This window comes from Myiozetetes cayanensis, unplaced genomic scaffold, assembly GCF_022539395.1.
Source record: "Myiozetetes cayanensis isolate MyiCay16 unplaced genomic scaffold, myiCay2020 scf10, whole genome shotgun sequence".
Taxonomy (NCBI): Eukaryota; Metazoa; Chordata; class Aves; order Passeriformes; family Tyrannidae; genus Myiozetetes; species Myiozetetes cayanensis.
In genome coordinates this window covers 20577648-20793899 of record NW_026086605.1, presented here as the reverse complement: position 1 = coordinate 20793899, position 216252 = coordinate 20577648, and the positions used below count along the sequence as shown (strand labels likewise).

The following is a 216252-nucleotide window of genomic DNA, read 5'->3' as shown; positions in this document are numbered from 1 at the left end:
TGCAATTGAGGGTGAATGAGACAGAGTCCCCTCTCCTCTATTTGATCTCTCTCTTTTTTTTTTTTTTTTTCCCCAGATGAAGCATTCAGTGATTTAGCAGTCCTCTTCCCTCTTCTTCCATATTTTCATCCCCATTCTTCAGGGAGAAGATACATACATATAAAATGACACACAATCGGCACACCGATGGCTGCACTGAAAGTCCTTTGCTCAGCCGTGTACCCATCTCCTCGGTGCACGGCTTTCCCAGCCCTCAATCCTCAGCACATTTCACCACCCCGGGAACCAGCAGCGACCGACACACGCAACAGGTCGGGCAGGGGCCGCCGCGCCCCCCGTTCCTGGGCTGCCAGCCGGGCAGCCGCCGCGCTGCTCCCGCCTTCCTCGGGGTCGGCTGGGCTGGGGTTCGCTCTCCCTGCTGGAAAGCGCAGGCCCTCTCTCCTCCTTTCGGCTGGCAGGGGCTCTGTCCGTGCCGGCGCCGAGCGGGTGGTTCCCGCGCCGCTGCCGGGGGGCGGTGCCCGTGGGCGGCCGCCGCCTGCCGGGGAGCCGCGGCGGCGCGGGCAGCGCGCATCGCATCGGCACGGCTCGGCACGGCTCGGCTCGGCACGGCGGAGCTCCGGCCAGCGCGGCTGCGGCGTCCCGTCCGGGCGGGCACGGAGCCTGCCGCTGCCGCTCCGAGGTAAGCTCGTCTGCGCGTTTAACTTTGCCAGGGCTTTTGCAGCCGGGGCTGTGGCAGCTGGTCATTTCTGCCCTCTGCAGTGGAAGTCGCCTTGGGTCCATTTTATTTTTGAGATTATTTATACCCATAAGGACTAGTCGCTCTTTAAAGGGCCATTATGCTGTGAGGTATTCACGCCTCTCTCTTCCCTAATATCCGGAGGCACTGTCGCTGTTACACCACAATTTTTGTAAGTCTTTATTCAAGCCTTGTTATTTGCAGGTAGAATAGATTGCAGATGCAGAGAAGTAGGTTTGGGAATGAGCTTCTGGTGCTTGTAAATAGAAGTGCTGTATTTCTGTCAGTGGAAAGGGGGAGCAGATTACAACATTGCTTTTAAAATGAGAGGGAATTCACACGGGTATTTTCTGTGTGTGTACCTTCGGACTCAGCAAACTGAGTGAATCTGGTGTGGGGAGTCTGTGTCTACTTGTCCCGAGAGAGCTAAACCCAGGATGTATGCATTACGGTTGTTCATTCATCAGCGGCTGCACATAATGCAATTACCAAGTCAGCGGCGCATGGATGCTGCCCTGCGTGTGACATACAGAATACTGTACTTTAGGAAGCCAACACTTAATGTAGTTTGGATAAAACAGAAACTGGGAATGGCAGGGTATGAAACCGTTGTGTCTTTAAGTGGAAAGCAGGGTTCTGGTTAGTCTAACTCTATTGTTTCTAAAAATTTGTATTTTGTGTGCTTCTCTGCAGAGGTGTAAATACCTTTTGCAATCAGCGCATAAGAAATTCAGGAGTGAAAAACAATTGGCAGCACCTTCAGGTACCACCAGTGCCTGGTGAATGGTAGGTGATTTAAATGTCTGAGAATATTCAGTAGTTTTAGTTAAATCCTATCATAGAAAGGGCTCCATTTAGGTCTCAGTTTTTTATTTACAGATCAGATTCTGCAGCCAGGGTATGGCTACCTCTCTCCTGAGGTATCTTGGAACAGAAAGGAAAAAAAAATCACTAGCATGATTACCATGGACACAACTATTCCTTATTTATTTATTAGGCTATTAGGGTAATGAAGAAAAGCCATGCCTGCCCTGCTGTGCAGATCTCATTTCAGCAAAACTGCCTGGGCTCCTGCTGTTACCCTTGTTTGATTTTTAACCAGTAAGTGCCCTGTGCTTGTGTCAGTGCTGTGGTTGTTACACCTCTATGTATGGGCTCAATAAAGGAGCCCCCAAATCAAGGGCACCAGAGTGAAACCCGGGTGGTTGATAGTGGGATTGTGTTGAGCAGAATATGTTCTTCACTCTCCTGCCCAAAGATCAGTGTTTCCTTACTTGTAGTTGCTGGTTCTTTATTCTGCTTGGTATGGCTCTTACTGCTGCTGTTTTGGGGAAATAATTGGTATATTAGGATTTCATTTTTATAGATTATGCTACTTGAAGATTGTTCTCTCTTGTATTTGTTCCTACCTTGTCATAAAAAGAAACTGTATCTGTCCCAGACTCTTTTCTACCTAGAACATATGGCAAGGCAAGGGGAGGTTTAGCTTGCTCAAGGTTACTTGCAGATATATCTCTTGACATCTAGAAACAGGACCACGTTGGTTCTGCTGCAGGGATACACATACAGAAAACATGTACGTATCACATTGATGTCCCTAGTGAATCCCATTTCTCTTTCACTCCCTTTTTCTTGTTCACTGGGTATACTTATTATCTTTAAATAGTAGCTATTTTTCAAGATAATCTTGTTTTGTAAAGCCAATATGGATTCGTAATACCATAAAAGTATATAAGTAGTGATATTTATAGAGTCAAAACACAGCAAGTGTGCCTTTTTTGGAATTCATCAGATTTTTTGTAAACATAAACAGAAGCACACAAGCTCACACCTAAGCTGTCTAGAACAAGAAAGAAACAGTGCCTAATAAATTTCACATGCCCAGGAGGCTAATCTAAAAGTCAGAAAGGTAAGAATTATGTGCTCCATGTGAATATTATTTGAAGCTTCCTTTTTCTTTGATACGTAAATGATTTAAAGAGTACAAATGTAAGGATTCCTCCAAAGGAAGGTCATGTGATAAACAGGTCTCTTCTTGTGTTTTCTGTTCGTAGGGGAGGGAAAATATTTGGAGTAGGGGGAAAGGAGAATTCAGAGAAACTTTGAAGCATTCTGCAAATGTTGAATTACAAGTTCACTGTTTTTTGCAAAGGTTCAATCTGGGGAAAAAACAGGAATGTTAAACCTTTGTGAAAATTACATGTCATATTTTGAAGAATGTGCTCTGTGTACATGGGTGCATGCGTGTGTGTGCACACACTGGGGTCACTATTAGGACATGGCAGCAGATACTGGTCACAGAACTTATTTATACTGATATGTTACTGTATACAATGTGCTAATTAATTGATGAAACTACTACAGAATACTTTGTCTCAATGGTATCCTGCAGCAGAGAACTACACTGGTTAATTCTCTGTCTCTCTCTGTTTCTCTGGTGTTATTTTTCAGTTTTCTGCACTTGACTTCACTGAATGCCTCTTTGGTTTTATGACAGCACAGGGCAGATGGGAGACCAAAACAGTGCCTATGCTGGTATTGTTTGTTTTGAGCAAAATCTGTAGTATATATCTCCTAAGATGGATGAACAATCATGGTGTTTTCTCTCCCTGCTGAGTCCTTTGCAATGAGCCAGAGAGGTTCTGATGGTCTGATCCTGAAGTCTTCAATCCTTTTCATAATCCCATTAACTTCTGTGGAGCTATATATGTGAATGAGCATTATGGAATTAGGTTGTGCAGTGTATGTTGTTTGTGGTTCAAGTGTTAAGACAGGCTCAGCACTTTCATTGCTTAGTGTAATTTGTATCAGTGAGAGGCTACCTGCAGGATTATGCCAACTGCTGCACCTTTAAGAGGCGGACAAGAAGTTTTCAGCAGAGAAGCTTTTTTTTTTTTTTCGTGAGATTTTTGATTTGGATTTATTCAGTGCTGGGAAATGCATTGGCAGCATGGATAAAGTTCACTGTTCTTTGAAAATTGTTTTTACTTCAGGCCTTTGAAGTTCTCAGTCATGGGTAGGTTGTTTTAGTCTTTGCTCTTATTGTGTAAAAGAATATGCTAGGGCTTTTACTTGCTACTTAACATTTCTGAAGTAGGAGCCTAACCAAAGCCTGGGTTTTCAACAGTGCTGGATACCCAGATGTTTTTCTTCTCTTTGCCTTTTCCTTGGGTGATTGGTACTTAGTCTGTATATCTAAATAGGAATTTATGAACGTGACCTTTGACATTAGTATGATTTCAGCCTCTGCTCCTTTGCAGACTATACTGTGACCCTTCTGCATGCCACAATATAAGCAGGTTTTGGACTGACTTAGTATTTGGATCAGTTGGGGGAGAGGGTTTGGGAAGTGATGTTGTCATGTCTTCACATTCAGCCAAGAGAGTGCTTATCCAAGCATGGCGGTAGAGTCAAATGTGCTGCTGGAGGTGTCTTTCAAAGAAGGTGTCACACTGATGCCGTACATGCTTTGGTTCTTCAGCACTTCGCAGTTCTTTTTGCATGAAAATTGATCCATGCCAAACTGCTTGGACAGTGGGTCAGCCACTCTCTGATAACTCTGCCAACTAAATACAGTCATGCCTCATTCTCCTTTCTGCGTGTGGTTGCTGAGTGTTGCTAAAACAGACACTACATGCCATCCCAGACAGAAATGCTATTTAAATACTGGAAGAAATAATAACGTCATATATGCCTTTTTGTGATCTCACTAAGATATAATAAGGCATGATTAAGTAATTTTGGACTCCTGCATCATGGATGCTGTTCATTGGAATGTGTTTAGGAAAACAAATAGATGAGAATAATGGGGTAGAAAAACTGGTTTGTGATGTGCTTCTTAGATCAGACACTTCATATCAGAATTTGGGTGTGTGAATGCCTATGTGTCAGTCAGTATTTTATTCTCTCTCTCTCATCCTTTATATCTAGACATCTGTCTAATGCATATGATATAAACCTGGGTGTTTGGGTTTCTTACCCATTCACAGTAAGAGGAGATGATATAGATTGGTTTTTAGGTGAGTTTTTTCTATATCCTGTGTGAAGTCTCTCTAGCTGCAGAATTACAGTGTAGCACTAAATCTGTTTCTTATCTACAGATGTCAGCATAGGCAGGCAGCTCTGCTATCACTTTCCAACTGAAGGAAATGAGATGTGGAAAGGTAAAGCAATTTCTACAAGAAATTATCTTTTATATCCATAGCCAGTCTTGTAACAGTTTATTGATGTTTGCCCTCTTCATAAACAATAAAAACTTTGAAGTGAGTGGCCTTATCTTAGAAAGCAAACTGTAGCTAAAATTTTTTCTTTGTTAGGAAGACTTCTGAAATAATTCCACTTCCTCTTATCCTGAGAACTAAGAGAAGATTATTCGGTACTGTGGCAGCTGGGGTTTTTCAGTGCCTCCATCAAAATGGGAAAACAGGAAACTGCAGCATGCATGAAAATGTAGTTTGTCTACAGATTTGATTTATAGCTATAATGGTCTTTCAAAGAATCAATTATTTACGTAATATAAATGAAATACACCCCAAGACCAGAAGGCCATTCTGGTTTTGAATAAACACTGCAACACTCATTCAGATAAGGACCAGCTTTTCTAGAGCAGAATGAATGTAATTAGGATGAAGATGACTGTTTGGAAAGGAAGGCTGATACCAGCATTTGAATTAATTTTCCTTTGTTTCCATGTCTATATTGATCCTAGCTTTTGAGAGTCAAAAGTAGCGGTTAGTCAGTTATTATTATGAGTTTTGTGAGTTTCCCTTTCCAGTGTCTGCAGCGTTACCATTACAAGAGACACCACCGGTGGTGCCCTTGCAGGAAAGCCAAGTCTAATGGTCCTCACACTCAAGTGCCCTTTTATAATCATAGGCATGGTTCTTCCGAATGAAGCAGGGCAAGTTAGTTGTGTGAGGCCCTAAGAGAGAAAGGCCAGATTTAGGGACTGTGCACTTGGAGTTTTGCCCAGCTACGTCAGTAGCAGTAATGTCATGTAAGGTAGTCTTAGCTCTCACTTAGCTCAAGCCCACAGTTTAGAAGAGCTGAGAAAAAGCAATGAGCACAGAATCTTATTTGATGTAATGTGGAATGATAGCTGTCATTATCTCAAAAATACTCAATTCAGCTGAGAGTTTGTATAGCATTGATGGTAGATAGTAATATATTTACAAAAACATTCTAGGTGAATTTATAGATATTTATCCTTTAATCATTGGTGTTAATTAAGCAAGGGAGTGAACTCGGTCTGCTTCCTCCTCTCCATATTCTTCATTGTGATGTGCTCTGTCTGATATCTTTAAATACTGTGGAAAACTGTTTGCAAGCAGTTGCTCAAATAAGGCATGTCTTTGAAGTGGTGGTACTTGTAACTTCTTTTGTAACTTCCCTTTTTTGACTAATTTTGTAGAATTTTATGGAATGAAGTGTTGGTTTTACCCATGGTTATTTTTCTGAAAACTTGGCTGAAATCTGTTTGCACCTCTACTCCTCATGGAAAGCTATTCTTGTGTTTTGGGGACAAGCCAGTCACAAAACATTAACTGTACTGAGAGAATAGCCAGTCATGCAGCACTGAGCTCCCCAAACACTTGTTGGATATTTAAATGTGGTTGGCACAGAAGTTTAGTCTTCTGCTAAACTTCGAGCTGAATTTTGTATGGTCATGACAGGAGGCATCAGAGCCAATGCTTGGCAGGGGAGAAAACCCCAGGAAGATTAATGTGACCTGTTGGTGTCTACATTGTGTGTTAGAGGATGACCCAAGTCCTAGATGCTGGGTAATGCACTGGCTCCTGGGGTCTGACATCCTGCTGTCCCTAGCAGAGTCTGAACTGAGCGTGAGCTTAGGCTGCCTAAAATGTTACAAGTCTTTGCAGCAGGTAACACGAGACTGTGCAATTCCCACCTCATCTTGCACCTCTGAAATCATCACTGTGAGGCTGGATGAGCTGACTAGAGGCTGTATTGTGTAGGGTCTCCTCACAGTGTTTTCTGTGTCTAAGATTTTCTGTGTCACTGAATGCTCATCCTGAGGTTCCTTCCAGGAAGTGAATTCAGTGCTCTAGACAGTTATGAGGATTCGTCCGCTGTCTCCAAAAGCCTTAGAGAAGATCTTTGTGTGGAGTCCCCTCCATCATGTATTGTGAGAGACACAGCATGTAGCATTCAGTATATCAACTTAGAATTGCTAGTCAAGTCTTGTGTTGCAAAGAAAATTGCAAAGAATTTCTGCTTAGTGGCCTGTGCCAGTACAATGTGTTTTGAGAAGATATCTTCTCAGAAACCTCTCGGGCACAAGTCTGCAAAATGGAGAAAGAATATATCACACATAGAAACATGTTGAGGGACAGTTAAAAGCAATACGTGCCCCAGAGTTACAGCTTCCAGAGAAAAATCATTAGGTATCGCAGTTTCTCCTGATGCAGTGTGACAGAAATAGTACTCTAATAACACATTTTAATAGTTGACTAGATATTTAGTTTTGTTTCTTCTCTTGAAAAGTCTGGCTGTGCTGTCAGTACAACTAGACTGAAAGCTCTTAGGCTGATTAATTATTAAAAGAACACACTAAATATTTTACACCTTTTTATTTTATTTTTTTTTTATCTTATCTATTGGTACTTATCACAATAAGAACTTGTATCACTTCCAGTAGAAGATTAAAAAGAATGAAGGTTGTGTTAATATTTGTTTCCTCCCTTTATCTTTGCTTCAGTGTCTTCTCTCTTCAGTACCTCTCTGAATCTTTTTTGTTCTGTAAGTAACCAAATAATAATTTTTTTGAGAACTTATATGTCCAGCAGATTTGTGCTTCCCTTATGTAAGATGTTATATGAATGTACAATAAATGTGAATCCATTTGGCAGAAAATTTGCTTTTGAGAAGATAAGATGTACCAAGCAACAGTAGTGTGGTGCTGTAAGGCTGGGGTAGACAAACATTCATGAAGAACACATGGTTTGTGTCCTACCTTGCTGTATTATGAGGCACCATCTCTTGGCATATCTGCAAGTTAGGAGTCTTTCCAGCCAACTATACAAACGTACAAAAAAATCATAGAATCAGAGACTCCAAACCTGGAAATCACATATCCTTGGACACTGAAGAGGCTTGGATATGCATTTAACATCTTGAGCATGTCAACAAAATATTTTGCTTGCTATTGTACCATCTAGATTTTTCAAAGACCTGTAAAAATTGTGTTGTGGTTCTCCTAAAAGTGGTGCTTAGTTACACATATGGCAGTTGCACATATGTGTACACCAACAATGTATTATTATTATTGACCTTTTTCCTGTTTTATTGCCTGGATTCAAAGAACCCTGGCACCAACTAAGATCAAAGTCCTCATAAGAATAAGCCTTGTACAAATACACCAGAGGCAGCATCAACCCAGAATGCTGTTGGGCTGAGTGAGAAGGTTGGGCTGGGGGACTAGGAGGAGGATGAAAAGACCATGGGGAATTGTGCTGTTGACATGGACTCTTGCTGAGGAATGACATGGGGTCTGATGGTCTGCCACCTTTTCCTTTCCTTTGTAGCTTGGCTTTGGTCTGTAATCTGACTTTAATGGGCAGTTTGCATTTGGTAGTGAGTCTTCTTTTGTCTCAGACAGATATGAGACCAAGCTATCAGAAAAAAAACCTCACAGGCACTCTAAACTCTTTCTTAGCCCACATAGTTTTGTGAGACTTCCTTTGTGAAGACTTCCATAAACAATACGCTGCTTATCCAATCATGAGATATATTATCCATAGAAAAAATTCCTGAAAGTACTCAGAAAGAAAAGAAACTTCACAACATCTTCAGAGAAATATGGCTCTCTTACTGACTGTATGACTGATACTCGTGATAGAAGAGGTCTTCTAGCCTGGATATACCTATTAACAGTAAGCTTTTTATTAAATGTTCTTAAAATTTATATTATTTATTGGTTTAGTTTACTAGGTGGTCTCTGGAACACTGTTCTAAAAGCATTGTCAGTATTTTAATCAGAAGGCTGTGTTTGTTTTCTTTAAAATTATTTATAGTTAGAAAAAGGATACAAAGCCCTCAAAGAGTGTTTCCTGTTACAATTCCTGGGTCACTGTACCCCACTGTATAACAAATGGATATGAAGGGGACAGATGACTGGCCATCAGTCTTTGTGTTTATGGTACTGAATGAGTGATTGTTAGACTTAAATCATGTTGCTTATGTTTTATTTCTAATTAGCTGAGAAATTTATGTATTTTTACATGATTATTGTGATCTTCTAAAAAAAGGTGACTCTGTATTTTGGTGCTAAAACAAAACAGTAGTAAGAACTCCAAGAGGAGGGGTTTATCAAGCAGGTAAATTAGCTGGAGATTCTTGGGTTAGAAGCAATGGAGAGACAGAAGGGAATACTGTTGTTTAGCTCTGAAGGGTGGAAAGTGGAATAGACTTAGCAGTCAGACATTCCACATAAAATCACTCTGTTCTGTGCAGGAAATGAATGAGGCAGAGGTGTTCCTTCTCCCTGCAGCTGGCTTTAACTCATGGCACTCCTGCCAGTAAGTCGTTTTCCTCAATGTACATATTTTGTATGGCTGTTTCTCTTTGGGTGGAATTTTGATTAAAAAGGATCCAAGTCTCTTGTTTTGCAGTCAGATTGCTGGCAGGAGTAGAAGCACCTCAGTGGCTCATCGTCTCCTCCAACTTCTCGCTGGGAGAGTGTTTTATGGAGTTATGTCTTGATGTGTGCATTTGTAAGACTGGGAGATGGCATCTGGAGAATCACCTGCTATGTTGTGAGGCCTTATTAGAGAGAACAACAACCCTTTGCCATCTCACAGCCTTCACTTTTGTTCTTTCTGTCTTTCATTGTTTTTTACTAGAACAAACAAGCTATGAGCGCACTCAGATTTGCGTATTTGTGCCCAGTGAAAACCATCATGTCAGGCATGCGCTCATTGTGTTGATCTGAACAAACGTGCTGCTGCTGATACTGCACTCACTAGAGCTCAGGCACAGTGTGAGCTGTGGTATTTTGTGACTCATGCTTCATCAGACTATAACTGTTAGCTGTGTTCTAGCCTTTGCCAGCTCAAGAGACCCAGTATTTGATCCAAGCTTATTTGGGTTGATGGAAACAACCTCACTACCTTCAATCAGCTAGATTCATCCAGAAGGATTTTGAGCTGAGTTGTCAGGATAGGATGTTAAATAATTTCTCCTGTTTGATTTTTAAATTTAAATACTTTGGCCTGAAATTAATAGAGAGTGAGAGAGAATGCTGCAATGGCATTGTAGTTTCTTTTAAGCAACACTTGAGGCTCAGTGGATGAAATAGCCCATTACTGCCATAACACAGTTGCCATGTTTCACAGCAAATGGGAAAAACTCCTTTTGAACACCACAGTATTTGCCCTGTGATTTTCCCCACCACAGCAGAGATTCTCTGCTGTAAAGAGAGGATGTTTGCAATTTCCAGAGGCCAGCCCACAGGGAAGGTCCAGTCATGAGTGGTTCAGTGTTTCCTGGGGTTTTAGGGCTTGTACAGATTCCTCAAAAGAGAGTTGATGGAGGAGCTCTGGAGAGTGCCACATATATTGCTCGCTCTCCAGTAAGAAAAGACAATGTGGGCGTCTCTGTCTCTCCCTCCCAACATAGAGCTGTTGGAAATTTCCCCAATCTTAACATGTTTAAATGAACATTTTAGTTTACTTGTTGGCTGTCATTAGAACTGGAGTTTTCTTTTTTATTATGGGTGACATTTCTCCTCCCTTTTGTCAAACACTATCTCGCTACCTTCTTAGATGAATTATTGTGTTGTGTTGTTTGGTTTTTTGTTTTGTTTTGTTTTTAAAAACCATGTGATCTAATTTACAGAGTCTAGTCTTCATAAAGGTTTTAAGTTCAGCCCTGTGAAATCCTGTGACTAATTCATGATATGTCCTTGTTCTATTATTAAAGCTTACAAGCTGTTGACTAAGATATATGATGGATGTTTCATAGATAGTTTTATTTCTTTTACAGGAAGACTAAAATTTTATGACAAAGGATTTCATGCCTGTCTGTTGTTAGTTTTATGCCTCTACTAGTATTTTTCAGTACAGTTGCAGTACAGTAGCAGCAGAAGGCCATGAGGTACCTCACCCTTGCGATGAAGACTGAAGAAGTCTATAGGAATTTCAGGCCAATTACAGGCTTTAAGACCCAGGTGTTCTAATACGCTCCCTGCTGCATGAGCTAAAGCAAAGTCAGTGTTAGTGGATACTGGCTGAGTGCTCAGCAATTGGATCCCATATAACTTACATAAGTTGATTTGGTAAAGCTTTTTGAAGTGAAATCTAGTTGTTTAATTAAAAAAAAAAATCAACCATAATGATTTTATATAGACTTGTGACCTTCAAAAATATCATGCTGCTTCTCTGGCACATCAGCTAAGACAACAGTCACCTGGCAGCAAAAGTAATTTGTGAGTCCTGAGTACAAGGACACCTCAGAGCCTCTGTTTGTCTCCTAGCATTGAGTGACAAGAAATCCTCACTGCTTGAGCTGCTGGGTGTCACAGACCTCCTTATCTTGGGTGACTCGTTCATACTGAACTAGCCTTTGGTTGCCATTTTGCTTCTCAGACAAAGCTTAATCCTGTGAAAAGTCTGCTTTATATGGCATCTTGCCAAATCATGGTCTATCCTTCTATTAATTCAGATTTAATTGATTAATTCTGTTTGTAGTGGCTTAGTAAACTAAGGCCAAGTCTGAGAATGCAATTAATTTTGTATTTGGGAAGGCTACCACTGAAATGAAGAACATTTTGCTCAAATAAAGAGCATTGGGGATCACTGCCTTTCATTATTAAGGCTCTATTTGAAGCGAGTCACTGTCAAGTTCCTTCCTTTCGTCATCACGTAGGTGCAGACAGAATGATACAAATTCACCTCCTGCAAGCTGGTGACTGCATACAGGGTAGATGCAGGGGAAAGCATTCACCACCAAGCTTAGCTGTGCCTGTCTCAGCAGCCATCCCTGCCTCCCTGCGATGTTATGCCCACGTTCTAGTTGACACATGCCTTGGAACAGGGCTCTGCAAAGCACCTGTCACGCCTCTTGATGTGGTGTCTAATAGGGGAGGTTTCTATTTCCAGCGCTGTTACTGATGTAGTACAGAGTCAAGTGTAAATTACACAACGTTCTTTTATACTTCCACTCTCCTATCTCCAGCCTGCTACTGTACAGTAGGATTCTTGGTTTATTTGTGCTAGTGCTCAAGGTGATTTTAGGGCAGGAAAGGGGTGCTCTGTCCACAACTAATATGTAAATTAATATGAAAACATAAATTATGCAGTAAACAATATTGATGGCTCAGTGCAAGGCAGTCACTGATAGGTGCATGCTGATTGTGATACTATCCGTGGCCAAGTAGTTGTTGAGCTCCTAAGAGAAAATGTGAGCAAGAGATCTGGTTGTCTTTACATGGCATTTTGCAAATGTAGAGTGATATTAGCTCTGGCAATATCCCCTCATTTTGAGTATGCTGTAGAATCCCAGTTCCAAGAATCTGTTGTAATCTACCCCAGAAGCATCTGTGCTCCCTGTAGTGAGTACAGGAACTTTCACCACGTGTGGTTTATGGGAGTGACTTTTGAGTCATTGTGAGTGAAAAGTACAATAGAACTGTGAGACGCTATCTTTGTGGGAAAAAAAGTAATTGCTGGAGTTGATTTAATCATCTTCCCTACCATAAGCTTCCACTCTGAATACTGGAACTTTCTACATTTTCTTTTGTTTTGTCAGTGTTTTGTACAAGTCTGCTAGTCACGAGATTTTCAGAAGCAGTGTATGTTATCTTTCAATTCCCTCCATGAAATGTTGAGGTAAACACTTTTCTAGCCTCTGAGTGGTTGTGGACCATATGTTCCTGTAAAAGCTGTAATTTCCCACTGAGGGCTTCTGTTTCCATTAAGCCATTCTGGATGTGTGGTACGTGCTATATCACACAGACTTAAAGAGCTGCATTGTAACCCAGCTGGGTACAGTGCTGATGCCTGATGCTGAGACCTGAACCCAAAGCATAGCTGAACTATTTGGAGTCCAGCCTGATGCCAGATCTGAGTGTGAGTGAGAAAAAATTCTTTTTTAGTTGTATGCAACAGAGAACATGTGCAAAAACTGTCCTTGTGTGGTCAAGAGACTGTTGTTTATGCTCCCAGAACAATGCTAACACAGGGAGACTCTGAGGCAGATAGACAGTGTAACAGAGGAGCAGCCATTCAATCACTAATCACACATTAATTCAGTTCACTGGATACCGCAGGCATTAGAACAACTAAGATAAGACTGTCACTTTCTCCAAACCATTCTGTGCTCCAAACACTCACCTTACATGCGAAGGTGTAAGTTCTTCACCTTACACGTGAGGGTAAAGTTAACAAGTGCCTTGGATCTTCCCAAGGTCCCTACTGGTTCCTGTAGAAGAACCACTGTTTCCTGAATTTCAAACTGAATGATGCTGAACTCCCTCAGTATGCCACAGCACTCACATCCTGGGGTGTGAATTATATGCTCAGGCTCTCTTAAAGTGCTCATGTAAGTTTACTCCTGTTTTATTAGCATTGTTAAGGATGACTAGCTTAAAGGGTATTCGGGTTCATCAGTTTGCACCTGGCTCTTTTTTTTTGTTTTTAAGGGCCAACTCCAAATCAAGCAGGGATGTGGATGTGGCAGAATGAACTGTTAGTTTTTGTTGTGACAGCTGCTGGCCTAGTGTGTATCACAAGTGTGGACCTCTGTTGAGAGAAGGGCTCTGCACAGAGTGCACTGAGACTATGAAAAAGAGGTGGGTAGTCTCCCTGCTGGGAGTTGAGCTCTTGTGCCTGGGAGTCCCAAGTGTGGCCCAGGACACTCTTGCGCTCTGTGCTGTTCCAACCAGAATAAGAGGACAGTCTTAAGAACAGGCCTTGGACAAGGAACAGCAGAATGATAAATCGTGTGGGTTTCTTCATATTTCACTGTAGCTTTCTCTGGTTACTCCAAACAATTAGTTATCCCAACTCCATTTACTATAGAAAAGCATCTACATAACTAGTCCTTGGTCAGCTTTTGCATGTCCAAATTAGGAAAGCTGGAAGCACAAGAGCAGAGGAGCACAAGGAAACAGAAAACAAATACAGTTAGCCAAAGGAAGAAGAGATTCAGCACACATACTCCTGTCAGCTGGACTCATGAACAACTGTTTTCCTTCCCTAATCTAAAAAATCCTTTCTACATTTTAATTTTTTTAATCCAAAGAAACTCTACTTGTTATGCACATATTATTATAACTTCCTTTCCTGCCACTTTAATATTTCATAAGAAAATATAATTTTGAATCTAAAAATTGTTTATGATATGCTTGCAGAGCAGCTAACTACCTGGTAGATGGTTGTCCACAAGCAGAGGGTTGTTAATTTCTGTAAGCCCCTGGTATTTAGTGGATGCACTAAATGTATGAAATATTTAATGTCCTTCTGGGGACTTCTGCAAGCTATCATTAAGGAATCTATAAAAGATAAAAAAGTACGCTTATGATTTATTGTTGGGGTTTTTTTCCTGTTCTAATAAAAAAGGCCCAAAGGGTCCCTCTGCTTTGTACCTCTGGTTTTCTTCCATATAAGAAAAGCATGTCTTGTTTCCTGTTATTTTCCTTTTTTATTTAAAAATAATTTCTTCTGGAGTATATGCATAATTGATGACCTACTAGAATGAAAGCCAACTAACTGTCCAGGAAAGAAATATTTATATTTTGATGGCTTAAAAGTTTAAACCAAACAAAACCCTCAGGCTTTTGAACACCTGAACAACATTTGGGAGAAAAGGTTGTTGTTTGCCAGAATGTAACAGCTTGCTTAGGTAGATGACTGAAGCTTCAAGTCTATGTCTAAGACATCTAAGGACACCACAGAATAAGACAAGTGATATTTTAAATTAAAAGAACAAGTGGCCAGAAAAAAAAATCCCAATACCTTTCTTTCTTGTTTTAAACAGTTTTCAGGCCTTTAGGGATTAAAAAAAAAAAAAAAAAAGAGGGCAGAGTGGCACAGAATTGAAAAGGTCATCTTTATGTATGCCATGGAAGGCAATGTTATATATATTAAACTGATAAGCAAGATATAATTTATGGTAGTAAATATTGACTAATGTCTTGAACATATCTTTTTGTATGACATTAGCTAGGCAGCCACTGTTTGCTAGAAGTAAAAAATCTCCAACTTGCAACATTTTTTTCCCTCACCAGTTGAACAGATAGCCTCCATGCAGAACATGGAGGCATTTAGAAAACATCTTTTTTTGCTTCTGTGGATGATGATTAGTAATTACTCTGGCTTCAGGGAATGATTCCATTTCTTTGAGCAGGAAGATTTTGTTTTTCATTTTATCAGGCCCTAATCCTGCCACTGTGTCTTCTTGTATAAAAGCTGACTTTGTTAAAGGGTCAGCGTTAATGTGAGTGTATGACTGGGGGTGAGGGAGGTGCACAGAGCTGAAGTGGAAGGAAGGGCTGAGAATGCTGCTAGACAGAATCTGTCTGGCAGTTCGGACCAGGATTGTCCTCCCTTCATAGGAAACAAGGTAAGTCATAAAGTCACACCCTGTCCTTCAGTTTCAGACAGAAAACAAACTCTAGACTCCTGCTTCTTGCTTGTTTAACTCTGTGTATCTGGTTGACACTATGTCTGTCTGTATGTAATGTCTTCTGGGAAATGATTTTCAATTGCCTCAGCATGGCTAGCCAATGTAATTGATTTGATTCCCTGAGAAGCTTAAGAGAGGTATAAAAAGTTAGATTTTTTTTTCCCCTAAACTATTTCATAGCCCAGAAAGTGTTTTCCATTAGATGTTTTGGGGATTTCTGAGGTGTTCGACCTGTGCTGGTTTTTGGTTGATTTGTATGTCAAGTCAACTCAGTGCTCTGCAGAGTGAATGGTAACTGTTTTAACTGTGAGAATTATTCTAAGTCTTCTGCTGCCTTTGGAGAGTATTGGAAAGCATTCTCTCCTAGTTTAGGGATTTGTGGATTTGGAGCAAGAAAATGTGCCTGCTATCCTTGCTGAGGAACTACAAATTACATGAGTACTGTGTCATCAGTGAAACCACAGGTAACTCACATGTTGTTTCCATAGCTGAGAGGGTTGTACAGCCTTTCTGCAATAAGGTGCTCCTCTGCGAACTGGTAGTTTATAAATACCATGGGGAACATGTCTCTCAAGTGCTGCTTTATGAGAAAGAGAACAACCATGAGAAGACATTGAGGAGAATGCGAAATACAAGAGGAGAATCATGAGTCTTTACAGCCTCAGGTCTTCTTCATGTTGCTGCTGTCTTTAGGAAATGGATGAGGGAGTGATGCTTCTTTTCTGTACTGATTTACTTTATTCAGGCTTAAGTTCCAGGCAAGATTAGAAGTAGAGTTTTGATCTAGATTTGAGCAAACTGCTGTCACTAGAGCTGCATTTGATTACTCCAAGGCAACCTTTGAGATCTGTGGTTCTGATGGACTCTGACACTAAATTGGGAAAGATATCCTTACAAAGTTAATGTAAAAGAACAGTAATGCCTTCTCTGTGTGAAATTCATCATACCAGCATGCCCTGAAGCAAGCCCTGTGGTGTGTACCAAGTTGTTGGGGTGCTGTCAAAGCTGGTATCTAGAAAGCTGTCTTTGTAGGTACTTCAGGATAGGCCAGAATTCCAGATCCTCTTGTTAAGAAGTACAGGAACAGCAGAAGGATACTGTGAGTTTAGTTCAGTTGGCCCTTTTTGGCCTTAACAGCCATCGTCATAATGAATTTGGAATGATCACTAATGTGTATTTTCCATAGAGTACAGTGACTGTCCATTTTCTCTGAGGGAAAATGACTTCACTTATTTTTAGCTCCTGCCTCAAGGAACCTCAGTATTCTACACAGAAATCAAATTTTTTTCATCCTATTTCTGAGCCAACTCAGAGTGGCAAAAACCCTATCCTTATGTCTGGACAGAGTTCACATTCTGATTCTTGTCACTGATTTTCTAATGCAAGTTCAGGTGATGCTGCACGAAGCTCCCGAGAAAAGACCTGCATGGAGTATGGAGAGGCTCAGTCACAATAATTACATCCCAGTAGCTGTGCTGCTGTAATTGTAATTGCAGTATGTAATTAAGGTGATATGGAGCTACATTACTCACATGTGCCTTTTTTTTATTAGAAATGTATGATTGTATTTAAATTCTCAGGTGACCTAATCTGGTATAGTCACTAATGCCTGCAACTGAGGCAAAAGTGCCAATGTAATCATTAAAACCTTTACGCTTGGTTCACTGAACCTGACATCATTTCACTCTAACTTGTCTTTCAATCTAATCAGACTGTACTAGAATTTAAATTCAGCACTTTGTTTATATATTGTCGTGGTTTCTGTCTGGAACATTAGGCACTGGTCTTTTTATTTCCTCTCCTGAGAAGCATGATGGTGAGCAGTAAAGAGCTCAGTGGCAGTAAGAGATTGTTTAATGACAGACAAAAGCATCTACAAACATTTTGTGATTTTCACATGTGGATATCTCTACAGCTGATCCTCCCTCTCCCCTGAAACAGTATCTGAGCAACATGAGTGCTCTCAGAATTCCTTTTTGTCTTCCTCTTCTTTCACTAGTAAGGTCTGAACCAGAATCTCTCATCTGAGCATCCTTTAAGGTTATATATATTTGTGGTATCTTAAAACTGAGATACAATTTGGACATCTCAGACTAAAATTAGTTAGTTATTGATGGTTTTCAGGTACTTAATCATCTGAAGTACTTTATAAATAATTTTAAATATTATCTTGTTTCTCCTTTCTCTCCCTCTTAACTGTCTTTCAAAGGAAAAGTGAAGATTATTTTCATTACGATACCAAGGTGTCCTAGCCCTGAACGATGTGTGCCAAAAAAACGTTACTTCAGTGCAAATCCTACCACAAAGCAGTGCTCTGAATGGCTGTTTTGAGTTGCAAAATCATCCATTGAAGTTCTACCATAATGATAAAAATGTGTGTCAGACTCATGCTGGCCAGGACCCACGATTGCAATTCCTGCCTCCAAATGTTCTGTGTGAAATTTGTCCTTTAAATTATTACAGTTGTATTTCCTCACCCAGATTTAAAGTCGAATTTCCCTGCTTCTGTAATTCTTTGTTGGTGATGTTGCTGTTCTGAAATTTTATCTGAAGTAAAACTTAGCAACTGTTTCTTGCTGGGTTTTGCTGTTGTTCTGGCTAAACCTGGGCATTCCATTTTTCCTAAACACTTGTCTATCCTGGTCTAGTATATAACCATCTGCTTATTTTTCTCTTTCGTCACTACTGTTCTGATTTCTGTTTTCTGACAGGCTTTTCAGTCTCTTAGCAATTATTCTGCTGCATCTGAGATTCAGGTTATTGATGGACAGATCCTGCTAACCATTTCCATGCGTTCAGGTACTGGGTTTTGGCATAAAATGTCCCCATTCTGCCTATCAGGCACATTCTGGTGCACTGTGTGTGTTGTGTGGTGTAGTCTCATGTGCATTTCATAGGTGGCAATAGAGAGAGCATGTGGTCTGCTGCTGAAAGAAAGGAGCTCTGAATCAGTGTCTGATTCTGATACCAGCTCTGTCAGAGTCTGACTGCCATGTTGGGCAAATGTCTTCAATCTTCTACCTCACAGTTCAGGAACGAGAGCCGCCGTGACAGGCGGGTGATGCAATGACTATCAGAGTGAGGATTCTCAGTTCCACACCACTATTTCCCTGGCTTGCCTGGGCTGGCTGGCACCCCTTGCTTACCCTGTGCTCCTGTTGCTGTCTGCCCACCATTTTACACCTTCGTTAATTCATGTGTGAAATGGGAAGGAATGATTATCACATCAAATCCACCCCCGCACATGTAACCTGAGTTGAAACATGCTTTGGTCAATGCTTGTGATGTGCTGTGGAGTCTTCAGCTGCAAAAAATGCTGCACCAGGACACTATGAAGAGAGAAATGTGTCTGAGTTCTGGGAAGGCAGTCAGGTGTAGGGAACAGGCCCTGCCAAGCGCTGTGTTTCAGGTGGCTTTGCAACACTTTCCATTTGGTAACTTTTGTCCTTCAGTTTCTACATAAATCCACATTAGGCTTTATTTACAAGCTTTCAGAACTGCTTGTGAAGTGAGACTAGAAGATGGAAGTGTTATTTACAATTTGTTTGCTGTCTGCTGCTGATGAACCTTTTTCTCTTGCTTCTCCCCTCTGCTCCCAAATAACATGAGAATGGCTGTACACAGTGCACCAGGAAGTCGTGAGGGTTAATGACTCATCCCATTGTGCTCTGAATGTTACGGAACGTTGAAAGGGATTTTTGTCTCTAAATACAGATTGTGAATTTCTGATTTAAGTTGAAGGATTCGAGCAGGTTTTTTGAAAAGCATCCATTTGCATCTAAGTCATGCATTGCTAGAGCTTTATGTGACCATTGTTGCAAAATTTATTGAAGAAGCAGTGGGAGGACTCCTGCCACCAGTTAAGTTGTTTGAACAGTAGAAAGGGCAAAGCTTACACTGTTTTCAAATGAGTGGGGCCAAAAATCTGCCAGTTGACTTGGGCCTACTTTTGTTTGGTGAGATTGCAAATAGATTATGTAAGTGTTTGTTGTGAAAGATAAATTTGTAGGAATTGTTGCATTTGATACTTTTCCTTTTAAAGTAGAAACAATAATAAGAGCTTAATTCAGCACAGAATAAATCTCAGTTTTGTTGCACTGATTGTATAAAACTAGGCTGCTCTGCTCTACGTTTGCCTTTAAACTGTTTATATTACTTAAAATGTCATTCCAGAGAAGAGTTTGGCTTAGGACTGCAGCGAAAGCCATTTTATTCCATGTATGGACCTGGTCTCTCAAAGCTATTTTAGTGAGTAGCTAGAAAATATTTTTTAGTCAGGCATGATTTCATTTGTGCTTATGTGCATTGGCCAGTTTAATGAGGGAGCTACACTGTTTTGCAATTCTTCTCTGCATTGTTCTAGGGAAAAGACAGGAATTTTCAGGTGCAGGCTGGGTTTATGTTTTTTTAAACACTTTATTTAGAACCACATCTGGAAATCACTCAGTTTAGCTACTGAGGAATGAAACCCTTCTATGCCTAGAAGCGGCTCCATTAAAAAAATTACATCCCTTGTTGCTGTTAATCAACATTGCCTTTGACAGAACTCAGCCATTTTTAAACCATTGCAGCCACTGATTCCAGCTTTCACAACTCAGCCTTCAGGAAAGCATCGATTTCTCTTTTTAGAGCACAGTGAAGGTGGGTGCAGAAGATCGCTGGTTCTGCAGTGGAATCTAAAGTCTTTAAGCTTTCGTCCTTGGGCCTGTATTATGGCAGCTCTGTAGAAACCCAGTGTAAGGACAGGACATCTGCTGCCCTGGGCATGGCAGCTGGATATTTGCTCCCTGGACAGCTTCCCTTAGGGTGGATCCCCAAAGGGTGGAAAGCAAAGTATATATGTTTGAGAGTATTTTTATTTTGGCACTACTCCTTGCTAAGGAAATAATTTTGAGTCTTTTTATGTCTGAGGCACTATTTGGTGTTTGTTCAGAATCCTCCCTAGTAATAAATGAGATGATGTGGTTTTTTAACTTGGAAGAAAATGTTATAAAAATGGTGATTATATATACTTATGCTGGATATAATCAGAAATAATAGTCTTTCATGACACTGAATACTCCTTTGAAAGTGCAGAACCTCTAAGTTGCAAATGGTCATTCTAATATGGCTGCCCAGTTTCCTCCCTATATATTCTAGAAAGTCCTTTATTCCTCTTTCATGGGGTTTGTCTCTGGAATTAAAGGGCAAATTGCACTTCTGACAAGACGTGCAGCCTTTGTGTTGAGACTACTGACTGCTGACATCCATTGTTATAATCTTTATACTTTAAGTGACCTGGAGTCACATTTTGGAAGGTATTTATTTGCTTAAGAGCCATTAGACTAAATGGGATTTCAGAATTGCCTAAGTAAATTAGAGTCCTAATTCATACTGCAGATCTAATTAGGAGACTTCATGTATCTTTAGGTGCCTAAATATCTTTGTATAGCTGCTTGCTGGATACTAAGAACTAGCCTGAAAGCATCCCTGAAGACCACAAAACAAGAGTGAAATCACAACAGGTTTTTGTAGACTTTTGAAATTAGTAATTCAATTCAAATTACTGAAGAAGAGGTGAAAGGCTTTGAATTTGTTATTGGTCTTTGTTTTTCAAAGTATTATGAGTCACCAGCTTGAGTAAGACCATGTTATAGAGATGGGCTGGAGTGGATATGAGGCTGAGAGAACACATATATAGCCAGTGCCACTTATACACCTATATAGCCAGTGCCACTTATACACCAGCTGGGCTCAGTCTGGAGCCATTTTATGCTTCTTCTATTGATATGAATAAATACTTACAAGAGACATTAGCAATTGTGAGAGAAATCCATTGTTGATATCTCATCAGCTTGTATGCCTCAAAATACTGCCATTCCTTGGATTACTTTTGTACAGCTTGGAGTTCTTGCAAGTTTATCTTTCAGGCACATGTTCAGTAGACAGTCCTTTAAGACCTATTTGTTTCCAATGAAATATCTTGAAAATTTTTTAAGATTTTACTTTGATCTTACTACTTAGCTTCATCTTTCTCCTAGCAGAGAAATGAGAAAAGATCCAAAAACTTAAGAAGTTGCAGAATTGGGTAAGTCCTGAATAGGTCCTCTTAAAAAATTCAGCTGTGAAGCAGTGGGATTTTTTGATACTTTAATATTTAGATGTTTGGAGACCTTTAGATATATGATGATTATAGATTTTGTGTATCTCAGAAAATCGTCACTAAGCTCTTAATAGTCAATTGAGAAGGTTCTTGCACAAAGGAGAAGTTCCCTTTCAAGCTTATGGCTAAATTCAGCTAAACCATAAGTTCATCTGTTCTTGACTTTGCTGTTACATCCACGTATATCAGAATTAAAACTCAGATTATGCAGATTGAGAATCATATGACCTACTTGGGATATCACTTTGGGCTGTATTCAAATGCCAGTGATAAGTATGAAATATTGTTTATTCTCCTCCACTGGTGGTGTAAGAGCCAGGCTTTTCTTGAATTTTACTAGTGTAAAATGCTTATTGTGATCTTGAACTAGAATGGCATAGTAGTCATAGCACCAGTTGGGCATGTGTAAGAGGCAGTCTGAGTAATGCCGTTTGTCTCAAGGCTGCTGAACAACTTTGAGAGAGCTTGATCTCTCTCAGATTTGTGTGTTGACCCATTCAACAAGGCTGTTCAAACCAAGAAGTGAATTACAAGGGGAGAATTTTGAATGGTCTACCTGGGTCTTATATCTTCAAGCATCACACAGTGACCATGTTTTTTCATTCTCTGTTAAGACTTCTTTGAAGACAAATGCAAAACACTTCCTCAGAAACACTGTTTGGAGGTATTTTTCTTTATTTACTTTTAAATGTCAAATATTTTGTTTTCCCCGTAACCCTTGGAAATTATTACATTGTCAAATACACCTGGAATTTACTGGGTGCTGAAGAACACTTATCATTAAAAGTGTTAAAGGTAGAGAAGTCAGAGAAATCTTTACTAACATACAACAATGCCATGCTAGAGTAGCTCTCAGTAATAACGGGTGGCTCTGTATTCCCCAGGGCTTGACCACATGGTAGAGCTTTGTATATTTGTCTTTGAGCTGTTGGACAAAGTCTTTTAATCTGAAGCAGCAGAGATTTTTGTTTCTTAGTTAAAGTGCTTTGTATGGGAATGATATTTCTAGCACATTCTTTTATCGGGACAAAGGAGGATAATTGGTAGCAAAACACAAGGAAAAATCATTGGTTAGGACAGTGGTGTTGAGAGAAGCATACCACGTTATAAAATTTAAGCCCCAAATTCCAAAGAGCTATTTTGTCTCAAAAGCTACGTTTGAAATGTCAAATTCCCTTGTTTATTTTACTGGGAATGTCACAGGTGCTGAAAGGCATAGGATTCTTAATAACAGTTGGGTTCCCAAATACCTTGGACCTCTCTCTGAATATCATGAATAGAAAAAGTCAATAACACTGTTCTGAGAATGAACCGCATGGAGAGGACAAAACACCTGGTTTTGAGCAGTCGTTAGCAAAAGGCTGTAAAAACAGCTGGGAAAATATTACTGTATTCATAGTTATAATGGCACGCTGCTGTCACTTGAAAATGCTGAAACTCTGTAGTAAGCTGATAAATCGAAGTCCATTAATATCCCCTTTAAAGTTTTTCACTCCAGGTTCTTGAATATGTCTGCTTTCATTTTTTGCTACAATAGGCAAGTTTTGTTTTGTGCTGGCTTGCATACCAAGTACAGTTAGTTAATGAATATTTAATTTCTATTAATGCAGAGGCTCTTGTTATGTAGGAAAATATATTGTACAAGAAAAGCCTCAGACCCATTCTCACACTAGAAATGGAAGTCTGAATATTTATTGTAAGTCCTCTTCTGGAAAGTTTGCTGGTTTATTCTTGTTTAAGTAATCTTTGAAATGGCTTCATGTGGAAGCTCCATGTTTACTTGTTTTTTATTGTGACTGTTCCGAGGCAAAGGAGTGCTAGATTATTGAGCATGCTAATAGGGAAGGATCGAATATAATGGAAAGGATTGTGTGACTGATTCCTAGGCCTTAAGTCTTTGATACAGCGTTTTTAGGTTCTATGATACATTCCAGCCTTCTCTGCAGTCTAGATACATGTGGAGGCAGGAGAGGAACCAAATGTTAAAGGCTTAGAAATAAATACTAGCAGAAATTAGGATTGTGCAGTAGGTGCTGCAAGTACAGGTGGACGAAGGGTAAACAAACTCAAACCATCAGAAATAGAGAAGTATGTCTTTAATGCCTAAATCCTCAAATGAATGGGTCCTTCAAGGTGATTTCTCTTCTGTATGAACAAAAGGTTGTGCTGTGGTCTAAGTAGTCTGGTACACTGTGTAACAGGCATCAGGTTGCCTGTGGGTAGGGATCTTGAATTAGTCCAAAGTCCTCACAAATAAGATATTCAATGTTCAGACAAACAAGTATTTTGGTAAATGACATTGCAGCTTGAGAACAAAATAGCTAGTGTGTGTGTCTACTGGGTTAGGTGATATGGGCAGTGTAACAATCTCTCTATTTGATAGCATGCTTTGAGTGTTTTAAATATTATGTTTATTTGTTGGGTAGGTATTATGCTTTCTTATTGAGAGCTCAGATGATTCATTGACAGCAGAAATGCATCTATAATAATCTACCTTGAACTTTTTTTTCATTAAATATGAACTAAAATGATTTACTGGAGAATCAGAATGAAAAGCCATTTAGATTTAAAACATTTGAACCAAAATTACCTTTCACACAAGATCCTTTGCAATGCCTTTCTCTTTTCAGCACTGTTTGTAGCACTATTCCCAGAGAGATGAATTCACTAACAAAAGAGAGGGACTGTAAGATAAGAGTCTAAAACCTGATCAGATACCTCAGTGTGAGCTGTGGGAAATGTGTGTATCATGGAAAAAAACAGCTTTTAAAAAGAACACCACTACCAAAAAAAATCCCAAGCCCTTTTGTTGTGAAGATCTGTGGATATTATTCTTTGTGTAGTGCCAAGAACAAGATCCAGACTCAGGAAGTGGTATTTAACTTTATTTGTTATCTTAAAGTCCGTGATCTCTTCTCTGTAGAGACAAAGTCAAAGGAAAAGAGTCAGATTTTCTCAGTAGCTGACAGACTCCCCCAAGAACTGTTTTCCCCAGGTCACTTAATGTAACTGCTCTATGACTGCTAAAAGCAAAATGATAAACTGTTTTACTGCAGCCTGGGTGTCTGCAAAGGGTGGTGAGGAATGAAAGGATGTTGTATCTCCTATTTCCATACAGCTACATTTGATGGATGTAGCACCTCTTAGCTAGGAAGAAAGGAGACAATGTTTTATTACGCTGTTTGTGTTACAGTAGTGCTGGTAGGAAACAGGACCACAGCTCCATTTCTCAGGCTCTAAACAAAAGCAGATTTGGTTCTTGCTCCAAACAAATGCTATAGTGCAAAGCCATTTTATCCATGGTCAAATGAAAGCATATTTTTGTTTTATCTACCTAATTGAAGAATCATATAATGAAGTGTAAGCTTGAGAAGAAATGGAATGCAATTTTTATTTAGCCTAAAACAATACTGTGTAATTCTTCCTTATGACATTATTATTGAGTGGTTTCCCATACTCTCAGACTGTAGCAGTGGCTGCTATTGAATGTCAGTTTATCTGGTTATGCCTCAGACCTCTCCAATTCATTTATTCTCACTTCATTTGACATCTGCATCCTGTATCTTGGTTTATCTATATGTCAACCATTCACAGCAAAGTAGTTGTTAAAGTAAGATGAAAGTAAGATGTTGTATGAGTTCAGCAGTACTAATTCAGCAATGCAAGCTGGGTGTATTGTGGGTTTGCAAAAAACAAAAACAAACAAACAACAAAAAAAAACCCACAAAAAGATCCAAACCAAACAAACAAACAACAACAAAAAAAAACAACAAAAAAACAAAACAAAACAAAAAAAACCAAAAAAAACACCAAACCTCAACCCCAAACCCCCTCAAACAACTTGATTTGGGAGTCTTTCTTCACCTTGTTTTTGTGGTCCAAATGTGCAGTGTACATGAGCATACATGTTACAGTTTGTGCAGAGCCACAGGACAGATAAAATTGTGAGTTGAAATATGGTTGTGCTGTTAGTATCAATTTGGCACTGCATTTTTTGGTGTCTCATTATGGGAAGAGCATTTCATTACAGTCATTCATCAGATCTCTTTGACTTACACCTACCACGGAATATGCATAAGTAAAACAAAATGTCTTGAGGCATCAGAGCTCAGAGAACTTTTTCAGCAAATGTAACATCCCAGATACTTGGTGCAACAGTATACAATGAAAGAAATAGTCTCAGGGGATACACAGAGGAGGTATTTTTAGTATTTTAAGTTCGTGCAGCAAACCACATTGCCTTCAACAGGTTTCTTGGCAAATCACCAAACCTCTGTGACGATTTAAATAAAGATGAAAAATATTTTGTCAGAATGGCAGAATTGTAATGTCCTCAAGGGCCTGGAAAAGCACGTAAATGCTGTTTAATGTTGTGTTTTGTTGTACTGTTACAGTAGCTCCTTCGTTGTCATTAAAATCTGGTTTTATCTATTTGGCAAAATGCTAAACATGTTTCCATAGGGAATATGTTGTTCTTCTAACATCAAAAAAGCTTGTTTGGGATTTTTTTTCGTGTTGTTTCCTTTTTTTTTTAATGGCACAGACAAGTCAGTTGTGGTTTACATGCTGTGAAGGGCTGAAGCCTTTTAATTTGAAATATTGAACAGTAATGTCTTTTATTCAGATCATCCCAAAGCAAAATGTAGGAAATTCTAACTCTGATGGACTCCTGCCAAGCAAGACATAAAAGCCAAGCTTGAAATAACAAAAACCCCCAAATTACCCAAATTTTACCCCAGTTTGGATAAACCTTAAACATGACTTCCAAAAATGAACATTCTCAAGCAGTGCATTAAAACAAGAAATATTCTGATCATCAGAGCTCATTATTTTAAACCTATAGATACTGTGTGACATTAGACAATATTGATGCACATTAAAGTACATTACTCTTTGGTTCCAATGACTCTGAGGTGTGGGAAGAATTCCAGTGCATTATTTCTAGCAAGCCACATATTCTCTGAAATTGAAATGTGCTTCAGAGATAGCTCAATTTTGACAAAATGCTGATGGGATCCTATCTACCAAACACATTTCCTGTGTGCCTGTCTGGATCCTTGGTTGTTGATTTGCTGAAATACCTTGTCCCAAAGTCACTACCCTGGGGAGATGTTGAGTGAACTGCCTCTGGGCTGCAGGTTCCACACTTTCAGAATCCACAGCTTGCCCTAAACAAGTGCTCTGCACCCTTCTGTGAAGAGAGGACAAAGATTTGACACACCTTCATTCTAAGGAAGAAGAAAAAATAACTAAAGATGGGAAAATTCCCCACACTTAAAAATTAGCCTTTTGGTGTGCTGTTCTAGAGCATCATGTTGCCAAGTAGACCAGCTATAATAGAACTGATCATGTTGCAAAATGGAACCACCTTCTTTACACTTGAAGGCTGGCTCCAGGTGCCCATGTGGGTGTGATGATAAGGGTTTGGGTGGTGGTACGAAATGTAACTAAATTAGAAGCTCTCTTCCTGTGTTCCTCAGCTATAAAAATAGGGAACTTGTTATATGCCTTGGTTCAGTCATAAAATGGAGCATGTGGATGCAGTTGGGAAAGGCTTTTATTTTCTTCGCTTCTAAACTAAAAAATGGTAAACTTAACCCTTCTTTAATTATTGTATTTCTTATTTAGCTGTAACATAAGCATGGCAAAACCAGGAAGCATCCATAGTAACTGATGGCCTTATCTACAGTACTGTTTCCCTTCTTTCCCTAAGATGCACTAATGCACACAGTAGTGATAGCTACTGGTATTTGAATTGGTGCTCAGTGTCCTCTCACTGTCACCATGCCTGGATTATTTGGTAGTCCCAGCTGGTGGCCATGGGCCACTAGGGTTAATAGGAATGCAGGCACAGCTGGTCCGGGTCAAATCCCTGTGTGCTTCAGTTTGTTAAAATTTCCTATGGCCTCCAGTAGTGTGATAGAAAGGATATAGCAGTTAAAAGGTATCTTTCATTATCATAGACTAATTAGGGCTGTCCTAACTTCCTGAGGGAATATGTAGTGATACCCGGTAGTTACAGAGGATTTAAACCAGGCAGGAGTTTTTAGGCTGTGGAGGAGAAAATGTGCTTATTTCTGGTGCCGTGTTCTTTAGCTCCTTCTTCTATCTTAATGAACGGTAACCTGGATGAAAAACAACATGGGGGGGGGGCGGGAATTAAAAAACATTCTCCATTCTTTGGAGCCTGTACACTTAGCCCCTAAAGGAGACTAGCAGTATTTTCTTTCTCACTATGGAAATGTGATTACATTGTAGCTTTGCTTTTTCAAATTTGAAGATTTTTTTCCTCCTCCTCTCCATTTTTGTTTTATTTCTCATTTGCATGCTTGAGTCTGGTGCTATTTTGCCTGCATCTCTAGAGTGAAAACAGGCTTTGTGTTTGTGAGCTTCTAATCAGAAGTGATGACAAGTCCTTGATTGGGGCACCATTGCCCTTGTCCTCAGGAAAATATTTTATCCTTTCTGATATCATTGGACATGCAACTGTAATAAAGGCCAGTTTCTACCACTGAATATGTGCAGAAGTTGATGCCTGTTGTCTTTGTGCAGGAACACCTCACGGTGACATCTGTAGTTGTATGAACATGGTTTCTTCCATTTCATGGGAATAAAATGATGCTTGTACATTATTAAAAGGGCCTAACAAGTTTCCTGGGGAGAGACTGTGAAATGCAGTGTATAATAGTATTTATGTAATTAATGCCTTGGGATTTGAATGAAAAATACTGCTATTTTGCAACCATAATTTGCAGTTTCTGGGAGCCTCTGAGTAACAAGGAAAGTGTAAATTGCACTGTAAAGTCCCTAAGCTATTGTCTCTGATAGGAAGGGTGGACCATTCTGCTGTCTTGAAGTGATGATTAGCTGGGATCTAATTGTGATATTAGCATAGAATCACAAACATTCAAGTGTAATGTCATCAAAGTGTCCTTCCAAGGACGTGTGGCAAGAGACTTTCTTTTTCTCCCTTAAGTTTTTGTTTGAGAAAAAATGAAGGAAATTCAGAAAACAAGAAGCAAGAAGTGAAACAAAGCGTATGTGTTGCCTCTGACTTCCCACAGCCCCTCCTGTGACCCTGTCCAGGTCAGATACCGGGTCTGGAACTAGGTACACTAAAGGGACTAACTTCTTGAGCTGTCACTCTACTTTTCAGCCTGGACTGCCAGGTTTCTCTGAGCTGTCTGAGGCTGTGGCTGCACTGCAGTCTGTACCCGAGCTCACAAAGCCATCGGTGTCCTATGCTTGACAGTTGCAGAAATGACCACAGGGTATGTGTACCTACAACTCCCTCTTCTTTGGTCTTCAGAAATGTAATATACAGGCATGTTGAACCTCTATGCTGATGGAGTTGCAGCCCCTCCTGAATGTTCTATGCCTTTGCAGGGGACATCATTTGTCCTTTTCGTAACACTGCTGAGCTGAACGTAGTGCTCTTGATCTGACTTAGTTTACACTGTTGTAAAACAACTGAACAAAGGTCTGTCCATCTTCCTCTGTCCATCTGTCCTGCAGTGCTGTTCTCGTGACAGCAGGTTTTGTATGGGGAAATGAACACGAGCTGTAACAGTCTCTATGATAGCAGATAACAGAATTTTGCAGTTGTCTCTTAGGAGAGCCCTACCATTTGGCTTCAGTACAGAAGAGAATATGGGAAGATGAGGGGAAAAGCTAGCTGTTGGTGAGCTGGTGGATAGCCAGGGCTCTCTGGAAATGGGCTGTGTGGACCATGGGCTGATTGAGCCAGAGCAGCAAGCTTAGGAGAGTTGCTGTCAGGTAGGGTACAAATTGTGGGGGTTTGTTTCAGCAGAGGATGGTATGAAGTCCTGAGCAGTCTTGTCTAGAGAATCTTTGCTAGTCTGTACTCAGTGATTACTTTACCTCATACATTTTTGAAATGCTCTGTGCACTTCAGCTCAGGATTTTTTTCTCTCGGACCAAATTTTCAAGGGGATCACATACCATACAGTGACAGTGGACAGTCTAGGTGCTTTTGGTCCCAAGAGAATTTCTGGGAGAGTTTCTCAAGGGAATGATTCTCCAGCCAGAGCAGAAATATAGTGACCTCAAAGCTTATGCACTCCAGTGTCTCTGGATGGAGACAACATTTTTGCCAATGAAGTTTTGGAGCATTATACTCCCTTTAATTTCTAACATTTTTTGGGATGTTTCTAGCAGAAATCATGACCTTAGCGGCATCTGCTAGAAATTAATCATGCCACACACACTGGAGGGATGAATTTTGCTCTTCATGCAATAGTACCCTCCCTCAGACTACTGGAGTTCTTTTATTTATTAGCTGTCTCGTAGTCTGTGGCTACCGTTATATGTCAGAAGGTTTAGGAACAAGCTTCACATGTAATTTGATATCTAAAACTTTCAAAAAATTCTTGTATAGTGAAAAAACGTTTGACTTATTTCCTTGTATTACTGTAGTCTTTTCTTCATGAATCTCTCGCTTAGGAAAAAAAAACCCTTTCTCTTTTGAATATCCAAGTATTGTGAATATTAAGACTCTGCATCATTCTGGCATATAATTTATAGGATTTGTTCAAATGACAAATAATTGACTCTGCACTGAGGTGGACAAAACCCGATGTCAGTTCTTGGCGTTGGTGCATTTCCATTGCATGGGGTAAAGAGTCAAATCTAAGATCTGGATCATGTGGCTTGTACTCCTGAGGTACATTTGTACTGAAGATTGTTTTACTTGAAACAATTTAAGGAACTGGACTAATTACAACACTTCAGGTATTATTGGTATTGCTCTCATTCTAAAGTACACTACTGTAAGTTTAGAGTAATGCTGTTTAGAGGGAAGGTGTTGAATGCAGTGAAATGAAGATCAAAAGCTTGTGTGGAATCTATAGCTAAGAGATGTGTTTAAGGTTTGAAATTCTGGTGCTGGCAAATAAAAACAGAGGAGAAGTAAAATTCTGTGTTAGTGTTGGTAATATGATATTACACTGTAAACTGCCATTGACTTCAGAAAGTACTCTCCCTGTACTTATTGGGAATCTGGTCTTTTGAACATATATGTACTCCAGTTACTGCTGTTAATATAATAAAAAGTTATCTTAATTACTTCTAAAAATGTTCTCTTAGTTTCCCAGATGGTACCCCTGGATATGATGGGAAGTGGCCCAATCAATTTTGCCTTCCATGGGCTGATAACAATCTGTTTATTAAAGGTTTTTAATGCTTTCTGTATTCATGTTCTGCCTTGTTTATTCACAACTGAATGCCTCTGATTATTTTAGCTGTCATGTGCTCAGTATTTGATGCTTTGCGTAGTAGAACTGGAATAAACTGTCTGTGCTATGAGATATTCAGTGTATTCTTAAGACAATGACCATTTAGCTGTCTCATTTCCTTAGCAATATTTTAAAGATTAATCATAGAGAGCAGTGTAAGCCAAGAAAAAGATAGTTGGAATAGATTAGACATTAAGTGTTTTTCTTCATGGTGTTTTGCTTGGACTCAAGATTTTGATAACTTGCTGCAGAATTCACAACAATCATAATGACTTGTTCATGTGACTGAAATTTGGATGAGTGGAGATAGAGCAATTCTTAAATATGCAAGGCTAAATTTGCTGGGCCTGTTTCTTGGCCTTTGATGAGACTGAAGTAAATAGTCAGATGCTTAACACCAGTGGCAGAAGTGGATATGCTTCCCTTGGGGTTGGAGGGGTGGCCACTTGTTTGATAAACGCCAGACCGAGGCCAAGGTATAAACTTCCAAGCAGCTGGAGATTGCTCCTGGGGTTTACATGTGAGAAATAAACTCTTAAACTGTTTTTTTCAGTTTAACAGCATGGTGAAGAGAGGGATGGCTTTAAAACATCTAGGAGAAGTATTCTGTTTTTACTTACTTTACTCTTAAATACAAATGCATTCTTAGATATCTTTGCAATTGGAGTTTGGTTTTTAACAATTTTGGTTGTCATATTACTGATTTTATGAGAATAATTTTGTAGCCCAATTTTTTTAAAATAAGTAGTGGCCTCAATACCATGTGTAAAAAAACCAAACCAAATAGCCCCCTGCCAACACCTCACCAAAAAACCAAGTACCTCTACTCAAAGCAATCTTATCCCCCCGACGCACCCGTTAATACTTATATCAAAAAGACATTGTATGGTCTTGCTTTTTTTTCTTCAGAGTAACAGATATTGACACTGCTATGGGATGCCTCTTAATAGGTCATGATTCACTCTTGCAGGTGATTTACTAATTCCACTACAGGTATGAGAGTTGGGAATGGTCTCTGTTCTCTTTCTGAAATAATACATTGGTGTGTTTTGTTTTGTTTTGTTTTCTGACGGGCAATCAATCAGTTTTAATTAAGTAGCTTTGAATGAATGAATCATGGGATCAACTAAAGTTGAGGATTTACATTTAGACTGTAGTTTATACAGTTTGTTTAAGTGCTTAGTAATACAGCAAGAAAGGGCTGGGGGAATTTTGACCTTATCTAATGTGGATTTGACTGTGTTTTGGGGAGAGACAACATGTCACGTACGTGCTGGCTGATTATAATCTGGACACTATGCATTTAAACCCTGGGTGGAGATGTCCCCTGGGAGGGAGGACTCTCTGAAGCTCAGTGAGGCTGGATTGCCTGTATGCAGCTTAAGACAAATCCTTAGAAAGGCTACCTAGTCACTGCATGGACCTTTGCCAGGCCGTGTGTCTCAACAGTTATGCCTCGGCTGAGTAAATATGCCCTTTGAGCAAGGACCAGATTTGACAACAGAAGTAGTGTTTGTCATGCTTTCAGGCTCAAGCACAAACCAAAGCCCTCAAACTTGCAAAACTTGCATCTGAGAAGATGTCAGCAATCAGTCTTGTTTCCTAAAAAATGGGGTTTGTGTTCTGTGCTGTTGTAGCTCTTCAAGTACCCTCTATGCCTCCTTGGTTCCATATACATTTTTTGTTACCTTCTTAGACCTTTTTTTCTAGTTGCTTGGTCTTTCATACATCAAGATAATTCAAGAATATTCAATTCTGCCACTCTGATGTGTCATTTTCATATTTAATTACATAAACTCTTTTTATAAAATTATTCAATTATTTGTATTGTGATAAAGTCTTAGGCTTGTCTCAGTCATGAGTCAAGGCCTCCTAGAATTTTCGCAAATGTGAAACAGAGGGTGTATTGCTCATAAGAAAGATCTTAGACCTACTTTGGCCTATCCTGCTTTTCATGTAGATTGAATATGAAATTACTGTAAGATACAGTTCCATTGATTTTGAAAGCAGGTTATAGTCCTAACATCTGAGAGTCAGAGAAGGCATAGGGTCTGTCTGCTTCACCACTTAGTTATTCAGTATTGCCACACTGTGTACTGTCCCTGCACAATGCACAACACAAAAGATTTCATTTGGCTGGAGCTGCCTCAAGCTGTCACAGGTGTTCTCCTTTCATTTACAATAGCTCCCTTAAAATATAAATGACTGCATTTATTACATCAGCTCTTTTTCCTTCTTTGGAATACCCCAGCTAAAGTTACATTACATATAACAAATGTTCTTGCTCCCTGGAGAATTAGTTTAATTACTGATGTAGGTGGGTAAAAGATCTATTGCGTCTGAGATGTTAATTTTACCATGCTTTAATTAAGAGGTCAAGTGTGAAAGGCTAGAGAATACCTCCTGCTTAAAGATGCTGAATAGAATGGTGGGGGTAGAAGGCACTGATATGATGAGGTTTTTTCTGTCTGTAGGAGTATCGACTTTCCCTGTGCATCTCATTACAATGAGGCTGGCATCTGGAAATACACGCCAATTTCTATTCGCTCATTGTATTTTCTAAAATTAAAGGCTTTTTCTCTCCAGAGTCTTTGAAGCTCCAAAATGGCATGTCTCTCCTTTTAAAGCTGATGGTCACTCATAGGTGCCACCAGTTTCCATTGGAAATGTCAGGACTGCTCCTCCTGCCCAGAGTGTTTGAAGACTGGGGTGCAAGTATCCTGCACCCCTGTGCTCTGGCACAGGAGAGGATGTGGGTGTGCGTTCACCAGAGGACCACAGGTGCTACCATCTCTGAACACACAGTTGTTTCCTGCTTATGTCTCACTGTGAGTGTGGGCAGATTGCTTTCGGCGTTTAATTTGAAAGTCTTGTTTCTAGCTCACTCCAAAAACAAGGAAATGGACTTGGAAAGCATTTGGGGAAAAAATGGGTGTGCGGAAGGGAGTGGCTCATAACAAGATTAGAGAGAACTAGACAGTAAGAACTCCTTGCAGTAGGGTGTCGGGGACATCCCCCGCTGAGCTTGTTATGTTTACTCTGGCAGCTGGAGCAGCAATGGCAGAGATAAGAGCAGGTGTTCACTGGCTAATGTTTGAGGATTTTCTTGAGATTGACTTATTGCACTTTCAGAAAGACTAAGTGACCAACTGAAGCAGTAGTGTTGCTCTCCAAGCAGCCGTAAAGAGGACAGTTAATGATTTTTATTAATGCCTTTTTCATCACTTACTGTCTATGTGCATTGCTGATTCATGAAGATGTTCTTGTGATGTGTGATACAGAAAGTTTCTTTTCAGAAGCTTTTCTCCTTGTGCTTGTATTCTGTGCTGCTGCTGGGTTTTTGTTGGTTTGGTTTGGTTTGGTTTTTTTGTCTTCTGTGATGGTCACTTTCTCTTATTTTTAGAGGATACTAACAGTTCAGCTGTGCACTGCCTTCCTCTGCATTCCTGCAGGAAGATCAGTGTAATACTGGAAAAACACAGAGTTAAATATTAACATCTACTACTGAATGTTCCCACTGGAAAAGTCAGGAACATTTCCAAGCAGTGAAAGCAGACTTTCCTTTCCTGTGATTAAGTTTTGCTGCTTAACTTTTAAAACTACAGCTTTTCTGGTCATTTTAACATGGTTTAGAATTAGGAATTGGGAGTCCTTTATTTCTCTCCCAGTGCTCTCACCCAGCCTGCTTCTCCCTTCCAGATGATAGGGGAAGAATTTTATGTGGTGAATTAGTCCTGAAATATATAATGTTTTTTTCAAGATAAGAGGTTGTGTTTTGTTTTTTTTTCTCCCTCTGTACTTTTTCCTGGAAATAGAAGTTAAAATGCTTGCTCTTTTCATCATAAATGTGCTTTTAATAAATGTTGTGATTTGATATTGATGCTACTGTAACTCCTTAAGGCATACCCAGAATTTGGGTTCCTCTTGTTTTATGGAGGCACATAGCTGCCCCCATTTGTATTAGCTGAGGACCTAATCAACTAAGGCCACAAATGCAGCATTTTCTTCTACTGTCTTGAACTGTCACCATCCATCTCTGCTGAGATAAAAATGTGCACAAAGGAAATCAGTTTAGTGAAGAGGAGAATTCTTTCACCCTTAACAGTGTGATGTATTTAGAGCATGTATTTATTCGGTCTTGATGGTTGTCTCAGGTGTCAAGACTTCTGCCTCAGTGCACCAGGAATCCCTGCTCAAGGTGTTAAAGAGCAGCTCAGGTATCTATCAGCTGTGGTGAAGCAGAAGTAAAGCCTAGAAGGGGCTAGATTGGTTAATGTAATGTTTGTGGGGTGGTATTGCTGAAGCTTCTCTCTATGTGTGTAAAAACTATGCATGATTATATAGACTTAATCCTTTAGAAGTAAAGTGATGTTTATTTTAATTCCTATTCACTTGCATTTACGCAGTAGCATCCCAAAGCAACAGAGGTCTTGGCATTTGCATGAGGCACGTGCTCCTGCCCACAAACAGCCAGTAAGATAAGTCAATAAAAACAAGCCATGCAAGGCATGAATTGCTTAGAGATGGAAGAGACCTATTAGGCTATCTAGCCCTCCTATATGCCAGGGAATAATTGCTTCAGCTGAATTCGCTTTAAAGGGCAGATGAATAGCTGAGTAAAGCACAGGATCACATCTTCTGTAGGATATGGTGGAAGAGCTTCTATGCTTCTGTTTTTACATGGCTGTCTAGCTTCGAACCTCAGAAGCAGCAATATCCCAGAGAAATTTTTTCCAGGCTGTTTTATTTAAAGTGTAACGACGGTCTGAACAGAAACCGTTCTGATTGCACAGATGTGCAGTTTTTCTTTGTGGAGGGATCTTTATCTCATCAAAGGAGAACAAGAAGAAAAGCAACAATCTGTGAGTATGGCTGCCTAGGAGAGCGTGCACCCGTGTGTGTGTGTGTGTATTTGACAGAGCGAGGGGTCTGACTGTATTACATCAATTGTGAGAATAAAATTCTACTACTCTACCTGGCTGTAGGGAGGGAATTTTACAAAGGCAACACATTGGGCAGAGAACAAAGGCCTCACTGCGTTATGGCTGTGCGTGACACACCGGTAACACTAAAGCAAGCGACCATTTCCTATTAAAGTAGTGTCTCGCACGTTCATGAAACAGAGGCAGCGATGCAGTGATTCAGCTCCCTGGGAGCTGATGCATCTAGTTCTGGTACAGATATAGGAGGTCTCTGTGGTCAAAAAGACAGAAAACCATGTTGATGCTGGTGTTTTAAGCAGCTTCATCTGGTGACTGGACAGGGAATTGCAGGCACATTTGTTTCATTGCATTAATTTTTTGCATTATTTCCCCTTTGTCTGTTATTGTTTCCTTACCAGTGTTTGAATAGAAAAAGAGGTCTGTGGTAAATTATGTGCATGCCCAACTTCTTTCCAGACCTGACATGTTTATATATACAAAGAATTATGGAGGAATTAAAGAGAGGACCAAAGAAGCTCAGGAATTCTTTGGTAAAGCTTGTCACATTTTTAATAAATGGGCATATAGCAGAGGGAGTGAAATCTGTTGCTCAATACCATAATAGGCAGTGCAATGCTTTTGCTTCTCTCTGTCATCCCTAACAGACGAATTTATTTTTGGTAATGAGACATTTATCTCCTTTGCATCTATTAAAAGTCAGTTCCAGTGTCAAAAATCAGTTGGAAATAACATGAGGAAGTTAAATGGTGAAATGTGTTTCTTTTAAATGCTTGTCAAAGCTCCTTCAAACCCTGGGGATCTTTTTTTACTTTGTTTTGGTGTATTTTTACCTTGCTGCAACTTGCATTTCCAGATGATTTAGCTGTTTTTCTGAGATCACTGAATAATAGTATGAATATTTATTTCGTGTAAAGAGTCTTAATGAAATTATTTTCAGGGCAATAATTAACATACCCAAAGTTTAAATAATTATTTTTCAACAGGTTTCTGTATGTAGACCCTTTAGGATTTTTTGTTAGTGGCAGATCTTTGCCTATCTGACTTAAATCTATTTAAAGCAGACTTTCTTTTCTTTATGGTCATCCTTGAAGCAGTCCCCAGAAAACCATGTGTAAGTAGCAGCCTGATTGGACTCCCCTGGTGCCATAGAAGAGGAGTCCACATAGAAGTAATTGCGATGAAATGATGCTGTTAGTCAAAAAATATGGGCTCTGCTTGTATTTCTGGTCCTGACACAATTCAGTTAGGAGAGTATTTTCACAGTAGTGGACTGAGTAATTAATATCATGCAGGTCAACAAGCAGACCAGTTCACTTAATCTGTCCATACAGAAGCTTGTGTGGATGCTAAATGAATGCAATGGTTTTTTGGTAGGCATTTGTTTTAAATCCCATGGGATTTATTATATGCTTTTCAATGGGTTTTCAAACTGTTCTATAGCATTCTGCAGGTGGATTGTAATTTTCCTAGTGAGATCTGAAGTGCTTGACAACTGGTAAAAAAAAAAAACTGCCTCCTTTTAGATTTGTAAATAAGATTTCTTTTAAGAAGCTGTTTGGTGCCTCTGTGCACCTCCATTTTGTTTGCTATAAAAGAGGGGAAGTGGCCAGGATGTCAGAAAGGCTTATTGGTGTGAAGTGACCCCGAAGCTTATTCCAGGAAGTTTATTTTCAGAAAGTGTTGAGTATTCATACTTTGAGAACCCTTTAAGGTATTTATGATTCACACCAGACACTCCTATCGGTCTTAGTTGACACCCATCTCATAAAGGTGACACAAGACTAAATATTGATGCAAGGAATGTTTTGACTTTTTAGCTGATAAAGTGCTAATTATAAGAACCGCAGTGTGCTTAGTAACAGAACCACAGATAACAGACACTCACAGGTTACTATTCCAGAGGAGTTACATCATCTAGCTCCATGGATGAAACATCTTTTCCATGGAAGAAATTGCATCCTACGTGGAAGGGATTCTCTTCTGTACTGGACAAATCCTACAATTGTCTTTACCTACCCATTTCCTTTCAGTCTTCCGTTCTTGCACAGAAGTTATTTTCCTCATTTGGATCCTGCTGTACTATAAACAATGCTCCCCTTTATTCCCCCTATCCTCCTACACTTGCTTTTGAACAACTCCAGTTGCTAGGATTACAGTCCACATGTGGCTAGAGGTGGAAGAAAATGTGTCCCTTCAGCTTCCTTTAGTGATCTTCTCTTCTTCTTTGCATTACCTAAGTAATTTTTTCCAAAGGCATGTTCATGTTTGCTTTAAGACCTTTCAACAGAAGCACTGCTGGTGTGCTCCTTGATGCTCTTCCTGGCTTTTTGTTTAAAAAGGCATTTAAAGTCACTGATTGGGTTGGGGAAGATGATTTATTTTCATGTTAATGAAAATAAATAAGGGAGTTAAGTAAATAAGGGAGTTAAACCTTCAGTACCTTGCACACGGACTGCTTTGTGATGAAAACAAACAAGTGCTCCGAAATGGCAGAGGTGGTGACACTCCATTCTGTACCCTCTCCCTTCTCCCAGCACTCAGGTTTTACAGACACGGATGCTGACTCTGATGGGTCACGTACTCTGCAGAGCCAGGCATGTCTGTCTTTCACAGGCAGCGCGTGGAAAATGACAGCCATCACTTTATTTCAAGTGGCACAGCGATCATCCTTTGATGTGCCAGACTACTTCTTGCAGGCGAGAATTGGCACTGTGTTAGACTCTTGTGGGTAGAAGGATGGATATACATGCTCTTTGTTTTCTAATAAGCATGTGCTTCTGTATAGTGTGAACAGTGGTGGGGGGATGGGGAGTGTGTGTTTGGTTTTATGGGTTTCTTTTAAACGTGGATCCTATTTGTCAGCATGCTTGAGCTATGGAGATCAGCTCCAGAAAGTTTAGTGATTATTCCAGGGAGCTTACCATATCCTTTTCCTGTAAGGGTTAAAAAGCGAAGTCATTCTGGAATCTGTGTAAAACATTAAGCTTGAAATGCCTTCATAATGCTCAAAATAGTACAGGATAGTACCAAGTTCTCTGGAGCCCACTGGACCTGTTTCACAAGGCAGGAGCTCATTTTGGAAGAACCTGTGTTCCCATGCATGTTAACACTTTGCCTGAGATATTCAGGAGTGAGCTGTTAATTAATAATGCTGCAGTGGAATGATCCCTCTCAGTCAAAATGTCCTGCATGCAGCTATGATGAAGAGTGAAGTTTTGAACAGAATAGCACCAACCTCTGCATCTCACCAGCCTGGCTGATGCCCATATTGCCTTCAGCGCCCTGTGATAGTGGGCACTGTCTCTGTTTTGCTGAGCCTTGCTCTAGGGAAGCAAGGAACAAGGGGTAGGAAGACACATCCACCTGAAGATACGATGTGGTTAGAGAAGGGCAGACATTCAGCAGTTGACACTGGAAACAGTAAATTCAGGACAATATTCACTCCATCAAAATCAAAGAACATCAGAGAAATGTTCTTACCCTTTCTGTCACAGCACAGTTCATATTAGGATACAAAATATCTCTATTTAAGCTTCCCACTGGGCTTTGCATGCAGAAAACTATCCAGCTTTATCAGATACATTCTCTCTGCCAGGTCTTCTAAGTGGTTGCTGCTTGAATATTTAACAGGTGTGGCAGAAATATTGTCTGGGAGGCTGAACAGCGCACAAGGGAAAAGTGGAAAGTTCATGGTGAACAGTAGTTAGGAAGTACTGCAGAGGGGGGGTTGATAGTTAAGAATGAGATTTCTGCATGAGATGCAGGGAAGATTGCGCAGAAGGGGTTCCTCCTAACTCCAGGAACTTCTAGTACCACAGCATTTTTAATGATGGTATCTAGATTATGGATCTTTGCTACTTCTACCTGGATAGCCAGACATTTTGCTTTTGTAAGTAGTTTAAAAAATTTGCTTGAGCCCTATTTTGCATACTACTTCATCAAAAACTTCATAATTCAGATACTGTGTTCTCATCTGGCTCAAGCAGTTGAGAAGGTGCATGGCTGCCACCTAACCAAAAAGACTATTGCACTTGCCAGAAGGAAATCTCTGCATGTTTTGCCCTCACCAAACCATTTTGCAAGGAACAGGCAGCATCCTGGATACTGTTTCTTCAAGCTCTGAATCAAAAGTTTAAAAGTAGAATTTCATTTTTCTGTTTCTGCCTTTCAAGCTGTTTGGAATGTGATTGCAATGTGTGTCTGATCCTCAGGGATATCTGTAGGAAGCATGTGTTACTGATTGAACTTAATTGCACTTTCAAAGAATTTCTCCTCCATTGCAAACATATGAAAAGAACAACCCTTTGGCACTCTGAATTAACGCTAGATAAGAACAGTTCGTGTCAGAGTTACTTATCTAATGATAACACCTACTATTGCTGCTATTCATAATAATGTTTGTTCCATTATACTTAGTCTTTTGACTGTTTCGTGGTGTATGGAAAATCCAGGATTTTCCTTGAGGAATTCCTGCTGGAATTGGGGTATTTGTGTCTCACTTACTGTTCTTGGCCTTTGACTCTACATTCTAGCCAAAAACATCCAGGCATGTTTTATTTTTTGCAAAGAGGTCTGACTGTTTTTTCATGTTTTGTTTCTATTTCCAGAGGCATTTATTTGTGTGGCTGCGGGTAGGGCATGATTTGAGCTTAAAAGCTTTTGTGCAGGTAAACAATCCAAGTTTGTCACATTACAGGCAACCTGTACTCAGCATTTGCCCCTCATAAATTAGGACAGGGCGGAAAATAAACTGTACTTTCCATAACAGCATTGGCATTAGAGCATAAGGTAGGCATTGGATAGGCTGGATCCAGAGTAAGTATAGGACAGAAATGGAAGATCCAGCTGTGCCATTGCTAGTATGCATCTCTTTTTTCTTTATTAAAGTTCCTCTGTAGGGATGCCAGCACACCATAGTGCCCAAATTGAGTAGAATAGGGTCACTCTTCCCACTTCACAGACAATAAGTGAGAAATTAAGAACTGAATGACACAGGAACACAGCTAAGCTAGGCATGCAGCCGAAATGTATGCTGGTGAAGGGCCTTTAGGGTATCAGTGGTACCACATGATATCTGATTGTTATGCCCAGTGGTGTTACAGCATGGTTATGGGTGGTGGGCTTTATCTATTGACTCTTGAGGAAAATGAGGCTCAGAAACTGAGAAGATGGAGTGAAAAGGGATGAGATGTTCCTAGCCCCAGTCCTTACTTCTGAGTTCCAATAGTCAGTGAGACATGTTGCATTCTGAGAGGGAAAAAGAGGTAGGAAAGTTGATAGGCATTTTATTTCCCAGAGCAACAGGGGGGAAGTTACTCGTTGACTGGAGTACCAACAAGAGCATATCAACACATGCATAAATCTTGTGATTGAAAAAGGATCAGTAGGATAGAAAATCATAGAATCCTAGAATGGTTTGGGTTGGAAGGGACCTTGAAGACCATCTAATTCCAAACGCCCTACGATGGGCAGGAAAACCTCCCACTGGACCAGGTTGCTCAAAGCCCCATCCAGCCTGGTCTTGAACATGTCCAGGGATATGGCATCCACAACTTCTTCAAGCAACCAGTTCCAATGCCTCACCACCATCATAGTGAAGAAAAGCAGTGGTGTGCTGTGCACCTAGTGTAGACAGCTCCCCAGAGGGGCTTGTCTTGCACAGGGCAATGGACTGATCTTTGATGTGAGGGGTTACATGCCACTGTAGTCAGGATTCCTTTCTGGTGACAGAAGGTGTCTTAGAGGAGAGCTGCTGTTTTTTCCTTCTGCTTCAGGACTGCAGCTGTCCTGACTCACACATAAAACTTCCAGTATGAAAAAGGGAAGTTTTCATCCTATGCCCTTTCCACTGGGAAGAAGCTGGTGTCTTTTTCCCATCCAGAGATATCTACTGATCCACCATTTAAAAAGCAAAGAAGGACCTTCTTCTGTATTGAGGAGAGCTTTTCACTGGCAATATACAGAAAGTGTAAATGTTCCCTTCTCAGGATCTAAATACAATGATAATTCAAAACTTGGAGCTCTACCTGTCCTGAGGCTTTGTAGCATGAAGTGAAAGACAGCTTTGAGCATGGGCCCTGCTTGTATCATTCACACTAGACTTGAAGAGTACAAGTTTAATTCCACTGCTTGCTGGTATTTCTAATTGTTTGTCCTTGGTGGTAGCAGCAGAGTGTGAATTTTCCAGCTGCTGTTGCCTGCTCTTGAAAACATGTACAGAAATGCCTGTTGTGGGTGGGGGAGATTGTTGGGTGAGTTCCCACTATATGGCCTTAATGAGGTGAGAAAAAACAAGATTTAACCTTGAGCAGAGATCCTTAAACCAGATCTGCTACAGGGCTTAGATCAAGCTTCTGCAGATTTGTCTTTTTAGGCAGCTCTGCTTCCATTTGTTTCTTCTGGAGGAAGAGACAGGCAAAGGCCAGTGGCTTCAGGCAGGAGGATGGACTTTCCTGAGAGACTGCAAGATGGAGAAGCAGCAGCATAATGCCCACTGCAGGGACCTGGCTCTCTGGCACACCCACTGTATCCATACATATAGCTATCCACAGGCCGTGTCCTTGGCAAGGAAGAAGGCACCTGACTAAATCATAATGGCCAAAGCTCTCAAGCAGATTTCGTTGTATATAAGAATGTTTGTCCTAGTCCTGGCTCACATATAAGTTCATATTAAACACAACATAATTAAAGTAGTATTAGACCATTCATATCCGTCAGTCAAGCTGTCACATATGTGACAAGCTATGAGAATGTAGCTATTTACCAACTTCCGTGGTATTTTTAGAAAGTTTTGAACACGCTTGAAAAAATTCAAATACGATGAGTAGAAGTTATTCTGCATAAATTGCATACAGAGTGTTTTCATATTTGTCTCTATTTTAACCTGTTACAGAATCTAGTACTTTCTTGTCATCGAGTGAGTCTGTGTCTGATGTATTAGATCAAAACATATCCCTGACTCCAAATGCTAACAGCAGCACATTCAGTTCTCTGGATTTCACCAGCTAAAGTGGGTGCTGCAGAAGTTTGGCACTGTTTCTCTTTACAGAATGATAAACACACATGATATTGCCTTGGGTTTCATATAGACACAGAGGCTCTTGCCTCATAAAAGCTGATTCATATGCAAATGGTGACACTTAGCTTTACAGGATAACAAGTCTAGTTGAACTGGATGGGCTAGAAATAATTGTCAAATTTTCTTGCTTATCCCAAGGTGGTGGTTTCTTTTATTTTAGACTGAGAAAGCATTTTATTGTTCATTTTTTCTAACAGCTGCATTAGATTACTGTATTCTGTAACACTGTTTTTTTTTTTTCTTTTCCAGTAGGAGTCCAGAAAATACCTGTAGAGCTGTGACTTCTCTTTCTCTGAGCTCTGCCAAAGGTATGTATGCTAGACACTGTTACTCTCCTCTATATTCATCTAAATTGCACTATGGAAACTTCCAGGAAAGTGAATTTCAAAGTTATTGGCAGAAGAAGACTACTTCTTTGATTTTTGAATGCAGTCTTTCAAACACAGTACAAAGGTCTTCTCCACAGAGTTGCATCGAATCAGAACTAAGCTTGAGATTTCAGGTTAATTCACACAACAGTGACCATCTCGCTTGTACACTGTTGCAAGTGATGTTCAAGTTTGGGCTGCCTGATAGTAGATAATAGGTAAACACTTGTTTTCAGAGGCTCAAGAACAAAAATAGTTATTAATAGCAGGTATACACTGATTTCAGTGTGTCTGTTAATTAATGATTCCCCAAGGTTATGCTCTAACTCAGTTATCACTCCTGAGCAAGTAACGTGGCATAATGGAAGCACTCTCTCCTCCTCCTGCCAAGTCTGGGAGTCTTTCTCCTAGCTCTCTGTAAGAGTGTCTTGTTTTCTAGTTAGGCACTGAATCAAGATTATACAGCTCCTCCTCAGCAGCTTGGTACCTGAAGCAGTTTTACCAGAACTGCCTGATGTAGAGAAAGTGCTTTCAGCAGATGTGTACAATTTTGACCTAAAACCAGGCTAACATAGTAAACAAGAACCTGATGTTCAAAGGTTCAAAGCTGTCCTTGCTGTCTAGTTTGTTGTATAACTTGGAAGAATTGAAATAGCTTTTGTGGTGATAATTATTAACGTATGATTGCAGAGTTAAGAGTAAAGAATAGTGTTTTTCTATAAAGATTACTGTAAAAGCCCCTACTATAGCACGATAGTTCTTTTTTTAAACTAGTGCAGAAAACTACATAGTGTAGTGATTAGTTTATATATATATATAAAAATGCAAATTTTCTGAGTAAAATTCTGATTTCTAATGTACATGTCAGCTTGACAGTGTCTGCCTAATAACAGAAAGCAATGTATGATGAGGAACAGTGAGGCTCTTTTATTGGTTTGGTGGGTTTGGGGGTTTTTTTCTTTCTCTTGAGCAGAGGGTAGGATGTGGTTCTTTTGAACTATTGCACCACATAACCTTTGACAACTGCAATTTGCCTGGAGTACCTTCTAAGTGTGCATCCACCCCCTTGTAGCTGGAGCTGGTGATGGCCCGGAATCTCAGTGAGCCAAGGGCAGGGAATGTTCTGGGTTCTCTCTTTCAGTGTCCCAGGAACCACAAACATTTTCTAATTCTGCATTTGGAAAGCCAGATATTCCCTGACCCTGGGTGAACTCACCAGTGCTTTTCTGCCTCCACAGCCCCCTGTTTTCAGTGTGGAAGAAAGAACTGAGAATGAATCAGAATTAATTTCCGCAAAGTTTTCCCAAGTAATTCTCAACCACCCATGGGTTTTCCTGGAAGACTGGTATACAATAGGCCTTTGTCTCCAAGTGGATTTATTTATTATTTTTGAATCTAAATGCCTAGCTTGACCCCAGTTTTAAAGGGCTTTTTAGTCCCCAAGGCTTAGCAGTTCATCCTTGAAACCTTTTGAAGATGTGACTTTTCTGTGAATATACAAGGCACCATAAATCCGTTCAGTACCAGAATGAATGCAGATTAGTCTAATCATATCTGAATCTGAGCTTGTTACATTTTAAAGCAGTCAGAGACAAAGCAAAATGTCTCTGAAAGAACTTTTGTGGTTTCTACAGAAATATATTGTTGTGAATTAGGTTTGGATTCCTTGACAAAACGAATTCATGGTGGGGCATACTTTCAGCAGCAGGTTTGGAGTTGGTACAAGCTGTGAGCTCTGAATTGATTGTGAAGGTTAGTTGCTCAGTTTACTATTATTTTGATTATTTGTATAACTTGAAACTGTGTTATTTAGAGGCAAAATAAAACAATAAACAGACCTCTATCTTCTCCTCCTTGTTGCAAATTAGTTTGCATTAAGCACAAAGGCATTGTACCACTTGTCCAGCTTGTGATGCAACAGTTAATTTAATTTGAAAATAATGTTCCTCAAACAATGAGGACTTCACCAAGAAGTTTACATTCTCATCTGAAAATCCTCTCACATTTGAGGTCTGATATTTGATGAGCTAGAAAGCTCATGAAAATTACATCTTCAGGGGAAATGTTCCTGACACCAGTTGCAGTAGGTAGAGTTATGGACAGGTTTGGGTGCTTATTTTCCCCACAAGAGCTGAATGGGAATTTCTGTAAAAAGTTCAGCTTTGAGACATATAGGGGCATATTTTCTAAAGGGTTTCAGTTCTGTGCTTTCTGAAAGTTTCTGTCCCTAACTCATTTGCACTAAGCAGCCTTGCCCCTCCCTTCATCTCTCTTCAGATCTGTAATGCTTACCACTTGATAAATCATGTGCATCTTTCCTCCCAAACAGATAGGAATTTACACCAAATCTGAATTCTGAAAATTGCATTGGTTGCAGGCAAATAGATGTTGACTAGTAATGAAATCTTGTCATGCATAATCCTGAACATGAGAGAAAACAGAGTATTAGCTCTTTTGCTACTGTGTTGATATAGCTGTGGCCCTGCAGTATATTTTTGTACTTCTTGGTCCAATCTACTTTTAAATGACTGAAGTGTGTTTTATGCCATGGAAGAAACTGTATAAAGTCCAATAGATTTTACTGTTGCAGGATTTTTTCTATTACAGTTGACATTTGCTTAGACTTCCTTCCATGAGATACAGATTTTTCTTTCCTGATGCACGCTGCCCATTGTGAAAACCTTCTCAGTTCTTCACTTGGTCAAATCTCTTTCAAGGGTAAGACATTAGAAATACTGTTATTGAAACTGTATTAAAATTATTAAGAAAGAGAACCTGATCGTAGGAGGCAGTGTTGGAAAGTGGATGGCTGGATGGGCACCATCCAGCACTCATTGTTTCAGAGCCCCTATGAACATGCCATAACAGTGGTTCTTTCTAGCTTTGGATTTCGTGGCAACAGTGCACAAATTGTTGAGATTATGGGATAAGACTTACCTGTAGGCTCACCATTAGGAGCAACCTGGTACAGAGAGAACACACCCTGGATTATTTTTTTTTTCATACTAATTGTGGAAATTTGTGATGTGGTTTTTTGTCTCCATGAGCGTTAGCATGAGACTAGATGACATGAAATCCTGACACTCTTGCCACCCTTGTTGGATTTTCTTTGTTAGCATCAGCATATTTTATTCACTTGCCCTGAGGCCCAGACATCATGCATTCCCTGTTTGCTTGAGCAGTCGCTGCTTGTGTGGTGTCACTGGTGAATCACAGCTTCTATTTGGTCTGTGAAATAAAAACTCTGCATCTGGTCTGCTACTGGGGTTTCTGTTTTCCAGTTAATGCTACACAGGATTTGATACAGTCAAGCCCAGAGGGAAATCACACCAAGACCATTGTGAAAAGTGCACAGGACCATTCTAGACTCTTCAGCCAACATTAAGGAGAAACCAAAGATGTGAAATATTTTTTTTTTAATGTTGTGACCTTGAGGGCCTGGAGATAGATAACACAGAGGAGATAAAGTACAGTGGTTGTAGCTGAGTATGGCCTCACGTCCACAGTACTGAGCTTTCAAACTCTGTCCTGATTCAAACATGGGAAGAGTAAATAAGGCCATTTCCAGTGCTGGTTCCAATGATGGTTCATTAGACTATTTCAGCTGTTGGATCCTTTCACTTTGAAACTGCAGTGTCACCAAACAATTGCATTTTTTTTAATTCCAGAAGCTTCTGACAGTCAGCAAGGATTGTATCCAGACAGTACACTGAGTATTAACTTGTTCCAGCAAATGCATTAGTACCTATTAAACATTTATACAGCAGCATAAAGTCAGACAAGGATTCACAAACATAAATAAGGCCTGTTCTTTGCACTGTAGAGTCACCAGTCTAAATCCCACCTAGATGATGACATACAGCACAGCTGCTTATAGAAGGAAGGGTGAGAAACATTTGAAGGAAAAGTGATTTCTGAGAAGACAGTGACTGGAGAAGTGGATTTGCAGGTCTAGGAAGTAACAAATCAGGTGGTGTAAAAAGAGTGAAAATGGGAATTGAAGCAAGATAACAAGTCTAGGAAGTAGTAAAGAATGGAAGAGAAGTTCTTAGCTATGAGATAAGCTTGAATATGAAATGTCCAGGAACAGATAGAAGAATTTTCTCTTGCCACTTTTTAACATTCAGGCAATGTCTTCAATATGCAGACCTGATTGAAAGTGTCTTGCAGGTACTGAGGATGGGACAGAGTGGAATAAAGTCTGAGAAAGACTGTGTCTTTAAAGCAGTACATACAGTTACTTTGGTCTATCCTGATAAAACTGCAAGTGTTTTTTCATTACCTTTTGGTATTTGGAGCTCTGTACTATTTTTTCCGTTCTCAGTGCTCCACCTGGGAAGCTCTTTTTATTGATCTGAATTTCTTGTCCCTAGATTAATACTGAATTCTTGAGGCTTCTTGTAGTTTTTTCTTTTCTTGCCTTTTCTCCTTTTTTTTTTTTTTTTTTTTACAGCCATATCAAGGAATTGAAAAACGAAGGGTAGAACAGATATTTTTATCTGTTGCCTGGAATGTGTCCTATATGGGAGCTACAGGAAACACTGCATAATGAGCTTCCAGCCAAATGGAATCTCAGTAAATCTGTAAGTCTAGTAGACTGTCTAGGAAGAGAGAAATAGTGATATTATAACAGGGGCTGGCCCTGAGAAGAGCTGTCTAGGGTACTAGATAGCCCTAAAAAAAAAACTCAAACCAAAACACAACCACCACTCCCCCAACAAACAACAAAAAACCCTTAAACCAAAAACCCTTCATGTCCTCTCTAGCTGGTAAAACTAAAACTTTTAGTCAAAGTGAAAGCTTATGTGAAGCAGTGAGGTAGTTAGTGTTGAGAAAGAAGTGCCATCCATTACTACTATTCGTCCTTGTTGTCTGTTGGCAATATTGGGAGCAGCAGGGCTCCACAGCAGTTTTGACACATCCATTAAAATGCATTCAATCTTGCCCATACTGCTGGGGAGCTTTTCACCTGTTAAAACCAGTAAGTGCAAGTTCTTGGTAGTTGGTAAAAAAAATTTCATGTCAGTGCTACAAAATTATGGACGTTTCTGCTGATTTTGTTTGGTGGTGCCTTGAAGTTTCATCTCAGATCTGGGCATAATGAAAGACTCTTGAGTATACAACCTTAGTAATATGTAGCATTAATGTAAACTTTTGGTGTTTATGAAACACCAGAAAGTGAAGTGATACAGCTCAATTCCTGGAGAAGGACTCTGGGTGAGGCTGAAAATGAAATTAAGGTCTTTACCTACAGCTTTTCAGTGCCTACACGCCCATTTTGCCCCTGCAATAAATCTGTATGCGGCATTTAGAAAGCAAATTTTTTCTTTACCCAGCACTACACTTAATGTTTGTGGATCATTACACTTCTCTTTGCTCTCACTCACCCCCACAGTACTTTCTAATATACAGATATCAGGGGAGTTAGTAAATACTTGGCTGAATGCAACAATTTTTGTCGGAGCACTTGTGGAATGTGGGAAATCACATGCTGGAGAGCTACTTGCATGGAGACAGCAAATTCAGGACTAATGCTGTCAGAAAAGGGATGTCCTGCCACCAGCTTTGTTTTCCACCACAGTTGCCCGTGGAGCAAGGGGACTGATCACGCTGCCTGCCCTGCCTGCCAACTTGCCAGCTCAAGGCCCTCTGGGAGGGACAAGTGCCATGGCTGCAGGACACTGAGAACCAGCACAGCTACCAGCTACTCCCTGCTTGAGACTGAGATCAGATTCAGGACTTTAAAGAATTAAATCCCCACTGACTAGTATTTTGTGGACTGTCTGTGGTATGGACAAAATCTGCATGACTTAATTTTCAGGTTTCTAGGTGCTTGGGTTCTTCTGCTGATCTCTCTGTTGGCAGCTGCTGGTACTGCATACTCTGATGCTCTCCCCTTCCTTGGGGCAGGGCTGGCTGACCATACCATGCAGTTTTGTGCTGCAAACTGATGGTGGTGTTCAGGACTTGGCCTAAAGTGAGTAATCCTGCTCAGAGAAACACAGTATTGCACAGGAGGGGTTGGAAACGCTGCACCCATCCCTCTCCCACAAAACTTATCTCTACCTATGAGAGACTGGAAGTTCTGGTACCTTAAAATGGGTGTTACAGTACCAGTTCTGCTTGAGTGTATTGGTTTAGGACTGAGCTACAGTTAACATAAGCTTGTGAAACTAGATTGAATTGGTCTGATATTGAAACCAATTTCTGAGACATGAAGCAGAGTGAAGGTAATTTGTGTAAAAGTCTACTGCCACTGCAGGCACTGGTCCAAGGGAAGACAGATGGAGAGAGGGAAATGTCACAGAGAAGGGGGAGGGGACCTATGAAGTATGTATAAACTTAAGATTTGTACCTGTAAATAAGGCTTTAATGGCAGCTAGAAAACAGAAGGATGAGGAAGAAGGGAAGGTGGCAAATGATGCAGATATTAATCCTGTTTAACAAAATATTTCCAAGAAATAAAATTTAATCATGAAAGGAAACCAAAAAATACCAAAGCCAAAGCTGATCATCTCAATGTGAAATGGGAACCACAGGCATTGCCAACGTTAAAACTTATTTTTGTCTCCTGCCCATGTATTACCAGAGGAAAAGGTAGAGACTGTTGTTTTTTGCTTGCCCCAGAACCAAGCTGGGCAGACTGATTAAGGGATGCTTGCACTATTTTAGGATTGGATCTGGAAGATGAAGGAGATAGTCTGTTACTTGCATTGAAAAAGTTGGGGGTGAGTAAGAAAATAGAGGGTGAAACACATGGGAAACATCTGCTCCAAGGAGGCATTTTAGAAATAAGCTTAGACAGGAGGGAAGGAGAAGCAGCTGTGCTGCATGCAGGGACCACCAGGGCTGCAGTGAGAAACAGGAGAGAAGAGGAGGCAGTGTTAGGATAAGGCTTCAGCCAAATCAAAGAAATAGGCAGAGGGAGGACCCAGACTGCAACTTTATGGCCAAGACACCTCTCTAGTCTTAAAAGTGAAAATTTGGAGTATCTGTGGATAGTGCACTGCCTTTAACCTACACCCATCTCAGGGAAAGGAGCAGGGTGCTTTGGACTAGTGCTGAAAGCAGGGTAGGTGGTGAACACATAGAATGATTTATCAGAAATGGTGTGTCCTTTGTGGAGGGGGAGCTACCACCCTGTAATCAGGAGAGAAACAAGCTGTCTGGAGAACAGTAAGTCAGCCAAAGAGAAAAGGTGCTAGGTTAGGGCTTCCAGACTCTGCTTCTTACTCTACCACAGGTTCTTCACTTGGCCTCAAGCCGTTTATGAGTCAATTCAAATGTTTGTTTCTAGGTCTTCAGAAGTGCCAGGTAGATTGCTCTGGAAGCACAGATAATCTTACTTGTTCCCAAATAGCGGGTTTTCTGAACCTGAGTTGTTCTCTTGGCTTTTACTTTGTTGCACTGAGCTGTAGAAGATCTTTTAAGTTTTTCTGTGGATCTGTGGTTTCATGACTGGTGTAAACTGATCCAAACCTTGGCTGATACTGAAAGAATATGCTGCATGCTACCCCTACTCTAACTTCACCCTTATTAGTGTTGATGTGAAATGTGACATCAGGTGAACTGAGAATGAATCCAGCTAAAAACTTACCCAGAAAAGACAAAATGGTGCCTCACTGACATGGGGGAGCTGCTTTGTGCCAGCTGCAACTTCCCCAGAATTGCTGGTTGGTTTCTTGTATGTGACCCTGGGGCTTCTGGTACTGGTAAAGGCTTTTGTATTATGTAAATCAGTAATCTGATAATATGTGGTATCTCCCAGGTCCTTTTTTTCTGGAAAGTAATTTTTCTTCTTCCCCCTTCCCCCCACCCCCCCCGCCATTGCTGAAATTACACTGTCCTTGTTTCTCCAGTTGTCTGACTTCATATCCTTTACATGGTGCTCATGGGAGACTGATCCAAAGCCCATTGAAGGCAGAAACAGGATACATGTTACTGATAGCAGACTTTGGATCAGAAATAAATCCATTTATTATGCCTGGGGGTTGTACTGTTTATACTCCACAGATCAGTTTCTGTATCCCATGGTGTATCATTAAAAACAAGTTACATAAAATTCATCCTATGCATTTAGTTGCCTTTATTACCCTTTGAGTTTGTCGGTAGTTCCCCCTATACTTAGAGACTGCAGTTGACTTAGAGACTAGAATTGATCTAATCCCCGTTTCCATAAAGCCTTTTTTTGGACGAAAGCATCTCAAAGTGCTCTACGACAACTGTGCTCAAACAATCCCAGTACAGCTCTTCCTGTGGTCGTGCTGCACCACCATTCCCATAATCAGCCAGAAGAAATTGCAGTTGTGGGATTGCTTCCTTACAAATTGAAAAGAACTGTCCACAGATGGGCAGAGTTATTATACTGGATTTTGGTTGGGACTAATGTTTTCTTCCAGCCTAGCTGGGCTGGAGGAAGAAAACCAACTAAACTTTCTGTGAACCACATTAAAAGAAAGTTTCGCTTCCCTGGTGAGAAAAGCCACTCCCAAAGCGGAGTGCTTTCAGGGTGGGTGGGGAAGGGAGCTGGAAGGGAGAGGCTTCACAATCCAAAGAACAGACTGAGACTGTTGAGGTTCTGCTCAGCATCTAAGATGCTTGATCACAATTCCTCAGCCTTCCAGCTTTCCAAGTTGAGTCAATCTCAGTTTGGTTCCATAAAGCGTGTGCATTTTTTTTTAATGGATTCTGAGAAATGTGAACCTTCTGTGCTCAGAGTGGGTATTGAAATATCCCACAGGACTTCAGTTTAAGCACTGAAAAATTAAAAATGCTGAGCACTGAAGCTTGCTAAAAAGTGCTTATTTTTTTAAAAGGTAGCACTGCTGAGGAACTTACTAATGGTTGTTAGGCTGAAAGTGGGAATTGAGAGCTTATCCAAAGGAACTGCACTTGTAGTCTAGTGTTATGTCTGATTTCTGAGGCCCACTGATTTGGCTGCACATGCTAGTTAAGGAGCTGTAGCCCTTTACTACCTTATGGGGTTTTTTGCAGTCAGGTTAGATGTTGTCCGCTGGGAGCTTTTCTGTGATCTTTGTCTTTGTGGAAGCACAAAGCTGTTTTTCAATGTAGACTTTGGCCTGAAAAAGTCAAATGTGGCAGAAATTGGGAAGATTCCTGGGAACCCCCTGATTATGTCATAGAAACATTGGTCTAAAGCCAAAGTTAATAATCTTGTGTATCTTCATAATTATTAATTATATAAATAGGTAGTCATAAAATCACTGTGAATTTTCCAGAGACAATAGCATCACTAGTATTACAGTGCATGCCATTCCAGAAACAAAAGCCAAAAGGTTGTTGTTTTGATGCATTTGGCCATTCAGTCCATTTATATTACAACTCACCTCTCCCTCTCAGTATTTAATTTGAGATAATTGTGAATGTTTCCAGAGGGAGACAATTGGCAATGCAAACTTGATAACAAAATGTGGTGAAAGAATATCTTCAGTTTTAAGGTCAGGAATAAATGCATTGTTTTCAGAACAGGACAGAAAGTTTTCACTTTTCAGCTTCGAAATCCCTTCCTTTCCTTGAAAAATTGTTCTCCTTTCTGTTTCTTCTTCCTTAATCTAAATAGCTTTGCTCTCCTTTCCTTTTCATCTCTTTGCTCCACCCAATGGAAAAGAGGATAAGGAGGAAACAGAATTAGGAGAAACTCACTGATCCCAAACCTGATTTATTACTTTAAAAGAAGAATATATTTTGTAAATGAGACAAGGTGAAAACTCAGAGGAACTGCACTGAAAATATTCTTGTTGGATTGCAGTTGCTGCAATAATTTGTTAAGCAGTTTCAGCTCATAATGCAGGTGTAACTCTCATCAACTGGGCATGCTGAAGGCAATCCATTTGCACCTTCAAACGCTATAGCAACTTTCCTTATCTGTAAAAACACTTGTGTTTGAAGGCTTTGTGCTAAGGTACTTGTTCAGAGCAGAACAGCACTTATTGAATGACCATTTTCCTCCGTAACACCTAAGGGACTTGCTATCCAGCTATTGAATTGTCAGAAGTCTGCTAATTTCAGGGGATTTTTATGAAGTGACTTTATGAAGAGGAATGCCTGTGGACACAGAAGAATCCCAGAATATGTCCCATCAGTGTATTGAGCTTTCGTTCATCTACCAAACAGAGTATATGGTTGCTCCTTGGCTGTTGTTTCATTAACCAGCACTCCACTGAGCTGCACCTACTGCACTTACTCCATCAGCCATTTCCTTAATGTCTTCTTACATAACAGGTGTAGTTGCAACTAAAGGAAGATAATGAGATTTGCTGTAAGCCAATCTTGATTCCTCTTGATTTACCATGCAACTTTTAATTAAAAAGGGAAAGAAGGGGTGGGGAAGAGAGATCTCATCCGTTTTAATCAGGTCTTGAAGTAGAGAAGGTAAGACTGCATGTAGGAAAGGTAAATTGTCCCAAGTTAATTTTAGTTTTACTGGTTCTTTAGAAGTAGATACATTATAAAGTGAAAGGGAGAAAGGATGGACTTGTCAGGAAATAGGAAACTTGGAACCAAAGTTTGCTGCCACAAATGGATCAAATATCAGGACCTGAAGATTATTGACTAGGGCCTGTGCAGGAAGAAAGAATGCCTGTTCTTGGTCTGTCATCCTCTACCCTGCTGGGGAGGGGATGATACTTATTCTTCAGGTTGTGTGAAGCAAGAGAGGGGATAGGAATAAAAGCAAACCCTTCCTTACATTTGCGTCTCCACCATTTTTCAACCTGTTAACACTAAAACAATCAGAGTTTTTCCAAAAGGCTGATTCAGCATAGTGTGCAGCCTTACACAGGAAATATTCATTTTCTCAAGCAGATATAAAAGTCTGTGATTTGTTTCTTTCTGGTGACCACACATCTTGTACAAGCATGAAGTCTTCACCAGCCCAGGATTTAGAAACCAGCTTTCTCTTTGTGAGGCTCTTCTGCAGTTTGAAGGAACTATCTGGCAACGATGGCATCAGAGCTTTCTTTTTAATATGAAGACAAATGCTGACAAAGAGAACAGTATCAAACCTTAACCTGGATCACTTAGACAAGAAGTAACCAAAAATAGGCAGCATCTGTATTTTACAATGTGGATGGAAAGCAGTAAATATTTATCTGTCCTTTCCTTCCCTTTGAAATAAACACTTAAGACTCTGCTGTCATTCAGATAATCTGTTTCTATACTAACCCGTCTCTTTAAGGGAGACATCTATTTCCTATTACAACCGTATAGAGGCCCTGAACTAAAATATTTTGCATGCCTTTGCAGGCCTCCAGGAAACATTAAACACACAGAGACAGACAAACAGCTATGAAGCCCTGTTTAAAATTAGGAGCAGAGAAAGGAAGCAGAGTTTCTGTCTGCTTTTCTCAGACCTTATATGAAAAGGATCTCAACTCAGTTCGCTTATTTTGCATAGAATTATCTTGTTTCTCAGTATTAATTAAGACCAGCTGTTGAATCAGCAAGGTCAGTGGGAGGTTACACCTTTTACCACACAATGAATGATTGGCCACTACAAGGGTATTTTTAAAGTATGTCTCTTATTAAAAAAAAAAAAAAAACCACAAAAAAAAAAACTAACCACTCAGAACAACAACCTTGATTGCACAAACTATTTGCTAATTGCTGCTCTAAGAACAGCCAACTTGCTTTACACGGAAAATGCTATTTTATAATATCTAAAAAGCACATATATATTTAAAATAGCTTTTGCTACAGTTGGATTTCACTATCAGCATGCATTAGTAACTTTACTCCTGAAAGTTGTTGTACTGGAGTGAACAAGGAACAGTCACAAGTGCAGAGGTTTGAGAAGCAGGCCACCTCAGTTGCTGCCCTTTAGAAGTACAAAGTCACTTCAGGATGACATTTAGAAATAGCACTTAACTGTTGAATTGTGGTTACCAGTCAAAATTTCCAAAGAGTTGTGCTGCTTTGGGCCCTGATGTAAATAGTTAATTCCCTATCTGTGAAATGGATCTAATAATACAGATAGTTTCTCATTAAGGAGTGTTGTGAAAGCTAGACAAATATGAGTATGGGAATGGGCACAGTTGTGGCTCAGAGATCCTTCTAATGCAGTCTGCTGCTCTGGCAGTGGTCGGTGTCACCCGTTCAGGGGAAGGATTAATCTAGATGGCAAATTTAAATTGTGACCTCACATGAGATATCCATACCTTCTAGTAGCTTGTGGTTGATAATTTCCCAAGTCAAGAGTTTTAGCTTAGGTTTGTTCTTTCACTGGTTTTGAGTTTCATTTGTTGAGAACGGACCTCCACAAGATCCTGGGCAAAGAGCTCTGCAATTCAATTATGCATTATGTAAAAAATAGCTTCCTTTTGTTTGTTTTAAAACTTCTGCCTGAAGATTTCTTTTGGTGGCCCTTAGTTCTTGTGTTACCAGCCACCATTCCCAGATCAGTATTTTTGGTGCATTTCACTGATTTAATAGCATGCTCTCTTAGACTGAAGGATCCTTGTTTATTCAGTGTCTCCACGTCAAATAGTTGGGGAGCTTTCATTGTTCTTATCACCTTCCTCTGTTCCTTAACTAGTTTTAACGTTGAGGTGCTAATCTGTAAGAGGCATGCTGTCAATTCTAAATGCTGCTATCTGTGAGCTTGTATTTGTTGTTTGCTTGGGACTTACTGGTGGGAAGTCGCTGGAGATGAATTGAATATTACATTTTGTGAAGACTTAAGCACTATAAAGCACATGTGTGTTTGTATTAGTCCTTGCAGGGGGGGAGAGGGAGTGTCTGTGAGAGATCTGTTTTCCCCTAATGAGATGTAATGATTTCGAAAATGGAGTGGGACTATCCACTGTGCTATACTTACTGCTAAGTTGAGTTAGTGCCACTTTCCTTAAGAGCAATGCAGAGGAAGAGTGAAATTCAAAAGAAAAATTATTTTTCTTACTCATTTTCCAGAATGAAACGATTTTACACCTAAGAAAGTTAAAAAATAGCCTGGACATCCTCCTCCTTTCTGCGGCAGCTGTTTCCACTCTGTATTTTAATGAGTGGGCTGAACTAAAGTCTTTGGGGAAGGGCTTTTCCCTCCCTTTCCCCTCTTTGGCATCCCTATGTAAGAGGCTGCACTACAGTATCATGCTCTGTGCTTCTGTTGAATGAGTAAATGCCTATGGCTGGACAGTCCAGAGGAAAGGCTACATCATGTTCTCAACTAGTTATGCTCCTTAATGCAATCTTTTTAAAATTTTCCTGGATATTCCACTGATGTGATTTTGGCTGCAAGAAGTAAGTATTTAAAACCTCAGGAGGTTTAAGACCTTTCCAATCTCTTCTAAATTTTCTGCTACAAATAACTCGTGGAGTATCTGCTGGTTTTGGAGGTAGATTCTGTTTGAATTACTTAATTTTATACTTCCTGTTAACTGTTTTTATGTCTTCTGAATGATTTTTAATTTCCCTAAAGTTGCATATTGAGATTCTTGGAGGAAAGTAACTCAAATGGTGTTGCCTATAAAGTGTACTGGAAAGTATTGACTCCCTTTTACTTTATAACAAAATGAGACTGACTTACCACTGCAGATGTTATTTCCACACTGCTTTTTGTGTCCCCTGTTTCTTGATTCATCTCTGCCTGCTGAGTGACTTTATTTTTTTTCATTCTGGTTGTATGGTTTTATTCAATGTCCAGTCAGTCCTTCTTATGTGTGCTGAGAACATCTGCTTTGCAAGTTTCTGTGTGCTTTCACAGTAATACAGTCATTTCTCTGTCTTTTATATGATTTCTCATACGAAATAGAACTGAGAAAATGATGAAAGCAGCAGCACTTTCTGCCCTGCCCCCCCCCCCCAGTTTTTCCTTCTGCACTAGATTACATTCACTAAACTCAGCAAATAGCAGAATTCCCCCCGGAGTACTGGGAAACAGCCCAAACTCACTACAGTTGCATTTTGCTGGACTATTCTTGTACTAGGCTTTTCTTTTTTCCTGTCTTTCTCTTTTATGGTTTGCTGAAATTCTTTCTGTTGTAACTGCATTCCTGATTGATTCCATTCTCAGATAGGCATCTCTTGCCTGTTAAATTCCCCCAAATGAACATACTGAAACAAAAGTAAAAGAAATGCCATACATATAACTGCAAATTCAAGTTGAGAATTGGAAGATGGAACTGGAAGATGGGCTCAGCCTGAAGCCTACTTAGTAACTTAATTAATTTTGGGCTTAAATTATTGCCTTAATTTAACAGAAATGGGCTGACACTAAGCCTTTGAAACTTAAAGTTTGGGTTTAATTCTAGATTTCTCAGCTGCAGCTGGAACCATTTAGGACTAGTCTCAAACTTGGTGATTTGACTCAATAATTAGTAGCACATTTAGAACACTTTCAATGAGACCTAGAGTTAGGTCTTTATTAATTATGCTGGCATAAATATGGGAGAATTCGTTTCATTTCAAAAGTTTCAGTCTCTGAGTATGGAGATGCTTGGACTTTAGGACAAGCACTGTGGTTGATACCAGGGCAGGATCTTCAATCTCATTTTCCAGTTTTATTCTACTCCAGTCTCTCTCATTATTGACTTCAACTTTGATTCCTTTAGGTATTCATCAAATTGTTTAGTAATTTGTGGTCATTCTGAAAGGCTGGAGCTACATGATATATTGTTGCAAATAAAGGCTGCCTGCTGCTGCTCCTAAGTGGAGTCCTGCTCTGCAGGGCCTTCTCCAGCACTCGTAAGTGTCTTCCCTCTTCTCCCATCAGTGGCTTGAGATGGCTGCTAATGGTCTGAGCTCAGGAGGCTGAGCAGCACTGAACACCATGCCTCAGTTTTCTGTTAAGCTTTTCTAGAATATTTTCTTGAAAATTAAACGACCAAGTTTGTTATTTCACGACTTCCTAAGGCAAACAGTTCAACAGAGGCAGTCATTTAAAGGAAGAGCCAGAACCCAGAGTATGGGTAATAGCTTTTAAAGCACCTTGTAGACAGCTTCCTGCCTGTTCTACACCAGAGATTTCCCTTGAGACTCCTTTGAGGTGACTGAACTGTCTTCCCTTATTCAAAATATCCTCTCTATATGACCAGCATATGATAGTTTACTGTCTTCCACACCTATTGTCCACAGCCAACAAGTGAGAGTAATAACTAGATGCAGGCATAAATGGGCACAGCAAATTTCCAACCTCCCCTCCCAACTTTTCCAACCTCAGATGAAAATGAGCTTGGACAGTGAACTGGGTCTCACTAAGAGGAGCAAGTTTAATATTTAACTCTGTGGCATGCACTCCATATGATCTCAGGCATGTTATTTTATCTGTCTGCATTAAGTTTGCCTACCTCTGAATGTAATAATGCTTTGTCTTGAAACAGTCTGATAAGGAGTATAGTCCTATTCACACCTAGCACATGAGGGATTGGATTTGAACTGGACCTTTAGGTAATGCTGTGATAAAAATACTGAAATATGAAAACATTATTTCAGGTAAATGCTTCATCTATATTTATCCATACAAAAGTCTTATGCTGAATTCAAGAACCACTGAAAGCTTTAATAGAAATGAGTTGTATCTGTCACGTAGAGCATGTGTGTTTTTCTTCACTTTACTCCAGTTAATCCATAGAAGTGAGAGATTTGTCTCTTCTTGTAATTTCTGGTAATATCTGAAAGGAGGGAAGCAGAGATTTATGTGTTGATGTCTCCTGCTAGGCAAGCTACAGTAATCTTTAGCACATGACCATGTGTTAATGTAACTTTCTAAATTATTTTTAGATTCAATTAAAATCTGTTGGCTGTATATGTGGTAGGTTCCCCAGGGCCAAGAGCACATAACTCAGGGGTGTCCTATTGTACAAGAAACCCCATCCAGCCCCTGACTTGATTAGTTTCTGAATTTCCACAGTTGTATGTTCTGAGCAACGAAGACTTGTAGGACCCACTTAATTTTTATGGAGAATAAACTCTGAAGCTTATCTTCTTTTTTTTTTGTTCTATATCTTGTTGTTTTTCCAGGTAATGAGAAGCTTTTGGCACTCAAATCTTTGCTAACCTGTTTTACAGCTTGCTCCCAGATATTTCTTCAGAGTTTTCACCTTCACTCAGTGTTCTAATATGTTCTGTGTGACAAAATAATTTTCAACTCTGCTGATTCTGATGTTGGGGTAAAAAAGTCAAAGAAAAATATGTGAACAGCAAATTTGTGTTCTCATTAATGAGTAAGAGACAGAGGGTAAAATGGTAAAAGATTTATAGAGAGTATTATTTAAATGTATGATTTTCTGCTTGATGTGGGAGTGACATTTTAAATGAATTAATTTCATGAAGAATAGAGTACTAATTATCTGTAATGATATACTTTGATGTGGACACTATGCATAGAAAAACTGTCATCCATGAAGTAATTAAAAGGCATAGGTCCATTTTTCTTTCAATATATGCAGTATTCTCATTTTTCCCAATTTATTCCTGTTGTGAGTCAGAATGGCGGGGGTAGGAGAGAAGGTGGGATTCACAGAAGTAAAGGAATCACTAATGATGCTGTCAGAAATCAAATGGCACTGGGAATCACTTGGATCTGTATTTCTCTGTTACCCTTGCTAAATTATTTTGTAATCGGACAGATGAAGGCACGCTTTCTGGTTAGAATCTGTATGGCTGCAAGTACTGTCATGGATCAGATTCCATGATGAGGGGCACAACTTGGATTTACAGCAATAGAACTGGGACCTGGACTAACTGCATTTGAAATCAGTTATTCTGGATTGATGCAGCAGTAAGTGGAGTCTCTGCTCTTAAATAATCATGTTGTGGTTGAATTGGTGTAAATGTTGTCTGGAATATTCCAGGAGAGTATGAAAAATAAATGTCAAAATCTGATTGTTTTCAGGTGGAGGGACTGAGTACTTAACTTAAATACTTTTATGGTGATAAAAGAGAAAGCTTTTATTGATTATTAATCAAGTTTTTAAATGTTTGAAAAGGAGACTGGTGGGTTTAGTTCTGTTTTTTAATTGAGAAAATGAGACACTGTTCTCTAATGCAGTGATCGCAGAAGGCTGGGAATAAAGCTCAGATTTCCTGAATTCCAGTTTCTCAATGTGCTCTGTGAGAATCTGAGTCTGCTGAATTATCTTGAGGGAGGAAATATCATGCTGAGTTGTGATTACTTAGCAACACTCTGAATGGGAACATCCTAAAAATTGGAAAGTGAGCGTCATCAGAAAATCTGTTTTTCATAAAGGCAAATCTGGAAGATGTGTGGATAAATGTTTTCTAAAATATGGAGGGGTGGGGGAAACATATCCATTAGCTTTCTTTGCATCTTACAGTATTACCAGGAGCAGGATGTTGTCCATGGTAAATTCCACATGCTTCTGGGTAATGTCTTATCATTGTGTAAGCTTCTACACAATGTTTCCTGTATCCTGGATCTTTCCTCAGTGTTGTGTCGAATTTTTTTTTTTCTTCCTGAAACGTCTGTTTCTTATAGAAAAGAGGAAGACTGCTGTAATATTCTCCCCAATAGATCATGTGCTGTGAGAGGAGATGTGTTAGAGCTTTTCATGTGACCAGCGACTCTTAAAAAAGGCGTTTTTGTGCACATGAAAGGATTGTAAATAAGAAACTATCCAAAAATAAGCACAGGTTTTGGCATGGACAAGAATACTTGGCAGGAAGCTTGTCTGCAGATAACACACAAGACTACTACTTTAAATGTTGGCATGTGGGGGTTTTGTTGTTGTTTGTCGTTTTTAATAAGATCAAAAGGTTTCCTGCAGTTTTTGACATGATAATTTGTATTTGAACAGTTTAGGGGGCACATTTGTGTGTAATTAAGTTTATGGACTTGTCCAAAATCTCAGATCACCAGCTTCTACACCGAAATGGCAACACATGCATCACATCCTCAGTAGCAAGGGAGAGCAGGCTGTCTTAGAGCCATTTAAAATGCTTTTCTTTTATATTTGCCAAGTTCTTCTATTCTCTGTAGGTTTTAATGACTCAGACCTCTGAAATCTCTTCCATACATGGTTAAAGTGTAACTGCTGGTTGGGGGTGGAGTGGAAGGATGGAGGGAACAACCTACTGAACTGATAGAATTTTAAACAAACTTGGGTGGTTTTCTTGAGACAGCATTTCAGTCCGAAGTCATACATATATATTCACATGCAGGGCATTCCTCAGCCTTAATTGTGCTGACAGCTAGAGGAATTAAGTATCCATATAGAATGAGTACAGTGTGTAGCCTCTATGCTCCATCCAGGCCCATCTTCTTAACCGGGATCCTTTGAATCTTATTTCTACAATAATTCTTTAGCCTTTCTACCTTTGTCCATCTTTTACACGTGCTATTGAAATAACTTGTTTGATATCACCATATTTTAGTGGTGGGAACCCTGTGCATATCTATCTTGTTCTCCCTTTAAAGTAGCTTATCACAGACAGCATTTACTTTTTGAGCACCTTGGTAATGGATAATCAACAGAACTATTGGATCAAATGTTGTATACCATTTCTATTTTTAAGATATCCTTTAAAATAATTTAAAGATTTCTGTGTGACTGAGCCTTCTTCCAAGCTAGAAATATATTCAGAGGGACTCATTTGGTCTAGTGCTCCATGTCAGGCAGAGTTGCCATACTGCCTCTGCCATAAGCCTGTTGTGTCATCTTGGTCGAATCATCCAGTTGTGGGTAGAATTTTCAAAGCACACAGCAGTTATGTAAATCCATCCCTATTCAACCTGATGAAGGCCTAATTCTTACTTCCACTAAGACTCCATTACACTGCCTGGCAAGGTCAAGATACTTAAAACTTGGCTTTTTGCCCAACCAAAGGAGTATAAAGGGACCCCATGGAAATGCAGATCTGGCGCTGACAATTTTTCCATTGACTTCTGTGGAAGCAAGATTAAAAAAACACAGCAGCATTTTAGTAATTTCAACTTCAGCTTCCATGTTTTCCCAATGTAAAAATAAGCCTACTATCATGTACCTAATTCATAGAAATGCAGCAAAGCTAATTTAATGTTTGTCTGCTCTTTGAAGATGTCCAGTGCTGCCTAAAGTGTCAACTTGCAAAATTAACTTGAAGTAACTTACTGATCAGTGAAAATTTTTTATTGTATTTTATATCTCTCTGAGAAACATCCCCAAATCCAAGTAATTTAGTTTAGTGAGACAATGTGTTGGTCATGAATTTAAGAGCCTGGAGTGTGTTGAGGACTTCTGATGCTCAGGGTTGTGTCGTTGCAGGAGGGAGTTTGGTCCCGTGTTCACCACACTGTAGGTCACGAGACTGTTGATGGGAGCCAATTGCTTTCTCTTCCAAAGCTACAAGAATCTACCAGTTGCTCAGGGCATTTTGTAACAGATCCTTGCAAAAGTTCAAAAGGGTATGAGGATCACTGTCTTCTAAATGTCATGTATATTTTGCAGACTGATAATGGAGTGTTTTGTTACCCTGATAAACTGCCTTTTCTTCTCCTGTTGACGTTCTAGAGCTCAAATTAATGTCACACTGTAGCTTGGGGTCATATCACTCCCTTTGTATTAAAAGTACTAACACAGGTAAAAATAAAAATATATTTCAAGGGTGCTCACTACATGAGCTGAAATGGTTGTTGGATAAATTAAGAGACTACAATATTAATTTAATTGGAACACACATACTAACAGATGCCTACAAACCCTTCCCTGCGAGAAAAATCTCTGCCTACGTAAGTGACTGCCTCGCTGTCAGTGGACTTGCTTAGAAAAGGCTGTTTGTGTATGAAATTACAAAATCAAATCCTAAATAAAGAATACAGCATGGTTATTCTCTGCAAATTGGGGGAGGGGGGTTACCTTGAAGCACAGAGCTTTTGACATCCCTTTAAATAGATGAGTATGGTGCAAAAATGTTCATGGTCTAAAATGTTATTTCAGGAAACAGCTTGTTCAGTTTTCATTCTATAGTGTTGTCTCTGGATTTACATGATCAATAGTGTACATCTTTCATGGACTTAATATGTATTTCCTTGGTGTTGTAAATTTTGTCTCTGTCAACATTGGAATCTATCAACAGGATCTGCCAGAACACATTATTAAATACAGCTGATATTGACTATTCCTGGAATGCAACCTGACTTTACAATTAGAGAAGGCTAACTGGGGTTTGTTAACACAGGAGCAGTAAAGCAGGTTGGAAATGAGTAAATCAGCACTTTTCCAATAACTGTGTAGCCGTCTGATGAGAGAAGTCCTCACCATCTCTGGTGTCCAGTGCAGTGTATATTAAGCAGCTTATGTTTAAATGCATTATACTTTATTGGCTACACTGTATTACAATTGATACAGCTGGCCAGATGCCCCAGTACTCCAAAGATGATGTATTCAGAGAGACCAACAATGACTAATCACCATCCTTAGGACTGTGCTTTTAGCCAGGGTGCAAACTTTTTCATCTTAGGACTGTAGACCCTAATACAGCTTTTAGAAAATGGACCCTGACCTCACCTCTGTCAGTGCAGAGAGGGATGCCAGGATTTTAGTCTAATTTGAATGCTCAACCACACAGCCCCCACGGGAACTTTGGGGAGGTGAAAGTTTCATGTTATGAAACTGCTGTTTTAGCATTCCAATCCTGCTTTCACCAAGGAACTGTATGATATGGCATTTGGTTAGTTATCATAATGCCATGAGATCCCAAATGTTCCAGCATAGCCTGGTCTATATTTTAAGTACAACCACTTTTCCAGCCTGGGATTGACACCTTCAGCTGTGGTTTTTGCCCCAGTATGGTTGGCTTCAAACAATCTCTCTGCCAAAACACAACTTTAAAACTCACAGATTTGAGTCTGTTACAAGCTGATGCTACTTAAATACTGTATGTACTGTTCTGGTGGGAGAAGAAATCTGCATGGCTGTTGCTCCCTTTCCTTTTTTTTTTTTTTTTTTTTTTTAAGGATTAAGCATCTCCATGTAGCAGGGAATGAGAGCAGCCTGTCAAATGGGGACTGCTGCTTGTGTGCTATGATCCAACTCTACCTAGATGTCTTGATCTTGGCTATTGCCAGCTGAGGCTGTGACAGAGGTGTTACTGCTGTGTTTCCTGAGGGAAGCACCTCACATACCTCTGTACAAAAACTAGATGTCCAAGCTCTTTCCATAGCAAGTAGAGAAAGAAAAGCACTGCCACGTGGTGATTTGTTCCAGCTTATGTGCTTGTTGTAGGACAGGATTTCTTGTCCTCTCAAAGCCCTTGTCACTCATCATTGACTGCAGAGGTAACTGTCTAGATGCTTGACATTTTGCTAATTCCAGTTAGGTGAAGTGGATCCTGCCATTACTATTTATCTCTCATGTTTATTCACTTGGAAATGTTCATGTTTAGAATCATTGGCACCTTGAATGAGGATTATGTTTTTAAAAGTTCCTGTATGTGTATGTGCTGATTTGCAAGAGACACTGTGGCAATTTGTTTGTTTGTTTGTTTGTTGTGTTTAAGTTTTTTTACTGCTGGAAAGCATTTGGTGGCTGGTCATGTTGGGAAATAGAAAGTACTGGATCATGAAGAGATAATGAAAACTACAGCTCTCTGCAAGATCCAAAATTTCTGAGAACCTAAAAATACAAGATTTTTGTGCTACAAATGCTTCAGGTGCATGATGTCTTTAATGGTTACTTGGAGCTGAGTGGGATTTTACCGTTTTGCACATGCAAAGCTATTAACTAGGAATCGACAGTTCTACTCTGAACACATAATTGTTGCAAAACCTTACTGTTATGAATTTTCAAAGAATGTAAGTATCCGGAGGAAGCCAGAGGTGAAGTTAAATCTGTTTAGTGAAGTCCAGTGGCAGTTGCCTAAGTGGTGTGCCTCTTCAGTAGCCTTCTGCAATGCTGCTGACTACATCCTTAAAGTTACAGCACAGAGTTAAATAGTTACAGGGATAAATCCTTTGTTTGTAGCTTTTTGAAACCTGTACCTGCTGGTATCCAAGCTGTACTGGGCTTTCCTAAACATGTAGAATGCTGGGAGACTCAGTTTATCATCCCAGCAAGAGGGCCAATGTTGTGTTTGAATTTTGTTGAGGGTGGGAGGAAGGAGTAAAATACTGTGTCCCTGTCTAGTACCAGTGGTGGATTTCACTCTGTTGTCTGTAGTACTGCTTCACTGATGTGACCTAAGCTGTTTCCTGGTATGGAAGGTACCTTCATGCATGTGTGATGAGTTCCTCTTCGTGAGGCACTGGGCAGATAACTTGTTTCACACAGTCCAGTGAAGCTATAATATGGAGATGACTTCTGTTCGCTCCTGGACTGGTTTCAAGATCCTTTTGTCAGAGCAGTTATTATGTAGAGAGTGACTCTCTTCAGTCATCCACTTTCTTCATTATGTTGTTTACGTGCTTCTCTAGGCATTCTTGTGGAGTGTGTCTGTTGAAGGGAGTCAACACTTCACTGTATAAACATATTAATTAACTCCTATTATCTTTATTGTAGACATGAAACCCCAAATCACTTTGCTTATTTAGAGAAGCAGAGCCTGGAGAGGGCTTGCTGTATTATTAAGGATGCTCTTTGTCATTTCAGGAGTCTACTGACAACTGACTGCACTGTAGACTCAGTTCGTCAGGCCACTTGTGGCTTTCTTTGGGACTTTAGACAAAACATCCTGCTGGTGCTTCAAATTTCTCTCTTGACAGAGCAGGGATAAGTCTTGCTTAGTCATAGCAAGAGGGACTTCTCGGCTTAGAGTTGCTATGAAGTTGCTGAGATGACATATGTTACAGAAGTGTATCATTTTGTTGTGACTCAAATGCAGCATTGCTGTTCCCCTTGTAATTATCTTTCAGAAGAGAGTTCCAGGACTTCAGCTCTGATAGCAGTTCTCTTACTGCAATCTGGGCAACTTCTTGCTATTTGTAACAGCATAGTTTCCATTTGTCATGACAGACTATTTCTAAGCTTTGCTCATTAGTTAGGACTGGAATATATCACTTTATTTGTTTCTGTAGATGCTTTCATCAGAAACCAAGTCCAGATGTAGCGGGTTGGCAGTAGATCAGGTTGAACTACCCGAGGTTTTGCTGAGACTAAATAAGGCTTAAATATTTTCATTCTGTTTCCTCTTCACCTTACTTATCATGCTGGCACTGACAGAAGCAAGGCTGCTTTCCTGAGTGTTGATCACCCTTCTGCATCGTCAGTAAGTGCTGTTAGCAGTGTTTAAAATACAAGTGACTTGTTGATGCAAGAGAGAGACAGGGGTTTGAATAGCTAACTTTCCTTGTTTTGGCAAGCCTATTAAGATGTCAAGTGGCTCCCACAGTGGACAGGATTCTGAGACCTGCAGTAGCACAGTCCTGACATTTGGAACTGGCAGCCGGCCCTGAAGGTAACAGTGCACTCAGTCTGTTTTCACAGTGATTCTCCTCACAGGTCTATATCTGGTAATAGGCTGCCTGCCGCTGGCAATTTGCATGGAAATCCCGACTAATTGCCAACAGCGTTGTCACCTGTCACAAACAATTTCTAGTCAAATACTGCCACTCTGCTACTCTGGGCAATTACCACGTGTATTACAAGATGTATTATATTGTCATCAGTAAACAACAGCATTAACTTTTGACTGTAAACAACAGTACTGGCTTTTGCCTTCTGCTTCCTGACGAATGCTGGTGGAAGCCAACTTGCTGCAAGACATGGCTACCTCTGACCCACAGAAGGCATCCTTTGTTTTTTTGTGTGCAGGAGCCAAGAATGAGGAATGGTTTACACTTGGAGTGGGGGGTGTGACAAAATACTGCTTCGAGGGTGCTGATGTCCCCTGAAGGGCCTCATGGTGAGGCAACTGACTCTAAGTCGTCCCCTCAGAATAAAAGACAAAACCTCTCAACTAAGATCTTGGAGCAATGAGGGCTTTATGGAAAGTGCTGTTCTAACTTCTAGCAGTTGAGTTAGTAAAACAGCGTGACTTGGCATCTAGTTATAGAAGTGATTGGGGAAGGGTATCGCTTGCCAAATATGCAAAGCGTTTGTGTGATTTACTTCAGCAAAGTGTGAAGTACATCCTACTCAGTCTGAGCTAAGGAGGAACCCTGGGGCTAGGAAAGCGCAGAGTTCTGAATGACAAATGGAGAGTGGAAAAAGCTGTAAGCCCCTGAGGAGATGCCTTGTCTCCAGCCTGTGGGGTGGCAGACCTACCTCTGGAGTGAACCCCTAGAATAGTTCTCTATGCGATACAGTGGAATGATAAGATTTCATAGGAGCCGAAACTCACTTTCATCTTCTGTTTCAGAAGAGCTCCTACAGTGTTTTGTTGAACACAGAATGCAGTTGAAACTTCCAGATGTGGTTTGAGCCACTGCTGGTTTTCTGCTGATAGAGAGGTCTATGGTTTGTGATGCAATTTAGTTATGCATGAAGATAAAATGTCAGCTGTTTGTTTCTGTAAAGCTATCATAGGAAACATCTCAAACATTGCAAGCTAGTTAACTGCAGATACTACTTAGTTACCAGTATCAAATCTGTTGAATCATCTATGTGAGGACTTTTGACTGAAAGCTGTAAGTTAGAATTTGTCCTTTGCTTGTCTGGGGTTAGGCTTCCTGAATGCTTTCCCATGAATTATACAAATAAAAGTAGAACAAAACAGGCCGGAATACATCCAAATTTGGTTCACAGAAGTAACTGGAGTAGAAGTTCTTTGCATTGCAGAATTCTGTCTCTTTCTAGGAAACACATGTACTAGAGATCTCGGTGAATCAGTCTTCTCTGGAAGATCTCATTCTGTACAACTGAGATAACTCACTCTCAGATATGTAATCTAAACCACATTCAAACATTTAGTCACCCATCTCTTCACAAAGTACATGCAGCATTCCTCTTTCTTTGTTACTACATGACAATTTTCTGATAACAAAGCAAGAGAGGATTAGCTTCTACAAGAAGTCAGGTCCACGAGAACATTTAACTGGTACACTGTGACAGAAATGTGTGCATACTGTGAATGTAAGTTATGGAATAACTGCACCTTGTGGACACAGATCACTCCACTTCCCTCATTCTCTAAAAAGTAACAGCAGAATCCCAGTACATGGATATAACTGCACTGACACAAGCTTGGTAAAGTTAGTAATGGATCATGCTTCGTATGTCAGCAGATCAGTTTTCATTTCATCAGCTCCCTCCTTTAGCAAGGGTCCTGGTCTTATTCCTGTTAAACAAAGAGCTGCTACTTTATTGCTTTTGACATGGGGCTCAAGAATTCACTCACATAAAAATGCCTTGAAACCAATGAGTGCTTGTTATAGAGTATGCAACATTCATCTCCTGAACACAAAAGGTTTATTGTCACGACGTCATCAACCAGACAGAGAGGTGTGATAATTGCTGGATCCAGGAGCTGTGGAAAGCTGTAGGCCTGGTTAAGAAATTCTTCCAGTTTGGAGGTGACTTTGGGGTGAAGCTGAGGCTCAAGAGACAGAAACTGTTCATGTAGTTAGCTCCATGGCATGTATGTACCTGGATGGTCTAAGTAATGGAACTTCTATTACAGGACCTCCTTAGACTGTTCTGTTGATCCCCACTTCAAAAAACATGATGTGTCTGGCTCAATAAAATGTGGGAAATGGGGTAACATTTTTAATTATTGTGAAAGTTTATTCAGCTTCTTTTGGCATGTAATACAACTGGGACTATTGTAAAATATATGAACTCTGGAGGGTTTAGAATTAAACAGTTCTCCTTCTAAAGTTTGAACATGTTTTAGGAGCAGAATACATTGTCATGAGCACACATTGCGAATGACAGTATAACAGTTCATCACTTTCACTGGGTACAGGCCTCATAGATTTTAGCAGTCAAGAAACAAAGAACTGAGCCTGAATGCTTTGTGCCTCTTGATACTGATCTTTGGAATTGGGATATCTTCCTAAGTAATTCCAGTCCTGTCATGCTGGGAGCGTCTCTGTTTACTCCGGTTACAGGGAAATGTGGTGAAACAGTGCTGACTTACGCTTGCTGAAATCAGGAGCACAATGCAGTGGAAGTTCCCAAGATCCTGAGAGCTTAGCTATTGGACACTCCATGTCTTTGTTAGTGTTTGAACATCTGTTTAGTAAGTAATCCCCAAGACAAGGGAGTACCTTGCTCTTTTCAGGACAAGATTAATAATGTTTGAACAACTTGTTGAAAATGTTTTGGCCCAGCATCATTATAGCTAGCTGAGCTGTGTTACAATCAAGCCAAGCCCTTTATTATCTGAATGGATAGGAAAGAGTATTTATTGTATTGTAGATAAATACAAAGCAGATGAATTACTGATCTTCTGAAACGTGGGTCAAATTTACTATGAAGTCAGGTTCAACAGGTCTTCCCTACCCTTACCATCCAGAGGAAATTGTCTGCATGAGTCAAAGTATTTTCTGCTTCTGAATGCATGGTCAGGCTCTGTTTAGCAGCCCCTCTGCTAGGGCAGGTGAGCTGCTTACATAAGTGTCTGCTAAATTCCAAGCCTGTGTTAAAGAAGTGCAGGTGTGATAGATGATGGATGGATGAAAGGATACTTGTTTCTCCACAGCACTCATTTGGTCTAGCTGATGAATTTCCATGAAGTCAAGGTACAGATTTCAGTTCTAGGGTCTGAAGGGGAAGAGGCTCTGTGCAAGATCTGGCACAGGGTTAATAGAGAATTCATCTAACCAAGATGTGCTCTCATAAATGGCAGCACTATCTGAGGCTGAAGTTTTGACTTATTAAATGTATAAAGATTTGCAAAGACATCAGTAAGAGTAGCTGGAATCTTATACAGCACTGAATAAGAACAAGCCAAGTTTGGATGTCTGATGCCAAATAAGTTACTCGTGTACTTCTCTCAGGTTTTAATACTTTTTCTTATTTTTAAAAATGAAAATAATGGAGTAATGTCACCTCAGGACCATCGTAAATATCACAAGACCATTGGAGAATTTTGTCTTAACCTTACAAACAGTATCCTCCCTCCATTTCAAAATTCTGCTACCATATTTGACTGTCCTGTCTGTGCTATCCTAGACATCTTTGCTGTTCTCATCAAGCACACGGCTTAGTTGTGTCTTGGCGCCAGTTTGTAATCTGCCATATCTTTTGTCTCTGATTTTTTTTTTTAACGATAAGTCTGAAGAGTTTATAGTTCATTTGAGTTTTTGTGAGGTGTCCTCATCTCTCAGTTATTTAATGACCATATTAGGGAACCTCTGAAAGCCCAGAGAATCTAGTTTATAGGATTAGTTCTGAAAGTTTAGTGTGCTTACAGAATTTGAAAAACAACTTGACTTGATGGCCTGCATTTTATGCAAAGCTGTAAACAAGAGGAGAGTAATCAGAGCTTGACTGGTTCACAGATACAAACATTTTAATAATATCTCATGGGAAATACAAGAAAAGGCCAGTTATTCAGATCCATGGATAGCATCTATTTTGGCAAGTGAGCTCTTGGAGCAGGTACAAAGATATATAGGTCATACTGTTGTTGTACCCTTTCACCATCCTGAGTGACATGTTTAAAATGTGAAGGGCCAACATGCAAGTGCAGGACAAGGAAGCATTGATGTTCCTGTAGACAGAAATTCTGGGGGATGTTCTGTGCAAGCTGAGCAGATGTGCTCCATACTTAACTGGTTACCATTGTATCTCACATTCCATGTGATATTTAGCTATGAAGTGTATCTGTCTCTGCACTTTCATAGAATCCCAATGAATTGAAGGACTCTCAGTGCAATACAAGGTTGTTGTGGTTAATCTGTTAAGAGGTATGTGGATTTTTAAATATCACTGCAATCTTCCGGTGCCATTTTGTTTGCTGTTTTTTTCTGAGCTTTTGATAATATTTTTCAAACTTACTTTCTGTAGCCACAAAGACACCTGAGGTTCTTAAATATTTATATGGTGCATTAATTTAAAAAAAAAAAAAAAAAAAGGATTAGCCCTTTAACCTGATGGCTGTACCTGCTTTGCAAGACAATGGAGGCATTGCAGGTCTTCTGCAGTGGAAGTACAGTGCTCACTTTTGCAGAAAGTGCAGGTAGTTATTGGCTCTGAAAGATGATGCTGACAACCTGGGCCTTCAGAGGCAGAAAGGAGGGTCTTTAAGGGGAAGTCATGAATGTAAGAAGCAACCACTGCCTTGGCCTTGTGTAGACTTATACTAGAAATACCCACATGAAACACTTAATTGATCTCAACGGGGAGATCAGTTGAGATCAGCAGCCTTCCTTGTGCCCAGGAGAATGGTGCTGCCATAGCTAGGAAGCAGCTAGCTCAGAGCTTGCTTGTGTATCTCTCTGTAGCCCTGCGTTGTGCAGAGCAGGCATTCCCAGAACGTCATTTTTTTTGTTTACTTGAAACCTAAGATTCCTGGCTACTGCACGAGCTGCAGACTTTGCAGAAAAACCCAGCTACTGTGGGAATTGCAGTCAAAGCACAAGAGTTGGCATGATTGCACCTTCTGCATTCAGTTCACATTTGACGTGCTACCAGTTAGTGTCCTCTGACTTCACAGGGAGGGAAACCCTCCTGCGAGGCAGGATCGAGTTCTGTTTCATGCTGCCACAGAGTAAACTGTGAAAGGAACAGGAGTCAAGGAGAACTATTGCTTTGACACTTGTGCCTCTTTTCACTCTTCTCACATTTCTCTGGCTGACCAAGGCACATCCTCCTGTGTCAGGAGGACACAATTTCCCATCAAGTTCATGCAAGGTAGATGGGAAAGCAGTGTCCCCTGCGACATTCAACTCTTTCTTCTCTTGAGCTTCTGAAATTACTGGACACCATGTGCTTCAGTGCTATGAGGCTGAAGAAAACCCCTGATTTTGTTTAGGTTTGGCTTCTTCCTGCTATGCCAGACACCAGGCAGAATGTAGCAGCAGCCTGATGTGTTTGCTGCTCTGGGTCTCATTGTGCACAGGCAGACGTCACTGAACCCCGCTGTGGGATCCTCAGCTGAGCACAACATTGTCCTGCCCCAGCACCCACAGCGCTCATGTGATGGTCAAAGGGAGAAAATCATTCTGCTTGACAGCGGTTCAGCTTCTTACTTTTTGACTTTCCCCCCCTTTGTTTTGTAGGCCTCTGCATTAAAGTAGGATCAGTATTTCCCAAGAGTGAATGCCCAGAGAACAGCATGAACTCCTGTGTTGTATATTCATAGTATTGCAACTTCAGATGTTCTTGATTTAGCATGTGAGTCCCCCCATCTCAAATTAAGCAATCTCTGTCATGTAAGAATATACATTAGAATTACTTTCCTTTGCTTTCTGGTTCTGATCTTTTTGATTCTTCAAGTTTTTCTCTTCACCATGAGTGTCAGTAATTCCTCTTTTCCTTTTTTTTTTTTTTTTTTTATTTCTTTTATTTTGGGATTGCTTTTTTATTTATCTTGGATGAAAGCTGAAATTCTCATACAATCTCTCCTTTCCATCAGGTGTGAAAGCATCAGGCTTTATGAAAGCATCGCACATTGTAAGAGCTGAGAATACCATTCTAGGTATGCAGTGCCCAAGGGTGTATCAAACTGGGAGGTGACACTTTGTGCTGTGCCCATTCTTAACTGACTGGGAGATTTTATATGGTTTAGAGAAACTCTCATGTGGGCAATTCTGAATGGGTTCAAGCTTCGACAATCCCCCAGGAGATTTTTGGTAAAAGACTGAATGTTGTTACTTGACTAGAGCTACGTGTGAAGACTTCAGTATTTTTGCAATGATGTTTTGGAACTATTTCAGTTACTCTAACAGTGGAATTTAAAAATCTGGGCCGTTTTTTAGCATGGAGGCTTTGTTGAAGACAGGATGACTTTTAAAGCCATTATACGAGAAATTAATCTCAAATCTTGTGCACTTCAGGGAGGTCTGAGTATGAAGACCAAAGATGGAATTTTTTGGTGTTCATCTTCATTCACAGGAGCAGGCTGAGTCACAGCTGGGGCAGACTTTATGTGGAGGATGCTTGAGCTAAAGTAATCAAGTTGCTGCTGTGGTCCTTAGCTTCCCAGCTCACTAAAGGAGTAGAATTAGTGGTTGTTTCTATCAGACAAAACTCCAGCTTTGCTTACTGGCATTGGTGCAATCCAAAACCATTGAGACTCTGAACCATTTCTCCCCTGTGGTCTGAGCATCCATCACACACAAAACCATATAAGGGCCAAGTAGGAATTTTACAGCCTGTTTAGTTCTAACAATGACTTAGAAAGGGCAGGCCCTGCCTGAAGGCACAAATATGGGGCTGCAAATGAAAGAGAAAGGTACCTTTGGCTTGATTATTCTTGTAACTCTTCATGTAGCTTTCCCAGTTGTAGCTATTATTTATGTTAATATAATTGTCTAATCATTTTTAAAAGCCAGTAAAGCTACTTCCCTACAGTGTTCCCTCCTTGCCCTGTGGTAATGAATTCCTCAGGCTGATTTTATGCCACCTTTTAAAAATTATTTTTATAAAATAATCTCCATTACACTTAATGCCTTTTTATAGCAAGGAACAGGATAAATTGTGCATCCCAATCTTGCCTCACAATTATTCATTCATTACTTGACTTGCAGCCTGAAATTAATCAGCTTTTCTTCTTTGCTTCCATCTTTTCCAGCTAAATATTCCTCTAATCTTTCCTTGTAACCTCAATGTATATTTGTCATTTTTAGTCTCTTAGGCATTGATTTGATTCAGTTGTCTAATCTTACAAGGTTCCTCAGTATTATTTAATTTATACATTGGTTAATGAGTCAGATTTTCTGGTTAGCTGCTCCAAGAGTCTGCCTGATTGTTTTGTGGCTGTTGCCTGGATTGTTATGAATCCCAGCCCAGGTAATGATGTGGTCTCAGGACTTCCACAGTTTCCACATACCTGATTCAGGGCTGCTGCTTCTGTTATTCCCTTCCTGTGCTTAAGATATGAAGGAATTGTCTTAAATCATGTTTGTGAGGCCCTTCCACCATAGGCAGGGTGGTGTATAGTCCAGCAGCAATACCAGCCTTGAAATTGTCCCCTCTGTTCCCCCTTCAGCACCCTGTAGCTGTACCTTGCATTTAGAAGTAGTTGTAACTTGACGTCCTCTGGCCCAAACACTGATCTTCTGACAGCTGCTGTTAAATAAAGTTTAGACTCCTAGAAGGGCTGTCTGAGCAGAAGTTTCTTTGTAAGTTTTTTTTCACCCTTTTTAAGGATGCCTTACTGTTAGCATAACCACAATCACACACGATGTAACTTCGCCAGCTGTTTGATCACTTGCAGGGTTCAAGCCCAAGATACAGAGCTGGAAGGGAATCTAATGAGGATTTGTCTTATGTTGGTTACAGTCAATTTCCTTCCATTTTGTATAAAGACATCAAAACAACATGAGGTTGAAAGAAATACAAACCATGAATTAGTTATTTAGAACAGGAAGCATTCTGATTTTCATGTAGATCAAGAGCCTTAGCATTTGCCCTTTGTTTTGCCGAGAACAGACCATGTTTTCAGGGTCTGAGTCTAACTTCTGAATTACAAGAGCAACAAAAAGAATTCAATTTTTAAACTCTCGGTGGAAAAATAAAACAGGCATGTGTGCAAACAGGACAGGGCTGTGTAAGCCCATTGGCAGACAGGGATAGAAGCAAGCAATGTGACTTGCTTCCATAAGACACGCTTGCAGTTTCATTGCAAGATGGAGCTAATGTACAGAGAAAGCAGACGGGCATTTCACATCAATTACACAGCTCATGGACAGTGTGGCTTGTAGCTTTTCTGTGAGCTGATAGTGACCCCATGCAGTGCATTGTTCCTTTTCTCATTTCCATCTGTTCAGTGTTTCAGCTTCTCAAATCATTAGAAACCTGCTGTTGATTTTTAAGATGTGTCCCGTTTGCCATAAATTTTATATAGTGACCTCATACTGGCAGAAAAAAAAAAGATTTTGAGACACCTTCCGCCCAAAATCTACCCTTAAATAAACAGAAGATGTTCGCAAATCACAGCAATCTATTTATAGCCCTTTGGGAATGCCTGAGCTGAAAGATAATCACCCCCACCTTCGTGGCTGTTGATCTCTGCAAGGTAGATCTTTTTTTTCATGGGAGATTTCAGCCACTTTATTCTTTGTTCTCTATATTTTGATATATGTTCCTCTCCCTTTTGGTATATGCATGGCAGCACCAAATCTTAACAGTTGTGTCTATCTTTGCCCAGCATGTTGTGATTTCATTCTCAGGCAATGCAGTCTCTGTGTTAGATCAGACAGATTCTGCCCTGGCAATGGTAAATCTGCCTGACGTGCCCCATTGCTTCTGCAATCTATGGCTGAAGCTTCATTCCACTGTTCGTTTTCTCATTTCCATCTGTTTATCGTTCCAGAGTTTCCTGAATAATGGAGACACAGTGGTTGCTTTTGAGATGTGTCATAAGCTTGTTATAAGCATCTTTTTTTCTTTTAATAACCCCCTTTGCCGGACAGTGAAGCTGGAGGATATGGTAAGGGGAATTGACAACTTATTCCAGCTGTTCAGCTGAAGCAAATGCCAGTGGCTGTTCTGCGTGTTTCCCTGCGTGCTGTCCACATTGATTTTCTATTATTCTTGGCAAAAATACAGAGGCCTGTTACTTAAGCCACTGAAAATTAAGGGGACCTCATTGCTTGAAGTGTTAGAACAAGGGAGATTAGGGAGATGAGGCAAATAAGTGCTTTTACTTTAAAGGATTATTGATATAAAATCTAAGGCAAGAAACTTACTCCTGTTCTCAATTTTGCATGCTTCACCCTTTCTGCGTTCATTGAGGTAAAATTAATTACCATAGTTGTTAGCTGTGAAAAATTATATTCACTGTGGAGTTAACTCATGTGGCTGGATTTAAAGTCCCAGCTTTATTTGCAGCTACCCGATGTTTGCTTCAAGCTGTGATAAACATCTTATAACTTAGGACTCCAGGTGATTTGCAGAGAGGTCAGGTAGAAATAAAATGCTGTCTTCCTGGCATAGTGTTGTTGAGACACAGAGGGAGGATACACATGCCAAAGGCACCTGCCTTTCATGGGAGTGACAGGGGCTAGCTATGGCCCTACAGGGCCAGAGGACAGCAGTGCTGTGACCAGAGAATGTGGGATCCCTGCAGCCCCTGGAGCTGTGGCTACCATCCCCCTCCCAGTATAGAGTACCCCTCTCCTTCCTGCGACTCTGCCTCACAGTGGATGGAGATCTACAGCCTGACAGTAGCATTTTCATCCTTGTACAAAACCTTCAAGAGTGATACTGCACACAGTGGAGAAGACTTTCACTGTCTTCTCTTTCTCGACCTTTTTGAACCAAACATGGTTAGTGCGACGTCTCGGTGAGATTTTTGTTGCTTTACTTCTTTCTCTCCCTGGAACGAGGGGCTGTTGTTTCCTCTAGAGAAGTGTAGCCAATACGGTGCCCAGAGGCCAGGTCACTGTGTGTTTGACCCTTTGCCTTGGTCACTGACCCACATTTCATTCAAACACATTGGTAAATAGTGGCACTTCTTATGTCTTTAAGATTTATGTAACAGACAGGAGAAGATTAGAATTAGAGCTATCTCTTACTATTTTGGGGACTTGGGCTGCCAGCCAGTTTTACTTCTTAAGAAGCAAGTGTGTGGTTTTGTGAGTATGAAGTGTGTGACTCATTCTCCTTGACTTGCTTTAATATATGCACTGAGTAGTGATTTACATGAGGATGCATTGAGGCTCTGCTTGAGCTGAAAGCACTTGGTGCACTTTAATCTCACATGTGGATAGAGGAAATGAGTTAATCTGCAGTTAAATATAGAGGTGGTGAAAGAGGTGGTAAGGGGGAGGGGTTGACTCTAATCTCACTTAGGTTGGGGTCAGTTGAGAGTAACCTCTGTATCTGGATGGCATTACTCTGGGGTAAGTCGTATCTCACCTCTGTGGAGCTGACAATATTAGCTAATGGAAAATGGCGACAAAGTGAGAATGTGCCCTAAGCTCTGGCGTTGCTGCAGTGTTTTTCTTTCTGATCACCATCTACATGTTGGTGACATCTTTTTTTTTTTCCCTTTCAAAAGGCAACCAATGAATTGTAGGGGGAAGCAAATGCATATTGTTGAAATTACATCGTAAGGACCAAATCTGAGAGTGGATCAATGTTGATCTAGAAGCTTGGTTCTCTGTGATCGTTGTGAAGATGTATCATGACCTTGTTCGGTTGTATGTCTGTTTTCTGTTTATTCCTGGCCCCAGTTTTGAGTTGAGGATTTAAAAGAATTTAGAAACAGGATACTTGCTCTGTTTATCCACTTCTCCTTTGTATGTAGGTGTAAACTCGTGGGTATTTTGGGCGGGAAGTCTGCATTACTAGTTTTGATATATTAGCTGCTTCTGAGCAGTTTTTCTTCTGCAATATGCTGCCAGGTATGCTGCCTGCCGGTGTGCCCAACCAGAAAGACAGCCACACCTGAGCAAATAGGGGTGCTTTGCTGCCACACAGGGCACACTGCCTGTGCCATGAAGGTGTATGCTGCCTGCACTGCGTTTGGAGAAGAGGTGAAATCATTTGGGCAGGTAAAAACAGTCTTTTGGGCATGAATTGAACGAATTAGAAGGAGGAATTTCAGCAGCAGCCTCTCCTGAGGAGGCAGCTTGAGCTAATCTGGTATGTGCTGGCAGTGTTTTCTCAACAGAGTTGAGCCCAAGTAGTCCATGTAAGGAACTTGTGTTTGGAGATCACGTACTATATTGATGGTGTTTGTTGAGCAGTGGGTGAAGAAAGCCCCTCGTTTACATAAGCTCATTAAAATTAAAGGTCTGTCAGTCGGAAGAGTTCACTTTTATATTGGAGAAAATCGAAGCCCATTTTGAGAGATCAACATCCATCCTGGAATGTACTTGCACTTCTTTTGTTGACTTCACTGAGAATGACATGCTTTTGCGGGATTTGGCCTTGCATATAGGTTAGTAACAGCATCACTGTTGTCTGTAACATTCCTGTTGGCCCAAAGCAATATTCTGTGAGTCATTCTGTGAGCCATAGATAGAGGCTGAGATGGAATTTTTGTTGTATTTGATTTTTACTAAGCCAGAACTCTGATGGAGTGGCTCAGGGAAAAATTTTTAAACATCCACAAGTCTTAGGACTTCCAGAGTGGAAGGACATAACCATAAATTAGACTAAGGACAAGCATCAACTTAGGAAACAGTTGCTCAGGTTGAAAACAGGGCCCCTTGTCTTCTCTTCTACACTGCTGATGGTTGGCTTCACTTATAGCTTTGCCAGCTGAAGAGTGCATGTGTGCACGGTGTGATCAACACTGAGAAAGTAGATGAGCTTAATTTATCTTCAGAAGTTGTTCAGTTTAACTTGAATTCAGCCTTCTGTGGATTATGGAGTGCTCACATGGACACCTCTGCTACCAGCACCGTGGGGAGTTGTAATCTCCAGCAGGTGGGATGGTGAAAGCAGTTTTCATTGAAAATGCCTTCAGAAGGTCAGTGTTAATTTTCAGCCTTAGAGGCAGTATAGACCAGTGAAAGGAGCATTTTTTCCAGGAAAGCCGGAGTCATAGTTTGTTCCTGGCACTGATCCTGGTGTTAGATGATCACGACAAATCACTCCTCATCCATGCATCTGTTTTCCCTTCAAGTCTCTTGTCCATTTAAATTCCTTGAAAAGGGGCTGCCTGTTCTTATGTGGACAATGGCAAAATATAATATTTTTATCCTGCTAGTCTTACAGAGCTGCTTGAATTTGCTGAGGTTTTTTAAATGACTTTTAGATCTGAGTATTGTTTGTTGACTTTAGTTTCCAACCCTTTGCTTTTCCATTGGAAAGCTGGCCTCACACTGATGTGTTTGATTATGTTTTCATTGCCATTGTACTTGCTTTGATTTCTGCAGCTCCGTGCCCAAAGCACAGGGTGCTGTACAAACAACATGATGAAGTCAAGCAGGGTCAGCCCCTTTCTCTTTTTACCTCGAAAACAATGTGGAACTCCTATGTTTCTTTTACTTGGCGCCTCCAGTTCTTGAGCTCGAGGCTCTGTGTGTGTGTGTGCTGCCCTCCTGTTGTGTTCAGGTGTGAGATCACTTGGACAGTGTTTTTCCTCACTGCCGAAGGGGGTACTGGAAGTTGTGCTGTCTGCTTGGTTGTGTGTGAGCTCAGGCTGTGAAGGATGGAAAATTACTGCAAGAATAGCAGCGTGCTGAGCTGGTGTTCATGTCTACAGTGGGGTAGTTGTGTCTAGGTGTCATTGCTGGGGCTCACAAGTGTGCTCACAGATAGATGTGTCCTGCTGGATCGTGCCTGGCCACTGTCTGTGACAAAGGTTTCTCCTTGTTCTCACCCTCTCCTTTTCATTTTTGGCAGCGTTCCTTTCTCCATAGGTATGTGGCTTGACTGTGGCCTGTGTCCAACCCTTTTAAGAAGTGCCAGATTTCTGGTTATTGATCCAAAAAAGGGAGAAGGAGCTATATAGCTTGATTTTGCACTACCTAAGTATTGTCAGCCAGTGTATCAGTCCTTAGCATGAATAAAGCAGCCTCCAGAAACACATGTAAAATTGTGGACCTTCTACTTTTGTACTTTAGGCTTCTCCCCATCTTGTTCCTGCTATTCTCTTCCCATGTCACTCTGAAAAGCCTCTTATGGCAGCTTTGGGTACCAGGACATTCTGGTGCTGTAGCTCAATGTATCAGAACTACACAAGCTACTCTAAGTCACAGTGATTTATTTGTCTCTAAACTCTAGGAGTGTGTAGAATTAGGGAAATCCCTAGTTATAAAAATCAAAGGGGGGAAAAAAAAAAAAAAAAGGAAAATCCTGATAATCCTGCAGGGAAACCTCTTTATTAGCAGTGTGGTAAGGTTTTGGTTTGGTTTTGTGGTGGTTTATTGTTGCTTGATTTGCTCACCTACTGCATTCATTCAAAGTTTCCATGTGGAAGCTGCTTTTTGTCGCTTACCGAGCAGTTTGGTTTCCAGCAGTGCCAGCGTGCTGGCTGCTTGAGCAGGCAGAGTCCGAGTACCTTTTGTGTTATTCATAGGAAACTCTTTCAGCAGGCTTTTCTTTTACAGAAAGTTTTATTGGAAATCAAACTCTTAAAAACAGATAAAGCCATAACACAGCTGAATACCAACAAAATTAAAATTAAAATATGTTGAAAACTTTCTGGCAGTGTCCTTCCTTTCTGACACGGTCAGCTCCCTAATTTTGCTGCCACTGACAGAAAGGGAAGTTTTGCTCTAACAGCAGTGGGTATAAAGTTTGTCTAAACTGTATCCTTCTGTGAATCCTTCATTGATTTTTCAGAAAAAAATAGCTTCTTAGGGTCCTCCAGGAGCTAGTGTGGGGCATATTTCCAAAGGCAAAGTTTAAATGTTTAGGTGTTTCTTCTAGACCTGGGCACAGACCAGTCATAACCTGCCTCTGTATTCCTGTGTCTTGCTGTGCTCCCTGGCTATGTGCCAGGTTATAAACTTAGTTGTAACAATTCTCAGCACCAGAGAAGTTTCTATCCCTTGGTTTTTGTGCTATTTACTACTCTCTCCTCCCCCTCTCAACTTAGCTCTTAGTCCTTGTGATAACACTTCTCTGCTTTGGGCAGCTTTTGGTAGCTGGGACTCTGGCCAGCTTCAGCCTTTTGCCAACTCACAAGGACAAGGCAGGTTGGGAAAGCAAACAAACTGTAGTTAATGCCAGCAGGGCAGCTTCTTGTGTTGCGGGAAAACCAGGGCTTGACCTTGCCACTGGAGTATTAACTTTCTCATGGTGCATACTCTGGGCACCTTTATAGGAAATTTTCTTTCCAATGCTAGCAATAGGCTTTTCAAATGTGTGTCCTTTCATTGATCCCTTTCTACTTGTTGGAGATGGAGAAGCTGCTAGACTGTCCTGGACAGAAAACTCTAATTTTTTTCAACTTGTGTTTTCCTAGGACTGTTCTAGTTTTATTGAAAAACTAGCCTGGTTCTTCTAGGCTCATTTTTTGGGGTATTTGTGGGTTTTGAAAGAAGTCTTGGGGCTTGTAAAAACATCATCTTGAAGCTCTGTGAGCATGTTCTGAGATGGCTCCTAGACAAGGTCCTTGATATGTGCTTGATCGAGTGCTTTGATCTCTGAGCATCACCTTCTGTTTTCTCCATGTCACGTTTGTGCCCCACTGCACTGTCATAAGAATATTTAACTGGAGAGGCTTATTGGCTGACACGCTGGTTGTACAGGACCCTTGAAGGTTCTCGTCTTGCATTGCTTGTTGAAACTGCTACTCAGTAGAAGTGTGATTTCACTCTCCTCAGAGCTTGAATAAAACACTCATGACGATTTGTTCAATCATCCAGTGTAGGCATGAAACTTTGCTAGTTGATCTCCTCAAGTTCTTTTTAGAGTTGTTGAATACAGACAAGTATGAAGTCAGTGGGGAGAGAGGTTGCATTGTCCTCTGGAAGCAGCCCTCTGTCCACTCAGTACAGCAGAAGCTCAGGGTGACTGGCTGGTAGCTCAGCTGATAAATTACATGATTAAAGTTGAGGGATGTCAATACTTACCTCGTAAGTCAAACTGCAAAGACATCTCACTAAAGCAGACTTCTGTAAATATTTTGGAGTGAAACAATAAAACTGTACAGCCCTTTATTAAATCAATGTCAGATCTTACCATTTAGACTTAATATTGGACTGCAGTTAAATAGTCTCATTTACTAACTCTCAATGCATGCAAAAAAAAAATTAAATTTTTTGGTGTAAATTCTGCCTCTGTCTGTCTAGCTGTGTACCCTAACCAAGGAATTTGTCCTAAGACAACCTGATGTGTGTATGTTTCTTAATATGTGTCTACTACCTGCTCTTCTTTGAGGGTTTTTATTCCTGGCAGTGGGGAGTTATATTTCATGGCTTGTTACCACTAGCTCCCAAACTAGGCTCTGTACCAGATGAGCCTATTCACACATCAGAGGTAACTGCATAGATGTGTATTTACTTCTCCTTTTTTGCATTTTGCATAATAGTATACTAAGTTAAGCTGAAATCAGCAGCAATTTACATTAGTAAACAGGTTGTAGGGAGGCATGAATATTTGTGCTATTTGTGCTATTCAGCTGTCCTTGCTCCTTGAGGGGGAATCTCTAGCAGAAAGGCAGGAAAACGGATGTGGTTTCAGCCTTCCCTGGGGACAACTGTAAATATTGGTTCTCACACAGGGGATGCTCTGATGCAGATCTGGTCAGACTGCTGTTTATACTAACTATGCTATGCTTCCTGCATGGTAAGCAGAGGGAATTGCTTTATCTAAAAGTAGCATTATTTCTGTGAAGGCTGATTGCTTTAGTACAGCCCTCTGTGATTGTGTTGGACAGAGGGACTAGTGGTGCTAATAAGCATTTTCTTTCTCTTTGGCTTTTGTAGGTATGAGCTGTTACGTAGCAGTTGCATGTGAAGAGAAGACGGAGTGGAAGTCATTGTCAGAGGATCCTGCCCTAAGCTGGGCCTGAAGAGTTCATCCAGCTGACTGATGTGAGTACCCTGAAGGGAGGGGAGGGAGGACATCACTGGGAGACCTTATCCTGACTTGAGGCACCAAAATTGCATCCGTCTCTCATGACTTGCATGGGAGCAGTTTTCATCCTAGTAGCAGCCTACCTGGGTTGTGCAGCAGAAAGCTTTATGGTGGTGAGAGTATCACTGTATTATAGACATTATTTTGCTACGTGAGCCAGTCAAAAGTTCCAGTTCTTGAAAGAGGATAAAGCTCTGAGTGCTATTTTTATGGTGATTCACGGATGCATTAGATAAAACACAGTAGCCCAGCAAGGATTAAATTCACTTTTACCACCATTAGATGTGTTCCTTGTTTACTGTCTGTGTTTTTGACATCCTCCTTGTTTATTGTCTGCATTTGTGACATCTTTTTTTATTGATATTGATGTTAGTGCCAGTAAATAATTTGTGCCTCATTCTAGATCAGAAACACATGAAGATAGTGGGATTTTGGAATTGGAGTAGTAAAGTTTTAGGATAAGGATGAAAGTTTAACAGTTGGCCTTGAATAGGCTACAAATCCAGGTTTAGCACTGGTGCTTGCTTGCATGGCAATAGAGAGCTGGATTCATTGCCTCATCTGTAAGAGGCCATTAGGTTAGGTTTGAGTGGCTGTCAGCATGGGTGATGACTTGGTGTAGATTTAGAGCAGGCAGGAGCTCTTGAACTGGGATTTAACTGTTTTGGGGGGTGAATTACAGAGTTGATGATGATCAGACCCCAGTGGGCTACTGGGCTAGGTTTAGGATAGCTACAGACAAGACAACTACAAATACTGGTGAAGCTGATTTGTTTTCTTTAGAGGAGATGGTGTGAGGTCTTTGGTACTGTTTGGTCTAAGATTAAGTCCTGGGGTAAAAGAGACTTGACAGTTCTGAGATGAGGTTTGATTTTCTTACTTGCCTGAGGCAAAAGTGCCTCAGTTTTTGAGAACTCTGCATTGAAGCAGAAATCTGAGACATGATCAAGGCTGAGGCTCACATGTCAAGCTCTTGAGACCATTTTTCCCCCTTAGGATGACTGTTCTATAGAGCCTGCTGGTGATCAGGAAGGCAAAGGTCAAAGCAGCAGTTACCGAAGACTGAATCTCTGGCATCCTAGAAATGACAAAATTCTTTTTGGCTACTCCTTTCTTTTTTACTAAAAGGCTGAAAGCATCAATCTCTCTTGTCTCTCCCCTTCCCTTTTCTCTGCATAGATCCTCTAGTGGTCTCAAGTTTCAGCTCCATATGATAATCTCAAGTTCTTTCCCATATAACACCGTACCTGATGTTTGTCTCCATGCCAGGATCACATGCATACTCATACTGTGATTCTCAAGGGTTGCTTATGTCTTCCTCCTCTAAGGATATAGAACCCTTCCAGTAGGGCTACATCAGCCTCTTGCATGCTGAACATGCAGCAGCTGTTGTCAGCCTGATGGCGCTGTCTTTTATGAACTTGTTCTCTCTGAGGAATGAAAGCTCAGGATGTTGAAGAGGAAACTGGAGAAACTTTTGGGAGATATCAAGCCAAAGTTTACATCATTCTACTGCTGCCTTATAAGCAAAATCACATGCACCCCGCTATTGAACTGACACAATTACTTGGTCTCTTCTAGAGATGGGCTGTTTCACACCAGGCCTGAATATGATCCTGTACTTTGGCTGTAAAAAGAAGGGAAGCTCTGTCCCTCAGTTTGTCTGCTTTAGGGCAAAGAGATTGTGATACTTGGTTCTCCTCCAGCCAGAGAGACAGTCAGTCATTGCTCTGGAAAAAGAGCATCTCCAAGAAGCCTTGATTCTCAGAGACATGCCTCGGAGTCACAGTGCCTCATGTTTGTGCTGTGGCTGACCTATGTCATCAGCTAAGTGATGACATCTGCATTTCTTTCTTCCCTTATCTTTGATGCCTTCTGGCTGTCAAGTGACATCAAGGCATGGCACATCTGTTCTTCAAGGAGTGCACAGATTGAGTATCAGGGTCTGGATAGCCCATATAGGAGTTTGCAGGAGAATGACTTACTCTGCAGCCCCTATTCCAGGTTAGGTGAAGCCCTGAATGGCTCTTTTTACATTACCTTTTTATATGAGAGAAACTTATTTGCTTTTCTTTGTCTGATTCTTTTCCTTTAGTTGGAGGCTCATGGGAATACAGGGAAGTAGTTGTATACCATGCTATTTTGTTTTTATGTTTTTTAAGTTCAAATTAAGGTATTGTGTTGGTTTTTAATGTGACTTGTAATGCATGCTGCAGATCAGTTACTCACTTCACACCTTTAGTCCAGGCATCTATCACTTGAAGACAAAACAGTTCCAGGCCTGTCAAGCTGAACCAAAGGCACAGAAAGGCAGGGAAGAAAATATCTACCCAGTGCACCAGGAAGTTAAGTAAATGGATGAAAACACAGTGGGTATATCTTGACTGTATCTTTTGCTGTCATAGGTGAGGAGTCAAAGCGTGGAAAATGCTAGAGGAAGTCCAAAGCTCAGAAATTGTTTCTCCCACAAAGGAGAAAAAGTGCCCCTAGTGCACACACAGAACTGTTGCAGAGGTTGCTAAAGAGTTGCTGTTTTTACTGATGGCCAGATTTCCCAGGGCCAGCTGCTCAGTAGCTGCTGCATTATTCAGTTCTAGAATTCATTTCTTCAGGTGAATGCTGAAGGTTATTCAGACAGGCTGCTATAAGGTGCAATAAGTCTTTCACAACTTTCCCTTGAGACAGAGCAGAACGTCTTCTAGAGGAAGGTGTTGCCCACAATGTCATTTTGGCTCCAGCCAGTTTGTCACACCGGCTCCACGCTGGCTCTGCTCATCTTAGACTGTAAAGAGGTTTTAAGTGGTGCAGCACTGTGCCAAAAAAACAGAGCAGTAACAGTGAGAGTAAGTTTATAGAAAGCAGGAAAATGGAGTTTCCATTTTTTTCCATTGAACTTTTGGGAACAGATGGAGAGTCGATGAGGCAGAGATTCTGGAAGGGACAGTGTGTTTCAAACGTTTTCCTTAATGTCTTCCCAATCTGCTCATAGATTCATAGCTCCTTTTCTGTTTGGCACAAGGCAGTTAGTATAGGATGTGAAAATTTCAACGCCCCCAGGTCTTCAGAGGTGGATGTTTCCCAAGGCCTATTTAGCTGTGTTTTTTGAGCTAAGGAACTTGATGCAAAGGGTCGTGGGAGCAGCTCATGGCCTGATGGGCAATGTCTTTGTTTACTTCATTCCAGGTCACTAAAGTGAAGGATCTGGACAGAGACAATGACCCAGTAGCATCTTAACTGCACGCTGTACTGTTACTAATAGGCTAGTCCTGCCTCTTCTAAATGGCCAGTGTGTTTTCTTTGTTTTTTTTTTGTTGGTGGTTTTGTGTTTTGGTTGTTTGATTTGGTTTTTTTTTAAATCTGGTTAGAGGCCAAGAACAATCTAATCAGAGTCCAGCAGTGCACTGAGCAGCAGTCATTATCATTACTTAGTCATCCAGTTGCTGTTTCTTTGCTCTGACAAGAAATGTTGGTGTGATGGGAGGGAATGGGGGAAGATAGCTTTTGTCTTCATCTCCTTGAAGAGATTCAAGCACTTTTCCCCTCAATACACCTGCACCCAAGTATTGCCCTTAGAAGACAGATTTAAAGTCAGTAAGGCCTTCAAAACTCTTTGACAGCCACAGTTTGAGGGTGAGGAATCAACAAGAAGAGAGCACTTAAACTTTCATTAACTCCTAAAGGAAATGACTTTCAGCTGTGAACTGTGAAATATGATTAGTCTCTCATTAGCTTTCATAGTTACAAATGTAACTGGTTAATAATTCCATCCAGCTGGCCAAGTTAGAAGCAAATCCAAATTTCTCCTCAGCTTGGTGTTTTGGGCTGGATTTCTGCTTATTAATGACACACCTAGCAAATACATTGGGCAGAACTGCTGAGACTTAGCTTCCATGAATGTCCAGGCTTGTCTGCTGGAAGGCATGCTACCTCTTGGCTCTGTAGTTCTGTTTCTGGAGAACAGAAGCTGTGGATAGCCTGATTTGTGATATTCATTTGTTTTTAGCAATTAGGGTGCAGGAAAATACTGAGGTGAAGAGAGAGAGCACAGTCTGAATTTTCTTTGCTGCTTCTACAAGTTCCCTTCTATATTGCACTCTTACCTCTCCTTTTTTTACTCTGAACAATTTAGCAAATCACTTGCACTGGAAAAGGGAGTAAGATCAGTTGCTGGCACAGAGATTATGCTAAATATCTGAGTATTTTGAGTCTTAAGAAAAATGAGAGAGCTTTACAAAAATCAGTTTCCTTGTGTGGCATATAGAGGTGATTTTTGTCCTGACCATATGTTAAGGTTAATTTAAGCTCTACAGCACAAAAGTTAAGAGCACTGATAAACAAGTTGTGCCATTACAGAAGCTTTTAATATTGATTGGGGTGTATTCTGTTACCTGCACAGCCAGCAGTGCCTTTCATTGACTGAGGTGCTGGTTGGATCAGTAAGTATGGCTCTGGCCTAAACTAAACTTGCTGTGTGAACTGCCATTGATGGTTTTTTGTAGTAGAGGGACAGAGTCTGGGTTCTCCTGCCACATGCAATCCAGTGATCAATGAGTATAATTCTTGTGTCCCACACCTCAGTTTGGTACATATGCCACAGATTTCAGCATACCAGTTTTGCTTCCATTTTGCCTGAGTGTAAATGGCAATACAGGCTACAAGGGGCATCAGATGCTTATGTGTAGGTGAAGATGCATGTTTTGTTGATTGTATGCTGTAACTGTCATTAATTTCCTTAGGACTTGGGTAAACATAGCTGAGCCCTAAGTTTTTCCCCTTCACTGTTCAATTTAGCAAGTGCTAAATTTTCTCCTGGAGCATTGCATTTAGCAGGTCCTGAATTCTTTAAAATTGCTTGGACCAGGGTCAGCTGCTGTGCAAGGTAGAGGAGCAAGATAATACTTTCTTGTATATATGGGAGTTTAAATAGGTCAGCAGATCAGTGAGAGCTGGGAGAAACTGCTGCTCAGGTGACTGCTAAACAGCTGGTCACTCCCAGCTTGTGTTGGTGTGAGAGTGCTTTCCAGCTCCTGCCGAGTTCTGCAGTCAGAAGACAACAGCAGCAGATGCCACTCCTCTCACTGAAATTTCTCTCAAGATGCTGTAGATCCCAAATGCTGGTAAACTATGATCCTACCAGGTAGTGTTTCATTCTGTTAAATTTCATTCTGTCAAATGAGGAATCACCATTCTACAGCACAGCCCTTATCTCTAACAGCCAAAAGGACACTAGGACAGTTCTTCAGCAAGGAAGACGAATTATGCATTTGCTTTTCTCAGCCACCTGAGAAAATTTTGTAGCAGTTTGTCTTGTGGTCCGTGTTCTTCTTTCTGTACACTTAAAAGGTTGTGTGCTTTCACTGGATTAATGCATACCTTATTGTTACAAGGACCGTTTGCTAGCCCTTAACCTCTGCCCTGCAGACTTGGACTCCTACCGACAGATTAAGTTACTATCTAGAGCTCTTAAAAGTCCTGTGTACATCTTTATAAGGAGTTTCGCTCAGCCTTCGGTGACAGTCTGAACCCCTCCCGCCTTGCAGACTCAGCTGTAAGTGCTTCCTGAGTCCTTGTGCAGTTGCACTGAACGGCCTGGCATATTGTAGGGGCTGCTGACAGCAGTGTTTCATTTGGTGGTGGTGCTGGTTCCCATGGATTTCAGCTAGGGAGGACTGAGCTGCAGAGTTCAGGCTCAGGTCTGAGGCATCCATGGAGATCTGGGTGTTGGGAGCTTTGGGGCAAGGTAGGGCTCATCTTTTATGATGAGCCTCATCAGGGAGGTTGCTGTAAAACTATCCCAACCAGAACGTGGGTGGCTGTTTTGTAACAAAGCAGGAGCTCCAGCCCAGCAGGATGAGGATGTTGGGGGAATGAGTTTGTACGCATTGACAGGACTGGGTGGAACTCCAGCAGCAAGGTGTTATTTTGGCTGAGTTTTGTTTTGCAATTCAAACCCCAGAACTGAACTAAAAGCATGAGTGTGATGTAAGTTTGCTTTACCTTCCCTGTCCATCTGCAGAATGAAGTAACCTTAATCACTTTTGTTTCGCATCTCTCAGATCTATCAATTTCCATCCTTTTCTAAACTGCATGTCATAACACCCCTGACCCCTTCTGGTGGCTAGTCCCATGGCATATTGGGGTGGCATAAAAGAACTAGTATGGCTGTGGGACATTTATCAAAACGGAAAAACCATATGGATTGTGCAGCAAAACTTTCCAGGGTAGCTTGTAATTATGACAACTACTCCCTCCAGTGAAAGCAGGCTTCTTCAGTGGCTACTAGAGCAGTTGTCCAGAATACCCGAGAATTGGCATCTGCCTCTGTTGTGCCAAAGACTCCCTTTGTTGTTCAGATTGTTATGTCCCTCTTGCTATTTCCTTCAGGTGTTATGGTGAAGTTATCTTTCACAAAGACGTGAATATTATGGGGAAAAATACAGCAGTGATTGTGCAGCAGTAGGTGCCAGGAGAATTGTGGTGCACAGTACACTAGTTCTGTGGGTTGATGGTAAACCAGCAACATTTCATAAAGCTTTTTATCCCACACTCAAAGTTGACTTTGGAAACAACATGGTTTTGGTGGTTTTTTGTTTGGGGATTTTGTTGTTTGTTTGTTTGCTTGTTTCTCAGAGAGGAGAGTAGGGTCTGACCACTCAAAACATACCATTTTCCATCATCCTTTATTCTGACTGTTGATATGTCTGAAATAACCCTCTTCCTCCTCCACCCAAACCAAATATTCTTGACTTCTATAGGGACTAGAATCTAAATGTAGATTAAAACCTGAGTTTTGCTAGTAGCACCTGATATCTGCTGGGGTAAAAGAAATCAAAATCCCAGGAACAAGCTCCCCAACATTAGTCTTTGGGATGCAGTATTAAATGTGGGCTCTTGGACCCTTTGTTTACTCTAATTAGAACTACCAGTGGTATGTTTACACTGAGGTTTGGGGTTGGTCTTAAATGAAGTAAAACAGAGCAATTTTCCAGCTGCTTCTGGCCCCTTAGCCAATGTACCCAATCAGAATTGTGCCTAATCAGAATTTTGCTTAACAATTAAAAGCTTTATTTGACGGGAGGTAAATATTGGGATGCTAAAAGATGTAATGGTGGAGGAAAAGGGAGGACTTGTGTTGCTGACTGAACCTCAGTCAGCATTTCACAGTGCATCAGTTTATGTGTGTAGGTATTTGGAGACCTTTGTTCTGTGTCCTTTGCTAACATTTTAATGAGAGTCAGAAGTTAGAGTAAGCATTGACTCACAAAGTTTGCTCTGTGCCCTTCTGCAACCAGCAACTCTTGCCATCTCTGCTGCTTTCTAGGTCTTGTTTGAATGCTAATGTTCATCTTGCAGTAACTTTCAGTATATTTTACTAATCTGTGAGTGTGGCAGCAGATCAATGCCTGTACATGAGTATTTGAGGAACCAAAATCCAGAGACAGGCGGCAAATGGAGACACTCAGGAGTGTCAGTCATGAAAGCCAGCAGTGCTGGTGACAAGGAAAGTAGCAAAGGACTTGGGGGTTCTTTCAAATTACTTCCACTGTTAAGCTACCACTTGGTCTTGCATTAGCCAACTTCAAGGATTGAGTTGAAGAAGTCCTATTCCCAGTGGTTTGTTTAGTAGGCATTTGCTGTGGAAGGAAGGGTGATTCTGTGCTGCAACTCACCTTGCTCACCGACAGGCTGCCCAGGCCTGGGGATATATGAGTATACCCTCGCTCTCTTAAAAGCTGGCACTTCCTCCACTCCAGTGCAAGTCTTAGGTTGCCTAAAGGGAAGCTAAGCTGCTCTGTGGTGAGGACACTCCACTCTAGGGGCACCGTGATATAGCTTGTGGCTCAGAAGCTTCTTTGATGCCTGTTATGATGCCCATGGAGTGGGCATATAATATGTAAGCAGTTAGTTTCCCCTTGTGTCATGTCAGGTATTTATGTTACAAATCTCAGCTGCCAAATGCAGAAACTTTAGCTGCCCCTTCAGCTCCTACCCATTGAAACAGGATCTGTCATGTCCAATGCTAATGAAAATTTTCCTTCCTTGACAAGCAGATGCTGCCTGGTTTAAAAAAAAAAAAAAAAAGGTGCTTTTTCAAGTACTTTAATATGTCTTCAAAGTCTTTCTGCTCCTTCTTTTCTGAAATGCATCCCATACTAAAGCTACCATGGAGTGTCACCTCGAATCTTTTTCCCTTCCCCACCTCCAGAGCTGCAGGAAGAGTCAGTGTCCTTCGTGCTGAGAGGGGCAGGGGAGTGACAGGCAGGCTGGGTGGGGGTGGCTGTTGGTGAGCAAGCCTAGTGACAGGATGGAGTGACTAAGAACCAGCTGGCTAATTAAAGCACAGCAGTAGGAGGAGCAAAGTATTTAAGGGTGCCAGAGAGAGAGAGAGATGCCTCCACAAATTTCTTGTTACATCTCAGCAGCCAAGTGACTGGGCAACAAAGTGAAAGGTTTCCTTAACTCTTTCATACCTCTCATGGAATGAAATCAAGAGACTAAGAAAATGGCACCATTGATTGAAAAGCCTGAATCAAGGTAAGGACACTGGTAGGGTTTTTAGTCTCAGTCAAATCTAGCTCTCCTTGAGCTGCTGTGAGCTAAATTCTCAGGACTGTACTTGGCACTGGCATATGCTAATGTACACTGAGTGGGTGGGTCTGGTGGGGCAGTGCACACTGCTTTTCAGAATGCTGCTTTCATTTGGATAGGTATTTCCAGTTGCTGATTGGGAAAAGAGGCAATATCAAGGTAGTAATACATGGATTTGTGTTCTCACTAAGAGAAATGGGCATCTCCTTGCCTCCTAACCATTTGTGATTGGATCTTTCTCCTAAGTATGTTATGGGAAGGAGAGATTGAAAGCAGTTCCTGAATGCTGATTCTGAGGCTGTTACTAAAAGGAAAGTGAAGAGAGTGGATGTGGAGTTCTCAGCAATATGTGGATTTGGTCACTTGAGGCTGTAGGAGTCAGAGGGAAGTGAAAATGAGGACTGGCTTCTGGAATGTACCCTTCTTCTATTTCTGGAGACATTTGGAGTATCAGATTGTTGCTTGACCCATCGGTTTGGTTTCCTGCAAGTGTTTTCAGTAGTGAGTAGAGAGGCAGTTGCTGTGTTCTTCATTCTAGTGTGTAGGTGACTTTAGAAGCAGCACAGTCCAGCAAGGCTAGCAAGCCAGCACTCCAGCCTGAATTCCCTGACAGGCACAGGTTTGCTGTCTGGCCTTGGATGCCTGACAGTGACCACCAGCCTTTTGAGTTTTGCTGAGACCATATTGTGTCTGATACCCAGGTAGATGAATCAGTTCCATGGCAATTTTTCTAGAGTACCAATGCTTCCAGGCTGGCAAAGGCTAAGGAAAATGACCCTGTCTAATTTCAATTTGCTTGTCAGAGGTGTGTTGGAAGTATTGTGTGCCTGGTTGTCCATGTGCGTTGGTTTGACTTAGCTATATGTAGTTCCCTGGAGGTTGTTGCAGTTGTGTGTAAATGAGACCAACTCTCAAACTGATTTTGTTTATTCTGAAACTAAAAAAAAAAAACCAACCTGTAAGGCTGATATCTGTAAGACCCTGTTACACTGTGCCAGTCAGCTGATTTCAGATGTTGCGTAGAATAGAGGCCCAAGTCTTCCACCTCTGTGTAAAGTATCACCTATACACCTTGAAAGTGTTAGCTCTTGCTTAGTCAGTGTTTGTACAAAGCTTCCGAGCAGATAATGCTAGAAGAGGTCATAATTAAAAATTAATGTTTGGTGTGGTTGCCACAGTGAGCACTCATTAATGCCTGTGCAATTCCTCTGCCTTGCACAACTGGAAGTCTTAGGATGTCTGGGATGGTATAAGGTGGTCTGTAGCATTTAAGTATGTTTTATATGTCAGGGGTGCATCAGTACATTCTCTCTACCCCCATTTTTGTGAAATGTTTGTAAACTGGATTTGAACTTTGTAACACTTGTCAATCTCTAATTAGTATTTCTACTTAATGCAACTTCCTCTTATTTACTACTTCACTGTTTGATAGTGTGTGACAGAGGTGAAGACAGCCTTTGTAGTCTTTGTTATACAAAATCATGCAAGGGAAGCTGCTGGATGTTGTTTAGATGATCTAATTGATAGTATTTATAGAATGCCATTCACTATAGTAAATGCAATGCACTGTTTGTGTCCCCCAATCTCACAGTCAGCTGAATGGATCCATTGTTATACATAATGAGGGCTTCTGGAATTTGTGTCTGTTTATTTACAGCAGTTGTTCTGCAGAGACACAAGTGGCCCCATATCAGAGGTGTACAGAGTTAAGTGCAGTACCCAGAGCACCCCAGCTGCACTACTCTGACAAGTAGTTTCACAGGAGCTTGAACTCAATAAATCTTCCATTACTTCCAGCTGAAGAATGAAACCAGCATCCTCTTGGCTAGGTGTGGCCATTGCAGATTGTCTGAAAGATTTTGCTCTTACAATGAAGATAAATCAGGTGTCACTGAATTAGTTACCCCTTAAATATAACAAAATCCCAATTTCAGTAGTTACGTGCTCCCTGCACAATTCCTGTATGAATCTCAGTTAAGGGTCCTGAACAGTCCCAGGTTGTGGTGTGCTGTTAAGTCATTGACATCTCTCCCTCTGGAGCTGGCAGCCTGAGAGCTGAGCTCAGTGAGCTCACTTGTATAGGATGTACATTGGCTTGTTTATATAATGCTCCCATCTATGAGGTGTAAGCATACCTATCACAGGTAAATCTGAACAGAAATCTCAGCTTCTGCTGCTTTCAAATGCTGTGCTTTGTGTCTCCTCCTAAGATGAATGTGAGATTTGAAATAAAATAACCTAGAAAATTTTATTTTTCTTTCTGAAGTTTCAAAATGTTAATGTGAGCTGCTTGGGCATATGGGTGTGGCATAAAGGCATTTGTTTCTTCAGCAGACACCCAAGATACATGCGCCAAAGCTGCTGTCACCATGATCTCAGCCATCAAATACTAAAGACAAAGGGCAATCATGACAGACTCAGGAGGAAGTCAAAGCCCAGTTACAGTGCATTTAGAATCTCTTATCATGAGAAGAAATGTTTTTGACTGTGAGGTGATGGATGTGAGCAGTTAACTTACCCAGAGGGAACCGGTGATGCATTGTATGTCGAGTTTGCTCTGTGCCAAAAAAACCCTCTGGATGGCTGTTTTTCAAGCCCTGAGTCTGTAGCCGAGCAGGAGCTTGATGGCTCAAGCAGGAACCACTTTTCATCCCTACAACCCTCCAGGTGTAAGTCAATGTCACTTAGGGAAGGTTCAGTGGCTGGTGTGAAATTGTCTGTTTCTTTGCAGGGAGGTTCCCATAGACATGGTCATGGAATTCAATTTAGTAGACAGACTGGAATGAGAATGGACCAAAAAAGCTGATTTACCTTTACAGCTGTTGGGCATGTCGGCTGTAGGCTTTGTTCTCTGGTTCTGTGACGTTAAGTGGAGTTTAGACTTTGACCTGATGACCTATTACAGTCTTCTGCTATTTGCCAGATTTTAATGAGATGGGTGACAACATACCAACCAATTTAATTGGAAATGCTTGTTTACAGGCTTGTAAAAGGAAGACTCAGAGGTGCAACTGCTTTCTGAAAATGCACGGATGGGGGTAAGCGTAAGGAGGAACAGCTACTTAAACAAAAAGATTGTGTTGGTGCAAAACAATTTAGCTGTAGCTGTTCATGAATTTAATTAAGATTGCAAATTAGAAAAAACATTCAAGCCATAAGAGGAATGAGTTCTGGAGCAGGCTTCCAGGAGGAGTGGTGGAGGCGGGAAACCTTACCAGTTTTAAGCTGGAATGTGAAGTGTTCTTGCACAGTATTGTATGACACAGTTGCCTGCAATAGCATGGGAGTAGGCCTGATGACCCAGGAGATCCTTTTCTGCCCTCTGCTCCAAAAGTGGTGACCTTGAACTGAGTTAACTCAGGTTGCAGATAAACTTTGTTTACTCTGAAGTTGATGACTGTAAGATGACTTAGTTCAAAAGCATCTCTGAAGTCTTAAAGCCACATCTCCTAGTTTACATTTCCTTTTTGACTTTTATTATTGAGAGAGGCACATGCCTCTTACATTTCCCAAAACCTGGCACATATGCCCCACATAACTTAATTTTACCAATTAGGAAGAAAACAAACATACATTATATTAAAAGAAAAAAGAGAAGTAATAGTGCATATGAAATGTGCTGTGTTTGTTTATTGTAACAGCCGTAAGTTCATTTATTTATAAGAACATCTTACCCAAGCTGGTGTTTAATGCTGCCATTTGTTTCATTTAGTGATCTTTCAGTGCTCTCTCTTCGCTGTCTTAACATGTGCTGAAGAGCTTGGGGATGTTGTTGTTTTGTACAGAATTGGTATGATTCTTTGTGCATTGCTTACTTGCTCAGTCTTTTCATGACATTTATTCTTAGGAGCATAACGTATTCTGAAGGAATGACAAGATGTTCTTGAACCCTTAAAATAAAAATGACAGGCAATGTATTGCAGTACTTCAGAATAAAAGAATAATGATACTTGGAGAGAGCTGATTGCCTGGGTTAACCTGGCGCTGCCTACTGTATTCTAATTATTTTTTTTCTTGCCACGTTTTATGTGATGCAAAGTGAGAAGTACAGAGATGTGCTTTCCAGCAAGTTCCTTTAAGCAGAGGAACCTGCTGATAGGAGGCACTAACTGCAGTGGAGCTGTTTGCCATCTTTGCAGATATGGGACTCCACATTGCTGACATGGCTCATTGAGCAGAGCCTTTGGGTCAGGGAGACTGGGTGGCATTGTGAGAAAGGGTCTGAGCTGGGGGTGAAACAAATGAGTGGTACCAGTGATGTGTAAGACCTGATCAGGTAAAAAGTAAGTTTTGTGATTGTTAATAATCGTTTAAGTCTGAAAACTTACCATTCTTCTGAAAGCCTCAACTCCTAGATTATAATAATATAAATAAGAATTTGATATTTAATTTAAATGCAGCCACAAACCAATTAAAACTCGTGTATATATAGAGAAAACTTTGAAAATGGGAAAAACTCAGAACTGAGAAAATAAAGCAGGAGTCTAAATCTCAGGAACATAAAGGACCAGCCCAGTAAGTTTTGAATGCCCATCTCATGTCTAGCAATTGTTTTAAAATCCTATATGAGTCATCAGAGCTGTCAATAATAAGAGAAGAAACGAAAGGAAGTTGCTTCTCCCCACACTCGCATTAGACCACCAAAAATAACCACCGCCTGCGACTCCTAGCTGAGATACCAGTGACTTAAGAGCGTGTGTCCTTGCTCAGAACTATTAATGAGCTGTTTGTTACCCCCTGCCATTGCAGGGGGAGTGCTCAAACCTTTAGAACATGTGAGATAATCCAGACACACTGTACAGAAGTAGTTGCCACTTATCTGCATTCCTCCTAAATAGGCTTCTGAACATACTGCTCTCTTTTCCACACCAAGTAGGGAAGGAACTGCAGCCTTGGAAGAAATGTGCTGGGGGGTGAAAGGGAGGAAGGAAATGTTAAACATCCGCCTAGAGGTAGGACTGAACTGACAAGGAGTTGGTGGATGTTACATATGGACATTGGCACGCTCAGGGTTACAGCTGCTGGCTTATGCCCTGAGGAATTCATTACCTTTTATTGTGTTTAGAACGTTTGCAGCTTTGAAACCTTTGTTGCTATGTCTGTCACATTTCAGGAAAGGCACTAGTTCCAGACTGGCAAGGAGGTACTGGTTAGCTGGTTAGAGCAGGGAGCTGGAAGGAGACACTTGGGGGTTTTGTTTTGGAGTACTTTTTAAAATTCTTTTTATTTTCTTTGCCTGATCTGTCAGTATGGGTTCCTCTGTTTTTAATACTGACATGAGGGACCTCATTCTTGGTTCCCTTTGAAAGGATTCCTTCTGAAGTGCTGCTGTGCATAATTGCATCAATGTCTAAGGAATGGCTTGGCCATGTCTACACAAAGTTCTTGAGGTGAACTGGGAGCAGCAAATGTTTCCAGACCCACTTGCTCCCAGGGACAACCTGCCTGTCCAACCTGGCAGAGACTGCTCTGTCTAAGGATGTTACATCCAAACATTCATGGCACACTGGCTTACAGCGTGTACCTTCCCAGGTGTTAGAGCAGCCAACAGTTTGCTGTAGTGGGGCCATGGAGCCAGGTATGCAATCTGGCTGGTCTGTCTGGTCCCAAGAGCAGCTCAGGGCTGAGATAGGCCTAATAGGACATCAGTATGTGGTTTGGGTTAAGTACACAGGAGACAGCTAGAGTAACTGTAGCCCTGATGCAAAGAAGTGCCAAAGCATGTTCTCAACTCCAAACATGCAGATGTCAATCTAAACAAGAGTTAATTCTACCTGTATACAGCAAGTTTCTGTATGCAGATTCTCAACCGATCAAAATCAACTTTTAAATGGACTTTCTGGAGTGAGACTAACCCAGGAGCTCAGGGTTGGTTCCACTCATCCTCAATACGCTGAATCCATTCTGTGTATGTGAGCTTACATTAAGCATATGTTTGTGTGCGTGAATGATGTGGATTAGTTTCACAGTGAGTGAATACTGGATGTTTGTTATTTTAATTGAATTCTATAATTTCTAGGAAGTGTGGGGATATGTGGGAAAGTAATTTTTCTAGATCTAGTTCTGATCTTTCATTTTAGTGAGCTTCTTTAATTATCACTTTATTTTTAGCCTCAAATAACCTTTTTGTAAAAAATAATTTGTTCTATTAATGCTAAATGATTGTACCTTCTTTTTTTTTTTTTTCTAAATGCTTTTCTTAATGCAATGGAAGCCAGGACTTCACACTGTAAGCAATGTCAACACTCTTGAATCAAAAAGACATCACTGAAAACAGAGTTTTATGGCATTTGTGATGTCGCTGTTTCTAAAGAAATGGCTGTTTAAAAAGTATAAAGCATGTGGTCACGAGTTTAATTGCTCAGATACTGCCATTGTGGAAGGGAACATGTGTTGCTCTGGGATTGCAACAGTAGTAGACCCTGCCTTTGCCCAGACATGAGACCTAGTAAATCCGCTTTCTACCCTGAAAAGGTAACACACTAAATTATTTTTCCTCTCCTTTTTTATCTTCTATATCAGAGGAAAGCATTGCAACCTTTTGGGAATGTTTAAAGTGGAAGAAACTTTGTGTTGACTTGCATGAAGTCTATGGAAAGGGCCAGTGTTGAGTTAAAACTTCAGGGTACCAGCAACCTCCTCAGCTTCAGAGAGGGATTAATCCTACAGCTGGGTTGAGATTTTTTGCAGTACTGCCCTTTGTTGTGGTATTCTCCCTGCCCCATGGAAGGACTTGTATTTATCCCAGTCAGATTAGCATGTAACATTTCTCTATGTGTAGAAGAGTGTGATATTGCTACAAACCTCCTTAGGCTGGATAAGCTATCATTTTAGGCTATTTCTTTCTGGTTTACTTGAACTAAGGCACCTTTCTGTAGTGGAAACATTTGGAGATCAGAAAGGCCATTGTTATTTAGTACATTTGTCTGTATTTTCAGGCTGTGTCAACCATTACTATTTTAGGGTACTCACTCCTAATATGAAATGGTAGAAACAAAAAGCAGACACTGTATGGGCAGGCAAAATCAGGCAGCAGACCTTTAATTTGGACTCGGTTTTTGTTGACTGGTTTTAGACTGCACCCTTCACTTTACAGTGTATTTTACTGGGATCATCTTGGAGTTAGGCTGCATCCTGCTGAGCCTTCACCAGCCCGCAATATATATCCTGAATGGTTATTTCAGTGAACAAAAATATTTAAATAATTAAGTATGGGCAGCTGTTCCTAGGGTGGCATGCTGGGGAGCCCAGATATTGGCTGGTTTTATGGACTCATCTGTTACTATATTTGCTTGTTGAATTTTCTTTCCTTTTGAGTGACTGTTGAACATGCTCATTATATTCTGGCTGGTATGAAACAAATGCTAGTTAAGGATGGGGACACTTGAAGCAAGAGAGCAAATTCAATTCCCTGAAGAAAATTTCCACCTCTTACAATGTCCCACTGCTACCTCCAGTTCATGTAACAAGAAAACAAATATCTCCAACTCTCTTGTTTAGTTTCTTGTTTCTCTGAGCAATTTTCCTCTATACTTCACTGATTGCAGTCCTTGTTTGTGTGTGATTTCGTGGTTTCAGATACATAATTCTGTTTGTGTCATGGAAGCCATTAATTGTCTGAAGTTATGCTTGATCTCACTCTCTTTAGCACTAACTTTTTTTTTTTTTGGGGGGGGGAGGTGGAGATTGGAACACAAGATTTTAAAGAGGTTTTGATTCAACCTAGGACCTTTAGAGAGTTGAGAGATCTTGTCATGGACTTGTTTTGTAGAAAGGCTGCTCTTTGGCTATTCAAACTGGAATCTGTGACACTGAAACCTGTTTGTTTGCTGCAGGTATCAAGTCCCCACAGGAGTGAGTACAAATAAGCCTCACAGTTGTCCTCTGTAGACTGTCATAACCATGAAATTTAACTTTTTTCTCTTCTGATCCCCATCTGGTATTTTTTCCCTTGGGTTGGTAATTCCACTGCCTTTGGTCCCAGAAGGATTAAAACTTACAATTTTCAAGTTTCACTTACTGGAGTCTGATCCTGAAAATATCAGCAGCATCATAGAACTGGAAATGATTGGTGTAGAAGTTAATAGGCATTTTGACAAGTGCATCTCTTCTGTAATGTAATATCTTTCAAAGGAGAGACAAACTTTAGTCTGAGCAACAGATTGCCTTGAAATATGGAAATGCTCTAAGTTGAGGTTTTCAAAGCTTTTAGTGTCACTTTGATTTTTTAATTTTTTTTTTTTTTAAAGGTGATGCATGTTTTATGTATTAGAAACTAGGCAGACTTGTACTTTGCCCTGTATAGACTCAGGCTTTAATCAGTATAGTTTAATTTAATAGTAAAGATTAGTCTTAAATCTGGAAGTAGTACCTATATTGGGTGGAAATACTCTTTAATTTCTGATAATTATCAGCAAAAAATGTATCTGGTGCTCAACACAAATCCATTTGGCGTTTGAAACTAATTTTTTTAAAGAAACTGTCTTGACTCTTGTGAATGTTCAGGATCGTGTCCAGTGCTGTCTAGGCTGACATGAAACATAATGTAATCATTCTGCCTTTCCCTTTAAACAGACATAAACAAAATCCAGAAGTAAAAAAGGAAAGTCCCTCTGCCACAATGAGCTCTGGTAAGTCTCTGCTGTTTTCTACTTGCCGCCATTGGCCTTCCTTTTTATTACTCATAATATTCTTGCCGTTTCTGATGCAATTATTCACATTGGTTGTTTGAATTTGACCCATAATGCTAAAAAAATTACCAGAAACATCTTGAGCTGGAGTAGGCCACTTTGGCTTATTTCAGTTTGGAATACAAGAATTCAGAATTACTGATTACCTGAAAAAATTATCTGAATTTGGTATGTTTTTGTAGAGATGAATTCAGAGTTTGACATCTGGATAGGAAAAATCAGCTGTTCAAAGAAAAACAAGGGACCAGGAAATGAGGGCTGGCTGGGAAGAGGAAAACTTCTGGCCTTGCCCAGGGAACAGGATAAATCAGAATGAAAACCAAAGAAGATGCCATACTGAAGTGCCATATGTAGGATCTATGGAATAATATTGCCACTTGATTTTAGCATCTTAGCAAGCCTCAGCTGAAGTATCATGTCCTGATTTTGGCACCACATTTTGAGAAAAATGTGAACTGTTTGAAGAGAGTCCAGAAAACCATGACCTCAGAACTTGGTTTAAGCACTGATAAGCTCATGGGCTATGAAGCACTGGAACAGGTTGCTTTAGGTTGAAGCTGGAAGTTTGTAAGAACTCATTAGGAAAACATTTGTCAGCAGTGACAGAGGTAGATTTGTTTCTGTAATGGTTCAGGAATAGGGCTTTAGATGACCTTTGGTGGTCCTTTCAAGCACTGTCTCCTATGTTTCTCTGAATTCACAAGAGCCAGTTTTATTCAAGTCAGCTGAGGACGTTGCAGACTTTAAAAATCTGTCTTGAAAACCGCTTCTGCATTTGTCTTGCAGAACACGAAGAAATTGATGTTGCAAAAACTGTTGTCAATGGGCTGAGCAGCAATGGACAAGAAAAAGGTGGGTTAAGAGCTTCAGAGACACCTCTGCAGCTCCCCCTGCATGTCAGCTGCGTGATGTGGTTGATTTCCCCGGAAATTCACTGTAGCAGGGGTTTCCAAATTTAGTTTGCTTGGCAACTGATACAAGAAGAGCCTTGTGCTGCACCATGCTAATAGCAGCAGCGTTTCTTAGCTCAACAAGTGTTCTTTGTCTCTTAAAAGTGGCAGGCTGGACTTGCCTCGTTGTATATTTTTAGTGCTGTTTTGAGCAAAGCTGTACACTACTTGAGGTACTTGTGAGCACCTGTGAATCAGTATCTTAGTGTGCTGAGACAGCATGGGTTTATGGGTGCCTGTGTCAGTGAGAGGGGGAGGCTTAAGATCAGGATTAAAGGGCAGGAACTAACCATTTAAGTGATTTAAAAAACCTAAGCAAAGTAGTCTTCATATTAACATCAACGGGTTTGCAATGTGCTTTATAGCACTCTGGGTTTTATGGTGATAGTGTCTCTTTTGGCAGGGTGGAAGTATGTGGTTGTATGGGTTGCTTTTCTACTGGTTTAATTTCCTTTCTTTTCCTTTGATGTCTTTTTATAGTGGTTGGTATTTTGACTGCATTGTGGATGGATAAATTCAGTCAGTTTCAGAGCAGAACAGAATTAGGATTGTTTCCTAAACCACAGGCTGTTTGATTTGGGATCTGTTGTATTCACAGGGTCTCTAGTGCTCAGGGAGAAGCACGGAAAACAGGATTTTATTTGGGTTCTTCTTTTATGAAAAAAACTCAAAACAATCCTATCAAATTAAAAACTAATGATTTTCTGAAGTTTGAAGAAAATCTATTGAGCATTTCCCCCATCCTTTTGCTTGAGATCCTTTTTCTAGGTTGATGAAGTCTGTGCTTTCCAGTTTTGCCGGGAATCAGAAAGATCTGCCACAAGAGGGGGGTGTACACACTATCGTGATGTCAACGTCTCCCTCAAGCTAGCCCAGTGCTCAGTATTAGTGTGTAAAGTGCTGGGAATGGGGTTCCTCTTACTCCTGATTTTGCAGGCTTGAGAGAGATGCCGTGGAACGTGAGGAGGCATCTAGCATTTTGCAGCTAATACATGCAGAAAACAGGTTTTAAAGGAGAGAATCCTGGCCCTGCAGAAATCAAGAACACAAGTTATTCTGGTAGAGGGATGATACCCAGGATGTTTATCTTGGGACATTCTGTTGAGCTTCACCTCTGAGTAGTTTTGCCTTTTTTCACAATGATCCCTCTTTGTACCAGTTGATTTGAATGGTTTTGTAACAATTGCTAGGATTTTGCTTAGTGATATGTGTGATTTTCCTCAATGTTACTACCCCCAGCATAAATAGTGTGCTAGCTGATGGAGTCCAGTAGAAATCTCTTCAATTTACTGTTTATACAGATGGGGTTTTTTTCTGAAATAACTATGTGGATGCTACCCTTTGGTATGGGACTATTTTCAAGATGATTTCACATTTCACTTCCTTCTGTTGCACATATTGTTAAATATGTGCCATAAAATTCAGAATTTGTGCAATGTTTTTCTCTCAACATTTCAGTCCTTGTTTTTTCACTTTGTTTTAACTGAGCCATATTAATGTTTTACTTAACATCTTTATTTTTGCATGTAGTGTACCTCAGTTAAATGACTACACTAAAATTTTTTGATGGCTTCTAAAAACTAATGCTTCCAGATCCTTTTTGCCTGCAGCATCATGGCAGTCAGCAGTTAGTCCATTCAGTAAGCAGTTCTGTATGCTGCATAAAACAGACACATCCTGAATTAGGGTGAACTGAGGGATATTTTTAACGGTTGCATCATTGCTCTGTAGACTGCTTTTGTATTTGAAATTTCCTGCTATTGTGTCTCCAAGTACATTAGAAAATTTTGTGGCATGCTTCCCAAACTCTGTTCTTCCCTTTTTGGATGTGCCATTTACACTTTTGTGTTTGCAGCTGTTGGCGTCCCTTTATGTACACGCTCTATTTCTGCCGTTAAAATAATCCCTGTGAAGAAAGTGAAAAGTTCTCCTCACCTAGTGCTGCCTACAGGTATCTTCTTCCTTCCTCCCCTGCCACGCATTAGTTGGCCATCATTCTCTCTCTTCTCTCTCCCTTTCTGTCTCTCTGCTTCACCCACGCGCTTTGGCTAGTTCTCAGCTTCATCCTCTTCTCACTCCTCCCAGAGCTGTAGATTTCATCAGTAGGTAATGCAGTTAGCTCTTGATGGCACAATGCACTGTTCTCAATTATGCTGCTCCTCTGCAGACATAATTGTGTCTGCTTGAATCTGGGATCATTGTAAGCTCTTCTACTAATGCTTGATTATGAAAAATACTATTATTACAGACTCATTTTGAATCAAACTCCTGATGAACCAAAGGATGTTTCCTGCATATCTTTGGTCGTTATGAAAAGAGATGGTTCAAGCATAGTTCAGCGTTGGTGGGATGGTTTTTTTCTCTACACACACTGAATTTAATCTTTATATGAATAAGGAAGGATGTTAGGCTGCCTGTCACCCCTCCACAAGCACAACATGCTTGCGCACTAAAAGTACAAGATTATTCTTGTACTTTCCTGGATTTGGACAATCAGACTAGTCTAGCTGATACTGTTTGTCTCTCCTAATTTGTTACACATGTGCTTTGTTGGACTAGTACAGTGCTAATGTCCTGTTTATTATCATTTGCTGTATTTCTATGCTGAGAAACTCAGATTTCTGTTTCCTGTCATTTCACCTAAACTGTGAGGGAATTCAACATCTTAAGTATTTCTCTTCATCTCTCAAGATGAAATAGTCTGGCAAGATTTTATTTTCAAACATTTTCAAAATGCTTTTTTTTTTAGTTCAGACCATTTTTTTCTATTATTTTTTTGGTTTAGTATACAGGTTTAATATGTTGTATGAAAAATAAATGAAAAAAAGGCATTGATTCCCAAATTTGATTCTGCTCCAATATGATGAAGAAGATATTTAGTCATATATGACATGTTGAACTTTCAGTGTTTCCATTTCTCTTCAGTGCCTGTGAAGGGAATACAGGCATAGGGTTGTAGAACAGCTACCCTGCACTCTTTGTGGATGTCTAAATTAGGCCCAGTGACTCCCAGCAGTGTGTCCATACCTTAGAGTTCCAGCACTCTTATAACTGGAGTCTTGGAACTTAAACCTTTGTCCTGTGGTTAGAAAGTGAGTCCATAGAGTCCTTGGGCTGCATGTTGTGCAGCATAGATGGAAGTGATAGCCAGAACTGCACTCTTGGGCAAAAGGAATCCTGACCCTTTCTGAATCAAATGAAAATCAATTGGAGAAGTCAACTTCTATTTCACGAGGCATTTGGGTGATCTTAGGTTGTGATCAGGTGTGTGGTGTGAGTGCAAATGTGTCATATTTTAGAATTAAACAGCTTTTTATATGTCTGCATGGATAGTTTTTCCCTTCACAGAGGCTGCCTAAGTTAACTAGAGGCTGAATTGTAGTAAAGTATCCTCTGATTTCTTACTTACACCATCCTTTCCACAGTCCTAAATATGGATCTGGAGAGGAGCTGCATCCCTCAAAATGCAGAGATATGATCCTCATCTCATGAAAATATCAAAATCATTATGTTGTCACTCATGTAATGCAACATGTACTCATTATCTCTTCATGCTTCCAGTGTAGTGTCATAGTAGGTATCTCTAGGTAGGTAGGTCAAAGTGAAGTCTGATGGCAGCTACTGGGTTACTAATAGTGCATGAGAAGGGATCGTGATGTGTTTTTCTGTGGAAGTAGCTTAGAGAAGTGAGAGATTCTTTAGGCTTGTTGTTTCTATAGGTATCTGAAAGGAAACAACTCTCCAGAAAGATTTTATGTAGAGGGAGAAAGATAGCTTTGAGGTACTGGTTTATTATTACTTAATAGGATGACAGGAGGAGAAACCCCAAATCCATGGACTGAAATGCACAAAGGTAAGCCTGCACGGAAGCTGTGCTGAACTGTGCCTCAGCAAGGACACTGGTATGATCTGGTATCTGACTCGCAGGTTAATCTGAACAGATATATGTTAAATCTCCTTCTAGGTTTTGGATCTGGGTTCCTGTGTCAGAAGATGAAACACTGCCATGAAACAGGGACATAGCAAAGAGGTGGCTTGCAGTGCCCTGCTTTTAGATCATATTCAACATAGCTACAAGATTTTGGCTTTCAGTGGTTATAAGTCTTTTTTTTTCCTCTTTCAGTCCTCCACAAAAGGCAATTTTAAGCTTCAGCACAAAAATCGTATTGCATTAAACCACTGGGAAATCCCTATAGAAGAGCCACAGGTGTAATAGTAGACTGTCCTTGCTAGCACAGTATCTCCATGCAAAGCAGAACAAATAAAGCAAATGGACCTGTGACATTTGGTTCAAACATACATTCATCCTTTTTTCCTCCTTTCTTAGCTCTGTTGCTCCAACTCAGAACTTAATGCTACATTCATCAATTACATGAATATGAAACTGCTTTGATTTCTAAATGCTTTAAATACAGAGCTAACGTTCATCTGCACAAACATTACTAGATTGATTCACCTGGAGGCAGCCATGCTAAAATTACTCTAGAGCTCTGATGGCTCCTAATAGCTTTGTGTCATTCCTTTCTGTGTGTCTCTTCTGTGCATGTGCATTTCCTGTAGAAACAGATCCCACTAAAGTCTGCAGTGGAAAAGGAGCTGTAACCCTCCGGGCAACTCCAGCCCATGAAGGGAATCGGAATATCACCTCGCCATGTCCTCAGGATGTTGAACAACCTGAAAGTAAGTTGGTGGAAGGTTAACTGGAATATGTTACTCACTCTAACCTCAAGACAGGTCAGTCCAGGGTCTTGGGGTGACTTTTTAGCTATGGTTTAAAGCCCAGAATTCTGTAGCATAGTTGGAAATGTCTTGCAAGACCCAGACCAGCAGAGAGAGACTGACTTGTGTTTTTTCCCTGGTGCAGGTTTCATGACTGTTCAGTTACTGGCTTAAGTTTGTCATCACTGCCAGAATCTCTCAGTTCTCTTTTTTTTTATAATTTTTTTCGCCTGGCTGGCCCGTGTCACCTCCTTTTATCCCAGGCGTGAGGTGGAACAGAAAGAAGCAGAGTGGTGCTCCTGCCCCCACAGCATTCAGTTGGGTTGTCAGGGGAGCGGGGATGGCGTCCCAGACAGACAGTGTCGCCACAGAGTTCTGCCATCTTTCAATAGCAGACGTGTAATTACTTAATTGTAGAAGACAGGCAAAGCATAACAAACCTGGCCAGTGTCGTGGGTCTGGCAGAGAGGATGAACTCCCAAAGGCAAGATGCCGTTAAGGGGGGAGGGGGTAAAACTTGCTCTTGAAAGCAAAGCATACATGGTTTCTGACTGTATTGTTGCAGAAAGGGCAATTCCATTAATTCCAGCCCCAGCGTGCCACTTTCTGCTCTGTCTTCACCCATTCTGCCCCACCCGTGACCTACCCTCTTTTAATGCTTGCCATTCTCTGTTTCTTCACTCTTACCCCCCACTGTTGCCTCTCTCCTTTCTGTTGATGGCTTCATAAATTTCCAACAGCTTGAATGGCAATGAGCCCATTACTATGGAAATCAGCTCGTTAATACTTCCTTTGGTTACTCTCTCAATCGCTTTATGAAATGTACTTTGGAGCTGGAAAAGCTTTTTGCATATAACTTAAACAGCAAAATGAGGGGTGGGGAGGAGCCCAGTGGGAGATGGGTAAATATGTGATGAGGCTGCTTTGTGTAGCTGCAGGGACTGGATTGTAAAGCGACATCATATCTTATAACTCCCCTCATGCACTTACTCTGCAAACCTGATCTATTTGTTGGCAGTCCTTTATCTCAATTAATCATATATAGTGATGTTGATGAGGATAGATATGTCTTCATAATCCGTGTCATGGCTGAACACAGGGTCCCTACGTTTCCAGTAATTTGCGGTGTCTGGATGTCAAGCTGCAGCTTCAAAAAGTAGCAAGCTGGGCTGCCTTTTTGCCTCTGAAATAAGAATGTCAATGAACAATTGTTTCTTCATTGCTCTGAATGAATTGCCTTGTGTTTACAAAGGTCAGAAACAAGGAGGGCATCATGTTTAGGGCCGGTCTCTATGGTAATTAGGCAGCCCTGTCAGAAAGCATTTTATGTGTGAAATGAAGTAGCTTGACTCTTAACTTCAGTTGGTACATGTTTTCTGTAAATGTAATGGTTTATTTTTTTCCTCTTCCTCTCTGCTTATCCTCCACCCCTACCTCCTCTGTCCATCCTTTCCGTGAAATGCTTAGGTCTGGAGCCAGAAAACTCAGAAACAGGTACAAACATTGGCTGCTTATGCTGTTACTTCTGTTGCTTTATTGGAATTATTTCTTGTTGCCTGATTAAAAAAAGGAAAAAAAAATGGAAGAAAAGTCCTCTCCTTTCTCTTATCCTGTAGCTAGAAGGAATCCTCTGTGATCTGAGTTTTCTTTCCCACCATAGATGATTGGAGGTCATCGTCCACTACTGATGCCAATGGGGATGCCCAACCGTCTTCTCTGGCTGCCAAGGGTTATAGGAGTGTGCGTCCGAACCTTTCCTCAGATAGCAAGCCACAGGTAAGCCTTTCTTCTGTGACCCTGAGGGTGACCATCTGGGTTCAATCGCTGGATTCATGGTCAGGAGTCCTGGGCTGAACTCCAGACTTGGCTGCAGATGGGTAAGTTACTGTGCCTCAGCTTTTTCTACCTTTAAAATGGGGACAACCCTTATGTCAGCAAAGTGTTGTGGAGCTCGTTTATTCAGGCACACCACAGTGTTTCCTTGGTGGATGAAGGAGGAGGACAATGCTGCTTGTGCAGAAAAAAGGTGAAGTAGTCAACTGTAACTATTTTGTATTTTATGTTGGTTTTATTTCCTAGAGGTTGCTGCAGGCTGAAATCAGTTGCACCCTACATCAAAATAATATATTGAGAAAATGTCTTTCAGTTTAAACACTGTAACTGATACAAGCTAACAAGGGAAAGGTTACTTGTACCTGAAGGTAAATTGTTGAAGTCAATCTGTTAAGAGAAGTGTACCTTCATGATTTTCTTTTGGGTGCTCAGTCTGCACAGAAGCAGTCTGAAAGCCTGTAAGGAAGCCTTTCATTAGAGACTGCATTCTTATGTGAAACAGAGTCCCTTTAAAGCCTTTTCCCTCTATCAATGTGACTGCTTCAATCATCAGGGTCCTATAGCAATGCTACAGACCAGACACCGTTCCTGAAATCATAAGTGAAAGTGGAAGAAGGTACAGCTTAAATGAAGGTGTGGGAAGGAGCAGCACGATTAAGAGAGATCCATTTCTGCTCAATACATACAGCTGTCCTGTAGCCCCTTCCTAATCTTGTTGAACAGAGAGAGAACTCATGCACATGAGTGCACTTTGTTATAGAAGTCTCAAGAACTGCTGTTCAAACTAAGCTGAAATGAAAGAAATTCAAAAAGAATGAGCCTGTTCAGAGGCAGAAACTCTTCAGAATAGCACTTACCAACCCCTTTCTGTACTTCTTTATGCATCAGGGAAGGTGGGGAGGGGCAGAGGGGCAGCATGAAGACAGTAGATTTTGGGACATTAGCTGTAATTTTATGAAACTTTTCTACATCTATATTCATGTAACAAGAATAGGTACTGACCACACCTTGTCATATGTGGATGAATTTTAGTGGATGCTGCTTTCAGATTTGAATGTTGCAAACTGTTAAGACTTCTCCATTCTCAGGTTTTTTTCTCAGGAAAAATATTCACTCTAATTGGAATTGCAGTCAGCAGGCAATTTGGAGTTAGCAAGCTATATGTTGCTAAGTACCAAAACCAGTAAAGCTTTTCTTATTATTTACTAGCAGCAGGATTTCTCTGTTGGTGATCTTGATTCTGGAGGCAAGTTCTGATGAACTCAGTTTCTTGAGAAGCTTTAATTGTTCCGGTCTTCCCAAAAGCATTTTCAGGATGGAAAAATCCTGAAGAGAACTGGGGCTAGCCTTTAGAAGGAAGAAATGCTGATTTTTTACTTAGCCAGCTGTGGTAGGCTACAGTATTCTCATGATGTCTGCTTTCATTAGCACTGGTGAAACTTCACAACGTTCATTTTTCAGCAGTGCACTTAACATGCAGATATGGCCTAGAGCTCTGAATTTGGCTTTGCGATTCAAATGTCCCCAGTGCTGGGAAGTATTTAGTTCCACATACATGAGCCTGAGTTTAGTTAGCCATGATGTTAAATCTTGATCTGGGCTTTCCTGGGGGCATGGTGGATGTTGCTGTGCAGGTCTCTTGAAACAATACAGTATTGAGATTTATTTTGCCCAGAGAGAAACATGTAGGCAGAGACGTGAAAGCTGGATAAACTTTGTGTGCTGTAGTGAGCTGTGCTAAGAAAGAGAGAATGCATGAGATGATGTATGTGAGTGAGTTCTGCACTGACCTTCCAGATACTGTATTTGCTTTTTATTCTTGCTGTATTAAAACCTGCTTAACCCAAGTCCACTGATCAAATTCATTCTTAGAATTTAATTTTTTTTCCTTCCTTTTTCCTTTTATTTGATACTGCTTCCTTTCTCCTTCTCTATCTCCTTGATTCTGCCTCAGCAGGCCCTTGCTCCTCCCCGTCCTCCTCTTCCCAAAGAGGAAAGCTTTGCATGGCGCCCCCGCACTGACACTAAAGCGACCAACCTGTTGCCAGTGCCCATCATGGACTGCGTGTACCTGAATGCACCCAAGCCTTATACTCAGCGTGCATCACCAACCACCAGTGCACGGTGTTATTTGTCATCACCTACCCCTTATGGGGCCGTCCCCAGCGGGAAGCAAGGCTTGCCAGCAGGGCATTCTTCCTCTTCAGGCCCCAGAGATGAGGTGCATGCTGGGCAGCCACTCTTGGAAAGTCGCTCCTCATCGGGTGCATCATCCATACAACACAACCCTGACAGGGCAGATCCCAGTAGTAAGGCTGGAATGAATTCCAGTCATGAGACGAAGGCGGATAAAAAGGTCAGCAAACTATATGTAGCTTGTTTATCTAACAGCACTTGCTCAGCCGCATCTCAAAATTCCGCTGGCACCACACATGACCCAGCAGCCAGCACCAGTTTGGGCGCTGAGCTCACTCAGGCACCAGCCACCAACATTGTTTCCTCTGTAACAGACACTGAAAAGTCTCTTCCTGCTGCTCCTCCTCCTCCTATTCCTCCCAGGCCGTACTTTTACATTGTCCTCAGCAAAGACGCAGTTAGTTATGGTGCGGGCCAACCCTCCCGGACTCAGTCGCCAGCTCCGCAAGCTGTGAGGGACAGAGTGCTAGAGCCCCAGAGCACAACTGCCACAGAGGACAGGATGAGAAAAGAGCCTTACCTTACTCAGCAGCGACAGCCACCATACAAGGCAATGGGACGCAGCATGGTACATGTTTTCTCCATAACCTTGTTTTCTTTCAGCCGTGCGAACAGTTCTTTAATTCATTACAATGTTCCCTTAATGCTTTACTCCCTCCTACCTAATTTCTGAGCACTTCTTGTGCCACCTGAATCTTGTGATCTTCTACTCGATAATATTTAACACCCCACGCGTGCCCCCTCAACGTTGATCTGCGTGCTTGTGTGTGTGTGGTGTCTGTAGGGAGTTGGGTTGGGCTGGTGAGGATCTTTCCATTTTAGGGAGGTGTAAAAGAAGCAAACTCTGTATGGTGATGGCTAGTGCTTCTCAAGTGATGGCGAATGCAGAACTGTTCTGTGGTTTTCTACGCAGCATTGGAGAAGAAGGGTGGTGAGGGGAATGAAGATTTTTGTGGAAAAGCATATGTTCATAGGGGCCAGGGCTGCAAGCCTGAATAAGTATGTCTCCCTAAGGAAAGAAAATCTGGTGGGGCTGTGTATCATTTTGGGTACTTTCCTTGCATGACACTATATGGCTGCGTTAGACTAAAGTATCAGTCCTCCCCCGTTGCATAACAACACCTTGTTTCCTACAGGATGCCACTGCCACCACCACAGCTCAACCTGGAGTTATAGTAGTCCCCCTCCTCCAGGTTAATCCAGACAGACAACAAGAAGGCAGCTCCAGCACTCCACCACCGCCTCTGGTTCCTTTTGGGCAAGGCTCCGTATTCCCTGAGATTGTTTCTCCTGGCTCACCCTTGACCTTTCCAACTCTAGATGATTTCATTCCCCCACATCTCCAGAGGGGCTCCCACCATAACCAAGCACCTTCCACATCTGGCACATTACCCTCTGTTTACCCGAAACTGCCATTCTTCTCATCACCACCTTCACTTGTCCCTCCAGTCACAGGGGCTTTGCACAGGGGCTTGAAGCCTGAAACCACTGGAGTCATCTCACATACAGTAAGCTTGCCAAGTACCCTCCTCGCCCTTTTCCTAAATTTGTATTCCCAGATTAAAATTACTTTCTCCTTGCAATACTAAACTTGAGAGAGGAGCGATGACTCACTCCCTGCCAGCAGCATGACAACTGAAACCTTGTTTGCATCCTGTGCTAGTGCATGCATTTTGCCTGCCTTGTGCAGCTCTGAACTTTCTGTTGACTTCTTGCAACATTTGACTGGCTCCCTTTGTACCCGTTCTGCCAGGTGATGCACACCATCAGAATCTTCACAGGAGTTGCTCAGAATAATGGATTCTGTATAAACTGAATAGCTGCAACTAACTGATCTCTTCAGGCTCTTTTAATAGCATCCTTAATTGTGTTTGATTAACATTTAAAGCAGCAACAGCAGACCAGTTAAAGGTTAGGGCTGGCTTTCTGTTCCACTTGGAGCTACAAGACCATATGGTCTCTACACAAATCCCTGATGAAATCAGTGTAAGATTGCTGCCAGTATCCAGTGACCTACAAGTTATAAGTTACTGAGCTAAGTGTCTTCCAAGCATGTAGGTGCTGTGGGATAGATTAGGCAGAGAGTGTCTCTTCATTTTGGAATTGCTTGCCTTTGAAAATTTTGAAGAATTCAGTCCATAACAGTTGGGATTTACTGTGTTCTTCTTGGGTTAGGTTTTGTTCCTCTTTAAGCATGTTGCCTATTTTAAAAAGTCCTTGGGGGCAAGGAGGAAAAGTAGCTCTTAGTTAAAATTAGGGAGGAGGCAAAAAGTACACGACCTTTCTTGCACTGGAAGTCTTAAAACCACCTTTTTTTTAATATATATATATATGCTTGCTTGTAAGGACAAGTAAGAAGTTCAGTAGAAAACCCCTTCTCTCATGATGATGTTTGGTCTGCCCTCTGGCTCTATAGGGATCTAGCAAATAGGCATGTGAAAGGGGGGAAGAAAAAAACAACTGAGGATATTTTCAAAAGTTCTCAGCATTGGCCTTTCTACTTTTTTATTGCAGAGAACAATCAAAGTTTGGGTTTGGTGTTTCATTTTTGATTGGGGGTTTTTGTGGTTTTTTGTTTGTTTTTTAAATGGAACCTATCTGCAGGCTCCAGAAAAAAATCAGGAGGCATCCAAATTGTAGATTTTTGTTGTATCTGACTTTCTTGAGATGAGAGTTTTGAAATGTTTTTGGACATGCTCAGTTCAGGCATATAGTCACAGAGCTGTTTTCCACTATGATATAAATGGTCTTTGTTCACCCACTTTGGTGACTTTTCTGGGGCTCCTGAGCCTATTCTGAGCCAGTATCCCTCTTCTTGGAGGGATTCTTATTTGTATTTTAGTTATCAAAGTGAAGTTCAAACCCAAGTCTTATACTCCTCCCTGACTCTTGCTCCTTTTTCCTAATTGCATTGTTTGGAATATTATTACAGCAAAATGGGGATGGGTCTCTCTCTTGGGAACACATATTTCTGAAGACCACTGATTCTTTTCTGTCCCCATGAAATGTCTATGACCTGACCAGATGCTGCTTGGACCAAGATCACCTTCATCTAACAGAACAAGATTGTTTTTCCCCATTTCCCCTCTAAGTTGGAGAGACTGTAGATGCTTGTTCTGAGTATGGCCAATTCTCACTATGATTTATCTCAGCTCTGGTGCCAGACCTCACTCTGGCCCTGTTCAGCCCCTTGCTTGATGCTCTAAGTCCTTTCCTCTGATGCTCGTGGGTATGAAGGGTACTGAGTTGCAGTTACACTTGGCCAGAAAAGCCAGAAGTAGGAATTTTTATGCAACAATATTCTATGCATATTCAGGGGTTTTTTTTAATAGTGATGAAAGTATTGTTGAATGCTCAGCTGATTTTACGGATCAGTGGCTTGCAGCATTTCAGTCTGACAGTAGAGCAGCAGGAGTGCAGGAATTTGGTCCACTGTTCCATACTGTCTTTGTTTGGATGCTCATTCCCCATTAACAGTAATTGTGTGTCCAAATTCCTTAAGAAGCTTTGAACAATCTCAGTGTAAACTGGCACACACACAGTCATCATCCCTTCTTTATCTTTTCCCCTTACCACCACCCAAAGCCCAGTATCCCTGGACTGAGGTTGTTCAAAGCTGAGCTAACTTTCAAAGTCTCCCTGCTGACACAGCCTGTATTTCTACAGAACAGTGAGAGCTGTGGTGATATCAGAGGTGGCTTTGAAATAAGCAAATAATGGAGCTGGATGCTTTAGGAGAGCAAGAACAGATTGCTCTCTGTGCTCCAGCAGCAAAGCCATGTTGAGTATCTCCCTTACTAGAGTCCTGCCTTTTACCCCCTATCAGTTTTGGGGCTTTATGTAATTTTTTTAATCAGGTAGGTGTCACACTGTCTCTTGAGTGATGATGCTAACTTAATTTCTCAGACTTTCTTTACCAAACCATCTGCAGTAATAATGTTTCACTCTAGAACTGCATGAGTTTTGCATGTCTGACTTGCTATGAAAGGAATACTTTTGGAATAAAATATTTGTGTGTATGTATCAGGGGAAAGATGTCTGCATCTTCTCCCTCAACCAGATTTGCTCATTTCTGGCACCTTATGTTTGCTCCAAAGAGTCTACTGGATGAATTTAGTGTCCTCTTTTGGAGTTGGAGTTGTGAAACCCAACACCAAATAATTATAGTACCGCCTTAGCAAACTAATTCCATTAACAACGAGCAGGCTATGTACAAGGAGCCGGGTAACACTCATGCTTATGCCTTTTATACTAAAATTTGCTGTTATTATGCTTCTCTTTCAGCTTAAAATGTTGGGGTTTTTTTCCAGATTTTCCCAGTGTAGTAGCCTTTTGCACGTTACTAATGATGTGTTGGTCTTCTTTTCAGGACCCAGGTCCTGTGCTAAATGAAGTGCCCCAGCCTGGCACTGGCACTGACTATCCAACCTCCATCACTTCAATCAGCAAATCTGCCTCTGCCTATCCTTCTACCACAATCGTCAATCCCACTATTGTCCTCTTGCAGCACAACCGAGGTAAGGAGACTTGCATATAGATAATTGTAGCTCAAACCGAGCAACCTGCTATGCTGCAAGGAACTGGAGAATGTGTGTGCTGTGGACAATTAGGTCCAGACTGCTAAGAACTAACAAAGCTGACTCAAAAAAGTTGTAGTGACTGGAATGTACAACAGGCAAGTAAGAGTTTAGTGGTGTGGGACAAGGCCTGGTTTTTGTAATTAAAACCTGTGGATCAGAAACTGTCTGAAATGTGGGGGAAGGTTTTGAACTGGGCTATGGACAAATAAATAAGCTGTTGCAGGGTAAAAAGTGTCTTGTTATGGTGGAAAAGGGCATATGCTCCCTTCAGAGCATACTGTGTCAGTAGAAATAAGGTAGCTTGGAGTAGTTTCTCCCTCACTTGAAAAGGTGATAGGTTACTTCTCAGCTACTGCAGTATGAAAGTAGCTCTATTTTCTGTTACTGTGGGAGAGATTTGACCTCTGAATTTGCACCATTTGCAGAATTTACCCAATAGTAAATAATCTACTGTCCCACAGGTTTGAACTGGGCAATTTGTTCCTCTATCCATAACTGGGTCAACTCAAACTCATACTGCACTAGTCCTTGACTCTGGATTTTGCATATGAGCAAAACAACCTTGTTTGAGAACTCCCATGTTCAGCAATCAAAGTCGTTCTTATGGCAGCTCTATCTGAGTGGATAGTTCCATCTCTTTACCTCTGGCACTGAAGGGAAACTTTGCTTGTCTTTTCTAGTTCTCCTGGTGGCTGGCATTACCCCAGCCTCCCAGTTCATTCTACGTCACTAAAGACTGCAGCTTATAACAGGCCACTCAGATGCAGTCCAAATTGCCTTGATTTTTAGTGGACTTGGGAAACTCCAGGAATCTACGGTGCTGTGGCTTGCTTTTGCAAAGAAAAGAAATCAGAAAATAGGCTCAAGGCCTGCACTTCTCATACGTTAGTCATTCTAATTACAACACTGATGTGCTCCTTTGCAGTCCCTCATGGAGTATTTTCAGTGCCCTTTTAAAACAGTTTTCAGTCTTTGATCCTGAAGATAGTGTCCTCACTGTAGCCCAGCCCCCTATAGGGGTAGTGAGTGAGTTATCTCTTCCTTTTTTGCTTGCATCTGAAGCAGCTTTACTTATATGCTTCTGAATGAGGGTGTCTGGAGCCCTCAACTGCTTCAAGAGGAGAAAACCTTATTTGAGAGAGCCTTTTTAAATCTCAAAGCTTTTTGTTGGCTTTCTTGAAGTGGGATATACTTTTGGTCTTTTTTTTTCTTTTTTTTCTTTTTTCTTTTTTTCTTTTTTTTTTCCATTAAATTTGGAGCATTTAGACTTTAGGAACATGAGAGATAAATTTGTGTAATATGATGATACACATGTACACTGGCTCTGAGAGCTGGTGTGAAATTCTTCTGTTTACTATTTACCTTCTCAGTTTAACTATTTGTCCTGTCTGAATAGTGCTTTTGACCATTATTAGTCAGGATACTGTATCCTGATAGATTGAAAAGCCTTCTCTCATCCTGTTTCTGTGATATAGATCATGACCTGATTAGCAAATTGATCAGATCTTAAAGTGTATTATTCTGATGCCCATTTTTCAATCTGTATTAGTCAAACTTGTAAGTTCCAAAAGTCATGTTGAACTGGTTTGATAAGGCATTTCAGTCATACTGACATATTGACTGACATTGTGTGTCATACCATGTATTTATTAGAAAATCTCATATAAAATATTAAATTTTTTTATGTCAACTTGACAGACAGATATCCCAGCCATCAAACTAACATTTTTTTAAAGGTTGTCACAACATTTGCTTTCTTCCTTGTCCTGTGGAGTTTCCTTTGCATTCTAAGAGATACTGAGTTTGAATGTTAATGGTCCAATGAGCTGCAATCTCCATAGCTTCTCTTTTTAGAGCAGAAAACTGCTCTAAAATTCTTAACTACAGTTTATATCAATGTGCTGATTTTCCTCCAACCTCAGTTGTTGTCATTTAGCAGAGTCCTTAGTTACTGTTGAAGTGGAAAATATTTCTTCATCAGGCAGTAGGACATCATACTTTTTTTCCCCCTTCTTTTTTTTTTCTCAAGTGCAGAATGGAAATAGTAATCAGATGTGTCATCTTTTCTACCCTCTTATTAAAAGTTCCACACAGCCTATTTGGTAAAAGAACAAGATCATTGCTGGATTTCTGTTTATTCTTCATGTGCCTCAAACTCCATTGTTGAGTCTGAGACATTCTGTTAATGCTTTTACTTCCATTATAATCTTCTCTCATTTCATACCTACTTATACATGTACATTTCCCTATTTTCCTTCTTTCTGTGTTGAGGATTTCCTACGGTTCCTTATGCTTCCATTCCTATCTAGGCTTTATGCCAGCATAAGCATTAAGATATCTTTCTGCTAACTTACTGTTTTTAAGTGGTTCTCAGATCTTAGTTATCTATTGAATTTCTGTCCTGGCTGACATGATTCATATTTGGTTTCACCTTTATGAACCTTATCTATTCAAGACGCGTTTGGTCTCATGGCATATAACAAATTGTTACTAGGTTGTGTTTTACCTTCCCCTGAATAGTTAATTATGTTTTGTGCTGAAATTAGTTCCTTCACGTCAAGATGATGTTTAATATAAATTCCTCTTGTGTGCTCTGAAATACTCTCTGAATTAGAAATTTCAAGGTTGTTTTAATGCTGGCAGTCTGAGATTTCCAGTAGTTTAGTTAGTCTTCCAGATGGATAAGGTGGCTTTCTTTCTCCTTAGTGGATTATTGATTGCTTTTTAAGCAGCTAGTTCTCTTATACTCTGAAGTGACTGTTGTAGCAGATATCACCTACTTATTACTATTACTTACTAGTATTTTGTGCTTTATTTGCTAGTTCATTAATCTGCATGTAAAATCCTTAGATTTTAAGCTATCAGAGACTTAGAAACAGGTAATGGAATTTGAAACACAGACAATACACTGTATCCTTTTTTGTCTACTTGATCTTACTCAGTTGTGATGAAAGATCTGAGAATTTTTTCTCCTGGATTTCAATAATATAAACTGAATAAAATTCATGCTTATAAACAAGTAATTTCAGATCCTCTAGTTCATTTTTAGCACCATGGTGCTGTTGGCATCTGGATAAATATTCTTTTTGACATCTTTATTTTGCACTCAACATGTTCTCAAATACTTGTTTCATCTTCCCTCTTTTTTACTGGTTTCAAGTCTTCCTCTCCTCCAGTGCTCCCTCCTCTGGAGGAACTCTGAAGGCATCTGTAATCATTCTTTCACTGTTGCAGGCAGTTTTATCCCTCTGCTTGACTCTCTCTCTGAGAAGCCTACAAGTTTTTGGCCTTTGCTTACAGTCCCAGAACACAGGATCAAGGGTGAAAGCCTCAGTTAGTTGGTGTGTACCTGGGGCTACAATCTGGCTCTGGTCAGGTGGGAGGGTAAAGTAGCAGACACCTCCTGCTCCTCTTGCTCCCCTCCATCAGCAGCTCCCTTTCCTACACAGAGATACAAGTGAAAATGAAATCTCCTCTTCATATAAAAAGTTGTGGATGTTTTTGTTTTTGTGTATTAATTCATGGTATTCTCTCCCCATGGAAAAGAGATAGGGCTGAATTTTTAAACCACATGTTCTTGTCAGAAGAGTTTAGTGATTCAACGTAGTTCTGCTGAGACTTGCTTTTTTTTCTCTCAAGTGATCAGAAATGGGCATCCTGGCATTTCTCATTTGTGTGTTCTTATACTACAGCAGCCTACTGCTGATGGCCTGCTTAGACCAATGAACCCTGCAGCAGGGGGTTCCCATCTGCTCTTTGGTTCCTTCTACCCAGCACACACTGGGGTTTGTTTCCTTGGCAGCTCTCAGGTGAACATAATGCACAGGAGCAGCTTTCCATTGGTGGTTAGCAGGGCAGAAGGCTGGGGTTGAAGAACAAAGCTCATAGGTATTGACAGGGGATCTGCACAGAGGAGGAAGATCTCAGTTTCACTTGCTGAGATGATCCACTTAGTACAAATATCCAGTGAAGGTGTGAGTTCTTCTAGCAAACACCATATACCTGGAGATTTGTGACCTGCTGCAGACTTACTTGGCAAGTGTCAAATGCCACCCCAAAGCACAGTTATTTCCTGGGCAGGCATTGCATGGCATGGTTTATCGCACATATATAACGGGTGTGTTTAATATATTAAAGTTTTGAAATCTTTTTACTAACAATATCAGCTTTCAAAAGTGTTTGTGTTTTTTATGTCAGTAAAATAGTTTATTCTTCGTATGGCTTTCATGCTTTAAATAAAGTGATTAATTTCTAGGGAGTAGAAAAAGCAGAGAGTGGAGGGCTAGTGCTAAGAATTTGTGGTTTTATTCCCAGCTGTGATTTGGGCAAGACATATGGGCATCCTTTTAGAAAGCATCAACTTTAGGGTGGTCAAACATGCTGAAAGATACCACGAATGTCCCAGTCTGGAAACTCATTAACGAGACCCCCTAACTTAGGTGACCGTTCCGAGAATCAAAACCTTCAAGCTGTGTCTGTGCGCAAATCACTGAATCTGTGGCTCAGTGGAATGTGATGAGACTCAGCAAGCACCAACAATTATTTGATCCTTTCCTATATCCATATATGAAATGCTACAGTAGTATTATTTCAAAATGTATTTCATGCTAATGGTAACAGTTAGTTATCAAGTTGTTTGACTCCATGAATTTTTACGGTTTTTCAAATTATCTCCTGTCCAACATTTCATTCTCTGATGTTATAAAAAAGTGAAAATGTAAATAAAAGTGCTCTTTGCAAATGTATCGGTCACTGCATCATGAGATTTGTATTATTCCACGAGGCTGCTGTGTGGAGAAGGGACTGTGGGCTGTCATTTTGGCAGGGTATTTGAAAACAGATTCTCTCCAGCAGCTGCTGCGATTCTGTCCACAGCGTATTTCTTGCCTGTCAGAAATGCAGCACCAGAGCACTTGCTGTTTATGTCTCACCCATTTGTTCTGTATTTCTTTTTGTTTTGTTTCTCCCTTTACCACAGAACAGCAAAAAAGGCTTAGTAGCCTGGCAGGTATGATGTGAAAGGTCTGCTACTCCCCAACTGCTGCCTGTGCTGGAGCAAAGCTGCTGCTGGTAGCTTGTGGAGTACCTTTAGCAAACACACTGCCCAGGAACTGCAGAGGAATATACCAAAACACTAAATTACTTATCTGTCCCTCCTAGTCAAATGATTTACAAACGATTTGATTGTTCTGGTTGACTTTTGCGGCTGCCTTTTGAGCCTTTAGTTTTATTCCCTTGGGGGCATATTCTCATGTTTCCCTACACACCCAGTACAGTTAGTCTCATATGTTGTGAGGGGAGAGGAAGATAAATAAAAATCAGTGTTTACAGGACTCCAGGAGCAGGAGTATTTGTGCTAGATGTCAAGAAATATATAGTAAAATTGTTGTATACACATATGCATGTGTGCTGCTACCCCTCTCTGCACAGGTGTGAGAATCTGTCCTTGAAAGATGAGCAAATCATTTTCCCAGTCATCTTTTACTTTCCACACCCCAGCTAGAAGTAGCTCAGTCTGCAGTGGGTGTTACAGGAACAGCAGTATGCTGTATTATCCTTCTGTGGTTATGGCCATGGCAGGGTAAATGGAGAGGTGAGAGAGAAGAGAGTCCTGGAGAGTGCCTAAGCACTCACAGTATCACTGTAGAAACCCAAGAGTGTTCCTACTGCGTGCTCCTACTCTCTCAGGTGGGCCCTGGACTAACAGAACCTGTCCCACTAGGACAGAATCTGCCCCTGAGGCAGTTGCTGACCTGGTTGAACTTCATACACCAGGTTCTTTCAACTGTCCTACAAAATGGAAAATTCTGTACACTAGGGATGTGAAAGACTGCAAACACATTCACAGGGAGGGGAAATAGGATGAAAATGCCAACCAAGGATTTAATAGATGCTTTGCTCCTTTTTGAACATTTATAAACGTTACTATTTTACATAAACATATAAACATTATTGTTTTATGTTAAAGAGGAGGAAAACTTAAAGGTTGATAGTAATTACAAACCAGCCTTTTAAACGCAAATCCTTCAGTACTGAATTGCAGGGGGCAGAATTGTGTTTGCTCAAGGTACCAACAGATCAATGCATTGCTGTGCATGAGCCTTTCCTCTGATATCGGGCCCTTTCAGATTTCTGCACATCTAATGGCTTTGGGCAGTATGGTGGTGTGCATGTGAATAAACATCTCTCTCTCTCTTCAGTGCATGCAGTGATATAAAAATGATAGGATTTGGCAAAGTCTTGATCAGGCAGACTGTAAAATTACAGATGTTCCCCCTTCAGGAAATCCACATAGAAAAAATTCTTGACTGAGCCTTAAAGTTGCTGAGCTGCAGCTCTCCAGAGCATAGCAGAGCTTCAGAGCAACCTGAAGTCCCTGGGTTCCTTGGCCAGTGGTGGTGCCTGCTGCTGCCTCTGAGTGTCAGTTGGATAGCATCAAGGAATTCTAGTTTGGAAGCAAACCTGAATTCCAGTTTTGGAAGCGGTCTGAAGCAGTTAGTTATTTCCCTCCATCTTTATGCAGACTCGTGCAATCGTATGTCATATGTGTGCTTAAAAACAGTGGAATTTGTTGTTTACACACTCTGGTTGGGGCACACAAATTAATTGGAAACATCATATACTGATTGTAACAAATGGGATTGTCAGGCAGCTGAGTGCAAGCTGTTAAAAAGTAGTGCCCCACTGCCACATAGGATGCTCCTTTAAAGTGACAACACCAGCAGAAAAAAGATGTCCAGGAGACTTATTGCTGGTGCTTTTTGATGAAGAATGAGATTGAAGAGTTGCTAATTAGTCAAAAGGACACAAACCCCCAAATCTCAAACAGCCCTTAAAAATAAAATTTTCCATTGTTTTGTATGACAGCTGAGACTATTGCGAAATTTGTGACAGTAACTACCTGAGAGATGCAAGCCTGCTTTTGCTGGCATCAGGCATTTTCCTGGGAGATTTCCTTGAGTCCAGCTGCTAACCACAGTTAGCAGTGACACAGTCTGTCTCATCAATTACTTGCTGGGATTTTTGCCTTACAAGAGCAGAATATGGCGATGCAGTGAAATGCTGGGATGAGATAAAATCCCCCCCCATTGTCACTTCCAGATTCAGTGCCAGACAGATTAGTTTCTGATAAAGTTGATTCAGCACTCGTACGGGACAAGCTGGTTCAGGAGACGGTGCCAAGTGAGAAGAGGTCAATGGAGGAAAAGAGAAGCACTATCAAGAGCCCTCACCACATGGCTGATACCTCCGTTGATGATATTGGGATTCCACTGAGGGTAAGACAACACTGAGCATGTGGTTGATGCATAAAACTTGGGATCGATTCTGCCTACCTTAGGACTGAGAGAATTCACTAAAGCTGCAGAGATATAAGGGAAGATAGAATTCTAGTTTCAATGTATTTTATGATGAATGATTCCATTTGCTATCAATGACCTGTTTCAGCTGCCTCAGGGGAAAAGAAAATTAAAAATTTATATTTCTTCTCATAATATTTGAAACTGCTGTTTTCTGCTCCTCTGTTTCTTTCACAGCTATCAGCTGAAGGAGAGTTATGTCTCATTTTAGCCATCTTAAAGTCAGATATCTCTTTTATCCAATATCTTTAAGTTCATTCAGTGTTCAGGGGAAATTATGAAAATAATAATTAACCTGTTCTTACAACTGCTATGTGGAGTGAGTTGAACACTAAATGTTTCTAACTGTCCATTGAATACTTAGGAAATTGGTATGTATGACTAAAATAGGCAAGGTGCCTAATTTTAGATGTCAAATCAAATTAATATGCAAAACCTTCCACACAATCTGCAGTTCTACAGAAGTTACAACCTGCCTCTGCAGAGTTTGTACATTAATTAGTAACTTGAGTGAAACCTATAGCTTTGTTACATGTGAGATGGTATATCTTGAGGGAAATCACTCATATTTCAGAGTAATAATGTCATACAGCCTTTACATAGCAGAGTGTAAACCTCTTTCATTTCTGGAAGATTTGTAATAACTTTGAAAGTCTGGTAGAAGTCATTGTTGTTATTATTTGTATTTATTTTTCCAATAGAATACAGACAGATCGAAGGACTGGTACAAGACGATGTTCAAACAGATTCACAAGCTAAATAGAGGTACTGTAGCACAGATGGTTTTTATTTACTTTAAAAGACCACCTTGATGACATTTTGTTTCATTCACATAAAGAACTGTACCGGATGTTAAATAAAAGCATTTTATGTTAACTAGTGTTTGCTCTACACCACAAAACTCAACTAATGTATTTAAAATCTCTGAAATCAAAGGTGAGAGAACAGTGAAGTCCAGAGAAAGGTCTGAGTTGTTCTGAAAGGTGAACTGTAGTACCCTCGCGAAATCAAGTGTACTATTTGAGACCAGACAGATGATAATTCCATAGTTAGAGAAAATAGATCCCTGAACTCCTGTTTTAGGAGCCAACCCCATCCCATACACTTTTAAAAGACAGTAGGTTATCCCTCAAACTCCTCTGTGTGTAAGAGAAAACTTTTTACACTGTAAAGCTTTAGTGTCTGCACAACAAAGTGATTTGAAGTTCACTGAAACCAACGGAAGGGTTTCCACTGATTTTTGATGAGTTCAGAATCTGAACTCTGCATTTTCAAAACCTTAAGCTCTTTCCTTCAATACCTAAAATTGTGGTGAGCACTTGCAAACTTTGTGGTGGTGCACTTCAGGGGATTCCCACCTTGGGGCACTTCTTTGCCTGACTGCTGATACATTCAGATTTTTCTTCTGTGTGAGAAATGTCTACAATAGCATTTGCAAACTGAACCCTCTGAACAGCCTGATGTGCAGGCGAATGCAGTTCAGATCTGTGCTTATATAATAAAATGTAGAGCATGCAAAACTGGCGCTGTATTTGGTGCTGCAGGTGCTGTCATGATGAGCTTTATGCATAATTAAATACTGTGTTATATTGGATGGAACGAGGAGGAGTTGAACTGTTTCCTAATCCTACTGCTCCTAACAGAGGATCTTCAGCTCAGCCAGAGCCCATGCTCAGATGGAGGAGAATGAGTTCAGTTCCCTTGGCTTTCAGGGTCTCTCACAAGGCCCAGACATGCAAGGCAGCACTGAGCAAAGAGGCATTCTAGGTTGTGCTATGATAGAAGATCATCACGAGAGGGCCTGTTCTGCAGTCAGCTTGAATGGATTCTTGTCTTGCCCTTCTTCCCCTTTAAATCTGTCCTCTCTGTTCTTTTTTGCAAATCACGTTCCTCTCCTTAGACACTCCTGAAGAAAACCCTTATTGCCCTACCTACATATTTCCTGAACTTCCTGAAATCCAGCAAAAAACTGAAGGTACCAGAAGTTTAGTCAGAGTATCTGTTGTCTTGTGCTTTGAGTTAACTGTACTATAGCACCCTAATAGTAACTAGATTCAGGTTCTAGCTTTCTGTTACCCATGTGTTACATTACACTGGCTGGAAATTCAGTTATGCCCATTATGTCTTATGTGATGCATAAAATAACTAAATCTTTGCTAATCCATTAATCTTTTTTTAAAGTATGATGCCATCTACCCTAGTTTTATTAAAGTAGGCAATAAAATCATGTAGTGATAGGAAATTGGGGGATGAAGCAGAACCTCCACTTCATTGTGGATAGTCTCAAAATCCACTGCTTTTCTCTGCTGCAGAAGACAATCCTTATTCTCCTACATACCAGTTTCCTGCGTCTACTCCTAGTCCTATCTCTGAAGGTAATCATAAAGGTCCATATATATTTTTCTGCACAAATGCTGCCTTATCCATTTATTTTCTTCCTGGAGTTTTTTCTAGTTGCTGAGCGTTGTGCTGCCTCATAATGATTTGCTGCACTCTAAGCAATGCCTTGACTGTATGATGCCTTTTTGGCTTTGCAGTGCTCCTCTGGCTTTGTAACTAGTATTTGACTAATGCTACAGACTTGGGGTTTGCTTGGTTTTATGCGCTTATCAGTTTTGCGTGCGGTGATTATTTAACATGTCTAGATTGCTGACTTACATGTAAAGATGTTTAACTGAGATTTCTCTCCCCCTCCTTCCAGATCAATAAATTTCACTAATTATTTGCTTCTGGTTTTTAATATTAACATAGTGTTAGGGCCAGATCCAGAATGTCACTGAAGCCTATTGGTAAAAGGCTGCTTGCTTCAGTGGGTTTTGGATCGGTCTCTCAATGTAGTCTTTTAAAATAAACATAACATAGGTTCAGGGCTGGCCTTAGGTGCACTTGGCATATCCAGGCAAGGACAGCGTTTGAAGGTCTCATCAGCACATCTTGCAACTTGAAATAACACTGTATTTACCTTCTCTCTTCATGTGCTCAGCAGATTCCTTTTAACTTCATATTCAAATCAGAATCCTTTGCAGTCATATTTCAGGGATGAGGAAATAACATCTGCTGCAGTGTTAATCATGTAACTCTGCAAAATACTTATATATGAGAAACAATGGAATCTGCTGCACACATTGGGTGTACAAACATTTCCTGATTGGGAAAGTTGTTGGTGACAGCCTTGTTGACTTGATGCTTTGGTGACACTTTAGATCCTGCAATTTAGGAACTTGCCTACTTAGCCTGTGCCTCAAGCCAACCCTGGTGAGACTGTTAATTAACCATTTAATTCAATGTTAATATTAAACATCTGGTGGGGATTGTGTAAGAAGAAAGCATATAATACGAGCTGAGATGCTCAAAGAAGGCAAGATGTAAGGTGCATTTCACTGTTAAAAGGAGTGTGGACAAAGTGTAATACAGTTATTCAAGATACTTGATAATTTCTTGGTGAAACCTGTAGGTGAGGAGTCCTGTCTTGCAAATCATGTGCACCTACAAATGTGCATATGAAAGTAATTTGCTGTTAAGTAGTTGAAACTAAGTGGACCTAACACTAATTGTTATTCTCAATACATTGAGAAACATTTCTCTAATATTTGCTTGGATTCTTTCCTTGGTAAGGAATATTTGATGATGTAGATGAGTTGGAGTGTGGGTTGGAGCCTCAGTTTCATACAATTAGGTTCAGATTGGATTGATGCATAGGATCTCCTAGAAATATCAAGATTTGGGCTCCCCTCTACATTTAGAGTCTCTAGAAACCCAACCTTGCAGATTCTCTAGGATCTGCAAGGCAACTGTCTCTTTTCTTTCAAGGAATCAGATTTTGAAATGACAAACTGGCAATACTCTGCTCCATTAAGGATGGTCCCACAGATAGAATGCAGCTTTGAGAGACGGGAGATGTTGTTTTAAAGTTATGGAGTCATTCCAGATTTCTGTGTTTCAGTATTCCTTGCTGTAAAAAGGAAAGAAATGTAGACATTCTTCTTGATAAGATACCCAGAGACAAAACATACATGTTCTCCATATTATTGTGGATATTAGAATAATAGAAATTGGAAAATAGCAATTATGTGAAGTCTTTATTGTATAGTTTTCTTGTTTGAATGATGAGCTATAATAAGTATTGATATTTCTCTTCAAGTAAGTAATCAAATTATTTTTTATTGATCACCAGCACTAAATAAGATTATTAGAAGTGAATGAATGGTTGTGAAGACAGCTTTAGACATTTGTTCATCTGTATTGGTAGGGACTGAGAATTTTGTGATTTACCTAGTATTTTGCTATCTGAATAAAACAAAATTATATATAAAAATACCAGTCAATTTTGTCAACAATTCAGTATAATATAAATATTTGTTTTCTGTCATTAAGGTTTAAAATACAGGAATTGGCCAGAAAATTGACCTTTTCTATTTTTTAAGCCTGAAAGTTATGATAAGCACACCAGAGTCAATAACCATCTTTTTGCAACTTAAACCTTCTAATTAATTCACCAAGAGAACTAAAGAAGAGAGGCTAAAGTTAAGACTTCCCTGAGCCTCCTTGAAAGGCCTGATTAAGGCTTGAGTGCAATTTCAGGTCAGCTGTGTTAGCCAGATTGTTTTTTCCAGCAGATGAGATTGGCTTTAGTGGCTGATTGATGTTCTCCTTATTAGAAAATTTGAAAATTGTTTCAATCTGTTAATTGGCATCACTAAATTCACACTTTCTTAGAATGTTATTTTATCTACCTCATTCTACCATTATCAATTTTGGGGTGGTTTTTTTGTCTTTTTATCTCTGTCACATTAGTGGTTTCTTCACAGGGGTGTTAGTGATACTTTTGCTCACAGCTCTCTTTACAGTCACAGAATCACAGACTATTCTGAGTTGGAAGGGACCCAGAAGTATCATTTAGTCCAACTCTTATCCCTGCACAGTACAGCCCTAGTAATTTCACCATATGCCTGAGAGCTTCTTGAACTCTGTCAGGCTTGATGCTGTGACCAGTACCCTGGGGAGCCTGTTCCAGTGCCCAAACACCCTCTGGGTGAAGAACTTTTTTCTAATATCCAGCCTCAACCTCCCCTGACACAACTTCAGGCCATTCCCTTGGGTTATGTCACCAGAGCTCCTCTTGTGAGGAAGCTATAGGCTGCAATGAGGTCTCCCCTCAGGTCTGGTCTTTCCAGGCTGAAGAAGCCAAGTGACCTCAGCCACTCCTCATAAGGCTTCCCCTCAAGGCCCTTTACCATCTTTGTTACCTTCCTTTGGATATTCTCTTAATAGCTTAATGTCTTTGTTATATTGTGGTGCCCAAAACTGTACACAGTACTCAAAGTGAGGCTGCACCAGTGCAGAGTAGAGTAGTCCTTGCATTGTACTTTTGTGCATTTTGCCTTGGAAGTCCTGTACATGTCTCTCATACACACATCCCTGCAAGTTTTAACCCTCATCTTCAGAGAAAGGGACCTGTGGGTCCAGTTTTCAGGACTGATTGGAACTCCCTCTGCTACTACCTGCAGTTCACAGAGGATTCATTCCAAAGCCTGTTTAAGATGGTGGAAGGATACCACAAGATTTTTTATCAAATCAAAGTCTCCTCTGACCATCATCTGTAGAGTAGAAGGTGGTGATGTTGCCACCCTCCTTTCTTTTTGGGCACATCTGTGCATACAGTACTGTGTTATCTTTGAATAAGGCATTATGTGGTTCCATGGCCCACAGTAGCAGCTGTGTCCTGGAAAGGACATTGCTGTGTTGATGCAGTGAAACACTGTCACTGTCAAAGAGAGAAGGTTGTTCAACTTGGGGGCCAGACTGCACCACTTGGTTATACTGATGTCATTCCTAGCTCTTTTAGAGCTGTGTTGATATCTCTATATATATTCTATACATATTTGCTATTTAAGAAATAAGCTCGTCAGAACAAGAACTGTCACTTGGTCCAGGTTTATGTGTGTGTCTTGTGCCAGAAACATCATCTGTGCCTAGAGGATCATTTGAGTCAGTGACTGTGCTTCAACTTGGTGTGCAAGTTAATACAAGAAAGGTGTCCCAGCAATTATCATGTGTAAATGGGAGCAGTCCTCAACTCTATTGCTGTGTCTAGCACCTAATGAATTATTTTAATCCTATACTGTGGCTTTTAGATCCTCTGTTTATCTTTCAGCTTTTAATAAAGTAGATCCCATTTCAACTTTTAATAAATTATACAACCCATGGTGTACAGGAGTTTTGTGATAAAAAGGGATTGTTTAGGTTCTAAAGTGCTTAGAGAGCCTGGAGAAAAGTATTAGTGTAAGTAGTATGTTCATATTTATATCTAATCTAGGAATTATATTTAAATGCAATTTAAACCTCATTGGGATTTTATTTTTTAGGATCCTCTCCCCATGGTAAGTATTGGGCATATCACTCAGATTATGGTGAATGTATTAGTAGAGGAAATGAAGGGGTCTCTGGTGCTTCTTCTTTGGGACTTTTTCAACTCACTTGTAAAATGCTTTTGTCTTTCAGATGAAGATTCTGATTCATACTCTCCTCGTTATTCCTATTCCGAGGACAGTAAGTAATTCACATTTCTTGTTTAATCTGTCAAACAAAAAGGGCATGTAAAGTATGTATTTATTTGCCTCCTATACAATTCACCAATATTCCTATATTTGACTTATCCTACAGGCAGAACCCAGCTTTCAGTTCCCCGGTCCAAGAGTGAGATGGACAATATTGATTCAGAGAAGGTTGTAAAGAGGTCTGCTACTTTGCCACTTCCAAACCGCACTTCATCACTGAAATCAAGCCCAGAAAGGTGACCTGAACTGAGATACATATGGATTGGTACTGGAAGGATATATGAGAGCTGTGAATGGGAAGGGGACAGAAGTGGGACGTTTAGGTCCACTATTGCATTTAAACTATTATGGGAAATTGGATATATAGTTTTCACCCCAAGTCTTCTACTAGGCAGCAGTGAACTCCTTCATTGTCATAGCCCAGTCCCCCATTCCATCTGTCTTTTTTATCAGACATCACAGAGTCTGTTGCATGGTCTCCTGCTTTGGTGAGGAGTGTTTCCTTGGGTGTCATGCCTATACCGTGCCTACCACATAGGCACGGTGGAAACTCTTGGCTCAGTGTTATACTATGAAGTCACCTCAGAATACAAGCAAGTAGAGATAATTGCGGAGAAGCAAAATTTGGATTTATGTTGAACCTTGATAAAAGCTTTGTTACATTTTCCAGCTCTGAGAGGTTCCACCCACATGAACTTTACTGGAAGTAGGTTCTAGTTAGCAGTGCCATTTATGATCTTTCAGGATGACTTTTTTGCTTTGTTTATCATCACATGTTTTATACCTTTTTGTAACACTAATGAATGCACTTACCAAATGAAAGGAAAGCAGAATGAGCAATGAATATTTATGTCCTGCTGAATTCTCCCAGCTCTTGAACTGCGCCTTACTCTTTCACCAGCTTCCACAGGCATTTAATGTTTCTCATTTACTGACTTGCTGCAAATGAGCGATGCTGTAATTTGAGATTGCTAATTTAGTGAGCATCTCAGGTCACCAGATCAGGAGACAAAATTTACTGATAGAATATTTCTTCCTGACACAGGTATTCAAGGCATAGTGTGTCTGTCCTCCGAGAAAACTCTTGCAAGTGAAAAGATTACAATAATTAGTGCTTCCTATTATCTAGTGACAAATGAGTGTTTCAGCAGGGAGAATTTTTTGGGGTTGGAATCTTAAGCAATCAAGTTATTCTGGACAGCAAAAATCAACCTTGTTGAAATTTGTACAGTGTTTGTGGGCCAGTCATTTTGGCTGTCATCTTGCCTTACTTTAGAAAGAAAAAAAAATTAAACTGGTTGTCTCTGTCTCTCATCAGCCAGTGGAGAGAGTTTAGGCTCTCAAACTCAGTGGTTTGTTCCTATCCTAACCAGATCAGTAGGGTAAGGAAATGTGGAACAGTAGTTTTGGTTAGATGCCTCCCTTTTGTTTGGTGAATGCTAGGTGAGATGAATCCACATACACATTGCCCATCAAAGAGAACATGTCAGAAGCAAAATCAAAATTAGTTTAACATCTTAAATGGCCTGATTTCTGGGGGGGGGGGGGCATCTGTTTTTCTGCATGAGGTGTTTAAGTATATTAATTTTCAGAACATTGTAGGATATGGACCCTGAATGCTTTGTGACTATTGTTATCTGAACTGTGCCAGTGTAGGCACTGCACAAAATTATAGTGGTTTGGGTAGTCAGTGGACTGTTCTTAGTCATCTTTAGGTATACCAGTCTGAGAGAATTCATTCATGTCTCTAGAAAAGACCTCCTCTTGGACTCCAGAGTGCCCCCAGAATCCAGAGCAGTGGTAGTCAGGTCATCAGTAATGTGGCTAAAATGAAGACGTTTAGCAAAAGAGATTTAATCTGCGTTCTTCTCAAAGTTTGGACATGTTCATATTTTTGAGCTTAGTTGAAGCCCATCATGAAGCTATTTCCAATGAGGAAAGATTTGGAAATATGAAAGTTTATTGAAAGTACTTGGAATAACCTCTGCTCCAGTGGTTTCAGCAGCTGAGCCGTATCAAACTCTGTATGTTATAGATAAAAAAATATATGTCCAGAGCCCCATCTGAACTGTTCCTCTTGCAACAGACTCCTTTTCAAGATTAAATATGCACCCTGATTAAACCATAATTAGTGAAGAAAAGTGCCTGTCAAAATGAAGTGTTTGTCTCCACAGAAACCACGGTTATTTTGGGTTAATTAACCTTTCTTTTCTCAGGACGGACTGGGAGCCTCCAGACAAGAAGGTGGACACCAGAAAATATCGTGCAGAACCCAGGAGCATTTATGACTATCAACCAGGAAAGTCCTCCGTTCTGAACAATGAAAAGATGGTAATGTTTGATTTATCCTAGTTTGTGGCTTTATCCTGCGATTATGAAATACTCTCCAAATGCTTGTCCGGTTCTATGCAGATGGGATTCCTTATGCTTACCTTGCAGTGCTCGTGTGATAGATTTTGAAAACTGTTCTGCATAACTTCCTAACATTTTTGTTCTCTATAGAGCGAGATCCAGGGGGATTGAGAGTCTTCTTTCCTTTTGGACGTGTTGTTTTCTGTGTTAAGTATGGATCACTAACCCTAGTTTTTAATCCATGTTTGACACTGTGACCTGTTCAGCAGCTGTTTTGCCAGCTATACTTTTTCTAGGGCACAGCATTAGCTGATGCAGTAAAGTTGAAGGCATTATGCAACAGAGCAGGCGGGTTCAGTTTCTTTGTACCTCTGATGATTTAAACACTGAACTAGTTTTTAGAATGCCTGTAATGTGCCTCAGTGGATGCCTCTGAGGTGCATTAGGACATGTCCATCTCCCCTGGGCTGCTTTCTTCCTCAGCTGGATCTCACCACTTCTATGGCAGGGGTGGCAGGATTGAAAGGGAGCTAACTCCCCAACTGTGCTGGAAGGTAACCTGGAGTATTAAGCAAGCTGTTGCCAATTTGAGTATGAAATTAGTAAAAAATGCTGTGAATTGTGACAGCTAGGGGACATAAAAAAGTCCCCTCCTGCAGCCTTGGCTGAGAACACATGACAAAGGACAGGGCAGAGAGGTAATGCTAACCTCATCAGCCAGTACTGTGTAAATCACCACAGATCATTTAAGATGTCCTTCAGTGGTGCAAGTGTGACATTGTAAGTCCTGGAAAATACTGGAATGATGTTAGTAGTGTATAGCAAGTTTGGTACATATAGTTCTATATAGGCATTAATTTGAAGGATTCAATTAGAAGCACTAATTGCTGGACTTTGTGCCTTAACAGCTCAGGCACTGATCCATGCATGAAGTAGGTAAAGGAATGCTCCTGGAAAACCTGCCAAGGATTTTACATAAGAATGAATGGCAATTTAAATCACTGGAAATGTAAGAATCAAATCTAATTTGGGACCTGATGTTTCTCCTTAGTATTTTGGTGGGTTTTCTTTTTTCCTTCCAAGTGCAGTCAAGGTCCATCACTTTTTGAAGATCCTGCAACCAACTTCTTTTCACACCCGTGTCCCTTCATTGACTTCAACAAAGTTGCTCCTTATGGGAGCATGATCCTAGTGCCTATTGAAATGGGTGGTGGATGACTCCCTCTTGATACTACTGGGCATTGGCTCAGCCCATTAGAGAAGTGCCAGTGAGGACTGGTTTGAACATGGTATGACACCTCCATTCCTGCAGTTCATCCTGGAACAAGATTTCTGCTGACTTAAGCGGCAATTTTGTCTCACGGTAAACAGACAAGATTAAAACTTGTGGCAAAAGGCCGGTTTCATCTGTGTACTTAAGCATTTGCAAAAGGTCTGTCATCACCAGTGGCACTGTTTACGTGTTCAGACTTCATCAGATACTTAATTGAACTGTGGAATCAGAGTCTATAAGCCACAAGCAGGACCATCATCAGCATAATTGAGAAAAATTGTACGTACAGAGTTCGTCAAAACCAAGATGAATGTGATAGCTTTGTTACTTCCAGTGGTTTTTTTATGAGCTTTAATTTAAAGCCATAGATCACAGAAGAAAGAAGGTCTTCATAGTTCTCCATCAGTCTCATTAAATAGAACAGTTGTGGTTAGGGACTAGATCTATCGAGAAGGGTGCAGGAGATTTGTGGATAACTCCTAGTAACCTCCTAGCTGTGACTATCAGAATCCCAACCCAAAAACTATTTCAGATCAACAAAGAGCCTCCTGTTGACATCAGTGAGCTTTGTTTTAATGTAAAGGCAGTTATATAAGAAGATAGTGATTTTAGTTGGAGTGCAGTAAATAAAAAATGGAGGCACTGATTCTATTCTGCCTTTAAGAAATAGCCAAATGATTCTCTAGTCCATCAGGCATCAAATATGATGTAACTATTTATCTTACAGATTGGAGCATTGCCTCTCATTCAGCATCAATCCTGAGCTCTTGTCCTAGAGCTTTTTTTGTGATGCTGATGGCTGAGTCAGAGTCTGGGACATACAAGTCCAGCACTGTTGCCAACTGCCTCAGTAACCCCATCCCAGAGCAATTTCCATGAGACACATGATGCATCTGTGTAGCTCATTGCTCGTTGTGATGGAGTGCTTGGGATCACACTGGCACATCAGACATAATGTGTTTATATTTTTAATGCACCAAGATCCATTATGTCTAAGACTAAGTATACTGAAATGCAAGAATTAGCTAGATACCTTTTGGGGAGTGGCATTTCATAAGCCTCAGCAATGGACTTTTATTCTCTTACCTTACCAGTACTGTTTTTAAACAGCTACAACTATTTCAACCTTTTTTGTTTCATTAAAACAGATGGTATGAACGAAAGGGAATTTCCTTTTCAGCTGTACTGTTTTCTGTCTTGTCTGATTTTCCTTCACTGTAATTTTGTCTGATACTCTAACATTTATTTGTGAGGAAACATGTAATATTGTCGCTCTATCCATCCCTTCAGAGATCTTTCAGGGTGCACTCCCTCTGACTTGTGTCTCGTTTGATTTAGAAAACCACCTTCCACTCTGTTTGCAGTGTATAGAACAGGGTTTCTCACATATTCATGTGCTGTTAAAGATGCAGTATCTGATTTAGGTCTCACTAAATCTCTTTTTTTTAACCAAACAACGATTTAAAAAAACCAACATTAAAATACATGCAGCTTTGGACTTGATGAAAGTGTCTGACAGTAGGACTCCTTGACTCCCAGCTCTTCCATTGAGTCTTCTTGTGACTCTGGGCAAGCTGCATAATCTCTCTCTGTGTGGGTCTCCTGATCTGTAAAATGCAATTCATTCATATTCATGTTGCTCACAATGATGCTATTAGGCTTAACTGATGTTTGCAAAGAAATTCATGGCATTTATGAGAGAGGTGCTATAGAAATTCCAAATTATAAGGCTAAATATCTACATTTCAGAATGGAAACCATAGGATCTGCATCTCTAACAGTCCCTTTCTGTGTATTCTTTGCATAATGTTATCCTTCTCTCTCTTCCATTCCCCTATCACCAACTCCTTTAGACTCGGGAAATAAGCCCAGAAGAGATAGATTTAAAGAATGAACCTTGGTATAAATTCTTTTCGGAATTGGAGTTTGGGAAACCGGTAAGTTTGATAGTTGCAATGACCAATGAAGTCAATCTGACTTTTTTTTTTTTTTTTTTTTAAATGATTGTCACATCTCTTTGCTAGGCCCTAAACCTGAAACAGCTGTCTTCTTACTCATTTAAAGATGTGATTGTACGTAACATCATCCCGGTACTAATGTAAAGCAGCTGTTCTGTGGCCACTTTTAGTATTTTGAGGCCATTTGCAAACATTCCCCACCTTCCAGCACCATGTATCAACAAGGCAACATTTTCTCACACACCATAGTTCAAACTGCGTTTTTGATGTTAATGTTAGAAATAATATCCTCTTCTCATTATTCAAAGCCTCTATTCTCCCTCTGCCTAACAAGATCTAGGATAGCTGAGAGGTAGCTTTAAGTCAAGGAGAATCATTTATTCCTATCCCTGGCTCATAAACTACAAGTCAGTAATTTCCAACTATCCATAAACAGATCATGACACTTTTTCCTGATGATTTCCCTATGCATGTAGCTTCCCATTGCCTAAACAGAGGGCAGCAGTCTGTGTTGAATAGCCCTTGCCATTCCCTGAAACCAGAGAAGTCTGAGAACAGTGTGCTTTCTTTTCAAATGGACCTGTGTTGCTCTGTGCAGAGAGAGAAAAAAAAAAAAGCCTTGATTTTCCCTCTGGAAAAGGATGAACCAAAGCTTAATTATTCAAAAGGACAAAGGACATTTTGATGGAGAGGACACATCAGTGGTCGTGGCTACTGCAAAAAATGTGACTTGAAAGCATTTTATGGTCTGGTTCTTACTGATTAAACACTATTAAGTTTGTTATTACATACTGTTTAATAATCTATTCTTACTGCACCAGGGGGTCAATATCAGCCTCTCACATGTGCTCAAGCATAGTGGTTGGTTGCCACTTCTCCTTTCTCCTTGAGGTCAGCTGTCAAATTCCCATACACTCCGTTTTTGAGTGCTGGTGAGATTTCCCTGCATGTACAATAAAACAGAAATATGTTTTAAGGTTCAGTACTGTCTTCAGAGGCAACTGCACTTGAACACCAGAGAGCAGGTTTTCTTTAAATGTAGTCTTTGTTCTGACAGAAGTGTCAAAGTTCCTCTGCACAGAATGTAGCTGCCTGGAGTTGAGTGCTCACTACGATCATATCATAGAAATATAGTGTAATTTTTGCTGAGAAGCAAACATGTACAGCGGTTGGTAGTCCATTCTTTCATAGAAAACTATGTTTTATACCTATGGACCTTCCACCCTAAGCTAAAGAAGGAACTTCAGCAATGTTGGAGATGAGACCCCCTAATTTTTAGGCAGTAGAAGTCAGATAAATCTCACCTCACTGAGGCTTTTAAGTGTTGTCAGTATAAGGATTTAACCCTTTACCAGTTGTCATGGCTTAAGATTTCCACAGTGAGAAGAAATCCACTTCTCTTTGCTCACGTAATTAATAGCCATATGCTTTTGCAATGAGTGGAGGTTTGTCCTCTCATTGACTTAGCATGAGTTAATGGAAAATATGTGAAAGAAAGAAGAGCATTTGTGCCCTTGGTCCTTTCTAGTTGTGGGGATATACCTGTTCTTTAGAAGTGTGGATTTTTACTTTCAGTCAAGCAACCTTGTCCTTATTTCAGAAGAGGGCATCTCAGGCTACATCAGCAATCCGTCTTGAGTTCAGCAGAGCATCTGTTCTAGTGACAGGTTCTCTGTCTTGCTCAGGGCACTGTTGTTAAGTGCTGTTTTATTACAGCTTTCCTTGAAATGATATCCCATGTCAACTTGCTCCAGCTCCACAGCCATGCAGCCATGCTCCCCAAGAACTGTGCCAGCTCCTGAATGTCATACTCTGTAAATAGTTTTTCAGCATCAGGCACTTGAATTCAGGATGCCATCTCAGACTTTTATAGCTAGCAAAGGCCTCTCTGAGCTTCATTATCACAGCCAAAAGAGCATGCTTTTTGTAGCTTTGCTCACGCCTGTCACAGGAGGGCCAGATTTTTGTGACCAGGTAGTGGCTAAGCCTCTCAGCTGAGAGTTTCAAACTATATTCATTAGTATCTGGGCATTTCAAACACTCTGTCTTTGTACCAGCTTTCTTTCCAGTGCTGGAGATAATGTGAGCTCCTAGAGGCATGATTTCCCCTGGCTTCCCGACTTTACTTGCAGCTCTGTGGTGTGGGCAGGAAACACTTGGTAAAGGAAGCACAGAATTCTTGTGAGCTTGCGGGTATTGCTCTCCAAAGACACCAGAATAATCAGGATGTTACTTTCCCCTCTGAGGAAAGCAGATGTGTTTCCTAGGGCAACTGAAGTGACACACTGCTGGACGTGCATTTCTGGACAGCTCTGTGGACTGCAGGTGTGCCTTGCAGACAGGCAGATGAATCTATGCAGCAGGGATGCTTTTTCTCATGCTGCTGAGACTGAATCCCCACACTTCTTCCTTTCTCCTGACCTGTGGCTCCACACCTCCATGGAGCCCATGTGCAAAACTTGACAGTCAGTCTAGAGCTCAGTTGTTCTCCTCTGTCGTTGTGGGAAAACGCACATGGACACCTCCCAGCCCTTCCCGTTACAGCACTGAGTTAACCTCTTTACTATACATGGAGAAGCAGGGGGCTGGAAAAAGAAGTGCAAGTCCTGCCTGCACACCTAATGCCCTCCAGTTCCTCCATCTGAATCTCAATCTTTGATTTTTGCAACACCATCTACCCTCCTACAGCCACTGATCTAATGGTCACTAAATAGGTATTTAGTATGTGCATCCATACAGTGGTTGTCTGAATGCAAAATGGTACAGATTCAAAATACAGATCCAAGCAGTCTACAAAGGAATTTGGATTAAGACTCAAGTGTTGTAGCTCAGTCTCGCCTTTGATAACTGTGAGATTTCCTCCTCAGTGACTCAGAGACACTTAGTGATCTAATCACAGAAGTCAGTATGGACATGAAGGAAACTGCTAAGCTTGCCAGGCAGCAGAGGTTAATTTTGTTTGGAAACAAAGCAAATGTATTTGTTTTCACAAAATAAGAATGAAGTCTCTTTGAGCATATCAGTGAGAGGTCATATCTGGTGAAATGAGGATGCTATCTTGGCATTATTTGTATAGGAGTGTCAGGGCAAAGATCTTTCACTTTATCCTCCCTGATATTTACATGGGCATCCAAATAGGAAAATCCTATTTTGAAATTGGCACCTTCACCTGTAGGATGAATTTTAAATAACTAGTTCCCCAGCCTTCATGTGTGCCACTCTCTCTGCCAAAAATCATCACAAACAAACCCCAAACCAGTGAAATACAAAATAACAAATCTGCATTCTCATTGCCCCACAATGCCACCACTGGAAAATCAGCCATTTGTTCACATGGTATGTATACATAGTCAGACGCGGGTGGAAAAGATTTTCCCTTTTCTTTATCAAAGGCCCTTGTATTGCCCTTTCCTTTTAAAAAGAAGAATGAGCAAAACAAATGCTTTTTATGACTATGTGTTTTTTTTCCCATTTTGTTTTGGTTTTCTGTTAAGAATGCTTTAACCAACAGCTGTGGGCTCCCTCTGAGAGTCCAAAAACCCTTAAGCACCCTGCAAAAATAAAAATTTCCTCCCATACTACTGAAAACAGCCCCTTGCAGACTGCATGTACGTTCCCTTTTACCCCTCATGATTTCTTGATATTTGTGCTATAGCAGATTTATCCGTCTTTCTCTCTCTCTTTCTCTGTTGTGGTTTGTTGGTTTTTTATAATTTCTTTTCAGTGTTGATGCAAATCCCCTATTGTATTCCCCCTCTGTTCTAATCCAGTTTCCACATTCTCTGTGATGTCTTTCCTTATCTTCATTTCCTCATTTCCTTCCTCTGCTTTCCATCAGCCTCCAAAAAAGATTTGGGATTATACTCCTGGAGATTGCTCTATCCTTACTAGAGAGGATAGAAAGGTAATTGTGTCTCATGCACTACAGCATCCAGCGCGTATGTATGTGTGTATGTGGGGTTTTGTTTGGGTTTTTTTGTAACATTGCTTGGGTTTTGTGTGCTTGTGAGTGATTTTTTTTAATTGGGCTTGAGCTCATTAGCCTAACAATTAAGTAGCTAGTAAATTGATTTAATAAACAATTCTTAAATCATAATCAGCTGTAATGTAGAGTGGTGGTTTTGCTATCTTGACTTGCAATGATAATTATACTAACAGCATAATGCATATTGTTACAGTATCTTTGTTTTTTTCTTACAGGTGGGTTTTATAACTTTATGGTTTGTAGAAATAGATTCTAGCAGGCCTGTGCATCTCTTAATTTGAATGTTAAATGCTTAAAATTATTTCCTCTGTAATGATTGAAACATGATTAATTGCTAGTGAATTTCTGTGTATTTTTCATACCACCTTCATCTTTTTTCAATTAAAAAGGCTCGCTTTTTTTTTTCAAAATTAACATTCCTTTGGTTTCCCCTAACCCTAAGCATTATTTTCCCATTCTTCTTCTCCTTCTTTAACCAGACTGATCTAGAAAAAGACCTCTACCTCTACCAGACTGAGTTAGAGGCAGATTTAGAAAAAATGGAGAAGCTTTATAAAGCGCCACATAAAAAGCCACAGAAGGTATTTCCTATTCTTTTCATGCTGCCAATCCCTGTTTCCAAACTCTCTGCTCTAATCTATTCACTGCTGGATGATTATTAAATGAGGTTGGGATAAATAATGGCTCTGACCGTTCTGACTGCATGGCTTGCTGTGTCGCTGTCAGAAATAATAGAACGTGATGCTGAGAATCCGGCTTGAAATCCATTTCAGATACAGTGATTTTCTCTCTCCCCCATTTGCTTTCAGCTGCCCCTCACCCCCATCTCAGTCCCCCTTTCGGGTTTAGAGTTCAGCGTCTGCAAAAAAAACCCTCTCTATTTTTCACATGAATAGGCAGCAGCAATCAGCTTAAAATTCTTGGTTGGCGTGTCACGTCATCATCTCGTGCCTTTCAAGCGTGTTGCCATCTACGCTCCCTTCATACAAGCCCTGCTCTGTGCTAGGAGCTCACGCCTACCCAAGGTTTTGGATATTCCCAAGAGATTTTATACAATTTTCCTTACACTGCACCTTGTTGTGGCCTTCTAGGGCAGGTCAACTGCTGCTTCGAGGGTCTGCAGGACCTGAACCATGAAATGATAGATTAATTGGTAACACGCCATTTTTTTTTTTTTTTTTTTTTTTGTTGTTGATTTTTTTTTTCTTTGGAAGCTGCGGCATTTCACCAGGACTTGAAAAAGCTGCTTTTTCAAACACAAGATTTGCTTTTTCTTCTTACATGGGAATCCTCACGTATAGGAGGGGACACGAGATAGAGCATTTCTGCTAAAATTGCCTTCAATTTTTAAATAATGTGCCTAGGAAGTGTTAGATGGATTTAAAGCAAGCGGATAAGGACTGGCTTTTGCTATTGAACCTGTGCAGCTGGCATTGCTTCTCTTAAGTAAGGAAACTGAATTGAAACATTGCTTTTCTTATTAGAGCTTTGATATTTTTTTTGAACGCTGAGGAATGTACTGTGCTGCAGAAATGTAATATACCTTTAAAGCAAAGGCGGGCAGTGACCGGTTGGGGGAAAAGCTTGGGGAAATAATTATAAGCATGTGTCTCCTGGTCATGGCCCAGCTGGTTATCTCTTCTTGCTTTTGGCTTTATTCACAATGACTCATTTGCAGACAAAAGAATAGGCACTGCAAAAAGGCATCGGCTGTGCTAAAAACCTGTCACTGCCCTGAAGGAACTCAGAAATTGTTGCTTTTCTGCAAAGACACTGACAGCTTAAACTGCATTTTAGACTTAAACTCCAGTGTCTCCTATAGGCTAATATTCAAGCAATAGATGGACAATTACTTAAGCAAGCCTTTTTGTTCTTCTCACGTGTAAGTGCGTATCAATGACTCCTTTGTTTGGACTTTTGCAGAATACGGCAGGTGTTACTCCTCTGGAAACTTCCACAGACCATTCTTCCTAGTAAGTTTTTCAATTGCTTTTTGATGGTTTTTTGCAGTCTGAGGTCATGTAGGACAGGGTTTTGTGTACTGGAAATGGGTTGGCTTTATTTTTTGGGGATGGATATAGGCAAATGTGTGTACCATAAGAATTAAATGGATGCTTTAGATGAGTCCAGGTACAATATCTGCCCTTTGATCTTGAATGAATTTTGAAGTGATTGCATGAGAGATTGGATTGTCTAGACAAGATTTGCTGATTGTACCAGGCAGTGGCTTTCAAAAAAGCCCAACAGACCTTTAACTTCATCTTGATGAAGTTTGCAAATTGATTGTATCTTCATGCAAGTAACATTATTGTGTGGATTAAACAAAAATTGTTTGTTACACTTGTATGATAGATTGGTGCCTGCTAGATATTCACTGTTTTGTGCACCAAATCAAAAGGATGCTGTTGATGGAAGGCAGTATTTTCCCAGTCTACAGAAAGGGAGCAGTGGTAGCAGTAACAATATTTCTCAAAGATCTAACGTGGCACTGACTTTTCAGAGGAATATATAATAAGCAGTATGTTCTGTCTAAATGAGTTGTTTTTTCTTAAAAGAGGAACACGTGACCAAAAAAAAAAACCAGAGGAAGATGCTGAGCTGTGCTGAGTTACTTGAGTCGTACTGAGTTATTCGAGCCATGGAGCCAACTCCTACTGTGAGCCTGCTGCTCCTTGTAATTGGACTGAATACTTAATATTGTCCATAGGCACAGTGATCCCCTCTACAAGGATGGTTTGTTTAAAAAAGGCAAATTCTCCTCCAGATACCCATTAATACCATGTGTGTTCATGGCCCCCCTGGGGGTCTTAGAGGTTTCCTGTACTTCTTTCAACTCAGTTCCCTTCTGTCTGTGTTCATTCTGCTGGGAAACTCACACACTGCTGCATCTTGTTGATTGCTCCAATGACTCTTTAGTTTTGTTTTGGTAGGAAGAAAGCAATAAAATAAATAGCCATCTCAGAGATTAGCATAAATAGCTTATTTTTGCCCATGACTGGTAAGGTTTCTGCCCGTGGCAGCACTGTCTGTGCCACCCAAAACATTCAGAGTGCCAGTGTCTGAACCAGTGGAGAGGAAGCAACCTGGATATGCTGGGAATGGGACACAATAACGAGGCCCAGTGGAGTTGCACACTCTTTCCTGTCCTGCTTTTAAAGAGCAGGGAGAAAAGATCACTGGAGTTTTTTGTCTGTGTTATACTTCAGTGTTATACTTCTCTCCATTCACCCAATCCTGATCTTGCAGACTCCTAATTCAGTACTGCTTGCTGGCCTTATTAATAAGGGAGCAGCTGGTAAAGGGATTCTGTGAAATACCTCCTCTCTCTCCCCCAGGTGAGGGGGTTATAAGTTATAACTTACTCAGGGTAAGCTATTCCCTGTGGCATCTGGCAGGACTTCCTCAGGTACCTGACAAAGAGAAGCACTGGGATAACTCTTACAGGAAACAACAGCTTTGTAGCAGTGGGCCTGTTTGAGCATTGTTTAGGTCGAAAAAGTGGCAGTATTCCCTTCCCCTTTTGTGGTGCTTTTCATGAGCTTTTACTCCAGAAAGTAATTTACAGGACTGCATATGACCTGGTTTTCCTTGTCTGGAAACTAAAATTGTCTCTGTGATCCAGACATTGTGTAATTTCACCTCCATAGCCAGTCCTCTGATGTGTTTGAAAGCTTTCTCTTTACCCCAGAAGTACAGTGTTTGTCCAGAATAAACATATGCATGTACAGATTTATCCACAACAAGCAGGCATAACCACAAGCATTTCCACATTCACATAAATTTGAATCACTCTTGGACATCAGGATGTCAAATATTTCTATTAATTGGCAAATATGTATATTTTTTTTTTTTCAGACTTTCCAGTAGTCATACTTTGGCCCCAGAATAGCTTTTTGTGAGATTCAATCTTATTCTGAAGTGTGTAGTTGAACACAAGAAATGGTATCAGATGAGCTTAGCTTTTAGGAAAACATAGTCTCCCTGATTGCTTAGTAAGTTTTTACACCTGAAACATCATTTATACCATGGCATTGTTGGTTAATCTTTTAGAGAGGAAACAGTGAAATCTAGAAATCAGATGTGTGAGCATACTTCTGTCGGTGCAGGACTAGAAAAGGAATTTGCAATAAATTTCCAGTCTTTAAAAGCCTCTTAAATTAAAATTGTACTCATTTTAACAGCATTCTGTTTATACATCTGCATAGTAGACCTAGAGTCCAGGGATTTTTATTCCCTGAGATATTAGGCCTGAGACAAAGCTGAGCAGAACTCTGCACATCTGGGAATTTCTTTGTCAATTAAAAGAGTAGTGCCTATAGCCTTGTACTATTGCTTCTCTGCATGGTTCCTCACTACTGGGCTTCAAAAATTGCTCTGGGAGTCTTGTAGTGTTGGCTGGGGAGCTGAACTGGTTGAGGTGAACTCCTGAGCAACTGTGCTTTATAAGCAAGAGACAGACATGGCTAGTGTTTAAGGAGAGAGAACTGAGAGCTGGAAGGTATTTGTGCTACTTCTAGATAACCAGTGAATGTCTGCAAAGAAATTATTCATCTGCCCTGACTATTGCCTCATCTGTAAAATAGAGAAGTGCTTTCCTGCCACCGATTTCTAGGAGGAACCTGGAGTGCTCCACCTCATCTCAGGTGGAGAATGCTTTGTAGTGCCAAACCTAAAACATTATCACAATGTATTCGTAACCTCTTCATTCAGCACCAGTTCTTCATATACGGGGTTCAAAAGTGTGGTTTTCCCTTGCTTTACATGAAACTCTCAGCAAACAGTGTCCCTCCCCTGGTGTCCCTCCCCTTTTTTTGTGTATTCCAGCTCCACCTATTCACCCAACTACAATGCAGTGAAGAGGGAGTCGGAGCAAGCTCTGGGAGACCCTGCTGCCTTGGAGAATGAAAGGCAGATTTACAAGAGTGTACTGGAAGGTGGAGATATCCCATTCCAGGGATTGAGTGGTCTCAAGCGACCTTCGAGCTCTGCTTCCACAAAAGGTAGGTGGTTCGGGCATTAACATCTTCTCCATTCTGCACAGTGTCAAAAGCCAGGTGATATGGGGCAAACTGCTGCAAGGTTTAGAGTCCTATTCAAGCCAGTTGAGATTTATGCTGTCCTTCCTCCTTGCCATACTCCCTGTTCCCTCCTTTTTTTCTCTCAGAACACACTGGCCTATATTTTTCATGATGCCTTTAACTGATCCAGGTTCCTCTTCCCAAGAGAGACCAGCTCCCTCCATCCAGCACCTCAGGCACACCCCAAACTCTCATGTTCTCCCTTGAGGCAGCTTAGGCTGGCCTTGTAATCCATTTGCTCCCACTGCCTTGCCATGCTAGAGCCCTTCCCTGCCTTTTCTGTTCTTGCCTCTGCATTACCTCAGCAGGCTACAGCAGTCTGCTGGCCTGGCTACCCTGGTGTAGCTGGTGCCGTGTGCTCCACAGCCTCCTGCCTGCCAGGGATGTACAGAGAATGCATGGGTCACTGAAACAGCAACTGCTGTCTGAACCAGCCCTGCAGGCTCCAGGACTGGGAGCCAGAAGAGATCGATCTCCTCCCCTTTCCTCCCCCCATCACAGACTCTCTAGAAGAGTAGGACAAGGAAGAGCCTGACTCCCATCAGGGAGCTGTACTGGGGAATGTATCTCTGAGCCAACTTCAACCTAAAAATGGCTTGAGATGGGGAGAGGACTGGAGAAGGAATGTGCTGGGTTTCTGAACAGCTCTCCCTAAAAATAGTACATCACACCAAAAAGGTCTCTCTGTCTCTATCTTCCAGCTGTTTTTCAGCATTTTGTTGGGCCTGTAGGGCAAGGAGTCAAACTGGATCTGAACAAAAAAATCTGTTCATTTATTTTTCCCCAAACTGCAATTGAACCTGAATCATTATTTTGACATTTGAATTCGAACTCAAATTGGAAACAGACCTAAAAACTGCACTCTAAGCTGAAACCAGGCTGGATCCTTCTTAAAAAAAAAATAATGTCCTGATTTGACTCCTTGAATTTTAAAGCAGACATTTAAAGCAGCCACATTGTCTGGAGGACACTCAGCTTATTCCTAGTATGGGGAATCTCTAAGCAGGCATCTCTTGGGCAAGGTCAGCTGATGTGGTGTGCTTGTGCTGGCACAGTCAGCCACTGATTGTTTTCTCCTTCCCAGGAATAAGCTGTTTGGCAAGCACTGTGGTGAGACCATAGTAGGTGTGATTACAGGCTTGGTATTAAGCCATTTTTGCAATGTTAGTGCCTCTGCATTCTTGCTGACACCCTGATCCTGCCCAGAGTTCCGTTCCCTTTTCCTTGGTGCTACAGCTTCCCTGGAAGCTGGTGATGCTTAGCACTTTTTAGGAGGGTACCTTCAAAGTGCTCCAGATCTGCTTCTGGCCAAGCCCCTCATTTTAGAGACATTAGCAGCACTTCACCCACTCCTCTAAGCGTGGCTTGTTTTGCAGTTTCTTCCTGCTTTTCTTTGTTTTGGAATTTTGTTTCTTTAAAGTGCATTTTATGACATCCAAGCATGTTCTTTCTCCTTTCTCAATAGCTTTCTAGCACTTCAGCTAACAGGTTGTATTTATTTTATTCTGCATGCTTACCAGTGGATCGTAAAGGTGGGAATGCTCATATGACTGCACCCTCTTCAGTTAATAGCCGAACCTTTAACGCTAGTCATACCGGTATGTTAGGTCACGCATGTAAACATAAGAAGCCCTTATCAGCTGCAAAAGCCTGCATTACTGAAATCCTCCCTTCTAAATTCAAACCCAAACTAGCAGCTCCAGCTGCTCTTGTGCAGGACAAGACGGGTATCTTGCTGTCTCACGAGAAAGCTCAAAGCTGCGAAAACCTTCGTAGCTCCATTGCCTTGTTTGATAATAAAAAGGCTCTCATGGTAGATATAGGGGAAAGCATAGAAAACATCTTTATGAAGTCAAAGCAAGAGTATGCCATCAAATCCGGCAGTACCATGAGCCTGCAGGAGTATGGCACCAACTCTAGGAAAGGCTACCTGTTCCCTGCCTCCAGGAAAAGTGGGATGGAGTTTACAACACTCTATAAAGACATGCACCAGATCAACCGGTCCAGAATCCATTTGGACACAGTCTCCTCCTGCAGCGTGAAGGATATTGCATCTCAGTTTGAGAATGAAGCAAAGGACAAGATGGAGCACAGCCTTAGTCGAGAGGATTCAGAGCAGATCCCCAAAGACACTGTTTCCTCCCGTATCAGTGCCTTTGAGCAGCTGATCCAGAGATCACGATCAATGCCCTCACTTGACTTTTCTGCTGGACAAAACAAATCCACCACTTCTCTTCAGTCTAAAATTTGTCTGAGTGCTGCATACTCTGCAGAGATTCTTCTGGATTTGTCAAAAGCACACCTAGAAGAGAAGGATGCTGCCTGCTTGGCCGACAAATCCTCTGTCTCCTGCAGCAATGTGGAGGACACGGCTTCAGATGTCAGTGATGCCATCCCTATGGACACACTTTCAGCTTGCACAGATGAGATAGATCTTCTCTCAAATGCCTCCAATGACAGTGGCAGCAGCAGCAGCAACCTCAATGGGCCTCAGAAGCATAAAATCAACAGATGCAAAGGCCCATGCCCAGCTTCCTACACCAGGTTCACTACCATCCGAAGGCATGAACAGCAGCAAGCCTCCAGGAACCCTGATTCCAAAGGGGATGTCTATGGGGACAGGCACATGCTCCCCAGAAATGTCTACCTAATGAGCCCGCTCCCATTTCGATTGAAAAAGCCCTTCCAACACAAATCCTGCAGAACTCCACCCCCAGACTGCCTGGCAAGCCTGGCAGTGCCCAACCCTGAGAACCCAGATGACCCCATACAGCTGCAGGGGAATGTAGGAAACAAGAGTCACCACTCCCAGCACCAACTGTTCTCCAGAAGCAGGCCTCTTGCCCCCAGGCGCCTGTCTTCCTTTGACATTGTGGAAAGGCTTGGCTACTTCCCCACCGTGGGACCTAGCCGAGATAGCTTCATGGGCCGGGCTGACACTCCTGGCTCCTTAAACAATGGGAACCCTGTTCCATATGCTCTCTGTCACAGCCTGGACACAAACAACAACCCGCAAAGTGAACTTGGGACGTACCTAGGAGGTGGTTTTTGTGTTCTTTATCAGTTTCTCTTCATCTGTCTTCTTGCTTCCTTTCTCCTCCCCTTTTCTTCCACAACCCTTGCATTTTTATTCCTCACCTTTGCATCCATTGACTCCTTTTTTTTTTTTTTCCCCTAGTGTGTCTAACATCCTTTGCGTGTCTTGCTCAGCATTTTTGTTCAGGACTTGTTAACAGCTGCACTTCTGAGAAACGATTTCCACTGCCTTTCTAATCACATCAGGTTCAGTTTATCTCTCAAGCAGCTTTGGGGATGCAAGAATCTCAACATGAGATGTTTCTTGTCCTGTATCATTTACACACATGGGAATTATAAAGCAAACCCAGATGATTTGCTTTAAAGGAGTAGTTTCTCAAGGTCTAGTTGTGTTTGCGTGTGTGTGTGTGTATTAAACTTTTCTCAACAGTAAAATGCCAAATCATTCTTCGATGGCAGTAAACCTTTTCTTTACAAAGTCCTTCTATGTCTTTACCCTTTCCTGTACCGTTATTTTCTCCCTATTTTTGGATCTTTGTTCACATGTACAGCCCAAAAGGGAAAAAAATGAAAATGGATAAATTATCAACATCTGATTGGCAATTTGGTCAATGGCAATTGAGAATCCTTACTGTTATAATGGAAACAAATTGTTTAAAAATATCTATTTTTTTCCTTTCTGGTTATGCTAGATAAATCCATCTGTATTTTAACTTCCTTATGTTGTTTTGAAGTAGATTCAGAATCACCAAGGCATTTTGCACCAGTTGATTACATGGAAACTCCAGAAGAAATTATCCGCAGGCGGCATGATGACAAAGAGGTAATGCTCTCCTTTATGGTCTAATAACAGTTGTAGGAGCCCCACACAGAAGAAATATAGCATTCAGCCTTATATAAGGACAGCATGTACGTCTGTGGCTGTATACTGGAAAGTAGAGCAACAAGCAAACTAATATGTTTTAATTTCAATACTATATCTATCACTGATTTGATGTATAATGTGTATAGTTCAGTTTAGCTTTTGTTTCAGATTTACCTGATAGTTCTTATCAATTACACAAAATTATATCTTATCAATTACACAAAATTATATATAGGGGCCTTAATTAATATAAAAAAGGTTGGAGATATATGTGAGATGTGGTCCAACACCTCAGTACTCTCAGATAAAGAAGGTTAGCCTGTTATTGTTCTTCATACAAGTCACTTGAGTCGGTGTTAATCAGACTGGTGAAAAACAGTATTTTTCCTGTGGGGGTCCTCAGGTTTTGAACAGCAAATGTATGATATTTTAAGCTGTCAGAAAGTGGGAGGTTTTCCTTCAGTGCAAACTGGAATTCTTTATGGTGTCTGAAGTTGTTTACAACAGACTGTACCAGTCCTTTTTGGACTGGCTGAGCAACACTGGGACAAGCCAAAATAATGGAAAAGCCACAGAGACTTTTCAGCACCAACTGTATTCAAGCTGAGTTAAAGAAGTTATAAAATGATTGCTTTCCAGGAAGCAGGAATTAATTTCCCCTGCCTGGGGGAGGGGAAAAAAAAAAGTTTTATTTTTAGTGTTAACTTTCTGAGTTCAAATAATGTTTATCTGTGCTTTGAAATACGGTAAAACCTACTCTTAATTCCTGTGTGAAAAATTTATTTTTGCTGTCTTCCCCTGTGAAATAGTTAGTAATCCCCCTACTTCCAAAATCCAGCATGAGAACTCGTATAAGATCAGAACTCTGAATTCAGGAAGGCCTGCTAGCTTTAAATGAGCACAGAGCTGAACTCTTCAGCCTACAGTCAGCCCCAAAAGGTGGGACAATTCCTCTGCCCAGGTACTCCAGAATGCACCTTTCCATTAGTGTGCTGGAGACTGAAGAAGTCCAAAATAATTCTTTGGGGTTTATTTACTTTATTTTACAAAGTGTGTTACGCAAGCCGAAAGGAAGCGTGGGAGAACCTGAATGTGGTTACACACTCTCCCAAGCCACTTGCAAGGCTCAGGGGAGTTCAACACCTCAGAACATACCACTGCAGCTGATTCAGGTCTCTTGAAAGTCAGTGAGAGAAACTCCTTGTTTGTTGGTTGAAGGGGGTTTGGATCAGCTCTCTGCGTTATCAGCAATCTTCTCAGAAGTTCCTGGGAGCTGCCCAAAACTTAAAAAAACTCACTGACTTTCATCAACTTTGGATTGTATATTGCCTCTGTATGAGATGGATTTCAGTTATGCCATAATGATGATGTACCTTCTGTGTTTGCAAAATGAAAGAGTATTGTGTAGTTAGTAGAATCAATATTTGATATTGAACTGTAAAACGCCAGATATTTGCAGGGACCTCAGGAATTTTGGTCACATTTATGGCAGCTTTTGAATGCCTTTAACTAGATGATTTACTGCCCATTTTATGCAATTTTATGGCAGAAACTTTTAGAGGACCAGAGACGGCTTAAACGTGAGCAAGAAGAAGCTGATATTGCAGCTAGAAGGCACACAGGGGTTATTCCAACGCACCATCAGTTTATCACTAATGAGCGATTTGGGGACCTCCTAAATGTAGACGATACAGCAAAGAGGAAATCTGGGTCAGAGGTCTGTTTTAGTTACCTCAGTCTGCTGCTTGACCCAAAGCAATAATTGCCTCTCACAATGTTGTGCTTTAGGCCGACATTAGCTCTTCAGAGAATGTCGTTTGTTGTTTTTTTTCCACCTTCCCCTTTCCCATTCTGGCTTCATTTAGATCTGCTTTGACTCTTGTGCCTGGTAAATTAATTGATAGCTCTATACCAAGCTGCATATATTAAAGCATGCCTGCTGAGAATTGCTGGTGCACACCTGTGATGCATGCCTTTAAATATCAGCTACTTAGTGAATCAAAGGCATTCTACATCTTTTGCATCATATTGCTACATTGTCTTCTTGTCTGTGCCTTATGCTTAGAAACTTCATGTCTTGTTGATCCTGGCCGTGTCACATAGGGTGTTTTTTTTAGAAATGCGTAGTTTTTTCTCTTGAAATATGCTTAATATGCTCTAGAAACAATCGGAAAAAGTCTCAGCATATTTCACTGCGTATGACCTGGTTGGACTTTTCTGAAAGAGACAAAGGAAGAGGTAGATGGGTTTTCCAAGAGCCCCAAGGCACTTTTTCCAAAGACTGGATCCTAGTCCAGGTGTCATGGCCAAATGCTTTTTCTGCCTCACATGGACTGCTGCTGGACTCTTGGCATCAGCTGTTTCCCCAGAGGTGCTGCATTGTGGTGATGGGTGGGGTGGTCACCGTATGGCTAGAGTACACCTGTCTGCCCTTTATCTGGTTTCAAATGCTCTGGAGCCTCATGAATGTGACTACTATTTATTTTATGCTCTATTATCAAAATGACTTTAAAATTGTCTGAATATTTTGTGGCCATTAGAAAATCAGCCGAGTAAATCAAGCTTTAAAGTCTACGCCTGCTGTCAACATCGTTTTTGTCTTTGTAGCCACCAAAGACTTTTTTAGACACATACTTAATTTATTTATATTTTCTCCTCACCTTTGTCTCTTTTCTACGAATTGATATGGAGTACATGGGTCATATTGCAGTATTCAACAGGGTCAGGTAATAATAAGAGCCACATCAAATAATATCCTACTGTTTTTTCCCAGCTAGTAAATTTTTCTTTTCCATTCAAATCTCAAAATAAATTTGGTCCTGGAGCCCCAGTAACTTTAGTTACTGAAGCAGCTTTCATTTTTCAGGATTAGTCACATTTAAACATTTACTGCTGCTAAATCCATTTCCTGTAGAGCTCTTAATTACTGCTATACCAGAAGTTGGCACTTTGTGTCGTGGTGGGAGATGCCCATCCAGCATACTTGGACTGTAATACCAGTTGCACGCAAGCTTGTAGCAGAATACCTGCATCCAAGTTTTTCCCCATGCTAATGTTAGCTATAGAAGAGTTTGGGTGCTTTTCCTCAGAAGAGGGTTGAAAACCTAGTTATTATTTTAATGTGTTGATTTTTTTTTTTTTTTTTATCTCTAGATGAGACCTGCTAGAGCCAAGTTTGACTTTAAAGCACAGACGCTAAAGTGAGTACAGCTTGTTATGACCGCCTTGAGTGTTATTCCTCCGCTTTTTCCTCTAGGATGCAGCATTTATGAAGTGTCATGCAATTGGATTCGTGTTTTGGGAGTGTCTTCCCAGCAGCTCAAAGCAAAGGTGTCCTTATTAAGGCAGCAAAAGTAATATGAGTCTCACAGATCATAGCCTCTGAAGGACCTTAAGGAAAATATCTTATTTCTCAGTGCATCTCTGTCCCCCATGATTTTTAGGGCAGCCCACATTCTTTACTGGAACAAGTGAGTGCTCCTCTGAGGGTGGGTGGAGCCACAGGAGAGCAGCATTCACTTCACTATGCCAAGCATAGCCCAAATACAGAAGGGACTTAAAAAGATGCCTAGCTTTAAGTGTGTAGGTGGGCCCTTGACTCAGGATTTCCCTGATTTAGGGCCTGGAAGTTTGCAGAGTGGTCACTGCTCTCCTGGCATCTGTGCGTACATAGCGGGTGTTTGTGGTGTCATTTTTGTACCTCCAAGCCCTGTTATGGTCCTTTTGGTGAATCACACAGCACTACTTGTTCTTTTTGGGAAACACTGCTTTGAAGAGAAAGCCTGGAAGGCCTTTCCCTCTGCATGAGGCTAGAGAAGCTCTCATTTTAATATTGCTAGGAGGGAAGAAAGAAGAACAGAATTCAATAAAGGACCTCTTGTTTTTCTTCTCAGGTGCTAATGTCCTGGGAATATTTTTGTTATATGTTGTACAGGTGATGATTTGTAATGATTTACATAGCATCTCCCCAGCACCTCTAATAAAACTGAGGCAGATGTAAGGTGTAACTGTTGTGTCTCTTGAGCAGAACATACCAGGGTGCCAGACAAAAGGAGAGCTTGTGAAAAACATCTTAGGAAAGGCTATGTTGTTTGTTTTCTTCTGGGGATCCAAATAGTAGGTTTATGAGTCTAGTACAAGCTGCCCATAGTAGACGTTCTTCAAGATGCAGACATTCCTAAATTTAGCACTGAAGACTGTAGATTAAAATTCCAGTTGTTAGCCCAGTTGAGGTCAGTGGTTGCACAACCACAGGCTGGCCAGAAATGTAATCATTGCAGGATCAACATTGGCATGTGAGGAGGTTAATCTAATCAACAAACTAGCTCACATTAAAATCATGTGTTGCTTTGGAAGGCACTTGTGACATGACTGTTTCAAAACAGTAATTGAGGGCTGTTCATCATATCCAACATGGAAAGCAGCCAGTGTCATCTTTGGCTTAAGCTTGACCTCATTGCTGCTGTAGAGTGTGTGATTAGTAGGGCACTTATAAGCCAGCTTTCTTTAACAGGATGCTCAAAGAGCCAGAGAGTCCCTGCACATCACAATGCAAACAGAGTAATTCTCAACATTTAACTTTCACTTGGGGTAGAGCACACTGTGTATCAACAGACTGATGCATACCTTGGTACCTAGGGATTACTGGACAGAAAAAGAACACATCTGTTCTCCAGTGAAGTTCTGATGGAGTGCTTGTGTTGTTAACAGGGAACTTCCTCTGCAAAAAGGAGATATTGTTTACATTTACAAGCAGATTGACCAGAACTGGTTCGAAGGTGAACACCATGGCAGAGTTGGCATCTTCCCACGATCATACATAGAGGTAGCTGCTTTCCTTGCAGGTGTTCTCTTTGTCCACTCCCTTTCTGCCAGTGACCAGTTTACAGGCTTTTCATATGAGACTTACCTGATTGTTTGTTCATTCTAGCTCCTTCCACCAGCTGAGAAAGCTCAGCCCAAAAAGCCATTACCATTGCAAGTATTGGAATATGGAGATGCTATTGCTAAATTCAACTTCAATGGGGATACCCAAGTGGAAATGTCCTTCAGAAAGGTAGGACTTTTGTTGTCATGATGAATTGAATTCAGACATGGTGATGTTTTTAGCATTGGTAACTTGCAATGTCCAAATGAAAGCTCCAATAAGATGAACTCTCTATTCAGGAAGGATTACTTCTCATTATCCGTGTTTTTACTCTACAGTCATTATTTAGTGCATTGTAGTTACTGTTGCAAGTAGGCTGAATCAAGAAGTGTTAATTATTTCCTTAGGGCTAACTGAGAATGTTCTTTGAGCACAAGTGCTGAAAGCCTGTCTCTGCAAGGCAAGTTAGATACTTGGTGACATGCCTCTCCAATCTGAGAGTATTCAGTGGAGATGCACACAGTCCACAAAAATAGTGATTTAGTAAAGAAGGAAACTGGATTCACCTTCCTTCATACTACAAACCAAATCATTGAGCAAGCGAAGCTCTGTGGTGTTGGAGTGACTGACTAGACCTGACTGCAGAGTGAAGAGGTGGGAAGGGATTGTGTAATGGCTGTTCAGAACAAAGTCAGCCATATTTAGATTAAGTAGCAGTATTTCTCCATCTCAACCGACCTTCTGTTTTGATGCTCAGATTAGATCTTGTCTGTCTGCTCTTTTAATTACACATGAAGCTGGGACTTGCAGTTTATATTAAGGATCTGAAAGTCACTTCATTTGTCAGCAAAACACGAGAGAACATAGAGAGACCTAGGTTAAACTGCAGACCTGTGCATACTTTCTGTACACCTCATACCTCTGAGAGGCTTGTGGTCAGCCTAAAACTGCTGGTTTCCATTTTTTAACTGGCTTTAGCAAGTAGGGTCTTGAAAATGTGAGCATAACTTAGTCTGCAGGCAGCCCAAGTCAACACCAGAAAATCTGCATTTTTTCCTTCTCTCAGCTGAAAAATATTGTTCCCACCCAGAGTTTAGGGTTAGGATCACATAACTGGAAATAGGGGAAGCTGATTATTATTAGGTCAGCTGCAGCAAGATTAAAAATGTCATCTGCTTTGGAATGTTGAAATTTGTTAAAATAGAACTATGTTGCTATTCCTTCTTGTAGGGTGAAAGGATCACATTGATTCGACGAGTGGATGAGAACTGGTATGAAGGAAGAATCTCTGGCACCAGTCGCCAAGGCATCTTCCCTGTCACTTATGTGGAAGTGCTCAAACGGCCAGTGGTCAAGAATGCCATTGACTATCCTGACCCACCAGTGTCCCTCTCCCCCAGCCGCAGCATCACAGCTTCACCACAGGTATCTGGACTAAGTGCAGCCAGTTTCAGCACTTTGCAGAACAGAGGGATGTTGCCATTGCTGTGTAAGAAGAAATAGCTGAAAAAAAGCTGTAGCTAAGACTAGTATTTTGTGCCATAAAAACCATGTGCTCCCTGCAGTATGCTGCAACTGCAGGAAAAGGTCATGTTTCATTACCAGAAAGGTTAATGAGTGGATCATTTGGGGATTTGGAGACCCAGCTTTTTACCTCTGATCTGTAGCTTCAATCCAGGCCAGGTTGCAAGGGCTGCAGTTCACAGCCATGGGATTAAATTTCACTGCCAGAGATGGAATGAATTGGTGATCCAGCTTCTCCTGAGTGTGTGTTTACACTTTACAGACCTTCACTGTGATGAGTGAATTTCATATTATGACTATTAAAAGGGTGTCACAGACTGCTATAGTCATTATGTTGATCCCAGTCAGCTTGAATTAAGCTGTATACTTGCCCCTATCTGTTCCAGTTCATGAACAAGATTTAGGGAGACAGGCTCAGGAGAGAAGCCTGTATTATTTAAAATGGGTGCTAAATGAACTCGAGTTTTGGTAGCAGGTCAGTCTGGCATTTGCCATGAATATTAGATTCACTATGAATCATACTGTAGTTCAAAGCAGAAATCAACATGGCAGCAGATATGGGGATCCCAGAATGTTTGCTGTGGAAAATTTATCAGAGAGGCACCAAGTCTCTAAATCCCTTTGTTCTGCTCCCATCCTGCAAATACTTAAGTTCAGTATATATAATACTTAAGTTCAGTATATATAATACTTAAGGTCAGTATACCTACTTGGGTCATGACCATGAGGTTCTGGTGCATCCCTCTCTCACCTGTGGGACCAAAGCAAGGTCATTCTGAGGTTAAGGCTGGAAGGAACATAGGTGAAGAATTGGGATTGGGAGGAAGGGATAATACAGTACAAGATGGATGGGAAAAAAAGGAAAAAAATGCCATGATTCGTGCCTGTTGTCTGTCTGGATATTCCTGAAAAGGAGTGGTTTTAGTCTTAGCCACTGTGTAAGGAGGAAAAACTTGTTGCTTGTTTGGGATTGCCTGTCAAAGTGGACTTCGGCTGAGCTTTTCTGTTTGAGCTTGACAGCCTCTCCATAGCTGTGGCCTATCTGCCACAAGCTCTCTGCAAGCTTCTGACAGAAGGGATTATATCCACCTATTTTTGATTTCCTTTGCTATTCTTTTGATTCCTCCCCTAGTAAATCAATTTTCTCCCTGCTTTTTTGCCTGACTTAGCAGAGGACTAAGAACTATTCTGAGCAATGCTAATGTAGCTGTTCTCACTGATGTCACTCAGGGTAAGAGCTAAGGGCAAGACTTGTATATGTCCTGCCCTTATAAACATAGGATGTATTTTACTGTATTTTAAAGAGCAAATAGCCACAGGTGGCTTTTGTGATCCCTTTCTCCTGCCACAGCTTCCTCAATATAAGTTTCTTGAGGAGAAGGCATTGCTCATGCTAGAGTTGGATGAAGTCAAAATTCGCTGCAGCAGTGAATTCTGACTGGGTCTGCAGTGTGAGTTATGGGCCCCCAGCTGTTGCTGCCAGGCCAGTCAAATGCTGCATTCTGCCATCATGGGTGATGGCTTCAACTGCTCCCTGAGGAACTTAAGGCATATGGTATGAAGTCAGAGGTCTTCCACAAGATGTTTTGTGTCTGGGATCCTGGCAAAGTCTGGAGAAGGGTATTAGCAACACAGATACAGACTGGACCCTGTGGTTGGGGTAGCTGTGGGACAGCATGTTCTCCAACAGGATGCACTATAGAAAACTTATGCACGTGGTCACAGATCTGCTTCTCTCTACACTCGCTCTCTCTCCTTTTACTTGTGCTCAGTTTTGTATTTCCTTTATTATTTTTTTGTTCATTTCTTTCTTTTTCTCTCCTGCTTTTGTCTCTTTCAAGTCTCCCAGCTCTGAGCTGCTCCATACACCAACTCCTCCGCCTTTGCCTTTCGCGCGCCGCGCCCTATCTCCAGAGGTGCAGGCGGTCACCTCTGAGTGGATTGCTCTGACCGTGGGAGTGTCTCCCAGCACCACTCCTGCCATAACTCCTCCATTGCCTCCTCTGCCTGAAGCCTCCCTCTCTCACGCTGACTATCTCTCGCCTTCTGCTGCAGCCAGCCCTTCCCCCACACTCAGCCTCCACCATTCTCATCTCTCTGGCTCCTCGACTCCCAGGTCCATTAAGTCCCCATTGCCCTCTTACTCATCTAGACCTCAGTCCTCTGCCCACAGTTTCTATCAGGCCACTCCACAAAGCGAAGAAAAGTTTGTTGACTCCCCTCCTCCCAGCGTGACCTACTCTAACTCCTCTCGCTGGGCAGTGGAGAGCCCCGAAAGCATCCTGGCAGAGCAGCGGGACACCACTGGCAGCCAAGCCTGGTTCCAAAAGACTAGAGAGGGCAGCAGCAACCCCGAGCAGAGCGCTCACGCTGTTCCCAAGATCTCTGTTGAGCGCTGCCTGAAACCATCCCAACTAGACATGCGTGCGAGCCCAGAAAAGAGACCTGTGGGTTCCTCTGAGGACAACCAGTTGTGTCAGGAGCTAATGGCTATTGTTCAGGGAGGTAAAACAGAGAAAAAAGACGTGAGGAAAGGTGATCTGGGAAAGTTTCAAAGCGGGGAAAAGAAGGTACTTCTCCTGCATGTGTGTGTGCTGCTCTGAATTGCTGATTTTTATTTAACTGGCGTGTTGAGGTTTGTGCTGCTCTGCTGGCCAGGCAGAGCCAGTGGCTGCCACATGTCATTTTGATGATCCTAAGGCTGTCTTCCAGGGGTCACCAGTGGCATTCACTTGATAGCAGATCAAAAGGTTTTAGAAGAGGGCTCCAGAGCAGTGTAGTGAAAATTATTTTAGAATGGGTAATAATGCAGGACTGACACAATCAGCCACGTCTAATGAGGTGATTGTCCCAGATAGTGGCTATTACCAAATGTGTCAGATCAAAGTATCACACAGGCCTCGTGCCTGCATACCTCACTGTGTAGAATAAAGACAATTCCTTGCTATTCAGAGATTTTCCAGTGTGGATCATCTTTGGTTATACAATTTGTTTGTTCCTTCTAAATTCAAGGGCTGAAAAGCCTTGTAAAGCCTGGCTCCTAGAATCACAAAAGCTGTGCCCTGTTGGTCCTGCAGCCTATGATTTAGTGAACCTTAGTCTGGGATGTGCCTGACTAAGGGAGTCTTGATTGTTATCTCTGTGTTGAATGGAAATTATTACCTTTGCATTCCTAAAACAATATGAAAGGCTGTAGCCACTAATGGGAATAAGACCTAGGGATACTTCTGCCCAAGAGTTTTCAATTATATAGCCGTATGTTACAATGAAAGGATACATGTGAAACTCTCCATAGCTTCTACAACCTGTCTTCTGCCCTCAGTCTTAGTATAGAAGATACGCCTCTCCTTGCAGCTCTCAGTTGACTTGAGGTGTCCATTGTGGGCTACAGCCAGCCCAAATATATTACAGCACCCCCATGAGTGGAACTTCGGAGAGGTCAAAATCATAGAATTATAAATACTGTCTTGGATGGACTGCGAAAGCCTCCATCTAGATGGACATACCCCATCTAGACAACATTAAATAATGAGAAACTAGGGTTTCCAAGATGACATGTTTCACACTGGGAAATCTTATGACAAATAATTTGATTTCTACTTGAATCATAACCAGAAGTATACTGAGAGCTGTGTAAAGACTGTACTGTTTACCATCTAGATGTGTTTTAGTAGCATTTTTTACAGACATAACCTGCATGTTTAAAATAAAATGAAGTGATCAGCTCAGACAAACCAACTAGAAACTGCACTTGCCCTTGCATGGAGTTACTGTTGCTGTGTGTGCTTTAAATTTACTGGATAGTAGATGCTCTTATCACTAGCAGTGATTGTGATAGGAGAGTGTGTGCCAAGCTGACCAAATTTTCTTTTCTTCAAAAGACTACAGACTCAAAAGTATTCTCTTCATCTGCTTCTCTTACTTCCTCTACCCTCTCTTCCTCTACTGTCACAACACAGCCACCTCCCAGACTTACACGCAGAATCAGTAAGCCACAGGTAATCATCTTTGCTGATTACTGTTCCATTACTTAGAGTTGTCTCCATGCCATGCCATTGTTTTGTCATATGCTTATTTAGCCATTCATTGATTCCACAGGTGAGATAATTTTCCTCTCATTTAGAATTTTTATTAAAAAAAAAAAAAAAAAAAAATTACTTCCAGACTGTGCAGAAGAGCATATATGGGCAAAATCTTCAACTGGTGCAAATCCACATAGCTCAAGTCCAGGTTTCTGCCCATTTGTACCAGCTGAGGATCTGCTTTTCTGTTCCTCCAAAAGATTAACTCAGGGCTTACTTAGTTCTGACCTTGAGTTCCTACATCTTGGTTGCATTATAAGGCAGTGTTGGTGACCTCCTTAGCAGGAATGATGTAGCATGAGATAATTTGGTTTGAGTATTGTTTAACCACCTGAGATCAGGATTCAGGATTTGAGCACCTTAGAGCTGGGGATAAGGCATACACAACTTGGTATCCACAATGTCAGAGGCCTGTTCTGGTCTTCTCAGGTAGGATTCAGAGGTTCTGAGCTCTATTGATGAGAGCTACAAATGTTTTTAAAGAGGAATGCAGTAGGGTCTGTGCAGCTCAGGCTTAGCACTGTGTGGCTGAGGTTCCCAGGTTCTGAGAATGAGTGGTACTCACAACTGCTGGTACCTCATCAGTCCTTCCAGGCAGCTTCCACAAGATGGCAATATTTGAAACAAAACTCACAGTTAGCAAAATCTGGACTCTTTTTAGTGATGGATATTGGGGAAGCAATCTTTGGCTTGATCAGTGAACCAAGCATGCTGCTAGTGTAAGATGAGAGTGGGAAGCGGTTGCCAATGTTACTTCTTTTCTTGATCAGTTTATGAGAGATATAGCTTTAACCCTGACATTTTCCTTTTACCTTTACTGATTTTCCTCCAATTGTGAGCTTGCACAACTTTTTACTGAACAACCACCTCCTGCTTCCCTTTCAGTCTCAATATCTGAGTCCAATAGGATACGTGTTCTGCTTCATGTTAAAAATCCACATAAGTTTCCTGTGTTGGCCTTTCTCCTGACCCCTGATCTGCTTGGTCCTGTGGGTGTTTACACTGGATATATGTGGTCTGAAACAGCATTTAGAGAAAGACGTTTCTCCCAAGGGATGGCTAGCACACAGTTCTATTTTGAATGTTGCACCTGGTTGTAATAGGACCCTGTGGCCTTTTTTTGGAGTCAATGTCAAGTCAATATTTATATTTTATATGCCTTGACAATCATAGCATTGTCAGCGTCAAGTTAAAACTGTGTGTGACATTACCCAGTAGTTTTGACCTTCTTTCCAGCTCTGAATCTATGATTTTTTAGGGAACAGGAGTGGTATTTATATTGCAAATGACTTCTTATTATCTGTGTGACCTATACAGAGGCTGATGGCTTCAGCAGAACTTCAGGTAATGCCCTGGAGGCTTTTCAAAAATCAGTACCTCTTGATTGATTTTAATCAAATGAGAAAAGCACTTAGCAGACATGGAAATGAGCCATTACATTTGAGTTTTGTTTCCATTGCTGTCCATCCCTGGTGTATGAGGTACTTTACGATCTTGAATTTTAGTTTTCTTTCTCATCATTGAGAGCCTCTCCAGTTATAAAATTCTGACTGAGAGTTATTTGCAAGTTAAGGACCCCTTTGGTACAGGACTGGTGTAAGGATTGTGTTCTTGCCTGTTAAGTAAAAATATAAATTGCAATGGCTCTTTGAGCTACTCTGAATTTTCCTTCTGTTTGCTATTAGTTCAAACTAAAAGGAAAACAGAACCACTCCACAGCACGTGAAAGATATTCTAAGTATAACTTACCGATAATTTGTTTCAATATTCTAGAAAAACGTGATATTAAGGAGTAATGTAATCTGTCAAATCAGTTTATTTCGGGGGACCTACAGGAATTTTCCAGTTTAATTCCTGTTTTACTCTGAGGTCCTTTTAGCACACTGTGACAGTCGGCAGTGGTGCTAGCACAGTGTGATCAGTGCAACAGCTTCAGCCCTGGGGCTGGGCTGTAGCTGTGGGGTGGAGAAGGCAGGAGTGACTGACCAAAGGTCCCTATGTCACCTGCAAGCATGAGGGCTGTTAGTGGGGACCTGTCTGCTCCTTTGCACTTGTACAAAACCACTCTGGCAGAGTGGTGAGTAATTTCACCTGGTTTTGGCCAGTAGAGAGGAGAGCATATGAGGTGTATGTTCAGACCTCCATGTTCCCTAGTACAGACCAACTTACCCTTATTTAGTATGTTAATTACTTTGCACCATATCCAAGGTAAACTTTTATCCTCCTTCCAGTGGTTCCCTGTTGCTCCACAGATTCAGCATGGCAGTGTTTCTGCTGAGTGCTTACTGTCCAAGGCAGAGCTGCCCAGCCTGCAGCAGGCGTTGGTACCTGCTTATGGGAAATGCATTTTTCTGCTGTAGACACAGCCTTTAGCTTCTGATCCAGGGGCTGGGGAGTCTTTCCACTGACTATGACAGCCTTTAGGTCAGGTGCTCCACTCTGCAGCCTTTTCAGTGTCCTTTGTGAGAGCTCTTCAGCCAGCTTTCCATTCACTTTCACCAGAGCTGGGGCTTGCTATGTGCAGGGGTTTTCCTTTTTTCTTTTGCCTGGGCTGGAGAAGCCTCCCTGCTCATGGTTCTCCATTCACGTGTGGGAGCATCACTGCTGATGTTTGCCCTTCTCTGAGGGGATAACAATTTGTCTTACTGTCTTGTCTATCTGTCAGTCTGTTCTGTTTAACTTTCTCTTTGCTCATGTAGTCCTTTAACTCCCAGCTGAAATGGATGAAAGAAGACATGTAAATGAGACCTGCAGTGGATAGATGCTCTGATGCTACTTGACCTGTCTAGGAACAGAGAGAGCTCAAGCATCTCTCTTCCTAATATTTAAAACCTGCCTTAGAGCTTTTCTAGGCTCTTAATGTAGAACCTTTTTCTGGTAATTTTACAAACTTGTGGTGCTCTTTAGACCCATCCTCAAACACTATATGAGGTGGAAACAGTGGTCAGCTGAGTTTTAGGACTGACTGTACTGCATATTTGTATACATAGTCTGTAGACATGGAGACAGAGAGACTTAAGCACTCGCTTAAGTTTATTCACTTAGTCTTTACAAAAAGTGTGGTTGGAGGGGTAGGACTTGAGGTGTCCTCATGGGTTGTGAATACTTGGTCACTTTTAGGGCCCTCTGTTTTGCTCCAGCAGCAGCAGGGCTGGCTCACTCTTTTTGGGGAACCTCTGTGTTTTATACTTCGGAGCTGTGCCCCACACTTGCTGATTCCTCAGCCACCTGTGGCACAAGGAGCCACTGACATAGGTAGCATATAGGCTTTCTGAAACTGTGTTTGAAGAGCATTTAGACTTGTAACACTTTTTTTCTCCCTTTAATCTGCTATCTCCCTGTAAGAATAGTGTAGGGTTTGTTTGGCTGATTTGAAAAAAAAAAAAAAAGAAGCCAGCTAGATCATGCTATCAAGGTCACTTGTTTAAAGCAGTGGGGTGGTACATTTACAACCTAAAATTATAGTATTTGATCTGGTCGGTTTTTCGTCCTATTTGGCTGATACTGCATAGTTGCTGACTGTATGGTGTTTCATGGCCTCACTGCAGGGCTCTGCTGTAGCCCAGGAGCACTTCTCTTCTCCAGTGTTTTGGTAGGAGCTGCCTGGATCTCTGGAGCAGAGGCCAGAGGGATCTGCTTTGTCGTGTGTCTTTCAGGAACTGGAAGCTGCTAGGAGGGCAGGGGACTGCTTGGCCTTTGCTCCTGCCCAGCTGCCTCATAGAAGTTCCTATGAGAATCCTGCCAGGAAAGGGAATGTGGCCAGGGTTCTGTTGCTGGTAGGCTGCACCTACTGGTTATGCACATACAAGCTTGCACCATGGAGCATTCAGAGGTAGTGTCAATTTTTTAGCTTTCAAATAACTAATTTAATTCATCATTATTAATGCTTTCAGGAGGAAAAGTGGGTCAGGAAGGTCACAAGTAATCAATGGGAAATGGACCATGTGGTCTTAGGAGCTCATGGAGCAATTCCAGCTGTCAATTTATTAGTATGGAGTCGAGAGGCACTTTCTTGAATAAAAGAAAAAAAAAATCATTCTTACAGCTGCCTCAGCCTGGAAATTGATTTCCCCAGCTACTTAACCACCTGAGTTAGCTCTGATCTTGTCATATTTGATGCACTATATCCAGTTGGTCTGCTCAGTATTAACTTCAAATTTGTAATTTTTCCATTTGCCTTTCAGGCCTGATGACAGGCAGGCAGGAAGGACTTCTAGAAATCCTGTGACAATTTCAGGCTCCAGTAAATGCTTTGATTGCAAATTGCACTGCAGTTAGTCCATTCAAGTTATGTTTAATTTTCTTTCTATAGAAATGTACATGGTAACAGAGCATTGCTTCTTAGGGCAGTGATCCCAGATTCCAGCCCCAGACAGTAGAGCTGACAACAAAGGAGTTGCTGTGGGGCTGGGTTGGCCTAGCGTGGGTCACAGTCCTAGAGAAAAGAGACTGTTTGCTTTAATACAGTGATGGGCACAGCTCCAGAGGTCCAAGATGTGGTTCAGAGGAGCTTTGAGAATAGGAATTAGACAGGGATGAGCTCATCACCCTGCACTTCTCTTCTCCAGACTCTTTGAGCATGCTTGTGCTGAAGGTATCACACAGACCTCTTTATCTTCCGCTTCTGCTGTGTCTTGGTATGCCATGAGAAAGCAAGCCTTTTACTCAAGGGCACTGTTGAAGTGAATAAAGAGGTAGACAGAAAGCATAACAATTTAGACCTTTGAAATTTAGTTTGGAATTTGTGTTGAATGATCACAGAAGATGGTCATGCTGTATATCTTATCCAATCCACTTTACCAAGTAGCATTGCAGGCAGTACACTAGTTCAGACATCCCAGTTACTCCCAGCATGCCCCTTGTTTTCAGTAGGTGTATGAATATGCAAAAGTATGCCAAACCAGGCTGTGGATACCTGTGTGACTTTTTCAGTGATGTTTCCCTTCCTCATAAAACCTTCATCCTCAAACACCCTGATTTTCCTTGCTGTGCCCTGGGACACACGCAAGTCCCTGTGAAGAGTTGTGACTGGGGAAAGAGGCAGGGCAGAATCCAGCAGCTTCACTGGTGGTGGTGTTTGGAGATGGGTTTTCCAGTCAGATCCTCCTGTGCCTGTTGTGGGAACTAACAGAACATTTCAGATCCCTGCTTGGCACAGGCTGAAGTGATTTTGACGGGGCTACGTGGCATTCTGAGGACCTGAACTGTTTTTTTTTTTTAAGAAGAAAGCGATTTGCTGTTCTCTTCCATGTCAAAGTCATTGAGGACTTGAGCAGCAGATTTTTCTCAGCATGCTTTTGGCCTTTCAGTTTTGATGCTCTCAAGTATGTGCTCCTGTCCTTGTTCTTTTTCCCCTGCAGGAATGCAATATGACACTATGTACCATTTCTGGCTGTAGCTGTGTCCATAACCTTCCACTCTGATTCCTTGCTCTAAGCTTCTGTTTTGCTGTCATCTTTCTCTTTGCAGCATTTTGTGTGCTGCAGTGCAGTTGTGTTACTGTAGCCTCAATGTCTCTTGAGTAAATGAAGGACCTTGCTGTCTAAGAAGTGTGATGTTGGGGTGGGGAGGGGAAGAGTTGTTCATTTTCTTTTGTCTGCACTCCACTGACATTTTTTTTAAAATCTGACCAATGTAACATCTGCTAAAATGTCTTCCTTATCATTTGCTTGGTGATCACACAGCCTTCTCACCATTCATTGAGAGCTGGACCAGATCTCACAGAGTCTGAAAAGAGCTATGTGGTAAGGCCCCTGTTTGACTCAGATGTGTAGTCCTAGACACTCTTCACCCAGACAGTAACACCTCAGTAGAGATAAAATGCCAGCACTATTTTTAATTGCAAAGTAGGTACATATTTGTCTATCTGCATATACGGTTTTGTTTGCAACAGAAAAAAAGGAATTTAACAATTAGAAAAACTGTCATAGTCAACGAGGAGTTGGGCTAATTGTGCTGCCAGACCCTGAGTATAAGTTAAATGAAGCCAAATGCATGAATGGAGCAGCCCACATCACCTTGCATTCTGAACTGACTTCATAGCATTTGTAATGGTGCCACTGCATAACTAATTGCAACCTCTTATGCTGCTGCTTTTAAGAATATATGCATATATATTTGTTACAAATCTTCAAACTAAATGCCAAATTCTTCTGTATCTTGCCTGTTTTTCCATGCTTACACCTGGATCCCTTCTGCACTCCACTACCTGGATATTTACCTGGATCTACAACTCTTTTTTTTTTTTTTTTTACTGGACTTATGTGCTGCAACTGGAATGTCCCATCTCTTCTTGTCTATATTTTCCCCTCCCTTCCCCCTGTTGACTGTCCTTTGGGTGTTCTTGGATGTCAATGCTGCCTACCACGCAGGAAGCTGTTTGCAATGAGATCATAAACATTGCAGAAAAGTCTGTTCATTACTGCAGTACTATTTCTCAGCCTCTTGACTCTCGCCACAAGGTGACCACTAATGACCATAAACCATCTCTCATCATTTCTCAGCAACCTCAAGCACAGCAGCAAGGAGCCAGCCCTGAGCGAAGTCAAACACCACGAGACATGTAAGTCCTTTTGGTTCCCATCTCTTCCAGGGGCCTTATTTCTGACTGGTGGTGAAGATAGGGAGATATGAGAGTTTTCAGTGTTTCAGGAGTTAATTAGAATTATGCAGAAACATCAGCTTTGCTTTAAAGAACAAAAATAGCCACGTATCATCACGGGTAGTTTCAGACTGTGACCTTTATGTCTGTATAGCACTTGAAACAATGACCTCATGATCCAGGACTGGGTCTCTATTATAGAGACGGTCTCAATGTCTTTGTATCTTGAAGCTGGAGACAAGTTAATATCCACTGGCTACACCTGACTCATATGGTGTGATCAGTGTGTTCACTGCTGTTCTTAGCTCCTCACAGTACAGTGAGCTGTCTCGACACTGATGCCACTTGGTGCATTGTTGGCCTGTTCCGCAGGTGAGAATAGTAGCCTGCACTGTGTCCTGGGGACTGACTGTGTCCTGGGGACTGCTCCTTGGCAGTTAGTTCATGAAAGGAGCCTTTGCTTTCCCTTTATACAGAACAGAAAGTCTCACATTCGTTCTGTTTTCACTTCCCACAGGCAGGAGACTGAAGCTTCCCCAAATTTGCCCACTTGATTGTTTCCACTCCGTAAGGCTCCTCTAATAAATACAAATACAGAGTTCCTCTGGAGCAATTGCTGTCTCAGGGCAGGATTCAACCTTGGGTTTTGTTTGCACCATACCTCCTTAGCCATGACTGATCCAGCAAACTTAGTGCCGTACAGTAGGCAGTATCTTTTTCTGAAGTCCTTTCCTCTGTCATTTGGTCACTCATAGCCCTGCCTATGTGTCTGGGTAAGGGAACAGATGTCTCATTTAGCCAGGAATGAGTGTATCCAGGTTTTGGCTTGCATTCATAGGGTCTCTAGGTGCTACATATTAGGAAGACTGGTTCTTTCAGTCTGTGCAGACAACTACATGACAAAGAGGAAACAGAAGCTCTCCACGTATCCCACATGGTGCAGGCATGACAGTTTTTACTATCGTGGCCCTTTGACCACAGCCAGCTCTATGCAGTTGGCTTCCAGCTCTCAAGAGGAAAACACAAGTCCAGACTGCATTGAACAACACATAGTAGGAATCAGGGGAAGGGAAACCTCTCTTGATGGGGTGTCAGAGAAATCCAGTTGCTAACATGTAGTATCTTTCTGGTTTTAGAGTTAGCTATCAAGCCCTCTACAGCTATACTCCTCAGAATGATGATGAGCTGGAACTGAGGGATGGTGACATTGTCGATGTCATGGAGAAATGCGATGACGGCTGGTTTGTGGGTGAGTGTGATACTTGCATGTCAGCAGAGCTTTTTGGGATGAGCAATTTTGCAGGATATCTGGAATTTGCTTTCATTTGTGGGGTCAAAATGGTGAAAAAATCAACTTAAATTTTTCCACAATTTTCTGATCTTTTCCCACAAGAATATTGAAATTAAGCTGCAGGTTGGTGGACCTTTGTTTTCCTTGCTAAGTCTTTAGTTTTCCTTTTTTTATCTTAGTATCTCCATTCCCCTCTTCTTCCTGATCCTTCTTGCTCAGGCAGGTGACAGAGCAACAGAGGGAACCAAAGAAAACTGGATTTCTGTAGCATTTCCAAAGCCAAGGGAGCCATGACAAGTTACAGAAAGTGGCAAAGTAGGGGATGAAAGGAACGCATGGGTAGGAGTTGCAGTCCCTGAAAATACAGACTCAACTGTATGTTTAGCAAAATCCTTTACCTTAAAAGAGTGCAAGTCTAGACAGTGTTCTCCATCTCAACACTGCAAATCTAGACTTGTTATTTCTTAACGGAGATTAGCTCACTTACACTGACAGGAGTTTGGCTTCTAGCCTATAGGCATAGGAGCTTTCACCAGCACCTTATTAATTGTTAAAGGAAGACCAAAGGTGATGAATAGCAGAACTAATTGTGATCTGGTCTGTACCAAAAGGCTTTTTGATCAGGACTCCTATTTAGTATTAGAAATCAATGCCTCCAGGCAGAAGAGGTTGTCACCTCTTCGTTTTTAAACCCCTAAGCCTTCCTTGCATGTCTCCCTCTTATTCTGGATTCCTTGTGTTTTATTCTGCAACAGGTACATCCAGGAGAACAAGGCAATTCGGCACCTTCCCAGGCAACTACGTGAAGCTTTTGTACCTGTAAAATAACAGTGATCCCACCATGTCAGTGATGGGATTGTTTTCCAGATGATATTTTTAAACAGTGAAGAAACAGACAATTTATGAATGTAATGGACAAGAGACGAGATGTGTTAGGAGGATGTGGTTACGTGGTACAGTATTGAGTTGAATGTGTAGCCCTGCTTCCACGGAGTCAGGGTGTGATTTGTTTGCTGAAGAAGAGACAGTTTCTAGTTTACAGTGCTGCCTTTGTGTATTCCTCTCCCTTCCTCGGCAAGAGTTTTGATGATAATCTTAATTTGTACGGAGTACTTACCTCTGAGAAGGCTTCAGGGAAGCAAGTGGTATAGGTTTTGTTTGTGTTGAGGTAGGATAGTGCTTTGGGCAGTACGCAGCCACTCATGTTCATTGGCAAGTTTCAGGGAGGTCAGGCTTTCTTCCCAGTTTCTGCCTCTCTGAAGACTCACTTTGCTCTGCTTTCCACTTCATGTCATGCATCTTAAGACCCAGCAGAGACAGAGGATGGCTGACAGAGTTAAACTGCAGGGCGCTGTGTGGAAAAGGAGTTTGGGACTGGTTTAATCCAGAGATGTCAGATAAAGCATAATGCAAATGTGCAAAAATCCCAAACCCTTTAATAACATTACTAATCTCTGCAGGTTTTTTTCTTTTGTGCAGGGGGGTGTGTGTGTGTGAGTGTATTGTGTGCATCAAAATGAACTGAGTCCTTGTTTTTAAAGAGAAATCAGCCTGGCTTTGACATTTATCTGCACAAAGAATAGAACCAATAAGCAGAACATCCGTGAGAGCAAATCCTGGTTTTGAGTCCTACAGTTGTTCACTTTCTCTGCTCCTCATACCCTGTTGCTGGCCCTAAAGGATCACACACTTTTTGCAGTATATGCCTTGGGATGAAGGTTTTGCTTCTTTCCCAGCATTAAATCTTAGTGGCTCTATTAAATCTGAGCAACATTATCACTGAGGGTGCCTTTTTTTTTTTTCCTTTTTGTTACAGTGTTGATGGTAGGTCTCAAATAAAACATGCATTTTGGCTGCCTCTTAGTCATACAAAAAAGTCTTATCAATTTCGAGTGCTGTTCCCAGCAGTTACTACCAGTTACATAGATTTGTTGTATTTCCTTGAGGAGAAAAAATAACATGGCTTGGCTGGATGCTTGCCTGTAAATCCACTCTGAATACTCTTTTGATAGACATTTTGTTATTAAGAAAAAGCATAAACAAAACCGGTTCTATCAGACTCTGCTTCCTACAATTACCGTACAAATAGCAAAGGGTTAGATTGCTATTTTGTCATAAGCCGTATTTAATAATATAAAATGCCTATTTTTATGCTGATGCTTTTATACAGATTTATTAAGAGTAACTACAACTAACTGTTAGCACGACTTGCAATGTTTTGATAAACTAGCCATGCTCCTGGGTTTGAAATCAAGTAGGCTTGTCTTCCGCCTAGGTCAGTGGAAGAGAAGACTCTGTGTCTCAGAAGTTTGACTGTAAATATGTATATTTAACTTTGTACAGACAATGTACTTACCTTGTATAGAAAAATAATTTAAACACATTGAGTGAAGGGAGGGAAAACAAGGCAGTTGTGAAAGGTTGGGATTTTTTTCCACTTTTATTTAAATGATGGAGTTCCATGTATGTTCACATAAAGAGTTTTAGCACAAAACATTCATTATGAAAGGCTTTCAGATATGACACAAAGCACTACTGTTTCTTTTCCGCAGAAGATACCTTGAATCCTGCATCTTATTTATGGGTTTGTTGTTCTGCTTTGGATTTGCCCTCCAGTTATTTGCAGCAATATTTAGGCCTGTTGCTAAGATTGGATAACATCAAATTAATCTATCCAGCGAAATAACATGTTGATATTGATTGTATATAACATACTCGTTTAGAGGTTAATTTTTGGTTCTTGCTCTTGTCAGTTTAAGTTACACACACACACACATACACACACACTCTCATATCCACACAAAATGCAACTTATTTTTGTGTTGATTTTTTGTTTCTTATTGCAGTGGATTACTATTTGACAATTAATAAATGGAATTATTGAATTACTATTGTGTTCCTTGTACAAATTATTAAATAAAATCTATTCTGGTTGTTCCTGTACTTTTGTACTAGTGCCCTGCTGTGGCTGTCTTTGGCTGTGTCCATATTGAGCTGTAGGTGTTTGCCATGGGCTTCCCCACTGTTCTGCACCTGAGGATCCTTGTGATTTGGCCTGAGCTCACTGGCTCTCCTTCCTGAGATATAGGCTGGCTGTGACTTTTTTGAAACCAGGGTGTAAAGCAGAGAAAAAATTGGTTTACACCCAGATCTCACTGTAATGTGGGGTTAGGGTGCAGCTGCTGTGGCGTGCATGCAGACCTGTGGGGCAGGAGTACACCCAAGTCTACTGGTTTACAAAGGGTCTTTGTGACTCACTCTCAGATGAGAAGACCACATAGGTTAAGTCAGATAAGAAACCCCAAATGCCAGCCTGTGTGTAGGAAGGGATGTCAACTGACATTGGGCTTATGTGTGCATTTTTAACCCTGACTTGGGTCAAAAGCTTTAAGACACTCACTTCTGTGGTAGCTGCATTCTGACTGGGCAAATATGGCTACAGCATTGAATCAAGGGGTTTGTGCAAGGTCTGTGGTGATCATGTCACATCTCCCAGCCCTGCAGCAATACAGCTAGCTGGGATTTTCTGGCAGTGCCTTCTGTAAGGGAACAGACCCTGAAGGAGTAGAGCAAGGGAAGGCAACAGCTGAGCTACCTGGGTGGGCTCCCTGGGGTCCAGTAATGCATGAGTACCCCAAATGCGCCCCACGCCCCTCCATACGTTTGGCTCCTGCATGCTGCCCATGCAGGACTGTGCTCACTCCAAAGACTGGTATTTCACAAGGAGTTTTAACTTCTTGGAGACCTCTACCTCAAACTGAGCCAAAATTGAGCAGATTCAAACTGTGGTGATGTGACCGGATAGTCTAGCAGACAGATAAACATTGCGGCTGTGCTCACAATGATTTTAGGAAGCCAAACTATAAACAAGCCCATCCTAAAACCAAACTACGAGGACAACAAAAGCCTCAAACTATTTTATGTATCTTTAGAAAGCACATAGACAGAAGCCCATTTTTCTGTTTCGCAGGTTACCTGATATAAAAGCTAAAGAGCAGCCTGGCTATGGCTTTGCTGCAGTCACAAGCACTGCTCACCTTTGCTTTACAGCATCCTGGACAGGAGGGGAGAGAGACTCATCTATAGCTGCTGAACATGGGTATTTATTGATGTCACACTCTATCCTAATCTAAGGTAAGGAACAAGCTAGAAATGGTTTTGTGAGTGAAGAGAGGGCAAGATGACCCAGCAGTGTGCCACAGTCCTCTGAAGTCCTGCACACCCTGCAGGAAAGGAGATTTCAGTGTCACTTTCTTCACTGCCAGGAGATGTGTAATGATGTGGTTGAAGAACTGCTTCTTTCTGATAGAGATTAATAGTCTGGACATATGGACCCTGGAAAAAAGAATTTGTGAAATGACAAGGTAGGAAAATTAAGGCAGACAAGAAAGGGGACTGCAGAAGCAAGGGTGGGCCTTGCAATGGGATCATTAATAGCCGTCCATGTCTTGTAGGACCGTAGCTGGGTGACCTTTGTCACCCCTACTTGCTGACTTCTCCATGCTCCCCAGCTGTGGCTGAATCCCTGCCTCAGCAGCAGCCTTGAGCTGTGGCTCACTGATGTTCTGATTGTGGGTGAGCTTATTTATTAACTAAATAAGCAGCAATGCTTGAACTCAAGTTGTAAACGCCAGCACCGTTGCTGTAACCAACCTCTCCCACCTTGTCTGTCATCAGAGTAGTGTGGGCTTAACATGCAACTGGAAAAACTTATTTTTCCTGAATCACAGCAGAGAAGGTTAGCTGAAAAAAACATATAGATGAATTCCTTCTGTTAGTGGTACCATGCTTAAGGGGCTAGATATAAACAAACCCCTGCCTAAAGCAGTGATGAACCTGGGATAAATTAGCAGAAAGATAATACCCTTCCCAGGCCCCGCCCTCACTCATCAATTCGTGGCTGGGAAACTGCACGCCAAGGCCGCTTATTTCCATCGCCCCCAGAGTTAACACTGCTCCAGGCTGGAGCAGGCCGAGACATATTTGCCTGTCCTGCCTGCGGGCCGCGGTCAGTTCTGCCGCGGGCGGGTGAGGGGTCGCGACACCGCGATTGCCGCCCGGGAAGGCGGCAGGACCCCCGGGCGGCGGGAGCTCGGCTGCCCGGGGCGGGGCGGGGCGGGGCGGTGCCGGCGGGGCGGGCCCTCGGCGGGCGGGCTGTGCCGGTGCGGGCGGCGGCGCTGCCGGGTGACCCGAGAGGTGCAGCGCGCACATGGGGACGCACCGCATCGTGCTGTCGGGCCCCGGGCCCTGGGGCTTCCGCCTGGTGGGCGGCCGGGACTTCGAGCAGCCCCTCGCCATCTCCCGGGTAGGGCGGGCGGCGCTGGGGGCGGCCGGGGCCGGGGTCTGGGTCTGGTCGGGCTGGCAGGTGGCACAACAGCGGGGTTGGTGACAGAGCCGTGGCAGGAGGGTGTGTGTATGTGTGGGGGGGGTGGATTGTCTTTTTCTCCCCCCTAGTTGTTTTGGGTTTTCTTTCGGAGGGGTTGGGGGGAGTGTTAAAGGAGAAATCCGTGGTGGCCCACGCAGCCCCTTCACCTGGAACAGACTGGGGTCTTTCCTTCCCACCGAACTTTCCTCCTCAGCCTCTCCGTAGGGAACCCCTCGGCGCAGGCAGTGGGAATCTCCTCAGCCCCGCCAGCCCCTGGTTCGGGTTTGGCAGCCCACCCCGTGGGAATCCGACTCCCCGAGGTGGGTTGAATGCTCGCCTGCCTTTGCTTGCCATGTATAGTTAGCAGTCTTTGTTTACAGAAGCCATGTTAAGGTGCGTTAGGTGCCTCTGCCCGACTCTGTTCGAAGTCCCTCTTGTCCCCCTCCCTTAAAGAGAAATTAGTTAGGAAATGACAAAATTTTGCATCTAAACGATTATAGAATCGTACCTTGATTTTCCCTGCTCCACTCCAGCACTTGCCCGTGGAACGCCAGGGCTCGGTTCAGGCTGCCTCTCTTTCCTGTCCCTGTCCCCGCCTGCACCCGGGTGCACGCAGGTGCTCGGCCGGGCTGTTCCTGGCCGGGAGCTGGGCCCTGTCCCAGCCGCTCCCTGCAGGCCGACAGGAGCACCGGCACCTCTGTGGGGCAGTGAGCCCCAAGCTCCCTGTGCCTTCCTGGCTTGGCACAGTGGAGTGCGCTGCTCAGAGTCTTCTCAGGGCTGGCTGCAGGCCTCTCCCAGGGGAGAAGGAATGAAGGAGTTGCTCAAAAGCCAACGGCGTCCATCGAGCTGCTGAGAGCATTGGGCGCAGCCACCATGGTACAATTTTGATGTGCCCGCAGGCCCCAGGTGAGGAAAGGCTGTGGGAAGTGGAATACACAAGAACTTCTGTGAAGTGCCCTTAAAGAAGACCAGGATGGTCAAACTTGTGGATTTTCATAAATGCCTTCTGCCACAGGGTCTCCTGCCATGGGGTTGTACATCCTGAAGGACCTCAGGTGCTATGGGTAAAGCTGCCAGCTCCAGGAAGGACACAGCTGGCAAGTGCTGTTAAACCCACAGAGGGGGGGAGATTTACTAGTTTTCTATGTAATCTCCTTCAATTACAGTAATAATGGCTCATTTTTCTAAAGCATTTTTGGAACATGAAAGCAGCTTTAGTATGGAGGAAGTGATATTTACTTCATTGTTATGGTAATTATGGCTATTTCCTTCCAGCAAAAGACTCAGGCAAAAGTGTGTCTGAAGCCTTACCTCACTACTGTTACCTCTTCTTGGTCCCGTTTGTCAATGCTTATAGGCACATACCAAGGGACATAGATCAGCTAAGTGGCAAAAATAACCACTCGTGAGAAATTGTGGCCCTGGAGACTAAAATGTAATAAAAGAGCCTCTCTGGTGGTGGTGACGTAAATGCTGACAATTAGCAGCTCTTATCAGGGCTTTCTCTTGTTGCCCCTCTGACATTTTTAATTTCCCCTCCAAGACTTCAAGTGATTAATCTTTCCTGTGGCTTGCTCCTAAGGCTCCTAGGTTTGTCCCCTTTGGCAGGTCCTCCTTTTACCATGTAAAAAATTATCTGATCCAGTTTTGACCTGTTTTAAAGAATGTGATCCTCCTTGTGTGGTGACTTTACAAGGCTATAACTTTGTTATTCTTGCTTATTTCATTTGGTACCTGTGCTCCCACCAGAGACCCTTTTGGGCACAGAGCCGTCCTTCCCTAGCAGGATGGGGTGAACTCTGGCTGTAGGACTCGTATCTGCCAAGGGTTATGAGGGCCTTGGTCCCACTGAGGTGTGATATGGGGGGCTACCTGAGGGGAACAAGAAGGTGTGGAGGCTGTAAGCTGTGATAAGAGCATTGTTCTAGGAGCAGGGGGTCATGTGGCTATCCCTCCTCAGCACTTGCAAGTTTACTTTGTGCTGCAGCAGTAGGAGGTGTGTCAGTGCACAGATGTGCTTGTAGGGAGCACTGTTTAGCAGGGTGCACAGGGCTGCCTGCCCCAGGCCAGGTGTGCGTTCTGGATTGCTCTGGGGAGTAGAATCCTCCTGCCACTGACAGCTGAGAGCACTGCAATTCAGGTATGCCATGTATGAGAAAGTCCCCTCGCACATAGCCAGTGGAGCCTGTCTCTGCCTCATCCAGGGCTGCCTGTCTCACTGACGGGGTCACCGTGCTGCTCCAGGTGTGTGCTGGCATGGTGGGGTGCCAGGAGAGAGACATCCATGCAGTCATGGGCCTGAACTGGGTGTCTTGCAGCTCTCTTTGAACCAGGTGCCTAAATTCAGCCTGCATTGCCTGCCAGGAGCTCAGATTTGGTTTCTGGTGGCATCATCCTGATGGTGAGCTGTTGAGCTTATCTTGGTATTTATGGCCCTCATCACTACAGTACCTCAACTCCTTGCTTGTGGCTTATGGCTTCTTAAGCTCACCTATGGTGATGTAAGGAGGGTTTATCCCAGTCATGCTGGTAGGAGGCAGCACCGCTTGAGTTGTCAAGGCATCTCATTCTCCAGAGGAAGTCTTTGGAGCTCGGTGTTGTCCTGGCTCCAAGGAGGATGAGGAGCACTGGTGCTGTGAGCATGGGAGCCAGCAGAGCAGCATGGCCAAGCATGGTGCTTCTGACTGACAGCAGCTGCATGGCACCAATGCCTGCTTGTGCCTTAGGAGAGCAGCAGATGAAAGATCGTGGCATTTCCACAGCTGCTCTGTCTTGTCTCTTGTCATTGTCCTACCTCCCTTTCTACTTGAAATGTGTGTTCAAACCTGCTTCAGGCTCAAACACATCACAAGCATCTTGTTGTGAGAATGTTTCTGGTTTCTTGGTTGTGTTGGACCAGTTCTCCCAGTGCAAGCTGTGTGGGGATTTCACAAGTGCTGCTCATGAGACTTTTTTGGGGAGTTTCCCTTCTCTTTAGGAGGGATGCTTCACAGATATTTCTGACTTACATTTCTTTTCAAAACTGCAGGGTTCTGGTGGACCCTTTATAACAGTCTTTGTTCAGAAAAAAAACCCCTAAACTTGTGTCGATCAGTGTGATGAACCCTGGACCACAGTCTGCTGGATTGCCTTCCAGGAGTAGGAAAGTCTTTATCACTCTTTGGGTGATACTGTACAGTGAGTCACTGGGGTAGAATTTGAAAAAAGCTCTTTCTGAGCTGTGGATAGACACAATACAGGATAGTAGTTTCTGTAGATCTGACCTATGCACAGGGTAGTTCCCAGTTAAATCCCACTGAGACTGGTGGAGCTGATGGAGGAAGCAAGCAGCATGTTTTATGAGGACAGAGGTTGATGAAGTGGAGCTGTCTGAAAAGCAGTGCAGTTGACAGACCCCTGCCCTCAGGTAACATGAGCTGCTGCCTGTTTGGATGCATTTGATTTTGATAAACATTGGAGCTTTTCGTTTCCAGTTGAATGTATACATGGAACTGTAAACCCTTGTTATTGAGATTATTTTTGTGGTTTGTGGTAGTGATTTTGAACATTTGACCCAAAATATGGGCAGAGTGGAGTTTTGCTCTGTTTTGTCATGTCAGAAATCTCCCAGCCCCATTAAGGAATGGTGTCTCTCAGAGTCTGTGAAACTGGACACTTTTGTTGTAAAAGTGAACAATTTTCCAGTGAAAAAATGATTTCAAGACAGACCAGTTATGCAAATAGATTAAAAAAAATGCAATCCCAACATGATGCTTGTTGCAATAATATGAATTCATCCCTGTTTAGTTTGATGTTTTATCTATTCATGGTATTTTAAAAGCTTAGAATTTATATAAAGTACAGAATTGGATCATAATTGAGTGTTTGAGTGTGTTGTTTTTGTTTAAGCACAGACCTCTGAAGCAGCTTTATAAACCTAAAGCTTGATTTGGTGATAAAACTGGACTTAATGGTCTGAAAGCAAGCATGTACCTGAATCTTGTGGTGTGAAAAGACATGAGGTTTAGCTTTGGTACTGGCTCATGTCCTTACCCTGTTAGCCAGTCACCCCAGTAGGAAGCAGCTGAGCCAAGGCATCCCAAAGCCACTGATGAGAGAGAGCCCCAGTGGTGTGGGACATGTTGATGAGCAACTCTTGTGAGGGTGGAGACTGTCCTCCCTCTGGAGCATGTCAGGGCTCAGCTGAGTGGCACAAACAGCAGGAGCCGGGCTGCAGCCTCTTCCCCAGGTGGGAAAAAAGACTGTGGCTGCAGGTTATTTTTCTGAGACATGGGGAGAGCTGCTTTACAGGGAGGCCACTGCTCCCAGAGAGGAGCTGGAATGCCTCCCCTCTGCCAAAGGAAACATGGGGTGTGGTGAATGTGATAGGATTTAGGGTTGGGCTGGCTTTCCTCCTCAGCCTGGGGAGCCTTGGCTGGACCCCGTTGTGCACACCTATGGCTGCAGTTCTGCCACACTGTCCAGCTTTTGTGTCTGTAACTGCAAACCCCAGCATTGTGCTTGGATCTTGTTCTGAGGCTGGCTGGGCAGAGGGAGGCAGCTGGGGAAAGCTGCTGGGGTTTATAGGAAGGTGATGGTGGCTATGTTTCCTGCTCTGATGTTTACTCTTGTGCTGCTGTTCGTGGCTGCTGGGTGGGGTGAGGGCTGTGGCACTATCAGCCCTGCTGTGCTGTGCCACACTGCCCAGGGTGCTGGGCAGAGCTGCTCCAGAACCAGAGAGCTGATAAGTGCCTGTGGAACACTGGCCATTAGGATCACCTGCCAAGAGCTTCTGGCCCTGCAGAGTTGTTGGGTTGGTGTTTAGAGGATGGATGATGCCTTGTGACTTTGCTCAGAGGGAGTCCTGTCTGATCTGTCTGAGCACATCAGGTATGGAGAACAGAGGTTGTGCCCCTACAGACTTTGAAGTCAGTGTCAACGCTGGCAGTTTCCTGGGCAGCTGCTACAGCTGGGAAGGCCTGTGCTTCAAAGATAGAAATGGCTGCTGAGAAGAGGAAAATACTTTTCTGATCTCCCTGGCTATCAGGGTTTGGATGAGAAGAAATCATCCTTAATTTTAGCAAGGGCAAAGCAGCAGAAGTTCCTTGTGGTAAATGCAGAGTACTTTGGGGCACAGGACAGGCTTGATCTTTTCCAGTCCTGTTTCCTGAGTCTCGGGGGGCAGTTCTATCTTGGAAATAACTTCTGAAAGAATTGGGATGCTAATTAAACTCCTACCAGAGTTACATACAAGAGCAGTATCCTTGTCTCTCCTAGGAGCCAGGGTTGTATTTTTTACAGTTCACCTTTTCAGACCAATTTGTTATGCAGCAGCTTGATGTCACCCAAACTTTGGAATTCCCTTTTCTCTGTGCCTCTTCTTTGTGACCAGTATAATCTCTTTTGGTGGTGTCTGACCCACCTTGTTCTGGATTAGTTCCCTAAAGAACCTAAAGAGAGAACTCGACATGTAGAGGGAATGTTCAAGCCCCAGCCTTATGTGAGACAAAAGTAAATATTGGACTTCATAGGAGAAAGTCCTTTTTGTTCCCTAAACTGCTTGTTCCCAGATGTCAAGTTCTGTGTGGTTGCAGGCTTCTTGGTACCTTTTGTTCTCAAAAATCAGTTTATCCGTCAGGAAATGTAGTTGGTTTGGAAAATTAATTGGATTTGAAGGGTGTGGCATGAAAATGATTATTTTTTCTTTTCAGTATAAACAGGGAAATTAGAGGAGGCCTTAACTGCATAAACAGTTGATGTTGTTCCGGACAGTGACACAGTATCTTAGATGGTTGCTGATTATTGGACATGTTGATTTATTTAGAGGATGAAATAAACCATCAGGAAAAGCTCAGCTGTTTTTGAGGTGTTGTAAGAATTATCTTGTTTGTTTTAATGTGGGGTATGTTGCAAAACAAGCAGTGAGGCTGAGTAACTCCTTGATTTTCTGAGCAAATAATCTCACCTATGTCTTTCTATACCGCCTTACTGAGGTCAGCCCTCTCTGTGCAGTATCTGATGCCTTCCCCTTTCTGTGTTAATAGTACTCATCTGGCTGTCAGGGTAGGATGTGAAGGCAGGCAGGAGGGTGAGGGCTGGGCTGCCAGAGGAGCCTGTGCAGTGGAAGCCCAGACCCCACTGGGGTGGGCTGATGCTCAGGGGTTTCACCAGCCAGAGGTATGTCTCCCTTCCCCTTGTTCTCTCTTGGTGATGCTGTGGTCTAGGCCAGCATAACCAGTGAGATTTGGGCTGCAGCTGTGTTGGACTGTAATGGTGCAGAGAGTGGGAGCAGCTTTGAAGGGAGCTCTCCTGGAGGCAGTTGTAAGGAACCGGCTTGTCATTCCCCTCCCCCGAAGAGAAAGGGTGGGGAACGTGCTTGCCTGAATTTTCTCATAGCCTCTGATCTCTGCTGACCCAGCTGCATGCTTTTGCTGGGAGAAATTGTGACTGCTTAGCATAATACTCCAGCGCTGAGGACATTACTCATGGTAAAAGAGCAGTGTGTGTGGGTGGGGAGGATTAAACTGAATGTCAGAGATGTCTTGTTGTCACTCGTGGTCTTGGAAGAATGTTGCTGCATGTCTGTCCTGTCCAACAAAGACCCAGCTGGGTTTTCCTCTCAAGTGCACATAGGTGCAGTTTCTCCAGATCTTTTTCTTGGCTGATGTTAATTTTGTCTCTTCATCACTTCTTGCAATGTGTGTGTAGGTGTGGAGTGACGGGTGATGCCGGAGGCTGTAGGATCTGTGAGAAACTGTGAAGAGGTGACAGAGTGAGCAAGTAGTGTGTTGGAAGGGATGAGGGGAGAAGACCAGAAAGAATTGAATGAATTTTAGACCCACCCAGCTGTCTTTATACACGGAGCTGCATTATGCTGCTTTTCATAGAAACGCTTCCCACCCTTCCTCTCTCTCATTTGCTGTGGGCAGCAGCTTCCCTTGATATACCCACTGCTGCCTCTTGGATCCTTGCCTGGAGAAGGAAAACAGGCACCTTAATCCCTGTCCAGGGACTGCAAAGCTTGTTAGGTAGAGTGAATGGAGGGATTGCATCAAATGTAAAATGTGGTTTTGTTTGGCAAGCTTTGGGACAGACAGAAGTTTTTTAGAGAGGTCCTGGGAGCTGAATAAGCAGCCAAATGTGTCTCCCTCTGCTAAATCAAAGTGTTTTCTATTGTAAATGCACTTCCAACAGCCAGCAAACTGCCTGAGTTCAGATGGACAAAGTCCTGGTGGTGCTGCCAAGGTGGAGCCCAAAGTGTGTGTATGAGGGGGCAGTGTATATATACATACATACATATATACACACACCTGGGTGTGCGTGTGTACGTGTCTACAAAGCTTCACTTTGCAGTATAAGGAAATAATGTAGGTTTTTCTTGTATCCAAACCAATGCTGAGTCTATGGGACCTCTATTAAAAAGAGGGGTCCAAGCCTGTAACTGATCTAAACTGTTAATCTGCTACATTGAGTTTTGCATGAGTAAAGAGTGCACAATCAAGCCCGTGGATTATGGGGATTGTTTGTTTCTTCCATATGGTGGCTCATGTGTCTGAGCTGATGTCAAGGGTGTAGTTTGATGTGTCTGGTTTTAAGTATTTAGATTATTTCTGTAGTAGCCCAGATTTCTTAACACAGAACACCAGCCAAAATGAGCATTACCATAAGTACACACCGGTGAGCTCTGGGACCTGTTCTGGATACAGTATGAAGCAGTGCTGCTCTGCCTGTCTCAGCATTGTCTGTTCATCAGTGAAATGACCTAATGGCAGTGTTACCCAATTGCCTGGGAGCAGTCACCTCAAGGTAGGGCATGGCTCCCTTCCAAAGGAAGCCCTTAGGCATGATGTTAGAAGGTGTGCAGGGCTTTATTCACCCGCCCGTAGCATCCCTGGAACTGGGAGGCTCTTGGCGCCTTGTGATGCTGCCCATGTCCCATCTGCCAGAGGCTGCTCAAACCCAGCAAAGGAAGCCGAAGCCAGTCAGGGAGCTCTTTTAAAGGAGACAAGAGGCTGTGCCTTTGCACGAGGTGTGATTTGGGCAAAGTAGTGTTTGCTGGTTTTGTTCCTTGTGGTGTCTTTCACACCTCCTTGCCTTTCCATGCAGAAGTGCAGCTGTATCTGCTCATACTGGGCCTGTACAAGGTGTGCAAGGCACTGCCTGCTGTCCCCTTATCTCCTGGTGGTGTCTGCTCCATGCTCAGTCATGAGCAAAGGGTAAGGAAAGAGGTTGGGCCAGAGCTTTAGGTCATGTGAGATCAGGAGCAAAGCAGCTTCAGCTGGTGCAAAATGTATTGGATTCCTGTGAGCCTAAATGCTTTTGTTCTTTTATGGAGTCCTTTGTGTAAACTGGCTGATAGCTGTCAGTGCTCTGAGCACCTCTGAGCCTGCCCATCCTGCTGCTTCCCATGGACCAGGGAGGCATGTGACAAAAACAAAAGCAGGAAAAGGTCTTCCCAGTGGCAGCTCTGTGCTCCTCACTTAATAACAGAAATGCCTTTTGCTTTCCTGACTTAACTGGTAGGTGAGCAAATATCAAAAGCAGCGTTGACAGCACTGAGATAAGCCTAGGCCCTTACTGAGAGGGGGAAGGGAACATTATTAGTAGCTATTAATCATCCTAAAAGGGTGGGGGATGGGTTACCTCCGGTACCCTGCCCTTGTGCAGACATGTTTCCTATGAGCAGTCCTGGCAGGGAGTATGAGCTGGATGTTGCAGTGCAGCAGTTTGTGGAAGGTTGCATTTCAGGGCAAGTTATTTCCAGAATGAAGAAGCTGGACTTTAAAACGTTTCCTTTTGGCAAATTCACTTACCCTTTTTATTACTGTACATCCTTGTAGCTTCCCCTTAGGGAAGAGGTTTGGTACCTGAGTGGATGTAATAGCCCTCGTTCTACCTGATGGAGAAGAGCACTCACATTTCAAATTCCTCTGAAATGGACACAGAAGGGGAACTGACACGACAAGCACTGGCAAAGTGCTGAGGTGTCACTGTGAATGCTCATCCTTGGGGGCTCTAGGTGCTTATTCAGGAGGCTTCAGTATTTCAGTGTCCCTGGCTGCTCCGGCTTAGCTGTTCCTGGTGGTACAGAATAATTTCTAGCAGTCTACCACATATTGTGTAGATTATCAGTCTTGAAATGTAAGATGTTCAGCTGAGTCTCCAGCAGTGTTCCAGTGCTGGCGTTAATCCACTGTTATTCTTGACCCTTTGGCAGTTTTGTCTGATTGAAAATGAGTCATGGTAATAAGTGTGCTGAGCTTGGGGTGAGTAATGTGCCCCTCTCCCTCCTTTGGTACCAGAGGAAATAAATGCACCAGGAAACCAAGTGATGTGGTTAAGGCCCAGCAGCCAGGGTGGGACCCACACTGTGTCTCGTGCAACAGGAGGACAGGTCCTTAGGGATATGTCTTAGACACCTCCCAAGTCTGGTGGGACTATGGGCAATTTTCAGTGCTCAGGGTTTCTTCACGGCTGCTAGCTGTCCCTGTGTGCTGGTTTTGGCTGGGGTAGAGTTCATTTTCTTCACACTGGTATGTGGCTGTGTTTTGGATTTGTGCTGAACGCAGCATTGATAATATAGAGATGTTTTTGTTATTGCTGAACAGGGCTTGCACAGAGCCAAGGCCTTTTCTGCTTTTTGTACTGCCACTCTGGTGAGGAGGCTGAGGGTGCAGGGGAGACTGGGCGGAGACACAACTGGGACATCTGACTCCAGCAGATCAAAGGGATATTCCGTACCATATGGCATCATGCTCAGTTATATTAAGAGGGGAAAGAAGGTAGAAGGGAGTGCTGTTTGGAGTTAATGGCGTTTGTCTTTCAAAGTAACCTTAAGGTGTGATGGAGCCCTGTGCTCCTGGAGATGGGTGAACACCTGCCCATGGGAAGCAGTGAATTAATTTCTTGTTTTGCTGTACTTGCATGAGCAGCTTTTGCTTTACCTTTCAAACTGTCTGTATCTCAACTCAGGAGTTTTTTCACTTCTACTCTTCTAATTCTCTCCCTGGTCCTGCTGGTGGTGGGGGTTAACAAGTGTGTTGCTTAGTTGCTGGATGGGGTTGAACCATGACACCTTGTCATGAGGTTTACAGAAGGTACCCTCAAGGCAGTGCATCCAGTAGAGTGGCTGCAGATTACACTCAGTGGCCTCGATAGGCCACCAGTCAGCTGTGGGCTGCAGCTTGGGAGGCGATGATCTTGACATTTAAAGCAGATTTTCTACATCCATCTGGTGCCTTGTCTGGTCTTTTCAGCAGTACTTCCTCTGTCAGTTCATAGACTGCTTGCAGCATTAGAAGTGGTGTGCAGGTAGACACCCACTGTTTGTTTGATCCATCTGAAGCTCTTTGGATTAATGTTGAACACCTTGGTCAGCCTTGGACAGCTGTGATACATGTCTGTGTCCTTCCCCTTTTCGTGAAATACTATCCTAGTAGAGAGGTGAAAAAAGAGAAGCGTATTGTGATCTTTCTTCTGGTTAGGGAAAATACCCCCACCACAGTTGTGAGGGGATGTGCTGAAAACCTCGGTTTCAGCCCAGGGAAAACAGTAATTGTAATTGCTGCTAATGTGTGACACTTCTAGAAGGGGAGTGTTTTCCTCAGGGCAGTGATTTGCCAACCAAACCCACATTAGGAGGGATCTCTAAATCTTGTGAACAATGTTTGTTTATGTCTGACAGCTCTTCTGGGTTTGCTCAGCTGCTTTCCAGCATGCTGAAACGTAGCATGAATGCATAGAATGAATACCACTTGCAGTGGACTCATAAACGAGGTATGTCTCAGCTGCAAGGCATGTTTTAATATGTACTCATGTCTGGGAGCAATGCACTCTTCTCATTTCCTCTGCCTATTAAATAATTGATGAAAGCCCACAGAAATCATTACAATCCTTCCACAAAGTCATTAAAACTGCACAAAATCTTGTATAGTGCTTGCAAAGCCACAAACATGACATTATTCACCCTCCACCTAAGCAGTACGTTTGGCCTGAAGAGTTCTCAGTTGTTAAGAGGACACATCTTTAAAAGAAGTAGGGAAAAATGAGCCATCCATTTACTTGATTTTCTTGAAAATGCCAAGTTTTAGCTGGGACTTTTTAATTTGTAGTGTCATAGCAATGACATTGCTGCATAGTGTCTTCTGTGTGGGGTCTCAATGAGATTACCCCAAGCACCTTCTATCGGTCGTTTCTCAGGCAGAGCACAGCACCACTTTAGCAATGCAGTGGTGTATCTGGAAAGCAAAGCACTATGCATGGAGAGGAAAGGGAGATGTAATGTGGCAGACAGTATCATGGTGAGCTGTGATCAGGCTGGGGGTGATGCTTCTACTTTTTCAAAACTATTGTCAGCTTGTGGTTTAAAGATGAAGTTTCTGATGCCTTTTTCCCTTCCATTCTGCTCATTAGATCATGCACTGCTTTGGGATTGGTCTTGCTGGAGTCAGTGAGTGTTGCACCTGTTCCTGGGCAAAACCAGTTTATTACAACTAAACAAGCAATCCAAAATCTTGAGCCCAAACCTTTCTTCCAGGGAAGGAAACAGATGAGATCATGATGCAGGCGAAGGTGTTTGTGATTGGCATTGACTGTATTGCAGTGAGTCTGATACTTTTCTGTCGCCTCTGCTCTTAGAGGCTTGGACTTCTGGCTATCCTCAGCACCTTGTTCCAGAGAGCACTTCTCTGTCCAGCACAGAGTTGCTTTCTGGATGATCTTGCTCTCTAGCATGAAATCAATTGCCTTGAGTGAAAATATGATTTAAAAAAAAAATTACCTGTTGTTTCCTCTCCAAATTTATATCTGTGGGTGACAAAAAAAAAAAAAAAAAAAAATCTTACCCCTAACTGTTGCTGAGGGGTATCTAATAGACCCAGATAGATTTCTGCTGAGAATTTACTTTAGTTTTCAACTCTTTGCTTCCAGGTACCAGTGACAGAAACCACAACTTCTCCAACTGTTTTTCAGATGTTGCTGTGGAAAGCTCCTCACTGAAAAGTCCATTTACTCCTTTTGTTTTCTCTTAGGTGACTCCAGGTAGCAAAGCTGCAATAGCCAACTTGTGTATAGGAGACCAGATCATAGCCATCGATGGAGTGAACACAGAGAACATGACGCACCTTGAGGCTCAGAACAAAATCAAGGGTTGCACAGATGAACTCACTCTGACAGTCAGCAGGTACGTTGCTGAGCAAGAATGGGGATGGGTAGAGGGAGGGTTGCAGGGTGGGCAGTAGCTGTGTTTTGGTTTGACAGTAGACCTCTCTGACTGGTTTAATTTGACCTCTTAGTGCTTTGTCTGGCAGGTGCTGGCTAGCAAGAGGGAACTGCATTTCATCCTTTAATCCTAATGCTGCTTGCATTTGCTGCACTTGACCTTACAAAAGCAACCTTTCAAGTGAGGAATTGGCTGATAATTTGTGACAGAGTCTCTCAGCTCATTCTGTGGCTCCTGACAGCAAGAAATCAAAGATGGTCTCATGAAAAATTCACTCATAGCAGAGGAGGTACAAGATGACCTTCCTTCCTGTTGCTCTGATTTAGCAGTTAAAGTATATGGTTTTGTGTTGTTCCAAGTGATTAATTGCCTGGTTTCTGGCACAGAGAGACTCAGAAGTGTACATTTTGAAGCCTCCTGATCAAACAGCACTGTCAGTGCTAAACAGTGATGACCCAGGGTGCAGCGAGGTGCCTGTTAGGCATCAGTCTCTCCAAGTCCTGAAAAACTAAAGGAAGCTGACAGCTGAGCCACAATCTCTGTCACTAATGTAGAGCACAGGCTGACTTCAGCCTTCCCACTATCTTGAACTGCAGAGAAATGGACAGCTTCATTCCTTTCCCTAACTATGCTTTATTTTTGGACCATCTTTGTGAAGAGAGGAAATGGAGATGGGAAGGCAGGGGTCTGCTTTGCATTGACCTGTTGCTGCTTAAAAGAACTGGAGCCTGGTTTTTAATTTTTTGTTTTAGTTTTTTTGTGGTTTGTTTTTTATTATTTTTTGAGGATGCTGGGTATTTATCCTTCCTTTTGGTTTGAATTGCAGCCATGGGTGCCAGCACTTCTCAAAGTCAGATGGTAGATACAGTGTTGGCATCTGGAGTGAGTTTTTCCCATGCCTACCTTCCCCCAGGGTGACCATCCATCAGTTTCAGGGCAGATGCAGAGGAAGTGCTTTCAAAAGGAGTGCAAGAGCATGCCTTGAGTGACACAGTGGTTCAGTTGTTCAGGGCTTTTCTGTGATAAACAGAAGTCTTTTACCACAGCTTGGACAATGCCAGGAGTCCAGGAGGCATTTCCCAGTTCAGGAAGAAGCAATGGGTCTTGGCCAAAAAAAGCCTGATGGTTCATTGAGGGAATTCACAGAGGGAAGAGCAGATCACAGTGCAGGCAGTGTGAATGAATGGTGAGCTTTGCAGCAGCCTGTTAACCCCAGAATTTCTCGTACTGGCCTCAAATTTGGCAGCCTCTAATCTTCCTGCAAAGGAGTGCTTCTTTTCCTCTCCGAAATATCCAGCTGCTTGACTTGACAAACCAGTGCCATGTGGTTCTGGCTGGGAGAGAGGAAGAGTGGCAAGGGCTCTTTCAGCCTGCAGGCAAGTTTACTCTTACAGATCATTGAGTCTGTAAAATGTGTTTGCTAATGTTAATTACAAAGTCATTAACTTTATAGCTACCCCATGCACATTTCATTGGCCTTGGGTGTGGAAGCTGCCCAGGGAGAGATTTCTAGCTGGATATGCAGCTGTGTAAAACTGTGCAGAGGCTTTGGGTTTGCACAGCTCAACTCTTTCATGACCTCCTTTCAATGAGGGAGCATGAGCGTGTGCTGGCTCTTCTGCTGCTGTACTGATTGCTGAGTATTGATGACAGAGTAGCCAAGAAGATTGTCAAGACTGCAAGGATGTGAAAGCAATGATCTGACTGCTTGCCACTGCTTTATGTAAAATGTATGTTCATCATGTTGTCTTTCCTAGTTGTACTCTTTTGAGTATATTTTATCTCTAGTGCCCAGTTGTCTCTTTCTAGGTCCCCACTCCACTGTGTTGTCCTAAACGCAGCTGTACTCAGTGGTCAGAGTAGTTGGCTGAGTATGAAAAGGAAAGTATATAATTTGCACTTCAACACCACCAACTTGAGGTTGTGGTCTCCATGCTGTGCAGTTGTAGCTCATTACCCAAATTAGCTGTACAGGGAGCTTGTGCTGGCACAGACCATTGGTCTGACAGGACAGCAGCTCTGTGGGCTGGAGCATCACACACAGCTGGCACTGAGGATGTGCCCAGCTGGGCGAGGTTTTCTAGAGTGAAAAGTCTTCAAGTCCTTCTTTTCTACTCATCATTGTAGAGATGTCTTGTGAAAGCATAAATCCTTAGTGATTTTTAAATTGTTAGCTGATGAATTTTAAGTGTTTACTCATTTAAATAATTACTCAAGCTAAATGTTCTCTAACCTGCATTCAGAGTGGCAGCAAGGTTATGCCAGATAAGATTCTAGACATAGGTCTGAGATCACATCAGGTGTTTCAGTTCCACAAAAGGATCAACACCATCATGACAGTGAAGACTTCATTATGTTACTGTGCTGTGAATGTGAAAAGTGTATGTGGTTTCAAGAGCCTAGTGGGTGAATTAATGGTAGACAAATCTATAAAGGTTGATATATACAATGGAGGTATCTCTGCTGCACAAAGCCTTTAAACTGCAAGTAGCTGGAGGCTAGGAGAGTGTTTTATGGAAGTATTGTATTATGGTTATATTTTTTTGGGGCTCTTCTGTGAACCAAAAAAACCTTTAAATGTGTTTGTACTCCAAATAGGCAATCCTCTTCTCTTTTAATGGTAGTCAAGCAGCTAAGATGTCTTCATGTTTGGCTGTACTAATGATTATTTAAGAGAAGTGTAATTATAGAGAATTGAAAGGACTTAAACACTTCTGGTAAAGGAAATGCTGTTTGCACTGTATACTTGATTGTGTGTATCAACAGCATTCCAACATTTCCTGTTTCGGTATTTTTCTTAACGATGGTAACAGTCGAAAAATATTTCAAAACAGACTGTAGGCAGGAAATCTAGTCTAACACATGTCACCATTAAAAATACATCAAAATTCTAGCTGAAGAAAACATGCCTGGTCTGCTTTTTCACCCAAGGGTGCAAATCTCTTAATTTCCTAGGATTTAAAACTCAACCACAAATTGTTTTCTCTGAATACTCTTTTTTTAAGTGGCACTGCCACTGCTTTGCTGTTTGATGTGTGAACAGAGTTGGAAAGGTCTGTTTTCTACCTTGAAAGTGGGTGTTCAATACTGTTGGTGCATATACCAAATTCCTGCTGAACTTAGTGCATTGGGCAACTCCCCGCTATTTTCTGAGCCTGTGTTTGTTCATTCCTTTTGCTTTTTCCTTTAGAGAAATGTAGTTTTCAAGAAACCAAAGTAAAGGTTCCATTATTGTCTTCAACAGTATAAAATCAAGCTCAAGACAGTATGCTTCAGTCAACTCAAGCCCACCTAGTTGCTAAACTGAGAAATTCAGAGAGATTTTACAGCCTTTCTCATTCATAGGAATAATTAAGTTTGGGATCTTGAGTCTTTGAGAAGAGTTACTCTTCTTTTTCCTTTTCATTTCCTTTTGCTTTTGTTTCTTTTTTTTTTTTTTCCAAGTAGAGCGTGTGTATCACTGCACTGACATTTTGAGCAAAGTTTTGTCCCAGGCTGCTGCACCCCGTTAGTGGGGGTAAGCAGCAAGACATGTCCAAAATATAGGAGAAAGCTATCACCTTCCTGTGGAAATATAGTGTATTTTGGGTAAGACACTTGTTCTTACAAAGAACACTCAAAGAAAGGAAGGTGCAGGAGGAACAAATACTCCTACCACAAAACACACCTGGTAGCCTAAGTTGCAGGCATCACCAGTGTCGGTGGAAATGCTCATGATGAATTTGACACAGAGCTCTGTTGTAGCTGCAGATGTAGCAGCAGACAAATGTTCACTGCGGCACAGGTGAAAATTATTTCTGAAACAAATGGCTCTTTGCCTGTGGCTATAGTCTCCAAATGGGTGGTAGAACTGCAGCCCTGAGGCAACTCAGAGATAAATTATATATTTATATGTTGCTTTTTTAAAAAAATAAGTGTTCCTATAGTGGGTCTGTCCTTCCCTTTGTGTCTGGAGGCAGTTTGGGGGTGGCAGTAAGAGAGGAATATTTGTGAGAAGGGATTCCAAACATGTCATCTCTTGTTCAGCTCCTGCTGTCATTTTCCTCAAATTCCAAGCTGTTTTTCTGCAGCTCTTCTGCCAGCTTATAATATATTAATGCACCTTTCTTGTTTGCAAAACAGTCTTTTAATTTGCTAAAAGTTCTGCCAAGGAGTGAAGCTATTTATTTGTTCTTTGAAAAGTGGTGGGATTAGGGAAGTCAGATCTGCTACCAGCACATGTTAAATGCTTTGCCAGAAAGGATCATGTGTAGATGCTTATGAAGAAGAAAAGAGCACATGTGTGATGCCCATTTACATTTCATTCAATAGGTTTGGTTGCACTTTTGCTTGCTCCGTGTGTTCCCAGATCTGAGCTGTGGGAACTAGTTGCACAAAGCCACAATAGGCTCAAATTTGTGTTCTAGGAAGTTCGTGGAATCCGTTGACTCATTTAGGTTTGCTTTTTTGCTTCCCTGCCAAGGAGAGTTTTCCAGTTTCTGTCATCTTACTAATAATTCTTTTGGCCCTGGGAAAAGCCAGCTGCTCAGTGTGCAGCTATATAAGGGCATGCAGGTTGCCTGACCCTGAGTTGCTGCTCACAACCTCTCCATGGCCAGTGTGGTGCTCCCAGTCCTCCTGGGAGCATGCCAGCAGCTTTTACTAACAACTGGCACATCCAGAGTGATTTTTGGCAAGTCAAGATAGCTATTTGTTGGCATTTAACAGACTTTTTGGCAAGGTAAAAATAGTTAACTCTGCAGCTGGCTTGTGGAAGAGCAGTGTGAACCTGAGTGTCAGGTGTGTCTTATCTTTTGTAGCTCTGTAATGAACTTGCTTGTAATAAACTTCTGTTGCTTCTTCCGTGTAAGTGGTTGTGTGAAGAGACACCTGAAATGCAAGAGGGCCATGCATGGAGAAATTGCATTTGGGGCCTCCTGTCTCTAGGGAGCTGTGACTATCATTGCTGTTTGAACTGACAGTGGACTGCATGCAGCCTGAGTACAGTTTTGCTTGCCAAAGTGAATATGTCCATTAAGGGGTTGTTGCTAAAGGTGACTTCTCGTGTTTAGGGCCAAGAGCATGTATTTTTCAGCTGTTGCAGCTAAAGGGCTGGTTAAAAGGTATCTTCCTGGTAGCCTGAGAGCTCTTGTAGTTAGTTTCTAAACATTTTTAAAATGCCTGTCTAAAACTCTGGTGACAGGATTGGTGGAAGATAAATTCTTTAGATCTTTCCTCATTTTTCAGCTGACGAACTTTGTGTTGCACAAGAGACTTTACAGTCTTTGGGGGTTTATCCTCTACTTTGGTTTCTTAATTGTGTCCGTCCTAATGTTTGAAATGGGAATGTAGATGTGCCTTTCTTCTCTATGGAAATTACACAGTTCCTGGCACACAGAACTGGACCCTTGTTTTCCAGCTCTGAATTTTCTCTTGAAGATATGGCCCAACTTTTAACAGAAAAGACACTGCTAGCAAAATCTAGGCTCTCGTAATGCTTATATTACACTGTGTTCAAGCCAAGTTGCTTGAAAAAGGTTGTGTTTCATAAATACCTCTTCAGATTCCTGCCTTGACTTGCACGCAGTTTCCTTCCTCCTCTTGATACCAGTACCTCCCCATCCAAACTAGCATGGGAGAAATTTCTTTCTAAACTCGGATCTTAGTTTTGTGTCTGGGTAAAACAACAAATGCATGGCTTATTTCCTGGCCCTGTCTTGGTTACTCTCTATCCTGTAGTAAGGAAACAGCACGTAAATGTAAACTTCAAACATGAAGAAGTTTGTATATCTATGTGTCTGCAATTAATTTGCTTGACACTAATTCTCAGGCTTGTTCATGTCATGTTTTTGTCTTCTCTGCCGTGTTTGAGCATTGATCTCTGCTGGAGTCTCATTTGAAAGAATATGCATTAGAAACTGTATTATAAAATCAATCGTCAGTTTATCAGGAGTCTCTGAGGTACAGTAAGGATGCTGAAGCCTGCTGGTTTTTACCAGACAGGGTGGCATTCCCCAGCAGGCTACCTGGGACATCCAGCCCCTCCACAGGGGGTCCTCTCACCCAAATTTGGGAAAAAATCCTCCAGAAAACCATTACCAGTAGCAACCTGCTACAAACTGGAAGCACTGTTACCAAGTTTGGGTTTGGCTATCTGCTCTGATACCTGTTCCGTGATTCATACAAATAAGATATGAAAACATACAGATGAGATACAAGCATGGTGAGTCTAATCTGCCCTGCTGCGGTGCCCACACTTCCCAGTGCTGCAGAAAATAAGCCCTGGGCCAGCAGTGAGACATAAGGTCACATTCTAGGTGCTATTTTTCTTCCCTCTGCCACCACTTCTGTAGAATTACAGGCATTGACACCAGGAGCAGAGCCAGGAAACCCTTGCTGAGAACTGGGACCACAGTGGTCCTACCTAAAACCTACAGGCTGTGGGCTCCACAGGCGGTGCTGTGGGACGGACCACATGCCTTGAAAGGCCTGCTTGGTGTAAAGCCAGGGGGAGCAAAGCTGTCTCCTCTTTGCGGTTTCACGGGGGCCATAAATGGGCTGTTGAGAGTGGCCGAGGGGCTCTGCTGCAGTTGTTGTGAAGACAAAGGGAAGCTTTATCTTCCCTGCCTTAGAGGGACAGATGCATGGGCTATTTAACCTTTCTATTTGGATAACTTTTTAAACTGGATTGAAAGTAAAGCTTGGAGTGACCTTGCTGCTTCCATTTATATCCAGTGACAGATCAGAATGGCAGCAGGCTGGGACACAAACTTGAGCTATTTGCCTTGCTAATAAATAAGGGAGAAAAATCTGGTCAAAACCTCTGTTGGCTGCAGTAGTTGGCCATAGCTACCTCCCCTGCACTGGAGACCAACATGCTGTGCCACCTTAAACTCACTGAGTGAGGGGCAGTGGGGTGAAAGCAAGTGCCTAGGGGGAAATTTCTGTTCTGTATTCATACATTGGCCTGCTCTAGACTTGATTTTTTCAGTCTGAGTAAAGCCTTCTGGTGCTTCTGAAAGCTGATAATATTAAACTGCTGTAAAAGAAAACACTACCTCAAAAGTTCTTGAATCACTGCTGTGAGAACTGGCACAGGGATGCTTATGCTAGAAATCAGCTGAAGTGTTTAACACTTTCTGAGCTGCTCTTTCATCTCCAGCTGAAGTCCATTTGCTTACAGCCTGACTGGCAGGGTGTTTGATTTCCATATACTTTGCTGTTTTTTCAAAGGAGATGAAACTTGGTCACACATGATCTCCAAACACTTCAAAGGAATAAGGCTTTGTATTGGTCAACAGGCTGCTTCCTTATGTGCAAATACAGTCTTCTGATGCAAAATACAACCATCCTCGAGATGGCTGTGACTTTGTGAGGCTTGATAGCCACAATCTGGGTAAAACTGCCAGTTTCTCAGGTACCTTAAAGCACAGGTTACTAGAAGCAAGGACAGAATGTGCATCACAGCTAAGACTGGGCTCTTTAAAAAATGTTGTGACTTTGGAGGGCTTTTAGAGTAATGTTGCAGACCAGACTGAATTTATCTTGGGTAGCTCTATACTCTGTTTCTCCATCCTTGTCAGTTTTATGTGTCTTTTCTGTTTCTAGTCTTCTTTCTTTAATTCGAAAGTCTCTTTCCAGTTACCCAGTTAATTCTCAGTGTAATCATTCCTATTTTGCTAACTAAGTACTTAAATCCTAACTGGTCCTAGATCCACAAATATCTGGGAAGTACATCTATCTGCAGTTTCAGATTCCAGAAGGGGCTCCTGTCAAAACAAGTCATGGTTTTCAAACCTCATCCTAAGAGTTTATCAGGCATCTGGGCTGCATGATGCAATATTTAGCATTGAACAGCAGTTTTCGTTCAGCAGTACTGCAGTCACTCATTCCCTACTATTAAAAAGTTTGGGAACAGTGGCACTTTTTAGTCCATTTGAGATGCTAACTACTGTCTGTACTTCTGAGAAATGTACGTAGTATATGTTTCCTACAAAGTATCTCAAGCAAATCTAAGCACTCTGCTGCTCCCTCCCCACTTGTTTGTCATTCTTTGGGACATAGCAAAATTCCAAAGTGATTATAGTAAAAGCAGTTGGTTTTAGTTGCAGATCTTGACTTGTGTTTCAGGCTGCTGTGAGTAATTGGGTCAGACCGCAGACCAGTAAAGGTTATGTAGACTTTCTCTGACACATGATGTCATTTCAGTTCCTAGTCCCATTGCAGGCTTGAATCTTTTTTTTTTTTTTTTTTTTGATAATTCCCAAAAGCCTCTGTTTGTTCAGCATGGATACCACTGTATAAATAAGAAGAAAACTCTGGAGACTTGAACCAAAAAGTACTTCTAGTTTATCTAAGGCAGTTTAACTTTAAAAAGAAAATGTTCTCTATATGGTCAATAAACACAAGAATCATTCTTCTCCCTGGCTACCTGTAAAAGCTGAAACACATAGCAATATTAATTGTCTTACTTATTTAAAGGATCTGCATCTAAGGAGTATCCTCAGCTTCTGTTATTGGGTAACCCCCAGCTTCACTGCCTGGGTTGGAGCCCATGCTTGGGTGTGTTGCCCATAGACTCACAAAGGGTAAGCCAGGACAGTCACTGCTGAGATCTTGCCTTTCTCCAAGGATCTCATGCAGCATATCTAAGTCATCCACTTTATGTGCCTAAAATGAGACTGTCTACATCCCCCCTAAGGGGGGTAGTGCTATATAGGAGAGACTGAGGAAACGTTTGAAAATTTGATTAACTTTGAGTCTTTTAATAACAGCTGTGATGCTCACTGATGAAAACAGATTAACTATTCAAAATTTTTATGTTGCAGAACAGAGGCAAAAGTCTGGTCACCACTTGTAAACGAGGAGGGAAAGACGCATCCTTATAAGATGAATCTGACCTCTGAGCCTCAGGTAAGTGATGGAGTAACTGTATGCTCTTGTTCCTGCTTACTCCTGTAAGAGCAGTTCCTGGCCTGATCCTCCAAGGAGCTGAGCATGTGTTGTTCCATTGATCCTGTTGGGGATTACACCCTGCCCCATACCGTCTAGGGGTCATGTGAACCTTGGAAACCTGGAGAGACAGACTCCCTCCCTCATGGTGAGAAACCTGGTGCTGTGAGAGCGAGTGAGATACCTTGCCAAGGGTAAGGTGTGTTGGGTCAGGGGCATCCTCTGCCATCTGTATGCTCACACCTACCATGAGGCACAAAAGGCACTGTAGAGCTGTGGCTCAGTAAATCATTGCTACTATGCTAAGCCAGTTGATTTTCATGGGTAGAAAAATCTTGATTGACAAGGAATATTATTCAGTCTTACAGTGTTTTCTATTGGTTTGGATTTCTTTCTCTTACTAGCAGTCTAACTGTGGAGGAAGTGGAAGAGAAATACTCCAGCCTGTTACATTTTTTATCTCTGTGGCAGATCTTGTAGCCTCTGTCTAGGAGGCTGGAGTTGTAACCTATTGACAGCCTTGCTTCAATGGTCTGCTGCCTCTGTCAAGTAAATACAGTAATAACAGTGATTTGTGCAAGGGCATCACCTGGACTAGATTTAGAGGATTACACTGCAAAAATCTATAATAACTACACTAAAATCAATGGTATTCATCTGGATTTTCACTAGGGCAGTGACATGGATTCTGGCCCTAGCACACATCCTCTGTGAGTCTTTCTAGCAAAATAAATAGATTATACAACTAGTTTGACTCTGCAGTTATTTAAGCTCTAATATTGCTGTTTGAGTTGGAAAGAACCTGAAACTAAAGCAGCACATGTGCAGCAACACACTGCCCAGACCTTGGCCTGAGATCTGTCCATGCTCCCTTTCACATCGAGCTGCTCTGTGTTGCTTGGCTTAAGAATTCACTGCAGCATTCTCCAGGTATTCCATAACTCAGCCAAGGCACAGTGTGAGACTGAGCCATTTGGACTTAGTTTGAGCTGGGGCCATGTGGTGACACCTGTCTGTGACACTGTTGAGCTGAGATCTGGTCTGTCTTCTGCTGCCCAAGTTTTGGAAATGCTCTGCTTCAGCCTTGAGTCTTGGAGACTATTTCTTGCCAAAGTAGTGGGGCAGAGTCAGCACTGAGGCTTTGCTTCAAGGCTGCAGAGGGCTGTCATTTAATTCAGCAGGAGACTCGATCTTAGAGACCAATTTCCCAGCTCAGCCACTAACCAGAATTTAGCTAAATGCACTAAAATTAAACATAGGGCACAACACGTGCCTCAAGAAGGAGATTAAAGTAGCTCACTAAGTTTAGTTAACTTCAGCAAGAAACCTGATGCTGCAGCCCTCCTGTCACTTGCTGCCCCACCACTGCACTTTTCTTTCCAGTCCAGCCTGGGTCACTGGATACATGTCCACTGCTGGTCAACTACTGAACATAGGCTATTATAATTAACAGATGCCACCTCTTAAACTCACTTTCTATGTCAGTTTTAACCCTAATCAATGGCTTTCCTTTAGCCAGCTGCCTTCTGTGTGGTGTGTTTGTATGTGAGTCAGCCCTGGACTCTTTCAGGGATCTTACTGTGACTAAGAAAGAAGTATGGGTGAGAAAGACCAACCTTAACTATAGTCTTGCCCTGCTTTCTGAAAGTCCAAGTAAAGGACTTCATGAAGGTTAGGCTAGTCAAGGTTTAGCAATAATTCTGGTGGTGTAATATATCCCCTCCTAAATCCTAACCTCAGTCGTAGTCCTGTTCTAGCTCTGGCCATCGGATAGATATCCTCATACTACTAGTTTTTAAGTATGGCACAACTGAATTTGTTGGTAACAACGTGTAACTGATTTGAGTAGGAGAATTTGATGCAAAACTGACATTCCAGACAATCCAAAACAGAGATTCCTGTTGCAAAGCTCTCTGATCAGTGACCCTTGTCTTACTGTTGTACCAAGAATCAGCTGTTGCCTGAAAATTAGGCTTTGACCCCTTCTGATGGCTGATACTAAAAGAGTTATTTCCTAGTGTAAAAGGAACATTCAAAATTCCACAGAAGTCTTGCCTTTTCTTCTTCCTTTCCTTAAAATTAAGCCAGTCAAGTCATTTGCAGTTGGCTATGTGAGTTGGGCTTGCTGTTGTTCAGAGCACAGGCTTTCCTCTAAAGGGCATTGCATGCCACATATTCAGACAGGAATTCAGCAGTGCGAGGGGACATGTATCTTGTCTCCAAACCACAAGCTCCTATTTACTCTTACTGCACAACAGTGCCCAAACATCCTAATCTGCTGTGCCAAAATGTGAACACCATCAACTTTTAAGGTGTTGGGTTTTTTGTTTGGTAGGCTGTTGTTTGGCTTTTTTTCTTTTAAATATACCCATTTCCTTTAGTAGCTGAGTGCAGCAGGTAAGGTTTGTAGTGAGGTCTGTCTACTTGGAGCATAAAATCAGCAGAGCAGCTGACTCCTGCCAGAGACTGTGGCAAGTGTCGGCCAGGTTGCTGTGGGGCTGTGCCTTTGCAGCATCAGCAGGGGTTTTGACCAGGCCTGCTGCACATCAGCAGTAGCAGAGGGCAGAAGATGCCGTGCATATATATATATACCAACATGGCAAACTGCTATGAAGTTCACCACAAAGATGCTGATCTCATTTTTCCAACAGGATTGGTTGAAGCTCTGAGTAGAGCTGAATCTTCGAAGGCAGTGCTGAGCTGTTAAGGTTTTTTTAACTTGCTGGCCAGTGAAAACAGTATATTTGCTTTCCTTGGCATCAGTCTTGTGCAGAACACTTATTAACTCACTTACCAAAGAAAATAGGATACACTAAGTCCAAGGGGTTCGCTGAAGTCCTTATCATCTGACAGTGGTTGTCACTGGCTTTGCCCATAGCCTTTTGAATGCAGACATATAATCATACATGTGAATAGCCTTACATCAGGCTGAAGGAAAAAAAAATTAACTTTTAAACCTTTGGTGTAGAAATTGGACTGTAGTCATTCAGATGTGTTTGCACCTTTCTTAGAATTAATGTTTGTTGCCTCTCCTACCTTCAGTGTCTTAAAATATATTTCTTGCACTTGTCCGCTTTCTTTTTTATCTTCCTATTTTATCAGTGCAGTTACTAGATCTTGCAAAAAATCTTGCAAAATAATTTTCAGTTTGTCTGAAGAACTGTACGACTAGCTAGATCACTTTTAATATCGCTGCTTACACATTTTTTTACCTAATTTGAAACAGACAATTTCTTTACTTCTGTAATCCTTTTGGAGGCTGACATTTGGTGACATGCTGCATCATCCCTGTTGAAGTGTTTTCCCTTACTTGGAATGTAAGTTCAAGATACTTTTATTTGCCTTTGGAAAACAAAAAGGCATTCTACAACCTCCCATGCATTCCCCGAAGTTCTGAATCCAAAGACTGACTTCATTGTCTAAGCTGACCTTTGCCCATACAGCCCTATTATTATTTCATTGCCATTATCCTTATCCTTCTAAGTTAATTTAAACTGAGATAAGAGTGACAAAATCGCATTTCATCAAAAAGTGCAGCAGCTTATTGGTGGTGATGGCTCAGCAGCTGAGGTAGCTTTGTTTTGGTGTGACCATGGCAACATTAGAGGAAGGAAATGACGGTTTCTTAGTGTATTTACTCAGTTATTTCACTTGCCCTTCTCACCCAGCTTGTAAAGGCAATCACTCTCATCACAGGCATTTTCCCATCAAGAACTTCTCCTCACCACAGTTGGAAAGATTAAAATAACATGTCTGCCTCTCCCTTCTGCATAATGTTTCTTGAGAAAAGTGATCTCAGCAAGAGTGAACAAGTTACTTGGTGACTAAGAAGGTAATTCTAATTGCTGATGATACTGACCAGAGACCAGCATACCTTTCAGAGTCAGCTGTGTGCTCTGGTGATCCTGGGCCAGGCATTATGGTCTTGACTCATGCACTGGTGTGCATGGCTGTGTTGCCCCTCGATAAAATAAACAATAAAACTCTACACCCTCTGACTGTGCAGTGTCTTGTCAGAGCTGGGCTCTGTGGGAGAAGGTATCTGTTTTTGCTGAGTGAGCTAATGCCAGGAAAGAGCTGAGAGAGTCCAGCAGAAGGGACAGTGAACACCAGAACTATTTCCAAATAAACTTGTCCAGCTCCCTGAAGACCACATACCCCATTTGCAGCAAGGCACAGGTATTAACATCAGCCCTTGAGAATGTCTGTGAAAACTCTTGGTTTGAGATGGATAGATCAGCTTCTCTTAGCCACGGAAGGTATGGGCTTTCAAACACAAGGAAAGCCTGTTGTTTTGTTGTTTGGGGTTTTTTTAAGAGAAATATCCAGAGGAGCTCTGAAGGTGAATCAGTGTAGTTGTAGGATGAGAGAGATAGACAGCCACTTCTGTCTTCCCAAGACTTCTTAAAAGTGCCTGTCCCATGCTCGTCCTTATCCTTGCGGAGTGATGTCATTGTTTCCATCTTATGTATTTTATTTCCTTGGATACGAAGAAGGCAGGGGCTATAGAAACTGGGTGTGTGACTGGCTTGGCTTTTGATAAGGTCTTGCATGTGTGGGCAATGCATGAAGCAGTTAAGTATATAAAGTAACAACACTGTGTTTCAGACAGGGAACCGTGCTGGCATATCGCGACCTGCTGGTTTTGGTTAAAAGGGGTTACTGCATGGGTGTGGAATGTGTTAGGGACGTGAAGGGAGATGATGTGGGAAGCCAGTCTTATTGTTTCACCCCCTACAATAACAAACCCCCAAACCCTTCCTAATTTCAAATCAGATTTCAAAGCATTGCAAAAGATCTTTCCATAGCTGAAAAACCCCAAACAATAACTGAGGGAGAGGTGAAAGGAAAGGCACTTTTTAATACTTGTGATCACAGCTGATGAAACATAGCATGGGGTAGAGTTTGCCATGAAGATGTCATCTTCTGAGCTGTTGCTGCATGTTTGGCACAAGCAGCCTCCCTCCCCAGCACACCAGCTGGGCGTGAGCTGGCCCTTTGCAAGGGCAAGGATGGAGCTGGGGGTTTGCCTGCTGGTCTCTGCTCTCCTTCCCTGCCCGCAGGACCAGAATGCTCTTGCTCCCTGAGGTTTGGTCTGGGGCCTGCTTTCTTAGAACTGAGTAAACATTTATACTGAGAGATGTTTAATCATGTTTCCTTTTGGCGTGGCTCTCGAGGTGTGCAATCCAGCATTGCTGGCCCTGAGCCTCCGGGTTCTGACTTGGGATGCAAAAACATCCCACGTTTCTGGGGCCCTATGGGGCAGTGAGTTTTGCTGGCTCACTCAGCTGCTCCAGGGGTGGGGAGCTGCTCTGTGGGGCCGTGGAGGCTTTCATTTTTCCTTGCAACTGCAGGGCCTGGGTGCTAATTTTTTTTTTTTTTTTTTTTTTTTTAATCTGTAACATGAGGTCAGAGTGAATCCCCCCACTCCAAGAGCTGGAGCTTTAGGAAATAACTCTACTGGCCAGTCTCCAAATCATTACTCCACACCTGAAACTAATTTTTGGTGGCTTCAAGCAGCCCCCTGCTTTGTATTTGTCCTGCCTTTCCTCTGGGGACTGCAGAGAGGTGATCTGGGAAGGGGCAGGGGGCAGCCAGGGGAGAGAGGGTTCTGTAGGTGTGGTGGCAGCAGGGCAGTAGCCAGCACATCTGAGGCCCCAGCCCTGCTGGCTGCCTTTAGGCTGTGCTGTGGGGAGAGGAAACCCCACTAAACAGGAGAGGCTGTCTGACCCCTCACATCTTGGTTTAGTTTATTTAGTGAGTATATAAAGCATCCAGTTTCCTGTTTTTGGTGGTGGTGAGATCAGAGCAGCCAGGATGGCCTTGGACGTGTCACTACAGGGTGGAAGGGTGCCAAAAGCCCACCCTCACCCCAGTCTACCCCCAACCTGCCCAAGGGCACATGAGGCCATGGAGGCGTCCAGATGGCTTTGTGCCCCTGGCTCATGGGATGAGCCCCAGCTTAGCTGATCGAGGTGGCTCATCCTGGACTGGCTGTCTGTCTGTCTGCCTCGCTCACAGCTGGGAATTTCTCGGGAGTCCCACATCCCAGTTTCTGGTACGAAACGCGTCCCATGGTGGTAGCCATGTCAATCCTTGGTGTATGGTGAAGAGGAAGCCACTGCCCACGCCATGAGCTGCTGGCTGGCCCCAGGCATAGAGGTGACAGCTGATATAGTTATGGGGTTTTCACAGGCTGGGCGTCAGTGTCACCAAGCGTGGCCTGAGAGGGAGGAAGGGGCCATTGTTTTCCCAGAAAATTCCCCATGACGCAGCCTGCAGCCGGTGCAGTAGGAAATGCTGATCTGCTTCCTGCCCCAGCACAGGGATATTTTCCCTGTCCCCCCAGACTGGTACCTTTGCTGGCAGCTCTCTGCCAGCAGGGCTGGAGTGACGGTGGTGAAGCCCCTTAGCACCCAGCTGGAACGGCTGTGGTGCAGTGTCCACATCTGCCCCCCGAGAGGGCTACTGCTGCTAACATCTGGCACCCAGAAAATTCATCTGGCAGAAGATGAGCACATTTAACCCAAAGCTGGGATCCTACAAACCTTGTTTGTCCTTGGGGTTGAGAAATAGCTTTTTCTGTGGGATGGGAGGATTGGCACTGGTGCCCGGAACACATGGTGTCGGGCTCCAAAGCCACTTGGCACTTGTTCTTTTAGGGGAGGTAATTTCAGGTAGGGAGGGGACTGTTGAAGGAATGGCTAAATTTTGAAGTGAGAGTTCAGAAGCAGCTAGCAGAGAAGTTTGTGCAGTTGCTAATCTATTTTACCTTGATCCGGCTACTCTGCCAGCGCCTCTGGAGACATACCTCTGCAGAGGAAGGAAGGGAGCAGGTCTAGTGTCTGTGCAAAGACAATTCAACTATCACAGTATCAGTTTATATGGTAAAATATTGCTCTTGAATATCCTGCCTGGGGGATTTGGACTTCCATATCGCAGCTTCAGATCAAAATAGCCACTGTCAGTATCCCTGCTTGCTGCTGACTGCAGCCCGCTGCAGACAGGGCTGGCGTAAGGGGACTGAGGCAGCACCATGGCTTGCAAGGAGGGTGAGGCAAGTGATTCAGATCTGCCTGCAGGTGCCAACCGAAGATATCTCTGAGGAGATCTAATGTTAGTCACAGTCCTCTGTACCACTGTCAAAGAAAGAGCAGGTCATGTCCTGACTGGATAAGATCATGTTCTTTTTGTCTGACTGCCTGTTCTTCCTTTGCAAACAGACTGTTGCTTATTGCTCTTGCAGTGTGTGCCCCAGCCAGGGATGCTGTTTAGTGCTGCTTGCTGCTTTTCCTTGTGTTGGTCTTGGGAATGCCACAGCCTTAGAGACACTGCAGGTCCCAGGCACCTCAACTGCATAAACCAGCTGCTGTCCCCACACATACACAGCATGTAGCAGCATTTTGGTACTAACGTTTTTCACTTGCTTACTGGTGGACAGGTTTTTGGGAATGTCACATATCTGACTTTTTTTCCAATACTAAGTCAGAGACTCTCACATAAGCACATGATTCCAGAAGCTGGGGCTTTAACAAAACTGCTGCACAGCACAGGGCCTGGATGGCAGTTCTGGAAAATCCCTGAGTAAATATATTTGACAGTGAAAACATATTATCTTTTGATCTTGGGATCATGAAAGCACTTGTTCTTTGCAAATTCCTTCTACAGCTCAAGCAGAAAGAGCAGCGTGGCGTGACAGGAAGTGCTGGAGAATTTGGATTATCCAGATGACCTTTATAATGTTACTGCTCTTGTAATACTTGTCTACAGACTCTTGGGTTATACACCTTCAGCACTGTTCTCCAGATAGGATTTTTCTGTTCTAATCTTCAGACACTGCCTTTTGCACCGCTTTCTCTATTTAACCATTATAAACTCCCTTATGGTCAATGACCTTTGTCCACCTGAGAGCTACTACAGATGTCCTGATACTTTTGAAAGCTTCATTTATAGTCTTAGATGTTACTACACAGCAGAAAACCTACCTGGTGGCCAAAAGTAGGCCAAAAGCTCCTGTGTGGATTCTGTGCCTGAGTGTACGTTGCAGTTCTTCTTGGAGTCAAGGTTCTAATGTGGTGTCAGTCCCTCTTCTCTGTCTAGCTGCCTTATTTTCTGAACACTTGTAGGAAGTTAAGGATCCTTGAGGCCTTCATCACTGTCAAACTGATTTGGGCTTGGCTGACAGAAGTGGATGTGGAAATGTGCCCATGTGCATGTGGGGTATGTAATTGAGATGCTTTACTTAGGAAAAGAGAATTAAAAAAAAAATACTGTACATTACTTTCTCTAATTCTTGGATATTACTTAAATGTTTCTGCAATACATTTTGTGACATGTTTTCAACTTTGAGCCTGTTTGACCTAAGAGTTTAGCCCCCTTAGCCTAAATCTTCTGTCTCAGTCTTTCATTAAAGCGACTGTTTATGTGCACATCTGTAACCCTCTCCCATTCATGGCCTCCTAATGGTGGGCTACCATGTGTATTTAATGCTGATATCAGATAATTTTTCCCCATGGTGTGATATACAGGCTGAAGTAACTTTTTTTTCTTTTGATGAAATCTACAGTTTTGCCTTGGGAAAAGACTGTTTTCATAAGTGCTGTTCTGTGGTTTGAATGCGATTGAAACAAAGGGAGATTAGCTAATTACTCCAGAGTCTTTTTTCCTTTGGTGTGTGGGAAAGCTTCATGGCTGACATCCATACACATTGGCCAGAAAACCATGGGAGAGCAGCTCTGTCATCCCACACCTGAACAACTTGAGCTACTCCACTGATTTCAAATGACTTGAAAGTAATGAGTGTGTTTGGGTCCATGCTGCTCTTCTCTGAGGGATCCTATGCATTGCTTGATGCCATAAATAGCATTTGAATGCCATGAAATTAGATGACTCCCATCTGTCAGTCTGGGAAGGCTATCCAGCTGCCTAAGGAAGTCTGGGGACATAAAAGTGATTTAAAGAAAAATCTGTAGGTGGATTTAGTCATACTTTTTTCTGGAAACTACTTATCCTGTAACTATATCTCTATCAAACAAATGCTGTGAGATGTTCATAGGGTGGTGAAGGCTCACGTCATTGCTGTAAAAGTCAGTACCTGTATAGAGTGGGAGTGGGAACTGGCTGTGTTAATTAGAGCTGGGAACCATGGGCCCAGCACACTAAGAAGTGCCCTGTTTCATCCTGTGCCATTGGACATTAGCCCTGTGTTGAAGCCATGCCAGATCTTTACAGCAGTCTGAAACATTTCAAAAAGCATGTTTTGGTGCCATCTTTTAGCCCTCCATATCTCAGCCACCTCTGTGACTGTTAGTCCTTTCTTATGCCCGCTGTAGTAAGGCCCCATTGTACTCTCTGCTTGCTTTTGTCAAGTATCTTCTCTGGGGAGAAGTAAGCCCTGGATGTTGTTATCTCTACCCTAAGTCTGCCAATTCCCAGCCTGCTGAACTGGTGTTGGAGCTTAGAAATATCCCCATTTTTGTTAGCGTTGCCTGTGATTAAGAGTCTTACCTTGTGTATTATTTAACATGGATTTGCCCCTTATTAAGTCACAGTCATATTTTTAAGTATACACTAATACTGCTGAGAACCTCCAGTTTGCAGCAAACCCAGAACATCTAGGTGCTATCTTATACTTCTGATGCTGAAGAAGTTGCTGACAGTTAGCTGTCAGTGCCTGTGGACAGTCTTTTATATTAACAATGGTCACCTTCCCATTTTGGCAGTTTATTGTCCAGAAATTCCAAAGTTGCTCATCAGAGAGCTGTGAACCCCAGTCTTAGCTGAAGGAGCAGAGATGCTCCAGAGGACTTGTAGTAATGGCAAATCCCTTCTTTTTGGGTTGCCCTTATCTAAGGGAAGCCAGATTTTCAAATGTCATTGAGCAGTGCTCCTCTTTCTGCCCCTCATCTTCACTTTTCCATAGAAATCAGCCCTCCTCTCAGGAATTGCAAGGAATGCTTAAAATCTATAGTCTTGCATGAGAAGGTAAGTCCTGTGGCTTATCATAGGCTTGGAGGACTTCCTAGGTGTGTGGCACCTTGAGCTAATAGCTCTGGCAGTGTTTCTCAGGTTTTGTGTTCCCAGTATGTCAACTCTGAAATGTCATGAAGGTGGTCATGAAGCCCTCCAGGATGGGCGCTCATGATGTGTGGAGGATGCTCACCTGCTTTGGTGGTTGTGGTCGCCTGTTCCTCAGCTGACACCACACGCAAAGGCCACCAGTTGCTGCTTGCTCCAGGCTGCCCTCTCACATCCACCTGCATGCCTGAGCACCTCTGATTTTTGCCTCTGCTCCTTTGCATGCAGGAAATAAGGCACATAGGAAGTGCACACAATCGGAGCGCAGTGCCCTTCACTGCTGCCACAGCTTCTACCCCCAGAGTGATCACTGCTCAGTACAACAGCCCGGCAGGCCTCTACTCCTCAGAGAACATCCAGACCTTCAACAGTGCAGTGGAGTCAAAAACATCACCTGGGGCCCCGGAGCCTACCAAGCCGTAAGTACCTTCTTCACCTCCCATCCTTCTCTAGGCCTCCAGGGGAAAGGTTTCAGGAGACACGAGTTTGCTGTGACAGCACCAGTTTGTTAACCAGGAAAAGTTCTCTTTCAGATCAAGGGAAGTAGCAGAGGCACAAGCGTGGATGTTGTTCCCAGGGTCACAGCTCGGAGGAGTGGGGATCGTTTGATGAGATGCAGAAATGAAATTAATGCTTTTGTGTTTCTTTGTTTAGCAGAGACCGACGCAGTTTCCGCGTGCGTTCAGCATGACAAACCAACCTGCTGGTCTGAACAGGTGCCTGATAGCTTGTTATGAGCACTTTGTAAAGTTAGTGTTTTGTGCCGGCTTTGCTGCAGTGCTGGGCAGGAAAGGTACCAACTAGCACAGGAAGCACACCTGTCCCTGTTCCTGGCTAGCCTAGGATTCATAAACAGACTCTGGCACAGTTAGGGTATTTCTGTGTTTTATTAGCAAGCTTTGCTTTCCACTTTAAAAGTAGCTGAAACATTCATACCTGTGTGAGTGATTTTATGTATAAGATTGAAAAGGGTCCCAACCTTAAAACGACCTATTGATTTTTGTGTTTGCATCTGAGCCTCACCAAAGACATTACTTTATCCTAGAGTTCAAAGTTTCCCTTTTTTCATTGGAGGTAATAAACCAGGAGCTGTCCGAAATCTTTCTGGCTGTGTTGGTCAGGCTACTTAACTGCCCTAAGTCTCTGCATTACAATATCAAACTGCTTGGAAGACTTTGGCCACTTTTACGATAAAAGCTGCAATACCAGTGCTTTCAGTAATACTCAACTAAATTTCTGCCTTGTGAATGGAGAGACAAAAGTAACTTCAGCCTCTACTTTTGCAAGGTACAAATACCTGAGACTGTGGTTTAACACAAGCCTGAAAACTTGCCCCTGACTGAAGCTGGCCCCTTGCATTGGCAGCCCTGTCTGCAACATAGTCCCTTCTAGGCAGAGTTACAGTGCTGCAGTCAGCAGACAAGGTGACAGATTGTTCCTCATTTGCTTCTGATAGACTCAGCAACCTCATTCAGGGGCTGAGCAGAGGCAGAGCAGGACAAGGAAAATCTGACTTTGCGTTAATCTGATGGGACCACCTGGCAGTCACATAATACCTCTGGTCTAGTCTGGAGTCCCCTCCAGGTGAGAGCACTTTCCTGGAAGCCAGGTAGATCTGGCTGGAAACTTGTGGCTGGTCCCTTTTTCTTTCAGGGATCAGCAAATAAGTGGGTTCCTTCTGGTGCTGTGGCTCACTGTACTCCTCCTAACAGGAAGGTCCATTGCCAGCCCTGCTGCATGTGGGGTACATGGCATCTCCTTAATCTTTTCCTTGCTGAAACACAGCAAGTTGCAAAGGAATGCTGGGGGAACTGTGGATGAAGCCTTGGATGCTAATATGCTTTTGTTTACAGTGTCACCAAAAGCAAATGAATTGCTGCCAGTTTTCAGTGGGAGCCAGGGTCCTCAGCCTGCCACTAAAACCCTGCTGTAGTGTCCCCACTGCACAAGCACAGGATTGGTTCTTCCAGTAGGTTCTCCCTTCACATGGCCTTCCAGCTGCCATTAAATTCCTGCCCATCTGTTTTGCTGAGTTATTTGATACATGGCTGTCCTTGCTCTGGGTTTACCTGACGTTTATCTGCATCCCCATCCTGTACCCTGCAGATACACAGCCTATCTGAACCTGGCAGCTTGATGCTACCACTGCACATGGTGACATGATTGGGGACCTAGTCCATGCTTCATCCTTAAAGGGTGTGTGATGTAAATGCAGAGGCTGGGGTACATATAGAAAAAAAAGGTAAACATCTCCACCAGATTTGGTGTCACAAAGCAGGCAGGAAGGGAGAAGCCTTGCTGCTGAGCACATCTGTTTTGGTATGAGAGGTGAGGTTGTCCCATCAGGAGGACACCCAGGCAGCTTTGGGAAGAGCAGCAATGAAGGTGGCATTCCTTGTCTGGACAGTGGGACCATGAGTGTGTGCGCAGGGAGCTAGTACATAGTGAAGCCCCTGCTGCCACATGTTCATGCTTACAACCCCTGCATTTGCTCATCAGTAGAGTGCTTGCATTTTAGTTTTTGTGTGGACACACCTGGAGTGCAAGACCAGAGCCAGAGCATTAGCCAGAAGCCTTTAAAGTCATATATTCAGTGGGTGTCCTTCAGACAGTATTCTGCAGCCGCTTGATGGCTTGGACTATTTGGTTTTATCCTTCATTAATTTCTTTCTTCTTTCCTTTCTTCCTCCTATGCGTTTTTCCCTCAATTCCACAATGTAATCTCCAAATGAACCCCCAAACAAACACAACTCTCCCTGCCCACGTGAACACGTGGGGCCGTAGCCGCCCATTGCCAGCGGGTGCGATGCAGGCTCCCGTCGCCTCCGTCTATAACCCTCTGCAGGCACAGAGCTCCGGGTCACCGCAGCGGAGGCACAGCACCTCCTCCGTCCCCAGCCAGGTCCGAGTGGGGCCCGAGCAGCTGAAGCACGCGGCCCAGGTCTGTCCCAACAGCCCCGTGGAAGTGGAGGTGCCAGGACTCAAAGTGCTGCACGTGCAGTTCAATTCTCCCCTGCAGCTCTATTCGCAGAGCAACATCATGGACACCCTGCAGGGGCAAATCTCTTCTGTTAGCCCTGATTTCCCCAGGTAACCTGTCCACTGCCTCTGCAGCCAGCTCAGCACATCTGCTCATCCGCATTTCGGTGTCCACGAGTCCCTCGTCCGTGTCTGTGGCTCATGGCATTGGCCGGTCACAAGAAAACAGCATTTACATTTCACCCTTTCGACATTAGTGCATGACTCTTCACAGGAGCTTTGTTTGCATTTTGTCTGTGCCCAACACTGTGGGAAGCACCAAAACATGGCTTTAGCCTGTCAGTGTGTCCATTGCCCCTGCACACCCTCACAGCGGGGGCTGATGGCAGCTGGTGTCTTTCCTGGAGGAGCCATCTGCAGCAGATGGGTTTGATGAGAGTGCTTTATCCTGAAAGCTTGTGTTTCTCCTGCACTTAAAATGACTGTTGTTGTTTGTGACTGGCAGGTGCTGCCACACGACTTTGTTCTTTTGTTTCACTGACAGTGGAGTTTGTGCTGGGCATGTTTCATTTCAGACTGAAGCAGGTACCTGTGGTCTCCATCTTTGGCTGATAACACTCATGGGTTTGGAGCACCAGGCAAGTGGAGAGCCCAGTCTGTGTTCCCACCCTTGCCTGCTTGTCTGCAGAGGTTGTTGCAGCACAGGCTACCTCCTTGCCTGTAGGAGTGGGGGATGCTTAACATGCTCTGAGGTTTACTGGACCTGCAGAGAACCTCAGCATCACAAGGCCTGGGCGCTCTTTGATGTTTGCTTTGTGGAAGTTGGGAAGCCCCTGGCCCGTACCTTTGAGTGACAGGCTCGAGGGTTCTACAGGGAGGACTTCAGTATCGAGATAGGTGAAGCAGAAGGCACGTTTAGCTATCTCACAGGAGGTCTCCAGTCAAGGCTGAATTGTGAACCTTCAGCAGAGTTACCCCACTGTGAGACCAAGCAGTTTGCAGCTGTGTGACATTATCTAGGGAGGTGTTCAATCCCGTGACCTCTATGGGACAGAATGAAAGGACGCAGTCAGATCTCATGGCTCCTTGGCTGCTCCCAGTCCCCTTCTGGGTTGACCACCATGTAGTTCAGAGCAGAAAAATTGCTGTCCTCATCCATGGACCCACATACCAAGCTTTGCCACGTGCCAGCAGCCTAGAGATAGGGGGAGGCTGAGGATTTGCTCCTTCCTTGTCACTCAGTGCAGTTACTTGATGTAAGTAAGTCACTGCTCTGGCCTATAGTCAGTTGTGTGCATGCCAGAAGTGGTCACACCGCTGGCTGGCTGTGCTGGCCTGGATGACTTATAATGATCACAGAAGGGTCCCAGACATCAGTAATTGTTTCATTCCAAAAGTGAGTGTTCCAAGCGTCGGGCCTTCCTGTAGCTTTGAGATTCTTGTGAACTTTGCAAAATGTGCTGGCATAAAATAGTAAAATACCATTAGTAAAAAATAAGCTGTACTTTTCTTTCTTTTTTGGGGGTTTTGTTCCCATCTTCTTGTCAATATTCAAGGTTCAGTGATAGAATGTTAGTCAGTCAGCATTGCAAGTTGCCCATGGTAGCAACAATGAGATCCAGTAATGGTTGTATGAGTCTGAAATGCAGTAAAGGTTGCTGGAGTTGTCCCCTACAAAGTTTCTGCATCAGGGAACTTGTGTGCTTGGAAAAGGACACCAATTGCTGGTGATTGCTGCAAAAAAGTACCTGTGTAACAGGAGGTGGCATAAATCAGCTGGCATAAGGAGACTTATTAACCTGCAAGTATACTTTCTATGTCTGTGGCCTTGCCCTTTCAAAAGATACATGTGCTTTTGGGTGAAGTTTTTTCTGCCCTGGCAGTTGGAGGTATTTTACTCTGCTGGTACAAATTCTAGGATTTGGAGTTTTTTATAGCCTTTTGGAAGTCTTGTATATGTAAATGTATGTATAGAGTGCATTTCTGGGAGAGCTGATTTGTATGTTTTCCACTACAACAATGCATGGTTGAAATGTGATGGCTTTGTTTGGCTCTAGTGCTCTTTAAGATGATTTAGCCTTTGCTTTTTGGATGCATGTTATTGAAACATTCTTAGTATGCAAACTGCAATGAAAGGCTTCTTGCGTAATGTTTTTATGGGTGGATTGAGTGGTGGGAGTATATGAGTTTACATAAGCTGAATGTAATGTGGAGCATGGGGCATTTTCTGTCTAACAGAAGGCACATCATTATTTTATTTTGGATGAGAGGCTTCAGTAACTGAGATTCAGGATTCAAAGTTTCAGTTGCTTACATGTCTGTTCTTCCTGCTCCTCTGAAAATTACTAAATATGGAAACATTTTATGAGATTCTTTTTATGGAAATAGCATTTTATAACACATTTGATGATTTTACCTCTGATGCTTGAAGAGTTTATTATGTAGAGTAACTCCCGGATGATTCAATTGCACATTGGCATGGAAAGTATGCAGTTGCCTCCTCAATAAAAGGATTTCCCTCTGCAATTTAGTCTGAACTTCAGGATGTTTATGTACTTTTCAGGCAAACACAGAGTGCAGGAACGGTGAAACAGAATAGACCACGTAGATTTTTAAGACTGCATTATAGAATTGAACCATCAGAGGAGACTTGTCAGATATCTCATTTTATTGTATATGTTTTACTGCAGCTACAGAACACAAGACAGGCAGGAACTTCTTGTGTTCTTCAGTCCATCCCCTAGAAACAGCATTTAGCAATTTAAACCATTGATTTAAATAATTCCCAGTGGATATTTGTCTAGACTATTTTTAAATCCTATAGTACAGAGGTTGCTCGCCTGTCCATGGCGTTCTACTGTGGCATTTCAGTGTCTGTCTGTTGGAAAACTTTTCCCAAGGGATATGCTAAATATCCTCCTGCAGTTTAAGCCTGTAGTTTATCAGGTACCCACTGGATGTAGAGAACATCCTAGGTACTGCCTCCAGCCTCTTTTTTTTTCTGAAGACCCTTCCAGGCACAATGACTGCCCTTTCTGCCATTCTGCACTGTGAAAAGCCTCCCCTGAAGCAGCTCAGGCTGAGGGTGCAAGTCCCTCATGGCATGAGGGGTGACAGCAGTACCTCAGGCACAGCTGAAAGGAGGGCTTAGCCTTAGCAGGCAGAAATCTCCTCTGCCCTTGATCTGCTCATTAACCTTAATTAAATGCAATAAATGGGTTGTGGCTCAGAGCTTCCACCTATAAAATGGAAATAATAACACTCACTTTAAAAATTATTGCTAATCAGAGAATCTTCTAGTTAGCTTTTACTTTTGTGAAGGTGGCATTTAGAACTAATTCATAGGGTAGTGGCAAAGGTCTCTTTTTAATGGAATAAACTTTACTTAGTTTGGGATTCACACCGGTGTATGGTAGCAGTGTAAGGTAGTTTATGCATGCAAGGAACATGCATGCAGCTTCCATGTGAGATTCCCATCCCAGCACATGAGTTCTTTATTTTCCTGTTAACAGAGCAGTGATTTCCTGGGCAGAAAGCTTTAGTTCCTGGAGTATGTAGTTGTGAAGCAGGGAGAACACCTGGGGACTGGCTGGGGGCAGTCGTGCAGAAGGTGTTCACAGTAGGGAATGCAGACAGCCCAGTGTGACCCCGCCTGGGCTGCAGCTGACTTGTGTGAGCACATCCAGCACCTCTGCATTTATGGCCTCCTCTTGTGCATTTGTTTTGCGCGTTCATTCTTCAGTCATGTGACGCATTGTGAAAACTTTGCTAGGGGGATTGGCTTTAGTTTTCATCTGTTTAACAAGAGTATTCTCTGTTCCTTCCTCAGTTTAGATCAGCATAATCAGCCCCCAAGCAGCAGTGCCATAGGCAGAGAATCTGAGGTTTACAAGATGCTTCAGGAGAATCAAGAGTCAAATGAGCCACCCAGACAGTCTGCTTCATTCCTTGTGTTGCAAGAGATCTTGGAGTCAGAAGAGAAAGGTGAGTACTTACAGCACACCTGATCTAAGTGTACTCTTCCCTTCTACCATTCCTTGGGCTGTGTACAGTATTTTAAAACTTTATTTTCCTTTCTTAGCAGTTGATTGTTCAAGATAGCAAGTTTAGGTTATTTCTACAGAAACCTACAGACCCTGTCACTAATTTGACTCCTTAATATTCTCTCATCTATGGGCCCATATCAGTGCTCAAGAAATAAACCTCTGCAACACTTATCAGGAAGGAATTTTAAAAGTCGCAGAAACTCTTCTATACTTTCTAAAGTTTGGCCACCTTTAAGATAATATTCATTGATTAAAGACCATCTTACATTCAAGACTTTGGATGGTAACACAAGATAGTGCTCTTCAGTGAGTTCTAATGCTTCTGAACTCAAATCCCCTACACAAGAAAAAAGATCCACTTCTGCAGCTGACTGTAAAAATATGGAAGCTGGGTTATGAGCAGTTCATAGCTTTTAACCTCTGAAAATTCTCTCTGCTTGGCATTTTTCATCTGACATCTGGACTTGCCCAGTTCAGGGCTATAGAGTTTAAGATAAAAAAACCAATTAACGTAGTTGGGGGCCAAATTGTACTCTCTTCTCCCCTTAAATAAAATAAAATAAACAAATGAATAGGAAAAGAATTCCAAGAATGACCGTTATTTTTCCTTAGGCCACTTGAGACTGTGTCTTTTGTGTTATTAGCCTGGCAGCGGTACATTCAGTTTAATCCAACAAAAGCCTAGTGCTGAGATATTCACCACAAGGAGAAACAGATCAGCCAAGTGCTAGTAGGTCTGAGGGATCTGTAGGGAAACAGCAAAATGAAGGACATAAGGAAACAATAGGAAGAAAGAAACCAGAATCTTGGAGTCTTTAATATGCTGTTAAAATATTTACCTGAAAGCGTCTTTTAAATATTGAGTGTTTGCAGCTTGCCCTCAGGGTTCAGCTCCTGCATGGAAGGGACTGGAGTAGCCGGGACTTCTCACAAAGCCAAGGTCCACCCCTGTGCTTAGTAGTGCTGAAGAAGATAAGAAGCAAAAGTCTGTTTTATCTTTCTTTGAAGATTTGCAGCATTACTGGGATTCTCTGGCACAAGGTTTGCCTACTGGATCACAGGCCAGGATAGGCTTTGGCATTACTCCACTGTGAGCTGATAATCGCCCCTGGGGAGCTGGGCTGGGAGGTTACGCAGCCCCAAAGGAATGTCTGTCCCTGAGGAGACAGTGCCCCAGCCTGCCGTGCTGCTGGGCCAGCCTCAAACACTGCTGCTGAGTCAGAGCATGTCCCTGGATAAATGGATAAATGGCACATCGGTGGCAGCTTCTCCCAGCCTGTCTCCAGGCAATGGCTTGTGAATAGCAGCTGTGAGCAGCTGGGACAAGTCCCCTGGGGCGTGCCGACTGTAACCTGCACTGGCTGACACCAGCTGAGAGCCTGGCCCCAGGGCCTGAGCATGGGCACGGGTGTTGGGAAGCACCACGACTGGTCTGTGGTTAGACTTCACCCTGTAGTCCTAGGTGGAGAGTGTTTCACAGAGTGGAACCTGTCATATTTCCTGTGGCTATTTGATTAAGCTGATTCCTTTAGAGAGATTTAAAAACATGCTGTCAGTGTTGCTGATGTGAGCAAAGTGCTGGTTGAGGCAGAGGGAGGGGGCAGAGGTGATAGGGAAGAGTCTGATAATATGGTTGCTGCTGCGTCCTTCCCAGTGAGGGTCACTTGAGGCAACTCTGTTGGAGGCCAGGCACTTCCTGCTGTGTTTGGAGCGTAAGGAACTTGCTCCTCTGACCATCATCTCTGCACTGGGTGTAAACCTCTGAGCTGAAGGCTGCCCCAAAGGCAAACCAGTGCAGCATTACCTGCCCCATGGATGAGCAGTGGTGACAGGAAGGTGTGGTAGGCAGTTCCCCCCTTTTTCCTTCAGCTCTTCTGTCAGTGATACTGCTCTGGGCTGTGACGTGTCCCTGACCTTGTTGGTCACCAGGATGTGCCTTTGAAGGGTTTTTCTGCCCCTTGCACCAGGAACACCCATTGTAAGTGTGCTCTTGGTTTGACACCAGTCAGAAGGGTTTCTATCAGTGTTCCTTCCAGTCCAAGGTGTGTTGGTGAAATATCATGAAAGTCTCAGCAACGCTCCTTGTGTGGAACCTCTTGCAAAAGCCATATAGATAAGATGTCCCATCACTGGTGTCATTTTATAAGAGGCTCCTTTTTCCCTGCAGATTTAAAGGCTTGCCTCGTATCCTCCAGCTAGGATCCACTGCTGTTTTAGGTATCCAGGTCAGCACATGTCTCTTGCTAAGGCCCTGCAGATCATCCCTGCCCCAGGGAAGTTGCACTAGGGAGATCCCTGGAGCATGTTACACAGCAGCAGGGGTGCACGAGGTTATCCCCAGTGTCCCAGGGCTCTTCAAGAACAAGGAGTTTGTTAACCAAGTCTTGCAGGAGTCTTGGGGCAGCCAGCTCCACTGTATAGCAGACAGCAGACTGGAAAAGGACTGTGACAGCCCTCACTAGCTTGCCAGGACACCCATCTCTTTCTGAGCCCAAATCTGGAAATAAACTTGATCCTGAGTGTGTGATCAGGACACGTCAGGCAGATTTGAGTGCTGCCACAGGCTGGGGCTGAGGCTGAGGCTTTGCTTTGCTTTGTGCATCTGTGCATGTGAAACACATCAGCTGAAGTCTGATGGGCTTTAAGATGAGACTCTCATCTGACTGCCCACAATCTCAGGCCCTCAAATTTCCAGGGCCAGGTTCAGCTGTGTCCCTTCTCTTCCTCCTCCCCACACATCCCTAAATCCCTGCCCACTTTCCATGCATGAATCCCTGCCTCAGAGCTGGGATTAAAGAACATCATCCCCCCCAGCACAGCATTGGCTTGGGTGGAATAGCCTTGAGACACACAGCACACATGCTCTGAAGCACTTTTCTTCCACCTCCAGGAGACCCTACCAAACCATCTGGATTTAGGAGTGTCAAAGCCCCCACCACAAAGGTGGCCTCATCGATTGGGAATGCCCAGAAGCTGCCCATGTGTGAGAAGTGTGGATCTGGCATTGTGTAAGTAAGCCTGTCCCTGGGGTTGTAGGCTGAGCATCCCATGCCTGTGCGAGGGACTGAGGTACTGCACCCAAACCACTTCACTTACCCACATCCAGTGCACCCAGGAGCCAGCTCAGGGCACAGTTATTCTCACCAGCTTTAATAATGCTAACGTGGCAGTCCCCTGCAGTGAGGCAGGAGTTGGGTTTCCATCTACAGATCCGTATCAATGGAAACCAAAGCAAGTCCCTGTGAGACAAACTTTGAAGCAGTTGTTGCTGCAGTGTTTTGCTTCTTACCTGAAATCTATTTACAGCACCTGGAAAGAAAATGGTCTTTCCATTCAGGGCCTTTGTATATAATGCATTTCATGTCTTGGCACTCCCAGACGTGGTAGGATGACTTGCCTTGCTGGTCATGGGGAGAATGGGGACCAGGAGAGCTGTGTTCTGCTCCCTGCTCTCCTGTAGGAGCACACACCTCCATTGTGTCTGCACAGACATGTTTTTTGTTGTCTTTATGTGGGTAAAATCCAACTTCCAGCACAGCAAGGGTTTGGGTTTGATACAGAGCTGCTGTACTGTGTGTGACAGCATGAGGGACCCAGCCCATGTCTCTGATTGCTTGTGGTGGGAAGCATTGGAGAAATGACATGTGCAGGTGGGCTACCAGTACTTGACTGCTGTAGTCAACTGCTACAGGGGTTGCAGGGAAGAATATGTGGTTGAGAAACTGAACAATAACTCAGATTGTTGCTGAGACCCACTGCACTGTGATTGCCTGGTCCTGGCATGCCTGAAGCACCTGGACCAGCAGACTCATTACAGGCAATCCATATCTGTAAAACATGAATCAGAGACAAACCCTGTAATTATTCTACCAGCTGGGTAGGTCTGGAGACAAAGCACAGAGCTATGAATAGCACTCAAAACTAATGAATTATGGAAAATATAGATGGCTGCTGGAACAAAACAATACTGGAAAATTGTTGTGTTGTGGCTGGTGGTAGTTAATGAGTTGCTGTGTAGTTTTCCTCATCATCTGCTGGGTTAAGCTATGAAGTTTTCCAGTAAGGACTGGCCCACATCTGGCTGGATCCATTCACTGCAGCTCCTGAGCAGCAGTGTCTGAGATCAGAACCAGGATCCGTGCTTCTCCCACACATACCTGGCATGTCAGTCACTAACAAAAGGGCAGTGGCTGGCTGAGCAGCCTTCGTCCCCCTCAGCTGTTAGCAGGCAGTCATTTCTGGATTTTGCCATTGGGTCATTTTGGACCTGGATTTTGCTCCCCCGGCTGATCACGCTGCTGTCTGCCATTTGATCCTGGGTATTTAATGCATTAGCCATCAGCTAAAGATGCCATCACAGTAATTCTTATCACCACAGGTGATAGGATTGTCCTGGTGAAACTTAGGCAAGGCAGTGCTGGGAAACACCTTCTAGATGAGGGCTGCCATGCCAGCACATGTTGGGCTTCTGAAAGTGCTGTTAACATCTGCCTGACCAGAAATAGAGCCTATACTTTGACTGAGGAGCAGGAGAAAACGATCCACCTTCAGGGCTGATGTGGGTCTGGGCTGGGTGGGAGGTGGCTGAGGAGGAGGGAGATTGGTGGTGGGCACATGGCACTGAGGGGTGCTGGTTCCTTCCCCAGAGGGATGTTTGTGAAGATCCGGGACAAGCAGCGTCACCCCGAGTGCTACGTGTGCAGTGACTGTGGCACCAATCTCAAGCAGAAAGGACACTTCTTCGTGGAAGACCAAATCTACTGTGAGAAGCATGCACGGGAGCGGGTGATTCCCCCAGAGGGCTATGAGGTGGTCACTGTCTTTCCAAAGTAAACCTTGCTGCTCACAAAGCCAGTGTGGGTGGTTTATCCTCTGCTGCTTTTCCTTGGAAAGCATTATCCCTGCCCCCTGCAGAATCTTGTTTGCAATAAGGAATGCTCGGCATGGCTTTGGATTTCCTTGTCATTATTAATCCTCCATCTGCTCACAAGATGTCACTAATTGTCCAACATTTTTTCATCCCCTCTTTCACTGTTTGGGGTTTTTTTTTAATACACAGATTTTTTTCCCTCCCTCCTCTATGCTGTCAATCACACAGGAAAATCAGAAGCCAAAGTCAGATTACAATTCTTCTGTGTCCCCGTTATTTGCCTTCTGTTTGCCTTCAATAAACAGGGTGAATCCACAAAGCAGAAGTGTCCACTTTCTGCTGTTTCCTTTGTGCACTGGATTGGGGTTCCCTGGGCAGCAGAAGAGGTGCCCAGTGCCTGGCTGTGTTTATCCTGGCGAATAATGGGAGGGGTTTACAAAGTTGAGTCAGACTGGTCTGGCTGTGAGCAGCTGCCTGCTGGCATCCAACAAGGCCCAGGTGGGCACAGCCAGGCCTCAGACCAGGGTGGCACTGGTGGCTTCTCCCTTATGCAAGGCAGCCAGGAGCTGCCTCTGTGTCCAGCACTGCTTCAGGATGATGAGACCAGACATGTCAGTGTTTCCTGTTACTGCATCACCCAGGTGCCCCTTCGTTCCCACAGTCACAAATTGAGCTCTGTGAAAAAATGTTCACTTGATGCTTGCTGGAAACCAGGGAATCCTAGAGCAAAGAGGGGAAGGTTTGAGTGGCCATAGTCCCTGTTCTGGCTCCCCCTTGGGCCTGGGTGCAGGCTAGTGGTTCTTGCCATTGCACATCCCTCATCCAGTTCAGAGTAGACCCCATGGCCATAGCTGTTTGTGTCTGCAGACATTTGGGACAGTGCTGTGGCTGCCCAAGGCAATACCCCCCTGTGCTGCTGCTGTGCATGGCTGCTGGAGAGTGCCATTGGAGTTGATGTGGAGAGTGGAGCACATGGACAAGGGGCTGATGGTGCCTGAGCAGCAGAACCTCCACCCACATAGAGCACAGAGGTGTTCTGCAGTGGTTATTTCTCTTAAATACCTCTAAGTGAGATGCTGGCTGTTCCTAATGGTATAAAAATAAGTGGTTTCTAAGATATAGCATCATCTTTCCCTTAAAACTAATTGCCAGAGGTTGAAAACAGAAGAGTTTGTAACCCCACACAGGCCCTTTCTGGCAAGCACAGGGTTAGTGGGTGAGTCTGCAGCAGCTACAGACAGAGTCATGTCCCTGTCCTGAAAGTCCTGGTTGTCTTCAGTAATGCTGTGCTGCTGTGCCCTCTGTTTCCTCTCCTTCACGGTGAATCTCACCACAGCACAGCTGCCTTTCAAAGACCCAAAAAAACTAAACCAAATTATAACAAAACCCCAAACTCAAACCACAACGCCAAACCCAATCCTCATGAGAGGTAAAGCTGACCTGTCACCAAGGCTGTAAGCCCCCTGCTGTTCAGATAAACTGCAGCTTTTAGGCACGTTGGGGAGGGGACTAATTCACCAACCCAGCTAAATTTAGTTCATCCCCACAGGCTCCTTCTATGGGCAGTGGCAAGCAAGAAAGGATGCCATAGCTCAACCAGCAAACTCCTTGTCCAGCTCATCCCTGGAAAAGCCTGGCTTCTCTGTGCAGCGGCACATGTCTGCACAGAGCTGCACAAACTCCAGATAGTAACACAAGCGGCTTTGTTTCTCAAGGTGAGAGTGGAGGGGTTTTTTGGCCTTCAGGGATGACATCTCCCCTCACTGCTGCTAATGGTGGTTAATTCCCTCCCCTCTGCAGCACAGTTCCACAGGGAAAGGCTCTCCGTGCTGCAGTGCTGGTGGGCCAGACTGGACAATAGGCCAGTGCAGTGGTGGAAAGCACAGACCTGCGGGGTGAAGGAGAACCCTGTAGGCACAAATTGCTCTGGCTGCATTGCAGACCAGTCTCTGGCCCTGCTGTGGGGCCATGGCTGTTCCCAGCACTGCACACTCCACATTGCCCACTCTCAGCAGGCTGGCTCAGAGAAAACGCCGGCTGCCAAGGCCATCTGGTGCTCTGTGTCCCAACCCCAGAGCGAGGGCTGAGCCCACCAGCACCTGCAAGGTCACTACAAACATCCGTCAGCAAAAGATGGCTCGTTGCAGATAACCTTCTGAGCTTGCTCTCGCGTTGGGGGTGAGGATGGAAGAGCCTGAGCCGTGCCTGGCATTTCCCCCGCCCTCCCCACCCCAGCAAGCAGGCAACAAACCCTGCTTTGTCCAGGGTCAGTGCTTTATCGCCTATCCAAGCTCCTGCTGGCAGCAGTGCTGGGAAAACACCAATTGTGTGGGGCTTGACGCAGGAGTCGGGAACTACAAAAGATTTGTAGGATAGCTCTGGAAGTGTAGGTTTCTAACAAACATGGGTGCCAGTGTTGATCCAGTTTATTACTGTGGGAATGTTAGCTGAGGCAATTCACGTTCATTACTTGGGGAGGACTTTGATCCGTCTCGGCTGTAGCTGGCTGAGAAAAGGAATGTATTCATTTTTTATGATTCAGGACAATATTTGACAACTGCAGTGTTCACTGTAGTCTGACTTTCCAAATTCCTCTGGAGTTTAACAGTTGGCAGCTGCGGTCTGTCAACAATAGCAAAATAGGTTAAATGGGGTCACTCATGCCTTGCAACCACACTGAGCTGCCTGCTTCAGAGGTTAACAATGTAGGAAATACATTGGAGGTTCCTGTGTTAAGTGTGTCGGGCAGTTTATAAGT

General features: G+C 42.2%; 2 protein-coding genes across 55 annotated transcripts; both read left to right on the top strand.

Moving 5' to 3' along the window:
• The first annotated feature begins 541 nt into the window (after positions 1-541).
• Positions 542-167916, top strand: SORBS1 (sorbin and SH3 domain containing 1). Of its 50 annotated transcripts, XM_050305549.1 has the most exons (39): positions 658-679; positions 1430-1522; positions 43046-43104; positions 82493-82600; positions 99807-99862; positions 100709-100774; positions 102728-102823; positions 105433-105552; positions 107059-107085; positions 107252-107367; positions 110757-111128; positions 113990-114137; positions 119179-119208; positions 121302-121477; positions 122260-122323; positions 123459-123533; positions 123871-123933; positions 128060-128107; positions 128222-128351; positions 130332-130446; positions 133594-133677; positions 137020-137034; positions 137537-137602; positions 138163-138264; positions 139607-139656; positions 142508-142683; positions 144282-145802; positions 146535-146620; positions 148212-148379; positions 149816-149862; positions 151373-151487; positions 151593-151718; positions 152760-152954; positions 154895-155623; positions 156935-157051; positions 162820-162879; positions 163507-163697; positions 164873-164985; positions 165783-167916. In XM_050305549.1, exons 5-39 carry the CDS (start codon positions 99853-99855, stop codon positions 165848-165850), a joined length of 5685 nt encoding a protein of 1894 aa, XP_050161506.1. In that variant the 5' UTR covers positions 658-679; positions 1430-1522; positions 43046-43104; positions 82493-82600; positions 99807-99852; the 3' UTR covers positions 165851-167916. The 50 variants fall into 50 exon arrangements, with proteins under 50 accessions (XP_050161508.1, XP_050161530.1, XP_050161522.1 ...); XM_050305551.1 differs by lacking the exon at positions 1430-1522 and having other exon boundaries at positions 542-679; positions 82493-82599; positions 99808-99862; XM_050305548.1 differs by lacking the exon at positions 1430-1522 and having other exon boundaries at positions 574-679; positions 43049-43104.
• Positions 167917-169142: 1226 nt separating this feature from the next.
• PDLIM1 (PDZ and LIM domain 1) lies at positions 169143-213813 on the top strand. Of its 5 annotated transcripts, none has more exons than XM_050339410.1 (8): positions 169143-169161; positions 182401-182552; positions 191399-191483; positions 201828-202018; positions 204384-204689; positions 208408-208562; positions 211515-211632; positions 213271-213813. In XM_050339410.1, the coding sequence occupies exons 2-8, from the start codon at positions 182485-182487 to the stop codon at positions 213455-213457; spliced, it is 1110 nt and encodes a 369-aa protein (XP_050195367.1). In that variant the 5' UTR covers positions 169143-169161; positions 182401-182484; the 3' UTR covers positions 213458-213813. The 5 variants fall into 5 exon arrangements, with proteins under 5 accessions (XP_050195367.1, XP_050195357.1, XP_050195374.1 ...); XM_050339400.1 differs by lacking the exon at positions 169143-169161 and adding an exon at positions 170189-170332; XM_050339417.1 differs by lacking the exons at positions 169143-169161; positions 204384-204689 and adding an exon at positions 170189-170332.
• Positions 213814-216252: the final 2439 nt, after the last annotated feature.

Excerpts from the sequence above, each read along its gene's own strand:
- SORBS1 (XM_050305543.1), top strand. The coding sequence starts at position 91,147 with ATGGCACCATTGATTGAAAAGCCTGAATCAAG. Across the intron at positions 142,684-144,281 it reads GAGCTCTGCTTCCACAAAAG|TGGATCGTAAAGGTGGGAAT; the intron begins GTAGGTGGTTCG and ends CATGCTTACCAG. Across the intron at positions 149,863-151,372 it reads TTTAAAGCACAGACGCTAAA|GGAACTTCCTCTGCAAAAAG; the intron begins GTGAGTACAGCT and ends TGTTGTTAACAG.
- PDLIM1 (XM_050339400.1), top strand. The coding sequence starts at position 170,237 with ATGGGGACGCACCGCATCGTGCTGTCGGGCCCCGGGCCCTGGGGCTTC. Across the intron at positions 182,553-191,398 it reads CTCACTCTGACAGTCAGCAG|AACAGAGGCAAAAGTCTGGT; the intron begins GTACGTTGCTGA and ends TTTATGTTGCAG. Across the intron at positions 202,019-204,383 it reads GCCCCGGAGCCTACCAAGCC|CCGCCCATTGCCAGCGGGTG; the intron begins GTAAGTACCTTC and ends GTGGGGCCGTAG.